The sequence below is a fragment of the Odontesthes bonariensis genome, chromosome 2 (assembly GCF_027942865.1).
Source record: "Odontesthes bonariensis isolate fOdoBon6 chromosome 2, fOdoBon6.hap1, whole genome shotgun sequence".
Lineage (NCBI taxonomy): Eukaryota > Metazoa > Chordata > Actinopteri > Atheriniformes > Atherinopsidae > Odontesthes > Odontesthes bonariensis.
The window spans coordinates 21,502,890-21,733,022 of NC_134507.1; the positions used below are offsets into that span (position 1 = coordinate 21,502,890).

A 230,133-nucleotide genomic window follows, 5' to 3' on the forward strand; every position below is an offset into this window, starting at 1 on the left:
CTCATCTTACAGTGACTCACCCTGGAGCTCTCCCACATGTATGCACATACCTGCACACAGGGATTGCTGATCGCTTCTTGAATTTCTTGGAAATGCTTTTTTCTTTATCATTTGCAGGCCAGCTGGCTGTGAAATTGTGGACATTTCACGTGTAGAAAATTGTGACACTCAGTTTTAACCCACGTTATTCATACAGGAGACATGAGAAATAAATGCTTTATACGAGGACATATTTTTTAATTCATACATACAAAGGAAACGTTTTAAGAATCATTCAATGCATAGTTAATCATTGTAGCCACCTGAGAAAATATTATTCACCAACAAAAACACGGCTGGCAGCCCCAGAGGAAATATAAAATAATATATCTTATGTGAGTTAAGAATTTCTTTCAAGCTTTTCTCCAGGTCAAGTATCAGTCATCAAGATCAACATTTCTTTGTGAGTTTTAAGTCTATAAACCCCATTTGTAGACAGTTTTGAATAAATCCAAACACACTGTTACAATTTGTACATGAGTGTAATGTAATTATCAAGTATTAACAATAATTACAGATGTGGCATATTGAGTGTTCAATCATTTATTTATGTTTAAAGACTTGATGTGGATGTATAATAGCTGATAAATACAGTAATGAATGCCAGGGATACACCTATAAGTGTGTTACTAACAATTTCATTTTCTGCATTTATTCCCAAACTGGAGCATTCAATTTCTTTACGTGCTTTGCGCTTGATGTGTGTTGGTCAGTGAAAAAAACAAACAAATGAAGTAAAGTTGTACCTGAAAGGTACATAAATTATAATTCAGCCAAAATCCTAAAAGTGAGGTTCACCGACTAACTTGCAGACTGATGGAGAACACCGTGACCTGTATATGTCAGCTGTGGATAATCTACAACCTAAATGCAGAAGTTTCCCCATGCTCTAAGGAAAAAGTTACACTGACTTTGAGGTTTTGGGGGCATCCGGAGGATAGTTACAGAATCATCATTAGTTTGTGTGTGTTTGTGTGATTCTGCTCAGTGAAGGGAGTAGCTCACGTTTGCCGCTGCTTACAAAAAGGTCAGACAAAAGTAACCATGGATACACCCGCATCCTATTGCACAACAACAAATGACTTCCTGTTGCATGAGCCACGGCTGTACTTTTGCTTTTTGCGACATTCAACTCTTCAAAAGAAGAGGCAGTGAGTCAGAATTTGGGGGATTCATTCATCAAAAAAAAAAAAAAAAAGACATTGTCCTGAAATCTAGGTCTGACATTTTCATTCATAATTTATCGTTGACAGCTTAAACACCGAGTTTGGCTGATGTGGATTGGCTAGTGTAAATTGCAGTCTGATGCAGTCTTTCGCTGTCAAGTTAAAATAACATCAAGATGAAAACCATTTTGTATAATACATGATTGTGTTTAAATATTTGAGCATTTAATACTTTTTGGATCAAGGCTAGACTGCCAGCTGAGCAAAGCTAGCCTCCAAGGCCCCACTTTTTACTGTGAGTTTGTTGTGAAAGCTGTACCATTGAAGTACAAATTGAAATACCCATATTTAGTTTTATGCTTCTATATATATGTCAACTCCATTTTGGAGTGCTAATGTGCCTTTTTGCTCCACTACTTCCATCTGACAGTGGCTGTAACATGTCACTCTGCTGCTCTGGGTGATTTCATTCAGATCATATAAAACATCAACACATTTTATAGATTGAAGTATCCACCAGTACATGAAAAAGTTCAAGTACAAGAGGTGTTTTTAATGCATCGTGATGTGAGTGTTTTTAGTTTTTTCATACTTCAGGTGCAAGCTACACTTTCACCAAAGTATCCACTCATGATGGTATACTTCCACATTTATCTGTATACTCACTTCTCCAGCTACCAAAAAAGTACAGTATCATCTAAGGCATGTCCATAATTCTTAGGATAATGACAATGATATCATGATTATCATGTCGTTGTTGGGCTAATCCACAATATTTTGTGATGTTTTTGCAATATAATAGTTCTACATGCTTTAAACATTGCTATAATTTATTACTACTATGGAAAGCAAACAAAGGAGTCTAACAGATCTAATTAACTCCTGTAAAAGTGGTCTTTGACCTTAAAGACACATTTTCAGATGAAATAAAGGTCATAATACAAAATTACATTGGGACACACATCCTTGTGCTGAATATTCAATTTGCATATATTTCTCTCATTGCAAATATCTATCATCATAATTTCTACCGTCTTGCTTAGCTCTACACGTTTCTGGCACCGAGTCCTAAAGTAAAACTCTGCCTGTCTTCTTGTCAGAGGAACTGTTCTATTTGCATGCTGGGGTATTTCCAGGAAACCACATCAACCTACCATCTGAAACACACGCATAACCTTGCAGTTCCCACACTTGCTAAATGTCACCTCGTCCCTGCTGTAGCCTGTATAAGCAATTCCCCACCTGTAACTGCCATATCTCCCCTCACTCCAAACTCCCCCCTCCCACCAAATAATCCACTCCTCCCAAATGAGCTGTGTGTTTTTTTATGAGGGTGGGGGCTCCCTTTTTTAATTACCATCCTAAACACAGGGCACCCTTTTAATAGTCTGGAAACAACTGAAAAATAAGCACACTTCCTTTGGAAATCTGCAATAATGACAAAAGAGAAATGAACAACAGAGGCCAAGGGAAGAATGGAAAGCTAACCCAGTTAGGCGTATGGGTAAATGGTGCATTTTGCATTATCTAAACCAGGCTTAAGTAATGTGTTATCTGATGGCTTTTGCAGCACCCACAGCGCACTTTCGACACTGGGGATGGATTATGTGCCAATAGTAAGCAAGTGTTTTTCAGCAGAAATAAGTTTTGAGCAACACAGCCATGAGACAATGCCATGAGATGAGCAAAATGTTGAGCCTCAGAGAATATACAAGCGTACGTGAGGGAAGAAATGCTTGTAGGGAGCATGCATGGTTGTGTTATATATATTCTGCAAAAGAGAAAGTACTTCTCTTCCTCTTTACATGTCAAGACACACAAACACAAACACACACAAACACAAATCTGTATGGTTATCTTTGTAGGGGCATTCTTTAAAGATGATGCATTCCCCAACCCTAACTTTAGCATATTTAGTTAACAACACTGCTTACAAAGATAGCAATACAAGTACACACACATACACGCAATGACTTGAGTCAAGAACCACATCAGTCAGATTTCTTAATAAAAATAATTCATTTCAGGACGACATATAAATAATTATTGAATCACACAATACAGATATCTTGATATGAATAAATACTTAACAAATAAAACCAGGCTTTTTTTCATACAATATCTTATTGTCAAAAGAAACTCCCACACCATTTGCATGTTTTGTTGCACTTTCTGATCTTCAGCCAATGCTCTTCCGACTGTTGGAATGTCCCTCCGCAAGTCAGAGTACCATTCCTAAATGCCTCAGCAGCTTAGACAAATCATGTGCAACTTATATGACCTCCTCCCAGCCAAACTCAGTCAGAGCCCCAAAGGGGTCCTGATGAGCTGACCCCTAATTGGCCTTTAATTGATTAAGGTTCGTCTAGAGGTGATTAAAGCACACAGAGATCTACGCACAGGCCGTCAGCATGTGGGCCGGCCTGACAGCTTTAGATACAGTTGAATGAAAAGGCAGACGGAGAGCCTGTTTGTCATTTCTGACTAGAGCCACAGATGGACATCTACAGCAGAGGTGGTGTCCAGCGGAGGTCTGAGGGGAATAACTGTTGCAGCTGATATCACATTTGAGTTAGTCTGATAAAGGCCTTATGCTTGCAGATAAATACTTCTTTGTATTTGAAACTCGCAGAAAGATAGGTGTCCATTTGGGGATTTTCAATGAAGGATCTTGATCAGCTCTAATGTGCGATTACACAGAATTGAAGATGTCTATCTGCGGCTCTCTTATTAGTCTAGAATAACCCAGGCTGGCCATTTTAAGGAGGTAACAACAACTGTTTAGCAATTGATGGCACATGTTTTTGTTTTTTTTTCCTTTTTGTCTTTTGGCAGAAACAAAACCAAATATATCAAAATACATAAAAAAAAATAAAAAATCCAAAACAAACAAAAGAAAACAGGAATGTCAGTTTTTTTGTGTGTATTCCAGACGCACACGTGCGTGTGTTGTGTGTGTGTGTGTATGTTGAAGATGAGGCATCAGGTTAGAAGGTCCTATCATACGGAATAAAATCCATATTCAGAAAAGCATTTTAAAGGTGGGAGCCCTGATCTATAATCACTGATCAGGCCCCTCTGGTCTATAAAATTTCATTCCTACTTAAAGGCAAAACTTATCGAGGGATCAGCCCCAATACTGTGCTGTTGTAGAAACAACACAAAACACATTCAGATAAACAAGATTAGCCAAAGCAGGCAATGGGATTGCTTTCTGGAGTTCTGAAACTGTCGCTCTGGCACATCTAGTGGGGTGGAGCAGAAAGGAATGCATCTCTTTACGAGTTTATTTACCTACACATCACTTCAGGCTTGGGTGGGGCATACAATCTCACAGAGCTGTGTTTGCATGTGCATGTATGCATATCTGTGTATGTGGTGGTGAGGAGGATAATAGTCCAGACTGACTCGTCTTCAAGTTTTTACTATTGTTGCTAATCCACTTCTGACAAGATTGGCAACACGACGTTTGTGTGCATGTGCAGGGATGTGAGCGCATGTCTCGTATGCATTTCTAGGTGCTTAAGTGGTAGGTAAACATAAAAACAATGTCCAAGGCAACAGATCTATTTTGGAGAAAATGGGAACTATTATAGGGAGGAAAGAAGGAATAAAAGGAGGGTGGGTCCTGTCTCAACTTTGTTCTCTGCCTTCTGGCCGCTGACACCACCAGCGTGTTGGCTACAATGAAGAGGCTTGTGTTTCTGTACATGTAGCACCAAAACTAGCAGGGACCTGCCCTGTCTGTCTTTCACCATTTAGACACATGGTTGGTTTTGAATTTCCATATCAAGCAATTTACATAAACTTAGAAAAGTGACAATACTTAAGTTGATTTGCCGGAAAACAAACTTACACTGCTGTTCACTAATGGAAAAAAAGTACATTTTTAGCCTTTTACAATATTGACTGCAAGAGCCTCTTTTGGCGAGAGCCTCTTTATTTGGAGGGGACATGAATGAGTGATTTTGGAATACTAAGCTAAAAAATGGTGAAATATCATTTCACTTCATTTTAAGCACTTGACTTGCTTTGCTTTACCAAGATTGCCTCACTTCTGCTTTCTACTTCCATAGATTTGTTGCTGGGCTTTCCCAAACCACTGCTTCCCTCACTCAAGAGAGCAAATGCTAGATAGACAGGCAGACAGTTACACAAATGGGTTAAGACAGACAAACAGAGAGAGAGACGGGGGTGTAAATCCTTGGCTGTGGTCTAGAAAGCAATGTCAGATGCTTCTTGTTATGTCAACATACAATCATTTTGTCCGGCACGATTCACTGCGTACCTCTAAATACATATTGTACACAAGAGTTAAGTCAGTTGCTCTGACATGTAGCCAAACCTCTCACCGTGTAGGATCACACGGCAAATCAGATGATAGTAATTGCACAAAGAGGTATTCTGGAGGCCATGTCTACTGCGAACACACACACACACTCACCACCCCCCAAAGTACACACACTCTCGCTTCACATTCTACATGGGGGGGTTTGATTTTCAGGCCATAAGGTTACTAGTTAGTCACTAGCTAGTTAGTTAGTTGGTTAGTTAGTATCAGAGGTGCATTGACTGGCATGAGGAGCCCACAGCAGGGCGAGGGCTCTAGCGTGCTAGCTATGTGTTGTCATCTTTGTCATGTGCGGTAGTGAGCATGTAGTCAGCCACGGTAAATCTGTTTGAAGTGGTCGCACTCGTTGCAGTAGCCCTGTTTCTCTTGGTTGGCGTAGTGGTCACAGCCCTGCGTCCGGCACCGCTGCTTAGACTTCTCCTTGGGCGCCTGCGCCCGCCTGCCTCCCTCTCTGCCCTGGCCCCGCGTGTGGCACTCTGGACAGAGATCTGTGCAACCCGGGGACACATTACTGCAGCCACTCCGCCGGCACTGAGTCTGGGTTTGGGTCTGGGACTGTTGCGAGGATCTGGGTTTGGCTGCTCGGTCCCGCTTTAAGTGCAGAGAGAGAAAGGGAGACAATAAAGAGGAAGAGGAGAAATGTCAATTGGAAACTGCACAAAGACAGATGAATGATAGAACACATGACAATAGTAAAGTAGAGCAAGGAAAAGGTATGGGAGACACTCACCATGACCAGAGGAGGGGAGTGTGGTGTGCGATGTGCCACTTGGTTGAGCCGTGCACTTTGCTCTTTGACGTAACACTTATCACAGTAGCCCTCCAGCATCGCCTTACCAACTGCACCACATCCAGGCCCACGACACCGTGTGGCATTCTGGAAGCCTGTTTCCAAACCATGCCGGCTCTGGACCGGGGCAGGAGGAGGAGTCAGGTCTGAAACGGACAGTGGCCAACATAATGAATATACCTTGTGATGGAGTTTCTATTAAATATCAACAGCAACTCTTACAAACTGACCACATTCATTCATCACATCTGAATAACACTGTAATATGATAGAAGTTTTGTCTCAGGACTTACGGTGGTTGGTCTGATAGTCTACATAGCAAATAGTGCAGAAACCCAACTTCTCTGGTGTCCCAAAGAACTGGCAGCCGGATCTTTTACAAAGCCGGGCCAGAGGGGTCTGCCAGGCTGATGTGTGCCCTGGGGTTAGGGTGAGGCACGGCCGCTCAGTGTCTCTGGCCTGGCTCCAAGCAGAGGCTGAGGCCTCAGTCCTGGGGGTGCTCTGCTGTGGCTCACCCCTTTCTGGAGCCTGCTGTCTCTGCATGCAGGGTGGACACAGGCCATTGAATATCCTGAATGCCTCCTGTCTGCACATGCTACATCGCTCCGTCTCTGTTTTGCCCCCCCACTGGGTCCAGCCAGGGCCCTGGGCTGGGTGGGGGACTACAGGCCCCCCATTGGGGCCTGGAAGTCCTGTAGCAGCTGTTCCAGCTGCAGGGGGTCCATGGTTCTGCCTTGAGTTAAAGCAACGCTCGCAGAGTCCATCATGTTCTACACTGAGGGTGAAGAGGCAGCCAGGTGTCTTGCACTTCATGGCATGAGTTTCACTGTATAGGCTGAGGCTGGGAGCGGTGGGTGGAGCAGAGCGTGGGCTGGATAACACCACCCCTCTCCCGGATGAAGAGCATGGGGGGCTGCTGCTTCGGGCTCCTCTGGAGCTCACCTCAGTCTCTGATCCGACCATCACCCCTACTCCACCTTGCACACCTGCTCCCTTGGTTTGAATCACACCTTCTATCCTCGCTCCTCCACCTGTGGTGGCCTGTCGCTTCTCAAAGCATTCATGGCAATGAGGCTGCGTGTCCACAGAGACATAGAAGGTGCAGCGTGGTGTGGCACAACGTATTTCAATGAGGGAGAGCTGGGAGACAGAGAAGGGTGGTGGGCGCTGTGGCTGGGCAGCCCACGCCTGCTCCTTGTCCTCCTGCCAACGCTGGTACTCGTGGTTGACAAGCTGCAGGTAGTCCTCCATCAGGTTCATGTCTTCAGGAAGGTTGCCCTCATCCAGTCTTAGTACAGAGACATACAGTGTTATTTTATGTTCTTAATGTCATTGTTTTAAAAGTGCTGAGGAAGTCTCAAGAACTTAAAACTAAGATCACTGATCTAATAAAAAATAAATAAATAAAAGTTCCTCAATCTTTAGCTCCACTGAGGGAAACTGTGTTTACCAGTGCATCAATGAACTACAATGAAATATCAATTCGTTACTTTTTCGCCTCCATATTGTCAATTCAGGGGAGCTTAAAAACTGTAAGTACCGTGCAGCTTTCATGATCCATGTTGTGTCATGGCCCAAGCCTATGACAGGGATCTCTATCAGCTGCAGGTAGTCATTGAGAAGCCGCTCTTTCTGCTGCTGCTCCTTTTCCATCAGGAAGTGAACCTTCAGCTCCTCAAAGCCCACTCGTCTTGGGTTGATCAGAGGTACGGCTCGGATTTCTGGAGATTTACAAAAAAAAAAAAAAAAAAAAAAAAAGAGTCAGTCCAGATCAACATGTTAAACGGTCACAAAAGTATGAGCAGGACGTTTCTTTCTCCTCTCTCTTTGTCATGTTAGCTACATAAAATCTGCTGCTTTGTGTTTCCTACCTGGACCGCTGTCTTTGATGGTGATGAGGGGTGCAAAGTGCTGAGAGTCATAGCCGAGCACGATTGGGTATTTGTAGCACTCTGTGGGTGGCCAGTGTAGAGGCAGATAAATCCCACCCACATTCAGAGGAGAGATAGAGGAGCCGGATTTCATACTCCTGACCACCTGGTCTGTTGAAGAAAACAATTTGAAGAGTTATTGTTTTAGTTTTAAAAAAAAGCACCGACGATGACCAACTTCTATTTTATCTTAGATCACATTTCAGAAGTTAGCAACTTCCTGAATCAAATCGATCCAACATTTGAGAAGACTGGTACGGACAGTGAAATATATAAAACAGTCATATAAAGTGTAAAATAACTTTGAGAATATCCCTTCCATTAAATCTTAATATCCACTCCCCAATCAAGATAAGTAATAAGTGGTACAGTGAAAATGAACACTGTGAGAACTTCAAAACAACAAAAAAACAGAATAATGTTCCTCAGGAGATATCTTCACCTTCTACAGTGAAGATATCTGTGTAGAACAAAGAGATATGTTCGATGGCTAATGAGGAGAAATGAGTGTGAATGTGATAAAAAGCGAGTACCTGCGATGACAATGATGGGTCTGCGGAGAATGTTGGAGAGGACGAAGATGTGAATGTCCTCCAGAGAGTCAAATTGGAGGCCGTTGCTACTAGAGACCGGAGATGCCATCTTTACAATCTTATCCCACTCCTCCTCCCAGTTCTAGAAAGGTTCACACACAAATGGTTAAAACATAAAGCAGTAAATACTTTCAACTAGACTTTTGACATTGGGATTTAACCCAGTCGTCATACCATGGTGGTGTATCGGAGTCCAGTCTGGGTGAACTCCTGAGACTGCAGCAGCTCTGCCTGGAAGCGAGCTTTAAAGACTCCAGTGTCCGTCTCTTTCAGAACACCGTGAAGAGCTTTCCGAAGCACCAGGTCCGTATCCTGAACACCCAGCATGTACTGAGAGGCCGCGTGAAGCAAACAGTTCCCATCTCCTATAGACACACACACAGGAGACAAGCACTTCATAGCTTGTACATTGTACATGGGATACAAAGTCCGAAAGTTGTGCGTGCATCCACGCACATACAAATTCTCAGCGCATGCAGCATACACAGCGGACAATTGCTGTCTGTGCACACTCAAGTGTAACTAAAGTCTGGGGATTTCCAGGCCGTTAGGCCAACTGTCACACTATCTGATTTGTGGATTATTAAATGACCGTCATATGTTTAAAAGCACATATACTCTACAGACAAGGCTTTGTCTTTACACATGAAACCTTTACAAGAAAAAAAAACCAAAAAAGTCTGCACGACTCCCAGAATCCCAGACAATTTATCGTCTTGTTTTAAGTCAAAGAAAGAGAAACTCTAAACTCCACTAACTGCCCAGATAATTAAAGAGTTAGTTGTTTAAAAGGCATGTGTGCTTGTGCATAAACAGCAAAAGAAATCCTGGAATTTTACTGTGTCTCCTTTGGCAGTTCTGGGTCTTTTTCTCATTGTGAAACAGGAGAGCCCACATTTGTTAATGTGTGCAGCTCTGAAAAACCCTGTTGTCACACTAAACGCAGGAATTTCCCTGTGCTAACTTCTGCTATTTGTGCGTGTGTGTGTGTGTGTGAGTATGTGTGTATGTGATCCCCTCCTATAATCCCAACTCATCAGTGCTACCCAGCTGGTCCTGTACTTTCCACAGAGGCGTGACTTGGACCTCATGGAATGTAAGCGTTTTAACTACTGCTATCATCAGCTGATAAAGGCTGAGATTAACGAGCATTTAGGTAACATGTGCCCTCACATGTACAAACACAAAGGAGACATACAGGTACTTGAATGTGTAAAGTTGGTCAACCTCTTCAGAGGTAGCTCACACATCTAAAGCATGCACACCTTTCTCTGCAAAATAATGTGCTATAAAAAAAAGGAAATGTTCAAACGCTCACAGGAGCTGTTCTTTTAAAAGATTGTTACTCCTGCACAGGAAAAGTCATTTGAATTTATACAAACTAGTTAGCCTTGACATCAGAGATTCTAAAAATGTGTTTTGCTTTGAGGTAAGTGTGCTGTGGGCCAGGCTGTGATCAGATTTCTCAAAATATATTTTTCTGTGTTGCGAGATGACTGTAATGTGAGATCCACTTGTTTTCATTCAACTGAAGGAACATCCCACTGTACTTGAAGGAAAAAACATCCACTTCTATTTCAGACTAGCAAGCTGTTGTTGCATTTCGGTGCTCTTGCATCACTCAATGAGAAATATAAAATGTTCAGCTCTCTAGTGATAAAAGGCATTCTCTGCAGAGACACGTACACACAGAGACGTATACGAATAGGCTCACATGTCCAAATGCAGACTCACTTCCTCTTGATTACAAAACAACAGACTTTTGACCCTGAATCGAGGTGGCAGGTGACTAAAAATGAAAGACAGTCTCCTGGTCCCATTACTCTAAATATACCCCCCTCTTCAGTGACAAGGTGACCAGACGTGACCTTTTGTTGCCATCCAGGTGATATTCTCCCACTCTTTGTTGAGTCACATTGGTCAAACAGTGACACTTAGAAAAAGCCTTTAACACCAGAACAGTGTAGCACAAATCTTATAAGATGCAGCAATGTGGAAGTGTGTGTGCAGTCTCTGCTCTTACAGTATGTGGAGTTAGTGTTTTGTAGCTGAACCAATCCTGCGTGATAGGGACACATGACAGACATGGGATGCTGTTTGGGAAAAACCCTCTGATCCGTACGAGACATCCAAGAAAGAAGACACGATAAAATTTGAATGACCGATTACTTTATCGTGTGGGGAAAAAGGAAACGGATATGGCCCTGTTACTTTAATTGGAGTAAAGTGAACATTTTATGAGGCTTTTTTTTCTTTGTTTGTTTTTTTACGATGCTCAATTCTCTTTCCTAGTCTTGAATCTCCAGAGGTTTGAATCCTTTGTGCACTCACACAGAGGATGGGAGAAAATGTAAGTCCCAGTTGATGTTGGACGTTCTCTGGCGGACTTCTTCTCCCTCACGTTCTCTGTCTGTATGTGTCTGCTGAGCTCAAGTGACTCAGCAGCAGTCAGTCAGTCCTCTGTATGTGTGTGTGTGTGTGTATTGTCCGTCCTCTGCTCAAAGTCACGTCTGGGTCCTTCAGACTTGTACGATCCGGTTCTAAATTCTGTCTCATCTTTATGACATCATCTACTCAAGCCAGGAAATTCCATACAGGTTACTGGCAGCAGAAGTCAGTTGAGCTTGTTCTGGGGTCTTTCTGAAGAGGAACCATGCGCTGGTGAGAGTTACAGTGACTCATTTAGTTATTACTAACTTCTGAATTTGAAGCGGACCCTTAGGACACAACAAAAAGCATCCAGTAAGTTAGTCAGCCATCCAGTAACTCTTCAAAGAAAATTCTGAGATGAGGTTAAAGTAGGAATTTCTCACATGAGTAAGAAGGATACCATTTCCTCTGGAAACTCACGTTTAAAAACAAATTTCCAATGCTGATCGATTTCCACTTCCTTCTACTGTTTTCAAAGATAGTTCCCCCACCTTAAAATAGATATGATGTACACACCAGATGTGTGACTGAAATAAAGAAAAAACACGGCCACCAGAGACACTGAGACACAAGTTGGATTTGGGAACATTTGATTGAAAAAGGCCTGATGAGAGAGCTGACTCCCACAAAGACAGTCACAGACCCCTCAGTCAAGGTGATGGGGAACTTAAGATGAATGAACAACTCCTTTTTTTTTTTTTTTATCATTGACATTTACACTCTTAACACACACACCTACACAAAAAAGTAGGGGACAAACTAGAAGTTGTAGATGCTGTGGAAATGCTCGGGTCTGAAACATCATCGGCAGTAAACAAGAATTTCCCAGTACAGAGCTACGATCAGAAGCACTTAGCCCCGTTTTAATGTTTGCCTACTCTGGGATGTTCCCGTGTTACAACTTCCACGTAACAGAAAACATGACTTAGCAGTGGGCCCGCCCGAACTCAGAAGCGCGGCACGGTTAAAACCAACGGTACTGCTAAATGAGTCCGTGCGAAAGCGGAACCCATGCTTCTCGATTGTTGTCATTTACAGTAACTCTGCCAGTGAGTAATGACATCTCAGAATTTACATATCAAATACCCCTGACTCATAAATACACACCTTTTCTGTCACAGAAAATGAAACAAAAGTATCACACTTCCTCTGTGGGGAACAATATAGATGACTACAGTTCCTAAAATTGAGGAGACAAAGTTTAACATCAGCTCTGAGGCCCATTTGTTGGGTCGTTCCTGCTGTTCAACTTCTGCTCCAACAACGTTTCCTAAAATTCATCCATTGATACACAACAACTAAATCCTTTGAAAATCTGTGTGAAAATATGAACAAAACTCTAAAAAAATATATACCCCCGAACCTCATGGAACTTCACTCAAAGAAAAGAAAAAGTACAGACATCAACTTAACTCCAGAAGACTCCAACACAGTTGTTACTCAGCACGTGTAAAATCTTTCTTACCATTGGTGCGTAGTGGCACCATCTTCTTCAGCTCTCGACACCAGTTGAGCTTCTTCTCCTGCTCTAATGAGGCCTGCATGACTCGGTCCAGGATGGCGGCTTGCACTACCTCCCTGAAGGCCTGAGGGAAGTGGTTCATGGCGATCATCTCCAACGTGTAGCGGTGCATTCCCCGCAGGTGGTGCATAAGCCCGCTGCTGGCAGCAGGCTTCACCACGTCGTTGGGCACTCGCTGACGGATCTTCACTGCTTTCAGCAGATTGGAGACAAACAGGAATTTGGGGAGGAAGTTCTGGCCCTGAGACATGGCGAATGGCTGGCCGGGAGAATGGAAGGAGGGGAGGAAGAGGAGCGAGGAGGACGAGGAGGCACCAAGTGGCGATGACCGAACAACGTGGAAACTAGACAGAAAAAAGGGGAGAAGGTTTGTTATTTCACAGCAGAGGGCAGGAGAAAAGAACAGACTGCTGGGACTGCTGGGAAATTTTCAGTGGAGAGTCCCCTTCCTTATTAATTGAGACTCAAGACACAAATTAATTTACAGTTTGTTTGGGAAACCACCCATCACGGAAGATCATCCTACTGAAGAAGTTTTTTTGGTGCTTTTTCACTGGAGATTCTGCAAGGCCAAATTGAATGAAGAACACAAAGAACGCTTTGTATTCATGTTTGCTCTTCTAATTCTTCTTTTTGCCTTGATGGTTTTTGAGAGTTTCCCCCTACAGGGTGTCCCACTGAGTTCAAAGGCTTCCAACAACAAAATGGTGCTGGGAAGGTCACAAGGCTTCCTTCATCCCCAACACCTCACCGGCTGTCAAACTGTATCAGGTTTTTGTTTCCAAGAACATTCAGGTTGAAAGTACAGACACTGAGCTCAGCACAGGAAGGAGATCAACTTTTGTGTCTAACAAAGTTAAACATCATTGCCACTGATTACTTTCTATACTTAATACGTGGAAAAAATTAAGAGAAGAGAGTCATTTCAGACGTGGAAGAAAGCTTCAGCACATTAGCTCACAGGAAGTAAAAAGTGACGGTCAGCAAGTAAGCCAGGAGTTTAGCTGACTTTTAAACTTCCATCAGCATCCTCATTTCAATCCTCAGTTATCAGCTGACAGTGAGTCAAAGGTTGCTGTTAAAAGTTAACAGTGAACAAACACCTTAAAGCTCCGCTTCATCTGACCTCTGTGCCTGAACTACCCAAACAGCAGCAGGTGCAACAACAGACTAGGCCACGCTAAAGGGCCAGTCAGTCACTTCTTGAAGGACTAGACAACAGACACCTGGATGTCTGGGAGCATGTTGACACCAAACGCTGGTGTGTTGTGTTGTCACAGCGGGCAGACTTAAGGCAGGCAGACAGAGGCACAATGGTGGACGCTGCGGTTTAGGATGGCTGGCTACACAAAAAAACACACAATAACAGGAGACTTTGCTGACGTTAAAGGCTTACGTAATTCCAATGACAACTACCTTTGAAACAATGTAGCGTCCGTCCGCGTAGCTCACCGCGGGCACCGACACTGAGTATCGGCACCGATGTTAGATTTGGCTGTTTAAATGCTCTCTTATCCGCTGGAGGATGACGTCTTTGTAAACAATGGCTGTCAAAGCCACTGTCGTGAGTAGGCTTCACGCTATCTCCATGTCCCCAGAAACACGACCGTACATTACTCGAGGCCCAAACGTGATGTATCCACTGAGTCTCACCCGGTTGGTGGGAGCTGTTGTCCACATGTGGAGACACAAGGTGGGAGGACTGGTGTCTTACCTGTGTAATATGTCGGGGTAATAACAAAGCCTCCCGGATGCTCAGGCTAGTCCTCTCTCAGCCACTTCACTCAGCCTCACCGCTGCGGTTCTCGGCGCCATTCAACCTCCTCTTTTCATCAGTATCAGATCTATTTCAGAGCCCTCGCAGCTCGCCGAGCTTTTTTCAAAAGAGTACACACGTCCGCTAACGCTTATTTTTTTAAAAAGGGAAAAAAAAGTCAGGGGATTTCCACACGGGGACTTTCCGTCCACCCATTTCCCTCTCTGTCACAATCTGATGTAGTTACAGCTTTCTGCCGCCAGGGGGGGCCTCTAGCTGTCTGACTCAATATTGAAAAGCATATCCCACCTACTGAGCACAAAGAAGCGTCACTGAGGGAGACAGACAGCTCGCGTCACACTATTTCATGAGGCAGCCTCAGAAATAAATCATTAACCTGCAATGAGACCAGCCTCAGCAAAAAAACACTAATCATTTAAAAGAAGGAGGCTTTGACTTGTTGACTGCATGCATATGTGTTTGAGTATTTAAGGAGATGACTACAGCTCTTGTCATGCTGGAGTCAGTTCATTTATAATTTCACAAGTTGAGGAGTTAGTTTATTATCTTCTCGTTTAAAGCACATTGAAGTTTCAGTCTTAGCACAGATTGATAAGACGCTAAAAATAAAGAGGCAGTTGTGGAAAAAAACCGTCTACCATCTCATTCATAACATTACACCTTAACCAACAAGACTGTGTTACATAGCTCCTCAAATGACATCTGCCAAAGATAATCTTCTCTGTCTGAGAATCATGACCAGTAAGACCACAAAGGTTTTTTTTATTCAGTCCCACAGAGAAATCTTAATCAAAAATATTTTTCTCTCATGCAAACTGTTTTTGCCTCTTACTCTGCACATTTAATATTGGTTGGATTCTAACTCACATGGGTTAGGGTTGGGGTTAGGGTTGAGTCAAGGTGTGATACATCTAAATGCAAATAATGGAGAAATATTACCTGCTTTTGTGTGTCAATGCACATTTACAGACAGGTTTTTGTCGTCCTTAACAAAGCATGTTACAGTTTATCCAGTGTAAGGGTGCCAACAGGCTAACAGTATCAGGTTACATCTATCACAATTTTATATTTGTCTAACCAGCCCCAAAACATAGAAACATAGAAAAACAGCAGATCTTCCATAGGACCAATGAGTGCATGAAATATGAATATATCAAATATATATAAATCACAGTATTGTTCTAAAAAACTTCATCCAGATAATTCATCACTTAAGGCTAAGCTGAAAACAACTTGAATATGGACAAATGCACCATCATCATTTTTCAAAAGTAACTTAAAGGCTGAATAATCTGGCTCACAGTGCGTCTTTAGTGAGCATGCACAAAAATACGGGCAGAACTTACCTGTTAAGTAAATAAGAGCTTAAACCTCGTGTTGTATCCTCACAAATCTTTAAACAGAGGACTGGATCCTACTACTCGCTGTTATCCTATCCTGCCCACCACTGTGCTGATTCACTCCTCCCCTTCCTATTTCCTTTCTCTTCCTGATGGAATGATTTATACTTCTGTCTTGTGTTGCCCCAACACTGACCACAGTTCAGTTTTCTACCTACTCATACAGGGAACAGAAACTAATCATCACCTGATAGGCATTTTTAAAAAATAAGCTCACCTAGTCAACCTTACTTTTTAAAGCTCAATGCTTTGGCCCATGAGCTGACATTTAGCACACATTGTAAGTCAAAATTAACAGTAACCTTTATTAACCACACAAACTTCCTCCACAAAGTATGTATTTATGGACTCCTAAAAATACCTTTCTTTGCTTTGCATGAACTAATGAGATGTTACTGCTGTGTCTATTATTATTGAAAATACTTATGGCTAAACTTTCCAAACATTTTAAAGGTTCCTCACAGGGTCACATGCAGGATGAGTCACAGGCTGGAGTGATCAATAAACTAGCCGCTTGTGGAAGCAAAGTAGTTGTCACCAGTACATGGAAACCCCCAAAGGAGACAATTGACCCACTACACTGCTCCAAATCACCGGCTGTTAAAGTTTATCATGTCATAAATGTACATGGTGGGGTCAGATATGGAGTTCAGCAGAAAATTTACCCTTGGACTATTTCCACACACAAAGGATTTTTTGAGAATACCAAAACACCCCACCTCCACCCCCAATTGTAAGTAACCTAAAGTACACACACTAAAGTAATACTATGGCACTGCTGTTTCCGTCAGCTTATTTATAGATTCTACAAAAATCTAAGTCAGTTTCGAAAGATATAAAGATTTTAGAGTTCAACTAGCTCACACAAAAACTTCCCTCTCAAGTGTGAAAAATTAAATCTAGCATTAACACATTTAAGCAGCCTCAAAGCAGTTGGTATAAATGGGTTGCTACAGTAGTTACAGATGTGCTAATGCAGATTTTCTTCCCTCCTTTTAATCTGATTTCACAAAGTTGGAATGTAACTACAACACATGTACTCCAGTACTGTTCTTATGGACAGATCTAGAGCTAATATAGCTAACCCAATCATTTGCAATACAAAATACAAACATGATTGTTTAGAAAATAAAACTAAAAATATTTAATGAAGAAAAATGCAGAAGAGCAGACCTCGTGGCATATGAACTCTACATATGACAAATTTTTGGTGAGACGTTTTGAAGAAAAAACATTTTAAAGCCTCGTTTTGGACATTTGATAAATAAATAGATAAACAAAGAGCAGCAAATGAGCGTTTTCATTCCTCAAAATAACTCTATATATACTTATACTGTATAGAACACTATCATATATAATACTATAAATATTATGCTTCATACACTTGATAGAAAATGAATAAAATATATGTTACACAAGGCAGGATTAAGATTCATAGCCTGTCAAGTTGACTAATCATGAGAATCATTTACAAACTAAGACCAAAAACTATCAGCCTACCAGGGATTTTACTTTATTCCCATTTCACACCACTTCACATTCCACTTCTACTCTGACTGTACAATAACATTGCTTTAAAAAAGACCACTAAAAACACACAGAGCAGTTACACATTATTACACCAGTGATAGTAATGATTATTCTTATAGTGTATACTGGGTGTGCTTGAGTGTACTCACGTTGGGAAAAAACTTCTGTTATTCAGGATTATTTAGCGAAACATTTTTTCCGTTACTAAAATCCATACGAGTATTGTTCTGTTACAGAGATAATGTTCTGTCAAACAAATACTGTTTATATGTCAAATAGATTTAATTTTAAAGTCACTGATAATGTATTCCACTTAGTTTAGATATTGGAAACAATAGGACAGTATTTATACTGTGTGGAATTACTGAAGGCAATGACCTGACAACTTCCTCGCTTCATCGCTGCCATCTTGAGTGCTTCTCGTGTCAAGCTGTGTTAAACAACACACTTTTTACAAGCCGGACATAGACAATCCCATGCTTAGCAAGCTGTCATAAATTGTGTTTACAATACATCCTATTAAGCTTTTGTTTGGTTGTTTAAAAGTACCCAAAAAGTAATCAAAACTTCTATTATGCTCTGCCTGTCTTTAGGGGTTTTTGTATAAATATAGAAGGAAGAGTCTGACTCACAGGGACTTTGACCAATCATAACTATCACTTTTTATGAAAAAAGAAGGGGGAAACGGGTGACATCATCTCTAGTTCATAGCTGGCTGTAACATTTGTGCACTTCTTTACTTGCAGTACATGCTGCGTACTGCATGTTCTGTTTTTCTAAGTAGCTGCAGTGACCTTGTTTTTGTGTAAATGTCACATACTGTACGCGCCTTTGTCACATTTTCTTCTGCTCTCCTCCAGCACTTCCTGCTCCTCACTCTTTTAGGCAAAAATAAACACAATACATCTGACATTTTTTGTCAAGCAGTACCTTATGTTGGAATACTAGTACAGCACAGCTTCCCTATCAGTTTCAAAAGGAACAGTACTACTGAAATTGAGGGTTTATGATGATCATAAACAAGTTAGCCATTCACATGGCAATTCGCTGGTATTTTAGGTTCTTTACATTAATATATAAGCCTCATTCAACATACCTGTATTCATACTCCAGAGTCATACATCTCTTCTGTTCTGACAGTGTGGCCAGTCCCTCAGAGTGACTTCTGAACCCAGATTGTTCCATCGGCGCCCCAAAAGCCTTGGGGCCCCATCCCGGTATGAGCTGGCACAACAGCGGGGAGAACCCTGGGGAGAACTGCGAGAAGGAACGTCTCAATGTTCTTCTGGGTCTTCTTCTCAGTGGAAAGCACCTCAGACGCAGATCGAAACCAACCCCCACTAAAAATCACTTGACACAGCTTTGTGTAGGGGGTTAAAGGCTGACACTGACTTCTTAAGTAATTGTCACACATCTAGTTTTTTGGGGCCACCACCCAAAAAGACACATGTGAAATAAAAGTTCATGTTGACCTGGACAGAGGAGTGGGAAGTGCTGAAAGGTGGGCTGAAAAGGTGGAGGATGGAAAAGGCAGAGAAGCTAAAAGGCTGAACAAGACTGACATCTAGTGGCATCTGCGTAGCAACACAGACAGAAAATATTGATATAATAAAACCATAATGGTCCCCTGCAGTTTGAGTGCTTTATCCACCCATCAATTTTATTTACCCACTTTATCCAACTCAGGGTTACAGAGGGGGGTGGGGGGCGTGGAGCCTATCCCAGCTGTTATTGGGACAGGTTACCAGTCCATCAAAGGGCCTTTAAGTACTTCAGCGTTAGCACTTTATTTAAGTTGTTGAGTATTTTCACTTTAAACCTTCTGAAGTAGGAGTAAAAGCAGAAAATACATAAATGTCGTATATTTTACTCTACGGTTACCTTGCAGATTGAAAATAATAGGATGATATATCACAAATACATTTTTACAGGTTACAATACAATAGGTGAAGATGCCAATCCTTTTACACTTTTGCTTAAGTCAAGGCTGCAGTATGAGGTGCCACCAGGGACATAAATCAGAATTAACTTCCATATACACATATGAAATTAAACTCTTCCACATACTATACTAAAAACCTTGCACAAACACTAGTGAAAAGTTGAGGTTTGACATATGTATATGAGAGGTTTGACCATTATAAATAAGAGGTTTGACATATGTATATGAGAGGTTTGACATGTGAATATGAGAACTTTTTACTAGTATATATGAAAGGTAAAGCTTTTCACTAGTATATATGTAAGCTTTTCAGTAGTGTGTATGAGAGCTTTTGAGTGGGTTATATAAGAGGTAAATGTTTTCACTAGTTTATGTGAGAGCTTTTCACTAGTGTTTGTGCAAGGTTTTGAGTATAGTATGTGGAAGAGTTTAATTTCATGTGTGTATATGGAAGTTAATTCTGATTTATGTCCCTGGTGGCACCTCATACTGCAGGGCTTTTACTCATTAACTTTGACTTCTGTTTTCCTACATTTCCTTAAGTAACAAACAAGTAAAGACTTTATCCTTCGCTGATGACCACACTCTAACAGGTGTGGTGAAAACCTGGAAACCCTCCCAGTAAAACTGCTCGAAAGTGTGATGACTGAATATCTGAATCAGCTTTGTTTTCACCCTTCCTAAATTTCTAAGGAATTTGTAAGCAATTTCCCAGTTGAGGGTGTGGTGATGCACGATCTGTTCACACAATGGACTGTACTTGTGTAGCGCCTTTCTAATCAAACAACTCAAACTGCTTTAACACTACATGCCAAATTTATGCATTTACTCGCACTCTCATGTAACATCTCTTAGTCATCTCACATTTGTGTAGCAGAGTGCATCATTTCTTAAGAAAATCAAAGATTACATTTCTCAACCCCTTTATGAATCAGATATTAATTCCACATTGTAGGAAAGTCCATTTGTAGAAGAGGTCTATAACCCGTCCCTGTCCAAATGAGCTCGTCTAAAACAATCCTTCTGCATCTGTCTCCTTGTGCCTGGCAGACATGTTAAATATGGTTTTCCATCACAGAAAGGCCTATAGCACAGTGAGACAGACAGCTCTGCAAGCTCACAAAACTCCATTTCAAATTTCTAGTTTAGCTGTCATACTTCAGAACTTACGATACCAGTTTTATATACAGTATATATACATTCAGAGGAGAAGGGCATAGCAGCATGTACAATAAATGACTCCAAACTCTTGTTTTTTGGTAGTTGTACTAAAATTCACCATTTGTCTTTAATAGAGATGAAAAAGGTGGCTTTTAAAACTCAGGGAAATATAAAGGTATAGCAGGTGTGTGATAACTGCACAAGCATGCAAACTCACACCTGAGGTCAATTTACAATAATCAGTTAACCCAACATGAATGTTTTTGGACTGACGGAGGCAGTCGAAGAGAACCCACACATGCATGGGGAGAGCATGGAAACACCATACAGAAAGCCCTCAGCTGAGATTTGGACCAGAAACCTTCTTGTCATAAGGCAATAGTGCTATCAACCACACAGCCCTGAACTAATTTAAGTTAAGACAACACAAGTTAAGTATGTGAAACTATGAAAAATAAACTCATTTTGGAACACATTTGACTTTTGTTATGCACATTTTTGGGCCTGAAACAGATCTTGAGTACCTGGGAGCTGAGTTACCACAGTTCATGACTTTAGTTTCCAGTTCCGCAACACACCATTTTTCTCTTGTGTTGCTTTACATTGTTGTGGGAATTTTACCTCTTGGCCTCTTCAACATGACAACATGTGTATGTCTGCACATGCGCAGGGCTCATGAGCAGATTTGATTTATGACACTGGTGTCACATCCCACAATTCTAGGGGCAGCCAAAGGGCAAAAAAATGTACAAATTCTCTTGAGTTACTTTGAATTGAACCAGATGCACTAGTTTTACATTTGAAAACTTACTCTAGAGGCAATGTAATGGTTAAGAAGGTGTACTTTGCATAAGAACCTTATCATCTAAAGTGCATGGTTTTCACAGAGCTAAGTTAGTCCAACATCAGGTCACAGGGTGCTTATCATGCAAGCAAATCTGCTACAATCAACACATCCATTGCAATAAAGTAGTTTGTTTAAGCTCTTTCTGCTCTTCAGAGTAAATAGCTTATTTTGAGCTAACTGCTGTAACACTTATAGCTGGCTCTAGCTTCTGCCATCTTGCGACTCTTCTGCAAGTGTTTGTATGACTATATGCTAAATTTAGTGGCTATGATTTTGGTTTTTGTGTCTGTTTTAACCGATAATGTGTGTTATTAATCAGTTTGATCTTGAGTGCCACTTGCGTTTGAGTCATACTGAGGAGAGACTCAGAAGTTGTGGCCATTTGTGGGCAAACCTCCAAAAAATGGGTAAATATCTAGTGATTGACAAGTCTTTAGAAAATATATCAGTCATAACCAAATGTGCATTTCTTGTTACTCATGTTTAAAAAACATGTTTTATTATATCAAGCATGTGTAAATAGCACTCCAATCCCTTGTTGAATAGTGACCATAAATTCCTTAATTTCTGATTGGTACTTGAACATATGTACAATCGTGCCTTTATACAGTTTTTGCAGAGGTGAAATGAACTGAAAATAACCATGTTTGAGTATAAAAACTGAACTATAGAGACCATTTGACAGCATGTGAGCAGCCATGTTGTGTCCTGGAAACATATATAAAAGTAAATAAAAGTGATAATTGGATTGGGAGAAAAGTTCTCCAGTATTTTCCAACTTTGACGATCCTTTGGGTAAGTTTTCTTTCTGTTTCTACGTCTGTAGTCTACTGTAATTTACCCCTGTCATTTTCTCTCTTTCCCTTCTTCAGTGTGCTTCCTGCACTCTTGGTTCTCTCCCCGCCTCTTTCACAGAGAGACCAGAGTTGTCGGGACATGCCGCTCAAAGTCTTTGTTAGGCTTGTCTCAGGGTGTGGCTCTCTGGGTGTGTGTAATACGTAACTTATGATTCACATCGGCGCATTTCAGTGGTTTATCATTTGTTGCTCCCTGTGCCTGAAGTCGTGTGTGTGGGTGTGTGTGCTGCCACTGGGAACTAGTATGACCACACAGACAAGAATTTGCATAAAGGCTTCAACTGAATTTTAAGCCCAACCCAGTGATAAAGAAAGTATCTTTGTTTTCTGATTCACTTCGGGTCATTTCAGGTGTTTGTGTACTCATTTTGAGCTTGGTTTGCAAATTCCCATGAGAAACCAGATTTTATTCAATTCTTTGATAAAACGAAAAAAAAGTAGATTTTTTATAGCAAGATAATATTTCCTATACTCCTCCCCCACAGTTTTAGATTCCTGTGTCACCTTTCTAACATGGACATTCTCAATGAAAAGTCAGAAGATGTAACCACTTCCAAACAAAAACACTTTATTGCGTAAAAAACACACAAACTACCAAAAATAATTCATGACAGAAAAAATATCTGGGGGTTTTCCAATTAGAATTTCCTTTTATACAGTATATAATCAATACAGTGTCTACTAATTCAAAGAGTTAATGTTGAAAACAGACTCAAGCACATTATTATCTAAAACTTCTGCCAACTGAGATGATGAAAGCAGTTACTGATTTTGTGTTACTCAGCTTTGATCAATGGTGACATCTTTCTTTTTTATTTTTCATTCAACAGAAGAGCTCTTCAGAACTCACTTATGAGATCTAACAAATTAACATGGTCTTGTTCGGGCTTGAGTTTGACATGAGTCTAGACATGAACAGAAGCAGCCTGTCTCATAAAAACAAGACCAACTGGTAGGATAGACATTTTAAAATTCAACACCACAACACCGAAGAAGCTAAGGCACAAATTTGACACACAATGAGTCAGATTACTGAACATTTTAGGGAAACTTTTCTTTATCATACCAACAATGCTAAAGTGGTATTTTAACAACTTATGAAGACTTTAGAAAAAAATACAAGTTTGGTTGTTTTTTGGAAAATAAAAAGGCTTTAATTCAAGTCAAATGTGATCAAATGTTCTCTGTGAATGCACGTTACATGAACTGGCTTTGAGGCAACAAGACACTAAAAACAGAATAAACTAACATTTTTATATTGTTCCCTTTTAACCAATTTTGTTATTATCAAACAAGTCAGCTCGCATGAGTTTTAACCATACAAAAATCTTTCAGTAGGTAATTAAGGTTATTGCAGATTACTTAAAAAAATAACTGTTTGCTGGAAGGGAATGTTGAAAAAAAAATGTTGTATTCATTTTAAAAAAAATTGGACGTGGAAAAAATTTGCACTAAACAAACTTTCTGAGGAAGACAGTGCTTTGAGATCAGCTATTTGACTCAACGAAACTCATCTAAATTTGCAGAGAAGCGACTACATTAAAGTAAAAGAAAACAATCAAACACCTCTTCCTCTGTCTTATTAACCGTCACACTGGTCATCTATGTCTAAAGTGTATTATTAAAGGTTTTTGCTAAATATCCAAATATAGCAAAGTTCCCTCCCAGTTATACCCCTTTGGTAATGATAAGAAAACAAAATTCTTGAGACAAACAGCAGATAAGAAAACGCGTTAAAAAGGTGCAAAAACAGTTGTTAAACTACGTTTACATTTCTGTATGTTTAGGTTACATTCAGCCTCCGAGTCCCAGCCTTTCCCTCCTTCTTACCACATGCTCAATAACACTTTGAAGAACTGATAAAAATGTATTATAGTACACAGGACAAGGTACAACCCTGATAAACATTCATTTTGCATCCTGCACAAATATATGAGTGGATTGCTCATCTTGTAAGATTTTGGATGTGAGACAAATTAGGCGAAAGCTAAACTTTACACCATATTATCTTATTTAAGTTAAGGGCACTTTGGTGACAATGCATCTAAATTCAAAGTTAAAAAGTACAGACACACTGAGAAATATGTTTAGTGTTAAGAAAAGTTAGTTATTTTAGACTATACTAATTCAATGTAAAATATTTTAGACTATACTAATTCAATGTAAAATAACATCAAATCACAATCCACATCTATGTGAGAGGGTAAAAAAAGGGATGCTTCTATTGCTGAACCAAATTTAACTGAGCTGCACCACTGTAGATCTTTGGCGAAATGATAGAGGAGGAAAATATTCAACGATCAGTACAGATCCAGCTGAGAGCGAAAAGTGCAGATGGCTGTAACTGGGTTGGCGATCAGGTTTGGTCTTCAGGAAGTGCTGTAGAGGTATTTGAGCTTAGCATTGCCACTCAGTTCGTCCTCGTAACGTGGCAGACAGCAGAAGAGCAGGGAGCAGCCGATGCAGAGGATGGTGGCGCCCCAGCCAAACCCGTAGGCCCAGGTGTAGTAATATTGGCCCTCGAAGATCAGCTCATTGAACTTGACGGGGTAAATGATCAGAGCTATGATCTGGACAATCACTGCGGAGAGAGACACATAGCCAATTTATTTTTCAGTCATCATAGATTGAACCCAGTTCTAAATCTCCTCTTATTATGTACATCACATTCAGTAAAAACAGTTCCAATTACTTACCATCAACATCTTTCCCCTTTATATTTTAAAGCTGTTTTAGTCATTTTATCTATGAATATGTTTCCTGGTTTTATCTCATTTCTCTGTCTTTTCATCAATATTAATTATATTATAGCTTATTTAAGTTGTTTTCATGATGCATGTATAAATATGTGAGATTTGTCTATACATGAATTTACATGATCTGCTTTTAATCTTTCTGTTATACTTCACAGCATGCATTAGTCTCTGTTTTATTATCAACTATTCTCAAAGCACTCTGAAAGCTGATAGATTCCCAGGAATAAATTTTTTCCACCCAAAAGCTACCAGTGCTTTTTAATGGGCAATCAATAACAGCTTTTTTACATTCCCTAGATTTAAAGATCTTCAAATATGATACAATGTGTAAGCAACTACAAAACCCCTTTATGGTTAATAATATGAGTGATTTTGAAATGTCATAATGCTAACTTAATGACACCTTTGATAGTATATTCAGTATCTACTGTATTTTTAGTTTGAAAGATGATAAATGATGTCTTGAATTACCCCAAGAGACACACGGTCAGATAACTTATCAACACATGCTGAGCGGCACAAATGTAGAAATAATTTATACCTAACATGTCAGCCACTGGACAATTTGACATCCATCTTAAAAAGTTTGTTTACATGAAAGGGGGAAAACCGTATTGTAATCACAGAAAAGAAAATGGATGAAAACAAACATACTGGAGTTTCAGTATTTCAGTATTCAGGCTGCGAGCTAGACAGGCAAACTGAACTGCTAAAAACGCCAACAGCAGGGTGTGGAAAATACCTTCACACGAGAGTGCCAGAGTTGCATGAACATAATGAAAATCTGTGAGACCGAAGTGTTCATTTTCCGACAGCGATCAGTTCTAGCACCGATCGCTACTTGTCATAATTTCCACACAATTATTCTTGTAAAGAGTGTGACCCAAGTTTGTTGAGAATATAAATTAAATCATTTTGCTTTGGGCTTCACACCCTTGAGAGAAGTCAACAGAATGGGTGAATCCCCTGATCATTTCACTCAATGACAGATTTGAGTAAATCAGAAACAATCTGTTGATTATTAGATATTGATCCATGAGCTCTTTCTTGAAGTTCAAACTGAATATAACTTACCAACACATCTAAATCTGACACCACAGAACGTGTGAAACATGGTGGACTGTCTAACCTGCCAGTTTGGCACTAAAAGCTGTACGAGTCTGTACGGTATGGGCTCTGTCTTGTCTTCTCACGTTGTCTGAAGGATGAGTCATGTCAAATAAACAAACTAAACCACCTGTTACTATAACACCGCCACACCAAAGTACACAAAGCCAAACTCACTTTCTGTTGAACCTAAGCTTCTTATCTGTGACATCGTCACATCATCATCGCCACCTTTTTCTATGGAATTCTTACAGCTGGTCCCGGTCACCTCCGTCCCTCCCATCTACCAGCGGTCTACTTCAAACTCTTTAGCTTCTGCTTCCACACTTCTCCTTTTTACAAACACTGATAACCTTAATCTCTCTGCTTGACCTGAATGTCTCACTCCCCCTCAGCCTGGTGACCACAAGGATTGTTAAGCATATTCCCTGAATTCAATTCAATTCAACTCTATACTGTTTTCTTTGTAATTCATTCATAGGCCAATCAAATCCAATTCATTAAATTCCAAATTTGTCCTGTTCATACAAAGCCAATAGAAAAAAAAGTTGCCTAGCTAAAGAAACCAACAGATTGCATCGTTAATTCTCCTCGATTTTATCTCCATCCTGAGCATGCACGAGGCGACAGTGGAAAGAAAAAACTCCATTTTAACAGGAAGAAACCTCTGACAGGAAGGGCCGCCATCTGCCTCGACCAGCTGAACACTGAGAACAATGAGGTCCAACGCTTAAAACATCACGAGAGTCATCTCAGGTTAGCTTTAGTCACCAGATAGGAGTGAGATTACAAAAAAACTCGTGGGCACTTATTTTACTAAATCAAATGCTGTTAAAATGTTTTTATCTCAGTTTGTTAAAAATGTGTTTGTTGCATTTTATAATGCAAACAGCCAAACTGAGTACAGGAAGGTTGTAGGGGGGAAGTGCTTAGGATGGTTTCAGTATATTTCAACAACATTCAATAGAAACATCCAAAATAATGAATTCATGCAAAATATGAATGTGGGGACAACCAAATAACAAAAAAAGTACAAATTGAAGCAGAACTGTATCATAGCAGAGCAAAAACTGAAGCATTGAAAGCTGACATCAACTTCTCAGATTCTTTTCATTGGGCTTTTTCCACCTTTATGATTTCATGAGACATTTTTACGTTACTTAAAGCGATACAATGTAACTTCTCAAAAAGCCCACTATGGAGCTCCCCCTACAGGCTTGGAGGTAATGTACGGTTACACTGTCGTAAATATAACACCCTTTCACTTTCACTTTTCACGTTTGTTGACGAACCGGCGAGGAGTCAGAAGGTGCAAGCTATGTCGACCGAGAAGGTAAGAGTAATCAAATGTACCTGGGAGCGTGAGAGGGGTCTATTTGTTTTTGCGGTAGGTGTGCCAGAAAGCAAGTCGAAGTACTTCCGCTCAGCTCCCGGGCCGGTCCAGCAAAGTTACATAGCGCAGTTTTTCCAACTCAGACCCCCGAAGGGCATAGGAGACAGGCCAATCGTAATATTAAAACTCATTCTAGCCGCGCAATTTTTTTCAAACTGTTATTTTAAGGTAGAAATGTTACATAGTATTACTTTAATGACACAAAAGTTGGCTACTCAAGAAGGCTGGCGTCTTCTGCTCTGTAAAAATAGTTCCAATTACTTGGTGTAACCGGCAGACCACGTTTTGAACATTTCTTCAGTGAACTAAGCAGGCTACTATCGTCCCCTTTACTGGTAAGACTAGAGGCATGTTTGCTTGACTATGGCTCTTTGTGTAGTCAGTGCTAAAATTATTTTCTAATTATTGTGTCTAATTCACTGAAACAGTGGATCCCAAAGTGGAGCAATTGCAGGAGGGGGCGCGCGGGTGGAATGCACGAATTAATCAATCAATATATTACACTGCTAGCATAACATGGACAAGTTTTTGATGGGGCTCCCACATAAACGCAAAGCAGAGGATGAAGCATTGCCAAATGTGCTTCCAAAGCAATTTCCTTCCATGGCAAAGACAAGAAGATATGATGACACATATCTTGCCTTTGGCTTCACCCCCTTTTTTTGTGAGAATGCAGCAGAGAAAGTTTGGGAACCACTGCACTAAAACAAGAGGGACTGTGTGAACTTAATCTGCTTGCTTCGTCTCTAAAACTGAAAGCTTTGGTTTTGTGGCTTAACTCCAACTGACTCTGCTTGAACTATTCACCCACCCATCTATCAGCTCTCTACACTTGTTTTAACTTGTTCGTGATTCCAGGGATTGAGCCAACCCCAGTGGATAATGGGTGAGAGGTAAGATACACACCGAACAGGTTGACAGTCTGTCATACTGTAAGGCTAGCACAGAGTCTTTGGACTGTGGAAGGATGTGGGATCAGCCAGAGTAACCCAGGCAGACACAGGGAGAACATGCTAACTCAAAACTGGGAGTCAAACTGGCAATCCTATGTCTGTGCCGCTCCATGTAAACATTTCAACTAAATCCCACTACTGCATGTGGTGGTTGTGGAAATAGGATGCTTGCATGTATGCCTCTGTGTGTTAGTGTCCATAGCTTACCAACAATAATCAGCAGGCCTCCTGTTGCGGTCAGAAGTCCAGTGTTGACATTACACATTGCCACGATGGAGAGGATGAAGGCCAGGATCAGGAAGAGGAGACCAATGATCATCAGAGCAGCAACTGCCTGGGCCCAAGCTGAAGTTCAAAAGAAAGAAATAACTTAGCTACATGACTCGGACAACCAAACAAATAAAAATCAGAACAGTTATAACTCTACAGTAGGATTTTTCTCATTGGCCCTGGAAAGCTTTTACACCCATCTGATTCAAATCTACAGGAGTAGTGTTACAATGGTAGCAGGAACACAAGCTCCTTTAGTCCCTTATCACTTTTACCATTTCTAGTTGACTTTCTCATGGACGTCTCTCTGCACTATATATTGTGATCAGAGTCTAGATTATCTGAGTCGATGAACAAGGCTTGTATAATGGTCTGAGTCCCCTCCAGTTATCAACCTGAAAGGGATAAGCAGCAGCAAGAAGTGAAGGGAGTGGTCTGGGGACTTCTTTGGACCTCTTGGTATTTCCTGTCAGGCTACATACAGACTCCCTGTTGCAGCACGCAAAGTTTCTGGCTGATGTAATGAGTTTATTTACAGTTAATGTTCTCCCTTATAGGTGCTTGAATTAAACTTTTGACAAGACAACAAAGAAGAGTGCTGTCTCTGCATAAGATGGAAATATATTGTGTTAATACAGGACATACTAGGCATGTATAAAGGAAACAAATTATTACTAATACAGTCATTTTTTCTTGTTTTTGTTTTATTAATTTACCCCTCTGATGTACCCTTCTGAAACTGATCCCAAATTAAAGTTATAACTATTTATTTCATAATATTTTAAGCAGTATAATACAATTTAAAACATCTGAATAATCAATATGTAGTCTGCTGATAAATCCCCTTAGTTCTGGGGAAATAAATGAGTCACTAAGTGTACAAGTTTGCGTTGTCTTTAGTCATTGCTGTGACCCTGAAAAACACTGACTGAGCACTAACTGCTGAGGGGGAGGAGAGAAATTGTTTTCCTTCTACACAGAGTCGCCACACCCTAAACAACACCCTCACTTCACTGCCACTCCAACATCTGAAGAGATTGCTTGTAATTAGTGGGAATAAGGGCTAAAACCCATGCCTCCCACTATATCGAGCTTTAAGTTTTTGGGAAGAGGACTCTAAAACATGCAGTCATTGTGTTCTGAACTGACAAACATCAACTATTGAAGTAAAAAACATTCTAAAATTTGAGCTTCATGCAAACATTCAGGCTCTATATGACGATCAACCACACACATACTACTGCAGGTAATCCCAACATTTATCTGGATTTCAAAACAACACCGTTACACCCATCACCCCTTTTGTTGATACTGGATAAGCCAACACCCTAAATTATTCACAGCCGTATGTGTGTGTGTTCCAGTAACACCCTCCTTGCCTCAGCCAGAGGCATTTCTTTCATCGTTTACACATCAGACTAGTTTAACTGGTTTGAGCTTCTAACACAGTATAACAATAATGTTCACTTGCATTCAAACTCAGCAACAGTGTTGTTACCAACAGATAAATGAATCCAGACTGAACTCTGGCTCAAAGAAGTCCTTTATACTGAATTTTTATAGTATTCATGTAACAGAGAGGACTTCTTATCTATAGTTCAAAAGGAAAATTTCTCAAAATTCAAAGGCGACACAATCAATCAAGTAACATGGTGTTACTTTAAAACTTCTCGTGACATTACGACAGCTGTCACACAGGTTGAGGATTAATGGTCATACAAACAGTAGCAATTTATGATTGAATTGCTTTTCTTTACTCATTTTTATGCTCCAATTATAGTATAAGCCAAAATTGCATCTATTTAAGACCAGCCAATAATTGGTAATGCTGGAAATATATTAAAGATGAAGGTTTTACCTCTAATGGCAGATGAACAACAGAAGACAGGAACGTTACTTAAAAGTTGCAAAAGTATCAATCAATTGAATAATACTCTATTAATCCCAAAAGATAATTAGATTGCCTGATCATATTGTTGAACAAAATATAAAAAAACAAAGAAAATTAAAATATGTAATGACCTCATTAATGGTTTTTATTGCAGCAGAGATGAAGAAGCCTCTGACTGAAGACACTGAAGACAGCCTGTGGTTAATCATTTCATTTTAAAGCTTGAATAGTTTTATTCCTTTTCTTTCAATGGAAAACAAAAAAACAAAAGTACACCTGTATTTTGTGACAGGTATATTTTATCATCTGCACAATGAGCTGTGCATAAAGATCCACAAAACATGCACCATCTTCAGCATAAACAAATAAAACTAATTACATTGACATTTAGTCATTTAGCTTGTAATCTAGATGGACTAATTTAACACCTGCGCTTTGAATGATGCAGAACGATGTTTGTGTTCATAAACATATGCTTGAGTGTGCACATAGTAATTTAATAAGAAATTAAGTTTGGATTCCTTGTAAACGCTTACACGCTGATGCTCAAGTTTCAAACATGAGTCGAATTTGAGCAAAAGAAAGGTACAGATTCCACTTGCTGCTGTTACTTGACATTAACTTATAACAATCTTCTAGTATTCACAGCGTTTTACAGAAGTTTTACAATCTTAAATTATATGCAACTGCGTCTCATGGGTGAGCACTAGAATAGCCTGTCTTGATCACTCTTAACTTAATGCCATCCAGCTGCTCAGACTTATGCTGCTCTCACACACATTTACACAGGAACTACACACTCCATACGCAAGAATGTACGGCTTCACAAAAAGGCTCCAATGAATTCTAAAAATGCAAACACACTCCGACTCTCTCACACTTGCTCAACTAAGGCTTGGCCCTGGCAAAGGTTCTGTATTTGGGCAACAACTGGGGAGAATTTTTTTTAAACCTTCAGAACAGGTCTTAAAGCCACAGACAATATCCATCAAAGCTCTTAGAAGAAGGCTTTAGTTCAGGCTGCAGGCATCACCTCGACACCCTGAGTTTTCTGTGAAAGGCTTTTAATGGAACACCCACAAATCAAGTAGCTCTGTTGAAAGAAACACAGCAGCAGTGAAACTGCTTCTTTGGCCTCATACAGTTTCATGGTGACAAACTTAAATCTTTAACCCTTTTAGCTTTTTTCAATTCTAAAACAAGTACTCTATCAGAGCACAATAATCTTCTTTTTTCAAGCAAAACACTGATGTCCAGCTCTAAATTTTCTGACTTAGCCTTGCCATGCCTAATTGTAACAATAAGATTGTGGACTGAGGGTCAGAGAAAAAAAATAACATCTGTACAAATAACATAATTTCTTTCTTTTTCATTTGTTGCTGCTCTGCTTGTGAGACGGGCTTGTATCATTCAGTCACTTCAATATATGAACAGTCTGTGCTTTGACGAGCAGATACAGTAGGTACTGTGACGGCCGACACTTTCCATATCCTGCACGTAAGTACAAGCTTTTACCCTCTGCTAGATGTTACAGAGCTCCCAAGAGTTGACTCATTTGCTCCAAGACCTCATCTGTGTCCTTATCTGTTGGCATGGTGATGCCACGCAGTCACATGGAATTTCATGAAATTGTCACAAAAGGAATTTTTACCTGTCTATTTTATTTCTACTTATTCTGTATGTGAAATGTAGAATAATAATTTATTAAATGCAGTTTCATTGTCAGTTGCAGAACTAGCAGTATTTTTTTTTTTATTGCAATACTGATATTGACATATAAGAATGATAAAAAGGGAAAAAGAAACAAAAAGCTTCAGAGCTTGGAAGCATTTTGATAAATGGACTCGAAAACTTGAAAACAGTGTGCAGCGCAAAGTAATTCAACAATTATGTGCCCCTGAAGAGACAATTATACATTTTTTTGCCACGTATGGACTCTTTTTAACCCATTCAGACCTAAAAGTTTAGTTTAATCTGGTTTCTAAATCCTAAAGGCTAAATCCGATAAAACTTTTTGGTTTCATGAAGTAAAAAAACTCAAATGTCACTCTGGGTCATAATAGGTTAAGCAAGTTAAATAAGACTAGTAAAAACCTGATGTTGCTCTGATATTATTATCTTAATGTGATTTGAAACATTTGAATCATGAGGTTCTTTTTGCTTTCAAAAATTTACTTTGGTTTAACACTTTTCATTCACAATGGACCAGTTAATTCAAAATGAACTGGTTTATTGCCCAACCCTTAGCAAACTTCTTCATAAATAATATTAAAGCTGGGATTCATATATCTCACTATTGGCACCCTCATGACAAAACATGGAAACATGTTGATTCCTGTTTTAGTTGTTCACAAAGCTGCAGCTACTTGGAACACAGTCCTCCTTTCGTTTGGTGCAGTTCCAAAATTCAAAACATCCTACATTCTCTCACACACACACACACACACACACACACACACACGCATACACCAATTGTGTTTGTTTCCCCGGTTTTTCAGAACAACCCCAGAAGTATTTAGACCAAGGAACCTCAGGGCAAAAATGTGTCTTATCCAGCCAGTGGTGTTCTGGCAGCTGTGTTCATTTTTTTTTTTTTTAACCACTTCCACTCCTGCTGAGACTGAAGGACGCCCAGCTGAAACAGCACTAAAGTACAGTTCAGACAAGCAAAACAAATCCTTGTGATCTAAAACTAAAGGAGATGGGGGAAAAAAAGCCTAAAAATGCTGGTAGCAACAGTTTGACTTTTCAGTCTACATGTCGAGGATCTGGTTACACTGGCGTAATAACTGGTACAGTTATGAGAACCACAAAAAAATGTTGATTTTACATCAGAATCAGTTAATCATATACTTTAATTAATTTGTATAAAATCAGAAATAGCACTAATCACTGTTCGTTAGACACTACACTCTCGTCGGCCTGACCAACCGTCACAATGTAGTAATGAAGGTAGAAAATTTATAATCTTTCTGGAAAGCTACCATCTTATTTCCTGTTGATTAACTAATCTATTGATGGGCCAGCAAAAGATTTCAGCCACAATTAAGAAAATAGCCACTACACAGGTAGGGATGTCACTATCAACAATTACTTGTGTTGTTGCAACTACTCGACATAATCGTGATCATGGTTGAACAATCGTCAAGATTATTTTCATTCTGTTTAGGTATATATCCACAGTTACTGTCCTTTTAATGATTTTTGTTTAGAAAGCCTAAAAGACACATATTTCCTTTATGTTCCCGTATTATTTTCAAACAAATGGTTGTTCTTCTTTCTTATGCGTTAGGTGAGTTATGAAATTATCTGTGGATTTTTGGGCTAACAGCGGGATTAAAAGGTAAAACATTCACATAGTTAATCACAATTATTTGTATAATAAATAAACGTCTACTTAAAGGTCATAATAGTGAGGACAAAGACAGCATAAGACACACATTTTGGAATCGGTGCGTCGAAAAGATGCGATTTTTAAAAATGTAATGAACTAGTACAACCATATCCTAAGCATATGGTGAGTAATGCATCCTATAGCTTAATAATTATACTGAAAAATGAGCCAATAATCCTAAAATGTTGCAGCTTGCCTTGAGTTTACAATCACTAACAGCAGAGCAAAGCTTCAAGCTGTTGTTGATAGAAACTGTACAATTGGGAATTTTGTGTTTGTGATTCTGCAGAAGAGCCCATTAATATCCAATTTTGATGCGAGTGTAAGCTTTGTGTAGAGAAGGACAGCATGCCGTCACAGCCCAAGACTTTTTTCCGGGCTATTTTGCTCAGCCAGTTCGAATGTATTATAAGAAGAAGGCCAGAACTTTTTAAAAAACTTTTGCCTGTGTCTCTGGGAACATGCATGCATTTTGCAGACCTAGCAGTAGCTGCCTGCCTGTACGAATTTCATTGACTCTGATGGAAGAGGAACAATACTGCCTTTGTTTGTAGCCGAGGGTGTGGAGTCACACGAACACAACCTGAGAAGGAGACACAAGTTTGTTCTGTTCAAAGGGACTGTTCAACATATCTCAGTGTGTGCCACTAAGTTATGTGTCTTTGACTGGAAAGTCATTAACAGTTTGTCTATAAATAGCCATATCTATCTCAGCAAACGAGTGCCTATCAAGGCTTGAAGCCACTTTTTTTTTTTTTATCTCCGTTGTGCTCCATCCACATTGTGGAGGTGACGCATCGCTTTTAACAGAGCTCGTACTTTTTGTGGAAGCAACACGTTCTAAAGCTCTCTCTCAACTTTAGGGCTTTGGCAAGTTCACTTTCTCTAGAAAGACTAGAAAAACTTTCTCTTTCTTAGGTTTTAAACTGTACTTTTTTGCCTTCATGTTTACCTTTGAATCATCTGTTTCATGAATCGTGCGATATATATAAATATGCTTTGTATTACAGGAAAAACATTTCTTTTGGAGCTTTTTTTATTTGAAGATTTGAAGATTTTTGTTTTAACCTGGTCTGTTACATTTAGGTATTTTTGAAATTATTCGATTACTGCTATAACAATCCCATTTGTACACTGGTTCTTTTTTGGGAGGTTTAAATTAGGTTGCAACATAATTTAAGGACGCATATAGGGATCAAAATAAAAGGAAAACTAAGTTAAATATTTCTTTGCTTAACACCATCTATTACTGATTCTTACAACACAGAAGGAATGCTATCTGTGTGCATTGGTCTTATTTGCCTTATTTTTGTATCTATTGCCGTTTGGGCTTCTTATGTAACCACCTGCATTAAAGGTTCCACCTTTCTGATACATTTGCCCAGGCTGAGAGTGAAATGAAACGAGTTAATCATCGCGGCGACCAAAGTTCATTCCGCCTGACTGACTGTTTAGCAGGCCTCCCTCCTTCTCCCAGGCGTTTTTGTTTATCAGCGGTCGACTCAGGTTACAATGTGTGAACAGTGAATTTAACGCACTGTGGAGACAAACACCAAGCAAGACATGCTTATTTCCCTCTAACGTTAAAATCATCATCATGATATATGTGAGGCAAAAATTAAGCACTTACAAAACTTCATAAGAGACCTGCAGTTCCAGTCGTTATTCCTGCCTTGGCACTCGTTCCACATACTGGCGTAGTGAGACTTGCCCTCGTCGTCCTCGACCCATCCCGACTCGGCGGCTATGGCGATAATGTCAAAAATAACGGCGAAGAGGAGAAGCAGGGGCAAGATCCACCTGAATCGAGGGTAGGCGATCCCACAACGGAACATCTTCGGCAATCAGAGCGTGTGGAGCGAGGATACGAGGAGGGCAAACAGCGGGCGAGGAGTTGTTGTGTGTCCGACGAGGTGTGCTGGCGTCCTGTGCGTCTTTACGCGAGTGTAAGTGAGGATTGATCCGCTCCACCCGAGAGAAAAATAGTCTTCAACCTGGATGGGACGTGAAGGGTTGGGCTTGTTTAGTCATACAATCCGAAGAAAGCCCAACCCCATTCACTGAGTCATATTATACGCAGGATAACCTGTAATCATTTCAACCGGAGCCCTAACCCTCAGAAAGAATTTACTTAAAAGTGAAGCTTGTGGTGTTTTAATGAGAGAAATTCCAACAGATCAAGAGAGACTGGTTTGTTAGTAGATCGGGTGTGCGGGGAGGGTAGCAACACGATGCACTACATTAAGTTGCCACAAGATGGAATCCCAGGTCAACCAGGAAAACTCACAATTTATTTAAATGGAGATAATAATTGAATAATTGATCTTTATCTACGATTTACAGGCTTATTTGTTACATCTACCGTATATTGTAAGTACTTGAGAGAGGCTGTAGTTCTGATAACAGAGCTATCTGCAGACACAACAGAGAATTTTAAGCAACCTTTGTCACTTTAGTGATCTTATGATTTCATTTCCGTTTATATTGTTTATTTAAATAATTTTTGTTGTTTACTACACTACATGGAGACACGAGGAACCAACATTTCATTGCGTTTATTTTAATTTTATTTTTTTCAGTATACAACAAGCAAAAGCAAAAAACGTTTTGATGCAGTGTAAACAAACACCATGTAATGATTTGCAATTTACTTGAATTTTTGAAAACTGGTAATACCTTAGTTTTGGTTTTGAAAAATATTTTCCCAGTTCAAATTCGAAAGTTTAAAGAGAGAGAGAAAAAGGCAGGGATGGGGCATGCTTATGACTGTGCTGCATCACCTAACAACACAATTAACTATGGTCCCTTTCTTCATACAGGACAATTTGTTTGAGTCTTTGTTGCTGTGTTTTTTGTGTCATTATGTGGAAATATGTTCAGTTGGTGATAGGTCTGGACAGAAGGTGGCATCCAGACTCTTTCACTACCGAGCACGGTATACGTACAGTTGGACAAAGTCATGCAATACACCAAGTATTCCTGTGGATGGCAGCATGTGTCGCTCCAAAAAATATAACCATTCAGCTGTAACAGGGTTTTCACAGACACAGTGTGCACTCATGAATTCCCATAACATCACAGATGAGGAAACAAATCAAGTGCTTGACAGATGCACGGCTTCTAAAATGATCATTAAAAGTTGATAGTTTAATTTTCTTTCACTTCACAGCCCATCTTAAAAGAACTTGGGAACACAGATGACAGATTTGTTTCTGGAACTTGTTTACTTTTACTTTTATTTTGCTTTTTTTTTGTATGGTAGCATTTTAATTGTCATATGAGAATAAGGGACTGTGATCCCTTACTATAAAGTTCCTGAACTCATGCAATGACTGAAAAATCAGGTCTAGTTGTAAGTTTTTGCGGCTTAAGCACCTGATGATGATGGGCATTCAGTGCCTCTGGCTGCTCGTTGAGGCGGTACAACTTCCTGACGGAATAAATTATTTTCTTCCCTCCTGTCACCCATTTGTATGTGTTTAGCCATATAAAACAAGCAACATCAAACCAGTGAACTGGTCGTTATAAAGACCTTCTGTGCATCCATATATAATTTTTTTTACCTTTATTTGTGCAATCGTCTTACAGACTTAGATGGGGGGATAATAACCTTGAAACCTCTGAAATGAGAATGAGAGAATGTGTATGTTAAAGGATAAAAGTTGAGAAGCAGTTTGTTTTCCAGTTTAAATAATCTTAACATGCAAAGAGACTTTCAACGGGATCGGGGAACATTAACAACTTAATGTTGCCTCATGTTACTGCTTAAAGGAACTGAACACTCTTCTACCCTAAAAACTGATTCTGATGCAAGATCTCAAACAGAAACCGTCACAAGTTACAGACAAAATCATCAAAGTGTAATTGCACTGATGTCCATAGAGGGGAGACAGTTGTCTTTGTTTCTTGGTATTACATTTGCTGTGCAATCCATGTTTAAATACACAAGTAAAATTTAGTTCAGGGTCACTCTCAGCTGTTAGTATGAGGTGAGGTTACATTTTTGTAGTGCCACATTCTCACAACATGCTCAATACAAAGATTATTTTGCTCAGAGGTACAGGAGTAATATAAACATGCAAAGAGTTCAAGTTCAAATTTGTACAAGTGTATATTCACATTGAAGAAGGTTGAATAAATGCATGCAACAGTAAAATATTACAGAACATCCCTCATAACATCTGTTCCAAAGCACTGATGTCCACGTGCTTCTGTTAAAGTCATGATTTGAAGCCTGTGTCTGTAATGCATATGCAAAGGTAGAAATAACACATTGACAGGTATATGTGGCAAACATTAAAAAGATAATACAAAAAAAACAACACTGACACATTTTGGCTCACTAACAATTTAAACTGCACAGGGTGAATGCTTCACATAAACCAGGAGATGCACCAAGTCATTGGTATTATAAAAATAAGTTTAAATGTGTGTGTAAAAATGATTAAAACATTAATTCAACTGCAGATATCATCAGAATTAGACATTCTTATATCACTTTGTACATCTAGATGGGATGGGAATCACTGCAGTGTTATTCTTAGCTGGAGCCAGCAGAAGAGGCTGCAGTCTGTTTTTTTTTAGTTACATGAAAGACAATGAAAGAGGTCAAAAGTGAATTGACAAGCACCAGCTTCCCTCTCGTCACCTTGTAGGCTGAAGAAAAATATTACCGACGTAGTATTGTATAGTATAAAGAAACACATTTTTTTTAATGTAAATAAATACATATGGAAATGACAAATGCATCTTGAATATTTAATAGGAATGGAAAAACCGCACCCGAGGTGGTAAAGCACTGCCAGCTCAGGTGAATTTTTGTAGATCAAAGCTACAAAATTCTCCTTTCAAGGCTATACCACACACACCTTTAAAAAGCATTGCAAATTTGTAAGTTACAGGGTTACGACCAATACGGTAAATTAAATAGTAATAACAGAAGCAATTGGTCTATCTTTTAATAGACAGCATACTTACCTTTTTGTAAAGTGGTTATTGAAGAGCTTTAAAGTATCCTCGATCAAAGTACAATGTTCTTTTTGGTGCTTTTCTCAAAGAGAAGTGTTTTTCATCACTGTAAGCTTCCTGTCGGGTTAAATCCGAAAATGAACTCTTTTGCACCTCAGCTTCTGCTAACACCTCATATCCTCTGTGCCATCTATCATCTCTCAGTCTGGCTCTCTTCCGTCTCATACTACCCTCCACTATTCTCAGCCAGACATCAAACATGCATGCCAGATTATTATCAATAGAAGGACTTGAGTCACTATGGAAACTACAGAAGTAAGATAAAACTAGCCTTTGGATCTTTTTTAATGCTCTGAATTGTGCTGATATGCCCCAATCCCCCCAGTGTTTTCCTGTTTCTGCTCTGTTTCCTTCTTTTGCTGTTTCCTGTCAAACCAGCCACTTTATACAAGACTGGAACTGAGTTTTTCTCCAACAAGAATAGTTGTGTGGTTTGACTGAATTTCAGCGAGTCTGAATCATCAGTAAGCTGAAGTATGATGTTTCAAGGTCAAGTTTGAAATGTACGCTTCATCCCCTTTGCAAAAGTTTTTCAAGATTTTCTCCTTTCAGCTGAATTAATAATAAAGAACAAATAAATTCCACATTGTTACTGTAAGTAAACTATAAAAAGAAAACTGAGGGTAAGCATTTCCTCTCCTTTCCTGTTCCTGTTTTTATCTATCACTGTAGCATGTTGTGTATGACATCACTCCGTCTCCAAGAATCCTAATGACTTATTAGACTCATGGGGAAACGCTGTCACTTACAGGCTCATGGCTGGAAGGTCGGACGTCCTGACATATTACAGCCAACCTGTACAAGTTCAGTATGACCACCAGGAAGTTCTTGAAAGCAAAGAAAATACCCATCTGGTTTAAGACTTTAAGTTTGATCATGATAGTGAGCCTGACCACGAGGAAAGGGCCATCCTGGATAAACAAGGCCTGCACAACGCTCCATATGTCAGTGCTGCGTTTGCTCAGCAGGGAGTCTTCCTGGATGCCCTCATCTCCATCGTTCTCTCCCGCCGAGTTCACCACTAGTCAAAGAAAGAGAACAAGAGAAAACGGTTAACAGAAAATTTCATTTCAAATAATCTGTTTAGCAACCTATGTGCTAATTTCAGCAGTTTTTTCTACTATTTTTGACTGGTCTGCAGTTTTAAAAACAGACATTCTATCATGAAGAAAAAAAGAAAAAACAAGGCTAAGTTCACATTAGCAGCCACATTGTTCAGTTCTGATTTATTTCTGAATCAGTACAGATTCAACTTCATGGTTCACAATTATAACAACAACCTGACTTTCACGTGAACGCAACTGCATGTATGTGCACTACATACGTTCAGAATTTGTATCAATGATAACAGCAGAAATATTGTTATTTGTGGAACCACGTGGCACACTAGATTGAGACAAAAACAATTCTGAACTGAAAACTATTGCAGAAGATATGTGGGTGACATCTGTCTAAGCTAAGCCCCTAAGCTGAATGGTATGACACACAAACCAGACATCCTGTTGAAATACATTGCTTTGAAATGTGGTTGTTACTTAAATGTGTCCATGTCATCTCACTCATAAGGGGAACATCTCAGCTGCATTGTGTTGTTCTCACCCCACTTCCACGGAATTTAGTTCTGCATTCTATTGTGACAGTAAAAGCAAGTGTAAGCAGATATTTTAAGAACCCATTATGGGTATGATATTGTCCTGTGTAGTTCTTTTAGTTCATTGTTATTTGTAAATAATACACATAAAATAGACAATCTACTTGCTTGCAATGTGTAAAAACGCATTTTTTTTTCTTGGGCATCGCATTGCTCTGAAGGTTTAGTGTTTTCTTGTCTGATTCATAAGTGCAGTTGGACTTTCTTGAAGATAGGAACACCGAGGAGTCAAAGTGAATGTTGTGTCAAAGTTTTCTCAAGACTGTCACAGAGCAAGTGCTTGAATTATTTTCTCCTACCTTCCCCCTTTTTTTTTTTATGTATTTGATTGTAAAGCACTTTGTGATTTTTATCTGTGAAAGGTGCTATATAAATAAAGTTTACTTACTTTACTTACTTACTTTTTTCACCTGCTATTAGATTGTTCTAGCTACATATATCTTTTCTGAAAAACCTAAATATGAGTGAACATTCAGGCTCAGTGTTTTTATTAAGTAGCTGTTCTGTAACTATCCCATAACATAATCTTTATCATCAAGGTCAATCCACCTCAGATTTCCAGAAAATGTTAAAAGTTCCTACAGCACCAATGGCAAAATGCAGTCTGAACACCTTCAGTTCTAAGACTAATGGAAAAACTCAGTCCACTGATGGGAATTGTGAGCTATAATCACAAAGCCAGGAACAGCTCCTAAATGGATCTTCATAAAAAGATACACTCTGCATACTGATAGCTTCATTTGTAAACACAGCCAACACTGTGCATTCAAGCTAAGTGCTCTAAATGCTCTATGCTCATAAAGATACTCAGAACAATAACATTGTCAACATCCGTGTATAAACTATAAGGTTGCCTAATGAACAACTCAGATCATTGGTGTTGTACTTTAACAAATTTGTGGTTTTCCTTCATTCTCTTTTGAAGCATCGTTCTTTGCTCTCCCAGACCAAAGGAAATGGGTTTACATTATTCTATGAGCACAGAGTAATAAGTTTCAGAGAAAAACAGTGTGCTGCTAGAGCTTTGACCAGTAATGGTTTCCCCTTTTCAATCAGTTTAGAATCTGGAAATGTTGTCAGTGTAGCCTAGATTCTGTTTTAGATAATATCAGCATAAATATGATTTCCTTGAGGAGAACATTGTATGGAGAAATCACTTATTTTCTGTTCTTGAGAGCAAAAATTTGGGTGTCTGAAATCATTGCTTTGCTATCAATATCAAATCTCTTTTCTTAGTATGATATAGTTCACTTAACAGAAGAAATTATTATATTAAAAATGCTCTTAATGTTAAGTATTTGACAATATAATTGCCAGTCAAGTTTGGTGTATGGTCCGAGCTCTCAGGCTTTGTACTGTATGTTCTCTCACATCATAATAACCCGTACCACAACCTTACCTCACCTTAAGTACCATAAATGTATAAAAAAAACAAATGTGGAGAGGAGTGAAGTGTTACCATGCCCCCAAATGATCTGCTTGAATAGAGATTAAATGAATGGAAGGGAAATGAGCTGCTATATTGTCTCACTGTGTTATTTTGATCAAAGTATGTCATCATTAAGACCTCAGTAATTTGTTTTAGCTTGTAAAAAGAAAGGAAAATATGTCTCTTTAAGTACGGCAATTATTTTGGTCCGTTATGTCTTTAGAACTTAAGACATTTCAATGTGATAAAGTCCTCTTGGTATGTTCATATATTACATTCAAGGCTCACAAAGTAAAAGAAAACACTGACAGACCTGACATCAATGGAGACAAAAGAGCAACTAATTCCAGCTGATCTACTCTTTATTGTTTACTTTAAGCTTGGAACCTGGCCTTTCCTACATTGTTTCTCCAACACATTGTTTAGATTGTCTCTACTTCTAGTTTCCATTTCATAAGTAGCAAAGTTATAATTATGACACACAAGCAGACACTGACCGGCCAGATGTAGGGGAAACTGCAACATGCTCCAGGTCCATACAGCCAAGACTGTGTAGATGTAGCCCATATTATCTTTGCTTCTGCAAATTTAAACAGTTATATATATATATAAAAAAAAGAATAAGAATAAAAAAAATAAGAATCTTTATTTTTATCAATACATTGCTATAATGTAAACAACTATTTGCATATCAAATTAGAAACAAATATGCATGTCTCAGAATATAATTTGCACCCACGGGATATCGCTCAGTGTCTCACTATTGAATTCAAGGATGTCTGCCGCTGTGCCAACAAACATGAGGAGAAGTTGAGACAGTTCATCTCTTGTGACCCCACCTCCCAAGGGGAGGATCCACCTCCCCAATATGAGGAGGATGAGCACGATCTGATGAAGAGCTAGGATCCAGTCATTGGAACAGGCAGTTGAAAAAAATTGCTGAAGAAGGAAAAGAGATTGACACATTGATTTATAATTGCTGACAATATAAGGGGCTGAGAGAAAATTATTAAAATTATCAACAATATTTGTAATCGGTTCAGTATAGGCAAGTATGTCAAAACCAGCAACCTCCAAACAGTTTTGGTGTACTCTAGTGGAGGCAATTCTCCATGTTAAAGTATCTAAATGCTTTTTATCGTTGTCCAGTTTTCATGAGTAAACTGACAAAGGACAAGCTCACAGAAAATGCACAATTATGCTGTCGTCTCCCTCTAAAGTCTTTAGATCAGAGTTGACTGAAAAATCGATACCTTTTTCAATGGTTAAGGATTTTTAATAAATACTCCTTTTGCCCTGAAGACAAGCAGAACTTTTTTGGCAGAGTAATATCACATGACACAGGGTAGCTATTTTTGCTGGACGGGCCACTTAAAAAACAAAGAAATAGAAAAAAATTTAAGAGTATACCCACTTCTGCAGTTACGAGTACACCACTGCCTATGATATTTAGTCTATTAAATGTTGAGTTCTTATCCAGTAAGTCACTATATAAAGTATATTATTGACAACATTTAATTTATCCTACTGTTATTTACAAATCCCGCCCAAAAAAGACCAAACCAAAAATCATTTACTTGCCAGCTTTCCTGCTTGTTTTTCGATGTCTAATCCCTCTCCTATTTCAATTAGGTAAATAAAATATTAGCAGGTTTTTACAATTCAGTTCAGTTGAAGACACCACCCATTATAACCTAAAAAAACTGGCACAAAAACAGATAAAGCTTCATAAAAGTAGACTTTACAGCAAAGCTGTTGAATGGGATTATGTTGCTCCTAATTTTATGCTCCTAATAAAGTGCTTGGTAAGAGCACACGTTATTTTTTCTTACTGGTAGACAGACACTGTGATATTTGGCAGATTACAAAAAAACAGAATAAAACAACTTTATTGTCTGAGAGTTTTTCATTGATGGCCTTAGTGAGCCAGCAATTATTTACAGCAGCAATGTGGGATGATCTAACCCAATCCAGGGTTAGGGGTTGGAGCCCATCCAAGCAAGACACCCCAGACAGGTTGCCAGTCCAACACAGGGCCACGCGTAAACAAAAGATACACACTGTGCATGCTCACAGTCACTCCGAGGGAGGATTTAGGGTCACTAATTAACCTGACACGCACTTGTGGACAGTGGGAGGAAGCAGGAGTACCCAGAGATAACATGCAAACTCCACACAGAAAGTCCCCCAGCTGGGAACTCAACCTGGAACCCTCTTGTTGTGAGGCGCCTGTGCTAACCACCACACCACCGTGCAGCCGTTAATGGTAGTTCGTGTTTCATGAAAAACTATTAATGATGTCATATGATGCCCTTTTTAACAATTTAACAATTTTCTGAGGTCTTTTTGAGATGTAAGAGACAGAATTTGTTCAAAATACCTGTTGGTTTAAGCACTGTGTGTCTCGTCTTTGCCCAACTTTGAGCGCCTATTTTTAACAATCCTTTTTTGGGTGGAGTCTCTGCAAGTGCCCAACCCCGCCCTTTTGGAGAAGTTACCAGCTACTGTTAATCCCTGCGTTTTAGCCCTTTTTTTTATATACTAATGTCATTAAGCAATTATACTTGGAGACCTACATCTTTTTTAAAAACCTGCTTATAATGTAATGTTAACACGCAGAGAGCAATACAATGTAGCAACAAGAGTGAGGAGAGGACCGGTGTAGTGTTGAAAACACACCTTATCCACATAGCTGCACGTTGTCTGAAGTACAAAACGTAACCATTCAACTAGAAGGCATTAAATGAACAAAAGTAATGTTATTCTTTTTCTTGGTGTATGCCATCTTCATCACCTAAGCCATTAGTGTTAGCTAATGCAAAACAAATAAGTAAATAATGGCAAATTATTTCTCAGATACTTACATTTCCCTGGTCTGAAGTTCATGCACCTAGAGTTGGAACTGATCCCTCTTTGTGACTCAGTTTCTTCAGTCCAGCATTAAAGTGGACCAAGTTGTTAAAACAGTCTGACAAAAAGTGGTTACTGCACATAAGCAGCCTTTAACTAACTCTTGCTGGAACATTACCCTCAAATATAGTTTATCCACTGGGCTCCTATATCCTTTGAGGCTGGTGGTAGATGTAAGATGCATGCTCCTCATTACAGAAGTTAACAAAACATTTCCTGGGGAAGCTGGCTCCATCGGTCTAGCGGAGTGGATGCGAATGGGCCGGGCTCAGAGATCGAGGCTTAGCAGAGGGGGTGGAGTGAACTTAAGTGGTGACGTATTTTTTAACTGAAAACCGGATTGGCTCGACAAACTTTCAAACAAAGGGGAACAAAAAAATTGCTGGGGTTGTATTTTAGGGGAGTTCTACACCTGCTGGTGACTTCAGACACCCTAACATATGCTCCCAAAAACTGAAAAAAAGTGTTCTTTCCATAATATGTCACCTTTAAAACTGTTTAAAACTTTATTTTCACTTTGCTAGTGCAGGTGTGTGGAAGAAAAAACAAGACAAAGGCAATATAGGGAGAAGCAGCTGAGAAGCCAGTGGATCTGAACTGTATAAACTAAATATGGTACTGAACCGAAACTGATTTGATAACCTGATGGGATGTGACATTATGTTCCAGTGTCATGTTATTGTATTGCTTTAAAGCTATAATGTGTAATATTTCACGGACAATGAATGTCTCCATGTCGCTCCGCCATTTTAAAACTACGGGATTTGTAGAAGGACATGTCCGTTTTCAATGTGGAAACGGAAAGGGCGAAGCTGATGACATGTCCTTCTACAAATCCCGTAGTTTTAAAATGGCGGAGCGACATGGAGACATTCATTGGGGTGTTACACTGTTATGTACATTCGCATGCTGAATATAAAGAATATAAGAACACTGCACTTTTGTGATGGAGGTAATTAATAATGATTGAGGTAATACTTGTGAATGATAAGACTCAAATTTGTTAATAGACAACGTGAAATATTACACATTATGGCTTTAAGCTAAATGTTGGAGCTTAAGGGTGGATTTTCCAGCACCGTGATGAAATTAAAGGCCTGTTGCAACCAAATTTACCAGAGACTGAGTAATTCATCTCTATATTTTAAAGCTTTTGGCTCTGGGCTCCTTAACTTTAATTGCATAACCACTCCTCCAAACCTATTACTATTACAGTGACATAAGTGCTCCAGCAACATTTGGCGAGGCAGTCAGTGGTGGACTATGCAAACTTTCAGAAAACAAAGGCCTTTTGAGTAGCCAAATTTTGATGTAAACAGTCCCCAACTCAGTCAAATCCATTTAACTTCTTAACTAAACAAATGATTTTAAAAATGTTTGAACGAAAGATTTTAAACTATATGAATTACCGTGAACTGTTATTGGTTTCTATTTATTACTGTCAACAACTATTTACTATCATACGTGGCTGTGTTCATGAGGGTCTGTAACCTGAATTACAATCAGCTCAAAGAATACAATACTATTCCTCCTTATGGTGAGTAAATATATCAATCAGAGCAACAGCGTGCCTAACTGAAGTGTTATTTTTAGTTTAGGAAAACAATGGAGGCCTGTGGCTTGGACGAATAAGCTATATTTGGACGATGAATAAGTTATGTTTGGACTAGACAAAACAAAACAAAGACCACATTAGTTCATTGTTGGGTATGATTTTTTTTAAATGGGATTTGCTGACAGTTTGAAAAATGTAGAATACTGTAAGAGTTTGCCTTCAATAACTTGATTACAGTAACAAGACAGAGAGTGTTTTTTGTGCAGGGATATGAAGCAAACTTATCTGTTTAATTCCTCTTGGGTTAAATGGGTGTGGTTGTCAACCAGCTCTTCATCAGTTAAAATCCTCTTATCTAACTTTTCAGAGTCTTTTACTTGTAAATAACAGCAAAAAATCCTGTCGTTTGCATTATGATCTATCTAAGCAACACCTATTGCCATATCCCATGGCTCAACAGCTGGGGATTCAAATAATGAGGTAATGATTGCCAACCCAGTCTCACAGAAAAACGTGTAATAGCTGCTACGTTGGTCCACAAGGGAAAACGTGATATTGTCACAATTTGGCCCCCAAAATTGTGACAATACCACATTTTATTTGGCCTATTCATTTACATTGCTTCGCAACCAGGTCATATGACTATCAAGTTTCCCTCAGCTAAAAAAGGAAAATGGCCGACTGTCAACCTTTTTTCTGTGAAAAAAGAAAAATTTTTGGTTTGGTTTTTTTGTTGGTGTTTTTTTTATATAGCCACACTATATCTGCGTGGTGCATACGCCAGTGGCTGAGGCACGGCAGCCCGACCAGGACAGGACAATACAAAGGAATTTAGGCTGACGTGAAGGAACAACGATTCTATTGTGTGTAGTTACATATGACACAACAGAACTTATGTTGTGTATGTTTTCGTTCTAATATGCTTTACTCTGTTCATTTTACATTTTTTGGAATATGTATTCACAAAAAGCAAAAGATAATTTTTTGATCATAGATAATAATATAAGCATATCTATGCACCCTATTTGACTGTTATCAGTCTATTCAATAGACGTTATCAGCACACATCAGTCCTGCTGCGTTTCTTTTTTAAATCAGGTTGCCAGATCTCGTCTTTTATGTTTAGCTTGCCTGGTAGCTATTGTAGCAGTGTGGTTGTTGACCCAACAGAGGCGGACTGGTCACGTAATGCGTAAAAAACGCAGGTACTAGCGAACCTGGCAACCACTCCGAGCTGGTTAAAGAGCTACTTACCAAAAAACATGACTCCTATTTATGTATGTATGTATGCCGACATAAACATACATATGTCTATTTGGTTATATGTGTATCTGATTTGATGGAAGAAGTTGGGCTGATTAATATAGGGATGAAAGTAGTAGTATTGTACTAGTGAATATAGCGGACAAATAACATACACACACACATATGTCTGTCTTTACAGAAGATGCATGGCAGGGCAGGGTAGGATAATTGAGGTGCTGAGAGGGCTACCTGTTGAAGAATGATCTTTATTGTTATTATTTATCATTTTTGTGAAGTGAGTGCCCTGCCGTGGGGGTATGGGATGTTGACAAACCCATGCCCAGGGGCCCATTGTCACCCACCTGTGAGTAAAATAAAGTCTACAGTAGCCCAAATCCAAAATTATGAACATGATTAGGAAAATCATCAATACCTTGAAGGTTCTTTCTGACCAAAAAATCCAGACTTGATTTCATCCAGGCTGGACAATCAAATGGTCTTAGAAACCATACCTGAAAGAGGCTAACACCAAACAGAGGTGAAAATTACACTTTGTTGTAGGACAAAATGAAAGACATTTTTGAAAAGACCTTGACCTGGTGAGTAACATATGTCAGTGTGAAGATTATAAATCAGTCCTGCCTTGAAATATTGACCTCTGAACATTGACCTCAGTGCAATTTAGAAGGCTTGTTAATCATTAACAGAAGAGGCTACAGATATGGAACCAATTGTTATAGAGAGCTCTTGACTTCAGCTATGTGAGTATACCCATATGGATATAGCCACCAAGTGGGGGCGCTATCAAATATGTTAAAAAATCATTTTCACCAATTTCACAATTGCATATTTAAAATCTGATGACATAAATGTGTTTTCCACCCCTTTAAATCCCTCCTTGTACTCTCAATTTAGTATTTACCACTCCAAATTATAAGAAATACGCCCGTTTTTAAAATAAACTACATTTCTCTGTCCCGTGCTATGTATCTGATCCAAAATTAACGCCATATTTGTAGTTCTTCCCAGTTTGCAAAGTAGGGTTTTAAAAACATATATATATTGAATATATCAAATATCTAGTGCAGCCGAATTAGTAATTATACTTCATCTATATGATTGAGGTTTGAAAAAAGTCAAGATGTTGGTATATGTTAGATATTCTAACTGTTATTGTCGAAATGTGGTTTTGGATTAGCAGCTTCTTCCGTTTTGCAAAGTAGGGTTGGAAAAACATACATCTACTAAATATATCAAATATCAAGTACAGCCGAATTAGTAATGACACTTGATATCGATGATCAATACAAAGAAAAATTAAATAAATTTACTTCAGATACTTTTAGAGCCGCACCATGTAATATCATACAAAATCAACACGGTACTCGTAGCACTTCCGGTTTGCAAGGGTTATTTATAGTTGCATAAAGACAGATTATATGTGCGTATAATATATTTATGATGAATATATTATGAGAGATACACGTTTGGTCAATAAAGTTGAAAAACCAAAAAAAAAAAACATGCCTGATAACAGGCCTTCCCTCTCTACTGGCTCACTGAAATAATGTCCCACAGATAGAAATGGTTGATAATGTTTTATCAACCATTTCTATGATAAGGTCACTATTGTTATGTGGCTATATCTTTATATATATATATACACATTTTTTAATAATTTTTATTAACAGAAATAGGGCTCGGGCACACGCGTTGCATTCTGGGATATGGTCGCCATATTGGAGGCACAATCTCGTAAACAAACCCTGAGGCAAGACGGAGATCAAGGACCAAACAGTGAGAGAAAAGTGAGAGAAAAGCATGTTAAAATCGAAGAAAGGATGTGGGATATACCGGGATACATTACAGAAGGAAGCCAGAGATCGGTACATGCAGAAGATTGGCGTTATAAACGGACTGGACCCTTATGAAATACCGAGCAAGGAATGGATTGTCGACGAAGATTTACTGCCTAAATTCACCCTTTCGGACATAATTGCGTATATAGTATGTGGTGTCAGTGCTTATACTTTGCAACAGTTTCAATTATAATGACACTTTACACTTTTGTCATGTTACTCTACTTGTAAATAAATAATGAAACACACACACTTGGCTGTATCTCAAAGCATATTTATTTCAGACGACTTCAACTTTGCACAACACTCCTGCTCATGGTGGTCAGAGTACAACATACAGACACAATCTTGTCAAAGAATGTTTTGTCTTCACCTTCGCATGGCAAAACTATGTTGATAGGTACTTTTGCTGACAAAAAGGTGTATTGTTTCTGACAGTTCCAATCGCCCTTTCCATGTGAATTTGGAGATGGGCAATTTTCCTTGTATTTTCCACATTAAATTAAGATTAAGATCAGATTTATTGTCATGTATACATGCATACACACGAAATTTGTCCTCCGCTTTTAACCCATTGAGACATCCCTTGCTTCCAACTGACAGTGTCCTCTTGTGAAGGCGGGGATCTTTACCTCAGCACACAAAAGTCTGTAACTTACCAGAATGAAAATGCAGAGAACACACTCTCATCGACACCGGGATTGAGTGGAAAGTTATGCTTGGTCGTCTTACAGCAGCGATCCATGCTAGTCGACGACGCTTTGTTATCTCGGACACTTGGTCTCCGTGGGTGTGCCTCCAAGCAGGAAACCGTTAAAAAGATAAACCATTTACGATTTCCCCCCCATTCCTGTCACGGCTTACGCTATTGCACCCCACGACACAGCAACGTGCGACCATAGTGGCAAAGACAATAAGTAAAATAGATAAACCAACGAAGAAAGTTCCGAGACCAGGCGGGAGTACGTCTGCGCGCAGTGGAAAACAATGTAAACAAAACAGTTCTGAGCCTCCAGTATGGCCGCCGCTCACGTAGTGACGTCACGTGCCCGAGCCCTGTCGGCGCAGGTCGGTCACGTTGAGATAGCAGCGTCCATAGCAACCACCTTAACAACGGTAGAAAACGTGATATTCTTACGTTTTTTCAAGGAGATACCAAAATCTTCGGCGAAACTACTAAACGAAAGATCGTCTACATTCTCTGAACGAAGATTCTGAAAATATTATGCATAGTTCTCTCTAGAAATCCCATCGAAATGCATACAAATGCAGATGCTTTCTTAAAATGTTATGTTTTTTCACAGAAAAAAAGGTTGACAGTCGGCCATTTTCCTTTTTTAGCTGAGGGAAACTTGATAGTCACGTGACCTGGTTGCGAAGCAATGTAAATGAATAGGCCAAATAAAACGTGGCATCACAATTTTGGGGGCCAAATTGTGACAATACCACGTTTTCCCTTGTGGACCAACGTAGCAGCTATTAGCCTACACGTTTTTCTGTGAGACTGGGTTGTGATTGCAGCATATACTGATTTTAAAGTAGCTACTGTTCTAATTTTGTTCTAGTTTACTAAGGCAGAAGTTCACTGAGAAGTTTTAATATTTCTGGCATTACTACAGGTTTATTCACAGGTCTGTCTCACATCATGCACAGCAAACGGAAAAGAAAACTTCTTATAAATTCCTGTAGTAAACTGTTTTGAACACTCCTTCATATGAAATTCAGCATTGCCACAAAAGGATTCAAACTCAAGTAATGGAATTCTGAAGTTCTGAAAGGCTCCCCCGAATGAAGCTACAACTATAAAGATACTTTGTCTGATAAAAAAAATCAACCAATCTTCATCAACTTACTTTATTTGCATTCCTTTCTTCCCACTCAAATTCCTTATGAACCCTGATGTAGCACAATTAAACAATTCTTTAAATTCTGCAGATTTGTAGATATGAGATATGATTTTGATTCCCCCAGATGTTGATGCCTTTACAAAAATCTGGTATTCAGAAATTCTGCAGAACACTCCTTCCCTAAATGTCTTATATTTCTGGACTCTGATTCACATTTAAGAGTTAAACACCCACCTGGTGCAGACCACAAACTTGTTCCTTTTTCCACTGAAGATCTAACTGTCAGCAGATACTTATGGATGCTGCTATTTCAGTCTACAGCTGGAATGAGTTGGTTGAGCACAATATTTAGTTAGATTTGTGTTCATTTCTGTTAACATTGGTGTGTTTTTCTAATTTCTGTTAAAACACTAGTCATAAAACTCAAAGCTCATACCTAAGCAGACAGTATGGCTGATGAGTTTTTTCTCACGAAATATACCCAAATAATTGTTTCACTTCCTCATATTCTGTTGAATGTGTTCAAGGGTTTCCAAAGAATACAATAATGAAACCCCTGAATAATATTTCTACCTCTGCTCATTTCTGTTTGTTCATGATTTTTATAAGATCACATATCCTGCTATGAGAGGGAAGTGCATTTATATTTTCAGTTTCTTACCGTCAGGTAATTGTTGATCGTTTGGTTTCCTGAGGTTTTGTTCTCCAAGAATTTCTTCAAACTGTCCAAAGAGTCAGTTTTGCACTGAAAACAGATTTATGAAGCATTCTCAGACTGCTTATACCATTTTAAACATTTTAAAACCCATCACATAAAAGACTAAATTAAATTTTTATTTGAACTGCAGCTTTAAATGCAAAGAGTTCTGCACCCTCCCCACCCACCAACATCTGTCTGTGGATTACATACTTGGAAAGCACCAGAAGTGTTGTTTTAAGCAATTACACGCTGACTAATAATATTCTGCTCTGGCCTGGGGTACCTCGAGGTCAGTTGAGTACTGCTGGTGGTGGAGTTCCAGGATCCAGATGGAGGGAATGATACTGATGAGAAACAGAAAGATAGGAGGAGAAACCCTGGGGGAAAACAAAGGAACAAAATAAAAAAATAAAAAAATAAATACTCTTAATCATGTTCCAAAATTGGTACATAAATAAAATACCGACATAAATAAACACCTTGAACATGTCAACAAGCAGAGCTCAAAAGAACTGATTAGGACAGCTGTAAATTAATATAAAAATCCAGACAAATGTGTTGCTTCAACCCTATGAATAAAGATGTTATGTTCTTTCTCCTTTCTTTTTTTTAAAATTTATATTAAAAATATTTTAAAATAATATTTTTGGATACTGCCTTAATCAACCTAATGAAGAGAGGATTCTTTGCTCTCTGTTCACTCCCTAAACATACTCCCACATGAAACACTGTTGCTTTTAGGATGAATTATTAAAAAGACATTAAAATGTTGTTCGCATTGAGACATAAGTAGGTGCGCGTAACCCATTCGTGCATTGGACTTATTGTGAAAAGAAATAAAAAGTTAATTGATGCACTACAGTAGACTGGGGAAGTTGACTTCCTGCAGTAAGAGTTCTGGGATTCCACCCATCCCCGCTGTCCCGGGACAATGACAGCAGTGGGACAGAGCAGGATGCAGGGTCCACAGGGAAGCGGGGGATATATAAGGTATATATCCCCCCAAAAAACGAAGCAAGCTGTTAAGATAAGTTTTACTCAAAATTAACAGCACATAGAGCTAAGGAGCTTAATGCGTCCACAAGGATAATGACGCTAATTAAAAAGCACATTTACAAACAAGCGTGCGCAACTTCTTACCATTTGTAATCCTTTCCCTGACGGCACTTCAGAGTTATTATCATTTCAGCAACAAGAGGCAGGAAGACCAAAGTCAGGAACCAATAATTCTTATCTTTCTTCACCCATGTCACTCTATAGACTCCGATCAAAGCAACGAGGATAAATAGCGCCCTGGTGATGACCGCACTTAGAAACTTGAACAGCTCCATTACACTGGCTGGTTGCAGATCGTTGTTGAACTCCGCAGCTGTCCCGTTACTATTGCAGACTCGGATCCCACACAGCGAGTGAAAGTAATTTCCACACTGACAAAAAAATCCTTTTGGAAAAAAAAAAAAAGTCATCAAAGTTTAAGCCCCGCCTCCATTCTGCCCTGACAACCGGCCGCCCATAAAAGCAGTACAAGTTATCTCATTCATATCCACAGTGATTCATGGGCGACATCTTGACGTCAACACAAACTTTGTGCACCGAAGAGGGCAGCAACACATTACTATACATTTCGCGGGAAGAGCATCATGAAGAGAGCATCTCCCCTGTTGTTTTCATTGCTAATGCCCATACATGTTCCTCGGTGGAGCAATTTAAGGCAATTAAGGTGAAGAAAACAAACAAACAAACAAACAAACAAGTTAGGCTCAATATAAAAGCAACTTCTGGTTTTAATCCTTCTGCATTATTTCAAATTACTGTGGTAAAAGTTTAAAACCTGTAAAATATATTTGCAACCATTCTCCTAAAAGGGTGATGTGGTCAAAACAGAAATCAATTATTTGTTAATAATTTAACTACGTTGCTCAACTGAGAAAGCCAAAAAGGACAAGTCAGTTGTTGAGTTTGGGAAATATTATTTTTGATGCAGTAGAATGAATCAGCCAGAAATGTCTGTGTTTTCATACGGATTAAATGTATCACAAAGTGCTTTACAGTCTGCAAATGCAAAAATGATAAACACACATAAACAAACGAATTAGAATCCGGCCAAAAAGTACATTAAGAATCAACTAAAGTAAATCAATCTCAATTTCATGGATAAATAGACCAAACAATGTGCTCATTTCCATGTAATGTCAGCAACATGGATAAAAAGGGAGAAAAAATAACTGGAAAATGTGTCCACTGTGTGGCTAAACAGCAAGTACCTCAGTGAAAGATCTGTTTGGTTTTGAGAATTGCATCATCATATAATATCATAAAAGATTTAGTAAAACCAGAGAAATATTTCTATGTAAACGATAAGAATAAAAACCAACAGTGAACTGCCATCATCTTCGGGCAAATTGGCATCGAAGTATCAAAACAAACGCATTTCAGCAGCTGAAATCACTGCATGGGTTCAAAACATGGTCAGTCACCATAGTTCACTACTGTACCCAAAAACCTTACCATGAAAGACGTATAAAAACAAGATCCTCAAATATCACTTCTTCTTCTGGGTCCCACTTGACGGATTGAGATGAAGTGGAAATCTGTGGTCAGATGAAGGAAAGATTTTGAAATCTTTACAGAAACCATCAGACTTGGAGGAGCAAAGGCTGCAATTCAGGCAACATCTTTATCCAGGTCGGCCTCGTTCATTTAATCAAAACACACATACTGCAGGTATTACAACAGCATGGCTACATAGTAAATACCCCGGGCGATAAGCCCGCAGTCCAGACCTTTCACCAACTGAAAACAGTTGCCATATTATGAAATGAGAAATAAGCCGAAGGAAGTCCCGAACTGTTGAGCTGCTCATATCACATATCGAGCAACAATGGGAAAACATTTTGTTATCAAATCTACAGCAACTGATCTGTTTCCAGACGCTTACAGAGTGCTCTTAGCAGGAGAAGTGATGCAACACAGTCTTAAAGCCACCGCTGACACATATACCGACCACATACATTTTTGAGACCATTTTGTGACATGTAACTAAAATGAGTGCGTGTTTAGGATATGTAAACCTTAACCCTAAAGGGCTGGAGCCTCACGAAGCTGACTTTGGGTGAGAGCCAGGATGCTCTTGAATGGGACAGTCAAGCGTGCACAAGGGCAAACAGAGGTTAAAAAAACACCATTTATGTAACTTTAACTAACATGCATGTTTTTGCAGTGTGTGAGGAAGCCAGAGAGCATGGAGAAAATCCTCACAGGCCACTTCACAAAAATTCCACTTTGCTTTTGTGCAGTACAGGAGGGCAAAGGTCATTTTATGGTCTTAGATTACTTTACTTAGATCACTCAGATTTTTTATTGTTCCAATATAATTCTACTCATACATACATACATATATTTTCTTCGCTCCTACTTTGTTATTTAACAAAGTGCAACACGAGCAAAGAATTCTGGAGTCAGATTCTTTGTTGGTGTATGCATACATGGCCAATAAAGGTGGTTCTGATTCTGAAAAATGTTCATTCACTCATTTACATACACATAAATCAATGTGAAACAATGTAAAACATTAAGAAAAAATGTTTACTTATCATAACATACAGACTTTTAGTAAAGTGAAAAGGAAACCGGGATGATTCCAAACCTACTAAACGCTATTGGTGTATCAGTTAATACAGAAAAGAGAAGACAAAGAGTACATGTATTTAACTTTACTTATTGTCAGGGTTCTTTCATGCTGTGTCAGCAGCCATATGTAAAAATAGAGTGATATCTGAGATAACAGATCAACCCTGTGGTTAAAAATAGTTTCTTTAAACTGAGGCTTTCGTATGAGGACAAATTTGAATTTAAATACAGATATTATCACCTTTCTCAATGTTTCTCCTCAGTCAATAGAATTTGTTCAACATAAAAACCATCATGTCCTTATTTGGACAGCACGGTGGCACCTGGTTAAAATCCCAGCAAGGGCCTTTCAGTGTGGAGTTTGGGTGTTCTCCAAATGCTTGCGTGAGTCCAAAAACATGCATGTTAGGTGATTCGGTAGATCTAATTTGACCGTAGGAGTAGGTGTGGGTATGTATGGTCGTTTGTCTCTGTGTTGGCCCTGTGATGCACTGGTGTCCAGCCCTCCTGCAATCCTGAATTGGATATAGTAGGTATAGAAAATGTATGGATGGATATCTTTATTTCACCATGAGAAAAACAACACATCAGGCTTCACTGGCTTTCTAAAACTAAAGCACACACCTACGCCCCTACAATTACTCCTCACGTCAACTTACCCCACTTGGCCGCATTTCTGTTTAAATTAATCCGGCCAGTCAGTGCAGCAAAAAAGGAAAGATCAGTGTGGACTGTGACCTTGGAAAGGAGACAGGCTTTTCCTGCCTTTGTTCCAATTTATCTGTCATCAAGCCTCAGTTAGCATCACATGAGTGAAATCACAATGAGAATTTCAGATGGTAGAAAAGTCAGGAATGAGATAATCCAGCTTTATGTAGGGAAAAAAGAGAAAAAAACCACAATGGGTTGAGTTGTTAAGAAACTGATGTTTATCTAGTTTCCTGGTGATAACAGAATAAAACAGAAACACAAAGTTGCACTGAAACAAAATGATGTATAATGTTAATGAAGAGTGACAACGGCAGCTCATTCCATCACAAAGTCAGTCTGTGAATGGAAACAAACTCTCCACTGTTGACTGAGACAGAAAGGTCACCCCACATCATACCGCGGGCCTTTGTGAGGATGATGGTCAAGATTCAGCTCTTCTTTGCTGTGAGGAGATGATAATGGCAGAGAGGACCAAAGGGCTCTGGACACTGATCACAGAACAGTGATTCTCTCTACGCAGCTGCTTCAATCAGAACAGCTACAAAGCTCATGTAAAGTGAGACTGATTTCTGTTTCATTATAAAGAATGAAATGGACAGCAGAGTGGATCAGTGTTTTAAATACTGATCGCCTTCAAACTACAAAATAAAAACTAGACATAGACAGGACAGAGAGCTGAAATCAAATATGAATACTCAACACTGGATGAAGTTATTGAGAAAAATATGATCTAACCATATATTGTCATGCTTTATTCCACCTTTTCTCTCCATGATGAACTCTTTATTTTGGGATTTTAAAATACATACATCAATTCAAGTCTAAGATGATTTAAAAAGCACGGCAACATTGTTTTTCATCGATTTGGTTTTGCTCAGTAGTTTCAGCTTTATTGCCTTTGACAGGGTGGTCTCTGAGGGTTTGGTGGCTGACATTGGGTAAAACCCTGATGAAGTCAAGGTAGTTTCAACTCGGTGAGGGAAGCAAGACTCAGTTGTGATTTTTTTTGTCACGATTTCTATTTTGGGTGTTTTTCTAGTTTGAGTTAGCTTTCTTGGTTTTGTTGAAATATATGGTTTTAATAAAGTTTACATCTTGTTTTGTCGTGCACTAACTGCTTTTGAAAAGTTCCTGTTTCGTGTGTAGTAATTATTAGATCAATCGTCTGTTTTAGCTTGAAAGAGCGTGTGCCTTGTTTGTGATGCGTGACCTCACATTGTTTGCTACCTGGCTCTATGACTGTCTGCTGTGTCTGTATTTTTTGCCTTTTGTGTGTCGACAGTCCCTGAGTAAATTTAAAGTCCTGCCTCTCCTTGTGTCTTTGTTAGTCCGTCTGGTCTCTGCCGTTTTATTCTTCTGCTGAGCTCCTGCCTTACAAGCCCTGTTTTCCCTGAATCTTTGTTTGGATTTACTTTGTTTAAACCCTTTAAACATACTTCCATACCTCCCCCAATTGTGTTCAATGAATTTCTTTAGTAAAGCTTTTTGTTTCCTACACCTGCCTTCTTTGTCCAATGTTTGGTCCTCCTCTCACCATTACTAGTAATATTTTGATGTCGTTCATCCAGAAAGTCTTTCCACAATATATTATTCTTCTTAAAAGTTTGCTTTTCATGTCATAAGTTTGGGTTATTTTGTGCCTGTATTCAGTGTTCAAAACAAATTATCATAACCCTCTAAAACAGAGTCTCCGGCAAAGAGGAACTGGATGCTTCTAAGTCTCTGGTTTGATGATGACAGGATACAAACACAGGACAAAGAGGGTAGAGGAAACCAAATCAATTTTAAAGATTGGTGCCTGATCATTTTATAGACTTCACATATTGAGGTTTCTCTGTTCAGACCAGGATTTTGTGGTGATTTTCGTCTCCTTATGACATTTTTATCTTATAAATTTAAAGAGATCTAAATAGCCCCGAGGGTCCCATACGGTTCAATACATGTGTTTACTCATCCAGCTTTACAAAAACTAATCCTCAGAGATTTTTACGTGTTTAGGTTTCAGCTGACAGTTTAAGTGTTTCTTGTCTGAACAGCTGTTGGAAGTTTTTTCTCCTCCCAGCGAGAAGAAAGTTTCAAGTGGAAACATTGAAGTTTTGAATGTTTATGGCTTCTAAATTGTTAAGCTAACACACATGCAAGGGATCCAAAGATTACCTAAGGATTCAAAAACATTTACAGTCCTCATTTATGATTAAAATCAAAGATACTTTATTAATCTCCAAAGGGAAATTATGTTGTCATGGCATAAATTATCGAAGGAAAATATCTACAAAGATCAATAAGAAAATAAAATGAAATAAAAATGCGATGAAAATCAGTTGATGAACATTTAGAAAGCTGCAGTGTAGCAGGGAGAGAGGTGTGGTTGAAATCTTAAGATATATATTCCTTGAAATTCAGAGATATGTACTATTTGTTTTCAAACCTGCATTTTAAACTCCAGAATGTGTATTTCTGAGGCAGAAAACCACAGCTGCAATGCAGCTTTTATCAGCAGTTTTCAATCAAAGGCTTCATCCATACGTGCTACAAAATAACTTAACTTTTATGCCGCAGTATAAATTAATCTTTAAAATCCGATGTTTTACTGCTGTCTCCACGTCGTTCCTGTTTTAAGCCAACAGGAGGCACTCAACACCACCTTTTCCAGAGCAAAGGCGCACTGAGAGTGGCACCTATATTAGTCAGTCTGACATTTATACTATGGGGAGGTGTGTGATTAAAGCGAGTACACATTGTTCCACATTTGATCATTTATTTTTGAAAAATGTTATTTCAACATTTCAACACAGCCACCACAGGTCAGTGGATGTAACTTATATTTTCCAGAATAGAGCTCCTTTTAAAGAGAAAATTCCCATTCCATTCCTCTTTTGTTTATTCATTCAATTTCGTGGCAGCTGTGCCTGGTTTAAAACTATGTCAGAAACAACACAAGCGGATTATTTCGCTAATATAAGCTTTCTTTAAACAGTACAGGTCACGGGTGAAGCAGGTGGTTAAATAGTCGTACAACTCTGGCACTGATTCTCTTCCCTTCATCTTAAAAATACTGTTTCGACTCAGGGCCCTGCAGAGTCACACATGTCAGGCATTTGCATGGGAGAAATTAGACTTAAATGGGTAACACATGATTCATTCTGTCTCAGCCCGACAGCTGCAACAGGCCAAGCAGTTATTGGACAAATATGATTCGACTCAGAACAGAGCGACTCCTCAAAGCTTTTCCAATGTGGAATCTTTGACGTAAGCTGAAAAATAAAGAGATATTGAAGCGGAGTCCGTGTGAAACATATTGAATTGCACTCAAACCATATTCATTTTCCTCTCACTCGATGGATTTTTTCCTGACCTTAACCTGACAACTGTTATAAATTCTGCATTAACAATCAAAACAAAAGACTATTATGCAGCGCAGTGCTGGCCTCTGGTTGCTACTTGGCTCATATTCCCAGTACAGTAAACAGCCCACAGATGTTTTACATTGATATTAACAACCTTAATTTGTCCTGTGCAGAAAAAGGCCAAGCATTGCGCGGGGATTAAGTTCTCAGCCATGTATCACACACAGCACAGACAGCAATCTCATTTAGCTTGAGTGAAGTTTACAGTGAGTGGGTTTTGCATAGGTCATTAGTTTTCTCAAAATACCCCCTTGTCACCATAGCAACTTCAAGTGACTGCTAAATTGCCTTATAAAATGAGATAAATTATTAATGTTGAGAGGTTTTTTTTTTTACTTTAATATGTGTGTTCAGACTCTGAGCTCCTAATACTGTATTTACAAGGCTGTAATGGAAGAATTCAGCTGTTGTCAGTTATATATTTCAACTCTTTTGTTTCCATTCTTGAATTGGCTGATTGTCAATACCTTGAACAGTCATTGTAAAATAGCTGCCTACACCCACAGTTGGTTGACATATACATAACATTGTGCTCTGGGCCCACATGGTAAGACGCACCAGTGAATAATCTGATCATAGATGTCTGCTGACATTTGTGTCCGTTTTATATTAATTCTATGTGTGACAGAAAAGGCATGGTGATGCATTACACAGATGGTAAATGCTGAGGTCACTCTCCTCAGCGATGTCTTTATCAACGATGGTTTGACCACTGGGTGTAATAGCCTGACTGATGTTTGAAACATACAAAGTAAATCTTTAATGCTGAGATAAGGTTCCGCATTTATGCATTGCTCGAATGAGAAGGTGACACTGTGACCTCTTCGCTTAAAAAATACAGCATTTCTTTTTCCCTTTTCAGCCTCTGTGGCGTTCGACTTGCTCCACGTACTGAAAACATCCATAACTCACAGGCGGCCCGTAACTCAATCTAACAAAATGCCTTTTCAATCACTCTCATCTTTTATAGTTATACCCATCAGCCATTTACATAAATACATTATTCATGGTTGTAATCCTGGTTTCAGATGGGGAGATATAAACAGTGTGTAATCGCGTGTGTGTGTGTGTGTGAACTGATGTGTGTGCAGATGGCAGGGGAATGAAGCTGCCTGTTTTGTTTGTGCTGTGCACATTTCTGATTCAGCGGAGCACTCTCCAGCAATGAGGTAAATTTACATTTACCATTGCAGTAATGACCTAAAACCCATACTGATGTTAACACTTGTATACACTCAAATTCAGGTTGTCCTGCCGCATGATTACATTTGTGTGGCGCTTAATAAAGTGACTCACTTGACATTATCAAACTGTTTAGCTCTAATAGTTGCCCATGAATGTGAAATTGTGTTTTTCAGGCAATTAGGTCATTGTTGTGGCAGTCATTCAGACTGGGCCAACCAATGTTTGCCTTGCAAATCATTATCATATACATATTAATATATGGTATTAGGGGCGATCAGTGTCGCAGTCATGAATGGAAGCAGTAATTGGTTTGTTGGAAATTAAGGACCTCAAGGCTGAGTTGTGAAATTGAAAAGATGGATTGCAGAAACCATCAATTATGCATAAATTACGATGAGGTATAGTTCTCAGATAAACAAGTGTGATACTAGATAGGAACAAAAAGAGAGTAATGTGTTATTTGTTCAAGAGGTTATCTATTCTGCCATGAACAGCAGCGATCCACACAGTTCACTGCATGCAATCGCTCCTTTGATGTTCTGAAGATATTCCAGCATAAAATATATTTATGAGCTCATTCAGTTACTATTCAGCCTACAGTACAGTGGCTGACACCTGCTAATATACACAGAAATGATATCTAATGGCTTCCAGATGAACATATTGAAATCAGGTCCTGACTAAAATGGATCCTCACAATAAACTAATTGGGTTTCTCTTGCATGTGAAGTCCACTCAGATGTGATTGAGCGGAGAGAAATGTGACACTACGTTATAAGTCAAAGAAGTTAAAATTAGCTCTGCAATTTCTCTCAGATCTCCTCTTACCTTTCCTAAAGTAATGCAGCAGACGTGGGGGCCATTGTCATGTGATTACTGTGGCACAAAGACACAGGTGTAAAGTTACTTTTGAAACATGCTCCCCTGGACAAATTCACTTGATGGATTTTTAATGTCCCAGGGCTTTCCACTGATGATAGATGGCTATCCACTGGGTAATACAATTGTGCATGTAGAATGAGTCGGAGATAGGGTATGTTACTCTAATTTCTCAGAAGCCTTCTTGTTTTAGTCATCTGTAGATTTTCATAATCCCCTGACAGCAGAATTAGAAACGTTGGTTGTAATATCACACTGAGAGCCTTTTCTGTTGGTAAATGTGATGTTTAGCCATGTGTATACAGCACTGTATACCCCTTACAGCCCAGTGCTGCTGAATAAATCTTACTAGTTTTCAGCATACCACCCACACTTTATTAGATGACTAATTAAGCAAAAGGGAAAGCTGTGGGTGTTTTTTTTTACAAGTTAATTATCTTCTCTTAGTAGCATAGTTTGAGTTGTGCTATGTTGTCGAAACTGTTGTGAAACGTAAAAAAGTACAACTGTTCCATCACTGTGCTCAGGTACAGTTGTATATTTGTAAATCAAGTATTCATTCAAGTATTTCCATTTTCATAAACGTCCTGCTTCCCCTACAGTGCAAAGTGACATATCACACTTTTTTAAATCTAACCATTCAAATCAGTAAAACATTTGCAAATTAAGTTTTTAATAAATACACTAAACCTCTTTCAATAACTCTGATGGTATGGTGTCATAATAATGTAGACATTCAGCAATTTATTGAGCCAAGATAAGCACATATTGCTGCTTCCTCTGGGAAAGTGAAAAATGAGTAAAATCCTTTCAAACTGCTGCTGTCTGTGAAACATTTTCACCTAACTACACACATTTAGGCCATTTAATGTGAATACCTTTTGACAACTATGGATATATTTTCAAAAATTTCCTCAACATCCATTAACTGAGCCTCCTCTCAAATGTTTTGAAGCCCCCTGGGGAGGGCCACCTTCCACTTTGTAAACATCTATACTAGGTTACAATCTTAGGAGTATAAAGAGTGATCATTTATCCTTTCTGCACCTCTCTTGCTCTGCAGAATATGACACATCACACATATTATAGAAATGTCACAGAGTGCTTATTTTCCCAGACATTCTCTACAGTGTTAGTACTTTAACACACAGTTATGCTTGACCACTATGTGCTTCCTCTGAAGAAGTGGATGGCAGAAAAATGACTTTTTCTCTTGAATCCTATTGGTTTAATTTAAATTCATACTCCCCACCATCTAATAAATCATTAAAACCATAAACCTATCAGTGGAAATGTCAAAAAAGCCTAATAGATTATTATTTTTTTTTTTTACTAAATGGAATATTACCACAAGCAGAATAAAGATTTCTGTAGTAAACTTTTGCAGTTGTGATAAAATCTGTGTTGGAGCTTAACATCCAAAACACCACACTTTAAATGTATTGCGTTAAAAATACAAATATAAAAGTGAAAGTGTTCATGGCCAACAAAAATGGGCTCTTTCAGTTTTCTACTTTATCGTTTTTTTTATTTATTTGCTTTGTTCAGGCAGAATGGTCCATTAAGTTACAAGATCTCTTCTGGCCAAGAAGGCAAAATAGCTCACAGTTCCAACATAAAGAATCCACATAAAAGGGAAATGTCAAATATTAGTACAATATGAGGCAGGGAGTAAAAAACTAAACAAAAAAAAAATCAAGTCCATATTTTGCTCACGGTTCTTAAAACACCTTTAAAAATGATGTTAATAGGGGAGTGTTGTAAGCTGGTGATATTTTGAAGCTCATTCCATACATAACTTAGCATTGAAGGAGAAAGCAGTTTTACCCAGCTCTTTTTGCACCCTAGGGGTATTTTAAAGAAGTCTAGCTGTAGATCTAGTATCATACTGGTTGGTGGGCTATGACAGAAGGGTAGAAATGTAAAAAGGCAATTTACCTAACAATGTCTTTGCAATAAATAGCAACGTGTATTTTTCTTCTCTGGTTTATAGATGCCCATCCTTTAGACTCACAAAGTGTGATGAGGATGGTAATATGCTTTATGAGAGCATTTTTACTGATGCATTACTACAGAAACAATTTATGCCTATTGTCATTAAGTGAGGAATAGATTATTTTACTTGTTTTACGTAGCAGCTTAATGATTAAAGTCTTAATTGCGAGCTGAGAATCAGTAACTTCAGCTGTCAGATAGACGCTAACTGCATTTACTGTCTAAAAATGTATAGAGATATCACAGTTTAAAAAGTACCTAAAGTTGTGTTTTGATTAAGAGCGGAGAAAGTAATTTACCGTTGAAGTCCATGTACAAGGCACTTTGTGTGAAATAGCACAAATGTCTCTCTATTTCATCTATATGTTATGTTTGAGAATTAAAAGGACCCTAAAGAATGCTATAAACATTTATAAAAAACGTCAGAGAGAGGTTTAAAAAAGCAGAAAACCTAAACTGTGATCATACAGAAACTATGAAAGATGTCAAAAATAATTATGAAAGTTTGATATTTCAGAATTATATGCCTTGTTTCGAGTGTCTCAAGCCAAAAGTATGTGCAAGTACGCAAAGTTCAAAGGTAAGTATGTTTACACAAGATCTGAAGTGTCTCTCCATTTACTCCCATCATGAAAAAAATTGCTGAAACAAGTTAAACAGACAATTTTGAATGGTAGAAAAAAAGAGTTCAGTGTAAACACAGATGTTTTGAAAGCATGTGGGTGAATTTAGGTTCTGAGAAACATGCGGAAGAAAAGTAAAAAAATTAATGGATGAATGATAACCAGAGTATTACTGGTGTGCGTTTGTACAGCTGTGCAGATTCAATTTACATGTTTACTTTAAACCACTGATACTGTGAATCATCATCATCATCCATGTGTATAGCTAAGATGTGAATCTAAGTCTAATATTTTTTCTCCTTCCACGCTCTCACTTTGGTCTCCAAACACTATCAAAGGTTCAGCTCCATTACTGCTATGTTGTTTACAATCTTCACCAGTTAGTTTTATGAACTTTTTAGGCATTGTTTGTCTTCTCCCAGAAGCTGAGCAAGTACTGTACCGTGGGTTTATCAGTGTCTCTTATATTGTAAAAGGCTGTTAGGTACAGACAGAAACATAAACAGTACAGTTGTGGGTAAAATAAACCCAAAACAATTAGCTCAAAGCAGCAGAAGCACTCAGCAGAGATAAGAGTAACTACTTTTCAGAGCAACAACAAAACCTTTTGATAGAATATCTGGCGTCAGTAATGACCTCTCTACTCTTATCACTTGTTGTGTACAACCTCTGCTCAAAGGATGTCCAGACTGAACTGCAGGGGAAATTAATCAACAAAGACCGCACTGCATGTTCAATTTTCTTGTTGTTTTATGCAACCATTTGTCATTCTCTCCCTTATATCGGCATTAAATGGGTTATGTCTTTGGTTTAACTCTCTTGTGAAATGCAGTTTCTTCATTGTTTTCTTCTGGATCGCATCAACGTTGTATTAAATTATTCTCTTTCAAAGCATAATCCTGTTCCTCAGCCATTTTGGAAAAATATGAATATTCATCATTGAAACATATCATCATGTTGTCTGAATTATATGTGTCATCTAAAGACATCTGTATAGCTTTTCTGTGGTTGTAACTGTAACCCCTACTCTCCATTCTGAGGTAAGTTTCCAGCCACATTTGTGGCTCCCTGCTGAGGCTGCCTATTTATATTGGATCTGGAACACCTGTGTTGATAAAAAAAAAAAAAACCTTTTCCCACTTTGCCAAATCGTGTATATTTCTGCTGCATTCATTGTGTAGGTATATATCTCCCTGAAACACATTTGTCCAGCTTTTCCCTTCATTGCCCACATTAAAGCTTTTAAGGGAGCTCATTTGTGAATTTGCTCATGCAGTTCCATCCTCTGTGGCTTATGGATATTTCTCAAGCTGCTTAGACTTTTTGTCTATATGTTTATGTTGAAAATGTGTGAGGGCTTCACTGTCAATAATGTAACTTATGAAGTAAAAAGCATTCGAATACATTTGATTATTAACTATATTAAATATTACTTGATCACAAAGCACAGAGAGATGCAGATGTAAACGATTTTTATACTGAGCTTGTGCATTATGCTGCAAGTGTAATAGCTGTCTCAAGTTGTCCCAGATTGTTGACATTATATTATCATATTTGTCCAATACCTGTCTCTCTCTCCACACACACTCATTTGCTTTTGATAAAGATTTCCCAGCGTGAGGCCTCATTCACATCAAAATCTGCATTATAATGCTGTGGTCGCGCGGGGCTCTGCCTGTTGACAAGCAAACACTTGCAATTGCCAGATAAGAGCTCGAGTGGTGCCATTGATTAACCAGTGACTTCATTATGGTGGCTGCCATTAACAATGCAACCCCATTGATTCAGCCACTGAAATGGCTGTGAGAGAAATAAGGAAAGATAACACTAAGAGCTGCAGGAATCCCGAAACTGCTGCAGCCGCTTGTAAGACAATGAGCCTCTGTGTAATCCACCTTTTGCCCTGTCCAGACTCTCTAAACTGGTACTTAAAATATGTGTCACAGAGCATTACATCATCTATTCTTGTATTAATGTATAATACCCTGCTGTTTCTTTGAATTGAGGGAGGAGGTGAGATAAGTTATAATAGGTTGACAGTAAAGTGTTTGAGGAAAGATTCCTCATCAGTCTCTGTGTGCCTTTTAGAAAAATATCAGGCAGGCATTTATTTAACCGGAGGAGGAAACATGTCAGTTCTTTAGGCAGGAATACACTTTAGAGGCTGTGAATCAATGTGCATGTATGCTATGTCTTCATTTCAGGAGAAAAAAAAAAGCGCATTGCGTAATACTGTACTTGAAATAGCTTGTGTCAGAAGTAGGCCTATGTTGTTGCATGCTCTGTGATCTGAGTGGTGGATAAATGCAGGGCAAAGGGGGATTTAAGGCGGGGAAACAGCACAGCGCTGTGGACAGAGTCGGTACTTAAAAGAATATCAATAATTCCAGACAGCCGATAAAATATAGCTGACACATTCAACCAGCGGAGACTCAAAGGACAATAGGGGTGTCAATAGAAACCATTAAGTTTGTGTGACTTGGTATATATATAAAAAAAGCTGTGATAAATTATTCATGTGTAAATATTGGTTCCTGATACAAATGTAATTCCCGACTGTTTAAAAAAAATGAATATTCATCATTCTATCAGAGGCTTTGATTGTGCAAATTTGCCAACGTGTGTCAAATATAGCCAATATCCCGCTGTCTCCACAAGGTCAGCTTAATGTTTTAACATGATTTACGTCCGCATAATGGACCGCCGCCTCGTGAACTGTGTCTCGTGACGCCCCGCTTTCTCTTTCGACCAAATTTTGTCGTTTCACGCTCCCCTCAAAATGTATAAAAGGCATTATTTTCAACATTAAAGCCAACCTACGCGCTGGCGACTTAACGCAGAGCAAATTCCGATCAAGGCAAAGCGCCTGGCGGGTTCCACGTTGCCTTTTGAGGAATCATTTGATAGCCCTATTAACTTTCATGTAACATTGTTTCTTGAAGGCATCTACAGCAAGCGCCTCAGTGTCATTACTGTGAGAAATGTGCTTTCATACTGAACGTCTTTTACAGAAGTCCTGGAAGATACATACTGTTATAAAGCCCCTGAATGCGGAATAATAGCAATAATTTGCATTCTGGAGGCAGAATAATGAGCCAGAACGCGTTTTGTGCTGCTATATACAACCACATGTCACTAATGATTGAAAAATCTTTATGTGTTTATAGTTATGTCTAAATGTTTAGCGTAACCCTATTCCACTTATTAAAAATGAACCAGAACGTCACTATTACATATCTTTTTCTTGTATTTTTTTTTTACAGAAACTAATAAACTCTGCTTTTTTCGGGGAATCTCATATAAAACATTTTTTTCTGCGTGTCTTTAACGACTAAAACACCATGTTTGAAACTCTACGGCGATATGTCCCTTGCAGGACCTTCAACAATCCATTCAAGCCAGCAAGTTTGGAGAGCGTGTTGAGTTTAATCAATTCATAACGTCGAGATGGAGCCGAACTCACTGAAGGTAACGTTTGTTATCATCCGTCGATTTATTTTATTTTTGCGCTAATCGCCTCCTTCCGTAAACAGGCACCTAATCCACAAAACTTTGACTCTCTGCCTTTGCTATGAATACATCTTTCATAGGCTGAACATCTAAAAATAGTAAGATGATACAAATTATGAGCAGAAAATGTGAGATATCCGTATGTGTGATTTTTGCCAGCCATGCGTAATGGAGAAGGGACGTCTGAAATGTTTATGTCTGCATTTGTTTACCAAATTAGTTGATAAGCCATTCATTAATGTCCTTATTTGTCTTTTCTCCTTTACAGTGGGTGGGCTCGTCTTGCGGTTTACATGGACCATATATATTCTATAAAGCCTTTAAATTTCACCGGAACGAGAAACCGAGAATTCTTGCTCTCGGAGACTTTTTCTTCGTCAGATGTAAACCCGAGGATCCTATTTGCATAGCGGAGCTTCAGCTTCTCTGGGAAGAAAGAACAAGCAAGCAACTTTTATCAAGCTCCAAACTTTATTTTCTACCCGAGGATACTCCCCAGGGACGGACAGTCGCTCATGGAGAGGTAGGAATATTAACCGCCTGATAAATAATTCTTCTTTTCTCTGTTTCTCTGTGTTTTTTTTTCTCGCGATGATTTTATTCAACAGCATCTTTACTGCATTAAGAGTTGGCAGTGGATGTCTCCGTTGACAGAGGCATTCATAAGCGCATGCATTTGTACTGGATGTATCGAGCTGAGTGTTGACTCCATGAGCAAGAATTGACCTACAGCGGAATTTGTTCTCTAGTTTTACTTTAGCCTGTTTGTCTATTGTGGTGTCAACTGCTGAATGTGCACTTGCCCAGCTGCGCTCAATAAGGCTGCCGCTGCGCTCTATGGGGTTAATTGTGTTATAAAGGGGAAAATCCGCAAGAATCCTGCGCCTGGGCTCTGTCATTTCATTTCTTGGTAAAGCGTGTCAAATACTGACATATGGACGGAAATTGCGAAACTGTAATGAATGCATGGATCAAACTGGCTCAGATCGGTCGCTGCGATAGTTATTAGATATTTTGTAATGCAGTCTGATGTTGAAAGAGGCAAAGCGAGTCATAAAGCGTGGCGGAGCAAAGCCAGCGCTGACACGTCTCAACTACTCTCCATGCTTTGCATAATTTTCCCTGTGAACATTTCCATCCTCAACAATGCGATATTGTCAGCTCACATTTGAGGCGGCACTTAAAACGTCCCTGTGTTGCATTATGCTCTTGTTGGCACAGAGAAGCAATAGTTATGATTGACTGTGGCCATATGTGGCGCTTGTGATCCGGTTACATCGTTGCACTGAACGGCATTACTCTGAGTTTTTTCTCTCACTGGATTTAAAACAAACGGTGTGTTGTTTTCTCTCTGATATGACAACAGCACTTTAATTACTACTTCTCTTTGCTTTTGATCACTTGCGGTTGCGTGGAGATTATTCTGTTGCTGTTATATTGTTTATAGGGAAGGACAAAGCCTTGTTTGTACTTGACTCTTCCGCTGATGGTTTACTTACATTCTTTCCTCTTGAGTAATAGAGTGGCTATCACATTTCCCTTTCATGAGAAAGGTGGCTATTTATGGCTGGCCGCTTAGACTAGCTATCATCCTAGTGAATTCTTCTATGAACGGGTATCATCCCCCGAAGTCTTCTGGTTTTAGTATTTAACACGCTGCAATTATTTAGTAATTACTCTGAGTGCATGCATTACCGATTCCAAGACCACACCACACTTGCACAACGACATGTCAGCTCCGCCCCTTTCCGAAAGACTTATTTGCATTGCAAAGTGCTTACATTCCAGTCCATTGAGTATATCTGGAAAATATTATATTCAACTACCAGAAGGTCTGAGCTGCCAGTGCAAATGAAATCACACATATTTTTGTCATGTTGTGAAGCTCAGAATGAAAGAAAACAAAAGGATTGTCTGATGCATTTGTCCACAGGGTAAAATCTTAAAGCAGTTTCCCTGCATATAGGAAGCATTTTAGCACATAATTCTGCAAAACACCCTTTCTTTGAAGTTACAAAGATCATAGGAGGGGCCAGACACTTAAATTGTATAATTTGGGGATGGTAAGTTTAAGTGCTGTGTAGGTGCCTGTAGGCTGACCTCAATTAAAGGGCTTGTCAAATACTTTGCTCTAAGCAAATCGGACTACTTTCGGTATATTACACAGTTGAAATTGCCCCAACAACTTTGAGCCAGTTTATGACCTTCAGTGAGCCCATTCAGATTCTCGCTGACTTTGCCCCATAACACTAATCTGCACTGCATGAGTCAGCGAGGAGCGCTCGCAGATGCAACCCATAATCTAAAAAACAAACAGGAAGGATAAACCTGTAAAAGAATAAAAGATAAAGAAAAAAAGCGACGACATCACAACTAATTGGCTGTTCAATTCTGCGCTTGAGTGTGAAAAAGTAAACATTCAAGAAGAATTCATTTTTCACTACGCTGAGAAGTGGAATTTATAAACCACTTTTCTTCAGGGCTGTTAGTGTGTGAAGACAGACTAATGGCCGTGGAGCTACACTGAACTGTAAATCTGTAATTGACTGGCTGAAAATCAGGAGTTCAAATTGGCCTTGTGACTCATACAGATATGAACTTGATAACTTACAGCTCTCAGGAAGTGTGATATTTCACAAGGGTTTAGTGTTAAATGAGAACATGCAGCATCTTGAGGTAAAGCCACTACTTGGTATGATTGTAACGTTTATTCACAGATCATGTTCGATTTACTCTTGAATAGTTTTACACAACATAAAACAGAAGCAGTGTCGGATTTGTGATTTCTAAACAGCTGGTGCTGGGTTGCTCTCCCTCTCTCTCTGCCTTCTATCTTGTAGATGGCTATTAACTTAAGCCTGAAGCCAATATCTTCCAAATACCAAAAGGCATTTCTTTTTTTCAAGACACCAGAACAGCCTGATATTGAACTTGTTTACTAGAAATGGATTACTGATTCACTTGTGTTCTCAGTGCTGAGGTATGATGTAATTTCCTGGTTATTTCTCAGGTATTTGTTTGCTCTTAGCATCTCCTGCAGTGTGTTTGCTGTGTTTTGCTGTGCTGTGCAGTGACAAGAGGAACCAACCCGTGACCTACTGTGCTTGTTTTTCTTCTGTCGCAGGGTTGGAAGTCAATTCCTTTTAAATGCAGCCAGCTTTCGAGCCAGTCAGTTTTGGCTGGAAATAAAAATAATGATCCGTTGAATAAATGCAACTCTGGGCGCTTGTGTTTGCTGATTAGATGATAAACAGATCCAGAGTAAATTTATGAATCTATTTATACTGAGTTAATTATTAAGTCCATATGTGGAAGAGGCTCTATTTTTCATTGTATCTCAGTCCGACAAGCAGTGTTTACCACCACCAGTTGAGCTCAGCTTGCTCTTTAAACAGGCTTTGTGTCGAGTTGCTCACCCATTATGACAAACCCTCTATTGGGGCCTCTGCTCTATTTGTCTGCCTGCAAACTGCCACTGACTAAACAGTCACATGTGTTTTAAACCTCATTGAGTGACACATTATTTCTTCTCACTCCAAATGGCCTGCCTGTCCTGCTGGTACTGCTCACCGGCTGTAATGCTGTCTGGTTTTGGACTCACCATTTCAGCGGAGCGGTTGTAGATAACAGCTCACCACACACAACACCAACTTACTGTATACTCTGCTGCAGGCGCTTAATTGCTTATTCTTATCTTATACTGTACATCCCACTTTAGTGCAACTACAGCAAAACACTCTTAATGGGAATTCACAAGTGCTGAGAATATTCCTGGATCATGTTATATTAATGTGCTATTATCATCACCTCTGATTTCATCTGACCTCTCCTCTCCTCTATTCTGTCCCTCTAGCTGACAAGGCTTTGGCACATACACACAGACACACTGACAGGCAGGGGACTGCAGCAGTAGGCCAGTATTGATTGCTGTGGAAAACACTTTGGCATGCATCCAGAGCCATTTCTTCAGTACATGGCAGTAGTCCATGCATGTGTTTCAGTGCTTGGAAAGCCAGCTTGTAGGGAAATTAGATTGTATTCATTTGCTGCTTCTTTGATTTTTCCTAAGGGAAAAACCCTGAATGGGTAATTCAGGCATCTGGGATGCTGGTTGAGTTAAGTGTAAGTGGCTTAGATAGAGTGTGCGACCAGCATTTTGATGGATAAGGTTGTTCTTGCTGAATGACTCAAGAGTAAATGTGATATGGCACATTTTTACAGTGATCTAGTAACTACGTCCATACTGTTTTCTTGTTTTGGCCAGACTGTGAATTATACCAAATCTCCTCATTCACACAACAATGGCAGGAATTTGGAGGTGGTGCGGAGGGAATGGAGGGCTATTGGGGGTGGGGGGGGTTTAGTGTGCATGTCTGGCGTGCACGCATGTACGCCTCCTCCTGCCGCAGAACAAGTCATTAACTCTGAACACTGCCCTCCAGTGAATTCCTCACCATTGCTGAAATAGCATGTAAATTATTACCAGCTTTTTAGGATAGTGTAATTTAAAACCTTTAAAATGTAATACCCAGGACTTCAAAGGCAATAAAAAAAAACCCCACTAACATTCTGATTCCTTTTCACTGAACTGTTTTGTGTCTTCACTGCCTAAGTAATGATATGTTACAGCAGTGCCTGTTTGTCAACACGCTGGAGACTTTTGCTGCTCTTTAGCTCGGTTTCTTCCACTTTGTCATTGACTAACCACTTGAACAGGCAAACATTTGCCTTGATGCATGACTCCATTGCCTCCAGCTACAGTGGATCATTATTATAACCTTTGAGGAGAACGCAGCCACAGATGGAAAGCTCTTGCTTAATACTCCAGCCAACATTTTAATTTCTAACTGCGGATTCTTGGATGGAGCATCGTGCATTTAGTCTTTTGCTTTTTTTTTTTGTTTGCATCTGCTAAAACACAAGGATACAAGGCTGCAGTGATTCAAGGGGGCTGACACAGCTTTTTCTGCGGTGTCACCTTACATGATGGATGCCTCACCCACTTCCAGAAAAGCTTTGAAAACTCTTCTTATCTCACTATTCCTCTCAGTCATTATAACTCAAAAAGAATGCAAAGTTCATACATCACCCCAGCTTGTGTAACAGCAATCTCTTAATGGAATCAGTGAATAAAAGATGAGCTCAGCACCCCGCCGATATGACACCAACTTTTATGCATATATGAATAAACTGCTTGAATTAAGTGGCAGACCATTATGAACAATAATTCGCACCTTTTAAATCCTGCACCTTGAACTCTTAGTCTTGAAACAGTCTCAACAAAACATATTCTAATTCAATTGTCCATGGCATACTCTCCAGACCGCCCTCTTAATTCCCAGATAAGTTTGTTTTGGGACACTGCAGCCAAGGTCAGTCATGAGGAGGGAAGAAAGATAATGAACTCATATTGTGTTTCATACCCTGGTTCTCTCTACCTCCTTCCCTCCTTCTACTTCTTCTCCTCTGTCTCCTCATTGTCCATGTCACCATGTCCATTACTCAATTACTAATCTCCTTTGGCCTCAGGAATTCCTGCGCTGACCTCTCTGAGGCAGCAGGCTGAAACCTTCCCAGCATGACAGGAGTCCTGTGTGTATGTGCCCACAGTATAGAAAGACACCCACCCACTGGGAGCGAGCACCCCTTGACTCCCAAGCTGAAAGTCCTGTCTGAGCGATGAGACGCTCGGCCGCAGAACGCTGACAACCAGGAATGTTGCGCACAGTGGCGGGGATTTTTCTCGTAGGGATTTGTTTGTTGTGATATGGAATATTTCAGGGTGCATTGTTTCTAATTGGATCACCGCATACAGAAATCGGAAGCGTCCCTTTTGTGCTGCTTTGCCACCCGTTCACTACATCCATATGAATTGAATGATATGGATTTTAGTGAGTTTAATTTAAATGAGATTGCTGGAGTCAGGCGTCGCTGAAACAGAGTTATCTACAGTTTCAGAGCAGAAGTCTGTTTTTTTTCCCACTTTGAGTCTATTATGTGCAGTCACAGCAATGAATTCACTCTAATGTTTATGGAGATATCATGCTGCAGCAGTAATAACATGAATTATTGATAGTAGAATGGAGACAGGATGTAACATTTAGCTGTTAATTTGTTACCTTGCATTTGAACTCAACCATAAAGGCAGCAGTTAATCTGTGTATGTGCTTATTGATGTACCCGAGGTAAAATTATCCCAACACATTAAGATATTTAGTGTACAATCCGGAGTGAATAAATGCTGTTAATGTATCTGTGTAAAAAGAGTCACTGAAATGACACCCTGCTGTTTGGTATGTTGCTGATGTGGAGTGTCACCTCGTGGCTGTGGGCTTACAGTCCTCTGACCTATATTATCAAGTGGCCCGCTGGCTGTGTGTGCCGCTTTGCTGAACTATCAACTGCCTAACTCAGAATGACAGCACAGTGTGGATAGGCGGCATTTACAGAGAATCAAGGCTCCGAGTTTTGTAAGTGCATCTTTGAAGCCCAAAATCCTAAGAGTGAGTTATAGACCCCTGCAGTGCTGCTGAATGCTGCTGAAATGATTCATTTACAGTATGCTTAAAGCAGACACAATTAGTTAATTTCCAAATCCAGCAGATAATTCAGCAGAAGTGCATTCAAGTTACTAGTGGTTTTTTTTAATTCTTCATCGTTATCTAGTCAGAAATACTTTATTTCCTCAATTGATGAATCAGTCAACACATTTTCCAAGTTGATGTATTTAGATATCTTGCGTTGACCAATAAAGAGTCTGAAACCCAAATGAACTAAGAAAACCAGCCAACACTGTCACTTTTAATTTTATATATATATTTAATATATATATTATATATAATAGGGGATATATCTCTACAATTCCTGTTTATCAAAGTTGATAATTTGATGTTCTCTGTGTTTGGCTTTGGACTGATTGGACTTGATACATTTTTGAGTCTTGATAAGCTGTTTGTCCATTTGGAGTCTAGGCTTTAAAAACTGAGTCATTTTACAAGCAATGATCATTGGCTGGAGGCCTGCTTCATGTTTTTCTTACAGTGGTGTCAAACCTGGCTGATGCAATGATGTTATTGTGATAGTTTCTCAATAACTGACTACGCTCGTCGCTTCTCAGAAACTCTTGTCTTAATTTTCCAGTCTTTGCATATTTCTTAACCAAATATCATGACTTTTGCAAACCACAAACCATTATTCATCTTCCTGCTCTGGCTCACAGACTTCTACCAGTGTGAAGTTGGCTGGTTAAGAAATACAAGTAATGAATTGTTGTGAGGCCAAGTTAATAGATGTAGCCTGTTTTCTGAGCTGCAGCTCACTTCATAGACTGATTATATTTTGGACTGTGTTGACAGCTGCTGAATTGTGCTCACCTGTTGTGTTTTGCTCTGAAGCCAAACAAGTCCCCAAACGGGATCTTTTGACACTCTCACTGGGCACCGCGTCATTCAGCTGATTAATTTAAAGGGAATGGCTATTTTTAAGGTTTGATGTTGCTGCGTCTACGCTCTACTGTGATATTGAAATCCTTGACGGATCATTGTTTGACTCTCTGTGTACATCAGCAGCAGACCATTGCATTATTTTAGTTTTGAATGGACTCAGCTGAAGTATTTTGTCTTTCTATGTGCTGTCAACAGATTATATGAAAGTACAGTAGATAATTTTGCAGAGATACAGTGCTATGTGGTTTTTAGCTGCAGGCAGAATGGTATTTACTATTTCTCTGCATTATTCAAATGGCCTGCTTTTGAGAAAAGCAGAAACAGCAGTCAGTTTTTCATTGCATGGAAAGCAACCACCCGCCACCACTTGACAGCTGAAGACAGCTCATTATAAGAAGACCAAAAACCCATGTTTGATGTTTTTACTTAGTGAGGGAGGCACAGCTATATCAAGCTATCCCTCGCAGGCTTTTCCTTTATAAGGAAGTACTGTCTCCAACTGGCTGAGATTTGATATGCCTTTATTTTTGAGATGATGTGAAAACCGAATATGAGTAATTGTGTAGACAAAGCACTCAAAGGAAATCTTAAACGCTGCAAAACATGTGTTTGTTTTTTAAATTTGGTAGCAAAATAACAGAAACACGTTGAAATAATCAAAACATGGCTAATCCTAACATCTTAAGCTTCATAGAAAAGGATTTGCTGCACAGTTGTGCTTTTGAATTCCATAAGATTGTTTGAATGTAGCTTTATTGTGTCCACACCCTCTACTTACACACATAGATATAACATAATGAGTGTTATTTTAATGTCAGTCATACACAAGCTCTTTAAGGGTAAATGCATACAGCTCAACAGATGTCTGGTAAATTGGAGATAACCAAGGTAAACATCAGAGACCTACTCTGAGCGTTTGTGCTTGTACACATCTGTCCTCCAGATTTCTCTGTTTCAGTAATAGCCATCTTACAGCACAGCACTCCATTCTGTTGGTAACAAGCATTTCAGCCATTAGCCCTTCAAATGGAAACACATTTAACCGTCTCTTCTTCCTTCCCACTCAGCAGGACTTAGAGTTCTTCGAGTATGAGAGTTATAAAAAGGAGCTGAATCAACCCCAGGAAAAAAAAAAGGTTAAACCATGCAGTGAAATGAGAGCAAATCTTATTTAGTAAGCCAGCGGAACAAACTGAAGCACAGTACACAAAGTCATACCTCAGTGTCATCCATGCACATCACTGCTTCAGTTTTACATTTACACTGTCAGTTTAATGTGGATCAGAGCTTTTTTGCTGTTTATTCATTAAACTTTTAGTGTAACAAATTTTATTTCATCTACTCCTCTACTCTTTGAAGATATAATCAAAGCTTCTGAGAGTGGCTTGAAAAGCATAAAATCTCAGCATTCATGGTGAATATCAGGAGTCTGACTTCCTAAACGCTAATCAAAAAGTCTAAAACACCTACGTCCTCATTGACATTGATTTAACTCCTGGCATGAATTCAATTCGGCAATCATCCACATCATCCATATTCATGGTGCTGTAATTTACTTACATTAATGTGCATCCACAGCCGTGATGGTACTTGACGCACATACAGATTTACTTGATAAATGCAGATGATCTGTTCTTTGTCCTTTTTCTGATAATGTCCTGGTTTTTCTTTTTTTTATTACCTTTTGACCCTGATGATTTTCATATTAAAATATACAGTCTTTTACTTATTATTGTATACTGTAATACACAGTAAGAAGCATATACTGCCATTAAAATAATATGGGCATTTAGCATGATTACTTGAGATACTTCTGCTTGTGGACATTGTTCAGACTGTCATATTTATACCTCATTAAGCATCAGTATACCAACATCTTATTCATGGTATAATTGAATAATATTACTTTTAATGACAAAAATGTTCTGTGCAAAAAAATAAAAGAGATAATTAAAGTGCAATCAGCTGCGGTCTACACCTTTTCACTCTGATTTAAAAAAAAAAAAACTGTCATAGGCAGAATTATTTTCAAATGGACTGCTGTGGTGGTAGTACATGGAGTTCCTTGTAACTGTTTTTTTAATAATCTTTTTCAACTACCTTGGTTGTGTAATTATCTCCAGACTGCAGTTGTTTACTGTCAATCTAAACCTTTGAAGATAGTGCATCAGCGTAATTTAAGATGTGTTGTTTGCAAAATATTGATGGGTGAGATAATCTCAGAGCTCATCAAGCTGTGGTAGGAGTACATGACCCATTACCCTGTAACACACCTTCTGACTCTTCCCTGCTTCTTTTCAGCACGAGGTTATTGCGGTGTCCGAGAAGGTGATTGTGCGACTTGAGGACCTGGTGAAGTGGACGGTACGAGACTTCTCAGGATGGGCCAACGGTCTGAAGGCAGAGCCTCTCAAAGCCTCCGTGCTCCGGGAGCTTGGGACCAATGGGAGGCGCGAGGCTCTCCACCGCTACAGGGAGAGCACTCTGACCAGTGGACTCAACTTCAAGGATGTCCAGAGGGAGAGGACTCAGCTAGGTGAGCACCAGCAACTTAAACTTTTCTTCACTGCAGTGTTTTCATTATCTCTTGGCTGCTGTGGTGAATGTTTATGTATTTGTGTCATGTACTCACCATAAATCACCTTGTGTTTATAGTACTTTGGTTAGTTTAACAAGTGTTGTCTTGACTGGAATAATTCATCAGTTGGAGCTGGAATTACTCCTGATATAATGAGCTCAGAAACAAGCTAATAGAGGCAGGCTAGAGGTAATGGCAGCCTATTTTCCAACATATTATTATCTTACAGTGTAACAGCTCTGTTTTTTTACCGTGACAAAAAAGACACAACTCCAAAAAATTACATAATTCAAATTGCAGTGTCTTTTCATTTAATGCCCTGCTCTACCATTTGGCAGGGATCGGTTTTCAATGACTAAAATGTATCTTTTTAGATATCTGAAGAAGTAAACCTAGATTAGCCAGCCCTACCACTTGGTTTTATTTTGTGCCATTACATTTTCAAATTTTGATACTTCTCAAGCATTTGTTAAAAAAGCATATATTCCTTTTATCATATCTGCAAGGAAATTAATTATATATATTTTTTTCCATTGCTCTTGTTTCAGTGTGGACATTAAAAGGTTAAAAAACAAAGTCACATCAAACTTCAATCCAAAGCCCTGCTGATACCTTATCCATCGTATCCAACGTATCCATCAGTTCAGGTCATAATTGGCTGTGTAGCTCAGCAGCTTTGTGGATCATTGCTGTATGCGTCTGACTGGTTGTCTAGTGTATTTATCATGTTCACTGTGCCATTAAGCGTCAGTGAATGCTTGATTCTTGAAATGGGCTCTCGGGTTCTCAACACAGCTTTACCCATGAATCAGGCCTAACATAAAGCAGGATGTCTCTGCGAATGACTCATCCAATGCAAATATGAAAGTCTGGCATTTGAGCTTAATAATCAGAAAGAACATTATGTTCTCTTTGAAGCTGTTTCACACATATTTGCCTCTTTCTCACATGGCTGTGTTGTAATGCCTTATGCTGGTTAAAGTGGCATAATATAGCATATCAAACAAGCTAAAAATACCATCGTAATTACACTACCTCCTATCAGGTCACAAGTTTGCACCCTGGAGAATTAATGCAGAATTTTAGCTCTTATCAGATTATTTTTAAAAACCCACTTGTTTCTGAAGTCTACAAGGAAGTGAAACTGCTACATGCTTAAAAATACTCGACTTGTTCTGGAGAAAATGTTGATTTATTGATGACTCTTGTTGTGGTTTATGCTCTACATCCTTCGCCAAGAGAAGCTCTTGTGTGTTTCTGTGTGTCGTAATGCCCTTGATTACTCGACACTGCATGAATCTCATATGCAAAAAGGACAAGAAGATCAATAACGAATGCTTTGTTGTTATTCCAGTAATCAATATAGCGTGAATGTGCCTGCGGGTGTGTGTGTGTTTGTATGATTGCTTGCTTGCATAAATAGATATGTCAGCTTGCTTCTTGAGTGGTGTTATGTTCCATATCTTGGCTTTCTATAAATGTGCAGCATCGTCCAGATTTGATAGATTTAACTGTTGTCAGTGCAATAACCTGATGATAACGCTATTGTTGCTGAGAGATTGTGTGTGTGAATGCAGTTGGTGTGTGTGTATGCGTATGTTGCTAATGAGCAGCGCTGCCGCTAATGACTCCATCAGGCTGTTTCTAAATGCACTTGTCACTCCGATGGGACACTCCGCCAGAGAATCTGCCCACTCAGCAGAACGGGCTTAGACTCTGGCAGGGCACCAGAGGCATGCACACACACTTTGACTCACACACATGCGACACACAGACAATCAGTGGTGTGCACTCACTTATCCATTTGTTTGTTTGTTCACTACGTCTTTGGCGTGTGCCAGTTGTTGACAGTCTAACAATATGAGAGGGGCAGATAGTTTGGGAGAGAGAGATCACTTATTCATCAAGGCAAATAAATGTTACTGTGTGCAAGGTTTTGCATAGAAATATGAAATATGCCACTGCAATGCTGCTGACTACCGAAATGAAATATTCATACTGCAGCAGCAGCAGATCAGATAGAAAAGTAGCCTTAAAGCATCTTGTAGCTGAATGTCTGTAATTCTCTGTAATATGTTGGCTCATTCACTAAACTGATTTTTATGATACAGCTATACACCCTCTGTCTTTTCTCTTTTTGAATTGTTTTAGCCTGAAGCTTCTGCCTGCTGTATTACTTGAATGATGTATTTGCTGATTGTTATTCTCGGGCTGATGTGTAGCTATGTCAGAAGAATTGGATTGTTCCCCATAACAGGATACTGCAGCAGTACCACAAGCCGCACAGAAAACCATTGTGAGCTAAAGAGCAATAAAGTGTGCCATTGTTATTGAGGGAAACAGTGCTTTTTTTTTTTTTCCAAGTGTGTGTTCTAACTTTTCCTGGCATGCAGCCAATGTGAATGAAGTGCCCTCTTATGTATTTGTGTCTCACAGACAACATTTTAAAAATGCAAGCCAAATGTGTCTCAAACAGCAGGATGACAGTTACTTTTTTTTATTGATCTGTAGTACATGGGGCGTAATGATTTGGTAAGTGAACAAAGCTCTATTGTATTCTGACCTCAGAAATGCATGTCCGCATAAAGTGATTAATTAGAAACAAGTGACCTTCGCTGCAGTGCTGCACCATTTGCAGCTCTCTAAAACCTTTGAGGCAGAGAGATGATTGGTGCCATAATTCAAATTGCAGCCTAGCCAGGCCTACCTGGGACAGCAGGGTCTTTTCTTTGAGCTCTTTTGAGTCGTGTTTTTGTTTAAGTGAAAAACCTTTTTGACACATTTAATGTACTTTCTTTGTTGATGAGAGAATAAGTGGCTTTTCTGACCCCGGAAAATGCCCTGCCTCTTGCTAAATACTAAATGTGATGCTACTGCTGCTTGTTTGCTTTGTCCAAAGTAAGAAAATCTCAAAAAAGCAACCTTCCCAAACTGGCAAAATAGTATTGCCATGTTTTACAATGCAATGGTATTGTCAATAGTCTTGCATATTTTCTAGCAAATCCTCAAGTACTAGACTCTCTATGGTACACACTATGACGCACAAATACCACAAATGACATTTAATTATATTATAACACAATTTAATTGAATACATTGCATAAGTGTTCGATAAATTCCTATGAAAGAACTCAAAGATAACTCAGTCCTACGAGTGCATTAAGGGTGATGTATTGTATTTTGCACTCCTTACATAATCTGTAATGTAATTCACTTAATCAGGTAATGCAAACTGTCCACTCAGTTTATCTTGTACTGTAGTGAGCTTTAGAGCTTCTTTTTACAGTTCAATCCACCAGGGATAGCTTGCCAGTGAAGTTTACATTCTGCCCCCCCTCCTCTATCTCTCCCCAGAGGACTGGCCTGATTCTTTTTTTTCATTGCTGCCTGCCGAAATTGGTTTCTGGTCGTATACTTCGAGGCTGAGCGTTTGAGAGCTGTATCTGCTAATACAGTTTGTTGCCTTGTGCCCGGAGAAACAGAGAGCTATAGAAGGAAAATGTAAAAAGATAGATAAAAAAAGAGTTGGTTTTTTTTGGTCCTACCTTTCTTATATTCAAGCCTTCAGTGTAGAGGCCAGTGAGCCGGTTGTGAGTTGAGATGATGTGGACGGATTAAACAAGGTCACATCTTTTGACTCCTGTGTTCAAAGACTCTAGATGGTGTTCATGACTCCTGCCCTCACCTTTGGTATCTTTTGTAGCTCGTTCATCCCTCAGCGCAGTGACAATCAGGGCTCTCTGAACATTTTTCTGACAAATAATGGAAACAAGAGTGAGTTTTATATTCAAGGAAATGCAAGTTCTTGCTGTATGAAAAGCTGTAATTTTCTTCGTCCGACATTTCCCATCTGGCGTCTCTAATTCAAATTCTGCGTAATATAATTAATTTATATGTTTATAATGAATGACTTCGTGATGCTTTCCCCATTAATCCTTATAATAACTGACTTTCATTTGATCTCATGTTATTTTTTTAGGTCAAATGCTTTTTCTCATCATTACATCGGAAGCAATTTAGTGTGCATTGTCTTGCTCAAGTGCAGTTGATTATTTGATTCAGACCAAACCAGAAATCAGACCAGCAACTCTATGAAAAATGGCTAACTTTCATTATCAACTTATCTGTTAATAGCAGTTTAAAATCCATGTCCCGGTTCCAAATCTCTAACTAATCATGTACAGGATGCATGACTCAGGCTCTCCCAGTTAGACAAAAGATCCACATCTTTTTCTTTAAAAGTTTACTTGAAGCTAATATGAGCATTCCACAGCGGGATTTAATTTGATTCAGTGGTCTTTTTCATCTTTTAGTACAGTATTTGTGTATTTGCTGTTGTGTTGCTGCTGTGGATGGACAGGAACACGAGGATTACATTTCTTGTTAAAAAGTCTTTCCTGTGTTCCCCAGCCCATACTTTTTTTACTCTCAGAACGTTCTGCAGCTGTCATTACAAAGGACACACAATGGCATAGTCCTTTATCATAACATAAACCCTCTTGCGCCCTTAATTTGTACTTGTCCCTGCACGTTGTATAAATAACAATAATGTTAAACTGAACTGAATAGATGTGTTGTGTGAAATCTTAGAAAGGAAAAGACATGCAATTTGGCAACTCAAACTTGTTTAAAGTGCAAGATGTTTGCTGAATATTTTGGGTCAGAATGGACAGAAATGCACGCTCACTGTTATACTACAAAATGCAGTCAGATGCACATAGACATCCTGGTAACTCGACATACTAAAACGTTTTTGGTTTTTTGTTTTGCCGAATTTACATTCAGTTATGAAAGAAAGTACCCACTCTTTCAATTCTATAGTTTTATGCATCATGACCTTTTAAACTATTCAACTGGTCGTTACCAGGTTTTAAAACTAGATAGATACAACGGATGAACAGTACATGACATAAAATTAAACAAAAAGGAAACCAAATTGCAGAGAAAGTGTGTGAAAATCTAAGTTCACACTTACTGCTTCCGTAGGAATTAAGTGGCTGCCAAGTGCTGCTAATCAAATGCACTTGATTAACCGATCATCAGTAAGTGTGAACACCTCTATAAAAGCTAAAGTTTTAGCAGTTTGCTGGTCTGGAGCATTCAGGTGTGTGTTAACACAATACCAAGGAGGAAAGACATCAACAATGTGCACGAGTTCATGAGTATAATTAGAAAAAGTCTGAACAAGTATGGCTTGTTTGAAAGGGGTTGCAAGAGAAAGCCTCTTCTCTCTAAAAAAGAACATGGCAGCACAACTTAGTTTTTTAAAGTTACATCTGGACAAACCACAAAACTTCTGGAATTATCTGCAATGGACAGACAAGACCAAAGTGGAGATAACTGGTTGTAATGCACAGCACCACAAAAAACAACAACGACAAACAAACAAACACAGCTTATCCTCACAAACACCTCTTAGTGTCAACCAAGGTGGTGGAGGTGATTATTCGGGGTTGTTTGCCACAGGAACTGGACATTGAGCTGACTGTGAACTCTTCTGTATATCAAATGTGAGGCCATTTGACCGACAGCTAAAGCTTGGCTGAAAGTGGGACATGAAACAAGACAATGATCCCAAACACAGCAGCAAATCTCAAGTAAAAGTCAGTCAAATTTATTTATGAAGCACATTTGAAAAACAAATGCATGTTTACCAAAGTGCTGTGCGTGAAAAGGCGACTCAAATCTACAACAGAATGAGTGAAAACGAAAAATAATCAAGGTGCCGCAATGGTCCAGTCAAAGCCCAGACCACAGCCTGCTTAAAATACTGTGGTGGGACCTTAAGAAAGTGTGCATAAATGAATGCCTGTAATCCTCAATGAATTGAAACAACAATGCAAAGAAAAGTGGACCAAAATTTCTCTGCAATATGATATTCTGATAACAATATACTGAAAATGATATAAGTTACTGGTGCTAAAGGTCATAGTCATGTGCTACTATTCATCTTAGGTTGTGTTTACCTAATTTTAAGACCTAGCAAAAAAACACATTATTGTTTTATTATGTCTTTATTACGTTAAAGCATTGAATTAAAAGGGGGTGTGCTTTCTTTTCTCACATGACTATAACAGTACGGGGGCATAATGCAATGCAAATAACTCTGGAAGACGCTCGAACATCTCATCTTCATTGCATCATGGGGCAATAGTTTACATTACCAGGATTTTAAGCCCAAACACTGAACATACACATTGTTGAGTATATTTAACTTGGTTCATTTTGTCAATGATATTGATTGAGCTTGAAAGTCACAAAAGACCAGTGAAGCCTAGTAGTACTTGCATCTCAAGATTCTTTGCAGCCTTGCTCGGTCAGGGATAAATACACTGTATTTCCCACTGATGCAGCATCTGATCTGTATGCCAGGCTTGGCACATAAACCAACGCTGATATCCTGACAATATTTCAGTCGGAACATTTCAATTTGATGTGGAGGGAAGATTCTGTCGCTTCTCAGAGACTGTTCAGAGCATCACAGAATGTTTATGTGGGTAGGACGTTGTGATAAGAAGACAGACTGATGCTGTCTTCTCATGGTTGATTTGTCCTGGTGACAATACCGAACAATATTTGGGACTTTGAGTCACTATCACACATGAAGCTGTTGTATGTTTAGATTGGAATGTGAGTAGTAAGTAAGCAGTTTCCTGGACAAGATAAAGACAACGAACAATACAGTTAGAAGAGTAATGGTGTTGTATGTTGTGACTCTGTTATAGGAGGAATGCCTTGCCTTTGTAAGAACCACTGCCACTGTACTCCTCCATGCAGAGTATGTGGCAGATTGTCTCGTTTGCACTGTTTGCTTTCCACCCCTCAAACATATTTGTTTCCCCTTCTGCTTTCTCTGCAGAACTAAATCTAGAAACTGTCCAAAATCCCCTTTGAAGTAATTTAATGGAGTGTCTGTATTGATTATGTGCCTCTCTCACCCCTCCCCTCTTCTCTGGTATTTTTTCCCCCTGTTTTGGGGGGGTTTATGGCAGTATCTTCTTCATTATGCTCAGACCTTTAGGAGAAAGAATCACAAGCTGTTTTTCCTCACTGATGCGCTCATATCATTAATTCCCTTCTGACTGTGGCCTGGCCGGAAGCCAGAGAATTCTAAATCTGTAAGCAGTAAATTGTGTGCCGCGGAGGAAAAATCTATTAGATGTTTGAGCATGCCTCGAATCTGAATGGGAGACAGAGAGAAGGGCACACTGAAAGAGAGACCACCCATATCTTGTTATGTTGGACATCATAATCAAATTTGGCTTTTTGGATTACTGTACTCATCAATAATTTGTGTTTTATTTCTGGAATGTCAAATAATGTGTTTTTTGGGCTGCGCGGCGGGAGAGGCAGAAGGCTGGTGGATGGTTAAACAATGAGTATGGCCTCAGAGGAAATGAAAAGCTCCGTCTCTCCATTAGGGAGGTCTGAAACAACAGTTATGTGTCTCTTCTCTCCATTAGTCAGGTCTGAAGCAACAGAGATGCTATTGATGTGACCTCAGCCAGGCATCTTAAATAGGCAGACAGGGAGTGAGGTGCTTTCATAATACCCTTGCTCGTCAGCCTCTGAGACAAATTCTCTGATAGATTTATATTGTGTTTACCTTTTTTTTAATGATCCTCCAGTTATTAAAAGCAGCAGAATCACATGGATCATGAGGTTTTATTTGAAAGTGTGTTTTGACTCAGTGACATTTGCTTTCTTTTCGTTAACAAACTGCTTGCCTGTTCCTGGTACTCTGACTCATACTTAAGTGTTACCCAACCAGAAGGCATTTTTTTAAGATTTCCATGTTAGAAAATTCTGCTCATTTAAAGTATTACGGCAACAACTGAGCAGAGTTTTTGTACACTTCCCCGATATAGCACTCAAGACATCACAGATTGTACAGTTAATAGCTCTGCATATTTTATGAGCATGCCAGTCCATCTGCTTTATGAATGCATTTAAAACTGTCCCTCTCTGGACGCCCTGTTGTGCCTATTAACACCGTGAAACCCAAGCAGTGATTTTACTCATGGAGATTTTCTGTCCTTTTTAAACAGCCTCTGATCGAGTAAATTACATTTTATTCAAATTTTTCATTTGTTGCTTCTGGGAAAACATTGTGAAAAGCAAGACTTGGCGCTTGCAAATATGGCCATTTTCATTAACAAGGTTGGTATATTCGTAGTTATTGATTCATTTTTTTAGAATAAGTATCTTAGAAAAATAACTATTCATTAAGACCTTATTGATACAGCACACTGTAAAAGAGGATGTAGAAATGTATTTGAATTTGCTGTGGATTCTCAGTCTTACTTTACTCCAGGAAACATGTAGCTGCTTCATAATTAGGATTTATAAAATGTAGGGTTAATGACAATTCAAGGCTCTAAAATCATCACATTCCTTAGTGTTTCCCTGAAAAATCCGGACATGCCTATATTTCGTATTATGTGAACCACTAAAATGATATTCACATTGTTAAATTGGATGTTTGTTCTGAGGGAAGATTTGGTCTCAAAAGCAGAAATAATCTGCTGAGCAAACTTGTTTTTTGGAAATCATTTACCACCACACTGGCCTCATACCACAGGGTAATAAAAAGCTTTTTATTAGTGCATAAAGATAGCAATTTTAATGATGGCAGTGAATAGGAAATACAAATGCATTGGTTTGCTCAATGCTACGCTACATAGTGGTGTCATAGTGATTCATCTGCTTTTATGTGTTACTTCACACATTTTGCTCTTCTTTTTTAAAAATTTGTGTGGTTTTATGAAAAGATTGTAAAAGAAGCATATCTTTTTGCGCCTTTTAAATAAAGACTAGATACGGTAAAAATTTGTGATATACCGTAAACCAAAGTACAGCAATATACTGTTAAAATACAGTGCTGGCATCTGTAATGTCAACATTTTTTCTTGCAAATGTAATCCGCGCTCCAATTCATTTCTGAACAATAAAATGGGGAGATGTTAGAACTTTTTTTGACCTTTTTAAAGCTGGAAATTTATTACATCATTCCTCTACAACTCCTCCATATTAAATTATTGAACTTTGCTTGAACATCATAATAATTTCTGATGGCTGAGCAGTCTGTACTTTGTTCTGTGCTATCCTTATCTTGGAGGCTGAAACTGAAACCAGCACTTTTTTGCTTTCAGTTTGTTTATACTTTCCACTTTATTAGGAACACTTGGGAAATCTAATGCAATCCAACATCTTAGCCAAGAGTTCTTTTACAAAGCTGCCACATGCTCTGTTTTTGCTGATCTAGTCAAACAGGTTATAAATTCTACTTTATGTTTATTATTGAGGTCATAGTGGGTGGTGGTGTACTGGACTGTGTTACATTTAAGTGTTCCTAATAGCTTTCTACCCGATTACCATGCATGAGGAGGAATGCGGAATGATGTAAAACAAACTATATTTAATCATTTGCATTATCTTTCAATAAAGTTTTCTGTCTCTCAACATTTGTACAGAAAAGAAAAAAATACTACAAGTCTACTATTTGCTTGGAAAATTGTTGAAATTGGTCCAAAAAGGAGAGGTGGGAGGTTGTTGTTACAGTATTTATATTTTCTCAGCAAATATGTCACAATGATTGAGTTTAGAGTATGAAGTGTTGGGAAATGTGGAGTGTTTGTGTATATTTAGGCAAGAATAGGTACTGCTAGACAAGTTTAACCAGATGTTGTATTTCACAACTGTGTGCCAACTCGAAATTCAAATCAACAACAAGGGGACAAAGCACAGATTAAAAGAAGCAGTTGAGGTATTTCAACCTTAACAAGTGCAACTTAATACATCTGCTCCACTACAGCTTAGACAAAAGAAGCTCAATTTGTAAATCATTACCAGCTTCAACAGTAAAATGACACTAAAATATTGTCACACGTGGGCTAAGTATGTATCCAACTATTATTTAACTGACATTTTCAGCCCATGACTTTAAGCTCTAATTGAGTGTTTTTACATTGCCTCACTGGTACTTTAACATAATTTGTACTTGAATGAATTCTTCCACCACTTGATATTATCAGCACAGATGCTGCTGTTTCTGATAAAAGCACATGGACATGATTCAGATTATTGCATTATATCTTGGACAAGTAAGTGGACTTGAATTTGATTTGATACTGATGTCAGCAGTAAAAACATGTCCTTCATGACTGCTTCCCTGTTGTTGTTGCTGACAGTGCAGTTTATGCTGATGTTCAACCCTAAACACATATTTCATTAATTTAGCGAGTTTCCAGTTTTATGTGAACATAAATGATTTAGTTCCATCTTTTGAAATATCCACAGATTTGAAACTTGGCTGTCGCTCAACACTGAACTGTACGTGTTCACAACAATCTCTTATATTTGAGTGTGTGAACATAAAAAAAAACTGTATTCAGTGTTTACAAAACACCTTCAGTCAGATCTGCGCCAAGATATAAAAAAAATTGCTTTTCAGACGCTGATTGCAGATCAGCTTCTCCACCTACACGTAATATCTTTCATAATTTGCAAGGCAGAACAGAGCACAGACACAGATCCAGGCAGCAGAATATATACAGTAGTAATAAACAGTGCACTTTTGGCCTCGTAGGAATAACAGAGCTCATTTCGCAGTGTAGAGGTAATGCATTTTTCCCACATTGAAAGGTAATTACAATGAAGGCTTTGATAGATTCCAGACCTTTGGTGGGAACTGGACGTGTGTGCCTGGTCACACATACCTTCTTACAAACATAACTGCTCCTAATACTTTTATCAAACTAAAGAACTACAAATGACGAAATTTGAATTTACAAAATATCCTGCTGCAGATGGTGTAATATATTTTGGTTTCTTTGATCTATTGAATGTCAGACGAGTTGGACGGAGGGCCCTCACTGCAAACAATAGATCATTGATGCTCCTCTGTACTCTCCCTCAACCTGTCAGTCTGTTTCCTTGTTATGTGGTGGCCCGAAGAGCACTTGGCAAAATGAGAGGCATTCAGCCAGTCTTGTTTTTCCCCTGATTTTCCTGTCAGCCATAACTCAGGATAAGCTGTTGTTTCTTTCAGTATGTCAGAGTGTAATATTTAAAGTTAACAATGGCCTAGACATAGAATCACTACAGCATGTTCCAGTGTAGATACTATTTTAATTCATCTTGTTAAATTTAATTGTTCATTGTGAGAAAGAACAGCTGTGTTTGATTATATGTGGAGCAAATTCTGACTTATGACACACCCACATTGCAAGTTATTGCAAAGTCTGACAAGTTCTGAAATATTTACCAAACTGTTCCCTTGATTCATGTTTTCATTTCATGTCAATGCCACCTTGTTATTGAACTCAGTGTATTACAATTTTACAACATAGATTAAAAAAAAAAAGATAAACTAGAGGGAACAAATTTGAAATAAAAAACTAAATGTATCTGTCACCTTTGACTCATTGGATGTTTCATTTTATCCTGTTTCTCAAAAAGTAGTCACAGAGAGAAATAAGGAGTATTTTGGCATGAATGGCCTGTGCACATGAACTTGTTATCGCAGCTAGTAGATATTTTCCACTGAAGTTCTTATCTTTCCCATGCAATGTGACACAAGCAGCTACAAACACTGCATGTGCTGCATTACAGTGATTACAGCTCTGTTAGCAAAGCGGAGGATGGAGGTTTGCCACATCAGAGGTCATGTTCTGTAATCTGAAATGAATGAGTTTAAAGCCAAGCTGGCGGCAGTTTATCAGAAATTACCTGCTTGTTTAGTATGATGCTTGAAAAAGGCAGCAGTCTTGTGGAAACTGTTTGTGCTATACCGAGCTTGGCGACTTCAAACAGTGATCATTACTGCATGTGGAGGGAAAACAATTGTTAGTGCTTGTTTTCTTCTCTTTTTTTTTGCAGTGCTGTTAGAATGTGTAATCACAACTAATTGCATTGAAAGTGTGCAAGAGAAAAATCCTACAGATTGCATTTCTGAGGTTTGCTTCTTGTGTCTTCAACACACAAACAAGGAATCTGAACAGATGGCACTGGTTTTAATGACATATTGCTATCTGTAAAGTCTCCCTCTAAGCCACAGACTAAAATGTCTCCCTTTTGGAAGCGCACTACTCTAGTTGTTATCATCTGCTGCTAATGTCACCCCTTTCTTTGCTACATTATCAAATCCTCCAGCTGAATGAATGCAAAATAAATTGAGTATTGTGCTGCATGTAGTTATTCAAAAGGCTTGCAGTTGGCTTAACTGTATGGCCTGTTTATTTAAAGCCTTCCTCCTCCATACAGATCTGATAATGGAGAGATGGAGAGATAGAGAGAGAAAGAGAAGTTTTTATATAATGACAGGAATTCACAATGGAGCCATGCCAAATGACAACAACACCCCCTCCACCCCCTAGATCTCAAAAAAAATACACCCTCCTCTTTTTTTTCTTTCTCATTACAGATTTACCATTGGGATACATGCCTGTTCCAAATAGCCTCCAGAAATATGCTTTTGTCCCTCTCCTGCTCTTTTTCTTTTTCCTTCATTCTTTTACTGAAAACATATTAAATCATGTTTCTTATTACACAGTATTAGCCTTGAGAAATAAGTCAGAGTTGATAATGAGGGACCCTTCTTTGAGGAAATACACACGGCAACTTTGATCTAGAATGGCATGTAATTCCTTGCCTGACCCAATTCCCAATCTCCAGATAAGATGTTTTTTTTTCCCTCTCCCTCTTGTGCTCTAACCTTCCAGCAGAACTCACTCAAATGGGTACTTGTCCTATTAAAGATGCATTTAAAGTCAAACATGTCATCCATTTCACTCTGCAGCAGAAGGATATGTGAGGTTGAAAATGTTGTCTATTACAGGCTGAGCCAAAGAAACTCTATGTATTCACCTTTCTCTCTGTCACTGACAACATCTGAGATCCCCGATCACAGCTGCTCAATCGAGTTTGTGTTGGACAGAGCTGCGTGACAAATGAGAGTGGCCGTCATAGCAGATAGAGTATCATCACCTGGGTGCAACAGCTTTTAAGCTCGTTTTAAGAGAAGGAAAGAGACACAGAGAGGTTTTTCACTTGTTTGTGTAATCTAAAGGGAGCTGTATTTCTGCAACCAAAGATAGATGATTAAATTTGCTCCCTGTGGTATTTGCACATTTTGGGTTCTTGCAGAGCAGCTTTTTTTTCTTGCGCTCAGAATTGACTGCGCTATAAGTGGATTGACCCCCAAAACCCAGCAGCAGTCTTTCATTAGTCAGGATGCAGCTAGGGAACAGACACCGAGCTGTGTTTAGGGCCAATCCGTCAACGCACAAAAGGGGCTCAACATGGCACAAACTTGTCCTCACGTTAAGTGACAATGTGGCTTTGAACACTGTAGTAAACACAGCTTCAAGTTAACTTCCTCGTGATAGTTCTGAGCTGCCAAAGCGACAAATAATTTTGTCTCAGGCACAAAAGAAGCTCTTTGGAGTTTGCTAAAAGCTCATTTTTCATTTTGCAAACCTTTGTTTTTTTGATAGTCAAAAGAACCATTTTGGACATTTGACAGGGAGCCTCTCTGAATAATTCCTTCATGTATTACAGGACATATTAAATGTAAACCTTTCAATCTGGCAATCAATAAGGCAAGCAGCTTTTCCTGGCCCCGTGCCAGAGATATTAGGACTGCAAGCAATGGTTGCTAGGGAGCTGAGCTCGCTCAGGGGAAAGAATGTTTAATGTAATAGAATCACATAAATCAACTATGGGAAAGTGCTTGTGTTGTTTTTTCTCTTCTCTTCTCTTTTCTCCTCTTCTTTTTGCTTATATTCTCTTCTGTGTTTATCTGACAACATGGGTGTGTGTTTTTGAGAATGTGGTGCACCCCAACTCCCCCAACCCTGTCAACCACAATAGCATCTGGGCTGGAACTGAAATGAGGGAAGTTGAATTTTCTCCATTTAGGAGAGTGTGTACTGTTCGCATGAGTGTGACCACAAGTGTTTGTGCTTGTTTTCGCATGCATAACTGTGTCCTCAATCCTTGTGCCTCATATTTGAATAAATTGAGGTAAAAATTGAATAAACGCTCTTCAATTTTTTTCTTTGCCCCGTCTGACTTAAATGATTAGGAACGATAATTAGGAACAGGAGCCAGCATGCAGTTTCTCCCTATCATGCTCCCTGCCTTTGTTTTCTGTACAGTTTCAACACAATATTTCCTCTGGCTGTTAGTGCCCTTTTGTGGGAATGTGACTTTCTTGGAAAAACTAGGCATGCAAATATAAAAGGCAGATAGCTCTCAGAGGGACTCCACCTATCTTATATTTTTAAAATCACCACCCCCACGATGAGTGTTCAACATGAGCTGCTTGAATTACTGATGAGTGCAGTTGATTCATCTTCTCAAATATGACCTGTATCCGTAAACAGTTTGCAGCTGCCCAACTGTAAGATTTGAGTAGCCATATTTAAAATGAAACATGCTTTTACAACAGATCCAACCAACTGTTTCTTCATAAACAAAATATCAGACATAAGCTGAATTTAATTTAAAGTATCGGCAGTAATTTTCTTTTTTTATTTGGCTGCTTGTTGTTTGCAACCAGACTTTTAAAGTTACATTTGGAATCAATAGCCGGGTTTCTATTTAGGAAAGCAAATCTAAAGAAATGTTTTTAAAAGCCACAAGAAAGAAATGTGAATCAGGCATGTTTCCATTGACCGGTTTGCAAAGAAACTAGGCTGTGTTGTGTCACCTGATGGTATAAGTTATGCTGCGCTAATTCAATAGAAGAAGTAAAAAAAAAAAACAGTGGTGGACTTTTCCAGGAGGAAAATGGAGAGAGATCCAATTAAATTACTTTTATGTAAAGGTCTAAAAGACCGATTCAGATTTTCTTTCTATAGTCAACTATATTCATAATATTGTTTTTGTGATTTTTGGTTTTAATTTGACCTTCAACTGTAAAAAAAAATGAATCATACATAACTTAGGCTACAGGGCTTTTTCTAACATGAGCGCTTCTCTAAGTGCTCCTATTTTCCTTCACTCACTTTATTATTGGTCCATCACCTTGTTTTCTTTAATCATTATTTTACCCTAAATAAAACTTTAATTAAAATGCCGTATTTGTCATTATAACAGACGATAAATACAGAGAAATGAAACAAGGTATGTCTAAATTGTAGATTGAAACAGTAATTGCTTGCAGACTGTCTGTGGCTGTCACTGCATGAGTAGTGCATTTGCTGATGGGAATGAGAATCATATTTCTGACACATAGCAGATTGTGATAATTAGCTGATGAATTGGAATTTCCCTTAAAACAATACTATGATCTAAAATAAGCTTGTGATGATATGACTAAAGTCTTACAAGGATTCACTGCAGGTTTGACCTCTTTGACATTCGACATCTTGTGACTTGTATTTTTACATCTCATGTAAAATATTGATTGCTGATGCTTTAATACATAAGAATTTGATCTCTTTAAAGTCTTTCTAGATGTTTCAGAGGTGATTTGCACACATTCTTTAGAATATACTGAAAAATATTTTCTATTTTTGTTAAAGATCTCTTCTTAGGCAGTTTGTGAATGGCAGAATCTATGTAGTGTACATTATGTATGTTTGTGTGTGAGAGCACAGCTTGTAGCTGATATAATGAGGGGAGAGGCGAGTCAGTGTGTGACTGATGTGATGTTGATGATGGACTGCCTATTAGTCACTTGCAAGTGTATGCTATTCTATGCAGATCCATTAAACACATTCGAAATATTATTCCATTTTTACTCCCTTTGAATGGAATAAACTCTGTGTGTGTGATCACTGTTTTATTCCACTGTGGTGATTTATTGATGCTGCACCCTCTCCGTGATTAATGTGATTTTGTTTACTGCACTCACTAGGTTGTAATTAGTGAAATGTTCCAGCACATTTTGTTTTATCCAAGATAGTGTAGTCATTCACAGACTGGATGAGCAGTGAGTCATGCAAATTCTGTGAATTTGTTTCATTGTTTTGTGTAATTCGCTCTTCGTTTCCCACTTTTTTTTCTTTTTTTTTTACGGTCCGTGTCATTTGCAGATGGTGTGTCCTCTTTATTTGGTCAGGTTTCAATAACATGAAACCAATAGCCAGATTTGGGGCCTGCTGCTGCTTATATGGCCCCCTGTCAGTGTCATTGAGAAGTGAGGCAGAGAGAGGAGGAGAATGAATCAGAGATGTGTTATATATTATGAGAAGAGGCTAAATGGAAACAGGGTAACCTCAGAGATCAATACAGAGCACAGAGAAGAGAGCCTGCAGCATGAAGTAAGAATACCAATCAAGAACCTCTTCCTCTCTGTCTTTCTTTCTCTTTTTCCCACCATTTAAATACTTTTACCTATCTTTAAAGCTTTTTTTAAAACTACTTTGCGTTACCATTGAAGTTCTGAATAAAAAAAAAGAAACATCAAATATGAGAATGACAGTGTTGGCTCTGGGTTACATGCCTTGCCATTTCTCGCCAACCCCACTAAAGCGGCAGGGGGATCCAGTAAATTCCTCGGCCAAGCAGATAATGTGGAAATGTTGACAACAGCAAATTTGAGCCGAGTGAGTGATTTAAAGACTACAGCGGGTGACAGAGAGCATGAGAGTAATGGTTTTCAGCTTCTTTTTTCTGCTCCTCTGTGACAAGAAATGAGCACACTTGCCTGGGAGAGCTGGTCAGGGCTTGTGGGCAGTTTGAATATTTTTAAGCGTGCTTGATTATAAATGACACAGTTTACATGAATCACTTTGGATTTTTAATTGGCTCCACAGATCTTCTTTTGAATGTCAGCAACCCTCATAAAATGACTAGTTTTAGTCCCAACTTCCACAGAGGCAGACTATCTGGGAGACGCAGTAGTAGATAACCCTCTTTATTTTCTTGTTCTGAAATTCAATGATATCAGTGATGTTTCATCTAATATTGCATTAGCTGTTCATCCAGCAGAGCTGCTGCTTCAACCTCAACTAATGAGTTTCATGTTGCATGCAGCTTTTCTGAGATTTTGATCATGATGAGTAATTTGTCATGCTTGTTATGAAAGAGAAATTCTTCCTTTGCTGTAATTACACAGAATATTTGTTCATAGTATCATATAGTGTCAGAGCTTGTTCTCATTATTTCCGCTCCTGTTTCTGTCATATAGTCTGCAATGTAACTACACAGTACAGTCTCCTCTTTTATGTTTTTACTTCAGCAAAGCAAAGGCTGGCTGTCTGGAATATTACCCTCACATATTTCAGATTCATCCTGTGTTGTTAAATATAATTTTGTCATATTTATGATACAACATTGGGTCATGCATTACAGCGTGTTGTTTTTACTATGCTGGAGTAGATTGAGATCCTTATTTTTAGAGTGTCTCATGGCAGCTACTGTAGCTAATGACTTTACCAGTCTGCTGTGGACTGCTGTCGTGTCGCTTACAGGGTGATAAAGGAGTGCAATGTTTCCAGTTTAGCATGTCTTTACAGGACTGTGTTGTTACACAAACGGGTATTAGATACGTTCTTCTCTTATTAGGTTCTTTCATTCAGGGCTACAGGTGTTTTTATATTACTGTGTTGGTACAAAAATTTGTTTCCAAGCCATATTGTTAATTACACTATATACATTATTTTTTTGTCTGTTTGAATACGTTGATATTTAAGAAATCAAATTGGCAAAAAATAATGTAGTGGGAGTCAGCTGCTCATCCTTTGTTTGAGATGAATCAGACTAGCCACTAAGCAGTCTATATCCAATTGTTTTTCATGGGGATGAAGAAAAGTGAGGGAAGAAAAATTAGCACAGGGTTCAAAAGTGTTTCATACAGTCAGGAGGAGAGTTTCTCTGTAAAAGATTTACTTCCCTGCGAGTGGACTTCAGGCGTCTTAACTTGCAGACCTTTTTGTAAAAAATGTTGAACACACTAAAGAAAAATGGAACAACCAAAAAGGTATAAAGTAGCTTCTTTAAAACGGGTATTTTCATTGCACAGCTGTGAGTGATTCGGGTTTCTTAGAATGCACCCATGTCTAAGACAGAAAAGTCAGTTGCAAACCATCCCAGTGAAGAGTAGTTTTGGAAGGAAATCAAATACACAGTATGTAGACACAGATGTTGCCTAAAGAACAGTATGAATTTCATCATGTTTCACATTAGATACTGCATTTGTTTTGCATTTGCTCTCTGTGATGGATTTCCAAATATACTATTAGAAACTCTAAAGTCTGCAAGTGGATTTTAACACTGTTGTGAATAGAGAACAAAGTCTGCCTGGAGGCCTGGAAATCAGTACAATCAGATCAAGCAGTACGTCCCTTTAACCCACTCAGACCTAGGGCTTTGTTTGAAAAAACTTTACCTCAGGGTTCTTTGGGAAACTTAAACCCATCCAGTAAAACCCTTTATTTTTCAGCCTCTGAAGGAATTAGAAAAAAGGAGAGATTAAACCTTTAGATTTTGAACATTACATAATTTTCCATGCTGTCTATCAATATGTGTTCATGTAGTAATTTATTTACCACATTGAAAATAATGATGTGATGCTTATGCTGTACCAAGTATAAATTGGTTGAGAAGGAGGCATCCATCTGCTGTACAGCAGGGCTGTCTGTAACATCTCGTCTTGTTTATGCTTTATGTCTTTCTCACAATATCACTTTTTGTTTGTGAAACATCTGTCTCATTAGTATTGGTCATGACACCAGTGACACATTGTATCAAGATCACTCCATGCTATTTTGTTCCTTGATAAACAGAACCATACCAGAAATACTAGCATTTTTTTTAATTAAATACATGAATAAAGAATGAAACATTCACTGATTTTGTGCTTGCTGGCTGGTGTATTATTTTTAAATATTCAATCTAAAAGATGAGTGTTTTGCATTCTCATTAGTTTATCTAACCATTTTCCCGACATCTGAGGTTCTATAACTCAAAACTTAACCACTGGTCTTGTTTCACAAGCAGTTCGCTAATCTCTTATTTTGATTCCTAACATTACAAAAATAGTTTGGCTTCTTTAAACTGTGGAATATTTGTAATATCTGCCATATCTTCTCATCTCAAAACACAGCGAGAACTCGTGACTCATCTGTGCTTCTGTCACATTCTTCTTGCCTTAATGTAACACACTTTTTACTTGACTAACTCAATAATCTCTGAAATGTCAGCTGCTTGAGCAAAGAGCTGCTTTGAGACTGATAAGACCATAGGTGAACATCCCTAGAGTATTTTCTTTTGAAATAATCCCCATTACCTGCTGCCAGGGCAGCAACTAGTCTTCCTGGGGTCTACACATTGAACAATGATACATAAGAATACACTCAACTGACAACAATCATGTTGCTATTTTACACCTGCAACTCTGAACCCCTCACCCACCCAGTCCCCTATATCACCCCACCCACAAGACACCATTAACTTCCAGTGAACACACTGCATCATCAAAGATGCAGTGTACGCAATACAATGCGTAGAAACCAACTTCAGTAACAAGATCTCAGCATGATAGAGTAATTGTAGGATTAAAGAGATAGAGACAACAACATAGTCCATATCAGTTCTCCGAGAAGTCTGGAATACCAAGTACCATGAAAAAACCAACTATAGCACTAAGATGGTGCACTGAGAAGAATATACATATATTAGTTTAGTTTGTTTGCTTTGTTTGAGAATAACACAGAATAGAAGCACATGCTGCTGGTGCAGCTGCTGTCATTAACCTGTATTCAGTTTAATCTTGTCAGAGAAGGTACCGCTCATAAAATAAAGAATTTGTCTGCAATAACTTGATTTTCCTGAGGAGAGGTATCTGTTCTCTCCGTCTCTCCTTCTCTCAGCTTGTCTGTTTGTCAGATTTCACAGAAACAACATAATTAAACAATAATTTGAAGTTATCAGTCCATAATTATAGATATTTACTGTGAATGCATAAAAAAACTTGTATAATAGTTCCACAAAAGAGATCACAGAGTGCAGACGCAGCTTGAAGAATGTAGTGTCACAATAACTGAATTTTAGTTTATACTAACTTTCTCACAAATAAACACATTTCAGAATTTCTTTTTCTGTTAATTTTGTGCCACTTCTGTAGGACGTAGTAATGATTTTCAGTTTTTTAAGGGGAAGAGAAGCCATTAGATGGCACTGATTATTGAAACTAACAGATTTGATTGATATTTTGTTTGATTTACTGGAGGCTTAGTAATCAGAAATTGCATTGATGGAATAAGACATGGATGATAAATTAAATTCAAATTAAAAATCCACAATGGTAAAAAAAAAAAGGCATCCACAAACAATGAAATGAAATGTATTTGTCTGAATTTTAGAAGTTAAAACACCTCAAGATAAAAAAGCTTAAAGAAGGTGCTAATTTTCCACACATTTGATATTTAACTGTAGCAGAGGAATGAGAGGAACTAGATCGCATCTTTAAAAAGCTGCTGGAAATAGTGGCAGAAATATCACATTTCTTTTCATTTCTTCCAGCAGGTTTAATACTGAATGAAAAATATTCAGATAATTATGCAGATTAACTGAGGTCAGCTCAAGTAATCACGAACAGGTGATTATGTAATAACTTTGAAAGGCCTAATGATAGCTGGTAACTGAAGGATGGAGATGCAGGGTCGTGTCTGAGAACTGGCAGAACAGAGTCTACATATAGAGTTTAAATTTGAATTAAAGAGTTGAGTCACTTGTATTTCAAATACTTATCAGTCAGATGAATTAAAAAGAAAGGTCAAAACTGAAGCAGGACATATGGGAAATATTCTGTCTTTTACAACAGTATAACTATTCTGCCCCTACTCACAGCAACAGGAAACCTATGCTAAAAAAAATACAGGTTTCCAGTTGTTAGGAGTGCCAGCTCAAACAATAACTCTGACATATGACATCATCAATGTTGTTCTTTTTGTCGTGGCAATACAACAAGCTATGTAGGTGTGTAAGATAACTCAATTGATTCTTTAAATATAATACATCTGAATAGAACACGCATAGTACTTGATATACTGTTTAATGTTTAGTATTCCCTCTCACTTTACTGCATGATTTAGAGTATCAGAATTTATTGAGTGCTGCACTGACAGAGTGGTTTCTAACGTCAGCTGTCCTGTAGAGCTGTTGTGACCCTGACACTATTGTAGTTTATGAGGTCGGGATCTTTACAGCGCGTTCTGAAAATAATCTGCCACAACACAGCTGTTTGATCAACATGCTACGCTATCACTACAACAGAACAGACAGACAGACAGACAGGGAAAATAGAGAAAGAGGTCCTGAGAGGAAGATTCAGATTTTATAACGTTCTCGCAGTGTCTTCCTGCTCACTCCGGCGAGACAGGCACAGCCCCGACCAATTAGAAAGCTTATAGTGAGATAAGGACGTCCTTTATTTCGAAAGGTCGGGGCGTAAGAACAAAAGGAATCTTTTAAAGTATACATACACTCAATGTACATTACACGCACCAACACACACACGCACGCTGACATGCATACTTTACAACGCCTTTGTACAGTTATTAATGCCCTGCAGCGCTCTCACCAAATTGAATCTAATCAAGTGAAATGTTGTGAGTGTCCTCGGGAGAAAGAGCAGGTCTGACGGTGACCGCGTACAATAAAATCTGTGACATTTGGAAACAAAGTCTGCTCTATACCTCCAAGCTCTAATTGCGTACGACAAATGCCGCAGTCTTGGGTAAATGTGTGTCTGCCGTGTGATATGCATGCGCATGTATGCAAGAATAATTGTGGTTATGCATCTGTTGGCTTTGTGGCACCTTTCTCGAATATAGAGTCTGCTGCATGTATGTGTGTATTTGTGAGCTGGTTGAATGGTTTTAATCATTCCTTTGAAGTGGTCTTCATATTGGAGTACAGTGGAACTAATTACACTAATTGTTGGGAATGCAGCTGCTGTAAATATGCTATGAATGGAGTCCCTCCTGTCCTTTTCCTGCTGCACATTTCAGTGATTTTATGAGCCTCCAGCCTCATAAAGTAAAACCAAAAAGGAAAAAAAAAGGCTTTTTGTAATATGTTAAAGCCTCTTTTCTTTAAAAAAGCAATGCAAAAAAGCCTGCTAGTTAGCCAGTCTTGAAATATTTACTTACCAATGGCATGTCCAAGAGCTTTGTGAAAGCAGACAGGATGGTGAATAATTCATATGAAACTGTGTTTCAAATTGCTTGACTGTGCTTCATCAGCTGTTGAACCGTGTAGTTAGCTTTGTATGCAAGATATTACCACTCATTCAAACGCCAGAATGAGCAAGTCTTAAAAAAGAGTCAAATCTATTGCTGTTAAGCGTTGTCTTAGTTAAGTGTTAAAGTGATTTACTACATTTTGACTGTCAGGCAAATCATAATCTATGTAACCAGATATCTATTTGAATATATGCTAAATTTGTAGGCAATGGGTTTGGTACAAGAAGCTTTCTTTATAGTCTATTTGTAGTCCGCTTCGAACGGAATGATCATGTTAGAGTGCTTTGTTTTATTGCAAGTAGATAGGACATGTGGCATGCAATAGAGGCAGAGTGCCTTGGCAAAAATACTATCACAAAATCATTTGCTATCATCTGGGGGACATATCACTTTTTTTATTTTCTATATAACTTTATCAGCATTCATACACACATATTTTGTGTGTTGCTGCATACTGACCAATGAATAATTGAGTGAATGAATGATTAAGATAGTCCTATTTTGCCTTGCTAGGTTTTACGAGGTGAATCTAATTGTGCATTGTGTGATACTGTACATCTTGCATCTTGTTAGAATGTTAACACACATAAATATATAGGTGATTTCCACTCATCTCTTTGCTGGCAAGATGTAGGCGTGTTTTTATAGCAGTAATGTTTATCTGCAGATAAAACTTATCTGATTTAGTTGAACAAAAAGCTCTGCCGAAGTATTTCAAGGGGAGAGTCTGGGTCCTATATTTTCTCTTATACCTTCAGATTGGCTCATTCATATACAAACTACTTAACCATCCCCTGCTGCATGAAAATAATTACCAAGCAGTTACAAATAGTATTTTCATTATGCAGTTGGCAACAGATATGTTCTTTTAAGCAGAACTGTCTTTTTATTCACCACTAGCAATCGGTAATCCCAACAGTCAACTTCCTATTAGTCATATAAAATCAACAAAGAAGATTATTTAAGTGAGGATTGCAGGGAAAATGTCATGAACATATATCCCTCATAAAACTCAAACACCAGAGCTGCTCATGCATAAATGTTAGTTGATTGCAGTGACTTTATTTTTCTGTAGCAGCTTGTGTTACCTTTCTGACACTCGCATTTTTTATGCCTTTATCTTAATTTTGTTTTATTTTACCCTATAATAATAAACTTTCAGTCGTAAGTGTTCAACAGAGCCTTCATGGTATTTTTATTAGGCAGGGATGGCAGCCTGTCAGGGGGACCACCCCTTTGGCCCAGACTGAAATATCTAAACAACAATTTAATGAACTGCCAGCAAATTTCACACACACAATTATGCCTCCCTTAGGATGAGTTCTGAAAACCGTGGTGACCCCTTCCTCCTTTTGCTCGGTTTTATGACCAAATACCTGGAAAACTAATAACAGTCCCATCAGCCTCAGCTGTTCTTTGCATTTAGTCCTTTTTAGGACATTGTCAGCAGGTTAGCAGGCCAGACAAATTCACTTCATGTCATGTTGGCACTGTCATTGTGACTATCTAAGCAGGCTGGACTTAATCATTTTTAATCTTACATGGCATCAGTGTAACATTAACAGTTTGTATATCAGCATATCCTCTTGGCTTTTATGGCAGTTTATCATGTTGTTCAGTCTGCACTTCCTGTCCTGAGGTTCTTAAAAAAAAAAAAAAAAAATGGAAGAGATTTCTTTGCCAGCAAGTTGTCTCACATGATAATGCATTTGTTAAACACACACACTGTCAGTGAAATATTAATAGCAGAGGCAGCGCAAACAATGTTGAGCTGAAGTCTGGCTTTAATGGAAGCCTTCTCTACAACCAAAGTAAAACAATGAGTGTTGATTTTAAAACGAGATAAAACTGTGATGTGCAGTCAAAGTCTCCTTTTTTGTGTGTGTGGTCAGTAAGCAAACGGCTACACACACACATGCTTGAACACACTCATTCACACCTGCCTTGTCTAAATTGCTCTGAGGATTTTCCCCAGTGAAGTAGCTTGTTAGAAAACTAGTCAGTCAAAATAATGTGCTTCTCAAGCTGTTCTGACATTCCTCTTGTCATCCTAACAACTATGCGTGCGATGCATTTCAAACATGCAGCCTGACAACATATTGTAATACATTTGAACAGCGGACGTGAAAAGGTGTTTTGTCAGTTGGCTGAAATGTACAACAAGGAAAGGATGTGAAACCTTTGTGAAATCTATTTAAAGTTACAATGACAGCAGCTTTAGAACATTTCACAACCGTAATGTTGCATTTCCTCAAAATCATTGTGCAGAAATATAAAGTAGCAAAAGAGATCAATGCATGTTGGATGGAAGATATAGAAATAGGAGCTATAGAAATGAACTGGTTATGGGTCAAAATAGCAAAGATGGGGAGCTTTTCTAGGTCTAACTGAAATCTTTTTGCTCTGTGTTGGATTCATAATGATAATGATTTCCTGTAAATTTCAGTAGCTCTAACTTGGAGTCTAAGATCACAAACATTACAGTCATAAGAATTTAAGGATAGTATTGACAGCACACTGGGAGTTGTGCTGTGATATAACAGTAGCTACATGATGATCTATGAGAGGGAATAAAGCCATAAAACCTGAGGAGAAATGGAGGAATAAACATGTCCTGTAAAGCCCCTTCACCACAAATCTTACAGGAGCACTTGAAAAACTTGTTTCCTATTTCCCTACAGTACTTTTCCAGTTCAATAAATTGAACTATGTGCAATATCTTTGGACCTTCTGACCACTTGTCTGTATTTTGTGTTTTTTAGGCCAAGAAGAAGATGGACGGAAAGTTTTAGTCCTCAGTTACCCCCAGTACTGCCGCTACCGCTCTGTTTTAGCACGGCTCAGGGATCAGCCGTCCTCTCTGCTCATAGACCACACGGTGCTGGCGCTGGGCGGCATTGCTGCATTGGGTGGGAGCACGAGGATCCTGTACTGCCGTGACACCTTCGAACACCCCACCCTGCTACAGAATGAGAGCATCTGTGACGAGTTTGGTGAGTGTGACAGTTGGAGATTTACCTTTAGATAGGTTACCATAACAGCTCATGTGAAACAGCAACAGCTGTTATAGAAGCAGTTTATGGTGCGCGATGTGTTGCAGGTTGTGAAACATCAAAATTGTTGTGTCCTGATCTACCAACATTAGCATGTACTTAAAAGTCATTCTCATCATGCGTTCTTCAAACTTTCAATTAAGTCATTTTGGTTAGCCAGACCATTTGATTGAGTCCCCTTTAAGTGGAAAATTGATGTTTTGGGGAGACTAATGTAGTTCCATTGTGTGAAATTGCACTTGAGTGGATTTAAAATGTTGGTTGTGTAAAGGCTGCCTCTCGAAATTAAAACCTGCACTGGGTCTGACTGTGGTTAAAGATACAGATTTGAAAATGACAAATGAAATGACAGATACACACATGGAGGTGCTAAGATGGAAAAAAAATGAGCTCACCAGACCTTGTAGTTGCTTCTTATGTCTAAGTCAGGCTAAAAAAAGCTATGTTAGCTTAGATACATGGCTGGGAAAGTATTAAGATCCTTAACACTTATATTGCTGGAACATATCTTGTATTTTTATACATTGAGACTGCAACTAATGCTGGCTGACTAATGAATGATTAATCTGTTGAAAAAATTTCCATCACTCATTTGGTTACGAAAAACAGTGAGAGATGTTGCCACAAAGACCCAGAGTCCACAGTGACACCCAGTCCTCTGCTCAAGCTAATTAATAATATATTAATGTGTGCAAAGTCTGGAGTCATAATATGTTTTACATGATTGATGACTTTAGTGATTAGCAAAATAGCTTCAAATAATTATTTTGTCTATTGGCTAATTTAATGAATAACTGTGGAGCTGTAGTATATCACAAGTCTCACTAAAGTAAACAGTTAAGTAAAGCAGCATGAGCACTTCCAGTTTATACTTCATGTTGTACTTGAGTAATTAGAGCTACATTCCATGACTCACTGCAGGGGTGAGTGAACCACACAGTCAGCTGCATTATGGGGAATATAGGCACCAGTGGCAAGAAAGAAAAAGGATTTGTTTTTCATGAATATTGAATTTGACTTTGTTTAATATAAATCAGCTAATTTGTACAGCCTAATAAGTACAAAGTTTTTCTCATTCATAAAGAAGTTTTTGCAGTTTTACTCTTAAAAATTTTGAAAATCACCAAACTCTAACTGGTGTTTACACCGTAATTATGAGAAAAAAGCCATAAACAGAATGATTTGATGTACCAGTCACTTTGCTTGGTTCTGAATGAAATAGAAAAAGATCTGTTATCTTATTACTTGATAGAGAGAAGTTTGTTTTACATTCCACATCGCTGCAATTTGTATTTGAGTGGAGATCATACATATGTGTGTTTAGCTCTCACATCAGACGGTACTCCCTTGTTTATGAATTCTGCTTGTCATGTTTGCCAAATGAATTAAGGCCATCTAAATTGAGCATGCTTTTGATCTTCTAGTTTTAAGATAATTAAGGCTGAAAGAAGATTTCATGCCAGTTAATCCTTTGCTTTACAAGATATTTTCACAATGTATTACAAAATATATCTTCTAATTTTATTTCTTTGATTTAGGCTCGTCTCAAGTACAGTCTTTGTGTTTATGAATATGAGCGAGTGTTGTTCAAACATCCTCGTCAGTCACACCTATGAAAAGCATTCTGCGGTCCTGCTGAGGAATTGTGAAGTGCTGGAACATGTCTATTTGCCATTCATTATGCCGTCTCTGCTGCTCATGAATCCACACATTTTATTAAGCCCGAGCTAGTCTACAACAAAGGAATAATGTGATTCATCTCTTTGTACTTATTTCCTCCACTTGGTAACTCAGCAGGAAAGTATGACATTCCCAGTAACAGCTCCTCTGGTCAAAAGTCATTGTTTTTCTTTTCCTGTAAATTTGCCAGAAGGTAAGAGCATTTTAAGAGACCAGCAGAGGTGAGACCAGAAGGGAAAACGGTTTTAGCCATAGGAAAATAAGTTATGAATAGTAACGCTAACATCCTGTGGCCGCTGTTGCTCATTCGCTTGGCTCAATGATGCCATTCCTCTGTGAGCCACATTTAAGCTAAAAGTTTATTTTCATAGCTGAAGGGAATTCTTCTTTTTTTTGTTTTGTTTTTTTCAAACTCATGCAGCCAGATTCTTTTAATGTTATTCACATGAAGGTTTTCTCAGTTTTAGGTTGACTTTTATTTCAGCTTGAATTGCTGCTTTGAGACTTGATTGTGATTTGTTTCAAAACAGCAGAGCTAAGTAATTTCCATCACTCTGGCAGGTGAATACGGCCTCAAGGGCGTCTTACTTACAGGCACAAACACACACATGAATGTTTACACATATGCACTTGGAAACATGCACAGCTGCTGAGTACAGTTCTCCTCCTATTTACAAGCCCCATACAAAAAAAGCAGTCATAAAAAAACATTAGATTCACCTTTATTCGGATAACTGCCAGCTCTGTGGACACGTAAAAAGCATTACTGTGCTGATGGGAAATGTTAAAAAGTTAAAACTTGTCCTGGGACTTTGATTTCTGCTTCCCTCAATGCTAATTCTGACCTTTTGGATTTAGTCAGAAATGCAGTGGCAGCTGTAATAGTCGTCCATCTTGTCTTGGCTAATTCATGAAAGTGTGTCAAGGTACCTCAGGGGGTCAAAAAGAAGAGAGAGCTCAGGCATAAAAAGAAAAAAATAATGGTTTTGCTGAGTGTCAGCAAGCCTGATGTACAGTGTTTTGCAAAATGTAGCCAACAGATGATAGCCTGGTGGTGAAATCCAGCCTGTTCTTGACACAGCACTTCATATGTTGCTTGTGCAGCACAACCAGTTTTTTATTTTATAAGCAGCACATGCTATTTTATTTGTGCATGTTGCATTGTCATTTATCTGGATTGTAGGAGATGAGCAATGAAACACCCACATGCTCTTGCTTCTCTGCTTTATATGTTTATCATCTCTCGAGTGTTTGCACTGACTGCTTGATGAGGACGAGTTGTTCCTGCTATAATGACAACAGTTAAATGACATTCTGCTTAATTTAACTGAATCACATTTCTCATCTGCGTCACCACTGCTGTCCCTTCTTTTGAACCATCTTGAGAGAAACTGCGGTTGCGTCGGTTACCAGATCTTTAGTCCTGTGATCCATATTCATGTTCAGCATCGCCTGTCACCCCAGCAGCTGCTTTCCTCTCGGGGAATGACACAGTTTTTGTTTATAATTATCACGCATTCTCTCTATCATGCCAGCGTGGATTGATTATACCCGTGCTACTTTGTGTCCTCAATTTCATTTATTGCCAGGAGAAATGTAATATTACCACTGCACAAACGTCCAACAGGAGATATAAATTGTGTTTTTGACCGCACTGGTACAAATATTTTGTACTTATTGCGTTCTCACTGACATACGGAATGAAATCAATCTCTTATATGAACCTAAGAATAACAAAGGTGTGACATTCTGCACTGTAATAATATTGGCATTACTGAGGCTCCTCTGCAGTGATAAAAAGCCTGAAATAGTTTGAGCGGGCCAAACCTTTTCAAAGCTCAATGACAGATTACAAATATTTTATGCTATACTATGCGGGCTGGCAGTAATTTTGGCAGGGATATTGTTCGGGGTTTGCTATAAAGTTATACCATAAACATGCGTAAGCTTACCCAAGCAGTGGTTTATGATCACGATCTATTTAAACAAGATGGTGGTTTGTTAAGAAAAATGTTATGAGCAACATTTTTGCCATTTTTCACTGATTCTCTCTGAAGTTCTACTCCCAGACGTTCCTCTCCCCTCCTTTCCTCCACCCCATCAGAAACCTAACACTCCTTGTGAACAGAGCTTAAAACAACAGCATTTTGAAAGTTAGTGAGGCAATCATGTTTGAGGCTAAGCTACCCTCCTCCTCCTCCTCTTGCTCTCTCTCATTTGTCCTATATTCCCCAGGTCTCATTTCTTGGCACAGAAACTATATAGTTCATACTCAGCTCAGTGTGTTTTGTTTGAAATATCTCTCACTCAGTATTGGTTTGATTTATTTTTTTTGTCTTTTTATTAAAAGAAACATTTTTAGTGCAATCCTTTGGAATCGTTTTTTTTGGTAATCCTCTTGAGTGGGAGGAGTATGAAAACAATTTATTCCTTCAGTATATTAACATTGTGCAGATGCACTGATCACAAACATGATTTTGCAGTCTATTTTTGTCTCGCGTGCGAGCCAGATTTGTGCCTCTGTAGCTGAATTTGGTTGTGCTTTATGTGTATTTAGGAGGCTCTCTGTACATGTCTGAGTTGATGGCTACTGTGCAAATAGAAGATAAAGGTTTCTTATATGGTAACTTCAGGCTTCTGACTGAAACGGATACTGAAATATACCGTCGAAGTGGACATGAAGAAAAAGAAACATTTAAAAGTGGAAAACATTAAAATGTCAAGCCTCTTGGTCGAGATAATATCTTATGAGCTTGATTGGGTTGGGTTACCAGATGAACATACAGCATGATGTCATTGTTTCCACAACTTGAACCACTTTCTCGCTGCTCTTGAAACATGAAATCTGATTAGTTGAAATATGCATATGCCAATATTGTCCCTCGACAGCCCCTTCTGTTAATGTAATAGGCAAATTGCTTGCTAAGCTCATGTTTTCTCATCTCCTTTGCAGATTTGTGTTAACCAACAGCCCATGAATATTTCATTGTCCATATGTTGTGGTGTTCAGAGGCCATAGAGGAGAATTTTAGAGGAGAAAAGAGCACATGCTGCGGCTGTATGGTCACATTTCATAATCAGGACATGGACTGTATATACAGCTAAGCTGAACATCTGCTGTAGGGCCACTTACTGTACACCCAGAATCACATATTCTCATGCCATTTTGCAGAATCATTTTTAATTTCCTAATCATTTAGCGATACATTTTACACATAGAGTTCCTACATAACACATAAACAAATATAGCCTTAATAAAGACTTTCTATTTGTCTCAAAGCCCTTATGTACCTGGTATGCAGAGGCAGAATCAAAGCCACTGTGCTATTTAAACTAAAAGCACTTGGCTTCAGGAGCATTAGCATTACTTCTAGGCTGAATAAGACACAAATTTTCTGATTACCGTATCCCTATTATGTCACCAACAGCTCACCAGCTTTCTACACATAATGCTTAGCGTTGTTGCTTATCTACTTTTAGCAAACAGCACATATAGATAAATAAGACAGATTTCAGATATGTTGACCTGTGCAAAGGTTTCTCAGAGGAGCAGCCAATCGAAGAGAATTGATAATTAAAGAAACAGGGGTATGGTCTCACAGGAGTTAAAGGACTAGGTCAGTGAATTTACTTGTTGTATTTACTTAAAATAATGAATTCTAGTAAATCAAATGCTGTTTAAAGAGCTCAATTTTCTCCTAGGATAAAGACAGTCCCAGTTTGTGTGCTAGTCTTGACTCTGATAGATTCTGGTCACTATTCTATGTGGAAAAAATATTACACTTACATAAGGCTGTAAAAGGAATGTGCACATTTTTGTGAGGATCCACATAAAATGTTTATCTCTCACCTATTAGATTTCTATCAACAAAAGCTGAATGTAATTTAAGCGGGGATTGGACAGTAATAAGGTAGCAATTTACAGATCTGGTTAAAGTTTAACTTTATTAGGTGACAGTGAATGTGAGGGAAGTGAGATATGTATAAGTGTTGATATGGAGTACAAAAATAGTATTAACACTCTTTATTTCCTGTCTTTAATGGAGTCGTTGTAATTTTCCATTTCACTTGAGTACTTGTCAATCACTTCACAGAAGCATAAAATGTACTTTATGCAGGTGATCCAACACAGAGAAATGTACTGTCACCATTTTATTGTCACCCTGTCATCACATGTTATTGCAGCTGTGAGTAGTGACTGTTTGGAAATCTCTCCCTGTGGCTGCATTTATGGAAACTCCGACATCCAAGATTTCAGAGTCGGCTGCCAAACAGGAAGCATTTTAAATCAGATCAGTCACATGTTATTGTATTTGTTATGTGTTATTCCTCCGGTTGTAGCTTTCTGTCAGCATATTGTACAGTCGTTTAAGAATGCAGTGTTTTTTTTTGGGGGGGGGCAACGGATGATGTTGTCTTTGAATGCACCAGCAAAGACTCAACCCAGTTCTTACTTGCTATCTCGGTGTCACAAATTGATAATACTGACAAATAATAATAATAAAGCAGATAATCCTGAAAATAAACAAGCAGCTCACAGAGAAGACATTTTTTAGAATCTTTAGCGTGGCCTAGTGTTAAAAAATATATATACTTTAACTGATCGTGAAGAGACTGAGATAAAAAGATGGAACAAAATGTTAAAGGTGCACTGTTTGATCTAGAAAAACTGATAAAACTGCAGAGCTTGTTATTAATGACTTTACACTCCAGCAGAGGAGGCCAGCTTGACCTCATTCATAATGGCTGTGATGATTATTTCATTAATATACCTGTCAAATGTTGAGGAATCACTAATGGAGAGCATGGTTGAAATAAAGAATAACATGATCAAAGGATACAATTCAATGTTTTTACTAAATTGCAGATGTGAGCTGTGATACAACTTCTGTCCCTGATAAACTTCACATAAGAGCGTGTTGCAGCCTGGCTTGAACTGAGTCATCTGTGTAACAGTAAACGCTGTTTACAAAGTCTGCCTCTGCCAGTGAGTCTGGCATAGAAACACTGCATGAATGCAGCGTTTTAGCTGGGTTGCTGAGTTATCTTTCTGCAGGTGGAGGCCTGTTTCAAGTTGTTATTCCTGAAAAGAGCTTGTGTAATATGTGACGTCAAAAACCCTTGTTACACTGCTCATACATGATGGCAGTAAAGGGGGATTATATTGTACGTGATGGCTGTGATTGATGTTCCAGGCATTTTCCAAACATTTTTTGTCTTGTATCTCTGCTGGCAGCTGCTTCGGTTTACAAATGTGTTACTTTTTCTTTTGAGCGTTCACCTACTTTCTTTTAAATGAAAAAAGATTGAAAGAAAGCGGGGAACTTGTTATGTTTTTAATTGTTTTGAATGTATTATTTGCAGATTTTGGAATGAACTTCTAAAATCCACTAAATTCAATGAATTAGCTTATACACAAGAAAAGAAAATGAGCAGAAAGATAAAAGTATCCTTTGGCCTATTTTGTTATGAGAATGATGATTATTTATAATCACTATGGCTTAATTCTGTGTACCTTTTCAAAATGATAAAGTCGCTCTGATTGGGCTCATTGGCTGACTCAATCCCATCAAGTGTAACTAGAGCGTGATCTATTAGAATACATATGTTTTATTGATGTATGGGCTTCGTGTTTATCCTGGCATTCATTTATTTATAGGTCGATGCTGTGATTTTTTTTTTTCTCCCTCCAGTAATGAATAGGATAAGCCTTGAAGCTTATCCACTGCTCCCTTTCATCTCTCCCTCCCTCTTTTCTCCCCCCTTCCCCTCCTCTCCCTCCCTCCCTCTGTCTATCCCTCTCACTTCCTCCAAAAGCCAAATTGAAATACTGTATTTTTTAAAGCCCCAGTCCTACTGAGTTGTTGCAGCAGTCTGTCAGTGCAAATGATGTGGAAGCGTTTGAAGGTTATCCCGTTTTTAGCAAATCCTCCACATTATGTAACAATGACTCTGTTTTACATGTGGCACTCTTGGAACAACACTGTGTGTATGCGTGTGTGTGTGTGTATATGGGACAGTCCCTCTGTGTGCTCTTAACATTTCTTTTCTTTCTTTCATTTTTTAATTTCCTCCCCTGGAACAATGGTCATTAAGAGATCCTAGCCAATACCTTGGCAGAGGAAAAAGCTGCTGTGACTTGTTCACTTTTCAGATATTTAAAGCCTGTATTCTGTTCTGTTGTAACTTTATTTATATCTTGACAGGAAAAAGAGCTTTTACAGAGTTATTTAAGAGTATTTAAGAGTTATTACAGTTTATATATGCAGTAAGATTGTGTCTTGTTGGACTTCAGCCAAGACCAAAGCTTTTTTTTCCTGGTATAATTGCATTGTGCAAGCGTGTGTGTATCTTCTGATAAAACTGGGAGATATTATTGAGTTTTTCAGGGTCAGAGGTCATTGCATTCGTCAGTGTGTATGTCAGTCAGTTGAACTGGGTTAAGATTAAATTCAGCCATGTCTCAAATGTGATGTGTGTTAATAAGTGCTTAACAGGCAAGGCTACCATCATGAGGCAATCACATGAGGAGGATAAAATGAAAGAAACATGGACAAAGGAAGAAGGGATTGAATAAGAAAACAGACATTTTGGGGAATGATTTCAGCTTATTTTGGCTACAAATTAATCTTGGGAAATTTCCCTTATTAAACATGTAGTACTGTAACATGATTTCCTATTTACCTTGCAAATGGAAAGCTTGAGTCGACAGCCTTTATGAGTTTGCACAATGCTAAAGTACACACAATCACACCCCTGTAGAAACACACACACCAATGAATCCGATGAGAATGATTTCATAATCCATCGCAATAATAAACTTCTTTGAACTGTTTAATTGGCTCTTCCTGGAACGACACGGCTTCGCTTCATTTGATCTGATGAAAGAGTAATGTTGCTTCTCCCCAGGGGGAGCATGCACAACGGTGCACAAATAACGAATTAAGAACACTATCCTTTTTTTTCTTTCTACAAACGACTGCCATAAAAAAAGCAGGAATATTCATATTGCTCCAACACCACTTTCCCCTGAATTGCCTTCATGTTTACTTGCTTATGTATCCAATTTTCAGAGCTTGTTTTAAATGAAAATAATCCTGGAAGGGTAATGGATTGAGGTCACATGGAAATTGATTGTCATCTGAAAGCACCGCTGTCGGCAGAAACATTTGGAAACGTTCCAGAAACATTCCTCATGTGTGAATCTGTGAAAAGTCACACTTACTGTACACTATTCTGAAAACAAATAGCCTTTAAGACAAATAGTGAGGATTGATTTGACGGTATGTGGTGTATGCAAAAGAGGAACTGAAGTAGGTTATGTAAAAGAAGGAGAAAGAAATATGTAAAACTGAATCTGACAAAGTCATGATGGTTTAGGAGAATGTCCTCTTTCCTAGGTCGAGGGATATTAACAGTGACAGTCTGAATGGAGGGTCTGTGTACAGCAACAGTATGGTCACAGAAATGAGCTCATTACTGGCAAATGCATTATGTATGTGCACACATACACACATTTATCTTGTTATATTACTATGGCGAAAATATTCCATCTAGATCTCCATCTGCTAATTGTAACCACGAACATGCCAGAACCTGAAGGCAAGGAAATCAGTGTAAAACCAAAAACCATAACCTCAGCTGAAATGATCCTCAGTTCTGTCCCTTTTTCACTAGCCTGGCTTGGCAGGAAATACTTAGTACACTCATAAACACACACACAGTGCTCATGGCTCAGAGAAGCTAAAAGAGCGAGTTATTTGATTTTATAAGTGTGAGATAAAAATATGGGAGAGTATTTTTAATGTCCTGGTAAACACACACTCGCCTGGATGTGGGCTTGTCTCCATGGCAACACTAGTCGGAGCGTGCCCGGACTAGGGCTTTGACAGTTTCTCCTGATGATGATTGATAATTACTACCTGACTTGTTGTCTCCGTCTCCACAAACATATGGCGGGAGCTGCCCTCCGTCATATATCTGCCAAAATGTTCCCTTTTCTGATAATAGCTTTTTAATGTTGCGTTTTGTTGTGCATGCACAGCAATCACTCCCCAATGTACACGCACACACACACACACACACACACACACACACCCCTCCCAACCCCACCTCTTTGTAATTACATTTGCTGCTGCTCACATAGTTATTACAGAAAGGAAAGAGAAATAGATAGGAGAAGAAGGAGAGTGGGAGAAAGTCAAAAATAGGAAGAGGAGGGAGGGGGCAGAATTGATTTCACTTTGAATGGATGAGTTCTTCCTAGTGCTGCCGGATTTAAATTTGACAAATTGTCAAGATTAACACAAAGAAAGAGCATTTTTACAGCATAGTCACATATTAGAATACATACACCCGATAATAGCCAGTGTGGTGGGCTGTAGTTTGAAATGGCAACTGAGACTCTTTATTCCATATCCATGCGAGCTGTATTTTATTATGCAGTGTTTGCATGCATAAAGCTTAGATTTAGATGCAGTTGGAAGCAATCTTGTTATATTCAGAGGGGCCATAGAGAAGGACATCAATCTATAAACATGATTTATCTACTGCGCACTATCAACCAAGGCATTAGCATAGACCCTCAATGGTAGATCTTATTACCAGGACTGCATGCTGAAGCCTTGAACTAAAACCTCAGACCTGATCAGCATTTTAAACCTTAGATAAACTCAAAGTAAAGATTGCAAGTTGCACCAGAAAACACTACATAACTTGGACAGTTAAGCTCGTAAATTAATGGAGATTTTTCTGATTATGAGAGCTTACAGGTTTTAGCTGCTTCACAGTAAGTGCAGGGTGCTTTAGAGTGGCTATAAATTCTCGCAGTCTTGTTGTTTATTTTTCATTTTGTCTTTCATCCATCCACTCAGTTTTTCAGACTGTATGACCTCTGGCTTCAGGAAGAAGAGCATTCTCTCACTTGTTATGTCTTCATATGAATTTGATAGCCCCGAGTGCCTCACTTAACTTGTCTGTAGATCTGAATCTGCTTGTTCACCTATATCCTATTGTTTAAGTAAAATGTGTGGCACACCTGCAGCAGGCATCAGCATGGCGCTCTGTGGAAACCCAAGTCAATTCTAATACTGTGTGACTGAGGTCTGCCACAGGCTATGGCAACAGACAGGCTCTGTGAAGGAGATAATGATGCATACACACACTGCTGTCAGTCAGCCAACTGAAGGGAATCGTCTTTGAGGAAAATAAAAACAGACTGTAGCCAATATAATGCAGCGTTTGTATAAGAAATGATAGGTTTGGGAAATAGAGTGGAACAGGATGTCAGAGTTGTAGCAACAAGGAGAAAGGATATGGTGAGATTCTGAAAGCCAGAAAATATCTCATGGAATGGGTTGCAGCGTCAGTATATTTAAAGATTTGCAATGAAGACATGCATTAATGCACATTTGAGAGAGAACATTTGATTAAATGATGAAAAACATGTTTGTTTCTCTGACCACTGGTGACAACCATCCCCACTCATTGTTTTGTTTGGATTTGTTCGAGGGGGTCTGTCTCCACCTCATTATGATGGAGGTTAATGGAATTTGGTTTGTGGTACTCAATGCATGAGGAGGTGACCACTCTCCAAAATGTCTGGATAATCAAAATACAAATAATTGTTCTCTGGGTAATCAAATAACAAGAATATTTTAACTGGATTACTTGCAGAGACAAACTATCACCCCACTCCACAGGTCAATGTGTGAGTTTGTGTCTTCTCAGTCTAAAAAGTTGGACAAACCCACTTTCACTTCATGCTCAGCAACATAAAATGTGGCAGCTAGCTGGCAAACAAATTGTAGCATATATAGAGCCAGGTATTTTCCTTAGAGACTCAATATTTGACATAGAAAGTAAACAAGACTCAGAATGAATGCTAATGTTGCCTTGTGTCTGCTGGATGTGAACAAAGACGTGTTTTTCAATTTTCCTCCAACAATTTTATAAGGTCGTAATATGTCAATTTTGTGTTTTCAACTTGTTCCACTGTCTCAGGTAGTGCAATTTTATATATAATTTGTCTATTCGGAAAGATCATCAAGAGCCAACTTCAAAGCCCCCCCGCTGCATGGGCTTAGAGAAATTTCGGAGACAGATGTTTGAAAATTAGATATGAACAAAAAATACCAATAATGGGTTTAATTTTTTTTGTGTGTGTTTAATTTTGGGGAACTTGCTCTTTCAAAGGCAGAAGCAGAGTAAATCAGGGGGCTGTGTCGATAGAAAGAAAGACCTATTTACAAGAAGCTGTTGGCGATCTACGGATGAGTCGGCCGAACCTCAGGGGGACTGTTGTTAGTGCTCTTTTAGTAACAAGCTGGACTAATCCCTGCCTTTTACTGAGGCACGTGCTCTAACAGGCTTGTATTACAGTCGTTTTTGTGTCAGTGGTTAGAATAGAAGTTCCCTGTGCAGGTACTTTCAGTTACTTCCATCAGGCACACCTACTCTGCATGCCAGTGACTTTTTTTTAATTCACTGTTGTTAAAAGCAAAGGCAAAGACTTGGCTGTGTTTGTGTAATAAGAGTTACTGGTATCTATTATCAAACCAAGGAAGCAGCTAGATGATTCCTCCTCATTAAATTCAAAATAGCTCTCAGGCACTGCAGCATAAAAATATCTTCTCATGTTGCTGTTGCATTCATGGGCGAAAACAGTCATGAAAATATCACAGTATTATTGATGTGAATTCCCCCTTAGGTTGACCAAATATGACTTGCTGCACTCTTGGCTCTAGCTGGGAAATGTTTTACAATTTAATCGAAGATTATCTTCATCTGTAAATTTATGAGAAATTAATTAACACTTATATCATCTATCAACCTACGGAGGTTTTGGTGATTAATAAAAACAGTGCACTGTGTCCGCCCACACACTCTGTGGGCACATTGTGCAATTTTTGATGATTGCAGTGATAGAGATGCTTGAAGTATGACTGTACTGTTCTTTCTTGTGCTATCAGTGCGTCTCAAATGACTCTTTGCTGGAACGTGCCTTGAGCGCAGGAACGGAGGAATTGTGAGCTTGTTGAAAACAGCTCACATTAGCGTGTGGAATGTAATGGTGGCCACAGTATTTAATGTAATGATAGAGAGGAAGGAGCAGGACCTGATGCGACATCAAAGATTCATAAGTGGAGTTTTGGTTTTGTGATGAGAGTGACACTGAGGAGTCATTGGCAATTAATACCTTTATATTCATTATAAAAATGGCCAGTGCGCCTCTCTGGCTTTGAACGGTTATTTTCCATATTATGTGTTGCTACGTGCTTACTCTAGATTATTGGAATCCAGTAGCAGGACCATATATCAAATTACCTGTATGCAATTCAGCAAATGTACAGTGTTTTTCCTGAGTTGTCTTTCTTTAATTTCTTGGACTTTAAACTACAGTCACTATCTAACGGCGCTCAGTAAGGGAATATCCTCCACCAGAGCAAATACCTGAATTAATAGAAAGTGATCCAGATCTGTAATGTAATCTGACAGCTCATTCTTTTTCCCACTCTCAACCCCTGCACCAAGTTTCAAGGAAATCAGCCTGGTAGTTTCTGCAGACACACAAATGCACACCAGTGATCTTTATTTCTGCCCTGGCTTTCATATTGGCAAAGGAAACATGAAATAATATCAGAATCTCCCTGCAATATTGCTAGGAGTGTCTCGTAATAATTAAAGCCAACTCTGATTGATTTATGAAAGAACATTTTTTTGAACTCTTCTCCTCCTTTGTCTGGATTTTAATAGCTGAACAGTAGGAGGACACTGAGAGAGATTTAAGTGAGTCTTTCAAACTGCAACATGAAATGAGGTTTGAATACCCAGTGGAAGGTTATTCATTGTGTCAAATAATATCTACTGGACCCTGATTTATTGCCAATTTAACAGACATATATATTATTTAAAATTATAGTAAGTGGGCTGTTAAGGTGTTAAGTAGTAAAATCTTCTTCTGGCTCTGTGTTGTTGGGTTTGATTTGGATTTGGTGGGTACATGTGGTGGGTACGTGCTAATAAAGCCTCTTGAATTGCGCTGACAACCTTCTGATCTAAATAACTCATAACATGTGTCATAAATCTGGAAAAACAAGATCAAACACTAAATTTACTTTAAAACAAGCTGGAAAAAAAGAAACATCAACTATAATGTGTTTCTTAAAAGAATCGGCTCCCGAACTGTGGTCAGACTCTTGCATTCCTTGAGCAGAAACACCTCAGCTCTTTGATATATAGTGAAGACACATCATCGCCTGTCACTGCTGGCTGTGGAATCAGTCATTACTGGCTTTTTTTTTTAATATTCTCTCTCGTACTGTTGCCTTGCTGCTTTGGAGCTCCCCTTGTCACTTCATTGTGCCTCCAGTGGAGTTAAAATGTTCTACCAAAGTGTGATATCACTTGACTGATCACACGTTTAATGCTCCACTGCTCTACAGATTAAAGTCTATGCCTCAAGAGCTGCATCACAGGGTGTTTGGCATTATTATTTGTCATGTATTATTCATTATTTAGTAATTGTTATTTAGATTGAATTCTGACAGGAGCTTTTTTTCCTCATGAATCATTTTCAGTCATATTTATTTTACTCGGAGTGATAAAACTTCTCTTGTGTTTGCCAGTAAATAAGAGCATTACTTCTTCATTTTGTTGATCAGTGCTTGCTGAGTTTGAGTGCTGTCTGCACTGCTGCTTTATGTTTTATGACTTGCTGTAAATTTCCAATGTTGCAACCCTGAATGTCAGACTTGAATGACCTTCTTTGTGTGTGCGTTGGCGTATTCACAGGTATAGTTTCATTTACAAATCCTTCCCGTGGGAGGATTCCTTCTCAATTGTGCAGATACTTACAGTGCTGTGCCTCTTCTGAGGGGATGGTTATTGCAGGATGCTTTACAGATGACTTTACACTGTGTTTGGTTAAACATCCTTTATTTCCTCTCATTACTTCATCATGTGACTCATTAGGGAGTTTCTTCACATTGACTTTATGGAACCCGCTTAGAGAATTCTCTTTAATTATTACACAGTGACGTGTATTCAGTTGTCAATATCTCTATGCTGCTAAACTTCCTCAAAGGTTGCTGCCATGTTTACTCTAAAAGTCTAGCTTGTATTATCAGCAGGATGTTATGTCACTGGATTTGGTTTGGTGTGCTGCTGCCCTTCTGTCCTCTTCCTTCTCGCATAAAAAACCTCTGATCTCAGGGAGATATTTTATGTTTTCATGGGAGGGTCAATTTCAGTTTCAAAACTGCACTACATTGCATTTATTTTTGTTCTGTCCTTGGGGGCATACAGTACTATGCTGTTCAGAAAAGACTATGTATTGCAACATTCATGTTACCTTTGGCGGCAGGCTATGCTCATAATTGCTGAGTGGGTGTCATGCCTTTAGTGAATTTGCAACCAAGTGAGACAAGAAAATATGTCCAAACATGTTTTTCATCTACCACTGCTTGTCCCAGTCATGCTTCACTCATCCCCCTTCACCTCTTTGTTTGAACTTGGACCTTCTTATTGTGAGAGGAAGTTGATGTTAAACTGTAGAATTAGGAGTTTGAGTGCAGGCATGAGTGGGAGTTCTGCTTCATGAAAAAACGCAGATGGGACATTTTTTCTCAGTCAGTCACAGCTTGGGTGGATGTTTCTGTTTCACATCTGAAAAGCTTTTACAACTAAGAGCTTTAATTTATATAAAACGTATGTGATGGAATTTATAGAGCTCAGCAGTTTGGTAACCTGCTGGTTGTTCAGAGTTATGTTGTGTCATTAGCAACTTTGACACTGTAGCATTTCTCAACAACTCTTATAAGTGATCTATTTTAGCTTGACCTTTGAAAATGCCATAAAATTAATGATCAACACTCAAAACAGCCACTTTTTACATTTGTATACTTGGATTTTACAGCAAATCTTAAATTAACAACACTTTGAGTCTACAGCAATGCACGGAACACAGTTGTAGTTTTATTACTAGTAGTACTTTTATTTTCTATACAATATCATATTTACTTTGTAAGTTATTTTAGATTCATCATGTTGGCATACCAACAATTGATACATAAAGCTGGAAGTGGAGAAGGCTAAGCAGTTCAACAGGGTACAGTCACCATGACAACTTCATCTGCATGGCAGTGACTACAAATGCACTGATATTGCAGCATCCCCCACTAGTGAGTCTTCTTTTTTAGAAACTCAGAAAGGGGTTCAGAGTTCATACACCAAGTTTGGTGTCAACACATGAAACAGGTGCTGAGATATCATCTCACTTCCTGTTTGGTAGCGTTGCTGCCAAATTCTACTTAATTTTCACTGAAAATGAAAAACATCTGAAATCTTTCTTGAGGCTTGGTATGCAGATTATCTGCTCAAATTATGCTGAAGAAGTAAATTTGTCCGGTTAAAATTTAAACCTTAAGATAAAATCCAGTATTGCGAAAGCATTGATTAGGTTGAGATGACAAACTGACATGCCCTGGCTTTGGATCATCTGACAGTACAACCAAACTCAGGGATTGTTTGTTTTGTTTAGAAAAATGAATTGTGTAAAATCCCTCAAAGTCTCAAAGAGAAAGAGAAACCACAGCACACCACATATTGAATTACGTGTAACATTCTTACTTCACTTCATGACATTTTTCATCGAGCTCAAGGGAAAGTGTACAGGAAAAGGAAAAGGATTTCATTTTTCAGGATTATTTGGCCTTACCCAGGCTAAAAAGTTTGATTTGAAACATTGAATTGCAGAGATGTGGCCTCTCTTTCGTTTGGTGAGCTCACAGTTTATATAGTGGAAACCCATTATGTCAGAGGCAGGGTTCTTTAAAATGATAATACATTTTTAAAAATTGGGCACCAGGTTAAAAGATTATTTGCATAAATGCACTTTAAACTTCAACCTGTTGATGAAGCTACAGTTTTGTAGTTGCATACATGCACCTTGATGAAAAGAATGAGAACGCTGACCCCACTTATCACCCCAAATTTAGGAGCTTTCTATCGAACAGTTCAAGGGGTTGCCATTAATTGTCTGAGCTGACTCATTGCTAGGCCCCTAATTAGTTTTTTAGTTTTACAGTTTTGGCTGGCAGAGATTAGTATAACAATACATATTGTTTGGGGTCATAAACCAGGGTGTTGGATTAAAGTTTCGACCTGATAATGGTGGTTTAGAAAAAAAAAATCAGGAGGTCAACAAATGAGTTTATTGCGAAAGAAATATGAGAGTCTGTAATGATCTTCATGGGAATCCTGCCAACTTTTTACTTAAAAACAGTAAATGTGAACTTTTCAGTGGCATTAAAGGTAAAAATGAAAAAAGGTTAAGGTTAACATGGTACATAGATGTCTGTAAAGAAGTTTTTATCAGTCTGTCCTGTAGTTTTTCCAAACTGGTGAATTGATCTACTGACAGATTCAATTTACCACCCTTTGATCCAAATTGCTTATGTGGCTAAAAAAAAAAAAAAAAAGAACCACTGCACACATCTTTGTTGTGAGATATCATTTAAGTCATGAGTGTTATTGTGCCAAAAGTTCAAATTGAAGGGCTGAGTTGGCTGCTAATCTGCTTAAGTACATCAAAGTATTTTTAGATCACAAAGGTTGAAATTTCAATTTGTCAGACAAATGCAAAAACACGTACCCTATCAGCACCATCATGTGTTCGCTAACTTTAAAGGGGATTTTTGAAACCACTTTACTGTTCATTAAGTAAACTTGTAGATATTGAGCTTTATCATCTCAGACATCCATCAGTTGAATTTTCCAGTTGGCTTTATGTGGCCTCTGTATTCCCAGCAGCCTCTCAGTCAATCAGTCCATTTTGCTGGTTCCCTGTGGCTCTTCTCTGTTGAAGCATAGAACCATCAGAACCCTTCCTGAGCTGTCTCTAATGAGTTTTTCCATTATCACTGACATCAACGGAATAGCAATACTTCTGTATTTAATTGAATCTGAGGGGGTGAAATTATTAAGCTGAGCCTTGTTTTAAAGCTAATAAGAGCTGAGAGCGTTTGGCGTCATCCAGAGAGCAAGTTGTCATCCAGTGCATCTCACTCCAGAAGGCATCGTGACTTCCATGGCTCATGGCTCCTTGACAAGACATGATGGATTCACACCCCGGGGGAATACCCCTTACCTGTGTATTTGTGTACGAGTGTGTGCATGTGGCCTCAGCTCTCTCTAGAAGGCTGTTCACTACAGTACATTTCATCATAATAACAGCAGTCTGTGCATTTGACTCTTTTTCTGTGAGCAGTGTGCCTTTGGAGCTTTGTGAAGGACCAGACAAGAGCCTTTTGGCCACTTCAAGGCGTGTCCCCAAGTCATGCTAGTGTCCTAGATAAGCAGAAAAACCACAAAGTGAGCAATAACTTACTCAATGGGAAGCAAAACGGAATGTAGAAGCTTGGTCAGCATCCATTTTTGGTGTGCGACTGTAGGGCCCATTTTTGGCTTGTAGAGGGAAGTATCTTGCATGCTTAAATTATCTCTTTCTTTTCTAGTGAATTGACAAAAACACTTAATGCCCACAGAGTGGTAAAAATACCTCATCTCTCAGAGTGCTGTAAAATCATTGTCTTGTGATGTTAGTTTTGTTTTCCGACAGACTATAAATGTCTGTGTTTCCACTTGAGAAAATCAATCTGCAGAGTGTTTGACTTTCTTGGTGTTATTCTAAAGCTGATGACTTCTCCCTTATGCAACTCGGCCATGTGGAGAACAGATCAGCATGTATCCTGCAGCACAGAAAGATTGCCTCCACTTGACCTTCTTTGCCTACTTGTGTATGTCTACAAAAATACGTGAATGCACCATTTAACCCAAGTTCACTGTAATATCTACTTGGGTTTGTTTAAATGTGTCCAGGTTGTCCTCGATCAGCGAGTTCCTATCACTAATACATTTCAACTCACTCTCAGCTCTTGCAACATGTTTTATGCAGCAGTGTTTTGTTGTAACTTAAGTATTTTCTTACGCAGCAGTATTTGACCTGATTAAAAATGTAAACAGACAGGCAGGTTATGTAACTGAGTGTAGGGTGTCAGAAGCAGTTAGTGATTGGACTAAAAACAGAACCGCAGTCAGAGTGTGACCTCACTCTGATGAGAATCTCGAGTCGAACCAGCGAGCAAATTGGTCATTAAATGTTTGTGTTTTGTAAGTCTGTATATGTTTTCAATAATAGAGAGCATCGTATCATGTGGTCATCAGTTAGCTCTTTAAAGATTTGATCTAATGTTTACTCCCTTTTTGCTAGTTTAATGTTTCTCTTCACAGCTTTGCAAAAGGATTAAAGTACAAATACTATTTGTACTAAATATTTTGCGCTTATGTATAACAGAAGTAAATGAATAAACACAAAGATGTGTGATTCTAGGGACTTCATAAGTAATTAGCAGGGTAAAAGAAGCAGAGTGAGCAGCAGAATGAGAAAACAGTGGAGGGAGGAACACACCCAGAGCTTTCTAAGTAAAGATTACAGTGTTGAAAACTTGTTTTTTCATTGCCAAGGAGATGACAAATGTACAACAATTGTCTTTGGAATTTTCCCTGTGCTGATTTTCCACAGCGTCGTGGTTGTAAAAATAACAACATGAAGTTGAGCTGTGAGCATTTTACCCTCTTAATGACTCTTAGTTTTATTCAGCTCTTGTGTTGTTGTAACATTTCTCTTGATGGGAATTTGATCTGACAAAAATAATCACAGAGTTTTTTTTTGGCAGAGAACAACCTTGGATGGGATTTAATTGTCATTGCGGATGGAAAGAAAGAATGTTGACGCTGAGAAATACGTGACTGAACTGAGATCATTTGAAGTTTCTCCTGTATTTCTTTCTCTTTCTGTCCTTTGAGTATATCTCTGTTTGTGTTGCTACGTTCAGGCAAGGCAGTCTGCCAAGAAGTTACAGTACAATCGTGGGTTGACATAAACTTGGGTGTACAAAGGACTTTAAATACTTTATTGTGTATGTAATGTGAACTAAGCAATTATATCTGCCAGCCTTTCAAACAAAGAGCTCCTATCAGGCAGGTTCATGTGTTTTTAATTAAGTGAGTTGAGCTTTAAAACATGAACAGACCAACGAGAGGAAAACCAAAAATAGAACCACAGTGACGAGTTGCTGTAGTTTATTCCAAATTTTTTTGATGACACGATAATAAAAAAATCTGAATTAGGCATTATTGTGGTGGTATATATGTTTAAGTAAGAAACACACACAGGCTTTTTCTAGCATCTGTATGAAATGTTTTTCTTTGCTCTCTTTCTTTTCTTTTGATGATTTGTTGGTTAACCAACGTCTGTCATTTGCATTATTTCACTAACTGCTCGACTGGTTTGACGCCCTCATCTGCAGTCTTAAAAATACATCTGTCAGAATTTAAATGTAGTCTCTCTTTTGGGCTCACAGGGAACTTGAGGATCATGTTTACTAGCACATTGGAACAATTTGGCAGGCTGTTACCCCATTCAGCACAATGTTGCACTAATCCAGTTTAGAAATAATTAGCCACAGGCTAGCAGCCTTGTGAAATTCTTTTCCCTGGTTGTAAATGTTCCTGTCATAGCCTCCGTTCTTCTCAGCTAAAAGTAAATGTTGCTTGGCAGGAAATTAGTTTTTGCCCATGGATGTTGTAAAATAAAGTATATTTACGTAAAAACATTAGATGTTGCCTATAACAAGATTAATTCACTGTGGCGCATGAGTTGACATATTTCCAGCTTAAATGGATAAATCCAATTCACCATTTTCTCTCCCTCAGCTCCCAACCTGAAGGGGCGACCTCGGAAGAAGAAGCTGTCCATCTCTCAGAGGAGGGACTCCCAGGGTCAGGCTCAGGGTCAGGGCTCGTCAGGGTCAAGCCAGAGTTCAGCAGCTGTGGCAGCACAGGACTCCTCCAGCCCAGAGAGCAAAACTACGACCAAGGTGAGATTACATGAGTCAGATAAAATAACATAACACAAAACTTTACTGATCCCCATGGGGAATTTCACATTACTTCACTAACACAGGCTAAAAGATGAAAAAGAGAGCAGTTTAAACCGACTGTATAAGTTCAATATGGATACATTTGATCTTGAATGTAAGGCAGCGCTCATAAATGTTTATCAACAGAATAAAGTACATCATACATATGCGGAGTATTATGAAACAATAATTGTGTACTAGCTTTGCATTAAAGGCTCAACTTGTGTTGCTAACCAATAGCTTTCCAGGTCATCATTTTTTATCTCCAGTTGCAAAACAAGGCTGCTGCGTTTCAGATCTCCAAACAATACACTGCGGCCTTCACTGCAGCAGTGTAGTGCAGTGCAACAATCAGGGCACGCAGAAAAACATGTGACACCAAAGGCCACACATTACACAAAGGGATGACATAATTCCACCTAGCTGTAGTACAAGCTGTAACAGAGGAACATTTGGTATTTTCTGCTTGTCGAATAATTTGTTTCAAAGCATTTGAGGTTTATTTCTGTGGACTAATCTCTAAAACTGCTTTTAAGACAATTTAATTTGTTTTCATCTGACTCGTTTAATAGTTTGATTGATTAGAAATGATAGCATCTGTTACAGCAGCACTCTCTTTGTCTGCGTGTCTGTCTCCAAACATATAATAGTGTTTTAAACAAGCACAACATGATCCCACAGTAAAACAAGATGTTTATCTTTTTTTCTCTAGAGTTTCCATCAACAAGAAGCAGCGCTGTAAATACAGCAGAATCCCTCCACTGCTTCTGAAATCATGTTAGTTTAAGAAGATAACTGTACACCAGAGTTTATGCTGGAAAAATCCGTACTTTTTAGAGTTTATGTTTATGTTTTATCTAAAAAATTCATAACTTTCTGAACTGAGGGATATTTTTACTGATATTTTGAAAGCCTTTAAATTCTTCTATCTGTCTTCTCTGTGCTGTATTTCATTGTCTGACATCGGTTATAATATTCAAAGTGAAGGAAGCATCTCCCTTAAAAGGCCTTCAACATCTGTTATTCATATGACCTTGTACAGTTAAATCAATAATAGCAATTCTCTCTCAAAGCTTGAGTCAAACTTATCTGTCCCTAATCTGTGATGACAAGAGAAGCTGCTGCATTGGTAATCAATGAGAGGCTCCCTCTGTGGCCACTAAGAATATTTGTTTGCGCTTAAACTCAAACACGTCTCATACAATCTGTCTGACCTTGTTTGAATAACGCTCTCGTCAACGTTTCAGTTTTCCTCTAAATGCGTCTGCATTTACTCCATGTTCTCAGTCTACGCAGGTCAAACCCAACTGTAAAACGGTACCCAATGGAAGAATAACCACAACGGCCAAACAAAAGGCGACGGGTCTCAGTAAGAAATCTTCAGCGGAGGAGAAGGAGCGAGGAAAGGAGAAGGAAAAGGAGGAGAGGAGTGAGAGAAAGGAGGAGAAGAAAGAGGAGGAAACATCAGAGGAGAGTCGAGCTGAGGAGCAGGCTTTCTTAGTAGCGCTCTACAAGTACATGAAAGATAGAGACACGCCCATAGAGAGGATCCCCTTCCTCGGCTTCAAACAGAGTGAGTAGCACAACTTATTCTTATTCTCTCACAGTTTAAACAGGGGAGTACTCTACTGTAGACGCAGTAGAAAGTTTGTGTGGGTAGATTTCACTGGGGTTATTTTTAAATTGGGTCATAACTTTGCCAGTGGGGAGGGTGAGAGGAGCTGAGAGGAGGTTAAAAACAATAAGAACAAGAAAAAAAGGCACCTGTAGGAGCAAGCATGAAGAAACCTATTTCAGAAAACATATTATTTTAAACCTAAAATATCTCATAGCTTGGAGAAATGAAACAAAAGAAAATACGTTTCAAATCACAGTGCATATTTTGGAGTGAAACTGCACTCTGTAAGTCACAAAATATGTTAAACAGGCATGGAAAAACCCTGCGTGGATTTTAATCAGCATCTCTAACCACATTTTAACTATACTGCCCCCATGTTGTGATTATATGAGAAGCAAGTATCTGTTTTTTACTCAGGTTATGCAGACTTTATCTTAACTATCCAGAGAATGGGAGTCTTAAAGGAGGAAATGGAGATGACTGCCAGTTACTGCAGGCATTATGGCAAAAAAAATTCAAAAATTGCTCAGCTGTTAAAGAGTAAAAAACACGGTTTGTAGTAATAATACGCTAAAAGAAAAATACTCTAGGTGGAGAAACATTGCATCCAGCAGCTAGTAAAATACTCAGGAGACTTCCTGTCAGGGCACATTTTGCCTGGCTTTCATATGAGCAGAGAATATCTTCTCACACTTGTCAAAGGGGTTTCCTGTGAAGGCCAAGAACGTCCTTTCACACTGTGAAAAGAACATCACATGTATGAGAAACACGTCTGCCCGCGATGAAAGATCTGTAATATAGGTTGGATGCTTAGCTTGCATTCGGAGCGCACAGGGCAGAGAGGAGAAACATGCACATAAACATCATAAAGGGCGCAATCTGGTCTCTTGAAAGTGAAAAAGTGTGTCTGTTTAAGGTCTTTGATCTCGAGGCAAGACACATGAGAACATGAGCTCTCATCTCAAACTGTGGTTTTCAATTTTATTGCTTCTTCAAGTCTTTATTCAAAGAAGGAACTCACATTTGCATTCTTGTCAAAGGAACCAAGAAGGATTTAGCTATTCAGATGAGACCGTAACACGACAACTCCAGCAAATTAACAAGAGGCAGGAGGGGGAGGGAGATGTCTATTGAATGCACTAGTGACAGTTTATAGCATGGTAAAACTCATTACTCTTAACTATTGTATAAAGGTAAGTTGTGGTCGCCTCGACTCTGCTAACCTCACCGCAGTATTTTGACAGTCCTGTCATCTTGGCTGCCGGCATGTTGTACTTTAAATAGGTCGTTGTGGTTGTGGGAGATAGAGAAGGAAAGGGAAAGACGACAGGAGAATTACATACCCAACACGATTTACTTTTAGTTGCCATTTCTCTGTTTGAGCTCAGAATAAAGTCGAGATCCACGCGCCAACTGTTTTACATACAGTGCATGCTTTGAATCTCAAAACCAGACACATCATAAGCAAGGCCCTCATTAAATGGTGAAATCATGCTGTTTAAACTCCGTCCTTGGCAGCGAGCACACATCAGCACATGTAAAGAGGAAGAAAAAAAAGGGGGAAAAAAAACATCATAATTAATACAAACCCTCAGATGTAATCAGCCGCCGTTTTCATAGTCTTTCCTTGAAGCTCAGTAAAAATGCATTAAAGGATCAAAGAACTCACTTTCCTGTTATGGAAATTGAACTTATGTTATTTTAGTTGCATTAAAGTATTAATTTTCTTTATGAAGTTCTCTAGAGTTCAACAAAGCAACATAATGTTGAATGATTTCCAGATTTAGCCATGCTTTGTTGGCTGGGCCTCTAAAATTTCCATGTGATTCACCTTCAGAAAAACATAGACTATGTCTCTATACCTATCCTCCCTCATTTCAAGCTGCAATTGTTTTTCTTTACATCCCAGAAGAATGATATTCAGTCAATCTGCTTTTACCACGAATGGCTCATAACATATTGTAAGCCCTGTAATATTAAGATCGCCGGCTCTACACAGTGCCCGCTTGTTTTCCTGCCTCACTCATACTGAATTTATATTTCACTTCAGGGCTCGTATGCATTAAACATCTTAGAATAGAGGTGCTGATTTGAGACCAGTTGGCCTGGAAAAACAACGAAAGCAAGGGATAGAATACAGTCTGGAGAGTTTTAATTGTTGCTTGAAAATGGAAAAAAACTCTTGTTCGGTTATCAATATTTATGACTGCAAGTACAATTACTATCTTCAAGAGATAACAGCGCAGATTTTTTCTTCCAGTTTGTCAGTTATTTATTTGCAGAAGAAGAAAAATAGTGAAAATATGTTCACAGCTTTCAGAGTCCAAGATGAAATCTTCACACAATCTTGTTTATTCCCAGCAACAGCGCAGAGGAGCTAATCTTCATGGTGGATGAGTTGGATCCACAGATTGTAACACGTTTTTCTCTGTTTCTGTGGAAAAAAAGAAAATGACTGAAACTGTTATTTACAAAAAATAAATAAAAAGCTGCAGATTATTTTTCCATAAAGTAACTATTTCAGTTCTAGTCCCCTCCATATTTTTTTAATCTCTGCTACACGCTGTGGCTCCAGTTACCAGTCCTTGACCATGTAAAAGCCTTAACGCACACTAGTACTCGTATCACAGAACATGACTAATAACTGGGGCTGCAGTTTATTCTTGTGTCTCACTGTCCTTCTTTTTTTATCACTCTGTTGTTAGTGACTTGGCTGAACAGCTGCCGTCTCTCAAGTTGTATGGTGGCAGAAGAAGCAGTAAAAGATAAAAGCTTGTTCTTGTCAATTGAAGGAATAGCAGAACAGTAGTGGTGGTTACATTGTGTATTATGAATGTCCTTGATCTAGGAGATTAATCCACGAGTATGTGTGTGTGCGTCCGAGCATTACAATTTCCTACACATGTGTGCCTCAGTGCTTGGACATCAGCAAGTGATTGTGAACATCAGTTCCAATTTGTCTCCCTCTTTCAGCCTTGTTTGTCTAATTGCCATGCCATCGGTGTGTCATTGAGGCTGCATTGTGTTCATGTTTTGTCATCCTTATCTCCGTGATAATTGCCCCTGCCAAACAGAGGGGAATTAAGAAAAGAAATTACTAATGACAAGACATCTAAGAAAAGGCATGTTCTCTCATTTCCTTTATATGTTCTGCCCCGTCCCAATTCCGTGTGCGATTGTGGTAATTACAGTCGATGCATAACAAGCCAGTTAAATAGACCATCTTTCTGTTTCCATAGTCAGAAAGCACAATGCGCCAACGTGCTCAGTTCAAACAGAAAAACCTACCCAGCTCCCTTTGTTATTCCACCCTTGCATTGACAACGGTCGCAGAGAGGAGGGAAGGAAAAAATCAATGCTGTCAAATGCGGAGATAGGAAAATGTCATTTTGACAAATGCAAGGCTTTGTGTACGCACAGATTGAATTTTGATGGATTTCTCCCCAGGCGAGGCCTCCTTTTCTTATTTATAGGCCTTCATATAAAAATGTTAAACAATGATGTTACAGAAAGCAAATACAAATGTCATTGCCACAAAAAGTACCCCAATGAACTCATGGTTCTTTTCTTGTGGGAAATATTTTCTTTCAAAGTGGCTACATGGCTATTTTTGGAAAAATGTTACACAAGACTTGTATTATGATATGGCCTGTCATGGGGTATTTGCATGGGAAATCAATGCAAATGAATTTGCATTAGTTCAAACAGAAGTTTGAGCATAATGCCAAGCGTTTGATGCATGAAATAGTTTTCATTCATACCTGCAGGCTGCAGCTGAAGGTTAACAAATGTCTTTGTCAGGATGAGAAATATGCTGTATTTTATCACGTTGTGGTGTTTATACAGCTACTCGGTGTTCATTTTCACCCTTTCAGCTGAAGTGCAGCATTGCTTTGTGTGGAAATTATGAAAAGCTGTTTTCATTTCACAAACGCAGAAATCTCTATCTATCTATCTATCTATCTATCTATCTATCTATCTATCTATCTATCTATCTATCTATCTATCTATCTATCTATCTATCTATCTTAATTTACCATATAATAGTATAGCAGAAAATTCTGCATAGTGAGTCATTTAACTTTTAATGGTGTATTATTACATTTTTATTACTGTTTTTTCTTGACTAAAGGATCAAAATATTGATCTCCTTCCCTCTGGTGTAATGACTGTATATGACGTTATTCGTTTCAGCTCAGGTCCTTTCCCAGAGTTTCTAACTGCCTTGTTTGTCTTCTGTCTCCCACAGTCAACCTTTGGACTATGTTTCAGGCTGCTCAGAAACTTGGAGGATATGAGTTGGTAAGTATTCACATATGTGGCAATATATTCCCTGTCTTATGTGAAGGTTCCTCCCCTCTTTCTTCCATCTGCCCTTCTTTATGTTACACTCTGATATTCATCCTCCCCTTCTCTGATTCTAACTTATCCCTCTTCCTGATGCTGTCCCTTACCTGTATTCCTCCTTGCCTCCCTGTCTTTTCTCTGTCTGCCCTCCTTTTGCCCCTTGAGGTCAGTCACTATTTTCCTAAGAAGAAAGTATTGCTCAGAGCCCCTTGAACAGAAATAGTGCTGTTGTTTCAAAACCCCCTTGGTGTGGAAAACACATGTTCCTCTGTTCTGCACTGGGCAGAAGGAAATTGGATAAATTGCTCATTTTTTCCCACGTAGCAGATGAAGTGTAATGCACATACATACCCACAAGTGTGCACATGGACAGTACAGCATGCAAGTGCACACACAACCAGTGTGAGTCAGAAATAAGGGTGTATGAGGCACTTAAGTTGGCAGCCTTACCTGCCGTCTATTCATTCACTATTCATGTGCGACATGTTTCCAAAATGCAGTCAATGTTTGATGTTAAGTCATCAAGTGTGTTGCTCATGCTTGTTCCTTCAATTATTTTCATTACCTAACTATATAATGTTTTCCAAACAAACATTTAGATCAGGCTGTAAACAGGATATAGCTCATATAACTGGAGCTTGTATCCTTTTAAAACTCTCGTATCTGCAGCTGATTATCTCACGTTTCATGTCGAGGCTTTGTTAGCTCAGTGGCAGCCTGGATTTTTCTGTTGTGTTGGAGCCCGTCCGTTATTCCCATCTGTTATGGGATAAGAGCTTATAGCAGGAACAACTGACTGCATGAGGTTAACTGAGCTTATTGTGTTAGAGAATTGAGTGTTGAGAATTCAATAACTGGAACATCATGACTCAGTAACTCCTCAAGACCCTCAAATGATGTCAACCACTTATGTTTTTCTAATTTTTTCTCTCATATTTTTTCACTTGTCCAAAGTCAGATGATCTGTTTCTCTTACTCTTTGTCTTGTCTCTCATCCATTCTTCCAGATAACAGTCCGCCGACAGTGGAAGCATGTATATGATGAATTGGGTGGCAACCCCAGCAGCACAAGCGCCGCCACGTGTACACGGAGACACTACGAGAGGTGAATTATTTTGTTGCCAAGTTATATATGACACATTATTGCTATGCATGCACACATGGAACAGCTTGTTTTGCCACAAGTGAATAAAATCCCTCACAGCTGCATCCAATATGGTTTCACAATACTTCTCACAACACCACAAAACAAATATTGATCTTATACAAAGCAAGTCAATGCACTTAAAGACATGAAGAGCAGTGCCTCATATTTCTCAGCGGGATGCTGTTGCATGTAGTTATAATTGCATTAAGAAATATATTTTTTATAAACCTAAATGAAATTACACTTTTCTCGGAATTAATTGATCCGTTGTGTGCCAATATAGAGCCAATTATGCTGTAATCTTCCCCCGTTCTGTTGAACAAGCAAACCGAAGAAGATTAAAGAGCTGAAAATAACAGCAAAGTTTTGAATTATTAACTGACCTACATGGATACACATATATACAGTAACTGTATTACAAGCACATAAAGCTGTAAGCTAAAATGAAAACACCAGTTTAATGTATTCATTTAATCATTCAGTCAGATACTGTAGCATTTTGAACCTCCACATTATAATCACTTAGATGGTATTACCAAACCAAAAGCAAGCATATGGATATGATCCTCAGGGAGCTGTACGGGTATTATGCAGTGCTGCTTGCATGCACTCACACACCCACACACACACAAACAAACACACTACACAGTCGCTTTCCCAAGGTTAAACAAATGCCAAATATGATCTTCCCAGCAAGAGATAACCAGTCGCTCGTCAAGCAGGTCATTCCTCCAGGCCAGCGACCCTCTCCACATCCCTCTGGTTACTGCAGGTTCATGCATCAGCACAGCTGAGGCACACACACACACCTGTCAGTAATACAGCAAAGATGCCAGCGGTGCCATTTGAGGGAGCCAAGCAGTTTAAGATTGTGTCAAGATTGCATGCTGTAAGCGAATTTGCAAGCCCAGGAAGCAAAGGCTGCAGTGGCTTTTCCAGGAAATTTGCAAAGAAATATAGGTGTGTGAAAGTGTTTGTTATGTTGTTCAGTGTGATGTATTTGCAGTCAGGCTGGTAATGTGACTCTAAATGTTAAGTTGTCTGAAACAGAACTATTGTTTAAAGTCAGAGCTGCTGCAATGGAGTCCCGTATTTATACTAATAATGAACTTGACTATCAATACCTGGTTCATAAAAAAAGTTTTATCATAAGAAAAGTCAGGATTTATTCTTGTTTTATAGAGTCTATGAAGTACTGTGAGGCCAGATGTGAAAAGCTACATTGTTCATTAGACTGTGAGGTGTAACTACGGTGGTATGAAGGCAGGCATAGTCGGAGAAATTCATGTGGGAAGTGGTGAGGTGTGACTGCTGCTGCGCTGGCCTTTCCCTCTCCAGCCACCGTGAAGCAGCTGAGAGAAAATAATGCTGAATCAATATAAAGCAATAATATCCACACACTGCAGTGAATATCAGGCTGACAGAGAGAAGGTGTATGAGGGAGGGGTAATGGTAGGGTGATGGGGTATGTGTGTGAGGGAAAGATCAGCTGAAGCTGAGCAAGTTTCCATTCAGGGGAATAATTTTAGCTGAGCCTTGGTGTTTGGGCTGCTTGGAGGGCAATTAGCTCCAATGTATTAACTCAGCAAACACAGCCATTCTCTCTGCATGATGAATGAGGCTGTTTGTAGGCTCGCTGAAGTGTGTGTTTGCTCCCCAGAGGCGTCTTTGTTTCCACCTTTAATCATTACTCAATGTGCTACAGAAATATAATTCACAAGCAAGAATGTACAGTGTACAAAGTGGAACAACACCTATGTTTTGTATTTCTCTCTAGAGGATCATTTCCGATTTGTCTCGGTGGGGTAAAGTAGAGTAGATCAAGAAATAAATTCTCCAGCTAGTAAGAAAAAAGGAAACAATATTTCAGGACATAATTGCTTTCAATTAAGTGGATATTCTTGGCTGTCTTGGTGTTATTTGGGTTAAAGACTGCGAAGCTCCACAAGCATTCAACTCTCGTTTAAAATTATACACATTATCCCTTTACAGCCCTAATGGTAAAATCACATGAAATGGTTTCCTAGGAGATGTTATTGTGAAAGATGGAGCCAAGGGCATAATCACTATATTTATGCTGTCCAGGAGCAGGCGGTAATCACTAGTAGAAATGGAGTTGCATAGCTGGAATTGAACAGGAGATAACCTCGGCTAATTGTCATTTTCAAAGTTACTGTTTAGTCACAGAGCGCCGTTCATTAGTGCGCAAGGAAAAATCAATGTAGAAATGTCCAAGCCAAGGTCTGCTGCTGCAGCTACAGGGAAGCTTTAATGATATTTATTTAAACCGTTTCCCGAGATTAGCTGTCAGGGCCCAGCGCTCTGAATTAAAAATGAGGTCATGAAAAAGATGGCATCAATAACCTTGAAATAGACTGCCTTTTCCTTCTGTGCTGTGCCATTTTCTCTACCCCCCCCTTACTCTCTCTCTCCCTGCCTTGCACTTCATGCTGTTTCTTTCATTATACAGGTCAGCGCCTTTTAACAGCTCCTACATATTTAATCTTCCTGCTTTCCTACGTGATCTCTTGTTACAGAAACATCACATTCTGCTATCTCTGTTCATTTCTGGCTGTTACAGATTTTTAATACCTCACCATGCCTTGGCACTCTAATGTAATTGCACAATCGGGTTGGCATTGTGGTGGGAGGGGGGGGGGGGAGGGGGGGGGGGTATCCATGGCAACAGAGAAGCAATTTAGAATAATTTGCTATTTAAAAACTCTGAGGTTTTGGGCAATAGCAGAGAACACAGATGAGGGGTTTTGGATTAAATCATTTCATCTTTAAAAGTATTAGATGTTTGCCAGATGTACTCTACACTGAGTCTGGGGCTTGTGAAATATTCTCTGGCTCAGATCATGCAGATATGTGTTTCTTTTAAGACAGATGCACGCCTGTTCCAATTTTAGTCGACTAGATGTTTTATTGATTCAGCCTTTATTCATTCCTCTTGGTATCGATGTTCCTCTGCATTCGCTACAGCTGCTCTCTAGATATAAAAACACATTGTTAGGAAACCTTAAGTCAGTCTTTACACTGAGAATAGTAATAAAATAGGCTTAGATTTGAGTACAAGAAAAGAGAAAATAGATTTTCATTTCTTCTAAATCTTATTTTGCCACATACTCAGAATCATGCTCTAGTCAGCATCTCTCTGCTTTCTTTGTCCTTGCTGTTTTGCAGATACATCAAATGTGCTGCATTACACTTTAGCTTGCCTTTATTTTTAGTGCTACAGCCCAAACACAGTTTTCAATTATTCTGGGGTCTTGTCCTAAAGCAGAGGGAATCATTGGATTGCAGTCTGGAGGGAGTATCACTTTCATGTCTTACCTGTTAGAGACAGGAGACAGACTGCAACAATGACTTTAATAAACAAGCAAAAATGTGTCAGTTTTAAGGAATAAAGCAGGAAAATAAGGAGGGAGAAAGGAAAGTTGCAACATGAGAACATATTTGTGTGTTGACTGTCAGCATTCCTTAACACTATAAACAATGTCTCAACATGTTGTCCGGATCAAAAGCATGGCCAAATTCTTTGTATCTTTCTGACTCCACCATTGAATCTGGACTTCAGCTACAACTGGAATACAGCCAAAGAGCTGCACGTTCTTTATTTTAAAATAGCAGACAGCTATTTTAACCTCCGAGAGCTAGATGATTTCTCCATGACAAATGCTAGTATTGATAAAAAAAAAAAAAAAAAATTTCTTAGCACCAAACTAACAAATCACAATAGCGTGGGATGATTTTTTTCTAATATGTGGAAAACATAAACGTCTGACGTTTCTTTCTCTTGTGGCAATAAGAAATCACAAATTATATCACTGATGTGTGACAGGCAATCGACTGTAGAGAATCTATTCAAGTCTACTGAGATTAATAACTAGATCAGTGTAGCAAATTGAATCAGGGACATTCTAGCTGATACTTGAGTCCACTTCAGGACAGCAAAAGGCAGCATGTTATGTATCTTATTGGGCATTAATACTTAAGTAACTCAAAGACTTGAGTGTTTCTTTATGCAGAATAGTGCACATTTATTTTACACAGTTGTAACTCTTGGCTCACACCTGCTATGGCGAACATTTACTGCAAGCCGCAGCTAATGAGAGCAAACCCCAGGGGAACAGTAGAGGTCATTTTAAATCTGGTATTTTCAGACTTGACAAAGGACTTAAGTTTTCATACATTCCTGCGCTGCCCTCGTGTTTTAACTGCATGAATGAGGGTCACCTCAAGTGGTTTGGCTACGAGACAAAAGAGGAGCTTTGAGGCATGAATCCAAAGCAGAGGGACTACAATGTCTGTTTATCCCTCTGCTGGCATCTTGTCTCCCTCTTTTATCTACAGCAGTTTTGTTTCATTGTTGTTCTGTTGTTACGAAATCATTTCTTTTAGATTAGATAAAAAATGTGACTTTCTTAGATTCAATTCTATTTTCCTTGTAGGCTTGTAAAAGTATGTTGTTTTTTTCTTCCTCCAAATCTTTCTACTGCCCTGGGGGCTTGCCCACCAGCTCTTTAAATAGTTTCTTTTCCTTTTTTTTATGCATGAAGCAGCTCTTGTGATCTTAACACAACACCAGATAAAATTAATTTCAGCACGGATGGGAGGGAAATTGTCGAAATGGAACAGCCTGCAGGCTTTTTCCACTTATTTGGTGACTTAGGCATTTCTTGGATTTGAGTACGCTGCTTGTTCCTGTAACACAAAACTCAGATGAGAGCAGCACATTGCTGGTAAAGTCACCTTGTTTTTGCCAAGTTGTGTTTTTTAGGGGGAGGTGCTGTGTGTGTAATCTAGACGCTTGTGCTTTGATGAATTACACTGTTTGTGATCGATCATATGCGATGCATTACATATATATATGAAGAGACATTTCTTGGTTTAATTTCATGAGACATCCTCAATCTCTGACCGTTCAATTTTTAATCTCCTCGCTGCATATTTTGGTTGCTTGTTATCAACATGGAAAACGGCTGCTTAAACAAAAGCCAGGTGATAAATTGGCATGAGACAAAGTTAAGTATTTATTGACCTCATAAAAACGTTGCCTCTCCTGCCCTGGTGAAATTCTTTCCTGGAATCTGTCAGTGCAGTATACGCCCCCAAGTGGCACAAATTATTAACTACACCTGGCTTTCTTTCAGCTAATGCATTGGCTGCCAAGCTCATCTCTTTCTCTGCCTTGGAGGAAATTGCTACTTATAGTGGTATTGTATCACAGGCACTTATTATATCATATTGCACAGTCATGACTTAGTTTTATGTGAATTGCTTGAAATTACCCCTGTTTGTCATACTATGGGGTTTTATTTTGATTTTCTGTTTGGTTTACTTTCTTATATTTCTATATAGAAGGAAAATTGGAAAAAGGAATGAGAACGCTGTAGCTTGAACATTCATTTACGGCAGGATTAGCAATAACATTTGAAAAGGTAGATGGATAAAAATTAATCACATAACTTAACAGGCTTGTTTTAATGTGGCATCCTAGTTTTGTTAACAAAGCAAATAATTCTGACAATGGCAGGAACTTCCTGAGACTGATTTTTGTTTTTCTGCCTAACATACCATCTTAGACTTTCCATTTAAAACTATTTAAAGGCCCCAGTAATTTCCCGGGATCAGCTCTTACATTATCCGGGCCAGCGACAATGCCCCCCTCCCCCCTTGCCCCTTATTGACATTCCATAAAGTTGACCCAGGCCAAGTCAGCCATCTCTTTCCCACAGATCATGCAGATAGTCAACAGTGCTCCCTGGTATATATATATATGCAGTTTGTGTGACCGTTTGACGGGATGTAAGCTGGACATTTGCACATGTTAAATATCCATGTTCCAGTTTGAAGGAATAACAATTTTATGAAGGTAAAGCACTTATTATGACTGGATTTTCTGTGCAATAATACCTCATTATAAAAAGCCTGAGAAGCACTTCCCTATTTCTAATGAATAACACTTCAAAGTTAACAGCATGCTTTTCATGGTTTCGTCATAGTACTCTTTGCTCCTCATTAATTAGCCTTTATCCCCTTTTTCACTCCCTTTTTTATCTCTTTTTCTTTTTTCTTCTGGTTTCTTTTCCTCCTCTCTTCTCTTTCACAACCTCTTTGCTCTCTGTCTCTCCAATAAGTCACATTTAATAGTACATTTCCTTTCTTGGCCTGGGGCCTGGTGCCAGACCAGCTGTATGAAATGTAGTTTCACCGCTTTCCCTGCCAGCACTTTTGTTCAGAGGAAAAATAACAAAAAATCCCACAGAGCCTCTTGAACTCTCTAAGGCTTTTTTTCTCTCTCTCTCTCTCTTTTGAAGAGTGGGCGAAACAGCTCTTGATTCATTGTTTGTTTTACCGTCATGTCCCTTAAAAGGAAGAGTCCAACCTTTTTTTTACTCGTGACTGAAAAAGTCATGTTTTTGTCTGGCTTTCATGCATTGTTAATCTACAAAAACCTGAAGGAGGCTCTGGAAAGATTTTCAGAGGAATTTACTGAAGTTTGTAGAGTTGTAGTTTTTCAGTTGTCTTGGTTTCCTCTTCCACAACGTTTCTTATTTCTGGTCCTGTGCCAATTTCCATTTTCTTCCCTGAGCAATAAAAGTCTAAAAGTTTCCCTTCCTGGTTTCTTCATGTCATTATTTTACACATGGGTATTGTTATGTTATCCAGATCTTAATGTTCCCATTAGTTACAACATCAGATATGGAAAACTGACATGGGATGTATTCAGAGGAGAAATAACAGAAGTCAGAAATTGTTTAATGTTTATTCTACAGAACGATCTTTGTCGTAAAGTATGAACTTATTTAAGCCTGAGAATATGCAGCTATTGCATGTGTTAAAATCACATATTGTTACCATCTGAAAATATTTTATTGCTGCAAGGGCTTCTGCCATTCATCATATTAGTATGTTGAAGTAGATATTTTATGCTGTAAGGTCTCTTTAAAACATTTGATTTCAACCCTTCCAGATATTTTCTTCTTTTTCGTTTCCAACCACAGTAACTCTACACACCCACACACACATTCAGCTCTGTCAAGGTTAAAGTAATACCAAATGTGATCCGTCTCAGCAGGGGATAACTCATTATTCACATTCTCTCTTTCTCACACACACACGCACACACAGACACGCACACACAAACACCAATTGGAGCCTGGATTTCCCCTAACTTAGCTTAATTACAATTGAACTGTTAATGCTTTCCAGGTATTAAAACAAGGAGGGGTTTAAAGCGAGATATATAATAGACCATATACATGTAGCAAAACTACTGCTTATTCGGATTTTAGTTTTAAGGAACAAAATAAGCTTGCATATTTCATATATCATTACACACACACAATAAAACTTGCTTTTCTCTAAAAAAAAGACTGGATTTTAGGGTTTTGAGATACATTTGTTGCTTTCTTTTTAAATTTGAAATTTAGATTTTTTGTTTGTGTGAGGACACAAAACACAAAACTAATTGTACCTTGAAAATGTGGTGTGGCATAACTAAATTATCCCTCCTTTGCCTACATTCTTCTTCAGGCTCCTCCTTCCGTACGAGAGGCACATAAATGGCGAGCAGGACAAGCCCCTCCCTTTGTTCAAACCCAGGAAGCAGGAAGGCAGCCAAGAGAAGGCCTCTACAACCGGAACCAAAGCCAAAGGACTCGGGGCCAAGAAACTGAAAGCCCCCAACAATCTGAAGCCGGGGAGTAAAAAGGACAGAGGGGAGATACTGAAAGGCCAGGAACAATCACAGGTCAGTCGCAGCTTCAGCCTAATCAAGATTCCTTCTCACTCTGAATATAATTTTTGGTTTTTATGTACTTTGTCATCAAACTCTCTGTCGTGAATTTGTTTTGAATTTGACATTTCCAAATGACAAGAGAATATAGAAGTGTCTTCTTTGTTCTACTTTGAGAAACAACTCTAACAAATACCATTTTTGCAGGAGCAAGAAGAGAATCATGAGGTCTCCACAGCCATAAAAAAGGAGGTGTCTCAGCAAGATGAACCAATTTTAATAGAGGAGGAGGAGTTACAGCTTACTTTGAAGAAAGAGGAGTCATTGACGGTAGAGCAGCCGTCTTCGCTCTGCCCCAAAGAACCAGACTGCAGAGCCCCACATGCTGGTCTGCCCCTCCACACAGGGCCTGGGCCCCAGACTGAATGGAGGCAAATCAGTGAGGCCCTCCAGGCAAAACTCACTGAAGAACAGCAAACTGAAGGGCATTTTATTCCTAAAAATCCTTATCTGCCTCATCGATGGGATCAGAATAAACCTGCTGGACATGTTGCTCTGCCCGAGCCCTTCTCCAAGGTCAAAGACTCGATTGAAAATCATGGTGGAAGGGTGGGGAAGGTGCTGCCGATGTGTAAGCAGGCAGATGGACAGTGTATAGATTTGAGCACAGATTCCTTCCCAGAGAAAGATGACTATGGAGTCACTAAAAAGGAGTTGACACTGGGTCCTGGACAGACAGCTGCCTACTGCAAAGCCAGCCAAGGGGTCATGTCTCCTTTGGCCAAAAAGAAGCTCCTCTCCATGGTGTGTGAGTCCAACCCTTTCTCCTTTTCTTCTCTTCCTCTTCAGCCCCCTCCCCACACAACTACATCCTCACTTCCTGTCATATCAGTGGCTGAACTGGAGAAAGAAAAAAGAAAGAGCGAGGAGGAGGTGGCAGGACAGAGACGCGGGTCGGACAACTTACCCGAGTTAGCACCTATATTCAGGCCATCAGTTATCCAGCATGCCCAGAGCAGCAAGGTCCACCAACAAACCACAAGTGGCCAATCAGAGAAGAGCACTGCTGGGGAGCTTTCAGACACTTACAGTTGCCGGACGAACCATCAACTTCAGCTCAAAGTTAACGCGCCATGGCAGCCCTACCTCCCTCGAACCCAAATCCGCGATGCTGTGGAAAACACAGGGGAGAAGCTAGTCCATGGTCCACCTGCTCAATCCAGAAGCTATGCAGGTGACTGCTACTCATCCCCTCACCTTCACAGTCTGTACAGACAAACCGAGAGTTGCCTGAGCCAAGAGAGGATGGCTGGCTTTGCCAGTGGAGAGCGGAGAGAGCACTACACCAGGGACCGGGAGGGCAACCAAGCCTTTGTTTGTGGCAGCCTGGAGCAGGAAGGCTTGGCCTACAGATCTCACTACAGTGACAGGACTCAAATTCATGGAGAGAGCAGAGAGGCTGAAGATGAGCCCAGAGACTTCACAATTTCTAAGCCTCTCTCTCAGAGGGTTTCCTTCTCAAAGCCCACCTTCTGTAGTCTCCCTTATTCCATTGTGCACCAGGGTTTGGATTCCCATCCCAAAGCATGCCGAGTTCCACCAATGACAATCTCTCCCCCCAAACAGAGCCCAGCAGAGTCGTCACAGCCATTTTCCAGCCCCAAAGCTTCAGGTGAATCATCCCTCACCAGCCCGATTAGACCCAGTAAGCGGAGCCTGGTCGAGCCTGAAAGCGAGGACGCCCCAGAAAGGAAAGTGCGTGTTGTGACACCAATCCACCCTGCCGGCACAATCCGACGCAGTGACCCAGAGGAGCTAAAACCAGCTGAACCAGCCCACGCAATTCACCTCAACAATCATCTCCCCGAGGGCCACCCCACAACCACCTTCCCCCCACCCCATGCAGCACCTCTTTATGCTGGCATGTACCCGCACAGCAGCCTGATTTCACAAGGCGCCCAGGATGGACTCCAGCACCATCCAGGTCTGCAGTACCTAAAAAGCCAGTCAGCTGTGTCGCCCCTCGTGCCCCCGTTAGCCTTCCACTCCATGATGCTCCATAGGCAGCTGCTGGCCTCTAGCCCCAGTCCGCACCACTTCTACAGGCACCCGGGTGGTGCAGCACTGTACGGAGACCTGTTGCACCATCTCTACCCTCTATCGACCCTCCCACCTCCTCAGCTGTCATCGGTACACCCCAGCACCAGACTGTAATGGAGAGAACACAATTTTTCTTCACTCTCCTTCTTCATCCTCAGAAACTTTCTGTCTCTCTTGCTCGGGGATTGTGGCTCAGTCGAGACAAAACACTGATTATAACTTTGGCTGATGACAGACTGAAAATTCCATTTCCTATTTTTTATTTGTATATGCCTTTGTTTATATACTTTGCACTGTTCTTTATTTTTATCACCACTTACTGTATCTTTTTTTGTTGTTGTTGTTGCTGGTGTATCCCTATTTGCACAATGCTCGTGTGTGTGTGCTCACAGATCAGTTTGCCGCTCTCAGTAACCATGAGTCAGGTTGTTGCTCGGGATGTGTGAAAAGTGGACGGCAACAGAGAAAAGCCATTTGTTTACTACGTCTGAGGGCTGAACTTTGTTGCCTAAAAACACTACAAGTAACATGACAATGAAAATGAAATTCTTTATATAACTAGATGTGAGTTCATCATTGCAAACAATGTTCAGCAGTTGTTTAGCGCATTATTACTCTTTAGGCAGCCAGTGGTGTTGTATCTGTTTACATGTCTCCACGCTGAACTCTGTTGCCTGTTTGTGCCACAGTAAATCCACCTGGACTGCTTGGAATAGACATTAACACTCACTGTGGTGCAACATGAGTAGTTTCGTTATAACATAACATTCAGAGGTGCTGTGTACGACAGATGTACTGTAGACTCACTTTTTACTCTGTTCAGGTTTTTATTCACTATGTATTTCGGTTCAAATACAGCATAACCAGTTGTCCGATCAATCCGTTGACAAATCTTGAATGTTTATTTGTTCAGAGTCAATGAAAAGCTTGTTTGATTTATGCTTTCTAAATTGAAAGTATTTTACCCCCAAACTTTATGTGATGAGTAGATTGTTGCGGCTTGTTTTTGTCTGTAGGACCAGCATAATGAAGCAGCCGTCTGCTGTGGAATGCTCACCACAAAAAAAATCAGCATTTCATCTTTTTGTTCTTGACTTGAAAAGCTCTTTATTTAACACCCTGAAAAGACTCACTATATGATTTGATAGGAATGTTGTCACTTAGGATATTACTGCTTTGCAAATATCTGTGCCTTTCGCAGTCTTGGATTAGAGTTAGCACTACACTTGTTAAGGTCTATCCTTTGTAGCAGGTTAGGAATGTCAATATTACTGTCCCTCTTGTCTCAAGTGCAGTGCACAGACACTCACACAAAAATCATATGGCACACTTGGCTATCAGACACCAGACTTAAAGGGTAAGGCACAAAATTTCACATTTTAAAATGTAAACAGTTCAACTTTAACCTAATGTTTAGTATTCCTGCTTAAACAAATCAACTCGCTCAGCTTAACTTAGTCAGACAAGTGATTATACAAGAACTTCTAAGATTTACTGACAAGTTGATATTGACACTGGTCTGGTGTCTGTCATCTTTAGGGCATGTGAACCCTATGTGTTGTGATGAAAAGGTACCAGACTCCATAAAGTATGCCCACCATGCTCCATAGCCTGAGGTGGAGAGACAACACCTGTGCTGGCTTTTACAACCACTATAAATGCAATCCAGGATAGTCGAAATACACAGTGAACATGTCTGGTGTTTCAAAAAAGAAGAAAAAAAAAAGCAGTAAAGGTCTGTTTGTAAAGTTTGACTGAATACTTAAAGACATTCATTTCTGATTAAGTACTGTACAATGCCGTGCGTAGGTGAAACTGGCATTAGTGCTGGCTCCTGTGCAGAACTTTCATACGGGATCAATTCATGGCAACCCTTCTCTCTTGTCTTATTTTCTGTGTAAATAGCACTGTAGATAGTACTGCGTGGTTGTTATCATATAAACTGTTATAATCTGTAAATACAAAAAAAGAGGACAAAAAAACAATACAAAAGTTGGTTACACAATCTAACTGTGTGCTTTTTGCTCTGTTTCATGTTAGGCTCAAACAAACACTACAAATTAAGAATTAGGATACTCTTATTTGTTGCATTTTCACTTTTTTTTTTCCATGTTGTTTCCATTAATGTGCATCCAAAAAGTGTTTTTGATACCATAGCCATCTGTTTACCAATCACCCAGCTGGCAAGCAAGATAAAAAAATAAAGACATTTTGTATGATATGACCTCCTGTATATTTAATTAAAATATTTTACTATCTATACACGTTTCTTCAGTTGTGTTCTTAACTGCACATAAAAAGCAAGGGTTGTATAAACTTATTTTCAATGCCAGTGTGTTAACATCAGTGTGATGTTTGTTCCCAGAGTGAATGCAGTGTGAATGGAGTTTTATTATTGTAATACCATTATCTGCCTATGAGATTCCATCTGCCTTAATCTTCACAACAGGCCACTTCTGGGCTCAAAGCCAGGCAAGCCTCTCCAGTATTTGCTGCAGTAGAGGAATATGCCAGTGCACGTATCTCTATGGGATGTGAATTGGGCTGTAATAAAAGCTATGCTTTGACTTTTATTGCCACCCCCTGGTAAACCTTTAGCATGAAAAATATTCAGTAATACTTCCAAGCTCAGCAAAAAAAAAGCAGCTTCACCAGGGTAGAATGTAGGCCGTTTTATTGCCGATCAGTAATTGTACAAAAGAAAATAAAGTTAGCTTCCAAGACAGAGTGAGAAGACATTGCCCATTTTGCAAAACACAATACCTATAATATGATTTTCTGTTTACATTGCACTAAACACAAATTATGCTGCACTAGGACAAAATTCTTTTATTGCTACTTATTGGTACATAAACAGCATAATCATCATGACACAAGACACATTGAGATGACATTGAGAACTATAAAAATAATTACATTTGAACCAAAACAGTAATTGCAGGCATGGACAATAATTAAAAAAATCTAATTTATTCATTAGGCAGTTGTACATTTTTTTACTGATTAGATTACCCATTTCTTGGTAGAAGCCATCTTTTCTGCACGCATGAGTTAAAATAAGTTTTACGAGAGCAAGCGTGTTAATCACTCAAAATAATACAGAAATGCTATGCTATGCTCTGCTATGCTTATAAAGCTGAATTGAGAATGAACAAGATGATAATGAGGATGCAGGATGTGCAATATAACTGATAGTCATTGAGTCTGAAACTTAACATCAGTGAGAAAGTAATGCTGGGAAACTTTAGCCAAAAGCTTTCTCCTGTTTTTCCAGGTGCATACAGGACAAGATCAAAGTGACTGATGTATCAGTAATACACACTAAGCATAAGAAACATCTGGCACACTGTTAATGCTGAGCTACATCCCCTTTTGTACAATTCATGCTCTCGCTTTCTCTTTCAAGGCTTAAACTAAATCCCCCTGTAATCCACCTCCCCACAAATCTACATCTTTCCCTCTGAATTTAACTGACTTTGGAGGATAAGTAAGAAAAACAGCTTTAATCGTATTGCTTCATCTGGCTGAGCAATTTCAGGGAAAGTAGCAATGGCTAACCTTTAGTACACCACGTGTAATTATGATGACCATTTCTCAAAACAATATCATTAAATGGCTGAAATATTTAGTGGCTGGCAGTACTGGGCATGTTCAAAACACACACACAAGGCCATTCATTATTTAAACCACTCAAAAGACCCATTCATTCAATTATGTTCACAGTATTTATTGGCTGCAATGTTAAATTATGTTAGTCATATTGTGTAGCCACTAAAAACCAAGGTCACTCTATTATTAAGACCTCTGGGGGAATGGAGAAGTCACATTAGTGCTCGCAATTGCTCCTAAAATCACGTTCCTTTAAAACTAGCTCTAGTGGTCATAAAGTCGTCACAGTAAGTATAATATGTCAATGGCTCCAAAAGGAATGACTCGTCCACAGTTAGCCAATAGATCAATTCCAATTTGAGTGCTTTTCCAAAGGCTCTTTCTTCAGTTCATGTTCCAGCGGCAGAGCAAAGAAATAAGCCTTTCCATTTTAGTTGGATTGATGGTGGCGGTGCTCGAGCCAACATTCAGCTTTCAATTTCTTCTCGGGGTTAGTTGCACATGAAAAACTTGATGAATGGAAAGTGGAGCAGGAGCCCTATCAGTACAATATTGATACTGCGGTATGAAGTATCGGTCCGAATTGTGTGCTTGTAACGAAGATTTTGAGATTCCCTTTGCTTTAATGCCCATTTGCTGTTGAAAATCAAAGGAGAAGATTTTTTCATTCAATATTAGGATGGATCCAGAAGAAAGTTTGCTTAGTAGAGGCTGAAAGAAGGTGGAAAAAGCAAAGCTTGGCTCTCTTCAACCTTGACTAAATCTGCTGACCAGCACTTCCAGAAGTGCACTAATTAACATGTTTAATTAAGTTATTTTGGGTTTGGCACTGGATCATTGTTATAACCACAGGACGTCAAACACATTCCAGTCGGTCGCTGCATAAGACCAAGAGCGTCCCTTATGCACCTCAGTTTTAACCGGGGCCAGTGGTCCACTCAAAGACTCGTATACAAACCCACAAAAAAAACAATCAAATTTCTGTTTATTTTATTCTTTTTAAAATTTGGAGGCGTTTCTTTTCCCTCACACTCCACCTTCCAGTAAGAAGTCTGGTAAGCACATTTCCTAAAACTATTTCTTCATCTACTGATGAACCAGCCACAGATAAACAGCTGTCATCACAACCGAGGTACACCAAGTTAAACTGTGCTACAATATGTGATTTTGCTATGGTTCCCCAGGTCAGCTGAAAAGTTCTGTTTTAGTTATTTGTGTTAGCGGTAGTCAAACACAGAAATGCTTTAAGCTGAGGTTACAGTGCTTTGAGGTTCATCCTCTCTCTGAAAGACTTCCTGAGTTTGATGCGTGGTGCAGGAACAGGACCAGGACCGTTGCAGGCTCTGACAAAGCCATGATCAGCTGAGACTTCAGGGCTCTGGGTGTGGTGGTTCTGGTAGTCGAGCTGCTGAAGAGGAGGCTGAGGCTGAGGCTGACCCTGTGGGTGAAGATCGAGGACGCCCAGTGGAGCATTTTTCCGGCTGAGGGCTGTGGCGCCTCCAGCACTGTTCCGTTGGAGCTGCTGAATGATGGCAGAAAACTTGGCATCCAGAGATGGTCTGCCCGTTTTGGACCTTGTGGCTGGGCGTGAAATGCAAGCGCCAGAGTTTTCCTTCTCCAGGTATGAGAGAGGAGGTTGATGATGAATTGAAGCAGGGAGGGGGGGTCTGGCTGGACGGGCAGGGGGCGCATACGGCTCTTTATCCGGTGGAGGTGGTGGAGCACGTCGCTTCTTGTTGCTCAGGGGTGTAGAGCTGGTGTTGGGGGTTGAACAAGGAGTGGGGGTTTTGCTCATGGACAAAACACTCTTCTCCACCATCACTGAATGGGAACCATCAAAGAGAGTTGACCAATTAGGTGCCTCCCTCTTCTCTTCGTGGCCAATAAGGAAGCGGCCATCTGTTTCCTCTATTTTGCTGTGGATGATATCTGTAATGCTCTCAAACTTGCCAGGTGAATTTATACCTGTAGAAACATATAAAGAAAACAAAGATTGAAATTAAGATTTTAAACCCCTCCCCCTTCTCCCACATTTATGAAGAGCAATTAAATTTATGGAGGGAAAAAAAAAAAAAAAAAAAAACTCATTCGAAACTGAAGCATTCCAGTTTCTTAATTTGCATGTGAAATTACTTTATTTGCATGCATCACCACAGTAATAAAAAACATTTTGTGTAGTTGATGGAATATATTACATTTCATTTGTTGTGAGGACTTCAAACAGCCAGCATCAAAAAACAAACAAACAAATAACCAAATGCTGTAAAACCTTCAAAATCCGCCAGCGAATGATCAACTTCTGTTGAACTCACTTCAGCCACTGGTTGGAATTACTCTACTTACTGAGGTCGTTGTACACAGAGTCAGCCTGCTTGGTGAGGAAGAGTGATGGTTTTCGTGGTGAAGCGACCTCAATCTTCATTAGCTGGTGGCAGCATTGCAGCCACTGGTCTGAACGCAAAACAAGAATAAACATGACTCACTGATAATACTGTTTGTTCATGCTGAGAAGATTATATCTGAATTTATCTGCAGATTCTTTACTGGCCCAGAGCAATGCAACACACAATCACAAAACATTCATATAACCTAAAGCTGTCATGTGTAAGCCAAAAACGCACTCACTCTGATCATAGAGGTGCTGGTAGAGGGCATCCAGCCAGTCCTCCAGCTCATCCCTGGTGTCCGCGGTGAAGACAGCAGTCTGAGATCCATCTGGTGAAGGGTTGCTGATGGACAAACTTCTGGATTTTTGGCCTGCTGACTCTTTCTCCATTAAACGTATTCGAGTTTCCTGCAAAAAAGCAACAAATACAGTTTGACATTTTACAAATTAGAGCTTTATGTAAGATACTGCACTAAAAATCCCACTGCTGATATTGTAAAAAAAAAACAAACACCTAAATTCAGCAGGAAAATGCCAAAAAATGCAAACAGGATCTAACTGAGTAATGTGGCATTTTGTATTTTTTTTAGTCAGCAAAATATTAGGGTAAAGGCTGAACGGAGACTTGGATCAACACTGCTCAATCTGCCGTTTTTAATCATTTTAGAATTCCTCCATCTGGAAAGTGCACGTGAAATTAGTAAAAGTAGAGCAAAAGTCATTTTACTTTCTACACTCCTCTCTCTCTTACCTTATTGATGGGCACGCTGAGGGTGGGTTGGACTTTAGCGTCGATTTCTTCCGGGGTGAAGTAACAGGACAAAAAGCCGGCTCTCAGCACGCAGTAAAGCCTGCAGCTGCGGCTCATCCCCTCCACGCTTTGCTGAAAATCACCAGAACAGCAAAAACAAAAGTAAGTACAGAATCGAATCCAGGAGCCAGTCATGAAGCTTGTGTTAATGCGAAACACACCTTCTGACTCAAGTAGCCAGTCATCATGCTCTGTGTCATACAAGCTGGCTGTGCTACCACCCGACAGCAGAGGTTGCCATAAAGAGGAAGCCAAGATGACCACTCAGCTTTGAGGATTAAGATCAGCAGAGGGAATAAAAAGCCAAAAATGATAAAAGTCTTTACAAACTTCTGAATATTTCATGTAAAAACAAATATGCCCACCATTAATTATTCCGATCTTATAAGAGGAGAAAAACACATAATTTTCTTTTTTTCTTTTTCTTTTAATCTGTTTCTGTGTTTAATATAGTTTCCTGTCATAACAGTAATTTAAAAGCTCATAATATGCATTGTGGAGCGGAACGCTAATGTACCATAGTGCAAACCGAAAGTCTGAAATTAGCTCGACATAACAAAAGCCTCCCCTGAGCACCAACATTTTCTTTTTTATCCATTTAATCACTCGAGCAAAAGGAAGAAAACTAATCCAAGCAAAACCTCAATTATGGGTTATTTTGTTTAATTCTAGGTTTCGAGTTTACTGGTGTAAAAATGTTTCATCATTATCATGGCACTGATTCAGTTCATGAGCTGAAAGACATAAGCCCTTTATATCCCCTTGATATTGAATTTCTGTGCCTTTGCTTCTTACCGCCTTGGAGGACAATGAGGGAGTGAGACTGGAAGCTGCCTTCAGCCTCGGGCAGACCCAGAGTTGTGTAGGCCAGCAGGCTGTATTTGGCTCCTCTGGTACAGGTAAAGACACATAGACACAAAATCTAAATTATAATCTCTAACCAAACAATGTGCTCATAATCCATGTTTTCACTTCCTTTTAAAGAGCAAATGATCTCTCTGAACACGTGCTACCTATCTCTTACAGATGTTCAGTGTAAAGTCCAACTTTAAGCTCTAAATGTCTTCAAGTATGCTTTTCCTCTCAGACCAAAATAAATTTCATGTGGGAACATGAAAGCTTTGAATTTCCAAAAGCTTATAAGTAATATTCACAACCACAAACACTTATTAAAGCCTTAATTCAATACAAACTGTGTCATCTGCTCAACAATCCCTTACAAAGCTTTCAGTTACATCCTTTATTCAGCTATCAAGTTTGTTCCCAATTGCGAAACTCTCAAACTGAGACTCAGGAGCCAATTTAGTATTTTTGTAAGATGACACAATACATACGAGGGTATTGGGTTGTTCTGCAGGAAGGTGTCAGGGTCTGGAGTGTCCAGCAGGGAGCAGAGCTTCTTTGCAGAGGTTTTTCCAAGGGAGTTACGGAGCTTCTTTGCAAATTTCTTTGGCGTGTTTGCTAAAGTGAGCTCCTCCTCCACGGCACAGCTCCACAGCTCCACCTTCAGTTCAAACTGAGGAACTACCTCTTTACTGAGGGCAAGAAGTTTAATCACACAAAGTTAAAATCAACAGTCTTGGATCAAAGTAACAGACAAAAGAAAAAAACTTTTATAAGCAAAAAAAAAAAAACACTTTGACTGGTGAAACCCCTCACATTAGATTAGAGAAAAGAACTTCTCCAGAACTGTACAAAAGCACCAAGAGTTTTCATAGAGGTGTTTAGCTCATTTGGGTGAATAATGCTGCATACTGTGCATATAGAAAAACCATAATTACAAGATGGTGACTCCTTCAAAGCAGATGTCAGTGACGGATCTGTCCACCACAACCATCTCTGTGTCAAACACCTCTGAGCCAATCTGCATCAGACAGAACACCGCCACCCGGCGAGAGCCTACCAAACGCAAGGAATGTACAGACGATGTTAGTCCAGCAAATGTCAACTAAAAGATATGAGGACACAGTAAAATGGAAGGTATGAATGTCAGCAAAAAAAAAACCAAAAAAAAAAAAAACCTACTCCCTCTGTTATTAAAGTGGTCTGAATCCCTCCACAGCAAAGGAATGCGCAGCCCTACCATAGAGATAAGGACACCATATCACATTTTCTTACATATATATCTATATATCCATTTCAATGCTTTACATTTAATAAGTGTCAAACAAAAGGTAAACAATCTTACCGGACATGGCAACGGTGCCATGACAGGGCACACGACCATCTGAAACAGGATCTGCGAGTCTGTAGCAAAACGTGGGGATTACCATTAAAACTGATGTGCATCGAGTGCACCGTGGGAGAACAACACTTCATTTAGACAAAACCTTCATTTATTCAAATTTCTTTCAGACTTCTTCGTCGAAGTAGAAACCTGCAACACAATGTTGCAATAATCTGTGTCAAATCTGCAACTCGAAGGGGTTTCAGTGATGGTTACCTCACTGAAAAACACAATAGGAAGCACTAAAGTTCGTACCCTCTGAGGCCTCCCATCGTGTCCTTCTCCTCTTTTTTCCTCTGCAGCTGCGTGAGATAAGCCTTGATCCTGGCATTGCAGGTCAGCAGGTTCTTGGAAGTGTTAAGAACCTGTTCTCTCTTACTGCAAGCGAGCAGCAGCTTGTAGGCCCCCTCTCGCATTCGCATCTCGAAGCCGAGCTTCTCCTGTAAGTTGGCGTTCTTCGTGGACAGAGGAAACACAAGACATTTCCCAATGAATATATATTTTAAAGCAAGGACAGGCAGTTTCTGTTAGATCCTCAAGGGAAATGCTTTAACACGAGCTGGTTAGATGGACATGATGACTGGAGTTAAAGCAAAGTTGCACTTGAACGTTGCTTCTGGCAACAGATTTTATAAACATGAACCAAGCTGCTGTTGAGATGATCAATCAGCAACTTCTTTCAGCCTTTTAGTGCATTTTGCCTTGTGTGCCTGTATTTGTTTTGGCAAAATGAAGAAAGATTGACAGGAAATAATGGCAGTCCTTCAAGCTGAAACACAACTAGAGTTTTCTGAGTTTACTCTAAATGACACCACACTAACTTAAACTAACCCATTCTTCAAAATTGAACTAAATCCAAGTTTATGATCGAATAGTCCAAATAACTTCAACAGTTTCATTGCAGCTGTTCAAAAACCGTCAGACAAAAAGTGCTTAATATACTTTGCCTAATGTGTTCTTGTAAAGTCGTTTCATGAAGCATGTATCATGATATAGAAAATACAAGTTCATTATCAAGCTGGTAGTTGAAAAAAGTAAAGAAAAAGCCACAAAAAACAAAACAAACACACCTCCTTATTCTCCAGTTTAGGAGAGCTCTCACTGCTAAAAGTCCCTCATTTGACTTTTGTAAACCGTGTTCACATAATCGTCATAACTGTCTCGTGGGAAATAGCTTGGATAGATATAGTCTCATATGGCGCAAAAAAACCTAGTCACATTAAAAGCAATAACTACGTGGGACCATACACTCAAGAGCAACTTTTTTAGTGGTGAAATGATGCATGCAGGATGGGTGAGGTGGTTTCATAGTGAGCAATAAACAAGCTGGATGGGAGTTTATTGACAATTTTGATGGGAAAAATGCATGAAGTTGTTTGGATGACGGGCTGAAAGCACAAATGAACAGCTGTAGATATGAATTTATGAGGGTACGGACTATGATGATGTCATTGCTGTTGCAAACATCATCGTACTCCATATTACAAATGGAAATATGCACCTGCTGCCTCCGAGAAATTGGTCGTATGGACAACAAATTCATGTCGTCTACAACCTGCTGGGTGTCATTAAGAAGACTTGGGCATCGTTTCGTGCTTTTGGCCTGAAAGGACATTAGTTTTGAGCTGTGTTAGAGCAAAGAAAACCGCGGAGATTACATGGCTCTGATTTCAGGGAAGTGGATAGCAATAAAAGAGGCAACTCCCATGTCAGATTAATTATCTGGCACTGCGTTTTCCCCACAGTGAAAGCCACTGAGAGTATAAATGTTTAGCAATCAAGGAAGAAATATCAAGTGATTTGAAAACAAAACAAAAAGCTAGTTATTATGGCTGTGTGAACAAAAAAGAAGGTATTAGCTTGATGTGTTAATATCGTTGCACTTTGTACCCCCTGCGGCATTAACTGACTTGTCGTTATGTTTTAGTGTTTTAGCGCTGTGTATCCCTTTGAACGTACCTCTGTTTCCAGGAATAAGGTACTCTGTCGTATTTTCTTCCGTTTAATCTCCATAGCCACCGCAGAACCGGCCGATAACAATGACCTGGAGCTGCCACTTCGTTTGGAAGTTTGAACGTCCCGCGGGTCGTCCATATTGTCTGTCATTCGCTAGCAAAAGCACGCACCACACAGTCCTGTTCCAACTTCCAACGCCCCTCCAACGGAAAAGGGGGGTTTGATTTACACATACTTACCTACCGAAATTAACAAAATATCGCTTATAAACGATATGACCATTTCAGAGGTCAAAGTTTTGCACTGCACCATGTTTCTTTTTAAATATGTAACATAAAATAAGATTTTTTTTAAATGGATTCCACCAACTAAAATGACACTTAGACTGTTACTATAGATTCCAATTGCAAATCGAGCCATATCAGAGCAAAATGTCCACTTGTAAAATGAGTTAATAGCTAAGATGATAAAATATGTTATAGGATTTATTGGTTTTGATTTGGGTTATTGTTTGGAAAAACGTTTGAAAAAATATAAATAAACTAGGCCGCGCCTTTCCTGGCGGCTCTTTCGTTGGTTAAAACCAAGTGCTCTTACGCCAACTGGGAAGGTACGTCACTACGTCAGTGTGCAGGGCAAAACAAATGCGATTTTGAAATTTTAAGATATTTGAAAAATATATATTTAATTCTTTAGTATATCATTTTTGTATTAGTATCATTAAAAAACCAAAACGTAATTTTATATTTATATTATTTTATATTGGGCCGTGTAAAATGCCAGTTTACAAGTAAATCTCACATGCGTTTCACTACTGGGTGGGTTAATCTGGCAAAACAAAACATGTTGCAAATCAGAAACAAATGCACTAATTATGTCAAATCCCTTCAGATGATTTAGCATTTATTTTTTTCTTTAGCATTTGACAGTCAAATGTTCATCAGTTTGTACAATTAAAAATCATTTCAAAAGTGATGCATGCGAATCTTGTGTTTCTTTTCTTCTCCCCCTCCTTTTTTTTTTTTTTTTTTGTCTGTTGGATCCTTTGTGGCTGCTTCGCACCATCACATCCTCATTAATTTAAACCCAGCAGGTACTGCCTCCCTTTCTTGCCTGAAGTCTTAACATTTCCAGATGCGCAGTATAGGTGGTGCTACAGTAACAAAAGACCTCGGAACGAAACCAGTGAGTCCAGGAAACCCGCCCACCCGGTTCTGGCGGACATTGCTTCTGGTTGAGTTGGAAGCATCCACGATTGAAAGTGTAGACGCAGGCGCTGCTGAGGATGAACTGTGTAAAGTTTGCTACAAACACCGGAAATTACATCAGCTACTTTAAAATTTAAGAGGCGGGTTTTTGAAAATTGAATAAGAATCATTTACAGTGTAATCCTCTGAGTCAGTCTTTTGTAGAGGGATGTCAGCTACACTATCATCTGTTGGACATTTCTTCTGTGCAACATATAATCTGTGTTTTTGAAAACATTTCAAGAGAGTCTGGCTGCAGTCAACACCATTGCACATGCTCTTCTTGATTCATGGCCATGTTGGCTGAAAGTTTTGTTTGTTTTAGTGTAACCTACTTCAGAGGAAAATCCAGAGCTTAACCCATATTTCCACATTAATACTTACCACAGATTTGCCTTTTCAGGAGGTCAAACTCAATCTTAATAGATCAAACAAGTCAAAATTAGTGCATTATTTATTGCAAAAACTTGTTTTGTGTCCCTGCAATTTATTTGATGATATTTAACGATATGTTCAGCTTATCTTGACAGAATACCAAGCTTGCACCAGGATAACATTGAGAAATGTTTTAAAAAGAGAAAAGTTTTGTTACCTCGGTTAAAGATATGATACTTCATTTAATTTATGCCATATTTTTAAAGTATTGGGATTTCAAGTGATGCAGTTTCTCTTTTTATGACTTAAGAATTTCAGTATCACTTTTTAATGTTATAATTTTCACATCTTGCTCATATAGATCATGTAGATTGTCACGGTAAATCTAAGGATTAAACTCCTGTCAAACCAGTGAGATCCCTCATCACATAAAGTGAATTTTTCAAAATGCTGACAGGATCTTTCTTGCATCTTTATGCATTTAATTAAAGGAAGGAACACTAACCTGGTACACTGTCCCTGGCTTAATAATATGATAAGTAACAGCAAAAGATGACTATAAATCAATCATGAATGTGAAAATACTTGCAGATTTACCATATTTGTTGTCAACAATTATAATATATTGTTGTACTATTTACCAGTGTTTTTTTTTCTTTTCATCTTAATAGATGTATCTGAAATCATGTCAAGTCAATTAAATTTATATGTAAAGCACATTTAAAAACACTGCCTCCTGACCAAAGTGCTGTACATTACAAGTCAATTAAGGTATCACATCGTGAGGATATGATTTGTCGTACATATGGTTGCAGGAACATATTCTCATTTCAACTGAAGACTAAAAATCCCTGCATCCTGTTTTCCTTCTCATTTTATTCTGAAAGTCCTGACCGGAAACAGAACAACCTATTTCCGCCGCTTTGACGCTCTCGCCGCTCTTTTGCAGGGAGTAGCTTATTGCTGAGCAACGAAGGGAGAGAAGGCCACTGAACTGCAGCGACGGCGCGGCAGGGCTGGGCTCCACACACACACCTTCTTCAGCGACTCACAGCAGAAGGAAAAGGGTAAGTGAAGGAGTACACTTTGACTTTTATTTTGCGAAAAGTGCACTTTGAAGCACAAAGCTGGCTTTATAGCTTGGCTGCTGCTCGCGTGAAGTTTTGTGGCATAGAAATAACAGAAAGAGTCGGTTTTCAGCTTTTCTGCTGCACATCTCATGATGTCAGTGTTGATTGAAAATGCTCTGGTGTGACAGGGCAGACGTGGAGCCTTTCTACTGTCAAACCGCGCAAGCTGGGTTCAAACTGATGCTGTACATTTTATAACACGCCCGGTGATATCCTGCCATGCTTATAACGGCCAAACAAGCTGGTCTGACTCCCTGTCGGCTAACTGGATGGCTACTATTGTGAGCAGCAGCATGACAAGCCTGTCCTGTTCCACCTTTGTAAAACGACACCGGCTCGCCACTTTGCTGCCTCTGTAAAAAAAATAAAAATAAACACATTTATCCCTTACTGCTTCTGCTTAGGTCAATACTTTACCACTGACCTTCCCTTTTCCATCAGTTGCATCCTCGTGTAGCCGCACGGAGGCTACCGAGACAAGATGCACATCAATGAAGGTCGGTCACACTGAGCGCTTTGTTTATCTCATTGGAAACTGGCTGGCCCCGGGGTCCTCTTTGAGTCTGTGTGTGTATATTGTCTGAGGAGTGGATTTTGTAAATAGGTAGTTCACCATGTAATGAAGCTGCAGAGTGTTTCCCGATGTCGGACCCCCACCTCTTCTCCTGTGTGGAGGCTTTGTTTTCGTGGGGCAGATGTAGCTGGCCTACATCCGCTCTCTTTGTGTTCAGTTTGATTTTTTTTTTTACCGTTATTATTACATCAGATGCAAAACTTTGGGGAATAACTGATGCTCAGCTTTATAGGTGTAAAGATAACTAAAGTTGTGAGACTGTCTCATAAGCTATTGCTGAACAGTTATTTGTGCAAAGTGTAAATATGTGCGATTATTTCTTGATTACCAGGTGTCACGCTGTTATGGTTTTAGTAGTTTTAGTTTAGTGTGTGAAAGATAGCAGTTCACATACTGGACTGACGTGTTCTTAGAAAGCTGGAGAGCTTTATATTTCCCAATCAGTGAGTCTGGACAGTCTCCTCCTACCTCAGCTGTAAGAATTCAAATTTGTTTGGGTTTGAGCCATAGAATGTGCAGATAATACCATCCAGTCTGTCTTTGCTCCCCTCCTTTCCCTTTTCTCCTTCGCTCAGTCTTTTTTTCCACTTCCTTACTGTCCTCTAATTGCTGGCTGCCGTTTTGCTCCATAGGCGGTTGCCTTTTTAAAAAAACTGGGCCACTGTCACAGGGCGGTTGCTGCTCTCTTAGAGAGGAAGCAGCAGGAACTTCCTTGCTTGTCTACGGCCCAGCGTGTTTAACTACATGTCCATTACGTTGTCACGCTGCATCCCTGTCAATACACAGAGGCAATGCCCCCTATTTCTATATCTGTATTCTCAGCATCTCATGAAATCATGCAGTGTCCTGGTTTTGTAACCTTTAAAGAGGGAAGATGAAAGCCTTTACATGTACTGCACTCCATATCCCATCTGTTCTGAGCCACTTTCTTGTTCAACATACTAATTCTTGATGTATTTGCAGGCAAAAGGGCCTCATGTTTATGTGTAGCAAGGGTTCCCTTCAGCTTTCTTCTCTGTTTTTGACTCTGTGATTGGGGACTTCTTTGGGAACTATTGTCCGGTCTTTGTGTGTAGTGGGAAGTTTGGGATGTGAGGTCATTTTGCTTACAGTGGTCAGGGCGTAATATTTGTGACTGAAAACAACCTAGCCTAGAACTTGGTATCTATTCTGTTTAATTCAGAGTGTTATTGTGGCAGAGAGTGTGTGACTAAAAATAGCAGTGGATCTCACTTCTGTAGTCTCCCAGAGCATAGACATAACAGGGTTGTGAGAGTCAGATAGCGTTTGCCTGGTGACGCTCCCAGTTGTGTGCAGAGCCAGAGAGAGAAACCAGAGAGATGAAAAGACAAGTCTGTGGTTGAAAGGTTTGAGCAGTTTAGGGACAGATTAATCAGCCTCTCCCTTATTATGGAACATCAAGGGGTGTGTCTGAGTTTTTTTTTTCTTTTCTTTTGTTTTTCTGGATTTAACTACTCAAAACGAAAAATAAAGCAGAGCGACCCTCACATCTGTTTTGGGGTGTAACATGCTCCCCTCTGAGTTTCCTTTACTGTGTGCTTCTTTCCACTGCAGATATCGATCTTGATTATGGTGGTTTCTATTCCCATCTTCCCCTCTGCCAGCCACTGATTGTCCTGTTATGCTAACGTTATATATATACATATTCCATGTCTAAATGCTAGTGTGGATTTCAGTGTGAGAGAGTTTGCTATTTTTGTCCCCTTTGGGCAGCAAAAATGTTGGTGCCATAATCAACATGACAGGGTCGGTCAAATACTAATGTTCCTGTTAAAGTGCCACGGGTCAGTCATTACCAACTCAGCAGGGGCCACGCAGGGTCATAAGAGCACTTAGCAGAGCATATGTGTACCCAGTAATTTACTATAATAATCTCATTCAAGAGTAAACATGAGAGTGGATTTATTAACACAGTTGTAATACCATTTGGTTTACAGAAATTGAGTTTACCCACCATTGAACTGATGTGAATGTTAAGTGCACAAGTAAGAATACATCTCATATCAAGTCTTATTTAACAGATCTGATTTCAGATTTTGTAGTAGTTGTATGTCAAGACAGAGCTTATTGTGCCTACAAGCGAGATGTGTTCTGTATAAAGTTCTCCTGATGGTAAGATTACAAAAATGTCAAGTTTACATATCATTAAATTAACGATAGGTTTAATCTCTCGTATAATATTCAATTCATCCCTCTTATATTTTGAAGGGTAATTAGATGTTTTTCCTAATAGGTTACTACATGTATTCTTTGTGCCTCATTAAGAAATCTTCCTTCGGAAATATGTGTGTTTGGGTATATTTTTTCTGGGAAATGTTATGCACACATCCTTCAGAGAATGAATCACATGCACAGATAGACTGTGCCGCAGGGCATGTGCTTCATTATTTCCCTTGTGCTATTAATAATCTATTTTTTATGATCTCTTTAGGATTACGAGCGCTTGTTCGGAGTGATGGTTCTCCCCCTCATACGCTACAAGAATAATCACCTTATTTTCACGCAATGTGTCCAGTCGCATGCTATGTTTTCTACACTAATCCTGCAGAACTCTTAGCATCCGCGAACTGTAAATTTCCATATGTAGGTCTTTAGGGCATGCTGAACACCGGGGTCATGGAGCATGTGGGGAGTTTGTGTTTTAAGGCCAGGGGCTTGCTGGCTTGTGTTTGGTAATAACAATGAGGCAGGCAGGACTGATGCTGGCTAAACTGAGGTGTTTGCTTGTTTCCTTCTCTCGCCAACTGCTCATGTGATGCGTGTGGCCGCTTTTCTGCGCCATATGGTCTTTTCTGCTGCATTAGACAGTTTTTCACCCTCACACTGCAAATACAAGCCCCATTAACACACCTAAAGCTGTAGGTACAGATACTCAACCAAGTTTCTGCAGATGTGTAGCATTATTCTGACACCTTAATGATTTATTATCTCCCCCATGGTGCTACTATTCCTGTCCCAGTAGATTAATGTTGTTGAGTTGTCTCAGTCTAGTTCCATTAAATAGAATCTTTATTATATCTAAAGTTTTATAGCATACAGCATTTTTTTTACCCCCTTTGGCAACTTTTGCTATTTTGCCATTTATTGTATAAATGTTAAACATCTACAAAATATAGATTTTTAAATGTCAGTAGAAAAAGACTCCTAAAATGCAGCTAAATATATAAGTCAGATTTTCAGTATGTCAGCAAAAACTTTTGGGTCAGCTAGACCCAAATGGTTTAGGATAATACAGCCAAAATCCCCAAAAAGCTGGTTTCATTCACCCTTTCTTTGTTTTTGTTTTTTTGTTAGACGGCTAAACGCATCAGAAGTTGTGACTTAAAAACCAGCACATTAAGGCCACCTCACAGTCGCTTAGCATTTCCAGACTGTGGCTTTGCTCTGATAAAATCCTGATTTATAAGTGCAGCGTCATCTGATAAAATCACCATTCAAGTACCTTACATACAATGTCTGTGCATTGAAATCGACTGTACTTAGATGTACGATGATATCCCACAGAGGTCGTATAAAAGGGCAGAAAGTCTTGAATGTTTTCTCACACACTCCACAGCATCATGGCATCAGACATTCTTCCATCAACAACCCGATTCTCCTCTTGCGGATGTATACTGGGATACAGGGATGGTGCTCCAATGAATAGCCATCACATGACAACATGACACTTTGAGTCATTTGTTGTTTTTGGACTGTAATTGAACTCAATACTAAATTAAAAACGATACAGATGAGCTTTTTGTCTGTTTTCATATGAAAACATCCCTAATCGGGTAAATCCCTCTTTAGCTCCCCCCACTAAATCAGTATTTTGAAGCTGAACAGCATCCTTGGCCAATGTCAGGTTTCATTTAGTTGCAGGATATTTAATGAGCCTGTAAAAAAAAAATCCAAAGCACGGACATCCTTATCATGGATGTCAGAATATGATGTAGCGTTCGGCTGTGGATTAATAAGGAAAATGTTTAAACAGGGTCCTTTTTAAAGAGTTTTTTGCTTTCATCTATGAGAAGAAAGTCAAGTGGGACAATTTAACTTAGATGTCAAAGGGAATCAAACTCTTGCTCTCTGATACCCCTGAAGCAGCCATCTTGTGCAATCTTACTTTTAGACTAAGAACATTTCAGATATACCGTTATTACCATCAAACCTTTGTAACAGACAGATCTTCCTGTAGAGCTGAAGCACTGGAGATCAATTGTTCATTTCCCACCATCATACTCATTGCTCACACCTCTAACACATGCAGTAGATTGCATGCGTGTGTGACATCAGCGTCACACACATCCACATCCAATTATTTTGTGTTAGTTTACCACAATGTGTGTAATCTGTGAACTCGATGAAGCTTCAGTGCTGTAAATGGCCAAGTTAGATTTCTGAAGGCTAATGGAATATCATTTTAAAAGACAGTAAAGCTCCGGGAGCAAAACATTGCTCATGTAATGGACAAAACGCTGTCGGGTGTCTGGTAAATATCATAGAAATAGCCAAGCTTGTCTTTTTTTTTGTCCCATTTAAAAAGGAACAATAGATACTGTACACTTTGATGTCGGTTTGTCTGTAGTAGGCTCAGTCATTGGGGACTAGAGAAGCCTTTGTCTGTCTGTACTGAGGTTACTGTCTCGTCTTGAATTCGTTCTTTACACCCTTCAGGGTTTGTAGACTTCCCTGCACCCAAAGGATCTCTCTGCTCACAAGACCGATTCAGTGTCCCTGGTCTATTATTGACTTCAGTCTGAAAAAAACCCTAACTGACCTTACAACAGCGCTATTGAGGTAAAAGGGAAGGCTGTTGTTTGGCTGTTTGTCTTGCTCGTCATGGTGGTTTCCTTTTATCAGTTTTGCCTACATCTTCAAGGTGCTCTCTAAAACCGCAAATCTTCTTTGATCACTTGATTCGGTTATGATTTGTATTTTAAAAAAAAGAAATCTCTTCCATTGACAGGCACAGTGCCTTGTTTCAAGATATTCCCACAACGTTTTTAATGCAATCCAACCGGTGGCCTTCTCTATGTGTTAACGCTGAAGCTACAGTAACTACAGAGTATTGTTTATATCTGAACAGTTAGCTTCTGCTGGTGTTGTAAACATTACATTCGTCACCTGAGGGCTCCTCTTTGGAAAGACCAACCGGAGAGGAAAATGATTCACTGCAGCAGACGCATTTTCAATTCATTCACTTCATGGTCTCTAAATCAGGCAGTTACAGAATGTTTCAGATGACAATATCTATCACGGCACACAGAGCCTTCAAATAAACTTTTTACTTGATATACTTGAAATGGGAAAAGCTGGCTTCAGCTGTAGCTGCTGGTCAGTTTTTTTGTAGTTGCAATGAGATTCTTCAGCCAATCACACCCTTATCAGGGCGCCAGTGTGACTCTCATCATAAGACCATGAGGAAAAGAGTGTGATGAGAGAATGAGCTGTCTCTCTGTGTCCTTCCCAGGCATGCAAACTTGCCACCTTTCGGCGAAATTCGCCGTTTTGAAATCAAAATGGGTCATTCTTCTGAATCGCGTAGATCCGAGGAGAAAAAAAAATGGGGGGGAGGGGGGGGTGAGCATGTCAACTAGCGAGTGGAACTGTGAACCTCAAAACAACACTAGACCTATCACCGCCGCTCTCTTCTCGTGACAACAAATGACTGACAAGAGTGGCGTGTGAGAGAAGCACTATCACCAATCAGAAGTGAGGAGGGCGAACCCCTATTCACCCCCACCCCCCCACCCCCACCCCGACCCCACACGGTGGAAATTGCGACAAGGACAGGTAGGGATTAATGTTTACAGTTGTTAACTTTGACGCTAAAATGCTACAATTTGACTGATGTCCTGAAATAGTCTTCATAACGAATTGTGTCGTTAGATCAATTAATGTGCTTTTAATAGTGTCTTTAATACAAGTGTCAGCTAAATGTCTTGATAACAGACTTGAAATAGTCTACAATTCCTCGATATTTCACCGCCTCACAGAACGCTGTTTGTGTTAGTGCTACTCGAGGTAACTGTAGAGTGGCTAACTAGCGCCTTCCACACAAGTTCAGGGCTTTGCTAATACTTTTAGCCTACGTCAATGGAGACCTTAATTGTCGCCGGACTTGGCTTTTTAACGAGGTATGCCCCTTTATAATACCCTCCGATAATCACGGAAAGGGAACATTTTGCCCATTTGAGGAGGTCGTTTCATTCGTCGTGAGTTTATCAATGCAGAGTCCGGAGAGCTCTGCCACAGGTCGTATTTGAGAGTGCGACCCCCATCCCCTCGCTGTTCGCCCACACCCCCGTTGATGATGACAGCCTACAGGTGCACTCGTGTTCATCCAGTATGATGCACCATCAATCGAAGTTAAAAGGGGCACAATGTAGGATTACGTAGTGCTCGTGGCATGCATGTCTCAAAACTTACACTGTCATGAAAAAATGCCGTTTAACTAAGCTTGCCGCGAGAATGTTTTTCATGTTAGAGTGCCAGCTGTCGATACAAATTTGTCTCTGGCGGTACGTCAAGTGAATTGCTGATATAAGTTTTTCCCGTGGAGCTCGTTTGGCTCGGCATGCCAAACGTTCACTTTAATGGTTTAATGACAGCGGACCGCGAAAGTGGTCGGGAGAGTTATCGTTCAGGCTATTACTAAGCATAGGCTGTCTTGGGGCAGTAATTAATTAAACTTTTAATCCTACATACTTGTAGTATCCATTTAAGGACCATGGGACTAACTTTTTCGTTAAATTTAATGTAATTAAATGTATGATACTACAGTTAAATGTTTTTGAAGACCTGTGATGTTATATATCAAACACATAATAGTACAGTAAATGCAATTGATAGGCCTACTGTACCTATAAATTCATCTTTTATGCTGCACAGCTGTTCTCTACTTAATGCAAATGGGACATAATATATATTTTGTATAATTTACAACTTAATGCGTCTCATGTTTCCGCTTTTCCGCGCGTGCCGTGTGTCCGTGTACCCTTGTCACCTTTTTCACCCCTTACCAGTTTGCATGCCTGCCTTCCATCTCCCTCCTACAGTCCTCCAGACTTTGGCTTTTTTAGCATATGTGTGTCAGATGTCAAGGTGTGTGATGTGGCGTGAGTCAGCTGTCAGGGTTGTGGCGCTCTCTGACGACTGGGGGGGTTTAAAGAGTAAGAGCAGACGAGTTCTTCTGATGGTTACCCAGCTGTTGCATCATCCTGGGGCACACACTCCAGCCAGATGCTACGTGGAAAGCAGCAGCCTGTGTTGCAGCAAGAAACATATTTTTTGATGACCACCAATAATGACATCACTTCCTGTCCTTCAGCTAACAATTGTGATTGGCTGGTTCCGAGTGGAGGGGAGAGATTTGAAATGTTGAAGAAGACAGAAGGTTGTTTATATAACTTCATGCAGGACACCGGAAATACAGCTGTACGAATGATTAGTCATGGCTTATAAACCTGATTATCCCGCACAGCTTCATAATCACCTCGGCTTATTTATAGTTTCTGAACCACTGTTTAATGAATAATCAGACCAGCGCTCAGGCTCAGTAGTTTCAAATCTGCCCCTCTGTTAGTTTTAAGATGATTTTGCATGTGATACTGTGAGTCTGCTGCATTGATCAGTGAATGAGCATCCTCAGCGCATGATAAGTTTTTGGATATCTGACAAGCTGTCCAAAAATCCGGATAGGCCAGTACACACATGCTGTGGATTGAAAGATGAGCGTCCGCAACAAAAAGTGTTTTACATGCTTTCTGTCCACACAGAAAGCACGCTGCTGTCTCCTCCACACAAAGAATTCAGTCATCTTGGAATAATCCTGCTCTTTCACTACTCATTTCTGTGTGTGTGTGTGTGTGTGTGTGTTTGAGCGTGTGGGGAGATAGTATTAGTGCAGCTCTGGGGGTTGGGGAAATTCCTGCCAAAAAATATGAAGTCACTATTTCTCCCTATTAGCCTCGGCAAGAATGTTGCTTAAGTCGTGGAATGAAGATGACTCTTAACTTCGTGTTTTTACAAATATCTGAACACTACAGGAACATTTAACCTGCTTCTCCTGCTTTGTATTTCAGACGATCGCAGGTAGATGAATTGAAAAAACGACTGATTTTACTTAGCACATTTCAGACAGCTGTGAAAATGATTGTGTTGCAGTTTTTGCAGTGCAAACGAACTGCTCTTTGATTAATTAAGACTGTTAGAGGCAAATGTGAAGCGTACAGTGGTTCCTTCGCATCTGCGTCCCCTTCATCAGACCTGCCCTTGCATTCCTCCATCTGTGCCACGTCTTTCATGTGTGATAGTGAGAAGTTTGTTTTTAATGGCACCATAAAGACTGGTATGCTTCATATTCATGCCGCTCAACCACAGTCTCGTTAACCTTGCATTCTGCATGTGAGTGTGCAGTGGTTATTGAGACAGCGGCTCTCTGGTTACAGTCTAGAGAAAAACCACACATAATTGTAGTGTAATGCCAGTGCTGTTTCTGTGTTTGGTCAGCCTAATGAGTTGTTCCAGCAGAGCATCGAGACACAATATGCCCTCCATTTCTGTTATCTGCCTGCACGTTGTTGTCATGCGACTGCACTTTTACAGTTGGGTTGTGAATGCAAATTAGATCACATCTTGACCAATCAGAGGGCTGGTATCATGTAAGCATGTATTGTGCGTTGTTCCCCATCTGTAGCATTCATCTCAATAAAATTGAGTTACATTGTTATAGCGGGTATTTTGGTCATGAAAGCACAAATGAACTGACGTATGTCAGGAAAATTAAACAGATAAGATTGCTATGATTTTTGTGTCAATTTTCTTGTTAATATTCGTGTTTAAAGTATCAAAGATTTACACATTTTTTGTATTTGTTCCACATAAATTCTTGTGAAAATGCCTTGTTTGTATCTTGCACAAAAATGATATACTGGGTTTGGTCAGTTTTGGGCATAACCAGGCGTATCCTTATCCTTATCAAATTGCTCATTTCAAAGACCTCGACATATTCTTAAAGGTTCCTGTTACATCTTTCACACAGTGTATAAAATCGTCAGATTTTCGGAGCAGTAACTGAGGGGAAAAGCTGATCTGTTTTACATTAGAGACAGCTGTTGATACAGTCATGTTCCCAGCCATGTCATGAGAGGAACTGAGGTGTGCAGCTGATTAAAATTTTATTCAAGGGATTATTGCGTTGGTATACCGAGTACTTATGAGGTCAAGTGAGCAAGAGCTTAGCTCAATAATCTCTAATTCCCACTTTGATGGGCTTTTTCTTGGCACTTTCTACACACGACAGAGAGCTCCTGTTATTTTAGTGCCACTAGAAATTACCATAAAAGATTTGAAACCTGGTTTTGATTTCAAAACACAAAATTATGCAAAGTATGAAATGTCTACTCTAAACCTCTTATGAAGGGAAGCATTAAGGTGTAATCAGTTGCTGTAGGCTTTATAATAGAGACAACTCTGCCCTTTGCTCTCAGAACATATTTCATGATATCTTATGACAGTATGAAAAATTAAATTAAGAGAAGGCACGTAAGCTGGTTTATTTTACACCCAGTAGTCTATCTAGTCACTCAACCAGTTATGAGGCCAAGTTTCAAGCATCTGTTTTGCCAGTTATTTTGACAACCAAACATGTCACCTGCCCGTCTGTTAGATCTGCTTAATGTTGTTCGGCCTGTACAGTTAGAAAGCCAGAGTAGCTTGCTGTGACCTCCTTTCCATTTCATCTGAGGGAGAGCAAAGGGGAGGAGGGAGGCAGGAGGGAGGCAAGAGGGAAAATAAACGTCCTGACGGGTAGGCCAGCCAACATTCCTACATCACTTCCTCCTCTAACATCTGGCATTCATCAGAGCCAGCAGAGAGAAAGAGGGGATGTATCTTACTGGCTAGCTTAGTGTTCACTTCCAGGCGTAGACACAGGCATCACATTGCAAGACCGCCCAGTCAACCTCTTTCCCCCTACCAGCAAAACAAAACAAAGCAAGAGGGAGCTTTAGATTCACTATATCTGTGCCAGTGTTTATACTTTGCCAGTGCTTCCACTACTGCTTCATCATATTTGACTTTATATGTCTGTTATCATTATATCATGAAACAAAGAAACAAAACTCGTGTTTTTTTGTGCCTCTTTTTTTTTGCTTTTTCAGGATGGCATAGCTGGGTTTTGCTGTCAGTGGCCTATCAGCTTGAGCTATCTGGACCAGAGGTGTGTACCGGAATCATTTTTTACATCATTTATTTTTTCCAATATTTAAAGCAGCGTACTCGAAATGTATTGTGAATATGTTCTGAATTCCAGCTAGTCCACAAAATCTTCCTTTTAAAACATTGTTAATTTTTTAATCAAGCATAAGAAAAACCTTATTTACTGACTTTAAGCGCCACAGTGTACACAAACCAAATAAATCTATACATTTCAAATCTAATCTTAGTCATTCTGTTTATTCTAAAGAACATTGTGGGTTCACTCACCCTTCTTTTGTTTTGTCTGTTCTTGTGGTTGTTGAATTACACTTACACTCTCATATCATCAGCAGTGTAGTCAGTTCCAGTGTACTGCAGCTGAGTCGGTTTCTTTTGTATTTGAAAAACATTGATATCGCTGGTATCTTTATCATACTAAGAGGAAAAGCGTGCCTGAATTACAGTCGACACTGTCATGAGTCTCGATTATCATTGGAAAATATTAATGCTGTGGTGGTAGATTTACATTAGTGGGATCGACCCCAACTGAATGGCACGAATGTGTGTTAAACTGCAGATCACACTCACTTTGGTCTCAGGAGGCGTGTACTAGAGGCAGCAGCAGGGTGCAGAGATGAGTGTGACCTCCTGGTTCCTGGTGAGCAGCGGGGGAACTCGCCACCGACTCCCCCGGGAAATGATCTTTGTCGGTCGGGATGACTGCGAGCTCATGCTACAGGTGAGGACTCTTTACACACCACTTCTCCACTGACAGCAGTCTCAGTAAATTAGAATAGATACGAGGTGTGTTATTCTTTCTTTCTCTTTCTTATAGTTTTTTTTATCGTGTTTTTTTTTAGGTGTAGAGTGTCTCAGCCACATGAATAAAGCATGGCTTTTTTGCTGAAATTAATAAGATAACTGTACTAAGAGAGCTAAACTCCTCAGGGCTCATGCCTCTGTTTTTGCAGCAGCTTAGTCCGCTTCTATGTCTGCATGTTGGTGTGTCTGTGCAGCTGTGCATGCATCCAGAGAGACCACGTGTGCCCTCGTGTGTACCTCTGGTCACTGCACTATTAATAGAAAGTGGGGCAGATACCTCTTGAGTTAGATCTTATCTGACCGAGTCAGTTTTTGTGGATAGAGGGTGCATCCATGGCTGCTGCACTCGTATCATTTTGAGAGCAGATTTTACTGGTGCCAGTGTCTGAAAGTCTGTGAAAGCCACATCAGGACTTCCACTGATTCTCCCATGCTGGGGGAGGAATCAGTCTGTCACACATAAACTTTTATTTAATGGTAGGTTATGATTGCTATGAAACACTTCTGCACAGCACTTTAAACCTAAGTTTTTGTATGTTATGAACAGTTAAATGAAAATTGTGCTGTTAATATTGTTTAGCACCGTTGGTGTCATATATCCATACTTACACTGTCTGAAATGTAACTTTTTCATGGGTTTAATAGGTTGACGGTTAAAAGCCCTTATTATTATTATTATTGCTTACGTTCCCTGTTATTACATACATACTGATGCTGATTTGTGGAGCAAACTGAACCGAGAAATTTGAAATTTGAATAGTTGTACACTGTACATTGTGGACCTTAAGCTCCAGCTTTTTGTTTTGCTTTTGTTTTGGTTGGCATTATATTGAACTAAAGACATATTTTTCATTTTCTTATTGTTTTATTGTAATTTCAGCCATGAGTGGTGCTATGCACAGTCGAAATGTTAACACAAGTTGTATCACACAGTCTTTCTTTGTATGTAACTGTTGAGCTGTACTGTAGATGTTCTAATGTCCACTGCCTTTTTTATCTCAACTGAAAAATACCTCTTTATTTATGAGGATGTTTCAAAAACAGCAGCTCTGCTCCTTTAGTTAACCATATTACCCTTTTAGTTTTTCTTAGCATCCAGGCCAGTTTAAACCCTCAGACTGTCCTGTTCTTTGAAGACTTCAAGCAGCTAATAAGAGTCATTAGAGTTGTGAAGGTCCAGCCTCTCTAATATGTTTCCACTGGCCTTAAGGTTTACTGCCTCTGTGTGTGTTCTTGTATTTCTATGTCGTCTTTGGAATGATGAGGGAAATCTTGCAAATTAGGGACTTTTTTTGGCTTTGTGCACTTGTGTGTTGGCGAAGCAGCTCACAGTTGTCCCCCATGTGACTGCTGCAACAAGCCAAGGCTTCATCACATGGTTAAACTTTGCAGGCCGATGTGTCGGCACCAAATAAAACACAAACAGAGAGACTCACAGACAGACTGTCAAACGTAAAATGAATGCATAAGCAAATTTTCCCACCGTTACGCTAAAGTGACCTAAGTCTTTCGTAAACATCTATCGGTGTCAAAGTGTCAAACTATGGCCGTATGATGCAAATATACTCCTGCTTTTTCATTTATGGTAAAAGGGAAGGACCTTAGTAAATACAGGAACATGGTGTTTATGATATCAGCCTGAATCCTACCACGTATTGTCTCATAGTGGAACTCATTAGCTGTGTGTGTGTGCGGGGGGAGGACATTTTTCTGTGCTTGCTCATTTCTAAAAGTTAGTTTTTACTTCAAGTGGATTTAGTTTGCTGACTCTTATTTTTTAGTTATGCTGAGCTGCTCCATACCTCAGTATTTCACTTTCTTCTGCACAGATTTTTGTTGTCAGAAGTATATCTTCTGTGTGAAACCTGTCCCCTGCAGTTTGAGGTATAACAGGCAACTCAGCTGATTTCTATCCAGTTTGATCTAGATTATTCTTACTAATACAATCTATTTCACTGCTGGTTCTCTGAAGTTGCCTCTTTTACTTTGTTATGAGTGTGCTTTTTTAAAATAAGGAGGGATTTAGTTATAGGAAAGAGTCATATGACAGCTAGATATGAGATTCAGTTCCCAGTACTGGCATTGACTAACAACGTACTAAACTGACAAATGCAGACAGCAGACTTTGAAACCTGAAACCACAATAAATTGGCTTCAGTGGCATTGATTCATGTGGGAAATATTTGGCAAATTCCACATTAACACTTTCTATCTGAGGCTCATTCCAAACATACATAAGTTGGATTTTTTTGCTCTGAAACAAATTTATCCTTGAAACAGCTGATGTGTTCATATCTGTCTGCCGTGGAAAATCAATATTTCACCTTTAGTCTTTCATTCTTCTTCTGTTCCTCTTAGTCGCCTGATGAGTGTTTGTGTTGTTTGTGTACAGTTGTACATGAACGTGAAAATGAAAATATGAAGCAAGGACTTTCAGAGACACTAGAATATCTGCTAATTTGCTTCATGTTGATACGATGTCAGATAACAGATACAGAGTAGCATTGAGATTTACCTTCAAATCCTCATTCTTGTCATTGGATGTTAAAACTTGCATAAAGGTTTAACAGTTGGCTTCAGTCATGTACAAACTTCTACGGTTTGTCGTACCAAAGGTAACAATTTTGCACTCTACAGTTTTGCTCTACACTTTGTCTGTAGCATTCATTTAACATATGTATCCATGTAAGTAATAAAAGGACATTTTAATTTTGAACAGGAACTACAATTCCAATCCCAAAGAAATTGGTCAAATATGAATAAAGACTAAATGTAATGGTTAAAAACATCTCATAAACCAATATTTTATTCACAGTAAATCATAAAAAACATATTGAATGTTGAAAGTGAGACATTTTACAATTTCTTAAAAGATATTGGCTCATCTTGGATTTGATGGCAGCACTATGTCTCAGAAAAGTTGGGACTGGGTCTTGTTTACCACCATTTAGCATCCCCTCATCTTTTAATAAGTCTGTGAATGCCTATGAACCAGTCGATGGACCTTTGGGATTCTTGTCTGATGTAGGATTTAGTTGCTCACCAGCCCTGGGTCTTCTGTGTCATATTTTGTGTTTCATAATGCACCAGATGTTAGGCCTTCCCAAAAAATACATTGTCTGGATGGTAGGACATATTAATCTCCAACTCTTTGTCTTTGTTTGAAGTCCCGCAGCGTGGACAAGCAGCACGCAGTCATCAACTATGAGGCTGGGACCGATGAACACAAGGTCAAGGACTTGGGCAGTTTGAATGGGGTGAGTATACATACAGAAAATTGTAGAACAAAAATCAAAGGAGACGTCATTGGAGGAGTAAAGGTGCTTGAACGGAGGTTAGAACGATATAATGGAGTAAAACTAAGAGATCTAGAGAAATGAGACATTTAAGACAATCAAAATGTAAACTGAAGAAAATTAGGCTCTAAAGGTTAAAGGGTAAGCTTCTTGGAGGGAGTTGTACTCTGTCTTTGTCAGCACAATAAAGATTTATCGATTTATATGTGAACCTGATTATGCAAATACCGGCCTGATGGCAAACTCTTCAACCCAGAAATGAGCCAAAGAGTCATTCTGCCAATAAAATGGAATCATGGAACCTGTCGTCAGTCCCTTATTTATTGACTTGCTTCTTCTTAAAGACTTTAAGAAAAGACAACTAAATTAAAGCACTTAACGTTTTTTTTTTTTAAACATTAAGTGCTGTAAACCCAAAAGACAAGCAGTAAGAAAGCCATTGTCGGGAAAGTGTTCCCACCAGTGTAATGAAAATTCAAATGACAGTCAGTCAGAAAAACTGTTTTAATAGGTGTGAGCTTAAAATGTCAAAAAATAATTTTGTCGAAGAAAAAGTTCCAATTTTGCTGTTGTTTTTCTAAAATATAAAAAGTTCAGTGAAAAACGCAGTGTGTTATCTCTGTAGGATGTAAGCAGTGTCATATCATGCTCTGTGTTTTTATTTATACACCAAACCCTTAGTGTGCTCCCTTCTTAGGCAGTAAGAGTAACTGCACAAACTCTGTCAAGACCTGGCTGAATCTCTATTCTATGAACTCTTTTGGCATGGGCTGAAATAGGATAGATGCCCATTTATATGTTAAAGCTCCAGCTCTGGCTTTAACTTTTCCCACAGAAGGCCGCTTCTGAACCTGAAAGGCCTCTTTTGTAGTCAGTGCCTTTATTCCTTCACTTAAAATCTTATACATTTGCATAATGCCTGCCTTGTAGCTAGTTGGGTACACCTCAAACATTTTTTTAACTTTGATGCATGCAAATCTATTTTTAGTAGAATCTTAAAATTAAATTATGGGCTCTTTAAAAGGATTTCAGGGAAATAAAGTAAATCAAGACGAAAGCTGAAGTAGATTAGGTTGGTTTCAGCAAATGATACCAGATCTTACACTGTATAATTCATCACAAAATAACTCAATACATAAGCGATGCTAAATCCAAACACATGTGTAATTTTACATGTGTATCTCTGAGGAGCTAATTTGAATTCGTAAAGACCTCTCTTTCTTTGGTATTGTAGTTCAGTAAAAACCTGCTCACAGCAGCCACAAGACTAGTCATGTGAAGTGATTCGTACTCACTCACAGCCCACCAGATTAGACACATATGCACAATGTCCCTCACATCCTCTCCAGCTCTCAGACAGGAAGTCAGAGTCACTTCCTGCTGTGTCATTAACCATCCAGCTTCTTTGGCTGGATTCAGAGGAAGTTTTCTCATGCTGAGTCAGCTGGTATTTAGAGGTTTGCCACAGTCGTGGGTAAAAAGCTTTGATAGTGTCGCCATTTGCTCTCTAACTGAAGCCATTTCACTGCTGTTTGGTTGTGCAGTTGTGATTTCATCCCACTAGAGAAAAGACAGGAATGTTTTATTACAACAGCAGTGCGAGAGAGATAGAACTGCAGTTCAGCGAAACCTGATCTTTCTCAGAGCTGCATAGTAGAAAGATGCGTGAATGGAAGGAATAGCTGTGAGAGAAGGAAACAAAACAGAGAGAAACACATATTTTGTTGTACTAAGACCTTAGTTTGGTCCCCGTATACTAGAACCTTGTTGATTTTGGGCTGATTTAGTATTACTGTTTACAGGGTAGCATGGTTAGGTTCTCCCTACTCTGGAATCAATAAAATGGAGTTTTAGTTGCTGTTGGGATCACCAGAAAATGAATCTGAAGATATCTATGCAGATTATCTGTATTATATAAAAACAATTCAAATGAATTGGATGGACTTTGTATTGAATGGGATAGAATTGGACTGTGTCTAATTTGTCTTGATTTTTCTGTGAAGTGTCCTGAGATGAATAGATATTATTCTGAGTTTTTTGGTCATGCAACGATGCTGAGCGTTCTTTGTTTCCACATTCTGAAATGTGGGGAAATGCAGCCCTTATCGACACATGTAAACACAGATGCTGTTGTGTACGATCCAACTGTGGAGCAACTTAGTCAGAGTTTTCTTCATTCTGTTAAAGTCTTTGTATTTATTTGAAGCAAACTGAACTGTTTTTGGCTAACCTTCCCTCTGCAGACCTTTGTAAATGACGTCCGCATTCAGGAGCAAATGTATATCACTCTGAAGTTGGAAGACAAGCTGAGGTTTGGATATGATATCCTTTCAGTTTTTTATCTTCTAATCTCTTCAGCCGTCACACATCCATTGGGCCCATTGTTTGAATAACTTGTTTATCGTGTACCAGGTAAATAGTGCTTTAATTTAGGGCCTAAGGAATAAGATAGAATTGTGGTCCTTAACCTCTTTGTTTCACATACAAATCTCTTCACGGTGGTGAGAGGAGAGCTCACTGTGCCCGAGGAGGCTCTAAAGGTGAGAACCCATAACCTGTGCCCTCTCATGTTTTATTACACAGTTGTGTTATACTATTTACATCGCGACTGAGTTTATATTTTAATTCTACACCTCCTTTTAGCACGAAAAGTTCACCAGCGGCCTCCAGCTTAGCAAGAAGCCGTCCAGCTGTGAAACCACTACCAACACAACCACAAGTAAATCTCCCACTAAGACCCCAACAAAGACGCCAAAGTCCCCCAGTGGCAGCACCACAAAGTCAGGGGGGAGCAAACTAACAGATGGGGTCTCTTCCTCCAAAGAGCCATCCTCTAAACCTGTGGACTCCCACAAAGCAGAGGAGAGGATGGGAGGTGAGATTTGGAACAAAGGGGGAATGTGACTTAACAGTTGGTTAAATTTAGAGTACTTTCATAAGAAATGTAGAAAAATGACCAGATTTCCAATCCAAAATGCAATAGGGAACAGGAGTGGTAACAGAATACAAGATTTTAAAACTAATTATGGCTTTATTCTGATAACACTAACACATGGAAACAAATGTTTTCTAAATACGCTACATGTATAATTTGTAATACCAGTGATTTTCTTCTGAATGGTAACATTTTCCTGACATACTCATATGAAATTAAGTGGTAAGGTTTTATCTCAGACCACCAGGGGGTGGACATGGTCACCAGGAAAAAGCTTTAACTACCACACTAACGTGCAGTTACTTTGTTTTATCATAAAGCCAGTTTAGGGCTGAGGCAACACCGCATAGTTGCTATTATAGACAGAGTTAGAAGCAGGAGTCCTGGTTAATTTTCATTTGTTGAAACAAGGCCACATTGTTGTTCTTAACGCAGATTAATCTGTGACATGGGTCAGTGTGGCTGCATCAAGGAAACCCATATACCATCTTTACAGTTTTAAAGATATAAAATGCACAGGCACTTACATAGAGTTGCACATTTGTTAAACCCGTGTGTGTGTTACCCCATCTGCGACTCATTTGTGTAACCCTGCAGTGTTACTGCTGCAATACCAGGCCTCACCCAGATATTAAACCTTTATGGCAAGCATACATTTAGTAGCTTTTACATAGAGGGGCCTTACATACTGCACACAGTCTGGCATAGAGCATCTATAATTATCTTGTAATACTGTGATTAAAACTACACAGCAGAGGATAGGGGGTACTTAAAGAAGACAAAATAGAAAGAAGTTAACACCGGATAAGATATCCTGTGTGTTGTCTGATGATTTAAATCTACAGAATGACCTTTGCTGTACCTTGTTTCCCTTTCTCTAATATGTTTCCTCTCACTTCTGTAGTCTTAACTTCTTCAGCATAGGATGTTTCTTCTGTGTCAGCTTTCATGCTGAAGGGAACAGAGTGGCCAGCGTAAAGTTCCTGTCTCATTTTCACTTGTGTTTGAGTGAGAAAAAGTGAAAAAGAGAGCATAATAATTCTGAAAATAGGTTAGTCGTCCAACACTCAGCCAGAAGAGAATTAATGCACAAACAGACTTCACATAGTCCCTGACTATGTGAAGTCCATAATGAACACTTAACCTGACAGACCGGAGTTCTGGTAAAATGTGCACCTTCCTCACAGCATCGCTGAAATGTGTTTGTGTGCACATCAGTCCCAGGGGACGTTACAGCGCTGCCTCGTGGGACCCCCCTGTATGGCCAGCCGTCTTGGTGGGGGGATGGAGATGCAGACGATGAGAATTCCTTCAAACAGGAAACCAAGTCATCCTCTTCAAAGAAACATGACAGCTCCATCTCAGGTAGGAGGCTGTGAAACTTTGAGTGATTTCATACTTTTAACTTCTATCATTCACAGATCTCTATTCAGTTATTAGAATTTAATTCTGCTGTACAAAAGCTGATACCCAAACCAGATACATGTACAGTGACTGTGTTATGTTTCTAAAACACAGATGCTGTGATTTTACACAAAATGGTGTTTTAAAGTACAGTCTGTAATTTCATGATACGCCTCACTGTGGAAATGACCATATTTATCACTATGGCTGTATTTGTTGCAATCTTTTGAAACATGTAACTTGATCTTGAGCTTGAGTCTCATATTGCTTAGTTTTTCTTTATTTTCAAAAAGAAAAGCATGAAACTGTTGCACAGCATTACAGTAGACGTTAGTTTTTAACTAACTTTGTTTGCTAAAGAGGAGCTTTGCTTGATGTATGATCAAAAATGTCCGAAGACAGTCAAAAACATTGTTCCACAGCAGTCACACTGATAAAACTTCTGGCAACGGAGACGTTTCTGTTTGAAAACCAACACTGTAATCTTATGAAATAAACAGCTGATGATGATTATCTCAAATGGCAGATAATCGGTCAGATTTGTCAATGTTTTACTAAGCATATTATAATATTGTAAACCAACAGCATGCTATTATATAACCCATAGATGAATTAGGCTTAGTTCAATCATGTAGTGCAAACAATTTTATTTAGACAGTGAAATATGAACTAAATCATATTAAGCTCAGTTTATGTGTTTATTTGTTTATTTTTCTGTGCTCAGGCTATGCTGTCATCGCTCAGACTGTATGTCTAAGTGCAAACAAAGGCTTTTTTTCAGAGCTTGTAAATATGTCTGTTTGCTTACATTATGTGTGTGACCCAAGGATTAGGGGGCAGGGGTCCTCCTAACACACAGTGGATAGTCAGAGTAACAGGATTAGAGGGTACACCAATAGTGAAACAGCTCAGTGATGCAAACTCAGTCTGTGCCAGGCTGGTTTAGTGGAACCAGTGTGGTCAGAAGGAGTGGGGGGAGGTTAATCATACACAAACACTGGAGCAAGCTGAAGCGTCCTCAAATCTCTCTGCACATCTGGACGGATAGTCTGGCAGCATCTTCACCGGAAAATTTTCCAACTTGTTTTTCAGCACTTGAGTATTTAGAGATTGTGTCTGTGCTTCGCCATGCATATGGCTGTTGATTTTTGTAAAGTTTCTCTCGTGGAGCGAGATTAGAAGAGAGTAAAAGTGTTTTGAGTAAATCTTTGCAGCCGTGCAAACGTGATTTGAAACCCTTAAAGCTATTCAAACATCCAGGCAAATGGGATTGACTACTTCAGTCAGGGGAGTGGGTGAGTGGAAGGCGTTTTGCCGTCTTACAGCTTTGACTTTTGGAGTGGATGCAATAATGTTGGACTTGTTTTGTGAAGCAGCATGCCGCAGGGGTATTGTGGTGCCTTTTTATAAGTAACATGAGCCTCAACATTAAAGGACGATGTTATCAGTTTACTTGTTACGAAACAGTTTGATCGTCCTCCGTACGTTTCCTCAGTTCACATCAGATATAGCTGCTGAGAGGAAGTGAAAGAGAAAATGAGAGGTTTAGGTCAGGGTTTTGTTGCTCGCATGTGTATGTCAGTTAAGTTTAGTGTGTGCTCTTTCTCCTTCTCAGTGAATAGACTGTGTTGTCACAACCCACTACCCCCCTCCTTATGTATTGTCACTAAAGCTGATTGGGTTACGCCATTGCACCAGCTCCCCCTTTCCTCCCAACACACACACATCACACACACAGCGTCCAAACAGACCACTCTGCACTGCAGCCATGATTAGCTAAACATCCTTTAATTCTCTGGTAAGTATTGCTCTTAAATTCATACACTTGGGCTAATATAGCTGGACTTTTAAATTAAACCAACTTTTTATTAGTCTGACGTCTACTTACTTTGCACTTACTTTACAGCTTGCTACTCTTTTAAGAACTACTCAGTCAGATAACTCGCTTTAGTAGTTCAAATATTCAAAGGAGAAGTCTGTACAGGTTATTATTAATGGGTTGTTTTACATACATTTGTTGATAAAAATCTGTCACATCTTAATAGCATGTTTAATGTAAATTTGTGACATGCTTTTATATTCTGGGGCAGAGTCAAAAGGAAAATAAAATGGGATTCTATTAAACTCGAGTTTTACAAGCTTGCGCTGAGCCAGCAAAAAGTCCTGTGGCATATTTTAGCTTTAGTTTTAGCTGCATGGTCTTTATATAAAAAGCATTTAACTTGTTTATGAAGCTCTTCTTTGCAGAATTGACTGCTTTGGGTAATCCCCTAATGAGCCATTTGAGTTACATTCATACTTATACACACTTCAGAGGAAGTTTAGTCAGGTTATCATCATTTCAAATAAGGAGCTAATAGTGATACTTTAGTTTACTTGATGTTGTTTTAGAACTTAAACTATGATTGTTTGCTTGTTTGTGAATGACTATGAACATAATACTTTTTCCTTTTAGTAAGGTCTGAAGTAAAGGAAATGGATGTACTATATTTATAATACAAGACGTAAAGCAGGATCATTGGATTTGATCATGATCATTGTGTTTTCAAAGTAATTGGATACCAAAAGCAGCCCAAAACACTGCGCTATAAAAGCTGAATCTTTTGTTTTGTACTGTTAGGGTAGTAGCACCTAATCTATTAAACCACTCTGTCACGACCAACGTTCTCATATTTTCTCTCTGTTTAAACTATGTTGTGAATCTTCACAAAATTGCTGAGCAGCTTATGCAGGCAACCACTGATCATGTCAAAGAGATTTTCCTTCATATTAAGAACTGAATTGAAGGAATCAGCTTGAGGAATTAAATTAGCAGTTTCTCTTTGGGAAGATCCTGCTTAGTCTTTTTATTTCTGAAGAAGCACAGTCATGTTTTAAGTATATATAATGCATGAAAAAAATCCACTTACAGTTTTTTTATTTACATGATGTGATTACATTCTGCATAGACAATCTTCTCTCTTGTTTCTTTTTGTCGATTGCCATATGTTCCTACATTTGGTCCCCAACATAAAGCAGATGGCCCCTTTAATTTTTGAACATATCATTTATCAGATTCGGACCCCACAGAGGTTCTGTTTGTTAATATAAACAGATGAGAAAGTAAGTGCTCTTCTTTAAATAGCTTTATCAGCTCTTCTGATTTTGAGTGACAGAGACTGAAAATGAGACAGAATGTTTCAAAGCATCCTCCAGACTCACGGGCTGAAGATTGAATTAGTTTGTTTGCAGGCTGGCGTGACCTTTCACTTGGATTACTTTTTCTTTGTCATTACTTTTGATATTGAGTCCTGGTATTCCTCTTTGACGTTGCTGCTGCATTTGGATGTTAAGTTATTCATTAGATTAATGTTTTTCTTGTTAGACGCTTCAACAGACCATGAGTAGCACATCATTTTGAAAGATACATTTTTGTTTACTACTATTACATGTTAGTTTCTATGCATATGAACTTAGAAAGCTTGAGCTCACAGCCATGAAAATAATAAGATATTTTGTTTTCCAAACACAGAGAGCAAAGAGGCCCGTCGAGGCGATAAAGCTAAAGAGGACGGTCTTCATGCATCTTCTGCCAACGACTCCAGTTACTTGGAGATCCCGACCAAGGAAGGTCACATGGCCAATAATGGCATCCATGAGATTCCCACCAAGGATACAGAGGGTGCGTCCAGTCACACCGGTGCAGGTGAAATGCAATGTAGATTTGAATTATTCATATTTATTGTGAGTAAATGTACCTTTTTGTCTCTGTGTCGTATATCTTTATTTTTAAAGGGAATGTGAGGCAACAGGGACTGTGTTGTTGAAGATTTTTATTTCATTACTGATAATAGCATGGATGGTAAACACCCACAGTATTAATTTGCAACATTAGTGCAGTATTGTATTGTATTTGCATGGTAATTTCTGAGTGTTTTCAAGTTGGCTTTTCTGAGAAATCCTTTATGGCACAAAGAAAGAGGACAGGGAGAGGCCACTGTTTGTCCAGAGTAAACAGGGTAACAGTCTGGTTGTTTGAACACACGCATGAAGTCATTTTCAGTGTTCTTACATAATTATAAAAGCTTTATAAATTTTGATAAGCAAGAAGTTCATTTTAGGAGTTTAGAAGTGCTTCAGTTTGCAGTCTTGTGTTTAGAACTTACTGACACAGTAGTAAAACTGCACTGTCTGCTCCACAGCTCAAGGTCACGCCTCCTTCACCATAGAGTTTGACAACACTTCTCCTGGGAAAGTCACCATTAAAGACCACGTGTCAAAGTTCACACCAGACCACCCCAGATCTCGCTCCAAGAAGAGTGGAGCTGGAAGTGGAGGCACAGGAGGCAAGGACCTGAGCACACTGCAAGCTGCTATGATGGCGTCAGAGAGCAAGGTGGCTGATTGGCTGGCTCATAATGACCCAACTCTGGTGCGCAGTGAGTCAACGGAGGAAGACAGCAAGAGCATTAAGAGCGACGTGCCGGTCCATCTGAAAAGACTCAAAGGTGGAGGTTATTTTCTGTTTATATTTCTGTGTCTGTGGATTCGGTTTTCTGTTGTACCACATCCTGGTTCTCCTACAAAAGAATCTCATTTTACTCTTTTTAATAATGTTCCTGTCAGAGCTATTAATTATTGCACCAGAATGGCTGTAATACCACTGCAGCTTACATGATTTAAGCTTGTCTTAGTTTTCCATTTGTCTCTTCCCAAACGGCTCCAGACAAATTTTTTCCATAAGTCGAATTGTTGCTCTGGCACAAAATTTAGGAGCAGCGCTTAACTCAACCGTTTCACATTTTTTCCACATTAACTGTATTTCTAAAGAAGCTATGACAATAAGGAGACAATTTAAAGAAATATTAAACTTCCCTTTTACTTGAAAAAAACCCCAAAAAACAAAGCGTGAAGTAGAACTTTGAGAGAAAAATCATTAAATTGTGCTTCGACACTAAATTCATGAATCTCTTCATATTGCCCCTTCCTTAAAATAAAAACTAAGTAAAGCAGTTGATTTAAGTCAATTCGTCAGTCAGAATGGTAACATGACCAGTTAAGTCACACTATGGTTACAGCTCGAATTGGCCTTTTCATTGGACCACCGTCCTAGTTCACATGCATGGAAGCAAAATCCAGGTATGTCTGACGCAGCTAACCTTATGTGTGGGACATCATTGTACATGAAAGTGTATCCGAATTCACTGCACTGACTGTGTTTAAGTAACTTGGTGATTTTGTCAGATGATGCTGAGGTTATAAAATCAGGATTTTATTAGAGCAGACCGACAGTCTGGAAATGCTTTAAGTTACTTGAGTTGAGTTGACATAAAGTCTTAATGGGCTAACTTGGAACCAAGCTGCATAAATATACACATATGCTTTACTGTTTTTACAAAAAGATGCAAAAAGTTGGAACATTGGAGCACCGTGGCCCATTTGAATCTAGTTGAGCATATACACGCAGGAGTGATTCAAACCCTGACTGCATTATGTGGGTGTATTCTGGTTTTGGGAAGCTTGATTTTACATGTAACTGGGTTTTTTATTTTTATGCATTTTAAAAATGTGGTTTTGGTCTGACCAACACAATAATTAGTTTTTTTTTTCTTGTAATATGTAAACTTACTGAATGTCACTGACAATTGATTGCACACAAGTTGATTTCTTCCTGATGGTCAGATTTACATAAACTCCGTTTCTGTGAACAACTTTGCCAGAATATGACCTGGGAAGTTCGTGAATGGCAGGTCTCCCTTCCCACTTTGGTAGGATGTATTGAATTTGTTATCTCAGACGATTTGTAGATTACCTTTTTTTAAAATGCTGCAAGCAGACATGCTGCCGTTCCATCAGTGCATATGTTCGTGGATAGTTCTTTTGATGCTGTCTTTACCCTTTACAAAAGTTTCAGGTTTAGCTTTTTTTGTCAAACTAGTTTTTGCAAATTTTGGGCCTCACTAAGAGCAGCACATGAAATACCTGGTGCTACCTACTTTACAATAATTTACCTTACAAACCGTGTGAGCTCATTAAGTTGGATGACTGGCAGAGGGCTTCTTTGAAATTAGAACCCTATGTTGGTTCTGCATTCTCCGTCTCTCACACATCACACACACACACAGCTTTGCCTCATCTCATCCTGCTGTTTCACTGAGTATATGATGTCGAATTAAAAAAACAAAAAGTTCACATATTACCAAGTAGTTCTGATGCACCTAGTTGTCTCAAATAATTATCTTTAAACCTGGAGCCCTGTCTTATAGTAGTGCATAGTTAGGATCAGGAGCGGTTGGCTATGGTCACCATTGAAGGGAAATTTGCAGCTGACAGAGAGAAACATTTAAACCTCACTCTTCTTTGCTCTGACAGACCATGAAAAGGCTTAGCATCTATCCTTGAATTGAATTTTTTCACCATTTACGAAATCTACACACAAAGCAGTTAACACCTGATTACAAGAGCTTTTTAAGTTGCTTTGGTGCGATTACTTGTTTTGTTTTTTAATCATGGGTATCCTCTGTATATCTTCCCTAGCAATCTTTAAAGCCTTGTTGCTATTTATACTTTGGTTACGGTTTGAGATTTATGAAAAATGTCATTGACTCACCTAATGGATGTGTTTCAACTGATTGGTTTACTGATGGATTTGTAACTGCAAAACACTGCTGAGCTAATGGGAACCAAGAAAAAACAGTAAGGTGGAGAAAAGAAACAGGGATGAAAGGTTGGGCCAGGAGGAGAAGAGGGATTTATAGAGGGTAGGTGGACAGATGCATGGGAAGCTTTCTGCAGATGCTGACAGTGCGAAGTGAGGTGTGAAAAAAGCAGGTACGCTGCGGAGATGGGTGAGAGTGTGAAGGAGCTGGGAAAGAATCATGGAGAGCAGTGTTTGCAGCAGTAGCAGCAAAGGTGAGTGTTTGAGGAAAAGCAAATGGGGGAGAGAAAGTGAGGCTTGTTATGTGGACTGCAGTAACGGCAGAAAGGGAGGTGGCAATGGAAGAGAGAGCAGTATTTGGTTGATAGTTGTTATAGTAACAGTGATGCAGTTGATGGCGGGGAAGCAGAGAATTCAGAGCACAATCTGTCTGTGAACATCTGTTTGTATCTGTGTGTGTGTGCAGGCTGCAGTAGCGTGTGTGTGAAATGGCTCTCAGCACCGATTGAGTGTGAAGTGTGTGCCGCTCACATGCGGACTTGTGTGGCAGGATTTCGCCGTGTCTGTGTCGGCTGTATGTGCACGCTTGAAGCATGCTCAGCACTGACCTGCAGACAAGCAGCGTGAGAAGAGGAATGTGAGATGTGCTTAGGGTGTGTCATTGAGGTTTAGGGAGGAAATTTATAGGAGGCAACTGAGCCAACGCTTGATTTTCAAGCATCAAGGTGAGTCTTTGTCTTCTCGCTGTAAAGAGGCATGTACAAGTTACATCTTTATTCTGTTTGAATTGTGAACTGCTGCATGTGCATCTAAAAATGGCTGTATTGCCTTGCTGCATGTGCCTATTATCAATGTAAGGTTAATGATTTAAATGTTATTGAGGTTTCAGGGCTATTATGTGATTTTGACTGACTGAGTGCTTTGGGTAGCAGTTCTATTCATTTGCTGTAGTCGTGAAAGCTTAATAGATTCACCGTGGTCAGAATTCAACTGTGTATGTGTTGAGCTGAATTATATGCTTGCATACACTGTTCTATCTATGTTTGGAGTTGCATGTTTACTTGTGTGTTTTTGTGACTGTGTGTGCATGACCTGCAGACAAGCAGTCAGTGCATCCTTGTTTCGGCTTTTCAGTTGTGTGTATGTGTGCTGGGGCAGAGGAAAGCTCCACTGTGAGTCATAGTGGGGCAAGCGGGACAGAGCACTGGACTCTCACAGACATCTCTGTTCTTCTCTGGCCCCTCCAAGGGCTTCTTTGTCTGGGGAACACAATATGTAAGACCGGTCTCTCTCTGTCCGTTATCTGCTGATCTGCTCAACCCACTGTAACGCTCTGCTGCGTTCTTTTCTTGTTCCATTTCTGCTTTTCTTTCTCTTCTTTTTAATGACATGTATGCTTTATCATCACATGACTAACTGTGATTAAAGACATGAGAGTTGGAGGATGTATGCATGTGGCAACTGAGCCACAGACTCAGAAACATGCCCAAGGCGATAGAACCATTATAATTCTCCAATGCAGAAACAATACTCAAAGGGGAACTTCACCATTTTTCATGTTTTACTTTCATAATGGTAAATGGCTCAGGAGAGACAAACTTTAAAAAAGAAAACTGCAGGGGCTGAGATATATGTTCATTTTCCCTAATATGGACAGACAATGTTGATTTCTTTTTTTATAAATTATGATAAAATATGACTTAATGATAAAGTTCCAGATCTTAAGAAGACACAATACAATTGCTTTGCTTAATTTTCTTTTTTGACTCCCCTTTTTTTAAAAGTTAGACCTTAAAGTCACAGCATACGGAGACATTGTAACTTCTGCAGGACTCTTAGGTTAACTGGACAGAGCCTCACCTTTTCTAATGTGAGAAACAGTAGAGGGTGTTGCTTTTTCTGGTTTTACAGTATGTAGAAGATTCCTACACACTCATGTTATTTGGAGGATTGCTTTTTTTTTTTTTTATGGAAATCAAGGTTGAAACACATTGTTCACATTATTACGCTTGGAAAGAAGCCCCATTTGTATTTTATTGAAAACAACTTTTACCCTCTGGGCTGTTGATCTGGCATGCTTCTATCTGTGAGTGTTGTGGAGCAGGTTCAGTACATTTCATGCTTCGGAGAAAAATTCTGCTTAATTTTGCTGGTGTGGCGCCAAAAAACGACCCACCAGCAGGATCCGGCTCTTTGTGCTCTGCAGGCACACTTGTATTGTCTTACAGTGAAGAACTTCTACGCAGACACGTTAATGTGTTCATGTGTGTAAAACTTTTATTTTTATGTCAGTACTGCTCATAACTTGACTTTTCAGAGCAAATTACAGGAAAAAATTGGCAAATATAGGCATCATTTCTGAAGATTCAATAAAATACGAACGAGTTAGTTTTATGCCAGCGACAGAGGCCAGATCCTTGTGGTAAACGTCGAACAGTCAGTACAGTTATGAGCCGACATTTAACTGGATCACTGATCAATCAGTCATATTCACATATTTTGCATGAATTTTTAAGAGTCTGTTTTTGCTTAGACTATCTCAATGATTTTTTTTCTATAATATCATGTAAATGTGTTGCCTGTTCAGCTGCTGGTGAGGGTAGAGGCTGTGTGTCTGCCTGTCAGCAGCGATAAAGTGTTGATATCAATACTGTTAAAAGTGAGTATCTAACTGTCAGTGTTGATTTCCATCTGACTCCATTTCTTTGACAACCTTGCTATCTGTGCATTGTGGAGTGTTGCTATAGTATGGATCCATGCTGTGGTTCTTTGTGTTATTTTGTTGAAAGAATAGTGAAGAATGTAGAACATTGCATTGATTAATACAAGTGATGTGTGAAATAGAAGCTGGTTGCCCCTTTACTTCTTCACTAAGTGACTGTTGGATAGCTAACTGCTTAGTTGGGCCTGACTGATTTTGTGAGTAGCTGTCATCTCAAATGGCAAAATACTAAATACTCAGCCTCCTTTAGTCTCTGATTTCTTGCCTTTCCCCCAACCTAATCCACTCTCCAATTACATCCACCCTCATCTTTTTCCACATCCCCCAACCTTCTTCCCTGTTCAGCCTTCCCTTTTCTTCCCCTTTCACCTCTCCTCCTCCTCCTCCTCCTCCTCCTCCTCCTCCTCCTCCTCCTCCTCCTCCTCCTCCTCCTCCTCCTCCTCCTCCTCCACTCCCTAACCCCTCCTCACCCTCACACATCTAGCCCCCTACTCTGTTTCCCCCTCCATGTCCTCCTCCTTCCCTCCCCCTCTCCCAACTCACTGCGAGTGAAGTAGGCAGGGCCAGTAGTCGAGTGGGTGGCATGTCTGGATTAGCGTGGCACACTGTCTACAATTGCATGATACTAAGAGGACTTGCTGATTCAACCCAGACAGATTAAAAAGTGAGACTGCTGTTATGTGGTAGGTATATCACATGTTGTGGAGCTAGGCTCTCTTTTGATGGTTGAACGGTTAGAATCAGCCTCAAGCGGAAAGTTTGTTGTGGATTACTGTATTGGTTTGCAAAAAAACATATGTTTCTTGTTGCGGTGTCCACAATGGATGTGGATTTAGGTGGATGTGGTGCTGTGTTGTGGTTTATGTTGGGATATTGTTGTCTTTTTTCGGTGTTATCATAGCTTAAATGACAGACATCTCAACAGCCACACATGTTGTTGAGCTGTTTTAAATCTCTGCACAGTGTAGCTGTTTTCCGTTGCTATGGAAATTCTGTGTACAAATGATATGGATTTAAGAATGTTAGCTGATCTAACTTCCTACATGTGATCAGTATTTGTTGGCTCAATTATACAAAACCAAGGTAAGAAAACAGGTCTATTTCACAGTAAATTGCAGTGTTTTGTGCAATGCTGTCAGAGAAAATGAACACCTTTCCCACAAGGTATTTGTTATTGTTCAAAAAAAGGATCATGTTAGTTAACTAAGGTCTCTCTTTGTTGTATCCCAGTAGGCAGCAAACATGAGGATGGCACCCAGAGTGACTCAGAGAATGGACTGGGCCTGCGTTTTGCCAACCGCCGTCATGCCATTGAGGAACGCCTGAAAACAGCAGGAGGAGGAGGGAACACAACTGTGAGCGGGAGCAGAACAACTGGAACCCGTACGGCCTTCATGATCGAGTTCTATGACGAAGAAAACCCTCGCAAGCGTCGGTCGTATTCGTTTTCCCAGACCGCTCCCCTCCTCGGGGCAGGAGCAGGCGGGGAAGGACTGTGTCCTCAGCCTCCTTCACACCCAAAAGTGTTTAGTATTTCCACCTCTGCCACTACAGCCTCAGACTCAGGTAATAGTGTGCTTTCATAAGGTAGATTATAAGTTCAAATCTATGTCCTTTTATCATAGTGAAACATGCTAAAAATGTTGTCACCTCAAAGGCACAGTTCATGTGGGGCTTTGGATTTGAAAACACAAAATGCACTTAAAAAGACAGCTTGTCTCTTGTTAGCCCGATTCTTTCATTGGAAGCCCAAGAACAAGCTGGAGAAATCTTAAGTTAAACAAAGTATTTATTTGTGATCACAAGTGAGGTATATCAGCGCTGGACTCGGATGGAGTTCTCGCATGAAATCCGTCCGACCAAGTCCCGATATCCGGAAACATTTCATATTTATGTTCACCTTTATCTCAGAGGTTGTACTTACACTCGACAATGTATCATTGAACATTTGTTAGTGATATGAGCAGGCCATCCACCATCTTCGTCATGTTCTTTGGGTGTGATAAACAATGTGTGTGTGTGTGTGTGTGTGTGAGTGTTGTTTCAGGCGGGTATCTACTGTACCAGACCTATCTGTCCTAATAGAGACGCTTTATCTGACCCAGTTATTTTATCCCGCTACGTCATCCTAAAGTCTTGGACATACATTGCGTTTGTATGAGCAGAGTGTAAAAGTACAAACTAGGAACATAGATTATTTAGTAAACTACAGAATATGAATACATAAAGTCTAAAAATAAGGCCAATTTATAACACTCTCAATTTAAAACAGGGTCCTCTGGGAAAGCGTGTGTGTATCTCCAAAGATTTGTTGTGTGTGTACCCCCAGGTAAGATCCCAGCTCCCATACCAGCTACAGTGACTGCTGGTGCCCCGACAGCTGCTCGTGTGCTCCTCAAGCAAAGGTCAGAGGATCCCAGTATAGGTCGGAGCTCAGCCAGTACCGGGCTGGCGACAGGCAGCCCCACCAGCCCCAGCGAGGACGCCTCTGTCGTGGGTAGAGGGGCGGGGACAGCTGGAGGTGAGGCAGAGGATGACCATAGCGATAAGGGGACTTACACTATTGAACTGGAGAACAGAAACCCAGAAGAAGAGGAAGCCAGGCGCATGATAGACAAGGTAGGTGCACAATTTTACTTGCTGATTTCCCCATTTTCAACTTATATATCATCTTAGAAAGCCACAACAGTTCGCTATGACTTTTCTCTAAATGTTAGTTCCCTTAAAAATCTCATTCCAAGGGGGGTGTTGGAGTGTCAGTGTAAATTATGGTTATTTGACGTAGGTTTGTGTGGGGTACCATATCTCTGGTTAAGCAGGCTGCTTTTTTTTGCTGTTTTTGTAATGTTCTGATCGACCTGAATTACCCCAGAAGTCATATGAAGATCAAAAATCTTTGTGTTAGAGCTTTCTTAACCAAGTTGTGTTCATAAGAACAGTAGATAGAATGACAAGTATATCATTTAAACTTACTTTGTCGTAATTCTAAAGAGAAGCATCTGACAAAAGACCAATCCACAGGAAGTTTTTTTTTACAGTCTCTTTATTACCTGCTTCGTTGACACTTTTTTTTACGATTAGTGAGTCCTGTGAGACCACCTGGTGTTCTTGCCTCTAAAACAACACTGTCATCTCTTTGTGGCCTGGTCTGACCACCACTCACTCTCTCTGTCCCATCTCTGTCACATCTAATGCTTCAGTAATAGCCTGGAGAAACTTCTCCATCCAGTACCGTCTTTGTTATTAAACAATGCTCCAGGGAGGCTGAAAATCCACCATTAGTTTGCTTCTGCTGATTCTGTCTTGTGGCTCAGCGCTCTTTCATGGTCACAGAAAAGAATTCTGAAAGAGGAGAAAGTAGAACACTGAATCTGTCAGTCTGTGTGAGATTCAGGGCGGTATTTACGAGCTCAAGCAAAAGAAAATACTAGAAAAGCTACTATTTGTTTTAATCACCATCTCTAGTTAAGTGAGTAAATAAAATCCCTTTGAATGGACTCTCAGACTAGATGGAAGTTAACGGGACATTTTAATTGTCACCTATCCGATTTAGAAGTTGGGCCTCTGACAGCTTGTAAACTTATTTTTAGGAATATAAGTTGTTCCCAGGGGTTATTACATATTGCATTATTATAGGGTTGCAATGTAGTAGTTACTAAATAACATCTTAGAGTGTTATATACAGGTGTTATTTTAAGATAGACAGTGTTATGATAAGTGGAGTGTACTTCTCATCAGTGTGAGCATGTTACACTCTGAACTGGAAGTGTTGTTATGCTAATTCCTGTAATTAGCTGACACACTAATTGGCACACTGCTCACAGCTGTCCACTCACTCTCTCCTCCTTTTGTAAATTGTGCAACTCAAGTTCCATTTGTTCAGTTCACTCCTGTTCGCTTTCATGTTGAACACTGAATAAAGACTACATGGAATATAGATGCACTTAAGAAAATAATGATGTAAGATTTGCCTGAATTGCATGTGTAAAACACCCACATTCTGCCACATTTCTTGCTTTTTCCTTTGTAGGTGTTTGGTGTGCAGGAGAACACGGGGGCTTCTATTCTGTCAGACCTGAAAGGAGAAGGAAAGGGAAAGGAGAAGGGAGAGATTGGGAAAGAGGTAGAAAATTGAGGTTTTTCTTTTTTTTTTTATCTGAAATGTAGCATCCTCTTACTGTACTCATTCTTTATCAGCTTCATGTTGGTCAGAAAAATTCCCCAGATGAGAAATGAACTCCAGTATTTCTGATATACACTTCTGTATACCAGAAGTGGGGGAAGATTCATGGCTGAGTTTTATAATGTGAGCAGTAGTCACTCCTGTGATTTCACCACTTTACTTCACTAGACTGTTCAAGTGAGGAGGCCAGTCCTCCCAGAGAGTGACCTAGATCATACTGAGATGAGGAAAGGCATGTTCAGCCCTCCAGGCAATTTCATAAGAGAGTAGGGACAGTGTGTGTCTACACTAACAGCCTGTCTGTTCTTTCTTTTATGCCAGTACATTTTTTAAGAGAAATTAGGAGTAATATTTCAAAAGCTCCATTATCTCCTGGCATTCTTTCAGGAGACAGTGGTGTGGCTCTCCAGTCTTGAATTAGTCATGTGCAAAGTCTGAGTAGGATCATATTTATGTTGAATAATGAATTAAATAAGGATATAAGAAGTTTTTGTAATATCTCCCCCTTTAGCCCCACAGTTTGAGCAATATCTGTGATCATGTTTTATTTCAACTTCATTGGTTTTTAGATGAGTACATTTTCATGATTTGCTGTGTCTGTTGTATGCAACTCCTAGCTGAATTACCAGCCTTTTATTACCATTTTCTCAGCCCTGTTTCCTACTCTTTTGTTTCCCCAAACTCTTTGTGTCGCATCAGGCTCTTCCCGGTGACTGGGTCTCTCAGTGGGCCAGTTTAGCTGCCAATCACACCAGGACAGACCCAGAGGGTTCTGGGCCAGAGGCAGGCACCTTCCTACACAAAGAGAGAGGTATTCACCTACATCTCTGAGAAAAACAGACCTAGATTCAAGTTTTTACATTCACCATATATTTCAAACCCGGCAGTATAAAGCGGTTTCTGAACATTTTTGAAATAACCTTTTTATTATAGCAAAAACAATTGAATCCTGTGTTACAATAGTTTGTCCTTTATGCCTAGGAGCTGATGCCTTTGAATCTGGTGCATCACTCAGCAAAGGTGAATGCTCTTCCAGTCCGACAGACCGTAAACGCAGAACCCTCCCCCAGCTCCCCGTGGATGACCCCCGAGCTAAATCCAGTCAGAAAGCACTGAGGTCTGAGATAGGAGAGAAACAGGACACTGAGCCCCAGGAGAAGGAGAACAAGGGCGACGGAGAGTCCCCAACTCCGATGGAGGATGGTGAGATGACCAGTAAACGGAAACAAAGCTCCACCTCTTCTCCATCTAAGGCTCCTCTCCGGACCTCTGGCAGCAGTGAACGGAGGAAGAGGTCAGAGGAAAGGAAAGGAGAAGTCGGAGAAGGAGGAGAGAAGTCTGGGAAGCCTCTAGTCCGCCAGGGCAGCTTCACTATTGAGAAACCTAGCTCTAATGTTCCCTCAGAGCTCATCCCTCGCATCAACAGAGGCAGCAGTGGGCTTGAACGCAGCGACTCTGTGGGCAGCATGGACACTGCTACACTGCTGAAGGACACTGAAGCTGTCATGGCATTCTTAGAGGCTAAACTAAGAGATGAGAACAAACTGGATCACAAAAGTGGCATCACTACTCAGGGTTCCGGTTCTGGCCTACCCCCTCGAACTGACTCCATCTCTCCTGAATCCGATGTGGACACAGCCAGCACAGCTAGTCATGTAGCTGGAGAGGCAGAGAGGAAGACAACAGCTGGTGGCGTACAAAAACGCCGTTCTCTCAGCAGCATGCACCGGGAGAAAAGCAACATGAGTACAGCGTCCAAGACCAGCACCACAAATGCCAGCGCTCGTGAACGCTTGGAGAGGAAAACTAAAAGTAGAACAGTTGAAGCAACGACCCGGACTGATGCACGCCGCTCTACTCAGCCGTCCTCTTCCTCCTCTAGAGCCCGCCAGCCTTCTCTGGATCTGACTGATGATGACCAGACCTCTTCCTTTCCCATCTCTGATATCCTCTCCTCAGACCAGGAAACCTACTCTGGATCTTTTGGGCACTCAGCACGTAGACGTGGCTCAGAAGATGTCCTCCATTCGAAACTCGATGGCAGGTCAGCCAAAACCTCCGCCGCTGGTTCCTCCAAAAGCAGCCGGAATCTCCAGGCAGCCACGGCCTCCTCACTGAACAAGCAGGCCTCACTGCCTCAGCCTCGGCCCACAAGAGCCTCCCTTCTCCGCCGCGCCCGGCTTGGAGACACATCTGATACAGATCTAGCTGATGCAGACAGGGTTTCTGTGGCCTCTGAAGTGTCCACCACCAGCTCCACCTCTAAGCCACCATCTGGCAGGAAAGGACCGTCACGGCTCGACATGCTGGCACAACCACGAAGGAACCGTCTGGGTTCCATCTCAGCCCGCAGTGACTCAGAGTGCACAGTGACCCGGAGCTCCACCTCTTCGCCCCGCCTGTCAGCAGAGACTGCTCTGCGTCTGGGTTTACGTTCGTCAACGCCCACAGAGAACAGACTGACCCCCAGGATGAGAGCCAACAGCGTGTCAAAGCTGAATGAGACCAAAACGAAGACCACATCTGGATACTGCTCGCCCACAGGTGAGCAAATCAGCTCAAGGAAAAGTAACATAAAAAAAGTAAAGTGGTGCAATGATCTTACTCATTTTGTGTCGGTGTGTAAACATTTTTTTGTAAGCATATTCACTCTGTTGTGATGAACTTTGTGTATTGGTTTTCATCGTCCAGAGAGCTCTCAGCCTGAACCTGCAGGTGGTGATGCAGAGGAAGAGCTGATGGGTACTGTACCTCAAAAGTAGAGACTAATCAGACTGCTTGTGTGCAGTGTGTGTGTGTGTGTGTGTGTCAGACCTGGGTCACAGTAATCAAAGCTGTAACCAAGCTCATCAAACCAAAAACAGGTTGTCTAAAAGAGTATCTCAGCGTGTTTCAGTCATTTAATGAATACTTTAATGAAATACTTTTATCTAAGGACATTTGGACTCCGAATTGATTTGAAATACTTTTCCACGTATATAGAATTAGAAAAAAATGACAATTTCTAGTGTTAACACATCACATAAAGAAAAGCCAGTGAGTAAAGCGGAACTATGATGACCCAGCTCTAGCATATGTTTCAGTGTTAACTCTGTGTCTCCTCTCTTAAATCCATTAAGTAACACTATGATGATGACCCAAATGCTCTGCTCACACTATAGCACGTTCTCCATTTTACCCCCAAAAGACAGATAGAACAAGGTATTGTCTCATCATGGTGCGGCTACACTAATGGAGCTGGTGTGTTACCATTTTGAAGCAGCTTAACATGCAGCATCCTCGTTCCATGCAGACTTATGCACCTTTTTTGGATGCTTCTGTTGGCTTCTAACGGAGAGAGTTTTTGACAAACTCAAGATGTTTCTTTTTGCTCTTGTTTATATGTTCAATGTGGTTTTATCATGGCGAAACATGCTATCCATCCATCCATAAACAACAGCTTAACAAACTAATTTAAAAAAAAGTGCTTTGCTTCAATAGTATTATTCACATTTTTTGTTTTATCCTAGCTCAAGAGGAGTTTAAGCACCATACCTTGCAGACAATAATATGAGTTTCAAATCTGAGCTTCTTCTTCATTATAGAAGCCCACAAACAACAGGAATCCCTTTTCCTCTGTTTGCAACATTCTTATTTTGTCAGATCAAAGCAGTAATGGCTGGAGGCTGCCTGAATAACTAAGCCTCTCATGTCACAAGATCATTTATTTGTGAGAAACAGATGTTTTTAATAGCAGATGCAGTAACTTTTCGTAAAAGATGGTACTCTCCTTCCATTGCCCTCACAGTGTCCAGCAGCAGCAGGTGGAGGCGTCTGCCGCCGGAGTACGGCTCCACCTCAGAGGAAGAGTTTGGCTCCAGCAGGAATTCTCCGAAGTACGGGGCTCGCTCTCATGTGCGGCCTCATCATCTAGTCCAGCACCGCAGCTCAAGACTCAGCGCTACCACCAGCTCAGGCTCGGGTGTGGTGCCGGGACCGGGTGGAATAGTGATGAAACACCGCATGAAAGAGCAGGAGGAGTACATCAGGGACTGGACGGCACACAGCGAGGAGATAGCCAGGTATCGGTACTGATCCATTAATGTTTTTACATTTCTATAAGATGTTATTGTACAACTTTGAATCTTTAATTGCTGTAATTATGTAGATGTCAATCCTGCATCCTAAAGAACCTTGTCTGATGGTTAACAGGTTATTCCCCTGTGTGCGCAGGATCAGCCAGGACCTGGCTAAGGACTTGGCAATTTTGGCCCGCGAAATACATGATGTGGCTGGTGAGATCGACTCAGTCAGCTCATCTGGCACAGCACCCAGCACCACTGTCAGCACAGCCGCCACAACCCCGGGATCGGCCATCGACACCCGGGAAGAGGTAGGCCCTGCACGTCCCATGCAGCCGGACATACAGGAGAGTATGAAAAAGGTGCCCGATTTTCTTCTTCTACTATTCCTCTACTGCATATGCTTCCATTGCAACTTTACCATTCCTAACGTGCTGCTTGGATAAAAATGGCTGCCTCTCTCCTGTTTCATAGATTTCATCTGCTTTGAGAAGAATTAATCTATGACACTCCCCTCTGCTCCACTTTCATTTTATTTTTGCCATGAGAGGCTTTACTTATTTCAGCACAATTAGATTCACATCTAGCTTTCCTTCACTGAGTGGTTCATTCCTTAAGTTCTCGCAAATTCTCACATCCTTACATAACTCTGTCAAACAAAACTGGAGTAACACTGGATTAAGAAACTGCAATTAATTTCCCTCCTCTCTCCCCTCTCTCTGTCTTTTCTCAGTTGGTGGATCGGGTGTTTGATGAGAGCCTCAACTTCAGAAAAATCCCCCCAGTTATCTCAACCAATAAGGCACCAGAGATTAACGGTAAACCAGTGGAGCACCGACCCCGAGCTCCTGACAGTCTGGAGCCCCGAGCCTTGAGGAGACGCACCTGGAACAGAGAGGATGTGAGGGGCAAAGCAGAACCAAGACACCACACTGAGGCTTTGACAAGAACATCTGAAACCCACTTCAGGTTGCCACTTTTCACAGTTATTTTCTTTCTGTGTGTGTATTCAGGCGGTGTTGGACAGCCTGCTCCTCCACTCAGTTTCTCAATTGTCGTCCAAGATAAGAAACTCTGTTGACAAAACAGCAGGAAAGATCAGGTAATTCTTTCATTTTAAACTATGTATCAGCATTTTTACAGTCCATCAACCTCTCGTTTCCCCCCCTTTGTATCAAAAATTCTCCTCTATCAACGTCTCCTTTTGTGTGTTATTTCTCTCCAGGATCTTGTTCAAGGATAAGGACAGGAACTGGGAGGAAATTGAAAGTAAACTGAGGTCAGAGAGTGACATACCACTCCTTAAAACCTCCAACAAGGTACAGAAACCCGTCTGTCTGAATGATATTTGATAAGAAGAAAACTACAGTTATACAGGGAGCTAATGGTTCTGTCCATACTTCCCCTCTTTAGGAAATTTCCTCGATTCTGCTTGAACTGAAGAGAGTTGAGAAGCAGCTCCAAGGTAAAGCAGAAGACACATGCACACCTCTATGCTACATTTTGAACATTTTAGACACCATGTTTTTATTTGTTAACATGTAATGGTTGATGATTATGTGCATATGAAAAATGGAAAGCAGCGAAAAATTGCAAAAACTTAGAGTTGAGTGATGTTTTTTCTTTAGATATTTGTCAGACATTGATGTATATAACATCAATATCTCTCAAATATTTAATTTGACTTACATAGCTTCAAATCTGAAATAATATTGTTGAGTTTTAACACTCAAATTTTATGTTAATTTGCCTTATTGGTACTGTTTTTATGAGGCTATTCCATGATTACAATCTACAGTTTACAGCAGTAAGTGGACAGTAGCTTCCACAAACTGATTGTATCACTGTTTCTGTCCCAGTGATCAACGTGATGGTAGACCCAGATGGGACTTTGGACGCCTTGGCCAGCCTCAGTCTGACCAGCCCCACCACCCCAACCAAGCCCCAAACCGCCAAAACATCTGCCAACAACCCCGGGTCGGTACCCCCAGTCAAAGAATCACTGCCGGAGATCCTTCCTGGGCCTGGAGGTTCAGCAGCCTGCTCCAGGGTTCAGACTTCCTCTGCCAGCATGGAGAAGAGTACACAGGACACCAGCGTGGGTTTGGCTTTAACAGGGGTCGGAGGACTGCCCTTCAGCCGCATAAGGCCAAGCGGAGAGGAGGCCATCGCGCAGAAATGAATATTATGTTTCTGAGATGAATTTTATGTGAATAAACACGAGTAAGGATTGGAGTGCAGGTGGCTGGTGAACAGTAATGCTGACAGTGATGCAGGTGTGGAAACACACTCTTTTTTTGACCGGACACCGGCCATTCTGCTGGTTATATCATTTTAGGATTGTAGTATAGTAAAAAGATGATTTAATAATCATCAAGTGATGCACCATGGACATGCACTCAAGCAGAAATTTACCCATGAATGATTTGAGCCGACTTACAATGACATCTCATCCTCCGACTGTTCATGCTCACAGGCCAGCCTGACATCTTGGTGGACAGATCTGTGTGGTTGTGCAGTCTCCTTCACTCCCCTTGCCTTCTTCGTGTGTTTGGACCTTATCCTACACTAAGGACATGCCTTAAAACACATCCACAACAGTAACATCGTAGCCCCTGTCACGCAAATAATGTTCAAAAAATCTTTTTTGACTTGAACACAGTTCTTTCAGACAAACTGAATGCATTGTAAGATAAGACTTTGTCAACGTGTTTTATTTACTTGGAAATTAAGTGCAACAGATGGCAATAATTTATTAGCTCGAGTTCAGTGCAAAGAATATTTCAGCAGCCTTAAATAACCTCCCTGGCAAACCACATACATAACTACTCATGCTTTAAACTTGGAACTGTTAGAATCACTTCAGAAATTAAGAAGAATTGCAGATGTTTTCATATACATATATATATATATATATATATATATATATATCTATATATATATATATATATATATATATAGATATATACATATCTATATATATATATTTCAGAATTGTAACCGTCCATTGAGCCAAACCTGATTTTTAATGCCTCTCCACCTCTGAGTTCACCTGTTTCCATCCTCACCTGTTATAAGTCACTCTTTCCTTCCCGGTAGCTGGCTTCAGTTTGTCGCTGCAGTAGCATTTACAGGACGCTGCTCTGTGCTGATCTTACTGATATCCAATGAGTCTTTTACTCAACAGTAGCAGCCTTTGGGAAACCAATGATAAAAACCACTCACCAAAGTTGACAGCTTTCTTGATGAAGTCATTTTCCAACAGCAGAGGGATCTTGAAATGAATCTTGATTTTCCGGTTCATCTCAATGTAAACTTCTATTGCAGTTGGTGCTTTTTCTCTGAATGTCTCTGAAGACCTTTTTTCTGCCAACAAATCAAAGACTGAAGCGGTTTATTCATTACAATGAAACTCTATTTTAATCATTGCTGACACACGTGATAAAGCATGTTGGAATCTTTGCCCTTAGCTTTTTTGCTGTCTTCTGCTCAATTTTTTCCTTTTTTTTAATGATTTCTAATTGGCTATTTTCTACTTTTTACACTCACCGGAAATGCGATTTCTATTTTATCATGTCAAAATATTTTTTATTCAGACACTGCTGCTGTACTTTTAAATGATCATCTTTTTGTTGCCACTCAAGTACAGATGCAACATGGACATAAAGAAGCTGCTGAAATGAGTTTAAATGAACGTGCCATCAAAAAGAGACCGACTCACAAAAAGGCCTTCCAGTGGTTCAAAGTGAGTCGGTGAATTTTTTTTAAAAATTAGCTCCCCTACTTTTTTAGGAATTTTGCTTTTAACGTCACACCAGTGTAAATCCTGAAGGCTCTTTGTTTTGTTTCTACAAGGGGGAGGGGAGCTCCAGTATACTGGATACTGTAAAGGTGCAGTTTGTATAATTAACCCCTTTCTCATTGACTTTGCTGCTTTCGTAGTTACTCTATGGAGACTAACCATTTTCTGAATCTCCTCAGCTTATAGTCTGTGTCTAGAGTAAAATGACTTAAAGGCAGTGTATTAGTACTTAGATACTCTGACAATAGTAAATTAGGTACCAGAATACTTGCTCATTTCCTTCTCTCTATAACTGTACTGTACACCTATTTTCAATGCCTCAAAGTGCCCATTTTGACAATAGAAGGGCATTGATTAAAAGAAGAAAGTAATTGTCTAAAAACTTATTTTGCACATCCTTGTTTTTCCATGCAGACAAAGTGAAGACGCAGTGACAGGCTGCATGAAATGAGTGATGTCACTCTGCCTGATATCAGAAATGACTGCCTTGCCTCTGAAACTGTTTAAAGAAAGCCTTGAATTCTTTGACCTATTTTGTCTCCGGCCCCATTTTATCATAAAAAGATTAGGGTATTGTGAATGCTAGGTACATGTTTATTTTTTCAATTCTATGTGACATCGGATCAGTGTTCTTTGTATTATTTTTTTCTTATTTTTGTAAAGAAAGCCACTGTTTTATTTATTTTATTTTTAAAATTATGTGGATGTTTCATGCATTTTATATTTGTTCAGCTATCTGCATTGGTTCTTACTGTTAATAAAACAGAGCCATTCACTTGTCTCTCGGTTGTTTTCTTTCTTAGAAGAAGTGCGGACAAGAATCTGCATAATTTTGTGTACAGCATTAAAGGATTTTATTCCTCCCACGCAAACCTACTCTGGCTCAGATTTCCACAGGGTTGCTTTTTGAGCTAAAACACAGACTATGCCAGTATTACATATATATTAGCCTGAAGTATTCCAAAACAAAATTTACCAAGTGCATTTATTGAAAGACATACAAAAATCACTGGATTTGTTGTAAAGTCAGAGTTATTTTCATTTTCATTCTCAGGGTCTACTTCCATTCTTGCTGAGTAGAAGTAGATCCTTCTACACTTGGGGCAATTAATCATGTGTCAACGCAAAATGCAAATGACTCAGCAAGCTTTGTGCTGCCTGGACTCTCTTACACATTTGCATATTGAACTGTTTGTATCTTTTCATATGGAGGCACACCAACAATAGACCTCCAGTACTTCTTCATCTATGGACACATTAAAACTACAGTATCAACTGAAGAATGAGATCAATATCAGGGAACTAAATTCATCAATCCAAGATGGCACATGGTGCATCTTAATAGCAAGAAATGAACAGCAGGAGTTTGGGCATGTCTCTTACAGCAGACCAAGTACTGCTGACGGACCTGTGAATCAATATCTTCAGCTGCAGTGATATGAATTCTCCTCACAATGGGAACACCAAGTGTTCTTCTTTCCTTCAAATATAAGCTTAGCATCCTAGAATCCAAACAGCATGAAGACATTCAAGGTGTCATCATAATTAAAAAAAAATTCAATTCAATTAGGTGTAAAAAAAATAAAAAAAAGACAAGAGTCTCTGTTATTGTAAATTTTATTGACATCGATGGATTTCAAGGTTTTGACTCAATGGACAAATGAATTTAACAGTACTGGATGTCAGACAACAGACGTTAACATGATAAATTGGCCTATGCAGGAAGATGGAGGTTAGCCAGGGGGCCACCCCATAGTGCGTCCACCCAGGACGTGGATGTGGATGTGGTAGACTGACTGACCGCCATCTGGCCCATCGTTGATGACGATCCTGTAGCCTTTAGACAGACCTGCTTCATGAGCACACTTCTTTGCAACCAGCATCATGTGGCCCAACAACTAAGCAGCAGAGAGAGAGCATTTAATCAATGACACTAAGATGAAAAGACGGATGCAAAAAAGATGCAAGCTTTTGATTGAAGTAGTGTTGAGAATAAATTGTTGTAAATGGCTCCCTCTCGTGGCTAAAAGCTGAAACCCATACAGTCATACTCACTGCAGCATCACTGTCCTCGGCTTGTGACAGCTGAACAATTGGCTTTTTTGGTACTACAAGGATGTGAGTGGGAGCTTGAGGAGCTACATCGGGGAAGGCAATACACTGAAATACAAAGAAACACAAAGGGCCAAATTAAGAATGTGCAGGAGGCTGCAAAGAGTAGAAGCATCAACATGAAAAATACAGAGATAACTGTTAGTGCATAATGAATTTAGATTATTAATGAAAACCTTAATCACTGTTTTTTCCAGCTGTGACTTCCCATATATGCATACATTTCAACATGGTGTGTCTCAATATTGCACGGCTTATTTACCCTCAGTTTCTATGAGCCCACAATAACAACAGACAAAAACTTAGTACAGCTTATCTGCACCAGAGAGTTGCATCTCAAATATGCTGCCTCATAGTAGTGAATATGAATATTCTACCAGATGTGCATGCACACATGACAAGTCACTGGCTCCAAGTCGCCCATATATGAGCCAATGGCAACCCCAGACGCCAACTTGCAGCAAAAGATATAAGTTTGTTGTGGTTCACTGTGTCATTCCAGGTTTGCAGAGTCTGTTAGCAGACTGACTGACTTTCCCTCGGCTGGTTTATTCTGTTATTGACATGTTCCACATGGCACGCTTATAAAAAGCTTTCCAGTACCGTTACTGCAAAGCTAGCGCAGAGCTAGCATTAGCTAAATGTATCCTGTCAGGACCTGAAGCCGCACAGTACCAGCAGCGATATTTGATCAAGAATAAACGCTTTAACTGCATACCTGATCATCCTCATAGATGAATTTGGCAGGAATCTCTTTGCGTATGATCTTTCCAAATATCGTGTCTCCGCCAGGTTTGGCAGTCTGCGCTTTCGCTGTTTCATCAGCCATGTTGGCGCAGGTAAACCGCAGACTGGGCGAACGCAGCCTGTTAGCTCTGTTTTTGGATGATGAAACTACATTGAACGCTCATTGGCTACAAAATCGCGTCATTTTCAAGTCGACACTGATTGGCCACAAACTGGCACTTTCTGATTACGTCTGCCCACTCCGGACGTTAGGACAAGAACTCAAGATGGGGACTCGTTTGAAGGTGAGAATGAGACGTGCTTGAGCTTTTTTTAACAATAATATTTTAAACCAGGTTTTCCTTTTACATCGTTTGGCTAATTGTACATGAATATCTGTTTTTATGTCATGTTACGTTGCTTAAGTCGTTTAATATGTCAAATAACAGCTGCTTGAGTTCATGTAACAGCTGCTGCGAAGTTGCTCGTTGCTGACTGTGTGTTTAAATGCAGGTTCTAAGCGTGTTTAAATCTAAATGCAGGTTCTAAGCGTGTTTAAATCTAAATGCAGGTTCTAAGCGTGTTTAAATCGCTGCACAGAACGAGGATGGCTGTGTTCAAAGAAGATGAAAGAGCACTGACAGGTGGGCTATGCAGCAGGTTGGTTTGATTCTCAGAAAAGAACAAAACTGTAAAGTGTCTTGCATTGATTCATGATGTTAACCAAGCAAACTTGGTCCATTATCCGATTATTCAAATGTAAAATAAATGTTTTCTTCCGCAAAGCTGCAAGACTTAAGATCAACGAGGAGTTCCAAAAAAATAAAAATGAAACGTCAGAGGAAAACATCCAGAAGGTACAGTGGCCATTTTCTATCAGAATTATTGGTGTTGTGTAATATTATTGTTATTATGATTATTATGTCATTTTATTGAACCAGGAAAAGTCTAATTGAGGTCAAATACCTTTTTCACAAAGTGTCTTTGCCAGGACAGGATAAAACAATCAATCAACACTTCTACATCTGAAAGTACCTGTGTCTCAGTCAAATGAAATTGCTTTAAATTGATTGAAGCCAGTTTTGAAGTTGATTCCGTAGAAGAGGTGCAGCCAAGGGCGTAGGAAAGTGTTTAATATTGGGGGGAAACATATCGGAAACCTGACAGATATAAGATCATTCTTGTGTTGGACAAATGTGCCTGTCTCCAATATTGGGGGGGACACGTCTCCACCCGGTTCCTACGCCTATGGGTGCAGCATAATTAAATGCCAAATTTGCCAATTCAGCATGGGCTCTGGCAACAGCAATATATCCTGAGTATGAAAAGAGATGTCATTTAGATGGTCAATTTTAATTTTAGATGGTATGTTCATAGAACATTGTTGTATGCCATTGCTTGGAGTCAGAATAACCTTGCGCCACCACAGCAGCTTTGTCTTTTGTACAATGATGTTAGACAGTAATATTCAAACAAAGAAAAAAAAAGAATTGCTGTATCTTGACAAACAAATGAAGCATTATGTGCAAACATGACAAGAATAAGCAGTAAGTCCTGAATATTTTATATTACAATTTTTGAATGTTTGGACAAAGTTTGGTTATGCTATATCAGCTGTAGAAAGCTTCTTCAGTGCTTTTTATTAATACTTAAAATGCAGAAAGTGAGGTCAGTAAAGAGTTTAATCTTTGGATCTTAAGTCCTGTGTTCTCATCTAAAGGATGAAATGCTGATTTGATAAGTAAAAAAAATAAAGACACAAAACTGATGGGTGCTGTTACATTTGAAGGAGGGCAGGTGTTTTATATGTTTCATGCCCGGAGCCTAACTATCTTATAATCTGTTTGTGAGTTCTGTTCATCCTGAAAAGTTAATTATCTCTGCGTTTTTTACAGATGATTAAAATGGGCTCAGCTGTGGAAACTATTCTTCGAGAGGGTGTAGTACAAATGGAACATGTTGGAGAAGAGAAGCTCTGTATGATATGATTTTTCTTCTCAAGTCACATCAGAGCAACTTTTGAATTCAGACAATGCATATTTTGACATATTTGGTGATTTTTTTTTTTTTTTTTTTTTCCCCTTATGATATTATACATATTTATTCCTCACCCTTTTTTGTCTGACAGTGCTTCGACCCAGAGAGGGCCTCTTTCTGGAAAATGTACCCTATTGTGACGAACCCAGAAAAAAGTCCTGACAGACTGGTTCATCAGCAAAGACAGTATAATCCTTTACCATCATTTGTTTCATGGATTAAACCTTAAAAGCATTTCAAGTTGTTCAGGACCTCCTGAGTAAGCACATTTGAAAGATCATCGCAACAGGAAGAAATGCCAACTCTTGATTCAGTGAAGATCTCTCTGCCTGCGCTGGAAACTTGATGCCATAAGTTCATGTACAGTATTTTATCAAATGTTATTTAAATGTGTTCCGTCAGCTTTTTCAGTGGCTTGCAATGAAGAAAAACTGTTTTAATATTGTTTTTGCTGTTACTGGAAATTGACAGTTGATGCTTGGACCATGAATCCCCTTTAAAGGTGTAACAAAATAAATGAAAGCATCTTCTATTAAAAGCACTGATCACATTTTATTGAATTGTCAGGAATAAAGTCGTTACTCTCTAATAAGGGTTCAAAGGGTGATCTTTTTTTTTCTCAGTTGAAAAATTAAGTTGTGTATCTTAACCCCTGTATGGTCTTCAGTTTTGGGATCCTTTGTTGTCCCTCGGGTCAAATTGACCCGGGACATATTTGGGGCTTTAGAAACAATTCTAACATAAAATTTTAATTCATAAACCATTAACATATTGTCTTTATCTCAATTAAAGAGGGCTGTGCGGCTCTTCCAGTGGCTGGTTCTTGAGCTGCTCCAGCGGCCACCTGTGGTGCTCCTTGTAGTGCATATTCCGAGTGAAGGCCATCTTCAGAACACTCTGAATTGACATCTAAATTATCTTCATATTCAGAGACATCTTCCTCTTCCACATCGCTATGTGCCTGACTCCCTTCAAATATGAGTTCCAAAGCCCTCTGGCAGCTAAATCTTTTGGTCATACTGATGGTGGAAGACTGTACTGTGATTTTGTCTCACCCCCTTGATGTGCAGGTGTAACGCATATAGTGCGATAAAATGTTTGATTTTTACAAGAAAGTGAGAAGAAACAGCTTCTCTGTGCTTTGATGATAATAATGTAACATTGTGTGTGTCTCTGTGCGTGCCGGTCAAAATGACCCGAAGACCATATGAAGGATGTAAATGTGTGGCGTGTAGTAGCATGTGTCCTCAAAACTTTTTGGTTTGTTTGTACATGTTTATCACAGAAAATAAGATAAGGCCATTGAGATTCAGGTAGAGAAAATGTATACTTGTACCATTTTTCTTCTTTTAAAAATTTGAAACGGGTCGATTTGACCCGAATACCATACAAGGGTTAACACATGCATTGTATATAATAAATTGTGAGTACAAAAAAGGTCCATAAAAGCTTGTTTATCCCTGGATCACCTAAATTTTGCGTAATGGGTTCATTATAGAGGGGTTGGTGAAGCACAATCACTGACAATACAAACAGATTTATAGGACTTAGCATACGCGTGAATAGTTTAACTTTATTCCGCGGAGTTATGTCTTATTTTGTATCGGTTGAAAGCACAAGCGTGGTTGGCAAGACAAGCTCACTACATTTACCACAACGCACACAAATACGTCACTTGATTACATCATCAAGGAGCGCCGTTACTCTGGCAACGTATAACGTTTTCTTCCTTCAGTAGCCGTTTATCTTGCATTCCCAGCGTTCACAATCTAATTTCATGGCAAAAATAAGGTAAGAGTTGTCGCGTATGCAGTGTTTACAGCTATGAAACGATATCTCATAGCATGTTTGTTTTCTTTGGCAGCTCAGACACTCTATGGGAGCTGGCTGCTGCGGAGGTCCAGAATCGGGAGAGCGGATGTGGGGAGGAGGACGGAGGAGAGACCGTCAGCGAGAGGACCGTGTTTCTGATGGGGAGCAAGGCTGGGGTGTGTTTAACATGGAGTCAGAACACATTCAGCATGTTCGTTGCTTTCTAATCACGAAAAAATAAATAAAACCTGACACCAAAACTCGTAGTAAGTCACAGCTAGTAAGCCTGCCTCGTCTTTTACAGGGTAAAACATCCATTCTCCTCAGATGTCTCGACAGGTAGTTCTCTATGTTGTCTTGGTACTCAACCCTCATCTCAAAATGTACCCACAGTATTCTGTATGCAGACTCCGTTTAAAGGGAATTCACCCAATACACTATTAAACAGTAAAGCACACAGTAGCTTACAAAGCTTTCAGCTGCATTCTCCATGGCACAAAATATTGTACAAAATGACACTTTAGCTGCCCCATTTAAAAGATGACATCACCCAAAGCTTGAAAGTGAAGTGTTTTGATATACTGAAATAATATTGATCTGTTATCCACCAGGGATGAACCACCAAAGCCAACTCTAGCGCTGGAGTACACTTTTGGCAGACGGGCTCGGGGACACAACACTGTAAGACTTTGGAAACTTTCAGACTCTTGAATATGATTCTTAAAGGGAGAAAAACACACACCTGATACTAGGTGCAGTGACACCTGCACAGATATAACTATCAACGATCTGCCATTAGAAAAAAAACCTTGTGTGTACAAACCACTAAATTGTTTGTCGTTGTTATTGTCAATCACATATCAAACGGTTTTCCGAATCATTTATTTACTGTGTCCCATGTCCTTGATATGCTTTTTATTGAAATCTACTTGCCCTCTGTAACTTCATTGAATATACTTATGATATTTATTAAATGAAACAGAAATACAGAACAGGTGTACTGCTGCACATTATGTGTAACTTGGAGGATATGACTCATAGTGTAATGGTTTCTTCTTTCAGCCCAAAGACATAGCCCACTTATGGGAGCTGGGAGGAGGGACTTCTTTGTCAGACCTCGTACAAATAGCCATTACACCTGTCAGCATCAGGTAGGTCACTTAAACGCACTCCTGAGGAATTGTGGTTTCTTTCAACACTTGTGTTTTAGATTAAGGGGCAGTATTCTAGGCTTTAACATAAGAATGCTTTGAACTTTGAGTAAATATGCAACATCATCCTTTTTGTGCCCCCCTCTTTTTCAGGTCTCTTTCTGTCATCCTCATTCTGGACCTGTCTAAACCCAACGCCCTGTGGGGAACCATAGAAAAGCTGCTGCAGACAGCACATGCTCATTTGGACAAAGTTACTTCCCAGGCACAGCAAGCAGAGAAGCCCAGACACAGAAGCAAACACCAGACACCAGTCCACTCTGCAGCACGTGTCTTACCTAAAGACTACCCCGTATGGCCAGTTACATTCACTAACTTATTAGCATCTTTGAAATTGTTCATCTTGTGTTTTAAAGTGCATAAACGGCTCTTTTCTCAAGTTTCTAGACATTGCTGCTTCACAAAGCGAGATGTAAAAAGTCCAACACTAATAAATAACAATATCTAAAGCTGATATTTGTATGTTGAAAGAAAAAACAAATGGTGATTTTGACTTTGCTGAAAGAAGAGATGTGTAAGGGCTTTCCTTCCTTGCTGTCAACAGGACAGAGAGCTGATCAGTCCTTTTCCTGTTCCCCTGCTCATCATTGGCAGCAAGTATGACCTCTTTCAGGTAAAACACATCCTTCAGGCTTATCTGTGCCGTTGATCTTACAGTGGCTGAATGACACTGCTTATTATTTATACAGTTATCAGTGTTTATCATATCTTTAGAAATGTACATTGTTAAAAGACTTGCTTATATACATTCACAGTTAACATGAGAGTCAGTTCTATTACTTGATAGATGTCTGAGGACTTTCTATAATTTGTATGGCTTCTTTTCTTTAATCGTGTTGCAGGAATTTGACTCGGACAAGAAGAAAGTGGTCGGTAAAACATTGCGTTTTATTGCCCACTACTACGCAGCCTCACTTATTGTAAGTGCAACTTAACCACGCATGCAGTATATTTATATTCAATAAGAAATTTCCTGTTGTTTACCACTGGATATTTAGTTTATCCCTCTATTTCTGTGTCTCCTTTTTTTCATTAGTTCACCAGTATCAAGTCTGAGAGCCTCATGTCTAAAACCAAGAGCTTCTTTTCTCATCTGGCATTCGATTTGGACAAAGGGTGAGGAAATTGGCACGATCAGTAAAGTTGTATCGAACAAGGAATGCTAGAGTTGCAGTATGATCACCAATAATGTCAGAAGTCTTATTGATTTGCTTATTTGATTTATTTACTAGGAATCCATACATTTTTATGAAATGCAGCACAAAGCTTTTGGGGTCTTAAGATAATAGTAGCTCCAGAAGAATTGTTCATTCTGTTGTTAATTTGTTGTTGGCACCCAGCTCAAATTGATGAGCTCTAATGCCGTAGACCTTATATAATTGCTGTTTTATTGAAGGCTATTTTGTTAAAAAACTGTTTTAGAAAGGTGACTCTTGATCATATAAATTGTTTGTTATTACATTAGTTGAGTTATTCTTCCTTTTTTAATGTTGTAATAAGGAAACATGTGTCCTGTGATCCCAACAAGCCTCTCATCATTCCCGCAGGCTCTGACTCTTTCAGCCAAATAGGTGAGCACAGCAGGATCTAGTGGTCAAATGCAGGAATGGATTTGGATGAAACAGATTCTGAGCCACCTTGTGTTTAAAATAATGTTTCTCTTAATTTAGGCTCCCCTCCTTCTGTTGATGTGGACATAACTTCTCTGCATGCTAAAAACCCGAAGGACCTCTGGAAGAAAGTGTACGAGCGTGTGTTTCCCACTGAGGTAGTTCATTCTCTGGCATCACCTTTGCCTTTATCTGCTTTGCAAAACGCAGCTTTTTTTTTGTCTCTGAAGTGTTCTTTCTGATTAATGTACAGTATGTGTGATCTGTGGACAAGAGCCATTTTAAACAGTTATCAGTGTATTAAGGTGGTTTTATCTTTCCAGAGTACCAATGAGCAGAGAGAACTAAAGGATCCTGCCAAAGACCCGCAGTACAGTGAGCTTCAGATTGATGTCATGAGAGCCCAGAAAGACCAGGTAATTCATCTTCACCAGCTATATTCTTGTGTTTGAGCTAATTTAAGACTGAAAAAGGTCAGAAACAGGTCAAAACTCCAGTGACACTTAACTCCAGTCATAAATACTGTAACTAGGCACGTCGTATGAATGATTTCAGACACACTACAGACAGACACGCTCATACTAAATATAGTTACTGTTATGGCTATTGAGTTGGCAGCATGGCAGATAGCTGTACCCATCAGAACCTCCTGTACACTTATCTCTGCTTTGTGACCCTGACCTTTGTCCTGCATGTGAAGGAGAGCAAGTTTTGATATGTAATAATCTATAAGAGTAAAGGGAAATGAAGGCGATAACTTTGATTTAAGGCTAGCTTTAGCACTTGATAAAGAGACTGAATTTAAGTGAACTGAAGTCTCATACAGAAGACCTTCTTTTACCATTCTGGCACTTTTTATTTAAATTTTTATCATTATCATCACTGTCATAAAAGTCATATTATTCACCACGAAATCTGTTTGACATCAAAGCATTTCTCAGTCTTATTTGTACGTGGGCATATATTCCACCATTAGTTTAAACTAGCATTCCATAATTGTAAATCCACAATCTCTTATGGACTTATTTCCTCAAGATGTATGATACATCTTTATCTGAATAAGAGTTGACTTGAGAATTAAAGATAATAAATGTTTCCGAAGTTTTCTGGCTAGTCAGTATTTATGTACTTCACTTTAAAACTTAAGGTACATATTTCAAGAGTATATTGATATAGAAGTTAGTCAAGACTTTACCCTTCAGAGAGGGTGAGTGGGGAGGTCGGATCACATTTTATGGAGATATGTGGGGAAAGCGCTGGTCCATGCAATATTACATGTACTGTGATTAGTTTCGTGTTTAGTCAGTGCTGCTTTCTCAAGATTTTTAATCAGGATTTCTTATTTGTGGAGCATTTCACTCTACATACAAAGTGAGCAGTTTCACTTATTTAAATTACATAACCAAAAACAGGCATGATGTGCACATTAAATCTTAGCCGGGCACACCTGGTATTTAATTCAGGAAAAAAGAGAAAAGAGCCAATATCTTTAATCTGAAACTTGTAATATTCATTGCAACATATCAAAGAGCCCCACCCACAAATAAATGGATCACATGATACAAATAAAAACTCCTATGACGACATACATTGTGTCCAGTAAAAAACATGGAACATATAATCTTAAAAAAGTATTTTCTGACGTTTTTTACTCTTTAAAACCCCTCCATATTATATCCAGGCACCAGGGGGAGACATCTAGCAGAGTTCCTTTCTCCTCATGTGGATGTTTGGCTCACATCGAACATCGATGTTACGAACATCTGAAGTCATAAAGAAGCTTACTAATGCTAGTGTGCAGACATCCTGCTGTTCTTTTGGCCCAGTTAAACATGCCTCTGTGCTTGCTGTCTCTACCCTCTACACCTGTGTCAAGAATAATGTTCTAGAGTAACCCCTTGGCCTGCAGTAGCCTTTAGGTAGTAGTGTTTCTGTGTTGGTCTCATTGACTAACTGTAAATACCCTGTAGTCATAAACTCATAAAGATATTAGTTATCTTGTGTCATGTTGCCCATGTGCCACTCTGGCACTTAAACTGTCGTAACCTTTAGGAGTCACAAGCACGAGCCAGACACTCTGGCCCTCATTTATCAAACTTGCGTAAGACGAAAAAAATGCGTAGGTCGTGTGTATGTTCTTTTCTGCGCAAAGGTTGGCATTTATCAAATCCATCGTGAGCGCAGGAAAGATTAAATCGCCACGACAGGTCTGAAGCAGTGGACGCACTTTTCCATTTTGACTTGCGGTGACTGCAATAGCATACATAAACAGCAGCGTCACTAGTGCGTGCCTCATGAGTCGCAACAAATCCCTAGGTTAAAATTACAGACTTATCACTTCAAAGAAGGCCCATGTTTTATTTGACTTCAACATAAATATAAACATAAACGCAAATTAAATAAATAAAAAAATTAAACAAGTACAACTCCGTAATTGGAAGAGTGATGGCTCATTATTCAACCGCCTATTTAAGAGGTGATTCTAGCGGCTCGGTAATGGCGAAACGATGGCAGATCTGGCTTTGTTAGAGGACCTGAACGCGCGCATCAGGCGCGAGAGAGTGTTCCGGGACCGGCAGGATTTCTTTCGGGAAAATGATGAGTGGCTTATGAGCCGTAGCTACAGGAGAGGCGCTTTAACACTGCGCATAGTACGCTTGCCACTGTGGAGAGGTGTACAGGGCTCCTAAAGGGCAGGTGGATCTGTCTCTCGGCTGCGGGGGAACCCTTATATACGCCCGATAAGGTATGCAATATTATTATTGCATGCGGAGTGCCATTTCCAGATGTACATCCAGAGGACCCCATACCCAGAGATCCCTTCCACCAGCCTGCACAGCCAAGAGCGCTCAGGAGGAGAGAGGAACTTATTCACCGATTCTGACTTTTGGTAAGCATTCTGTTATTCAAGGAAAAAAGACGTAGCTCCGATCAGGCCAGCCACCCTCTCCTCCAAGGCACTCAAATCCAAACCTGGATCGGAGCCCCCCCCCCGTTTGTGACATGCTGCGTCGGAGAGCTGCGACCTTCTTTGGTGGCAAATTTCAAATCGGACCACTTCTTCCTGATCTTATTGGAGAAAAAGTAAAACATCGTTCAATTTTAGATTTCATTTAATCTGGAGTTTATCACATTTTATTGACCATCACAGTAGGGGAAAATACATAACTCGTCCGGTCTGCGATTTACATCGCCAACGCTGTTGACAGCCGTCCCAGCTGTCAACAGCGTTGACAGCGTTTCTTTGCCGCCTTTCGTCTATCCATGTCGCAAATTCTAGAGGTGCGGCCTCTCAACCCCCTTTTGTAGAAGGCGTGATTAGGATAATTACGATGGATTTCAGCCGCCGGATTTATCAACAGCCGCTCGGTCTTACGATGGGATTGGTGTGGTACGCATGTTCTGTAAATCTCACTTGAGCCTCTGCGTACGACGAGTTCTCCGCTCATATCTACGATGCTTTCTACGACGGCTTGATAAATGAGGGCCTCTGTCTCTGGCTGTCTCCCTGCTGATGGCATCCACGCATGATCTGCATCTGTACATGATGTGTTAGGTTTTAGTAGCCAATCAGAGAAAAAGAAATCCCTTCTTTCTTTTGGAAAAGTTCAGAGGATAATTTAACAAAAAAGTGATGTTAGTTTCAAAGAAATCTGCCAATCTGGATTAAAGCAAAAATGAACTGTGTAATACATAGAGGTGACATACTTCTGTAAATGAGATACATAAACTTCTCACACAACTTTACCTACTGCTAAGGTGAATTAATAATTCATCAATTCCTTTTGTGATGAAGGAAGTATCTTTTTTTTCATGTGAATTTCACTTAATTTAAGAGAGAAAAAGGTCAGAAACAGGTCAAAACTCCAGTGACACTTGATTTTTAACCAACGCATGTTGGGTTGTGGTCGTCATTGCGGTCACGGTAAAACATCCACAAACCAGAATTAAAATAGAAGATAAATATGGCAAGTATCAGAGGAAAAACTAAAAACCAACCAATCACATGTATTTACCAATTCACACTGAAAGATGACTGAACAAGGCCTTGTTACTTCCTTGTGTGCTGATGTACTTTCTGAAATCGAAATACTTAAAGTTTCCTGTATTTCCTTTCTTTCTTTCTTTTTGTCTGCATCTGTTTTCAGGAGTTGGAGCAGTACAAAAGGAACGCAGCTAAGTCATGGAAAGGACTGGAGCTGGAGACATGAGAGTTGAATTTATTGCACATATCCAACACATAACAATAGTACAAACAGTTTATATTTTGTATCATTTATTTCATTTTGTGTTAGTTTTCTCCTTTTACTACTTTGTAATTCATGCAGCTCATAATCAAATATTACAAATAATAAATCCCATTCTAGAAAATAAAAGTGTATTTTTTTACAACCTGCTTCATTTCCAATTTGTGGCTGTTTACAGTCGCCATATTTAAACAAAATACTGACACATCACAAACATGCAATAATTCAGAAGCAACTTTTGATTTAAGCTTCATGTTACTCGTGGTTTACAGAGTTTTAATAGATGTTGGAAAGTCTTAACTGGGGACCAGCCGGGACTCCCGTCAGCATGTTGATCTTTGACCCATAAATACTGCTTCTCACTACATTATTAAGCACTCGGTACTCTAGGGTTGGACCAATTCCACCTTCAAACTAAGCCTTTACTAAACTAAGCATTTGTAAACTTGCTTTTTTCAGGAGTTCCTGCTCCAGTAAGTATTTCCATTACCATATTTTACCATGATTACACACACACACACACACACACACACACACACACACACACACACACACACGCTCACAAAATAATAGACTCACAAATTGAAAAACAATAGCAGTTATGCTAGTGTGAAGTACAGAATGTATATTAAAGATTTGACCTACAGTCAAGGAAAAAAAATCTAAAATTTAGTTTAGGTCATAAAAGAGTTTAAGGCCTTAAAAAACTACATGTTTCAGTTGGAAAAAGTTATATATTTATGTTCAAAATGTCTCACAAATTGTTTAAGCAAGTGCTATAAATTAGCTAAACATTTGGATTTTCCACAGGTTGTTATATGTAAACCTTTTTCATTTTATTTTTCTACTACACACCTACATTATTATCCCAGTTGGGACCAAGTCAACTTAAAGTGATACTCCGGAGTAGATTCAACCTGGGGTCATTTGAACTGTGATATCCAGCCAAGTAGCCCACCCGCAGTTTTTTCGATATTGGCTGAACATCAGCTGAGTTACTGAGTTATTCCGAATAGCTTCGTACAAGGGTTAATGGATCCTGGCAGTATCTCCAAAATTACCACACTAAAATCACATGCCATGACACCAAACTTCTACAGTTGTACAAATATGGTCTGTACTCACAAAGCGATGCATTTGGAAGTTTGAAAATAGTCCAGGAGTTTATTATTATCAACACAAGCCTGATAGCTTCTCTGCAGCTAAAGCTGCGTCGACGTCACTTCAGGGAGCTGGGAGCTTCAAAGTAAGATGAAGGTTGATCTACTACTGTAGACAACAAAGTATATACTATATTCTACATGTTTTTTTTATGAATTTTTATGTTGTAGAGTTGTGAAATTATTTTATCAATGGAGAAATTGAGCAGCCTTCCTTTGTTGTCTACAGTAGTAGATCAACCCTCATCTTACTTTGAAGCTCCCAGCTCCCTGAAGTGACGTCGACGCAGCTTTAGCTGCAGAGAAGCTATCAGGCTTGTGTTGATAATAATAAACTCCTGGACTATGTACAAACTTCCAAATGCATCGTTTGGTGAGTACAGACCATATTTGTACTACTGTAGAAGTTTGGTGTCATGGCATGTGATTTTAGTGTGGTAATTTTGGAGATACGGACCAGGATCCATTAACCCTTGTACTAAGCTATTCGGGATAACTCAGTAACTCAGCTGATGTTCAGCCAATATCGAAAAAACTGCGGGTGGGCTACTTGGCTGGATATCACGGTTCAAATGACCCCAGGTTGAATCTACTCCGGAGTATCACTTTAATACCAAGAGGTAAGTTTGTATTGTCCAAATCATGGTCATTCTGAATGACTGAACTGTTTAGAGGTTTATTAGCCATATTTATGCAAATTCGTTGTTCTATGTCAAAGCTTATCTCTTGGTGAATTCTGCTACTTTTATGTTTAGTGAAAAGTTTGAACAAGCCACAACTGAATACAGAGGCCACAAAGGGACGAGGTAACTGACTTCTCACCCCGAAACATAAAGTGCTTTAAAAAGAAACAACTGTTTTGAATGTAGGAGAAACGGGTTAAATAGTGCCAGCAGGAGACACTGTTCCTCAGTACCAGCTGTCACCTCTGAAATTTATTGTTTCAATAAAAGATCAGCTGTCTGCTTTAGCAGAACATTCTCCTACAAATATGTGGTTTTAATGACGCACAAGCTTGTCCCTGATCTTGAAGCCGATTATGCCCAGCAGAACCAAAGCGGGGAGGAAGGAGTAGAGGAGGACAAAGTCTAGTGTGTATCGGGACAGAGCTCCAGGATAGCCTTGGTCAATGATCTGACTGCCTGTAGTGACCAAACATGCTCCTGGTAAGGGTTTAGAGGTATCTATAACAACACAAAATACAGGGAAGAGTTAAGAGGTGCTTGTTTTAACGAATGAAGGCTCAGTCTTACCTGCCAGGTGTCCTTGAACACTGAACTCTTACTAAATCAGTCTTAATGAGAGCATCAGATGAAAGAGAACATGCATAAATGTTACTGCTAATATTCTTCAGTCTGTTATAGCATAGAGTATGGTGTATTTTCTGAATTGTAATTGTGATCCAAGACCACATGTCTACATGTCCTGCTGGGAAAATAGTACCACTATACCCTACATGAATAGCCATTAACCAGTTTCTTTGATAATTCATACCATTTATAGTCATGCTACTGGAGACAGCTATCTAATGTTAAAACAGGTCAGGTAGCCATCTAGCCATCATTGTTGCGGGTCCCTTTCCATTTGTAGGTGGACACAGAGCAGTGCCACAGCAACTTACTGCATGTGAATTCAAGATCGTGGAACTCGGTGACTATGAGCAGCTCACAGCTGTATTTCTGGAACGTCAGATAACTGAGCCACTGGAATACTACGGGCATCTGCTGGGTGCTTCTGTTGAGAGGAAGAGGAGGGAGGTTAGCTTTGGCCACCATATTGTTATTACTGTCAATAAGTACCTTGAAAAAAAATGACAGTAAATGACATTAATAAATGTCTAAGTTACATGAGGCTTTGTATCAAGTCACCTAAACTTAAATAACAACGTGGAGTATCTAACCTAAGGAATCCGGATCCCACCAAGATCCCAGCAATATTAAGTAAAGCCACTCCAGTGTTGACCATGTTGGGGTCTTGGACCACTCCTAATAGCACAACAGTCAGCAATTCACCTGAGGAATAGGGAAAAAAACCAAATCATTAACAAGTCTCTGACATTAAAGGGTCTCCTCTAACGTTAAATGCACTTTTGTTTACTGATGTTTCTAAAGCTCTTAGATTTGCACTTTCTCTGCCATCTTCAGGCAACAGTGTTGTCAAAGGATACAGATTATAAATTTGAGATAATTAGACTGATTTAAGACAGAACTATTTTTGTCTTTGAAGAACAATTGAATGGCTGTGAATACGTGCTTGGGAACATGTCCATGTGAGAAAACATCCCATCAACAATCAGGCGTGCAGTAATAACAGTTTCCCCTTCATTTTATCAGCTCACCTATAATATGTGGGACAAGAACAACAGCAGTGAAACACAAGAAGCGCAAACTGTCCGGGTGCATCCCCACCGTCCTGCGAAGGGAGCAGCAAGCAGGAGCATTAAAAAAGAAAAGTGCTTATCAAGAAACCTGTTAAATGCTTGGTGAGCTTGAATATGCAACTTTTACTCACCAGTAAAGGAAGGAGGCGAAGATGAAGACACTCAGGATGCTAAAGGGTAGGATGTGGAAGATGTAGGCCAAGAACATTTGCCATTTACTGTACAAGCCATCCTGACTCTCCTGATCGCTGATGGCTCGCAAAGCTGGGACTGATGATATAAAGACAGAGAGTGAGGCAGAAAGGTGGCATATTTCATTGGATGAGTAGGAAGAAGGGGGAAATTTAACATTATAGCTTTCTCAGGGTAGATGATGTTTCTGAAGAACAAACAAAAAGATGTAATTAAGTGGACTAGTTACCGTACTTTTCACTATCTGGTTTAATGCATGTATCGTTAAGGTTAAGATTGTAATGTCTCGCATTACAATATTCCACCACTACAAACACTCCACTTATCATGAAAGGCACCCAGAGGCCTACAAGAGGCCACTCCACTCAGTAAGAGTGTTTCTTTGAAAGATGCATTTCAGTACATTATCATATCATCTGTTATCGATTCAATTCAAGGTCAGTATGATAAATTAGTAACAAATTCTGGTTATTTGGCTGCTTAAAGAATGACTTCTGCTCTGTCCATTGCTTTATCACTTTCCTTATCCTCAGTATCTGTAATGGGAAGAGTACTAAAGCTTAGATTTTAGACTCAGCTGATAACTGTGTAAGATAGTGAGCAACACAGCCATTATCATCGACATATTACTATTCATATAAATTCTTAACACACTGCTTGTGTGTGAAATACATTTTAAGATATATGCTATTAAAGAATTGGATCATATTTCCTATTTTTTTGTTCTAAAATCATAATAACTATGAAGTGGATCAATCCCAAACAAACAAGGCTATGATAGTTTACAAAAACTATTTTTTGTTAAACCACCAATAAGATGAACATAAAGGTTCTGGTCTGAAAATGAAAAGGTGAAAACAATGCATGCTATATCATTTTGGCAGCCTTATTGAAAACATTTCACACAGTCGTGATTTGTATTCTCAGATTAGGGAGAGATTCAGCTTTAATTAGCAGTTATTTTTCTTTTCCTTCTGTCTTTAGTATATGTGGCAGCTTGTTTATATTTGAGGTTATCTAGTGTCACTGTAGCTTTTATAAAAGCAAAGCAAGAACTGTTAATCACAGAGAGGCTCTAAGACATGTGCTCACAGGTAATCGGGATTATATAGACAGGGTTTATTGGTAAATAAAAAGGTTATTGGGTTCACTGAGCTCTAAAAAGAGTAAAGTGCATTAACCCCATGACACTAATAACTACAAGACCTCTGTAACAAATGGAAAAAGACCTCTGTAGTCCTTTGGTATCAGACTCAGCAAACCCCTTAAGTCTTGGAAGCTGCAATGTGGAACCTCTATGTATTTGCTTTTTTTAGTACAGCAAGTGTTACATGTGCTCAATCAGTTAGAGATTTAAAGAATGATTGAACTTTTTGCCATGTTCTTTACATAATTAATTAACTTTCTTTTTCTTTTTTATTATAGACCAGTGCGCTACCCTGCTGAGTGAACCCACTGTCGTCAGTGAAAACCATTGCCACGAACAGATGTGATCTGTAACTAAATAAAATAAATAAATAAAGTAAATGTAGACTTTGCTCCTATATGCATCACTGAGCTTTTTCAAACTCTGTAGCGTTAATCATCACTGGCTGATCTTCCATTGATTACTTTTGGCAGATACTGAATACCAGGAACTGACAGGTGATCCCTTGTCAAAGTTACTGAACTCTTTATATTGTCCATTTATTTTGCTTCTAACACATTAACTTTAAGAACTGATTGTTCACTTTTTGCCTGATATATCCAGCCTCTTGATAGGTACCATAATAAGAGGACTTCCAATGTTATTTCCTTCACCTGTCAGTGGGTTTAATGCTGATCAGTGCGTGTAATCTTTTTGCAAATACTCATATTAAATGTTCAAATAGAAATGTTTTGCTTTATGCATACATTTCTTTTTGTCCTTATCACCAATTTGATAGTTGCAATGACAACTGATAACACAATCTTTAACTTCGGAGAGACACTGAGAGTACAAGAAAACTCTTCAAGCAGTTTTCCCTCACCAAATCCAAGCTTAACGTGATGTATTTTTGCTGAAGGGAACAAAAATGTACAGACAGCAGTCCTATCACCCACTTAAGGAGAGATAAGCAAGTTCACACTGCTGAGATAAATTCAAGCACCCTGTTTGACAATGATAAGACATCACTTTTACTCAGGTGATAGCACACATTTGTTTCAGAGTTTCCATTCAGTCACTCTTACCACCTTATGCAAATATTTATTCTCAGGTGATGTTATCAGACACGTGCCTTGAGATGTTCTGTACTACTGGAAAATGACAACTTGCTACAAAACACTCACAGAGAGCGACAGCGTTGAGCATGCCAGTGTAGGGCGACGCAGCGACACTCTGATAGATGATGCCAATGCGGTCCTGCACAGCACCCTTGGTGACATCTTCGTCTAAATGTATGACGAAGAAGGCCACAAACAGACCGTATATCAGGTTCTGGGATAGACGCATCAGAACACCCATCCGGTCTCTGGAAAGATTTCTAAGCGTCCGTCTAAACACAAAACAGAAATGTGGAGGCCACAATAAATGAGAAATGAATGATTATTTTGATTTAAAAAAAAAAGACATATCCTGGCTGTCTAGTTTTATGTGAGTTAAATCACTGATAAAGCAGCATGTTAAATATCTATTTGTAGTTCTGTTACAGTTTTTAAAGAGACTTTTCCTCTTATTCAAATAGATTTTCAACATTCTGACTCAGGATGTAGCATTTTTATTAGTAATCTTCATGGTATTAGCATAATAGGGACTGAAGACTCCCTCAATACTAACTTGAACAGAACTTCAAGCTTGGTAGCACAGTTGGGAGACTCTTTGCTCTTGAAGGGGATGGCTGGCTTGTCTGATTGCTGCAGGCTCTGCTGCATCTTGTCCAGCATGTTCTGGTAGATGACAGACCGCTGAAAGGATGTGGTGATTTCATGCATACGACTAAATGTGGCTGCCTCTCTCTCACTGCTGCGTGTGTCCACTGAGGTGAAGTCGACTGTTTGACATCATACAATTTGAATATTTTGATGTTTATGCCACACTAAAATGCTTTAGATATTCTCATAGGATTTATTGTGTTAAGTCAAAGCTAAGGAACTGTAATACCGTAGATGTCAAAGGGGTTGCAGTACTCTGGACATTCATATCCGCAATGGCTGAAGAAGTCCACCATCTCCCCTGGCTGTCCGCAGAATACCAGCTCTCCACGACTCATTATCGCTATTCTGCTGAACAGCTGCAAGGACGACAGACATCATCAGTGAGAACTTTACGTGTCAAAAAATATATTCAAAACACTTCCCACTTTGTGAACTATAATAGTTTTTTAAGTCTAGACTGATTAAGATGATTAGTCTTCCTAATTCAGAGTCCTTGTTTCGCTGTAGTTCAGTTTAGGCATCAGCAGTTCAGATTAATTGTGCTGCTGCAACAAACGAAAAAACTGCTTGAGTGTACGTATGGGAAGGGAGACTTAAATTAATGTGCATCTGGCCTTCAGAAAAACTTTGAGAAGCTTTTTCTTCTATCCTCCAATTCACCTCCCGACTCACCCTGAAGAGCTCAGAGCGTGGCTGATGGATGGTTACTATGACGACACGGTTCCTACTCGCCAGCTCTGCCAGCAGCACCACGATTTGATTGGCGGTCATGCTGTCCAGGCCAGTAGTCGGCTCATCCAATAGGATCACCCCTGCAACAACACAATCCCAGTGACCTCACTGCCGTCACTGCAGGTCTGTCCCACAGTGAGACACTGAGCACAAGTGAAAGGCAGGACAGTAACTTTTTTTTCTTCATCTAAGTTGGAAACTTTTAAATGTTCTTCTTCTTATTAAGTGGCACACACGAGACTCTCTGTGGGGCTAACTTAACTTGTGAAGATAAGTGAGTTCTCCTTTTTTCTGTTAATTACTCTAATTAGGACAATTAAAGATTGCCTCTGCATTATAAAAGCAGAGTGGAATTAGCAGATGCTTTAATTGTGAGATTAATTCATTTCCTGGTTGATTGGAGGGGCAGCGAATGGGAACTCTTCATTGGTCTGTGTGTGACTCTGAGATCCTGTGTGTGTGTGTTCATGGCCATTTAATCCTGAATGAGGACTAAGACCCTTCATCGTCCCTGGAGGACTGTAGACCTGATGAACTACACCTGGGACGAACACACACACACTCACACACTGTGGTGAGTTTCTGCTCATGCTCCTTATGGTGAGATAACTCAGTCCTTTAATACTCTTCTCCATCTCTCCTTCCGGCCCTTTCTCTGTCCTTTCCAGTGAAAACTGGGATAACTGCCCAATATCGAATAAAGTTTGCAGATATTGACACCCCTAAGTTGAATTGTATTCCAAAAGGTTTCTGAGGATTGTTTTAAGGTAAACTTAAACAGCTGTTAGCCTATCTTTCTGATATTGTGGCCCTGTCCTTTTTAAGTAACATATGTGGTTTAAAGCTTAAAACCCTCCTCTTGTGCTTTATTTCATCTGTTTCATATGTATTCTGTAAAGACCGAAGAATTAAGGGATAATTGTAGTATTTCGCCTTGGTTCTCTTCATCAGTCCATTTCTAAATTTGCAGCTACATCAGGCTCCTGAAGTCTGATGTTGTGATACAAAGGTAACACTTCTGTAACTCTTTTTAGGTGTATCCCAGCACAAGATGAACTTACTTGGGTCTTGAAGTAACTGGCTGGCTATGGAGACCCTCCTCCTCTCACCACCAGAGATCCCTGGGAAAACACGACCTCCAATAACACTGTGCGCCACGTGAGTCAGACTCAGCTCAGCCATCACTGCAGATACCTACATGCGAGCCAGAGGTAAAAGACTAGGTAATACGTCAATAAGTACTTCTAACAAGGTTGAGTGATTACTAGAAGGAGTTATCTCTGTGTATTACTGCCTACTAAAATACTGTGTGTGTGAGGCAGGGCCACAACATTTAGTTTGGCTTTGGATCAAATTTAAAGGAAAAACCCAAACAAAGGAAAAATAACAAGTTCTTCTAAATTTGGGTTGGTCACTTCCAGAAGCTTTCGGAAGCTTCAAGAATTATTCCACAGTTATTGGTCTGATTTCTTAAAGAAAGGAGAAATCTCATCTGGAAGTAGAAGAAAACACATAAAGTGATAAAAAACCAGAGGAGGCCCTAAAAAGTCACTTTTTTCTTGATCGCTTCGGTCGAGTGTTTCCGCAGGGACAGCTGTGCCGTGTAGGTCAGAGTCTCCTCCACTGTCAAATAACTTAGCAAGTTATCACTCTGAAAAAGAGAAACAAAGAAAGAAGAAATAGTAATAAGAGAAGATATGCAGTGTGGCAGTCTTGTAGCAATTTACCGGAGATCCAGTAAGACAATGCAAACATGCAGACTTTAGTGTACATCAGTTTAGGACTCATTCGGTGGTATACCTCTTACTTGTATGTTCATGTATGCCTTTGCAAATCATCTGCAACATACCTCTGCCTCAAACACACACAAACACACACACACACACACACACACACACACACACACACACACACACACACACACACACACACACACACACACATACACACTCCCTCAAGTAGCTGAACCTGCAGCCCGCTTCAATTAACACACAGCGAGCTCCCCAGTCCCACTCCTCCTTATTCTCACATCTGAATGACTTTAATATCAGGAGCTCATATCAGCTCCTCATCTATGGCTTAGCAGTGGAAGTTAATGACGAGGCTTAGAGAGCAGAGGGGGGTGCTATCAGCGAGAAGAGGAAGATGATTTGAAAGGAAGCAAGGCCGGTTTTAAACCGGTGTTTTTAATTCAGGATGTGGATACACATGAGCACTTCTCATTGAGAGATTAAGACTATGAGGAGGCTATCAAGGGGCTGAAGTTAATTTCATACAGAGGCCAGGGCAGACTTCCTGGAGTTTATGCAAAATGGTGTGTTTATTTAGTTTGTGATCTTGTGGTTAGTTAGATACATACATTGTAAGTTAAATGTGTATGTAATTAGCTGTCAAACTACTTTTTAGTTATATGAAGGCTGCATTTTACAACTCAGTTTAGTATTATTGGTTTCCTGAGAATCGAGCTTTAAATATCTATGGAAACATGGATGAACTCTGTTTTTACAAATAATAATTTCTGTGCTTTTGTGGTATATGTGTATGTTTGATTAACCTGCAAGACATAGGAGAAACAGTCCTGATACTCTTCTCTCTTCATTTTTCTGCCGTTAATGAAGACCTCACCCGACAGCGTACCACGGTTACCAATCCTCCCTGAGATGGCATCCAACAATGTTGTCTTCCCTGAGCCTTTACATTGCAAAATGGACACACACACATGGAAAAACACACACAAATTGACTCATACTGTACATTATGTTCATAAAGTAACACTTGGCATGACAAACACATTTTTCTGTCAGTCAATTAGAGTTAATGTATCTAATGCATCCTCATAAACATCTAATTATTTTTGTTCTCTTTAATGCACTTTGAAATTAGCTGAGTGTGAACCTGAATTGCCCAGTATGCCCATTATCTCCCCACTGTCTATGTGGAAGGAGACATCATTCAGTATCTGACGCGTCCATTGCTTCCTGTGGGAGGGTAAATCCCACCATGATCCCGCACGCTCACTGAAACATACACAGACATGGGCAACATAAAACAACATACAATATATATAATACATCACAATTTTATTGCAATATTTCATGCAGTAAAACATTGAAAAGTTTGTAGACACAGACATTCTTTTGTTTGGTATTAGAGTCTGCTATAAGAGTAAAGCTTATTTGACTGGAACCAGCCTGTATACTTGCATTATGAGATAAGATAATGTGTAAAATGTCATGTAGTTGTGTCTTTTTTTGCAGTCCCTCTGGAGCTTTGTTTGTTTGCAGCGTTTACCTGACAGTGTAGGCAATCCTACTGACACTGAGAGAACAGGACGGCTCTGATCGCTGCTCTCTGGCTTCCTTCGACACATCCCTCTTCTCCTCCGACACATACTTGAAAGACTCCCTAACTTTTGTCCCGTTCTCTGGCTCCACCGCTTGCATCGTATCCAATCTGTTCATGTCTCCGATCAGCCGTTCGCTTCACATCAGTTTGTTAATACCCTTTAAGTGCCAGATTTTGTTCTCCTTCCTGCACCTGTTCCACGTACAGAGCAGCAGTGTTAGGTCAGCGGTGTCTCTCAGAGCCATAAAAACACAGTGAATGTTGCCTTATCTCAGAGAACTTTGATCTGCAGTTGTGCAAAGACAAAACCAAAAATCCCTCATGCTGAGTAGATTCTTCACAGGTTTTCAGTCTCTCCTCACTCCTCTTATTGTCGGCTGCGGCTGGAAAAGCTATGACTGACAGGAAAATGCAGGTGAAAAACTGACACGGCATGAACTTTGACGTCTTGAGATAGAAGGCATGTGAGAGGAGATCTTCAACTGAAGTGGAGTTTAATGAATTAACGGGGAAAATTAACGGAAGACGGGAACCTCGGGAAGACAAAAACAGCAGATACCCATACAGTAAGAAACAGGGGATTCTAACAGGGAAAAGGAGGACACTGATCTCTTGACCCCACAAACTTGACCAGGCAGCTTCCATCAACATGGGTACAGAAACTGTCCTCCATCATAATAACATCAGTTCACAGGTAAGTTGTACTATTTTCAGCTGTCTTAAAAGAACTGGTTTGTTCTACTATACAAAAGTAAAGATACATTTATTCAAATAAAATCGATGTGTTAGTTTTCTGTGGATTACTTTCCCCGAACCCTCTCTTTGACCGCTTTACATCCAGTTATCAGGAGACTTGTACAATCAGTTGCCATTGCTTGGACTTTAACTTGGATTTTATTACCACATTTGGAATCAAAGTTTAAAAACATACAGCTCTTTGCATATATCTATTACAAAAATGTGGCCCTTCCAATGTATCATTTCAAAAATACATTAAACTAATGCTGTAACAGCGCCCTGGTTAATGAACAAAGCGCCTCATATTGTGCAATAATTTGTGATATATGATCAACTGCTTAATGATCATTTATTTGGGAGCATGTTCTTTATGTTCACTTGGAAATTGGTGCATTTAAATCATTGAATAGATTTAAGGATTGTGTAATGGGAATATTAGGCTTTTTTTGGATGTACTCTGGACCCAAAGCAGACCCCGGGCAACTATTTGCACTTTCAAACACACAAGCAAATATTATGCCAAATTACTGTCTTGAACAGAAAAAATATGCATGCAGGCTGAATGTTTAACAAATTAGTCTCAGAATATTTGAACAGATTTTTTTCCAATGAAACTTCCATAAATGGTATCACATGTAAATGACCAGAAACGTTTACTAGCTTGTTGTCTGTTTAGTGTGCAGCGAGACAACCACTAGCATGTAAAATAAATGATTACATCTGTATCTCTACATCTGTATCTGTACATTTTGTATGATTACAGTAATAAGTCTTTAATTCTGAAAAGAAACTTAAAAACACTAGCCATAAAAACAGTTTGTATGCATTCTTATAGGCCATGGGTTTTATTGCAGTTAGTCTTTTAGTAATGTTATGAATACACATTTAAAAAATGTGCTTGCCTGAATGAAAGTCACAGACTTATCTATTTGTCTTTACCAGCACCAGGACACAGAGCTGTTCTCATCTGAAGAGGAAAGCGGCCTCTACTTCACCTACAGCGGAGGGTGCAATGAGCTGGAAGTCAACAATCTGCACTATGTGGTAACTTCTAACTTCTGTGTTATACCTCTTTATTTATGTTCTCACTGTATATGCTTACTCTGTAAATGTGTGTGTGTGTTTCTAGATAGACACGGCGGCTCAAATTCCCTGGTACGAGATGTTGTCAGAGTTCAAATTGCCGTGGCTGATGAAAGGAAACAAGCAGACGGCCATCAACAAACTTAGCCTCCGAGTTCACAGCGGACAGATGCTGGCTGTCATCGGCAGCTCAGGTGACATAAACCTCTCTCAGAGTTGAAATACTGCTGTTTTTAATCAATATAGGGAATGTAAGTATCCACCTGTCTTTGGATGAAGGCTTGAAGTCTAAAGTGAGGCATTTCAAAACAAACTTTCCAGTTTTTCCAAGCTGGAAAAGCATGTTTACTTTTTAAAAACTGCATTCCCTTTTGGTGATCTGTCTCCAGAACACTGTGTAGTCTGATTCACGTCCTTATAGAATGAGCCCCCCTGGAGAAGAGATCCAAATGAGCAAAAAAAAACCATCTCAAAACCGTGATTCTTTTTCTTTTCTGTTCTGAATATATTGCTATAAATAAGCCCTCATGTTCTCCCAGGTTGTGGCAAAACGTCTCTCCTGGATATAATAACTTGTCGGGATGAGAGCGGCACAATGACTTCAGGTCAGGTTCTGATTAATGGGAAACCCAACACGCCGCAGCTGGTTAAGAAAAGCATTGCACATGTTCGCCAAGACGACCGTCTTCTTCCTCACCTCACTGTCCGTGAGACTCTCCGCTTCGTTGCCAAACTCAGGCTTCCCACAGATTTCACAGAAGCTCAGAGGGACCAGAGGGTAAGGTTTAATGATCAATACACAGGGCTGCAGCAATTTCCAAACAAACATAACCGGTGTACGCAGCAATTGCTCATCTTCTGATTATTCTGATAAAGCTTTAATGTGAAAAAAATAGCAAAGAAAAGATGTTAGATGACAAACTGCTTCTTTTGTTACCTGTCACAGGTGGATGACGTCATTGCAGAGCTGCGGTTGCGACAGTGTGCACACACGAGAGTGGGAAATGACTACGTGAGAGGTGTTTCTGGAGGTGAAAGAAGAAGAGTCAGTATAGCTGTCCAACTTCTCTGGAACCCTGGTGAGAGACATGGATTTTGCTCTAAACCCACATTGCAAGTTAAAAATTTTTTTTTTTTCTATTTTCTAAATTTTTTTCTAAAACTTTAGGTGAACTGGTTTGAAACTGTTTGAAACTTTCTTTTTGGATTTTAAAAGATGACAGTTAATAATTATTTATTCATTTCTATTTCTGTAGTGTCATTGTAATGACAAGCAAGGCAAGGCAAGGCATCTTTATTTATATAGCGCATTTCATACCACAGGCAACTCAATGTGCTTTACATAAAGATAAGGCATTCAAAAGAACAGCATAAAGCAGCATTAAAAAAAAAGCAATTTAAAGAGAATAAAAAAATAGAATAAAAATTAAAACACACAGTTAAAAGCAATCAAAGAAGAGGGGAAAAAAGAAAAATATAAAACAATTAAGATGATTTATAGCATTATGCTTTAAAATTATTTAAAGGAACTCAATCATAAGCACACCGAAAGAGAAATGTTTTTAACCTGGATTTAAAAGTGCTTACAGTTGAGCCTGATTTCAGTTCATAAAATCATAACATCTGACACGTGTTGCTTGTCAGATTTTATAGATTTTTTAACTTAAGCTTACAATTACACCTATGAACACTTTTTGGAATTCTTTTATGTTTTTTGGGATTCGGTGTTACCTTGTAATGTAGAGTACAAGTAATAGGAGTATTATCCATCTATTTGTCTGGCTTTTTATGGAGTTATTTTCTATGTGCTGAATTTTGAGAATTTCAGAAGCCTCTTTAGATTCACCAGTCTTTATAAAGACAACCGGAAGGATCCCTTTAAGACAATAGGCTTTGTGTCTTTTTCTTTTCTTCAGTTTGTTATGAAGTTTTTTGTGTATTTTAAAACTCTGCAGGGTGAAAAATTGCAAACCAAAGGGATTTTTTCTCCTAAAAAAAAGAAGAAAAATGTTCCTAAACTGGTCAGAAAACCTAGTTTTTAGGCCAGATTTTTACTCATTTATGTCATCTACTAACATTTACGTCTAATGCCAACTGAGAGGCTATGAGCATGTCTCAAACAAAGAATAAGCAAAGACCTTTCTTACATCTTGTTGATGATCTGCTGACTGACTGGGAATGTGAGTGTCAGAAAATGGTTGGCTAAAATTGGTCCCCAAAGGGGGCATTTATCAACACATCGACAGAGAGTTGTGTCCGTTAAACAATTGTTGACCTGTTCGTTTCACTTTTCAGGTATTTTAATTTTGGATGAACCCACTTCAGGCTTGGACAGTTTCACAGCCCACAACCTGGTAATCACACTGTCCCGCCTGGCTCGGGGAAACCGTTTGGTGCTGCTGTCAGTCCACCAGCCCCGATCAGATATTTTCCAGCTCTTCGACCGTGTCGTGTTGCTGTCTTCAGGCTCAGCCGTTTACTGTGGTGCAGCTCGTGATATGGTGCCATACTTCACTGCCCTGGGGTACCCTTGCCCTCGATACTGCAACCCCTCTGACTTCTATGGTTAGTGTGATTTTTACAACAGTCGCCAGTCAACCTGTTACCAACCCTCCAAACTTGGCCTTAGAATATGAATAATGCTCTATTTTTACAGAAGTGACTTTCAGGGTCAAAATGTTTTGTTATATCCAGTTGTTATATTAATGATAAATACTACAACTTCCTCAACACCCATAGCCTAAAAAGCTCTCCCTCATTATTTCTTCTACACCTGTCTACACCTTGAAGCCTCACGTTGTCGCTGTGTGTCCAGTTGACCTAATCAGTATAGACCGGCGCAGTCCGGAGCGAGAAGCCGAGTGTTTGGAGCGAGTCAGACTTCTGGCCGAGCAGTTCACCGAAAAGGTCCGAGACACTGACGACCACATGTGGAAATCATCCGAAACCAACACAACACCAACTGACAGGTACATGTACATGAGTGTGTCTGTGATAGTGTATTTCTAATAAGAAAAGAATTGAAACAACTTGTTGAGTGGCCACACCGCCTCTTTAGTTCCAGCTTCTCTAATGTGAGGATTTGCTGCTGTTCATTGTTATATATCATACTAATCTGAAAATATTTGGGTCTACTGTACGAGCTAAATTAGTTTAGTAGTAGAATTGGGTAGTTTATCTTCTAATAATTTTTTTTTACTTATTCTTTATTGTTCATGGATATTAACTGCACAAATACAGTATTTCCAGAACATTGCTCTTCAGTGTCCCACATGGATGTATATGGGGCATTTACATTCACATTTACAGACAATGCGACCCGACCCAGCTGTGTTTTAAGGAACCTTTTCTGGAGGTTTGAGTAACCTTCATGAGTAGGTTTTAGCTGGGGACAAAACTCACAGCTTTTTACCTTCATCTACAGCACCACTCAGCAGCCAAGGAGGAAAGAAGGAGAGGAAGTTATCACTGTTTCTAAGGAAAGGAACAGGCTGCCTGGAAAGTTAAACCAGTTTACCATCCTTATCAGGTGAGAGCACACACACGAGCATCGCGGCACTCTGAAGGGACACACGGGCTCTGACCTCTCATCACCTTCTCCTCCAGGCGCCACATGTATAATGACTTCAGAGACCTGGTCACTTTATTGGTCCACGGCTTTGAGGCCCTCCTCATGTCGTTGCTGGTGGGTTGTCTGTACTATGGGGCAGGAGAAAAGCGTCTGAACATTCAGGACACGGTGGCCCTCCTCTACATGATCGGAGCTCTCACCCCATTCGCTGTGGTGCTGGACGTCATAGCTAAATGTAAGCGAGCAAAGATAAAACTGAAAATTAAACTAAAATTATAACCCGTACTAAAACATGTCCCTTTCAGTTCTAATCATTTTTAATATTTCTTACAGAAAGAAATAGTCAAATATACAACTTTATGTTTTTTTTATTTTCTAACTGAGTTAATTAAGCACATTACATGATTGTATAATTAAATGTTGTAAAGTAGATAAATGTGGTGGAGTTTATTGGGAACCAGATAAAAAAATACTGTGCAGGAGAGTCTCAACTTGAAATTGCTCTAAAGTATCTCCAAATGTATTAATTGATTTATTTATACACACACACACACAAATATGTGTGTGTGTGTATGTACATGGCTCTGAACAGTATCGCTAAGTTATCAGAGTTATAAAGTTATCAGATTTGTAGATACAGAGTTCTTGGACTCTGAGTTATAGCCACCCAGCAGCAATCAAAGTCAAGTTTAAGTCAGGTCAAAATCAGAAAGTTATGAAACTGATTCCAAATTACCTTATCACTCAGAATACTATGATGTTGACTTTCCAAGGAAATGATCAAATCTAAAAATATATTAGCAATAAAAACAATTGAACAAATAATGAAAGCAAACAAAGCATTAAACCATTTGTTATTTTATTTTATTTAACCTTTATTCAACCAGGAAAAGCCTCATTGAGATTAAAAATCTCTTTTCTAAGCGTGTCTTGGCCAAGGCAGCAGCACACAGTTAAAAAGTTTAAAACAGACATATCAACACACATACAAACTGACTGATACCTCAAAGCCGAAAATCAGGCAGCTACAAATAGATGGATCTGCCTCCAGTGAACAACAAGTTATCATTAAACTAAATTAAACAGAGGACAGGCTCTGCTATTCCTGTATATTATTTTTGTTTCTGCCTTTTCAGTGCACATGTGCACACATCCCCTGGATGTAAATCGTAATTTTCTCTAAACTCAGAAAAAGACCATTTAAGATACATTCATATCTAAATTCAATAAAAGGCTTTGACAGCAATATCAATGGATGTTTGCTCAGTTTATCATTCTGTACCTGCTGCATGGACTGTGACCTCTCATCCGACTGATTAACGCTCTCTGCAGGTCACACAGAGAGAGCCATGCTCTACCACGAGCTGGAGGACGGCATGTACTCTGTCACCTCTTACTTCTTCGCCAAGGTAAACCCCAGTGAAAAAACTGTGTCTCCAGCAGGGGTCAGACTCACTCCATGCTGGAGTCCCATCAATAGATGTTTCTTTTACTTTCAGATCCTGGGGGAGCTGCCAGAACACTGTGTGTTCACCTTGGTTTATGGTCTGCCCATCTACTGGCTGTCAGGTCTAAACGAGGCTCCAGACCGTTTCCTGCTCAACTTCTTGATAATCTGGCTGATGGTCTACGCTAGCCGATCCATGGCTCTGTTTGTAGCTGCTGCACTGCCCACACTGCAGATCTCCGCCTTCATGGGCAACGCTTTGTTCACAGTCTTCTATTTGACTGGAGGTTTTGTCATCAGCCTGGAGAATATGTGGCTGGGTGAGGAGACAGATTTGTTGTATCGAGATAAAAAACGTGATGGATACCTGAAGAATGTGTGCAATGGTGGGGAACAGTTTCAGACCATAAAAGTTGCATTATTAAGTGATATCTGTGCGTGTTTTTGCCCTCCAGTTGCCTCGTGGTTCTCTTACGCCTCGTTCATGCGATGGGGTTTTGAGGGCATGCTGCAGGTGCAGTTCAGAGACAATACGTATCCTGTCACCATAGGAAACTTTACCTTTAATGTTGATGGCATACATGTGAGTAAAAACACTGTAAAGTCAATACAAGGTCAGAATCGAATCGAGCTTTCATGTCATGAGTCATTTATCAGTTATGCTTTTTTGGAATACAACAAAAAAGTGATTAATTTATCTAAGAAGACGACAAAACTATTTGGATATAGTTGTAGTCATTATCTGATGCCACACTATAATTTATTTACAATTTAGGGTGCTTTTTAATCTTTAACTTATGGCAAACGTTCACAGACTTTAGGCCAAAGAGGACTTAAGGATAAACCCTCATATTTGTCTTGCAGGTTGTGGAGGCCATGAAAATGAATCAGTACCCTCTGTACTCATGCTACCTGGTCATGCTGGCAGTCTGTCTGGTTTTCATGGTGCTTTATTTCCTCTGCCTTAAATTCATCAAACAGAAGTCCAGCCAAGACTGGTGAAAACTGGTGCCAGCTCCAACAATCAGACTGGAAAAAATTCTGAAATCACACACATCATCCAGGGTAGTGTGAGTGTTTTTGCCAAAATGGAAGGAAGTCATTCGGAGTGTAGTTCGACTGGTTCGACACTGCGCTTCACACTCTTCATTGTACTGTTCTTTTGTTTTACCATGGGAAAAGTGTGAAATATGTGTTGTATTTTTAGAATATTTACACTTTTCTAATGATTTCAGTGTCAAACTGGAATACTCTGAATTTATAGAAGCACACGATGTGAGCATCCTGCATCTCAGGAAGTGAGGGGATTTGGGAAATAATCAAAAAGTCAAGCACTAGTTGCAGTATCACTGCTTGCTGCTGGGTGGCAGCAGAGTACTGCAATAACATCCAGATGAATGTTTTGTTTTTTTTTGCTCTCCTTTCATGTTGAATGATTACAGCTACATTGGCAGATAACCATCTGCAGCTTTTGCTTGCCCCCCCTCCTTGCATTATCTTTGATTGTGTTGTATGTAAGATTATTAAGCTTACTGTAACAATGTGTGTAAGTGTATGGAGCACTAAAAAGAAAAGGCTTATAGAGATTTAGTAAGTCACACTCAGAAAAAAAACCTTGCACTTCTTGTGTCCTCATAGATTGAAGGTTATGTAAGCCGTGATTTTTTGCACTGGTGCAAAGGCCGGTTAAATATTTTTCCAACATGGTTCGAGTCCAAATTGGTGAAGAATAAAATCAATTTGCTCCACTTGAGTATGTTTATGTTTGTCGTTGTGCTTTTCCTCTGGTTTTGTTGCTTGTAACCATCATTTAACTGGTAATGTCATAATCTTCAGTAATTATTATCCATATTGGGTTGTTTCTGCAACACATGACCACTTAAAAATGAATGAATGTTTCATGTCGTATCATTTAAGAATTAATCATCGAACACATCAATAAGATAAAAAAGGCTATTGATAAAGGCCTAATGTTTCTTTTTTAATTAAGAAATATTTTGTAAAAAAAAGCTGACATGTTAGTGCAGAAACACACTCAATTAAATTATCCCTGGTTCATATTAGGATTTCCTGAAGATTGTGTAATTTCTCCTGTGTTTTAATTTGTAAACCTAATGAGCTCCACTGCCCGGCCGACACTCAACCAGCACACAATCTTTTTGGTAAACAACCAGCAGGGTTATCTAAGGCCTACCTCTATCAGGGCCAACAACTGGCATTACAAGAAACAAAGGTCAGTGCCAAGCAGATGAGTGCTTCTGAGGGTCAGACAATCTGACACAGTCTGTCGAGCAAAGTCGGTGCCAAATCAAACGAAAGCCAATAAACTTTCGAATCTACTCTGTCCAAAGATTTCACACATGCAGATGCAAGTTTTAGTCTTGTGAAAAGTGTGAGATTGTTTTCCTTTCACGTTTAACAATGACTTTTGACACATAATTCAAATACAAACGAGTTTTATTTACACTCACCTTGCATGTGTCCACCAAATATTGTATTAAAAAGGTTTTAAATACTGTACATTTAACTTTGTTGGATTTCATTGTCAATTAAAGGAGTGGACAAGGACAAACTTTCCACTTTATCGAAAAAAAAAAAAAAAAAAAGAAAACTTAAAGATGTTGAGGAGAGTAATAATACATGCAGGCCGCTGCTAAGCTATTTTTAGATACAGTTTCTTTAAATGCAGCCCTTCCATATCTTTCTCCCGCATGTGACAGCACCACAGCACTCGGGGAAGACACCAACTTTGTTTTTGTGCAGTTTAATTACTTGAATGAATCAACGAATTAATGAGGGGTGCTCGGCTGCGTTGTATTTAGGTGACAGAAAAAATTACCAAAGATACATCTGAAAGACAGACGCAGACTATGTAAACACACACAAAAACAAAAAGGCACAGCTCAAATGTTTAAATTGGGGTGCTATTTACTTCAATATTTCCAGTTATTTTCTCATGCTTAAACTCCATTATATTTCTCTGGAAATAATTGGACTTTTTTTTACCTACTGTAGTTACCTGTGACTTTTCAAATGAGGATTTCAGCTTGATGTGATGTGTAACACTTTGTTTGAGATGAAGCACTTGGATCTTGGATGAAAAAAAAAAAAGAAGCTATTCCTGCTTTTTAAGTGTGCAAATTTGCCACTTCTTGATTACAATTTAACATTCGGGTGTTTGTGCTGTGGATTGGACCAAGAAAGCATCGTGATGGTGTCAGTTCGAGCTGTCAGACTAGTTTTTAATCTCTTACAAACCATATGGCTTTAGGATTGGATGTTGTAGAGGTAAGATTGCTG

General features: G+C 39.3%; 11 protein-coding genes across 28 annotated transcripts; 5 read left to right on the plus strand and 6 right to left on the minus strand.

Moving 5' to 3' along the window:
* Window positions 1-2,998: 2,998 nt before the first annotated feature.
* tnfaip3 (tumor necrosis factor, alpha-induced protein 3) lies at window positions 2,999-14,817 on the minus strand. Of its 2 annotated transcripts, none has more exons than XM_075478969.1 (9): window positions 14,239-14,528; window positions 12,766-13,166; window positions 9,045-9,235; window positions 8,811-8,952; window positions 8,218-8,388; window positions 7,887-8,067; window positions 6,640-7,634; window positions 6,287-6,492; window positions 2,999-6,147 (listed from the first exon to the last, which is right to left on the minus strand). In XM_075478969.1, exons 2-9 carry the CDS (start codon window positions 13,070-13,072, stop codon window positions 5,866-5,868), a joined length of 2,475 nt encoding a protein of 824 aa, XP_075335084.1. In that variant the 5' UTR covers window positions 13,073-13,166; window positions 14,239-14,528; the 3' UTR covers window positions 2,999-5,865. The 2 variants fall into 2 exon arrangements, with proteins under 2 accessions (XP_075335084.1, XP_075335074.1); XM_075478959.1 differs by lacking the exon at window positions 14,239-14,528 and adding an exon at window positions 14,537-14,817 and having other exon boundaries at window positions 3,000-6,147.
* Window positions 14,818-22,887: 8,070 nt separating this feature from the next.
* Window positions 22,888-36,127, minus strand: perp (p53 apoptosis effector related to pmp22). Its single transcript, XM_075478981.1, has 3 exons — window positions 35,731-36,127; window positions 28,753-28,890; window positions 22,888-24,917 (listed from the first exon to the last, which is right to left on the minus strand). Exons 1-3 carry the CDS (start codon window positions 35,933-35,935, stop codon window positions 24,706-24,708), a joined length of 555 nt encoding a protein of 184 aa, XP_075335096.1. The 5' UTR covers window positions 35,936-36,127; the 3' UTR covers window positions 22,888-24,705.
* A 2,065-nt stretch (window positions 36,128-38,192) lies between these two features.
* Window positions 38,193-53,755, minus strand: LOC142396360 (transmembrane protein 26-like). Its single transcript, XM_075478992.1, has 6 exons — window positions 53,465-53,755; window positions 52,608-52,701; window positions 52,286-52,369; window positions 42,948-43,147; window positions 42,706-42,788; window positions 38,193-40,149 (listed from the first exon to the last, which is right to left on the minus strand). The coding sequence occupies exons 1-6, from the start codon at window positions 53,653-53,655 to the stop codon at window positions 39,854-39,856; spliced, it is 948 nt and encodes a 315-aa protein (XP_075335107.1). The 5' UTR covers window positions 53,656-53,755; the 3' UTR covers window positions 38,193-39,853.
* A 14,441-nt stretch (window positions 53,756-68,196) lies between these two features.
* arid5b (AT-rich interaction domain 5B) lies at window positions 68,197-143,415 on the plus strand. Its single transcript, XM_075479000.1, has 10 exons — window positions 68,197-68,222; window positions 68,533-68,787; window positions 78,011-78,245; window positions 103,249-103,479; window positions 123,994-124,157; window positions 125,487-125,772; window positions 130,067-130,119; window positions 131,172-131,269; window positions 138,854-139,070; window positions 139,263-143,415. The coding sequence occupies exons 1-10, from the start codon at window positions 68,202-68,204 to the stop codon at window positions 141,267-141,269; spliced, it is 3,567 nt and encodes a 1,188-aa protein (XP_075335115.1). The 5' UTR covers window positions 68,197-68,201; the 3' UTR covers window positions 141,270-143,415.
* A 397-nt stretch (window positions 143,416-143,812) lies between these two features.
* On the minus strand, window positions 143,813-152,293 carry rtkn2 (rhotekin 2). Its single transcript, XM_075484923.1, has 12 exons — window positions 152,148-152,293; window positions 150,444-150,643; window positions 150,150-150,208; window positions 149,987-150,040; window positions 149,743-149,860; window positions 149,296-149,496; window positions 148,757-148,851; window positions 148,123-148,229; window positions 147,902-148,033; window positions 147,390-147,558; window positions 147,108-147,215; window positions 143,813-146,729 (listed from the first exon to the last, which is right to left on the minus strand). The coding sequence occupies exons 1-12, from the start codon at window positions 152,280-152,282 to the stop codon at window positions 146,020-146,022; spliced, it is 2,088 nt and encodes a 695-aa protein (XP_075341038.1). The 5' UTR covers window positions 152,283-152,293; the 3' UTR covers window positions 143,813-146,019.
* A 2,450-nt stretch (window positions 152,294-154,743) lies between these two features.
* On the plus strand, window positions 154,744-196,310 carry cep170aa (centrosomal protein 170Aa). Of its 16 annotated transcripts, none has more exons than XM_075479014.1 (23): window positions 154,744-154,833; window positions 165,637-165,695; window positions 166,251-166,412; window positions 169,663-169,752; window positions 172,035-172,113; window positions 172,273-172,331; window positions 172,435-172,666; window positions 173,945-174,091; window positions 177,642-177,815; window positions 178,312-178,617; window positions 184,720-185,055; window positions 185,819-186,108; window positions 187,520-187,612; window positions 188,372-188,483; window positions 188,654-190,216; window positions 190,364-190,414; window positions 191,460-191,739; window positions 191,864-192,095; window positions 192,467-192,634; window positions 192,747-192,835; window positions 192,959-193,052; window positions 193,147-193,198; window positions 193,593-196,310. In XM_075479014.1, the coding sequence occupies exons 3-23, from the start codon at window positions 166,308-166,310 to the stop codon at window positions 193,913-193,915; spliced, it is 4,875 nt and encodes a 1,624-aa protein (XP_075335129.1). In that variant the 5' UTR covers window positions 154,744-154,833; window positions 165,637-165,695; window positions 166,251-166,307; the 3' UTR covers window positions 193,916-196,310. The 16 variants fall into 16 exon arrangements, with proteins under 16 accessions (XP_075335129.1, XP_075335204.1, XP_075335168.1 ...); XM_075479089.1 differs by having other exon boundaries at window positions 191,864-192,044; XM_075479053.1 differs by having other exon boundaries at window positions 191,885-192,095.
* Window positions 196,311-197,140: 830 nt separating this feature from the next.
* hint1 (histidine triad nucleotide binding protein 1) lies at window positions 197,141-198,539 on the minus strand. The gene is made up of 3 exons (XM_075484938.1): window positions 198,366-198,539; window positions 197,591-197,695; window positions 197,141-197,433 (listed from the first exon to the last, which is right to left on the minus strand). The coding sequence occupies exons 1-3, from the start codon at window positions 198,474-198,476 to the stop codon at window positions 197,269-197,271; spliced, it is 381 nt and encodes a 126-aa protein (XP_075341053.1). The 5' UTR covers window positions 198,477-198,539; the 3' UTR covers window positions 197,141-197,268.
* An 89-nt stretch (window positions 198,540-198,628) lies between these two features.
* Window positions 198,629-201,002, plus strand: lyrm7 (LYR motif containing 7). Its single transcript, XM_075479248.1, has 5 exons — window positions 198,629-198,678; window positions 198,945-199,017; window positions 199,160-199,230; window positions 200,269-200,350; window positions 200,502-201,002. Exons 1-5 carry the CDS (start codon window positions 198,661-198,663, stop codon window positions 200,570-200,572), a joined length of 315 nt encoding a protein of 104 aa, XP_075335363.1. The 5' UTR covers window positions 198,629-198,660; the 3' UTR covers window positions 200,573-201,002.
* A 1,071-nt stretch (window positions 201,003-202,073) lies between these two features.
* On the plus strand, window positions 202,074-209,399 carry dync2li1 (dynein, cytoplasmic 2, light intermediate chain 1). 2 transcript variants are annotated; one of them, XM_075479225.1, is made up of 13 exons: window positions 202,074-202,201; window positions 202,275-202,433; window positions 202,527-202,561; window positions 202,834-202,903; window positions 203,285-203,373; window positions 203,527-203,725; window positions 203,978-204,046; window positions 204,276-204,353; window positions 204,470-204,549; window positions 204,934-205,004; window positions 205,104-205,201; window positions 205,367-205,459; window positions 209,192-209,399. In XM_075479225.1, exons 2-13 carry the CDS (start codon window positions 202,287-202,289, stop codon window positions 209,252-209,254), a joined length of 1,092 nt encoding a protein of 363 aa, XP_075335340.1. In that variant the 5' UTR covers window positions 202,074-202,201; window positions 202,275-202,286; the 3' UTR covers window positions 209,255-209,399. The 2 variants fall into 2 exon arrangements, with proteins under 2 accessions (XP_075335340.1, XP_075335349.1); XM_075479234.1 differs by having other exon boundaries at window positions 202,075-202,201; window positions 202,275-202,398.
* A 2,050-nt stretch (window positions 209,400-211,449) lies between these two features.
* Window positions 211,450-220,110, minus strand: abcg5 (ATP-binding cassette, sub-family G (WHITE), member 5). Its single transcript, XM_075484962.1, has 14 exons — window positions 219,941-220,110; window positions 219,545-219,666; window positions 219,204-219,340; window positions 218,202-218,300; window positions 217,711-217,843; window positions 216,590-216,729; window positions 216,144-216,273; window positions 215,820-216,033; window positions 215,333-215,538; window positions 212,962-213,100; window positions 212,789-212,862; window positions 212,351-212,462; window positions 212,072-212,184; window positions 211,450-211,634 (listed from the first exon to the last, which is right to left on the minus strand). The coding sequence occupies exons 1-14, from the start codon at window positions 220,108-220,110 to the stop codon at window positions 211,450-211,452; spliced, it is 1,974 nt and encodes a 657-aa protein (XP_075341077.1).
* On the plus strand, window positions 219,127-227,902 carry abcg8 (ATP-binding cassette, sub-family G (WHITE), member 8). The gene is made up of 13 exons (XM_075484950.1): window positions 219,127-219,171; window positions 221,675-221,776; window positions 221,862-222,009; window positions 222,355-222,593; window positions 222,762-222,894; window positions 224,111-224,380; window positions 224,631-224,784; window positions 225,240-225,344; window positions 225,422-225,621; window positions 226,719-226,795; window positions 226,886-227,153; window positions 227,289-227,416; window positions 227,698-227,902. The coding sequence occupies exons 1-13, from the start codon at window positions 219,127-219,129 to the stop codon at window positions 227,833-227,835; spliced, it is 2,007 nt and encodes a 668-aa protein (XP_075341065.1). The 3' UTR covers window positions 227,836-227,902.
* The last annotated feature ends 2,231 nt before the right edge of the window (window positions 227,903-230,133 follow it).

Bases quoted from the DNA above. Each gene is read 5' to 3' on its own strand.
- tnfaip3 (XM_075478969.1), bottom strand. From the start codon at position 13,072: ATGTCTCAGGGCCAGAACTTCCTCCCCAAATTCCTGTTTGTCTCCAAT. The intron at 8,389-8,810 runs GTACTCGCTTTT...TTTCTTCAACAG, and splicing joins ACCCATCATTGTCATCGCAG to ACCAGGTGGTCAGGAGTATG. The intron at 6,493-6,639 runs GTAAGTCCTGAG...TGTCCGTTTCAG, and splicing joins AGACTATCAGACCAACCACC to ACCTGACTCCTCCTCCTGCC.
- perp (XM_075478981.1), bottom strand. From the start codon at position 35,935: ATGTTCCGTTGTGGGATCGCCTACCCTCGATTCAGGTGGATCTTGCCC. The intron at 28,891-35,730 runs GTAAGTGCTTAA...TTTGAACTTCAG, and splicing joins CAGGTCTCTTATGAAGTTTT to CTTGGGCCCAGGCAGTTGCT. The intron at 24,918-28,752 runs GTAAGCTATGGA...CTCTCTCCGCAG, and splicing joins AGGCCTGCTGATTATTGTTG to TGATTGTCCAGATCATAGCT.
- LOC142396360 (XM_075478992.1), bottom strand. From the start codon at position 53,655: ATGGAGCTGTTCAAGTTTCTAAGTGCGGTCATCACCAGGGCGCTATTT. The intron at 52,702-53,464 runs GTAAGAAGTTGC...GTTTTCCCCCAG, and splicing joins CAGGGAAAGGATTACAAATG to GGTTTCTCCTCCTATCTTTC. The intron at 40,150-42,705 runs GTCAGTGTCTGC...TTCTTTGACTAG, and splicing joins GTTTCCCCTACATCTGGCCG to TGGTGAACTCGGCGGGAGAG.
- arid5b (XM_075479000.1), top strand. From the start codon at position 68,202: ATGGAGCCGAACTCACTGAAG. The intron at 125,773-130,066 runs GTGAGTAGCACA...TGTCTCCCACAG, and splicing joins CTTCCTCGGCTTCAAACAGA to TCAACCTTTGGACTATGTTT. The intron at 131,270-138,853 runs GTGAATTATTTT...ATTCTTCTTCAG, and splicing joins ACACGGAGACACTACGAGAG to GCTCCTCCTTCCGTACGAGA.
- rtkn2 (XM_075484923.1), bottom strand. From the start codon at position 152,282: ATGGACGACCCGCGGGACGTTCAAACTTCCAAACGAAGTGGCAGCTCC. The intron at 148,230-148,756 runs GTAAGAAGCAAA...TAATCCTCAAAG, and splicing joins CCTCATTGTCCTCCAAGGCG to CTGAGTGGTCATCTTGGCTT. The intron at 147,216-147,389 runs GTGAGTGCGTTT...TTTTGCGTTCAG, and splicing joins CCAGCACCTCTATGATCAGA to ACCAGTGGCTGCAATGCTGC.
- cep170aa (XM_075479014.1), top strand. From the start codon at position 166,308: ATGAGTGTGACCTCCTGGTTCCTGGTGAGCAGCGGGGGAACTCGCCAC. The intron at 187,613-188,371 runs GTAGAAAATTGA...GTGTCGCATCAG, and splicing joins AGGGAGAGATTGGGAAAGAG to GCTCTTCCCGGTGACTGGGT. The intron at 188,484-188,653 runs GTATTCACCTAC...CTTTATGCCTAG, and splicing joins CTTCCTACACAAAGAGAGAG to GAGCTGATGCCTTTGAATCT.
- hint1 (XM_075484938.1), bottom strand. From the start codon at position 198,476: ATGGCTGATGAAACAGCGAAAGCGCAGACTGCCAAACCTGGCGGAGAC. The intron at 197,696-198,365 runs GTATGCAGTTAA...TTTGTATTTCAG, and splicing joins TCATCTATGAGGATGATCAG to TGTATTGCCTTCCCCGATGT. The intron at 197,434-197,590 runs GTGAGTATGACT...TCTGCTGCTTAG, and splicing joins CCGAGGACAGTGATGCTGCA to TTGTTGGGCCACATGATGCT.
- lyrm7 (XM_075479248.1), top strand. The intron at 199,018-199,159 runs GTGGGCTATGCA...TCTTCCGCAAAG, and splicing joins AGATGAAAGAGCACTGACAG to CTGCAAGACTTAAGATCAAC. The intron at 199,231-200,268 runs GTACAGTGGCCA...CGTTTTTTACAG, and splicing joins CAGAGGAAAACATCCAGAAG to ATGATTAAAATGGGCTCAGC.
- dync2li1 (XM_075479225.1), top strand. From the start codon at position 202,287: ATGGGAGCTGGCTGCTGCGGAGGTCCAGAATCGGGAGAGCGGATGTGG. The intron at 202,562-202,833 runs GTAGTTCTCTAT...GTTATCCACCAG, and splicing joins CTCCTCAGATGTCTCGACAG to GGATGAACCACCAAAGCCAA. The intron at 203,374-203,526 runs GTAGGTCACTTA...CCTCTTTTTCAG, and splicing joins ATTACACCTGTCAGCATCAG to GTCTCTTTCTGTCATCCTCA.
- abcg8 (XM_075484950.1), top strand. From the start codon at position 219,127: ATGGAAACATGGATGAACTCTGTTTTTACAAATAATAATTTCTGT. The intron at 225,622-226,718 runs GTAAGCGAGCAA...CGCTCTCTGCAG, and splicing joins GCTGGACGTCATAGCTAAAT to GTCACACAGAGAGAGCCATG. The intron at 227,417-227,697 runs GTGAGTAAAAAC...TTTGTCTTGCAG, and splicing joins TTAATGTTGATGGCATACAT to GTTGTGGAGGCCATGAAAAT.
- abcg5 (XM_075484962.1), bottom strand. From the start codon at position 220,110: ATGAACAGATTGGATACGATGCAAGCGGTGGAGCCAGAGAACGGGACA. The intron at 219,667-219,940 runs GTAAACGCTGCA...TGTATGTTTCAG, and splicing joins AGGATTGCCTACACTGTCAG to TGAGCGTGCGGGATCATGGT. The intron at 212,185-212,350 runs GTTAGATACTCC...TCCTCTCAACAG, and splicing joins GTGGGATCCGGATTCCTTAG to AAGCACCCAGCAGATGCCCG.